General features: G+C 34.4%; 46 protein-coding genes, 4 long non-coding RNA genes and 1 other non-coding gene across 124 annotated transcripts in view; 25 read left to right on the forward strand and 26 right to left on the reverse strand.

Annotated features, from left to right (window-relative positions):
* Positions 1-618: 618 nt before the first annotated feature.
* On the forward strand, positions 619-1,516 carry LOC117235622. The gene is made up of 2 exons (XR_004493703.1): positions 619-1,152; positions 1,334-1,516. It is a non-coding gene; the product is annotated as an uncharacterized LOC117235622 (long non-coding RNA).
* A 255-nt stretch (positions 1,517-1,771) lies between these two features.
* LOC117235616 lies at positions 1,772-8,918 on the forward strand. 3 transcript variants are annotated; one of them, XM_033497820.1, is made up of 6 exons: positions 1,772-2,409; positions 3,035-3,265; positions 3,407-3,556; positions 3,789-4,008; positions 4,103-4,207; positions 8,839-8,918. In XM_033497820.1, exons 1-6 carry the CDS (start codon positions 2,188-2,190, stop codon positions 8,841-8,843), a joined length of 933 nt encoding a protein of 310 aa, XP_033353711.1. In that variant the 5' UTR covers positions 1,772-2,187; the 3' UTR covers positions 8,844-8,918. The 3 variants fall into 3 exon arrangements, with proteins under 3 accessions (XP_033353711.1, XP_033353710.1, XP_033353709.1); XM_033497819.1 differs by lacking the exon at positions 8,839-8,918 and adding an exon at positions 4,285-4,447; XM_033497818.1 differs by lacking the exon at positions 8,839-8,918 and having other exon boundaries at positions 4,103-4,622.
* Positions 8,919-9,077: 159 nt separating this feature from the next.
* On the forward strand, positions 9,078-32,326 carry LOC117235609 (E3 ubiquitin-protein ligase UBR4). 7 transcript variants are annotated; one of them, XM_033497793.1, is made up of 40 exons: positions 9,078-9,239; positions 9,459-9,556; positions 9,647-10,101; positions 10,202-10,726; positions 10,804-10,967; positions 11,050-11,284; positions 11,372-11,489; positions 11,935-12,110; positions 12,168-12,354; positions 12,443-12,672; positions 12,753-12,876; positions 13,137-13,363; positions 13,744-13,953; positions 14,067-14,254; positions 14,329-14,470; positions 14,616-14,893; positions 15,018-17,275; positions 17,373-17,575; positions 17,669-17,828; positions 17,958-19,339; positions 20,352-20,509; positions 20,620-20,766; positions 20,882-20,914; positions 21,091-21,292; positions 21,372-21,561; positions 21,649-22,038; positions 22,119-22,705; positions 22,816-22,932; positions 23,141-23,353; positions 23,943-24,119; positions 24,204-24,378; positions 24,461-24,611; positions 24,706-25,084; positions 25,173-25,475; positions 25,561-25,793; positions 25,932-30,315; positions 30,489-30,943; positions 31,051-31,375; positions 31,479-31,638; positions 31,888-32,326. In XM_033497793.1, the coding sequence occupies exons 1-40, from the start codon at positions 9,118-9,120 to the stop codon at positions 31,947-31,949; spliced, it is 16,323 nt and encodes a 5,440-aa protein (XP_033353684.1). In that variant the 5' UTR covers positions 9,078-9,117; the 3' UTR covers positions 31,950-32,326. The 7 variants fall into 7 exon arrangements, with proteins under 7 accessions (XP_033353684.1, XP_033353685.1, XP_033353686.1 ...); XM_033497794.1 differs by having other exon boundaries at positions 12,186-12,354; XM_033497795.1 differs by having other exon boundaries at positions 11,956-12,110.
* A 224-nt stretch (positions 32,327-32,550) lies between these two features.
* On the reverse strand, positions 32,551-35,717 carry LOC117235617 (protein will die slowly). Its single transcript, XM_033497821.1, has 9 exons — positions 35,299-35,717; positions 34,915-35,032; positions 34,676-34,772; positions 34,432-34,595; positions 34,208-34,297; positions 33,721-33,860; positions 33,394-33,625; positions 33,205-33,292; positions 32,551-33,103 (listed from the first exon to the last, which is right to left on the reverse strand). Exons 2-9 carry the CDS (start codon positions 35,005-35,007, stop codon positions 33,003-33,005), a joined length of 1,005 nt encoding a protein of 334 aa, XP_033353712.1. The 5' UTR covers positions 35,008-35,032; positions 35,299-35,717; the 3' UTR covers positions 32,551-33,002.
* A 453-nt stretch (positions 35,718-36,170) lies between these two features.
* LOC117235618 (DNA repair protein XRCC2-like) lies at positions 36,171-37,491 on the forward strand. The gene has a single exon (XM_033497822.1). The coding sequence runs from the start codon at positions 36,305-36,307 to the stop codon at positions 37,097-37,099; it is 795 nt and encodes a 264-aa protein (XP_033353713.1). The 5' UTR covers positions 36,171-36,304; the 3' UTR covers positions 37,100-37,491.
* LOC117235611 (sec1 family domain-containing protein 2-like) lies at positions 36,957-40,218 on the reverse strand. 5 transcript variants are annotated; one of them, XM_033497807.1, is made up of 11 exons: positions 40,204-40,218; positions 39,696-39,952; positions 39,354-39,596; positions 39,002-39,271; positions 38,732-38,917; positions 38,384-38,641; positions 38,183-38,311; positions 37,876-38,107; positions 37,706-37,832; positions 37,452-37,601; positions 36,957-37,357 (listed from the first exon to the last, which is right to left on the reverse strand). In XM_033497807.1, the coding sequence occupies exons 2-11, from the start codon at positions 39,894-39,896 to the stop codon at positions 37,150-37,152; spliced, it is 2,004 nt and encodes a 667-aa protein (XP_033353698.1). In that variant the 5' UTR covers positions 39,897-39,952; positions 40,204-40,218; the 3' UTR covers positions 36,957-37,149. The 5 variants fall into 5 exon arrangements, with proteins under 5 accessions (XP_033353698.1, XP_033353699.1, XP_033353695.1 ...); XM_033497808.1 differs by lacking the exon at positions 40,204-40,218 and adding an exon at positions 40,030-40,188 and having other exon boundaries at positions 37,706-37,814; XM_033497804.1 differs by lacking the exon at positions 40,204-40,218 and adding an exon at positions 40,030-40,188.
* Positions 40,219-40,528: 310 nt separating this feature from the next.
* On the forward strand, positions 40,529-48,321 carry LOC117235610 (GTPase-activating protein and VPS9 domain-containing protein 1). 3 transcript variants are annotated; one of them, XM_033497801.1, is made up of 16 exons: positions 40,529-41,005; positions 41,108-41,306; positions 41,397-42,741; positions 43,142-43,332; positions 43,740-43,899; positions 43,968-44,141; positions 44,216-44,377; positions 44,469-44,736; positions 44,860-44,957; positions 45,043-45,479; positions 45,664-46,159; positions 46,304-46,539; positions 46,641-46,897; positions 46,997-47,208; positions 47,303-47,688; positions 47,799-48,321. In XM_033497801.1, the coding sequence occupies exons 2-16, from the start codon at positions 41,175-41,177 to the stop codon at positions 47,928-47,930; spliced, it is 4,686 nt and encodes a 1,561-aa protein (XP_033353692.1). In that variant the 5' UTR covers positions 40,529-41,005; positions 41,108-41,174; the 3' UTR covers positions 47,931-48,321. The 3 variants fall into 3 exon arrangements, with proteins under 3 accessions (XP_033353692.1, XP_033353694.1, XP_033353693.1); XM_033497803.1 differs by having other exon boundaries at positions 47,009-47,208; XM_033497802.1 differs by having other exon boundaries at positions 40,530-41,005; positions 44,860-44,948.
* Positions 48,322-49,434: 1,113 nt separating this feature from the next.
* LOC117235402 (probable 18S rRNA (guanine-N(7))-methyltransferase) lies at positions 49,435-51,030 on the forward strand. 2 transcript variants are annotated; one of them, XM_033497396.1, is made up of 6 exons: positions 49,435-49,451; positions 49,538-49,773; positions 49,839-49,876; positions 49,961-50,139; positions 50,222-50,648; positions 50,741-51,030. In XM_033497396.1, exons 2-6 carry the CDS (start codon positions 49,735-49,737, stop codon positions 50,883-50,885), a joined length of 828 nt encoding a protein of 275 aa, XP_033353287.1. In that variant the 5' UTR covers positions 49,435-49,451; positions 49,538-49,734; the 3' UTR covers positions 50,886-51,030. The 2 variants fall into 2 exon arrangements, with proteins under 2 accessions (XP_033353287.1, XP_033353286.1); XM_033497395.1 differs by lacking the exon at positions 49,435-49,451 and having other exon boundaries at positions 49,473-49,773.
* Positions 50,926-52,511, reverse strand: LOC117235403 (39S ribosomal protein L46, mitochondrial). Its single transcript, XM_033497397.1, has 4 exons — positions 52,268-52,511; positions 51,790-52,137; positions 51,571-51,713; positions 50,926-51,488 (listed from the first exon to the last, which is right to left on the reverse strand). Exons 1-4 carry the CDS (start codon positions 52,326-52,328, stop codon positions 51,216-51,218), a joined length of 825 nt encoding a protein of 274 aa, XP_033353288.1. The 5' UTR covers positions 52,329-52,511; the 3' UTR covers positions 50,926-51,215.
* Positions 52,512-52,560: 49 nt separating this feature from the next.
* On the forward strand, positions 52,561-54,787 carry LOC117235401 (vacuolar protein sorting-associated protein VTA1 homolog). 5 transcript variants are annotated; one of them, XM_033497390.1, is made up of 5 exons: positions 52,561-52,896; positions 53,198-53,406; positions 53,500-53,934; positions 54,136-54,303; positions 54,493-54,787. In XM_033497390.1, exons 2-5 carry the CDS (start codon positions 53,298-53,300, stop codon positions 54,642-54,644), a joined length of 864 nt encoding a protein of 287 aa, XP_033353281.1. In that variant the 5' UTR covers positions 52,561-52,896; positions 53,198-53,297; the 3' UTR covers positions 54,645-54,787. The 5 variants fall into 5 exon arrangements, with proteins under 5 accessions (XP_033353281.1, XP_033353285.1, XP_033353282.1 ...); XM_033497394.1 differs by having other exon boundaries at positions 52,563-52,896; positions 53,217-53,406; XM_033497391.1 differs by having other exon boundaries at positions 52,604-52,900; positions 53,177-53,406.
* Positions 54,331-54,441, reverse strand: LOC117235641. Its single transcript, XR_004493709.1, has one exon. It is a non-coding gene; the product is annotated as a U6 spliceosomal RNA (small nuclear RNA).
* Positions 54,788-55,530: 743 nt separating the features above from the next.
* Positions 55,531-58,322, reverse strand: LOC117235405 (transmembrane protein 35A). The gene is made up of 4 exons (XM_033497399.1): positions 57,802-58,322; positions 56,533-56,671; positions 56,265-56,371; positions 55,531-56,176 (listed from the first exon to the last, which is right to left on the reverse strand). Exons 1-4 carry the CDS (start codon positions 57,910-57,912, stop codon positions 56,063-56,065), a joined length of 471 nt encoding a protein of 156 aa, XP_033353290.1. The 5' UTR covers positions 57,913-58,322; the 3' UTR covers positions 55,531-56,062.
* Positions 56,671-57,084, forward strand: LOC117235407. The gene is made up of 2 exons (XR_004493665.1): positions 56,671-56,930; positions 57,023-57,084. It is a non-coding gene; the product is annotated as an uncharacterized LOC117235407 (long non-coding RNA).
* Positions 58,323-58,584: 262 nt separating the features above from the next.
* Positions 58,585-62,879, reverse strand: LOC117235399 (protein PFC0760c). Of its 2 annotated transcripts, XM_033497387.1 has the most exons (3): positions 62,432-62,879; positions 62,114-62,307; positions 58,585-62,045 (listed from the first exon to the last, which is right to left on the reverse strand). In XM_033497387.1, the coding sequence occupies exons 1-3, from the start codon at positions 62,492-62,494 to the stop codon at positions 59,210-59,212; spliced, it is 3,093 nt and encodes a 1,030-aa protein (XP_033353278.1). In that variant the 5' UTR covers positions 62,495-62,879; the 3' UTR covers positions 58,585-59,209. The 2 variants fall into 2 exon arrangements, with proteins under 2 accessions (XP_033353278.1, XP_033353279.1); XM_033497388.1 differs by lacking the exon at positions 62,432-62,879 and having other exon boundaries at positions 62,110-62,234.
* A 305-nt stretch (positions 62,880-63,184) lies between these two features.
* On the forward strand, positions 63,185-85,707 carry LOC117235396 (afadin). 11 transcript variants are annotated; one of them, XM_033497376.1, is made up of 26 exons: positions 63,185-63,279; positions 68,743-68,854; positions 68,964-69,156; positions 69,285-69,569; positions 69,746-70,029; positions 70,219-70,321; positions 72,448-72,544; positions 72,785-73,090; positions 73,400-73,679; positions 73,846-74,502; positions 74,612-74,860; positions 75,007-75,147; positions 75,261-75,326; positions 75,556-75,629; positions 75,754-75,872; positions 76,300-78,816; positions 79,588-79,692; positions 80,086-80,230; positions 80,404-80,697; positions 80,842-81,909; positions 81,991-82,120; positions 82,187-83,027; positions 83,134-83,399; positions 83,676-83,791; positions 83,882-84,026; positions 84,143-84,298. In XM_033497376.1, the coding sequence occupies exons 1-26, from the start codon at positions 63,233-63,235 to the stop codon at positions 84,167-84,169; spliced, it is 8,667 nt and encodes a 2,888-aa protein (XP_033353267.1). In that variant the 5' UTR covers positions 63,185-63,232; the 3' UTR covers positions 84,170-84,298. The 11 variants fall into 11 exon arrangements, with proteins under 11 accessions (XP_033353267.1, XP_033353268.1, XP_033353263.1 ...); XM_033497377.1 differs by having other exon boundaries at positions 84,146-84,181; XM_033497372.1 differs by having other exon boundaries at positions 69,288-69,569; positions 83,882-84,239.
* Positions 85,708-86,417: 710 nt separating this feature from the next.
* LOC117235406 lies at positions 86,418-90,175 on the reverse strand. Its single transcript, XR_004493664.1, has 2 exons — positions 90,037-90,175; positions 86,418-86,699 (listed from the first exon to the last, which is right to left on the reverse strand). It is a non-coding gene; the product is annotated as an uncharacterized LOC117235406 (long non-coding RNA).
* LOC117235398 (putative glutamate synthase [NADPH]) lies at positions 90,085-105,630 on the forward strand. 4 transcript variants are annotated; one of them, XM_033497384.1, is made up of 34 exons: positions 90,085-90,224; positions 90,847-91,074; positions 91,260-91,390; positions 92,467-92,593; positions 92,716-92,841; positions 93,212-93,355; positions 93,433-93,521; positions 93,593-93,797; positions 93,882-94,042; positions 95,706-95,811; positions 96,733-96,855; positions 97,081-97,083; positions 97,306-97,532; positions 97,680-97,779; positions 97,877-98,211; positions 98,306-98,546; positions 98,691-98,828; positions 99,043-99,228; positions 99,352-99,638; positions 100,310-100,475; positions 100,563-100,763; positions 100,911-101,300; positions 101,408-101,742; positions 101,836-101,974; positions 102,071-102,384; positions 102,473-102,632; positions 102,695-102,858; positions 102,990-103,255; positions 103,377-103,774; positions 103,896-104,141; positions 104,350-104,517; positions 104,609-104,719; positions 104,787-104,943; positions 105,077-105,630. In XM_033497384.1, the coding sequence occupies exons 2-34, from the start codon at positions 90,955-90,957 to the stop codon at positions 105,211-105,213; spliced, it is 6,201 nt and encodes a 2,066-aa protein (XP_033353275.1). In that variant the 5' UTR covers positions 90,085-90,224; positions 90,847-90,954; the 3' UTR covers positions 105,214-105,630. The 4 variants fall into 4 exon arrangements, with proteins under 4 accessions (XP_033353275.1, XP_033353276.1, XP_033353274.1 ...); XM_033497385.1 differs by lacking the exon at positions 90,085-90,224 and adding an exon at positions 90,532-90,664; XM_033497383.1 differs by lacking the exon at positions 90,085-90,224 and adding an exon at positions 90,640-90,732.
* Positions 105,631-106,208: 578 nt separating this feature from the next.
* On the forward strand, positions 106,209-107,907 carry LOC117235400. The gene is made up of 3 exons (XM_033497389.1): positions 106,209-106,650; positions 106,713-107,335; positions 107,462-107,907. Exons 1-3 carry the CDS (start codon positions 106,366-106,368, stop codon positions 107,541-107,543), a joined length of 990 nt encoding a protein of 329 aa, XP_033353280.1. The 5' UTR covers positions 106,209-106,365; the 3' UTR covers positions 107,544-107,907.
* Positions 107,838-111,326, reverse strand: LOC117235404 (protein charybde-like). Its single transcript, XM_033497398.1, has 4 exons — positions 110,926-111,326; positions 109,946-110,129; positions 109,703-109,858; positions 107,838-109,625 (listed from the first exon to the last, which is right to left on the reverse strand). The coding sequence occupies exons 1-4, from the start codon at positions 110,972-110,974 to the stop codon at positions 109,541-109,543; spliced, it is 474 nt and encodes a 157-aa protein (XP_033353289.1). The 5' UTR covers positions 110,975-111,326; the 3' UTR covers positions 107,838-109,540.
* Positions 111,327-114,391: 3,065 nt separating this feature from the next.
* On the forward strand, positions 114,392-118,180 carry LOC117235544 (general vesicular transport factor p115). 3 transcript variants are annotated; one of them, XM_033497686.1, is made up of 12 exons: positions 114,392-114,637; positions 114,852-115,080; positions 115,161-115,417; positions 115,510-115,711; positions 115,785-115,936; positions 116,043-116,233; positions 116,318-116,490; positions 116,586-117,013; positions 117,091-117,271; positions 117,344-117,528; positions 117,615-117,974; positions 118,058-118,180. In XM_033497686.1, the coding sequence occupies exons 1-12, from the start codon at positions 114,560-114,562 to the stop codon at positions 118,136-118,138; spliced, it is 2,517 nt and encodes an 838-aa protein (XP_033353577.1). In that variant the 5' UTR covers positions 114,392-114,559; the 3' UTR covers positions 118,139-118,180. The 3 variants fall into 3 exon arrangements, with proteins under 3 accessions (XP_033353577.1, XP_033353579.1, XP_033353578.1); XM_033497688.1 differs by having other exon boundaries at positions 114,490-114,637; positions 114,856-115,080; XM_033497687.1 differs by having other exon boundaries at positions 114,560-114,637; positions 117,615-117,966.
* A 400-nt stretch (positions 118,181-118,580) lies between these two features.
* Positions 118,581-122,220, reverse strand: LOC117235548 (NADH-ubiquinone oxidoreductase 75 kDa subunit, mitochondrial). The gene is made up of 12 exons (XM_033497693.1): positions 122,046-122,220; positions 121,627-121,824; positions 121,422-121,529; positions 120,918-121,283; positions 120,616-120,837; positions 120,414-120,549; positions 119,963-120,315; positions 119,668-119,853; positions 119,391-119,580; positions 119,134-119,309; positions 118,891-119,025; positions 118,581-118,816 (listed from the first exon to the last, which is right to left on the reverse strand). Exons 2-12 carry the CDS (start codon positions 121,792-121,794, stop codon positions 118,667-118,669), a joined length of 2,190 nt encoding a protein of 729 aa, XP_033353584.1. The 5' UTR covers positions 121,795-121,824; positions 122,046-122,220; the 3' UTR covers positions 118,581-118,666.
* Positions 122,221-122,603: 383 nt separating this feature from the next.
* Positions 122,604-124,134, forward strand: LOC117235556 (elongation factor 1-beta'). Its single transcript, XM_033497711.1, has 3 exons — positions 122,604-122,933; positions 123,314-123,741; positions 123,824-124,134. The coding sequence occupies exons 1-3, from the start codon at positions 122,854-122,856 to the stop codon at positions 123,976-123,978; spliced, it is 663 nt and encodes a 220-aa protein (XP_033353602.1). The 5' UTR covers positions 122,604-122,853; the 3' UTR covers positions 123,979-124,134.
* A 2,655-nt stretch (positions 124,135-126,789) lies between these two features.
* Positions 126,790-128,801, forward strand: LOC117235558 (lysozyme 2-like). Its single transcript, XM_033497713.1, has 4 exons — positions 126,790-127,011; positions 127,788-127,973; positions 128,406-128,479; positions 128,571-128,801. The coding sequence occupies exons 1-4, from the start codon at positions 126,942-126,944 to the stop codon at positions 128,709-128,711; spliced, it is 471 nt and encodes a 156-aa protein (XP_033353604.1). The 5' UTR covers positions 126,790-126,941; the 3' UTR covers positions 128,712-128,801.
* On the reverse strand, positions 128,800-132,556 carry LOC117235546 (nucleolar MIF4G domain-containing protein 1 homolog). 2 transcript variants are annotated; one of them, XM_033497691.1, is made up of 9 exons: positions 132,435-132,556; positions 131,879-132,341; positions 131,250-131,767; positions 130,855-131,139; positions 130,587-130,774; positions 130,295-130,470; positions 129,859-130,211; positions 129,361-129,492; positions 129,000-129,290 (listed from the first exon to the last, which is right to left on the reverse strand). In XM_033497691.1, the coding sequence occupies exons 2-9, from the start codon at positions 132,303-132,305 to the stop codon at positions 129,000-129,002; spliced, it is 2,370 nt and encodes a 789-aa protein (XP_033353582.1). In that variant the 5' UTR covers positions 132,306-132,341; positions 132,435-132,556. The 2 variants fall into 2 exon arrangements, with proteins under 2 accessions (XP_033353583.1, XP_033353582.1); XM_033497692.1 differs by lacking the exon at positions 132,435-132,556 and having other exon boundaries at positions 128,800-129,290; positions 131,879-132,305.
* A 119-nt stretch (positions 132,557-132,675) lies between these two features.
* On the forward strand, positions 132,676-136,136 carry LOC117235550 (mitochondrial-processing peptidase subunit alpha). Its single transcript, XM_033497698.1, has 11 exons — positions 132,676-132,833; positions 132,955-133,205; positions 133,280-133,359; positions 133,431-133,616; positions 133,820-133,912; positions 133,987-134,159; positions 134,319-134,454; positions 134,534-134,742; positions 134,810-134,975; positions 135,075-135,207; positions 135,522-136,136. Exons 1-11 carry the CDS (start codon positions 132,784-132,786, stop codon positions 135,698-135,700), a joined length of 1,656 nt encoding a protein of 551 aa, XP_033353589.1. The 5' UTR covers positions 132,676-132,783; the 3' UTR covers positions 135,701-136,136.
* A 42-nt stretch (positions 136,137-136,178) lies between these two features.
* LOC117235559 (60S ribosomal protein L5) lies at positions 136,179-138,625 on the reverse strand. Its single transcript, XM_033497714.1, has 6 exons — positions 138,482-138,625; positions 137,791-137,976; positions 137,579-137,713; positions 137,163-137,365; positions 136,724-136,901; positions 136,179-136,455 (listed from the first exon to the last, which is right to left on the reverse strand). Exons 1-6 carry the CDS (start codon positions 138,482-138,484, stop codon positions 136,267-136,269), a joined length of 894 nt encoding a protein of 297 aa, XP_033353605.1. The 5' UTR covers positions 138,485-138,625; the 3' UTR covers positions 136,179-136,266.
* A 901-nt stretch (positions 138,626-139,526) lies between these two features.
* LOC117235549 (protein-associating with the carboxyl-terminal domain of ezrin) lies at positions 139,527-142,312 on the reverse strand. Of its 3 annotated transcripts, XM_033497695.1 has the most exons (7): positions 142,154-142,312; positions 141,854-142,056; positions 141,266-141,710; positions 140,985-141,174; positions 140,776-140,912; positions 139,987-140,670; positions 139,527-139,902 (listed from the first exon to the last, which is right to left on the reverse strand). In XM_033497695.1, exons 2-7 carry the CDS (start codon positions 142,046-142,048, stop codon positions 139,724-139,726), a joined length of 1,830 nt encoding a protein of 609 aa, XP_033353586.1. In that variant the 5' UTR covers positions 142,049-142,056; positions 142,154-142,312; the 3' UTR covers positions 139,527-139,723. The 3 variants fall into 3 exon arrangements, with proteins under 3 accessions (XP_033353586.1, XP_033353588.1, XP_033353585.1); XM_033497697.1 differs by having other exon boundaries at positions 139,527-140,670; positions 141,102-141,174; XM_033497694.1 differs by having other exon boundaries at positions 139,527-140,670.
* Positions 142,313-144,923: 2,611 nt separating this feature from the next.
* On the reverse strand, positions 144,924-161,123 carry LOC117235542 (protein PRRC2C-like). 7 transcript variants are annotated; one of them, XM_033497679.1, is made up of 19 exons: positions 160,675-161,123; positions 158,485-158,623; positions 157,977-158,228; positions 157,592-157,745; positions 157,000-157,116; positions 156,625-156,917; positions 155,998-156,541; positions 155,168-155,848; positions 154,210-154,646; positions 152,335-154,026; positions 150,200-152,167; positions 149,207-149,401; positions 148,735-149,043; positions 147,998-148,183; positions 147,724-147,859; positions 147,283-147,627; positions 147,084-147,208; positions 146,526-146,805; positions 144,924-146,418 (listed from the first exon to the last, which is right to left on the reverse strand). In XM_033497679.1, exons 2-19 carry the CDS (start codon positions 158,566-158,568, stop codon positions 146,267-146,269), a joined length of 7,950 nt encoding a protein of 2,649 aa, XP_033353570.1. In that variant the 5' UTR covers positions 158,569-158,623; positions 160,675-161,123; the 3' UTR covers positions 144,924-146,266. The 7 variants fall into 7 exon arrangements, with proteins under 7 accessions (XP_033353570.1, XP_033353573.1, XP_033353572.1 ...); XM_033497682.1 differs by having other exon boundaries at positions 156,691-156,917; positions 158,476-158,623; XM_033497681.1 differs by having other exon boundaries at positions 156,034-156,541; positions 158,476-158,623.
* A 225-nt stretch (positions 161,124-161,348) lies between these two features.
* On the forward strand, positions 161,349-162,401 carry LOC117235557 (peptidyl-prolyl cis-trans isomerase-like 3). The gene is made up of 4 exons (XM_033497712.1): positions 161,349-161,508; positions 161,607-161,681; positions 161,774-162,054; positions 162,149-162,401. Exons 1-4 carry the CDS (start codon positions 161,506-161,508, stop codon positions 162,273-162,275), a joined length of 486 nt encoding a protein of 161 aa, XP_033353603.1. The 5' UTR covers positions 161,349-161,505; the 3' UTR covers positions 162,276-162,401.
* On the reverse strand, positions 162,310-166,378 carry LOC117235543 (sarcosine dehydrogenase, mitochondrial). Its single transcript, XM_033497685.1, has 15 exons — positions 166,257-166,378; positions 166,093-166,192; positions 165,761-166,017; positions 165,392-165,604; positions 164,963-165,292; positions 164,684-164,846; positions 164,436-164,583; positions 164,204-164,342; positions 163,891-164,088; positions 163,533-163,800; positions 163,313-163,442; positions 162,991-163,247; positions 162,767-162,929; positions 162,561-162,668; positions 162,310-162,497 (listed from the first exon to the last, which is right to left on the reverse strand). Exons 1-15 carry the CDS (start codon positions 166,287-166,289, stop codon positions 162,392-162,394), a joined length of 2,613 nt encoding a protein of 870 aa, XP_033353576.1. The 5' UTR covers positions 166,290-166,378; the 3' UTR covers positions 162,310-162,391.
* On the reverse strand, positions 166,339-184,866 carry LOC117235541 (E3 ubiquitin-protein ligase HERC2). 3 transcript variants are annotated; one of them, XM_033497676.1, is made up of 13 exons: positions 184,738-184,866; positions 184,066-184,647; positions 183,779-183,979; positions 183,493-183,703; positions 183,014-183,271; positions 170,735-182,925; positions 170,331-170,654; positions 169,905-170,214; positions 169,022-169,743; positions 168,447-168,885; positions 168,085-168,308; positions 167,854-168,008; positions 167,546-167,779 (listed from the first exon to the last, which is right to left on the reverse strand). In XM_033497676.1, exons 2-13 carry the CDS (start codon positions 184,256-184,258, stop codon positions 167,546-167,548), a joined length of 15,462 nt encoding a protein of 5,153 aa, XP_033353567.1. In that variant the 5' UTR covers positions 184,259-184,647; positions 184,738-184,866. The 3 variants fall into 3 exon arrangements, with proteins under 3 accessions (XP_033353565.1, XP_033353567.1, XP_033353566.1); XM_033497675.1 differs by having other exon boundaries at positions 184,731-184,862; XM_033497674.1 differs by lacking the exon at positions 184,738-184,866 and having other exon boundaries at positions 166,339-167,779; positions 184,066-184,258.
* Positions 184,867-184,892: 26 nt separating this feature from the next.
* Positions 184,893-187,976, forward strand: LOC117235552 (xaa-Pro aminopeptidase 3-like). Its single transcript, XM_033497704.1, has 6 exons — positions 184,893-185,224; positions 185,339-186,283; positions 186,357-186,719; positions 186,789-186,962; positions 187,049-187,357; positions 187,551-187,976. Exons 1-4 carry the CDS (start codon positions 185,176-185,178, stop codon positions 186,953-186,955), a joined length of 1,524 nt encoding a protein of 507 aa, XP_033353595.1. The 5' UTR covers positions 184,893-185,175; the 3' UTR covers positions 186,956-186,962; positions 187,049-187,357; positions 187,551-187,976.
* On the reverse strand, positions 187,344-190,399 carry LOC117235554 (multifunctional protein ADE2). The gene is made up of 6 exons (XM_033497707.1): positions 190,154-190,399; positions 189,066-189,389; positions 188,639-188,982; positions 188,289-188,564; positions 187,724-187,868; positions 187,344-187,642 (listed from the first exon to the last, which is right to left on the reverse strand). Exons 1-6 carry the CDS (start codon positions 190,158-190,160, stop codon positions 187,476-187,478), a joined length of 1,263 nt encoding a protein of 420 aa, XP_033353598.1. The 5' UTR covers positions 190,161-190,399; the 3' UTR covers positions 187,344-187,475.
* Positions 190,400-190,730: 331 nt separating this feature from the next.
* Positions 190,731-194,264, forward strand: LOC117235551 (amidophosphoribosyltransferase-like). 5 transcript variants are annotated; one of them, XM_033497702.1, is made up of 9 exons: positions 190,731-191,048; positions 191,221-191,242; positions 191,972-192,179; positions 192,258-192,550; positions 192,635-192,887; positions 193,044-193,274; positions 193,373-193,500; positions 193,589-193,810; positions 193,933-194,264. In XM_033497702.1, the coding sequence occupies exons 3-9, from the start codon at positions 191,975-191,977 to the stop codon at positions 194,203-194,205; spliced, it is 1,605 nt and encodes a 534-aa protein (XP_033353593.1). In that variant the 5' UTR covers positions 190,731-191,048; positions 191,221-191,242; positions 191,972-191,974; the 3' UTR covers positions 194,206-194,264. The 5 variants fall into 5 exon arrangements, with proteins under 5 accessions (XP_033353593.1, XP_033353591.1, XP_033353594.1 ...); XM_033497700.1 differs by lacking the exon at positions 191,221-191,242; XM_033497703.1 differs by lacking the exons at positions 190,731-191,048; positions 191,221-191,242 and adding an exon at positions 191,522-191,878.
* A 214-nt stretch (positions 194,265-194,478) lies between these two features.
* Positions 194,479-196,267, reverse strand: LOC117235555. 2 transcript variants are annotated; one of them, XM_033497708.1, is made up of 4 exons: positions 196,230-196,267; positions 195,823-196,032; positions 195,476-195,734; positions 194,479-195,403 (listed from the first exon to the last, which is right to left on the reverse strand). In XM_033497708.1, the coding sequence occupies exons 2-4, from the start codon at positions 196,003-196,005 to the stop codon at positions 194,781-194,783; spliced, it is 1,065 nt and encodes a 354-aa protein (XP_033353599.1). In that variant the 5' UTR covers positions 196,006-196,032; positions 196,230-196,267; the 3' UTR covers positions 194,479-194,780. The 2 variants fall into 2 exon arrangements, with proteins under 2 accessions (XP_033353599.1, XP_033353600.1); XM_033497709.1 differs by lacking the exon at positions 196,230-196,267 and having other exon boundaries at positions 195,823-196,221.
* Positions 196,268-196,271: 4 nt separating this feature from the next.
* LOC117235545 (protein SDA1 homolog) lies at positions 196,272-202,487 on the forward strand. 2 transcript variants are annotated; one of them, XM_033497690.1, is made up of 10 exons: positions 196,272-196,393; positions 196,924-197,018; positions 197,081-197,185; positions 198,976-199,074; positions 199,158-199,673; positions 199,754-199,988; positions 200,065-200,200; positions 200,836-201,157; positions 201,251-201,949; positions 202,252-202,452. In XM_033497690.1, the coding sequence occupies exons 2-10, from the start codon at positions 196,932-196,934 to the stop codon at positions 202,450-202,452; spliced, it is 2,400 nt and encodes a 799-aa protein (XP_033353581.1). In that variant the 5' UTR covers positions 196,272-196,393; positions 196,924-196,931. The 2 variants fall into 2 exon arrangements, with proteins under 2 accessions (XP_033353581.1, XP_033353580.1); XM_033497689.1 differs by lacking the exon at positions 196,272-196,393 and having other exon boundaries at positions 202,252-202,487.
* LOC117235553 (origin recognition complex subunit 5) lies at positions 197,081-198,802 on the forward strand. Its single transcript, XM_033497706.1, has 2 exons — positions 197,081-197,185; positions 197,305-198,802. Exon 2 carries the CDS (start codon positions 197,398-197,400, stop codon positions 198,694-198,696), a length of 1,299 nt encoding a protein of 432 aa, XP_033353597.1. The 5' UTR covers positions 197,081-197,185; positions 197,305-197,397; the 3' UTR covers positions 198,697-198,802.
* Positions 202,488-204,094: 1,607 nt separating the features above from the next.
* Positions 204,095-208,090, forward strand: LOC117235516 (cyclic AMP-dependent transcription factor ATF-6 alpha). 3 transcript variants are annotated; one of them, XM_033497624.1, is made up of 9 exons: positions 204,095-204,640; positions 204,864-205,097; positions 205,167-205,324; positions 205,405-205,618; positions 205,714-206,297; positions 206,377-206,528; positions 206,658-207,256; positions 207,348-207,557; positions 207,669-208,090. In XM_033497624.1, exons 1-9 carry the CDS (start codon positions 204,559-204,561, stop codon positions 207,764-207,766), a joined length of 2,331 nt encoding a protein of 776 aa, XP_033353515.1. In that variant the 5' UTR covers positions 204,095-204,558; the 3' UTR covers positions 207,767-208,090. The 3 variants fall into 3 exon arrangements, with proteins under 3 accessions (XP_033353515.1, XP_033353513.1, XP_033353514.1); XM_033497622.1 differs by having other exon boundaries at positions 207,348-208,090; XM_033497623.1 differs by having other exon boundaries at positions 204,888-205,097; positions 207,348-208,090.
* Positions 208,091-209,207: 1,117 nt separating this feature from the next.
* Positions 209,208-210,384, reverse strand: LOC117235395 (sulfiredoxin-1). 2 transcript variants are annotated; one of them, XM_033497370.1, is made up of 5 exons: positions 210,248-210,384; positions 210,047-210,126; positions 209,740-209,892; positions 209,438-209,622; positions 209,208-209,342 (listed from the first exon to the last, which is right to left on the reverse strand). In XM_033497370.1, the coding sequence occupies exons 2-4, from the start codon at positions 210,099-210,101 to the stop codon at positions 209,474-209,476; spliced, it is 357 nt and encodes a 118-aa protein (XP_033353261.1). In that variant the 5' UTR covers positions 210,102-210,126; positions 210,248-210,384; the 3' UTR covers positions 209,208-209,342; positions 209,438-209,473. The 2 variants fall into 2 exon arrangements, with proteins under 2 accessions (XP_033353261.1, XP_033353260.1); XM_033497369.1 differs by having other exon boundaries at positions 209,740-209,946.
* A 2-nt stretch (positions 210,385-210,386) lies between these two features.
* Positions 210,387-211,968, reverse strand: LOC117235391 (iron-sulfur protein NUBPL). Of its 3 annotated transcripts, none has more exons than XM_033497363.1 (4): positions 211,841-211,968; positions 211,164-211,492; positions 210,712-211,085; positions 210,387-210,646 (listed from the first exon to the last, which is right to left on the reverse strand). In XM_033497363.1, the coding sequence occupies exons 2-4, from the start codon at positions 211,427-211,429 to the stop codon at positions 210,477-210,479; spliced, it is 810 nt and encodes a 269-aa protein (XP_033353254.1). In that variant the 5' UTR covers positions 211,430-211,492; positions 211,841-211,968; the 3' UTR covers positions 210,387-210,476. The 3 variants fall into 3 exon arrangements, with proteins under 3 accessions (XP_033353254.1, XP_033353253.1, XP_033353255.1); XM_033497362.1 differs by having other exon boundaries at positions 211,711-211,873; XM_033497364.1 differs by lacking the exon at positions 211,841-211,968 and adding an exon at positions 211,575-211,598.
* Positions 211,894-217,312, forward strand: LOC117235390 (protein SMG7-like). 2 transcript variants are annotated; one of them, XM_033497360.1, is made up of 5 exons: positions 211,894-212,025; positions 212,815-212,884; positions 212,995-213,333; positions 213,459-216,339; positions 216,445-217,312. In XM_033497360.1, the coding sequence occupies exons 1-5, from the start codon at positions 212,001-212,003 to the stop codon at positions 216,661-216,663; spliced, it is 3,534 nt and encodes a 1,177-aa protein (XP_033353251.1). In that variant the 5' UTR covers positions 211,894-212,000; the 3' UTR covers positions 216,664-217,312. The 2 variants fall into 2 exon arrangements, with proteins under 2 accessions (XP_033353251.1, XP_033353252.1); XM_033497361.1 differs by having other exon boundaries at positions 212,005-212,129.
* Positions 217,313-217,338: 26 nt separating this feature from the next.
* LOC117235393 lies at positions 217,339-219,284 on the reverse strand. The gene is made up of 5 exons (XM_033497365.1): positions 219,155-219,284; positions 218,784-218,990; positions 218,155-218,460; positions 217,819-218,061; positions 217,339-217,730 (listed from the first exon to the last, which is right to left on the reverse strand). Exons 1-5 carry the CDS (start codon positions 219,167-219,169, stop codon positions 217,611-217,613), a joined length of 891 nt encoding a protein of 296 aa, XP_033353256.1. The 5' UTR covers positions 219,170-219,284; the 3' UTR covers positions 217,339-217,610.
* Positions 219,285-220,807: 1,523 nt separating this feature from the next.
* Positions 220,808-222,389, forward strand: LOC117235394 (transcription factor A, mitochondrial-like). 2 transcript variants are annotated; one of them, XM_033497366.1, is made up of 4 exons: positions 220,808-221,026; positions 221,300-221,672; positions 221,766-221,864; positions 221,935-222,389. In XM_033497366.1, the coding sequence occupies exons 1-4, from the start codon at positions 220,968-220,970 to the stop codon at positions 222,142-222,144; spliced, it is 741 nt and encodes a 246-aa protein (XP_033353257.1). In that variant the 5' UTR covers positions 220,808-220,967; the 3' UTR covers positions 222,145-222,389. The 2 variants fall into 2 exon arrangements, with proteins under 2 accessions (XP_033353257.1, XP_033353259.1); XM_033497368.1 differs by having other exon boundaries at positions 220,809-221,026; positions 221,300-221,657.
* A 2,540-nt stretch (positions 222,390-224,929) lies between these two features.
* Positions 224,930-226,396, reverse strand: LOC117235534. 2 transcript variants are annotated; one of them, XM_033497663.1, is made up of 5 exons: positions 226,357-226,396; positions 225,708-225,824; positions 225,528-225,623; positions 225,315-225,445; positions 224,930-225,237 (listed from the first exon to the last, which is right to left on the reverse strand). In XM_033497663.1, the coding sequence occupies exons 1-5, from the start codon at positions 226,379-226,381 to the stop codon at positions 224,968-224,970; spliced, it is 639 nt and encodes a 212-aa protein (XP_033353554.1). In that variant the 5' UTR covers positions 226,382-226,396; the 3' UTR covers positions 224,930-224,967. The 2 variants fall into 2 exon arrangements, with proteins under 2 accessions (XP_033353554.1, XP_033353555.1); XM_033497664.1 differs by lacking the exon at positions 226,357-226,396 and adding an exon at positions 226,254-226,350.
* Positions 226,397-226,485: 89 nt separating this feature from the next.
* Positions 226,486-229,346, forward strand: LOC117235627 (probable histone-binding protein Caf1). Its single transcript, XM_033497843.1, has 5 exons — positions 226,486-226,617; positions 227,162-227,660; positions 227,735-227,992; positions 228,094-228,421; positions 228,530-229,346. Exons 1-5 carry the CDS (start codon positions 226,599-226,601, stop codon positions 228,707-228,709), a joined length of 1,284 nt encoding a protein of 427 aa, XP_033353734.1. The 5' UTR covers positions 226,486-226,598; the 3' UTR covers positions 228,710-229,346.
* Positions 229,347-229,636: 290 nt separating this feature from the next.
* On the reverse strand, positions 229,637-235,144 carry LOC117235624 (slowpoke-binding protein). 7 transcript variants are annotated; one of them, XM_033497833.1, is made up of 10 exons: positions 233,689-235,139; positions 232,463-232,630; positions 231,846-232,015; positions 231,415-231,680; positions 230,989-231,283; positions 230,809-230,900; positions 230,342-230,467; positions 230,201-230,274; positions 230,062-230,109; positions 229,637-229,974 (listed from the first exon to the last, which is right to left on the reverse strand). In XM_033497833.1, coding segments are annotated over exons 1-10 (1,569 nt in total). In that variant the 5' UTR covers positions 234,018-235,139; the 3' UTR covers positions 229,637-229,973. The 7 variants fall into 7 exon arrangements, with proteins under 7 accessions (XP_033353724.1, XP_033353729.1, XP_033353723.1 ...); XM_033497838.1 differs by lacking the exon at positions 230,062-230,109 and adding an exon at positions 232,787-233,041 and having other exon boundaries at positions 233,689-233,809; XM_033497832.1 differs by having other exon boundaries at positions 229,637-230,109.
* A 756-nt stretch (positions 235,145-235,900) lies between these two features.
* LOC117235628 (non-structural maintenance of chromosomes element 3 homolog) lies at positions 235,901-237,373 on the reverse strand. Its single transcript, XM_033497844.1, has 6 exons — positions 237,188-237,373; positions 236,796-237,121; positions 236,564-236,732; positions 236,391-236,485; positions 236,167-236,298; positions 235,901-236,093 (listed from the first exon to the last, which is right to left on the reverse strand). The coding sequence occupies exons 1-6, from the start codon at positions 237,189-237,191 to the stop codon at positions 236,016-236,018; spliced, it is 804 nt and encodes a 267-aa protein (XP_033353735.1). The 5' UTR covers positions 237,192-237,373; the 3' UTR covers positions 235,901-236,015.
* Positions 237,374-237,431: 58 nt separating this feature from the next.
* Positions 237,432-256,466, forward strand: LOC117235631. Of its 2 annotated transcripts, none has more exons than XR_004493705.1 (2): positions 237,432-237,791; positions 256,143-256,466. It is a non-coding gene; the product is annotated as an uncharacterized LOC117235631 (long non-coding RNA). The 2 variants fall into 2 exon arrangements; XR_004493706.1 differs by lacking the exon at positions 237,432-237,791 and adding an exon at positions 237,888-238,003.
* LOC117235625 (uncharacterized serine-rich protein C215.13-like) lies at positions 240,346-250,290 on the reverse strand. 2 transcript variants are annotated; one of them, XM_033497839.1, is made up of 2 exons: positions 248,671-250,290; positions 240,346-242,492 (listed from the first exon to the last, which is right to left on the reverse strand). In XM_033497839.1, exons 1-2 carry the CDS (start codon positions 248,720-248,722, stop codon positions 240,943-240,945), a joined length of 1,602 nt encoding a protein of 533 aa, XP_033353730.1. In that variant the 5' UTR covers positions 248,723-250,290; the 3' UTR covers positions 240,346-240,942. The 2 variants fall into 2 exon arrangements, with proteins under 2 accessions (XP_033353730.1, XP_033353731.1); XM_033497840.1 differs by lacking the exon at positions 248,671-250,290 and adding an exon at positions 248,119-248,500.
* A 794-nt stretch (positions 256,467-257,260) lies between the features above and the next one.
* LOC117235629 lies at positions 257,261-258,949 on the reverse strand. Its single transcript, XM_033497846.1, has 2 exons — positions 258,733-258,949; positions 257,261-258,675 (listed from the first exon to the last, which is right to left on the reverse strand). Exons 1-2 carry the CDS (start codon positions 258,807-258,809, stop codon positions 258,339-258,341), a joined length of 414 nt encoding a protein of 137 aa, XP_033353737.1. The 5' UTR covers positions 258,810-258,949; the 3' UTR covers positions 257,261-258,338.
* Positions 258,950-268,305: 9,356 nt separating this feature from the next.
* LOC117235623 (putative inorganic phosphate cotransporter) overlaps positions 268,306-272,631 on the reverse strand; it is a 14,683-nt gene continuing 10,357 nt past the window's right edge. For 5 of the 6 annotated variants that reach the window (XM_033497827.1, XM_033497829.1, XM_033497825.1 and 2 more), the window contains one exon: positions 271,058-271,172. Coding sequence is in view for 1 of the 6 variants with exons in the window: in XM_033497830.1 (XP_033353721.1) it covers positions 268,397-268,842; positions 269,485-269,617; positions 269,692-269,841; positions 269,907-270,124; positions 270,722-270,806; positions 270,927-271,172; positions 271,257-271,522 (1,544 nt within the window). In the remaining 5 variants the exon portion in view is untranslated. Of the gene's footprint in view, positions 268,843-269,484; positions 269,618-269,691; positions 269,842-269,906; positions 270,125-270,721; positions 270,807-270,926; positions 271,173-271,256; positions 271,523-272,631 lie in introns of those variants that run through there. The other variant, XM_033497830.1, reaches the window with a different exon arrangement.

Raw genomic sequence — 272,631 nt, forward strand, 5'->3', positions numbered from 1 at the left:
TTGATCCACCACAGGTATTCATCTGTAAAACAAAAGAGAATATTCTTTGTATAATCGTCAGCATAGCTGAACGTCGAAGAGTACATATCTTATGCGTATCTTAGCTTTCTGAATATACAAATCTTAGTATTTTATACAAATTTCAAATTATGTCCTTTTGCGATTTGCTTACACAAAATATTTAAACATATTTTTAAGTAAAAAAGCATGTTGCGTATAAAAAGTAGAGCTGATCTCGATAACTCTTCTACATCTCCACGTATGAAAAAGCTATTAACAACAAATCATGCCTTTCTTAAAACCAAGCAAGTTTAGTCTGATGCATATCCTTCTACCATCAAAACCAAGCGAGTCACACAGATGGCCTGTTTCAAATGCTTCGCCATGTACGTAAATTGATTTTATCTTTCAAAATAATTATTCTGTATAATTATTTAAATCTCAATAAATAGACGTCAAACCTTTGTAAATTAAATTCAGTTATATCATAAATTTATATAATATAATTTATAAAGTTATATTATATTATATTATATTATATTATATTATATTATATTATATTATATTATATTATATTATATTATATTATATTATAAATCTGATCTATAATTAAAACAGACAAAAAATACCAATAATTTAGGTCAAGTTTAAACGTGTCTTTAAACTTGAATCTTTAGGCTGAGATATTCGATTACAGATGAACAGTTCTGTGTACGTGTCCATTAGGAGATTCTGATCTAATCTATTTGCTGTTAAAAGTTATTCTCTTTTATTATGTGAATTAACAACAATATATGTCAATACTACAAGAAATGAAAGAAAAAAGTAGTTTAAAATTGAAGAATTTTTTCTTTTAAAATTGATACTACTAAAAAATAATTGCAGAAATTAATTATGCAGCATAGAGGTTAAGTAAGCCAGATTAGGTTAAATTATATTAGATTGTGTTTCAGTTAGATTTACTTCAATAATGTTGAGTTAGATTAAAATTGTGTGTTCGTGCTATGACTAGGTTATATTAGGTTATGTTTGTATTAAATTCTGATTGTACTAGTTAAGATTAAAAATGCAGAATATCTACTAAAAAAATGAATTAAATCTTCATTTCTTCGAAAATGCTGAAAGATAAACTGTGACAAATAAACATAAATGGTGAGAGAAGAATGGTAAAAGGATTTCATTTACTAAAATTAAACTGTGTTTTGTTTTAATAGCTATTGCTATACATATAAAATACTCAATAGTAATTTTTTAAAAATATTTCCTAACAGACCTGTTTTGTTATATGGACACATTAAATGGTTATCAACTTTTCATGACCTAAATGTTTCAGATTTTTATCTGTGGAGCTGCAGCTTGAATGAAATGACATCTTCAATAAATCAGATATCTTGACAGAATTAAAAAACCTGGCACATGAAATTATTGTACTGTAAAATATTCATCAGGCAGAGAAATATGTTAAAAAGTTTTTACCTCTCTACGTAAAATACAGAAAATTATTTGTCAGATTTAATTTTTTTAATATTAATGTACAAAATCTCTAACACCCAATCCCCTCTTCTTTTTTATAACTAAGCATGCCCTCAAAACTTGTACTACTTGGACTGCTACGCGAATTTTATATACATCGTCCTGAGACAATGATGGGTTTAGATATATTACACTATATATTTAATTTTTACAAAATATTACACTTTATTTACGTACTTTTTTTCTGATAACGTTATGTAAGTTATTCACATTGTTGACAATTTTTTAATTCATGAAATTTATTTTATTTTAACCATTCTACAAATTTAGTAAAACTCGTGAGTTATCGATGGTCACCGTGACAGACAATGTGCTAAAAGAATATCGAGAGACTGCAGTGATGTCGCAACGTACATGCGTGTATGTCGAATTTTGGTGAGTTGCGAAAGGGCACCACCCCGTATGTGGAACAGTGCGGAAATTTGTAGATATAGTTAGGTTGAAGATGCGCATGAGTAGGTAGGGCTAGACAAGAGCTCGACGACGCAAAGGTAGTTTCTATAAATTGAGGAAGGAAGGAAAAAAGGGGTAGGGAATACCGATGGATCAGGTGAATCGTGGTGGTTGAAAGTGGTAGCTCAGCAGTAGACGGTAGACAGCCGGTAATCGAGTAATATTGCAGTCGATTGCAGGAAATCTGAAAGTTATCTCGTTATGGAGTTACGCGAAGTGAATCGCACTTTTGATACTGCGGAAGAAACTACGGAACTTTTATCGCCATCCCATCGCGATAACATCGAAATTGAAAGTTATTTCATCGAATACGCTATTCAAAAAGAAATGATAAATCGCAATCGATGTCCCGCTAGCCGTCGTTTACTTAGTCAAACAGCTCATTTGGCAGATTTTACTTTTACTAATGGCAATAATCAAAAGGTGGTGTATTTTATTTCTTTTTCTTCGTTTGTTGTTCTCTACGTAAAGTATATAACGATTTGATCAATATACCAAATACGAAAAATGCGGCGAATGAATGCATTCAACTGATGACAGACGATACGTTATTGAATGATACATAATCGGAGCGTTCCTTGAATCTTTAAAAAAAGATAGGTTTAGTTTGCTAAATTTTCTTCCCAAATTATTTTACATTCGTTCATGTTGCATTTATTCGACGGATTGTCAACTTAAAGAAAAGAAAACAAGATAACTTATTAAAATCTAAAATTTCTGATATTGTACATACTTATTAGATAGAATATTCTATATAATATGTAATGTAAGAAACTTTGATATTTTCGCGAAATCATATTTATCGTGTGGTCCATATATTTTATCTTGTATTTGGCTAATAATTTCAACTTGTGCGCGAAGATTCGACATAATCGGTATTTAATTTGAAGCACGAAAGGAAGTGGAAGGCGATTCGTAAAAGAGGGTTAAGAAGGAAAACAAGAATACTGTATAATATTTATTCTAAATGAGAATGAAACGAACGAAACTCGGAAGCAAATGACAGAACTTTCAGAGACTGATAATACTTGGTTCTTTCATGTTTTAGGATACGTCGTCCGTCGGTATCAGTATGATTCATACTTCGAACGCGAATTGGCCTCCTTCTAGAAAGAGGGAAGAGGCAAGAGCGTTGGAAAATCTCCGAAAAAGAGTGGAGCAATCGAAATTATATAAAGCAAATCGAATTTCAGATACCTGCGGATCGACTTCTACATCTTCGGTTTTGAATAATGATCAAATTCATCAGCTTGACAATCGACCGAAGCTGTTAAAAAAGGTGAGAGAACGAAATCTTTCAACGATCTAGGTCAAATGCTTAGGATACTAACCCAGAACGAGACGAACAAGCCTATGTGGTTAGTTTATCAGAATGGCACATTTTTACTGCCCCTGCTCTTTTTTTGTCGATACAACACAGATCCTGAGTAACAGGCCGATGAGTATCGCACATGATAGTAACGATTTGGAGACTGACTGGCGAGATAGCGAATTTATAACGGAATGTTTATGCTGGCACAATGTTTATCGACAAAGACACAATGCTCCACCCTTAACCATGTCGCCGCAGGTAGGGATAATGTTCTTTTAATATATAAAAAACAAAGTTTTTTTGCTAACAAAAAGAAACAAAAAATAGAGATAGGTAAAAATAGAAGAAAAGAAACATACACTTGTACATGTATACATAAGACCTACCGTATTACGTACGCATTGCATATGTATACATACATATGTTTGTATTGGATGAATTGATGCTATTAGAGTCTGTCATTAATTTGAAATTCAATATTCTTTTGCAGTTGTGTGAGTATGCACAAACATGGGCCAATCATTTAGCACACACCAACACATTTTACTATAGAAACGATCGAGAAGTTGGACAAAATCTTTATTGTCGACCTGGTGGTGCTGTCCCTACCGATGTAACTGGACAAGATGTTGCATCGTATTGGTATTCAGCGGTGAAACAATATGACTTTTTAAAAGAACCGGATATTCTTCATGCTAATGTAAACGCAGGTATCTTCTTAAGGCAGTATAATGTAACAATGTAAATTATAGATACCATCTTCTCACATAATTAATTGGTTGCTATAAATATCATGTATTACAGGCCATTTTACGCAAGTAATTTGGGCAAGCAGTCGTTATTTCGGGGTTGGAAAAGCACGTAGTAGAAGCGGAAAAATCATCGTAGTAGCCAATTATCAACCTGTTGGTAATATATCCGGACAATTTCAAACTAACGTGTTACCCCCTTTACCCGAAAATGTAAATATCACTTTATCATCTCAACGACAACCATCCATAAAAGTCTTTCGTGACCATTACATTGCATCTGATTCGCCACCACTAGCATCATCCTCTGTACCGCTTTCGGATACAGCATCAACGGACAGTGATCATTCTTCCGTTAGTTCTACGCAATAATATAGACGACCGAATTGCCTTTTCTGCGTTTGCACGCGCGGATGGGATGGACATTAATCAGATTTGATTTCTTTCACCTTTTTCTTGTTATTTCATCTAACTTGACTAAAATTTAAGAAAGAGAAATACATAATACACACGCAATGACAAACCAGAAAGATTGAAATATGCTTACAATACATACATATATATGTACACACGCGCGCACACACGCGCACACGCGTATGTATGTATTGTAAGCATATTTCAATCTTTATGGATATATATGGATCTATATATATATATATATATCCATGGAAAATGTTTGTAAACGTAAATTAGTCAATAATTATATTCGATTATTTATTTTTATTATATTTATTTATTTATTTGTTTGTCTATTCCCGCAAGCAAGAAAAGAAGGTAGAAATAATAAGAAAAAACAGAATAAATTTTCATTTTAAAACTAGCGTGCAAATCTCGTAGAACAGGCATGTGCGGGTACTTTTACATAATTATGTGATTCGCATAAAATTTGATGATCTGAAAGAACTTGATATTTCATAAATAGGAATGGTGAAGAGCAAAAAATCGATATGCTGTGTATTATACTCTTATATATACATATATACATATATGAGCAGTATACAGAATTTGACATTTTTTGTACATTGTACGTACCACAACCGATTTCTTGTCAAGTAAAACATACTGTTTATCATAAATATGTTATAAGTATTATCTATTTGTACTATATTAAAGGAAAAATAATATATTATTCGCTTGCAGCGATTCGTTTTTGGCTTATACAAATTACAATAAGTAAACAGACAAGATATTGAAAACTGTAGATTACGGGTTGGATAGAGTACAAATTAAATACAAGATCCTAAATCCGTGTATAATTATCTACATGCTCATACATACTGCTCATTAAATGTATACGTTCAATTCGAGAATATTTTCTCTTCGTGACAATAGTATATGAATATTGTATATAACATGTTAAAAAGTGAAAATGTTTTAAAAATTTGCAAACTCGTAATACTTGATGAGTGCAGGGTAAAAAAAACTTGTTTGCAACAATTTAATGTGTAAACAATAGTTTCATTTTTCGATAATGTTTAGTTATTTATGTATTTATTTATTTATAACGTGTCCACTTACACACGACATAACTAAAGATAGCAAAAGAATTATTCAATTCTCGTATAACTTTCCATGATTTTTTTTCACTGAATATTTAAATGGGCACTAAAATGAAAATGTACAACTTCATTTAAAATGATTAATTTGTGGACTGTTTTTCTTTTGGGTCAAGTTTGTATATTCTTCGATTATTTCCCTTTTTTAACATGATAACATACGCTTATTTATATAAATGACAACTTTATTCTGTAAATCAGATCTGTTCAACGGCGGAACCTTTGAGGCTGTGTAGTTCTTCATCACTTGTAGTGAAATAGAGGATCTTTGAGAAAAATATTGTTATTAACGATAGATGCCTTATACGTACCAGTGTTCCTCTACACTGAAACACGATCTGGAATTCCATAGCTAATCGGCACACGCGATGAAGAGATCTGATATATGTAAATTCTTCACAATTATATTGTATGCGCGTTGACGAAATTTGTATTTTAAGAATCTATCGTCCGCACTTAAAACATCAACGTTTACCATAAATTCAATGAGTTTCTTAGAGTTAGTTTGGAACTGAAAATTATTGATATATAGGGCTTTTTGTTATAAATATTAGATGATATCTTTTTGTAAAATTAACCCTTCGTTGGAAAACTGAGTCGTTATACCTCCTCCAAATTTTTATTTTTATTGACAAATTTTTCAAATGTTCAGCTTGACAAATACAATTTGTATAGCGTAATATAAACATTGATAAGTAATTATGAAATTTCAAAAAATTTTTTGAAAGAATAGATTGGTTAGGAAATTTAACTTGAATATGAACGATCTAGTTAAACGGCCTTACAGATTGTAAAAAGAGATGTTTATCTACGAAGGGTTAATATATATTCAATATCTAACAATCAGTATACCTAATAGAAGGAGAAACATGCCTAATTGCTTGATCTTTATGTATACATAACATATATATCTTCCGGGTCTCGAAAGTATACTGAATACCTGTTTCATAATTTGCGAACAAACAGATACATCACGGATTTATACGTGAATATATATGCTACGATACACGGAGATTTTATTTGCTCATTGATTTTATCTCTATGCAAACAAAAATTAACAGTAATCGTTAAAACTTTTCCTTTAATTTTCTAGATGTTACGATTTATTTGATATTTTTATTTTTGTTTGAGCGAAAGTAGTTATTATCAAATAAAATCATAGTGCTCAAGAAAATTAAATATACCAACAAGATTACATTTCGTTCTTAGATACGTAGCAAATAATATCGTAAATTTATCAAAAAATGATGCTTTTTTTTAAATTGGATTTACTTCATGGTTTCAATCGTATCAATAGTATAGGTGCATTGATCATTATGTTAATATTGAATGTAATATGATTGTAATTGAAAAAGTCGAGGTGAAAAAGCAATATTATGAATCGAAAATAGCTTTTAATTGCCTATGATCGAGTGACTCAATGAGTATATTGACAACGAGTACCAAGTTGATAAAAATATAAAGAAATGTCATTAGGACGGTCTTATTATTAGCTTCTTTCAATCGACGTACTTCCAACAATACTGCCAGTAGTCAAATTTTGGTAAGCGAATATTCAGCTGTTGATCAAAGATGGTATGAAATCGTTTTAATTTTGTTGAATTTCCATATATGATTACAACGACTTAGAGTTATAAAATCTAAGGAGCAAAAGTCAATGTACTACGTTTGTATTTATCAATGTAAATCCGAATTTTAGAAATCTGGTATTTTAGTAACAAATAACATCAATACACGGTAAACGTTGTCAAAAAACACTTTTGTTGAGTACCAGGAAGCTTTGGTTAGGGGTAGCACGAGAAAACCTTCTACGAACTTATACATCTGCAATGATAGTAATATCGTACAGCTTTAATATTCTGCTATTTTTCGTATTTATAAAGTTTTAATACGACGATATCCTTGTACATTGCCTGTAAAGCGCGAACAATATTTTGTTATGCTTGTTTGTAATTTGTTGTTTATCCTTCTATTTCATAAATATAATCATTACTGTTAAACATAGCGTATGAATAAATGATCGTCTAATTGAAGAAAAGAGATCTAAATTGATCGTTTACTTAAGCTTAAAAAAGGTGCGATAATAATATATTGATTTATGCGCGTGTGTTTGTGCGCCATGTGTATGCAATTCTTTTAATCTTTTGACTGCATTTTAATAATTATAAATATGTTGTTGGTGGAAAAGATATAGCGAAATCAGAGAATTAGCCAGACTTTAAAATGGATTTTGAAATAGAGGGTTGAAATAGAGGACTTGAAATTTAAGATTTTTTCATTTTAGTCTAATAAACATCAGCCTTAGGTGCATCTAGGTCAATCAGTATCTTCGCTTTAATTTATCACTGCAATATTTCTTTTCTATCGGCACTATTGTTATTAATATATTTAGTAATAATAAACTTACTTGAACTTATTTTACTTTCATTTGGTGTAATATGTATGAAATTTTGTAAATAGGAAAAACAAATCTTGTTTAGCATTGTCCATGAACTAAACAAGTAATTAAAAGTAATACATGCTACTTATGTATTATACATACATGATTTGCAAAAATTTAAGCCAATTGTAAGTTAAAATCTGCTTCTTCCCATTAGTATAGATAACTGATTGTATGTATTCATTGTTATTACGTTGAAAAAATATACTTTTTACAAAAACGTGTCATCTATCGCCTTCAAATACTTTGGGACATCATACTTTGCTTCGTCGTGTTTCGTATATCACTATTCCAGTACTTTTGAAATATAAGACAAATTTTAAAATAAGTTTTCTTCCATTCAGAAACAAAGATGATCTTTATATCATATCAATCCTTATGTTTATCTACGACAATATGCTCTGAAACCTTAAAATTAATTTTAATAAATGAAGTTTCATACACATTTTTATTATCGTGTTCGTTTGTCGTTAGTATATGTTGTCGGCATATCTAAAGATGTAATTATGACTGACATAGTTCATAAGGAATACAAGTAAGTCAATGTAATATAAAAAAAAAGATGTATGTGGAAACCTTAAGCCCAATACGCAAATCTCTAAGTTCGTACACATTGCATGATATGAAAAGTATCTAAAAATTTACAAGAAATCTTATTAGAGGAATCAAATGTGTTTATATATGAAATCGAATATTGCTTCTTCTTTATTCCTTTTTCTTTCGACTTGATTTGTTTTCCTGTCTGTTCTTCGTTTTTCTGAACTATTCTAATCTCTTTTTTTTCTTGTTTTTTAGAGTAAATATTATGTACGCGTGCGTATGTGAAAGCTTGAACAGAATTCTACGTAAATGTATCTGCAGTTTAAAAATTGCGCAAGTGTAAGTATATCGTAAAAGAAGAGGAGGAGAAGTAATAGAAAGAAGAAGAAGAAGAAACATTCAGGGTGGACACAGAGGCATAATACGTAAAATAAACGTTTATAGATACATATATAAATATGTAAACGTATATAGTTAAAGTACCACTGTGGAAAAAGAAAAGATAGGTTCGAACAAAGTCGAACAGTTTCAAAAATGGCGACCAAGATTCGTGGTAGCTATTCATGGTCAGCAGTAACGAAACCATTATTAGCAATATCACAAGGATCATTCGATAAAAATGATATCTTGGAATTGGCAAAAAGCATTGTTATACGGTAAGACTCGTAACGTTTTTAAATTAAAACGATTTAGGTACAAGAAATTATTTTGATTATAATCTCCGGAGTGAGAGAGAGAAAGAGAGAGAGAGAGAGTGAGAGAGTGAGAGGGTCGTATGTTTCCAATGACAACCCTGAAAAATATTTTATTTTTTTTAGTTATTAATTTTAATCGTTTATTCATATAGTTTTATTTATCTTTGTTATAATTTTTAGCGAATATGACTTCCTCTGTAAAGGAGAGCTGTATGATACCTTTTATACATCTGTGGCAATTCTTGCAGCAGATTATTTCTGTAGTTGCATCAATACATGTAAGTTTTGAATCTTTGTTTTGTCTTTGTAAGGGACAGTTTTCTAACGAATTGTATATATTTCTTGACTAATTTTTTGTGGTTTTACAGTTTCCAAAAGTCAAATATCTATAGTTTGTCAAGCATGTAGAGTTCTGCTTCTTCGTCTTATGGATAAATTATCTCATCATCAAGTTCAGTTAGGAAATGGGACACCTACTGTCTTAAGTACAAAACAACTACTGCTTCCAATTCTTGCACTTTGTACTGGACAATCTTTACTTTCATCTACTGAAGAAGCAGCCTTGATTGCTATGATAAAAAATTCTGACATACCACATGACATTAAATCACAGTTATCCCCAGAAGCTGAGAAGGATACTTCTCAATCATCTAAAGATTCTGAACGAATACAATGTGATTTATCCGGCAGTATTCTAGAACAATTGACTATGCCATTACAAGGTTCTACAATATCAATGCCTGTTGTTGTTGAAAATTCTAATGAGAGTGCAACGAAAACTACGAATGACAGTGTTGTTAATGATGTTCATTCAGACATAAAGGTATCTTCTATGACTCAGTTTATATGTAACATATACATATATCTATGATTAATGACAAAGGTAATATATTCATTCTAAAAATTTAATTTTTATTTTGCAGACAACATTTGTTACAAGTAACATAAATATTCTTCGAAATATGGATGTAGGAGACACGCTGTTAGATATGTGTTTAAATCTTCCTCACTTGTCATGTTATACTCGCAAATATCAAGCATATTTACATAAAAAAAGTTTCACTTTACCCGTGAATGCCTCTGACGCACATGCTATACGTCATAATTTACATTCTGTGTCGAACGATATTAATATCGTTCACAACGTAATATCTCTGTCTTTCTTAGAACCATTAACTCCAAGTAAATTAGAAAAATTATCGTTACTGACCATGTCTTGTTTATATTGCTCGATTGTATACGCGACTGCATCAAGTATTGTCGGAATAACGAATGCTGTGTCACCGAAGTGTAGTACAAATACCTCTGCTGGAACGCAAACCGCTTCAAGTATTAAAACTGCAGAAGAGGAGTATGATACTCTGGCGATTACCGTTGTTGAAAAAAGCCTCGAAATATTTGGTTTAGTCTCAAACGTAATTAAAAATAGCACACGCGCCGGAGGTCATGTAAGAAATTATTTTCACTCAATGCAAAAATTGGTTTGTTCATGTAACAGTGCAAATAACTTGATTATTTATAATAGATTCTGCAAAATCATCTATTAATCGGAGTATGGTTGTTGGTGGCTGGTTTACAAGCTCAACTTACAGTGAGTGGTTTAAGTGCGACGGATAAGGGAAAAGAGGAAAAGGGTAAATCACCTAGTAAAGTACGTGATGGAACAATTCGCGTCAATCTTATGAAAATGTAAGATATTGAACTTTAATACTTTCTACTACTTTAATGATTGATTAGAATCGAAAAGTAATTGAAAATTCTTGTATTTCAGACAACAAGGTTTTGGAGTACTTTCAGTCGCTTTAGCTTCTCATGCGCTTACATTAATGAGTGCTCTGTTAGAAGATGTTTCGATCGAAGCAATTGCCGATTCTTCTACTCCGCCAGAACCCGCTCCATTGGATATACTTTCCACTGCTACCGCGCTTCAAAGGGCGGTTACTTTTCTACAAGCTGTACCACTTAATCATCTATTATTTTACTTAGCCACTATAAGTTACAGAAGGGTCAGTCTGTAGTAATAACGCACATCAACTTGTTTTTGATTAATACAGTATTTTTATTAACGCCTGCTCAATCAATTTATGTTGTAGGCGTGTACCTTGAAGAGAATACAAAAACATCCATTTGAAGGCGATGCTTTAAGTCAATCTGATTCTACTACTTACTATGAAGATTTACTAAGTTGTTCAGATAATTCTACTGATGAAGGTAAAAGAATATTTATTGTGCAATACACAAAATCGAAATTATATTACTTTTTTTTCGTAATCATAACGAAAATAAATAAAAAAGGAAAAGAAAAACGAATTATACTTTTGGCAATATCTTTATGTATTTAAATACAGAGTTGTTCATTGGATCATATAAAAAGAACCTAAATATTTTTCTATTCTATTATTTCACTACATTATTAAGAGATATAAAACAATAGTCAATAAATTTCATATATATATATATATATATATATATATAGTATAATACAATATATTAAGAGAAAAATTAAAAAATTATATATATAAAGTGTGCATTTGCCATGTGTATATTTCACGTGATACATATTTTAAGTACATAATTTTAAAGTTGTTGTTTTTATAATTTTATCATTTACATAAGCAGATGATTAACGGTGTAAATGCGTCTTCTCGCTATACAGAAAAAACTGTTATGTCGATAGAGGAGGACAGCGAACCTATTTTGGGCTTATGGTTTGAGGAAACAATTGCCCCATCTGATGGATCACCGGCGAATGGTACAAAAGAACCCAACAATGAAACCAACGCTGAACGAACTGTAACTACTATTGTTCCTGATAATCGTGAACCTCATGGAGTAAGTGAATTCATTTTTCATTTTGCAAAAATCAGTAAGAGATATTAGAGTAATTAGTTTCATTCTCAATTACAGTATATATCATTGGCTACTAAAATTTTTCAATTCATGAATCAACATTTGATTGGCAATAGAAGTTCATATGTTCGCGAATATGTGGTAAATGGCTTAGTTGAACAACAGATGGTTATATTAGCAGCAATAATTAGAGATTTAGATCATGAGACTGCTAGGACAGAGACTGGTAGGTATTTATGTATTTGTTTAATAATCATACAGTGTTTACACATTCATATGATTAGTACTGCTACAAAGCATGCATTCCATTTTAGGCACTATATCGGTATTCTACGGTGCCACACTGGGTGCTATGTATTCCGAATTTTCTCAAGCTTTGAGTCTTTACACGCATAATTTACTTGTTCAAAATACGTTGAGCGAAAGTTTACAAAACACCCTTCTCCAGCATTTAGGTGTAAATCCATGGTCTGGGACAGAAAGTACAACTCCATGTACTTGGCCCCTTCAAGTCTATCCGAGAACATTAAGTGTGTTGGCACAGGTGTGGTTTTATTACATATCGGGCGTATGATTTCATGTAATCTTATAACTTTCACTAATTATAGGCATTGTCAATGATAGGTTCTTTTACTAAAACCTCGAGCAGAGAAAGAAGCAGCTTGTATAAGCATATGGCATCGTTTGATTACAACTATAGTAGAAAACGTATGCAATCCACCCTCTACATTTGAGGCAGAAAACGAAGGTAAGAAGGAACGATGCGTGTTTTTATACACGTGTAATATATAAGCAATAATAAGCATATACACAGGTAACATTACTCAAACCCAATCTATATGGTGTTTTGTATTTTGCTTGTTTCTGTTTTGTTTTCTTAATCGAATAGAAATATCTTTCTTTCCTTTTACTGAAACACGTTTTATTAATACAAGGTGAATTAAATCATAAACTTTTTTACATTTTGCCTGGCAGAACATATAACATTTTTTATATCAATATTTGCAGATTTGAACGTGGAACACGCTCAACTAGTTTTGATTTTATTCCACTCTCTTAATTTCATGCAAAAGAAATCGGTACTACTTGTAACCGGTAGCGGTGCTGTGCGTTGTAGCGAAGCTGTTAAAACTCCAATGAAAGATTCTCAGTTACTGCATCTGTCACGATTATTGTTACTACTTGAATACATGATGAAACATCTTTATGATGCTCCACCCGCATTACTTGAACAAGTAAGTAAACTTATTCTGGTGATTTGAATATTATTACTATAAAAAGCATTTAGTATTATTTCCCGTTTTTCATAATTCTCATCTCATTCTTCATTTTCATTTTCATATTATATATTTTCATTTATATCATTATGTTCTTTAACGGGGTTACAAAGAGTACACGTTATTAATATTGCGTTAGATAACGTGAATGCGTAAAATGCGAAAATAATGACGTGTTTGTTATATATGAGCAAAACGCGACAAGATACCAGGGCCACCAAATTGAAAGATACATTTGAGTGGTAGTAAAAATCTTGTACATTTCCATCATGAGCTAAGTATGAGATGTTCATATATGAATTTATTAATAATTTATAAATTGTACGATTAACACATAGGTTCGATGGAATCTATTTTCTGCGACGAGTTTAGTTTGTGATGCAAAAGATGGTAATAAACAAACGGCTCGTATTTTTACGCCATGGACAGTAATTGAAGACAATTATCGTAAAATTGGTAATCAAGATGAATTCTCAATGAAGCCTCGGTTTTACAATCTTTCTACTACAGATTTCAATAATCAGGATACTCCAAAATTGGATGGGGTGGTTGGTATATTATGGTTTATTGATAAATTGCTACAAAACAATTCTTCGTTAAGTTTCTAATTCTATTTATAATATAATTTTTAATTGCATGTATATTGTATGTATGTTTATAGGCTTGTAATTTCATACTGGGTGCACCAGATAAAATGAAATATCCTCTTTTGGTTGATGCATTAATAGATATTTTGAACGTACTGAATCAAGCTGATATGCAAAAGAGGACTAGTAGTGATGGTAAAGATAAATCGCCCACTTTCATAGGATTATGTGCGATTCGTTATTGTTTTTCCATATGTTGGCGGTAAGTAATACACGATATATTTTTTCAAGGGAATGTCATACTCAAACTTACTGACAGTTAACAATTGTTAACAGATTATTGCTAATGTTACCACCATCTACTCTATATATGGATAAACTGGCTCTTGGTGAGGAAATTCCTGCTGGGCCAATGTTATTATATTCTTTAATTTGGGGACCTAGAGCTGCATGCAAAACTTTTACCAGTTGGATGAATGTAATGTTTGATTTTAATCATATTTTATCATAATATCTATAATTTTATTATAATAATCATAAATTAAGATTAAATCGATTAAGTGAAATTGCTATGTTATCGGAATATTTAATTAAATTTATAAAATTGTTATTTCTACTAACAGGATTGTCTAATCAGACAAGGAATGTATGCGCAATATGCGAGAAATCTTTTGAAAACGGTATCATCTACTGTAAACTCCCTCAAATATGATGTTACCGTCGCAAAAAATTGCATTACGGCATTGAAACCAGAAACTAACTATAACAATAAAATAATACCGAAAAATGCGTTACCTAAACTTAGCTCATTGTGTATTTTGGCTGCAGTTATTGGCAAATTACAAATTCTTTTTTACGAAAGTCTATCGAAGAGTCAAAACGAAACTATCGAGAGTTCGAAGTAAGTTAAAGTGATTATATTCTCTGACGATACACCTGTTGAACCTATATTTGTTACACCTTTTTCTTTATTTAATTTCAAGTATTATTGGCCCGTCTTAAACTCAAATTTATTCTTTGTACAGAAACACACAAAGTTCAGAATCCGGAACTACGAATGCAAATAAAATGATGATCAGTATATTACCACATGTTCTCTCATTAACAGAATCGATTCTATACTCGTGTCGATCAAATATATTGCACGAGATGCTCGAATCTTTCGAAGTAGATGGTAAATACGGTCCTCGAGATTATTCTATACTTGACGATATCATTGCAATGGCAAGTGCAAATTGGTCAACTGAAGCGTCCTTGATCTCGTTTTTACCAAATTCTGTAAAATCTGTCATAGATAAATGGAAATCTATCAGTGTTGTCCATATTCCTTGGAACACTTATACGAATGACGTTATACCAGCGGAGAGTTACATTCTGGCTACTGTGTGTCAACATATCAGCTCACTTTCTGAATATCCGACGTTTTCTATTAATCCGTCTTTGAAAAAGTTGTTGCGCAATTTAGTTACATTTATAGTAGAATATGTAACTCCTACAACAGCACCAGAAAACACGGACGTGCATAATCAAGCATTGGATATTCTTATTGCACTATCTATGGATGCTCGCACAGATTATCTTCAAGATATGACTAACAAGGCTTTGACAAAACTGCTAGGCGATAGCGATAGTGAGGCACGACAACTACGAGAACATCTTTTTGTATTGCACCGTACATATAATTTGATAATCGAATATACGAATGACACCCAAGATCCCGTCAATATTACCGTTAATGAAAAAATCATGAAACGATGTATTAAATATTGGGAACAACTATTAGAAAAACCGGTCGGATGCAAAGCATTAGATTTATTCTTTGCACCAAACACCAATCGATCCCTTGTTTCTGTATTGTTATCTATAACGTCTTCACAATCTTCACAACAATTTGCCACCCACGTTTTAAGATTTTTCAACACATTGTTCAAAACAGCTGAGAAAGGTAGTGACGGGTCATTAGAACGTCTTTGCGGATCCGTATCGAATTTAGCTCATGTAGAGCCAGAAAAGTTGCAAATATGGTTGAAACAAATTATTTTAGGAGCAACGAGTATTTCTCCAAATGCATCGTTGACAAACGTACAAACACCAACGATGGTAACTACAAATGCGTTGGTTGCCGTTGCTAATACAACCGAAGATGCCCCGAAATCGGACGAGGTTGCTAATGTACCGAATAATGAACAAGATCGATGGTTAATTTCGCTATCAAACGATTCAGCTAGCAATAACCAATCGACAAGTATCACTGATGATCAACAACAGCAACAACAACAGCTTCAACAGCAACATTCGATGCATGAAAATAGTCGGCTTTTACGAGCGCTTACAAATTATATAGTTAAAGAGAAAAGCAGCGTCGATGAAGGTGTACCTGTTACGATTCTTCGAGCCCTCATACCATTAGCTTATCACATTCTTTCTCCAACGATTGAGGGCAACGGATTCTCCGATTTAATGAACGTTATGTCCACATTAGCCGACGCTGGTTCCGAGAAAGGACACACTTTACTATTTAAAGCCGCAATCGAATGGATTGAACTTTGCAAGGAACAATTGATGAATAAAGATCTTCAAAGTTTGGATAAACCGTTACCATTCGTCGAAGCTGGCTGTTGTATACTGAATTATGTAGCAGATGTAGTAAGTGCGATTTGTCCTCAATTAATGCAATCACAAGATCGAGCAACTAGTCCACCATGGGAAGGTGCTACTCCAGTTAATGATGTGAATGATAGCGATTGGATAGACGATATTCCACACGAAGATGAAGATAGTGCGGCTGACGATTCTGATGACGACAGTCTTTGTAACAAGTTATGTACGTTCACCATTACGCTAAAGGAGTTCATGAATCAACATTGGTATCACTGTCATACCTGCAACATGGTAAACGGAGTTGGAGTCTGCACAGTATGTGCTCGCGTTTGTCATCGCGGACATGATGTTACCTATGCGAAATATGGAAATTTCTTTTGTGACTGCGGTGCAAAAAATGACGGTTTTTGTCAAGCTTTAACTAAACGAAGTCCTCAATCATCGGAACATCAGACCAACACATCTGCTGTCGGTTCTGGAAATATAGCTGCATCGACCAGCATTTCGACCGGCGTTGCTAGTACAAGTTACGGGAATACGCTTGGTACGTCTGTTGAGAATCGAGATCTATTCCTCACAAGCAGTTTACGACGAAGAACTTCGAGCCCTTTATATTTGTCTGACAAACAAGAGAGACAAGGACGCGACAAACAGAGACATGCGTATTTGGCTAAACAATTAGGTAATTATTTTCGCTTGTACTCATTTTTTTTTTCGATCGGAGAATTCTTTTATTTGCTTTGAATTCTCATTAACCTGGTTGATAACTCATTGAACAGAAACATCGAAGGATTGGATACAAGGTTGTCTTTGGAAAAGTGGTTTGGTATCGTCGTTGGTAGATCTGACACGTACTTTACTACCGGCAGTAGATGCATCGTGTAGAAAAAACTCAGCAATTGGTTGTCATGCACGCGCTCAAATGGCACTTAAACAATTACACACGGTGGATAAAAAGTTTGAATATACCGATCAGTTAATGGTATGTGCGTTCGTTTTCTGGCAATGGCAAAGGATTCATTGTCTATAACGGTGGAATTAACAAAATTACATTATTGTGTGATGTTAATTTCAGCTTCCCACATTGGGATCCCAAGAAGGAGCATTTGAAAATGTTCGAATGAATTACTCGGGAGAACAAGGACAAACTATTAGACAATTGTTATCTGCACATATGATACGTCGCGTTGCAATGTGTTGTCTATCGTCCCCACATGGTAAAAGACAACATTTGGGTGAGTGATTTTGTATCCGTATCTTCGCATTTTATTTCGATCTTTCATGTATCGCTTGATGATGTATGTATTGATTCATTTATTTTACTATAATTCGTGTATAACATACATATTCTTTTTTTTTTATAGCGGTCTCACACGAGAAAGGAAAAATAACAGTGTTACAATTGGGCGCATTGTTGAAACAACCTGATTCGTCGAAGAGAAAATTAACATTAACGAGACTTGCTTCTGCTCCGGTACCCTTTACCGTATTATCTGTAACTGGAAACCAATGGAATGAAGATTTCTTAGCAGTCTGTGGTTTTAAAGATTGTCACGTATTAACTTTTAATACTTCTGGAACCGTGTCAGATCATTTAGTTCTGTATCCTCAATTGGAAACTGGCAATTTTATTATAAAAGCAATTTGGCTGCCTGGATCTCAAACTCAACTTGCTCTGGTCACCGTAGACTTCGTAAAGATTTATGATCTTGGAAAAGACGCTCTTTGTCCTCAATATTATTTTTTAGTGCCTACTGGAAAGATAAGAGATTGTACATTTATGCATGCAGAGGATGGTATATTTTATTTGTTGATAATATCTTCGGCCGGTTATATTTATGGTCAAGCGATGGATGAGGTAAGCTCAGCAAAGTACGGACCTTTCTATGTAACGAATACTCTCGACGTGTATCATCCAGAAATAAGAGATAATGGCCAAGTTGGCGGTGGAGGTGTGTCGATTTATTATTCGCATGCTTTACAATTACTCTTCTTCAGTTACGCATGTGGTAAAAGTTTCATAGCACCTCTTAAATACATGGAAACTGATGTAACAACTGTTTTTCAAATTAATCTTACTGGTAACAAAAGTTCGAATGGGAACAAATCAAACAACAATCAACCACAACCATTATGTCAATGGAGTGAAGTACCCAATCATCCTGGATTGATCTGCTCAATTTTAGAAACGAGTAATAATCCTGTAATATTAATGATTAAACCTGATACAATAATGATTCAAGAAATTAAAGCTATTCCTGCTAAGGCTAAAATAATGGACATGGTTGTCATAAGACATCCGAGTTCAAACGCAGAGCATCGCACGACTTTAATTCTATTATGTGAAGACGGAAGTTTGAGAATTTATATGGCTGGAATGGAACAAACTGGCTATTGGATGTCTCCTACTGTTCAACCAGTAGGTACGATGGCCACGGTTAAGCCGGCTCGAAAAAAGAAAACCATCAAAACGGGAAAACCAACAGGATCCGTCACTTTTCCTATTGACTTTTTCGAACATTGTCAAGTGATGAATGATGTGGAATTCGGTGGTAATGACTTGTTACAAATTTACAACGTTGCCCAAATTAAACATAGGCTCAATACAACTGGAATGTATGTTGTTTCTACAAAAGCAATGGGATTCATTGTTGAAGTTACTAACAATGACGCTGTTTTGGTTATGACGGGAATTCGAGTATTACTCGGAAATCAAGACGTTCAAAGAGCACCAGTTTACATTGAGGTAAATCTAATTCGATCTTCAACTTTACTCAATGCTTCATTTGTATATATATATGTCGGAGATGAAAAAACACCGGAGTCTGTAATTGAACAATTGTAGTTATTCAATCCGATTGTATTTGTTCGAGATTCGTGATAACGAGCTTAGGCTCGAGGCGACAGTCAGTCGCCGAACGTAGCCGCGGTCACGGGATGAACGCTTTGTCTAACAAAGGTATGGAGTAATTCTATAGCTCTCCTTAAAAGAAATATTCGTTGCGACACGAGACAGTAAACATTCCAACGGTTTCTTTCCCATGGCTCGCCACACGCAGACCCTATTCTTCGAGTAAGATGATTGCCAGATGTCGATGCGTCTCCGCAGTACATGTTCGGCTAGCTCAAGGGCCCGTTATAAATCTTAAGATTTAGTCAACTAAAGTCCTTCAAACAGACAAACAGTCTTTGTCCCAACTACGGGAAAATAGGGGAGACCTATTTTTCAACGAGCGGCGTCTCCCACTAGCAACTTTCCCTCGAGGGCGGCTAGCATCTTTTTCTAACCACCGATATGGAGATTGACCAATTAGCAGCAACGCCAATTTCCCTTACTTTCTGAACGAAGGCTTTTCTCGACGAATCCGATGGTCTCGTGTCCTTAGACACACCCCATTATAGTTTTCCTCTGTGGGATCATCGGGACGGGAAAGGCATTCTCGCTCGCGATCTCACTGATGAAAGGAGTAACCCTTTACGACCAGTAAATATTACGCATCCGATTTAGATTTTGTGAGTGCGTTCATCTATCATCCCGTCGACCGCGGATTCGTTATTGAACCTAGGATCATTGTCATTAGTTTCTCGAGTACCTAACTACCACGGTTACTTGTCCGGTTCTATAATAATTGTATTTGCACTAGTCAATGTCTTCTCTATTGCATAACGACAACGTGTAACCCAAACAAAGATTCGTTTCACGCTCCTAACCCTAATTCTAATGTAAACCCGACATATATAAAATACTCTGTTTACAGGTGTTTGGTAGAAGTATTCGTACAACTTTAAGTAGAAGCCGTTGGTTTGACATACCTTTAACTCGAGAGGAAAGTCTTCAGGCTGATAAAAAATTAACTATTACATTTGGACCGTCTCAAGATCCTGAAGGTGTCATTATGGTGGATTGTATTAAGATGTATGTAAAAACCTGTAACGACAAAGTATTGTTATGATAAATTAATTTTCATTCATCACTTGTTTCTTGTGTTCTCTTTTTTTCGACTTTATTAATGTTTTTACATTTAGATACGGTAAGACGAAAGACGCATTTGGCTGGCCTGAAGAAATAGAAGATGTTCCGACAGGTCAATCAACGTCTGCACCAGTCACCACGATAAATAGCGAGACAGATAGTGCCTTATCTGCACCTACATCTTTGTCCTCCGTTGATAGGTATTTATACAATAATAATTAAAAATATATACATATATATACAATTTCTATTTTAATGTACATACATCTGTTAATTATGTACAATGAAATCTTTTATCGTTGCATAATGCTTTAGCACAGCAAAGGACAATTCCCTTGATATTGATAGGTAAGGAAAACTTGAAGTAATTAATCATTTATGGATTAATTAAAGTAAGAAAAACTTTCGAATTAGATATATATATATATATATAAAATTTCATATAAAATACACTATATACTATATAGAATATTACAGAAAACTTCCTATGAAGAATGATATTATTTGAAGTATATTAATTTTAGGATGATCGCGGGTATGTTAGAAGTTTTGGAATTATCTTTCAATGTACCCTCTAATGACGAGAACAAGTTACCACTGAAAGCAACAACTATCGAGGTAGCATCGCAACTGCTCATATTACCAACTCCCCCACCTGTACAAATGCATACAACCGCGCTTTTAGCCGCTTTACATTCATCCAAACAAGCATATCATCTTCACAAGGTGAGTTTCACTAAATATAAATATGTCTTTTATTATTATTATTATTATTGCTGTCATTGTGGTTGTTACTATTATTTAGGATCATGTATTGCTATCACATGTATTGGAATCGTTGAAATCTATGAGAGAACTTGAGGACACTCGTGACATAGATGCAGAAAACTTTTATAGACTGGTACTTATAGTTCGGAGTATATCCATATCACGACCACAAAATCTTGCCAAGTTTACCGACCAATACACGAACAAACCAATAGATGAAACCAATGGTAAAATTATTATCACTGATTAAGAGAAAGCTACTTAGTCCATTTGTGCAATAATTAATAAATGTTACATTTTGCTTCTGGATTTAGTACCAATTTTTGAAAACGATCGACAAAGTATTAGCCAGTCTCGTAAAAGCGCGGATGAAAGTCAACAACATTTAGTAGTACAACTTATGGAAATGCTGTGGTCTTTGCATATGGCTTATCCAAAAAATATGGCCCTTGCACCGGTTGTAGTCCCAGGATTAACTCATGCCGAAGGAACGATTCATGCGATTGTCGAAATAATACACGCATTTACGACATGTGATGTGGAAAAGAATATTCCCTTAGCTGCTAAATTATATTTACAATTATTACTATCATCTGATACGACCATCAGTTTCACTGTTAAACAGGCAATAATCCGCGTACTTCGACCAAGGTACAAAAGAAGAAGAGTTTATATACCAAGTCCCCCAAATTGTAGCACACCAGGTAAAGGAAATAGCGACATGTCATATGTGTAAATATAAATAGTTTTGATCATTATTCTAATTAAGTTTATTCTAATTAAGGAACGGCTGCAGATACAGAAGAAAAGCCAACAACATCATCTGTGCCATCTCATCGAGAATTGCCAACAACCACACCAACAGCGTCGACAACAGATCGAGAAACAGAACAACATTTAGATATAGAATCAATAGGGTCGTCAGCGGTTGATCCCTTAGCAGTTATGTTAGTAGCAGATAATAATCAAGATTCATCTACTCCTACAACTAGTGCGGTATCCACTACTACAAGTAGAAACTCAGCTGGTGGCACTAGTGGTGCTGGTACCAGTAGCAGTAGTAGTAGTGGACCGATAGCAAGGGGGGCGGTAAATCCTTTGGAAACGTTGCTCGGTTCGGGAAGTTTCCCACAGATATTAGACGTACCACCAGATACCGACGACGAAACCATGGTGGAATTGGCAATCGCACTTAGTTTACAAGATCATGAAAGTGGAAATGCTGATTTGCAAGTATTACAACAAGGATTCCAACAAAGTCTTTCGAACTTACAAGGATTGGAAAACCTTCAAAATTTAAATGGACCAGCATTGGAAAGTTTACAAGTATTAGCAGCGCAAGGTTTGGTTCAAGTTCAAAATACAAATTCGGTAAGAATTGAAATTTCAAGTGAATATGTTTAAGAGAAAAAGGAAAAAGAATTTCAGTGGAATTTCAGTCAAATCTAATTTTTTACCAGTGAACTTTCTTCCCTTCCCAGGGTCAAGAAGGTGGAGGTCACTACTCTGACACGACTGCTTCTGCTGGAGGCTCAGATGACGAGGGATCAACTGCAGCTACAGATGGCAGTACGCTGCGTACATCTCCGGCAGAACAAGTGAGTTACTGTACGGTTTTCTCAACCATCGACAGCAAGTTGAGACTGTGTTTGTCGTGTTTACTTTCAATGCTGTTTACTCTCGTAGCTGTTTGTTTATTGGTAATGAGCAATACAAAGAAGAAGAGAAACAGTGAGAGAGGGCGGAGGGAGGGAGATTATTTTATCGTAGATGGTAGTGTAATGTTTGGGATATATTTTATGTTAGGGTGGTAGTGGTGGTAGCAAGGGTAGCGAGAGCGGTGGAAGCGAGAGCGGAGGAAGTGCTGTAGACAGCATGACGGGGGAGCATAATGTATCGGGAAGGAGCTCCGCGTACGGAGACAATGGTCCCGATTCTATACCTCCGATTGGAGGAATTGGAGTCAACCAAGCACCACGTTCCGAAACTAATTCCGTGGGTGTCCCCGCGGCTTTCACCGTAAGTGCTTCCGTCACTGCGTTCGTCGTTGGCGTTACTGTTTTTCATCGTTACTCTGTATTCAGTATATTATGACTATGATTATGTGGTGAACAACAAATACTTGTTTCTGATCTTTTCCCAAGTGTCGCCTGCGTTTCATTCATCTTGTTCGTCCATTCGCCCCTCCCCAATATACATTCGTCCGTTCGTTGTTCGTGCAACTTTTTTTTTAACGGTAGACTCTCGATATGACAGACGCGTTTGTATTTAAAGTTGGTTCACTTTCAGTTTCAATTCCAGTTCCAGTCTCAGTGTTAGTTTCAATTTCGATATTAGTTTTAGTTTCAGTTTTAGTATTCAGTTCTCCAACACACACCTTCGTACTCGCGCATCGCGTCTCGAAACACCCTTTACAGGTTGTATTTTTCAATTACTGTTATATCTACATTAAGATATGGTATGTTCAAAACGAAAGTCTACCGTAGGTAATTCGCATTCTCCCTCTTTTCTTCTTTCCTCTCATTATATTGATGCTCTTTACTGCTCTGTAACAGAAATGAGCTATGGATGAATTGCCGTTATACAATAGAATTACTTTTTTTGACAGGTCACTGAGCAAGAAGAAGGTACAGAACAAGAACACGCCACGGAACAAGAAAATGACACAAGCTGCGAAACTACTGCAAAACTGCATACAATACGATTATTATTGCTCGATAAGCTTATGCGGTTCGTCCCAAATTTAACGAACGTATCCGGTGTTTTGACTGTTCCATTTATGCAGGTTTGCTTATTTTTCTGCATATTTTGACCAAATCCTTTGATATGTATAATTTCTTTATTAAACTTAATGCAAGATATTCTTTAGGTTTTATTAATGTTAACTGCCGATTTAGACGGGCAAGAAGAGAAAGATAAAACTTGTGTTGAAAGACTACTTCGAATATTGGTAACAGAATTAGAAATGGATAAACCAGATACAAATAATATATGGCAGCGTACTAACAAGCGAGAAGTTCATTTGGTTATTATGCGGTTACTAAGTGAGTGATTTAATGATGAAAGCACATTGATCTGTTTATCTTTAATCATAACATAAATTAAAAATTTGTTTATCTATTACAGGCGTTTTAATGTCTCGCTCGAAACATACTGCTAAAACACAAGCGGAAAGTTCAAATTTTATTTCTCAAATGGCAGCCTCGATACTCAGCAAAGCTGGAGTAATTGATTATTGTTCGACATTACTAAAAGCATTATTAGAATATTGGAAAACGTATGATATCAATAAACATCTATATGGAAATATATGACATAATGAACACATCCAGCATGTACTGATCTATATGCGTCTTTTCCTTCTTCTATAGAACGTCAACCGAAGAAAACGATACTATACTTGGTGGTCAATTGCTTAAAGAACATCTTACAACCTCACTACCTGACATGTCACCGCTCTTTTTGCGACAACATGTTAAGGGACATGCTGGTGATATATTTGAACCTTATCCGCAATTATTAACGGAAATGGTGTTACGATTACCCTATCAAGTATACAAATATGCTGAAAGCAATTCAACACAGTCAGCTTTTGAACAACCTTGGTATTTTTATCTCTGCGAGTATATGATGTCTTATCAAGCACCACTCGTTAGAAGACAAGTACGCAAATTACTACTCTTTATTTGTGGTAATAAAGAAAAGTACAGACAATTACGTGACTTGCATGCTCTAATCTCGCATATTCAGGTAAGTTGACTTTGCTGTTGAGATTTTTATTATATTATATGTGTGAGTTACTCATGCAGTACTACATTGCACTTATCACACCTTTTAGTCAGTCCAACAATGCTGCACTGCTGGTGGATTCGATCCTCTTCAATCGCGTCCACATTCCATCAATTTACCATATGACTCATTAGTAGATTTAATCGAACACCTGAAATGCTGTGTTGAAATTGCCACAAGTCGCACAGGAAATTGGCAGCGATTCTGTTTAAAACAGAATACAGTACTCTCTTATTTGCTTACTGTATCAACGTTGTTGGATGAAGGCGTTAGTCCCACAGTATTGCAACTTTTGCAGTGTGCTATATGTTCAAGCAATAAATCGAAAGAAACGAAAGATACTAAAACGAAAGTAAGCGATGATATCATGTCTAGTCTCATTTTTTAAAAAAGAATTATTATAGAAAAGGAAATAGGTTATTCTTTTGCTTTGCTAGGAACCGAAATCTGGGACTGCAGTAACTTCAAAAGAAAGGCGAGAACGAGAAAAGTCAGAAGATTCGGATACGGAAGCTAAATTCGAGGAAGCTCAATGCTTGGCATTAGTCGAACAAATTCAGAAGCAAGTTTCTCCAAACCTGTTGACGAAATTTATTCAAACATTTTTACTCGAAACGAACAATACAAATGTTCGTTGGCAAGCACATTCTTTGATACTGGCTATTTATAAGTAAGCAAATTTAAATTTTTTATGTAACCTTCACATTCTTTGATTTTCTTTTCTTTCCTATTTGTTCTTTCTTTTTTCTTCCATTTTTTCTTCTTTGTTTTTCTAAATCTAATTGTATTTCAATTGTACACTACGCAGAAATTCTGGTCCAGCAGATCAAGAAGTTCTACTAGACTTACTGTGGCGTTTATGGCCTTTGTTGCCAGCTTATGGTCGGAAAGCGGCACAATTCGTCGATTTGCTTGGTTACTTTTCCCTAAAAACTCAGCATGCAAGTAAAAAGATGCACACGTATATGGAGCAGGCAGTTGCAGTGCTACGCGCACAGAATCAGTTACTCGCACGTCACCCGAATGCGAATCTGTATGCGAATCTTGCTCAATTTGTCGAATTGGATGGATATTATTTGGAAAGTGAGCCTTGTTTGGTATGCAATAATCCCGAGGTATCAATGTCAACAATCAAGCTTTCCTCGATTAAAGTTGACTCGAAATTCACCACAACCACACAGATTGTAAAACTAGTCGGTAGTTATACGATAAGTCGCATAACTCTTCGCATAGGCGACCTGAAGAGAACAAAAATGGTGCGTACGATTAACATATATTATAACAATAGATCGGTTCAAGCGGTAGTCGAGCTGAAAAATAAACCCGCCATGTGGCATAAAGCTAAAAAGATAACGCTGGCTCAAGGACAAACAGAAATCAAAATGGAATTCCCGTTACCGATTGTTGCCTGCAATTTGATGATCGAATATGCAGATTTTTACGAGGATATACAGGCTTCTTCGGAGACCTTACAGTGTCCACGATGTTCCGCAAACGTGCCTGCGAATCCCGGTGTTTGCGGTAATTGCGGAGAAAATGTATTCCAATGTCACAAGTGCAGAGCTATCAACTATGATGAGAAGGACCCGTTTTTATGCCATGCTTGTGGTTTCTGTAAATACGCCAAGTTCGATTATACGCTTACTGGAAGGCCCTGTTGTGCAGTTGATCCTATCGAAAGCGATGATGATCGAAAAAAAACGGTAGCGACGATTAACACTTTGCTTGAAAAGGCTGACAGAGTGTACAAAACTCTGATTTCAAACAAGCCAACGTTAGAAATGTTATTGATTAAAATATCAGAGCATCGATTGGACCGTGGTTTAGTGGAAGAAGGTGCAGCAGCGGCAGCGGCGGCAGCCGCTATCCAAGTATCAAGTGGCGGTACTCAAGTAAACAGAGCCATACAATTGCTTGCTCAAAGATACTGTGGCGAATGTAAAACTTCTTTCGAAGAATTGAGTAAAATTATACAAAGAGTTTTGGCTTGCCGACGAGAACTTGTAGCATATGATCGTCAACAGCGAGACCAAATTATTGCTGGTTGCTCGTCAAGTAATGATACAACATCGACGACGACGAGTAGTAATGCAGGCAAAGAAGAATCTTTGGCAACAATGACAACAACGACAGCAACGACAGCAACGACAGCGACGACGATGATGACCGTTCCCCAATCGGCAACAATAACGGCATCAACGATACCACATCAACAGTTGCCTGCTGTCGGATGCGTGAATCCGCAAACAGTAGGTCGTTGTTATGGATGTGCGACCGCAGCTACGGAACATTGTCTGACTCTGTTACGTGCTCTTGCTACTAATCAGGTAGCTAAAGAGGTTCTATGTAAACAAGGATTAATACAGGAGCTGGTCGAGCATAATTTACGCAAAGGTACCGTGCAAATGCAGGAAGAAGTTCGACAATTGTTGTGTCTAGTTACCAGAGACAATGCGCAATCTACTAAAGAACTTTGCTCTTTGTTGACTGGTCGAATCACTCTGACGCTTCGTGGTCGCGTTATTACATCGGATTTATCGTTGGCTGTACGTCACGAAATGGCGCTACTAGCAGCTTTGATTCAGAAAGAGGACACCTGTTGGGAACAGAAACTGCGTTGCGTGATGCAGTTATTCTTGATGGCGTGTAAAGAATCGAAAAGTCCAGTCGTGATGGAAAGCATTATTTTGCCGTGTTTAAAGATATTGCAAGGATTGGTAAAACCAGAGCAACCAGTAGTCTCAAAGAAAGCTAAAGACAGGGGTGTGGAGTCGTTAGCAACCATTCAACCAACTGAGGGTATTACCATCGACGTAAACAAATGGTTGGATGGTGACCCAAAGCACTCATATTCCGAATGGATTCGTCGTATGCCTGCCGCGAGGAAAATGGAACAACAATCTTCAAGCAAACCATTGAAGAAGGAAGAGATTCGAGCGCTCTATTTAATGGAGAAATACGGACATAGATGGCATAATCGGTACTTAAGAGGTGCGCAAGGTATCCAACCGCTAAAATTGGCTGATGGAGCCTGGTTAAAGGAGGTCTTGTTTAATCCAAGTTCGCGACTGGCGCGACAAGTTGCTTGTAATATGATAGAAAGCCTCTGTCAGGGAACGGAACGAAAGAAAGAAGTGCTCGTATTGCTTACATGTTATTTAGAGGAATTACGTACGGCCGGTGAGAGTAGTACAGAATTTCTGACATTGTACCAAAGTTTAATTAGACAACCACCATGGAAGCAGTTCTTAGCAGTACGAGGAGTTATGACTTTACTCGCGGATTTATTAACAAGGGAAATCGAGGAGCTCCATCGACTGGAAGAGACGACGTTGACCAGTGATTTAGCACAAGGTTATTCATTGAAAATGCTTACCGAACTGATGGCAACATTCCTCGAACAAGAGAATATTAAACAACAATATAAAAGCCGTTTGGTAGGTGCTGTGCTCAATGGTTATCTTTCCCTAAGAAGATTGGTCGTTCAGCGAACAAGATTAATCGACGACACACAGAAAAAGTTATTGGAGCTCCTTGAAGAGATGACCACTGGAACCGAAGAAGAGACAAAAGCTTTCATGGCAATCTGCGTAGAAACGGTGCAAAAATATAGCGTCGAGGATGTGCGTACACCGGTATTCATCTTTGAAAGGCTTTGTTCCATCATTTACCCAGAGGAAAATGATGTCGGAGAATTTTATCTGACACTAGAGAAAGATTCGCAGCAAGAAGATTTTCTTCAAGGTAGAATGTTAGGAAATCCTTATAGCAGTTTAGAACCTGGCTTAGGACCACTTATGCGGGACGTGAAGAATAAAATTTGTCTAGATTGCGAATTGATCGCTCTCTTGGAGGATGATAATGGAATGGAGCTTTTAGTTAACAATAAAATAATCAGTCTTGATTTGCCTGTAAAGGAGGTCTACAAGAAGATCTGGGTACCAGAAGGCGGAGAATGCGATGCTATGCGCGTGGTATACCGAATGCGAGGATTGCTTGGAGACGCGACTGAAGAGTTTGTTGAAAGTTTAAATGCAAACAGCGAACAAGAGGTAAACAACGAAGAAGTCTATAAAATGGCGAACGTTTTAGCGGATTGCGGTGGTCTTCAAGTAATGGTAAACCGATTAGCGGCAATACAAAATGTAAATCGAGCTCGACCATTACTTCAGGTCCTTCTTAAACTGTTCCGACTCTCAGTCAAGGTGAAAAAAAATCAAGAAGTTTTAAGTAAATTGGGAGCGGTGATGGTGTTTTTGGACGTTCTACAACGTTGTCTTGCAACCGAATCGGAGAACTGGCAGGCAAAAATTACCGAACAGCTGTTGGAAATCATAGAAACGATCTTAACGCATGCATCATTATCTACGCTCGAAGCTTTTTCACGGACATCCAGTGGCCCGGAGCACATAAAAGCGCTTCTTTCTTGCGCTCAATCGACCGCGGTCAGGCAAAGCAATGTATTACCACAACTCGCACGTGTATTAGCCGCTTTGACATATGGAAATCGCGAGAAAATGGCTCTCCTCTGCGATTATTTCAAACCCGTGTTAGACTTTTACGAATTTGATCACGAACATACACCAGAGGATGAACAAAAGCTCGAGCTATTTTGCATTCTAACTCAAGCTATCGAACGAAACGCAATTGGGAACACTCTAAAAGATTACATCATAAGCATGGGGATTGTAAAAGATGCTTTCGAATATATAACCGTGCGGGCTCCTTGCCTTAAACCTACACTATTACGAACGGACAGCGATGAATTAAAGGATTATATATCAAAACCGGCACTCAAATATATCTTACGATTCTTAACTGGCCTAGCAACCGATCATGAACCAACACAGTTGGCAGTGTCACAGTTTACTATTAGTATAATACACAGATTGGAACAAGTATCTTCAGATGAACATGTCGGATCTCTAGCAGAGAATTTATTGGAAGCGTTATGCACGAACAAACGCGTTGCCGAATTAATCGAAAAGGCCCGGCAGCATACGCGTAGCGAGAAGAAACGTCTGGCAATGGCGATGAGAGAAAGACAGTTGGGTGCGTTAGGTATGCAAACTAACGACAAAGGTCAAGTGGTGGCTAGCGGAGCAATCCTTCAACAAATGGAAGACTTAGGTGATGAAACGGGATTGGTCTGCGTAATCTGTCGTGAAGGATACAAATTCAAGCCAAATATGGTAAGGATGAAATTTCGTTGAGAGACTAAGAGATCTCGAAAGAGCTACGTTTCTCTCTTATTAGCATGTATCAACTAAGGATTAATTAAGTTTTTGTAATTAGTTTCGAGTTTCCTATTGATACTTACATACACTCATAGCTATTCGTTGTTATTTACTTAATTGGTTTTCAGGTTTTGGCTATTTATACCTTCTCGAAACGTTGCAACGTTGAGGAATTTGAAACGAAACAAAGGAAGACAGTAGGATATACTACCGTTACACATTTCAATGTTGTCCATGTAGACTGTCATATGTCTGCGGTAAGACTGGCACGCGGCAGGGATGAGTGGGAGAGTGCAGCGTTGCAGAATGCGAATACTAAGTGCAATGGACTTTTACCACTATGGGGTCCTCAAGTATTGGAATCTGCTTTTGCTAGTTGTTTAGCAAGACATAATACTTACCTGCAAGAGTGTACCAGCCATCGCGATATATCTTATCCATCCACTGTCCATGATTTAAAATTGCTACTGTTGCGATTCGCTCAAGAGAAGAGTTTTCATGAAGATAGTGGCGGAGGCGGTCCACAATCGAACATGCACTTGATCCCTTATTTAATTCACACAGCACTTTACGTAATCAACACGTACGTCGAATAGCAGCTTTATTTAATTTTACTTTCTATTTCTTCTCGCATGTGCTACATTTATTATTCATTAACATTTAAATCTCATGAATCATATATTTTTCTAGTACGCTAGCAGATACTCGGGCAGACAAAACGTTAGTTGGATATTTAGAAACGCTACCAGGTTCTAGTTGGCTTGAAAATTGTTACGAAGCAGAAGGACCATTTTACCAATGCACGATGTCTCTTTTGCTTCATACACCAGCTCGTTGGAAAACATACAGAATTGCTCATCTAAACAGATTAATTGTTCTTGCCCATCAGCGATATGTTTCACCATCGAGTCCAACAAAAACTATTGTCGACATTACCGTTAAGCATTACGCGGTATATAAAAGCGCCTTAATCTTCTTTGGTCTAGTCGATTGTATTTATGCCAATTTCTTCAAGGTACACTCTTCTTCTTTATTCAGTCTACATCTCCTTATTGATTATGTAATGTTTTGAATAATCCTTTATTTAATCTTATCATCTTTTATTCATTTCATCGCAGAAAGTTAACGTATTGTCCGATAATCAGTGGCCATCAGTCTTGGCTGAATATATTAGACATAATGATGAAGCCATGTTAAAAGCCTCGGAACGTGTGTTAGCTACGTACCGCGATGAACTGTTACCTTGCACATCTTTCGAAGAATTTTGTGATGTTGTAGGTAAGTAAAAAAAGAAATGACATAAAGCCAAATGATAGAAGAATTTCTGACCGTGTTTTATTTTGTGTAAGAAAAATTGCATTTTTCTAGTAAAAAAATTATTCATTTTTCATTTTTACTTAGCATTAATCAATATATCATGTCTATCATACCCAATGTATCTTATGTTTCGAACGATTCTTGATTGTCACTGTATAGACGAAAACAAATGTATTAAATACAAATAAATTTTTTTGATATTTGTTTTAGGTTTATTGGACGAAATAACGGATCCTACGTATATAAGTGATATTTTGAAGAAACTCGGTTAAAAAAAATTGGAAGAATGCTATGCTGTTGAAAGGAAATGCGCTCTTTTACATAAAAGTATAACGACTTTCTTCAAACTCTCGAGTTTCATCTTATTTTCAATGTTATTTTCTTTGCTCATACACATATGCGTGCACGTGCGCGCCTCTACACAAACACACTCTTATACATCTTACTAAGTTCCTTTCATTATCTCGGTCATTAATAAATGGAAATAATTCCAATTAATATACTCGCTCTGTAAATTGCGAGTTACTCGTTTGCTTTTTCGATAGACAAAAATCCAGTCAGTGTATCGCGTGTTGTAATTCAATTCCACAATTGTACGTTTAAAAAAAAAAATGCTTTAATAAAATAAGAAATATCGTATTATAATTTATACTTCGGCCTAGTAACATTTATTTATGCTGCATCCTGATTTGCAAATAAAGAGGTACAAACTGCACATTTCATCTCAGGTACGAAAAAATACATATTTATATTTTTTTCTTTTCGTCACTTTCTTTACATAAACATATTTTCGTTACAAGGATATCTTTATAATCTTTTTTTCATTCTTTTTCCTCTTTAGAATATTTAAAGAGGTTACATATAACCATTGCATTCTGTTCAAAATATTATACACATTGCTTTATTTTCTAGTGTCATATAAATAGAAAGGAGTACATATTCGCTTTACAAGTAAATTACATAGTTACAAACGTAAAGCTATCGGTTATACATAACGTCGAAATGATAAGAAAATTGTTCACTAAACACTGTTTACTCTTGGATTTGTTTCTTAACCGATGCATGACAATTTAGATTTATTGCGCTCATTCAATTATAATGGTAAACTTAATATCTAATTGTATAAAACCAAATTCTACTTTCTACAATTATCCGAAAGATAGGCGCGAATTGTCTATTAAAATTATTAATTTCATTATGATTGAAAATTGAGTAAATGTAAAAATTTTAAAAAGTAAAGAAAAGAAAGATCGAATAAGATGTTTCTAAAAGATACAAACGCTCCTTGTAGAATTTTTAATAAAATCGTGAGTAACATACATATTCTATGTGTCACTTTTCCATAATTTGATAGTTTTATCGTTTTCAAGGGCGGCTGAAGCTATAATATTATCGGTCGGGTGACACGTAGTACATAGCACAACATCTAAAAATAAACAGAAGAATTGATTAGTATATTATATATGAGGCCAATATTTCACCATAATGATATAAATCGAATCATCTCTATAATATAATCTATTATACCTGTGTGTCCTTGCAGTTTTTGAACAATCTCCTTCGTCTGCAAATTCCAAATGTACACCATATTGTCTTCTGAACCCGAAACAATCCACTGATGAACAAAAAAAATCAAAAATATAAAGATGAGTTAAACGACATTGATTTAATCATACCGAACGAATGCATTGTATACACGAACGTAATATAACCTACCTTTCCTCCTGTAACTGAAAAATTTGCGAAGATACAATATTTTTCATTTTTATGACCTGTATACGTTTTCAAACATTTTCCTTTGCTATAGTCCCAAAGCTTTAACGTATTGTCTAGTGTTGCTGCCAAAATATATTTTCCATTTGGTGAAAACTTTACAAAAGATACGGGAGGGTTATCATCGTCGATTAAGGTCTTCAAACACTGGCCAGATGCGGTATCCCAAATTCGACTATATAACAATCATGTCAATTGGTGTTATTCATATTTATTTATTTATTCTCTAACAAGCAGGTATTGACATTCAAAAAAAATATGCACACTTACCATAATCCGTCGTAACTACTAGATACAATTAATGATCCGTCCCTATTAAAATGAACTGCACTTACAGGATCCGAATGAGCGGGTAAAGTTTTCAAGCATTTTCCAGTTCTAACATCCCATATCCGAACACTTTCATCAAACTAATAATATTTATTATGTTAATATTGCATATATACTTACAGTGCAAGTCTTTGTCCATATAAACACACAAGCTATTTTTAATAAAGTTCCGAAATATTGTATAAAATACCATTTAACATCAACTATTTTTTTGTTTTGAATGCTCTTATTTAATTCAAGTATTATCATAAATTTTTCTCCAATATATATTGAAACAAATTCTTTTTAATTCCATGTTAATTTAAGTATATATTATGACATGTTTCATTCTTGTATTATCATTGTGCTTATGTACTTAATTCAGAGACTTGCACGTAATTCTTAAAAAAAATCTCACATAAATGAATTTTTATACTTAAATACTTACAGAACCAGAAACTATTAAATTTGACTGTGGATTAAAATTGCAACAGAAAACATAATTACTATGGCCTTTTAAAGTTTTTAAGCACTTTCCCTGAAAATAAAAAGAACTATACATAACTAAGTTATTTACAATAAATATCTTACATTTATGTTAAAGTTTTAGACTTCATACAAATCTAAATTCATTTTAAATATAATTTCTTAAAGTAAAAGTAGTCAACTTACAGAACTCAATTCCCATATTTTCAAAGTTTTATCATCAGAAGCAGATACTAATAGTCTACTATCGCTAGACCATGCAACATCTGAAATACCAAGCTTATGGCCAGATATTGTTTTCTCAAATTTGCCATCATAGGAACCCCATATTTTAATTAATTTATCTGCAGCTACAAGCAAAAAATTAATTTTGTTTAGATAAACTTAGCAATTACAAAATTGATATTAGATTAGAAACATTTTTATTTACAAGAACTCGCAAGCCATTCCCCATTAGGACTGAATTTTACAGAAGAGACTGCTTTGGTATGGCCTGCCAAGGTATACTTCAGGGTATAATTCGGTTTCTACAAAAATCAACAAGCACACAGGAATTTTAACCATATTATTCACAAATAAAACAAGAAGAGAAATATTAATAAAAGTGGTTAGAAAGAGAGAGAAAGAGAGAGCAGAAATATTAGAGCACAAATTATTGAGTTTGCTCACCAACGTTGAGCTACTTTTAGTGCCACTGGCTGGAGTAGTTGGAGTATTATTGACAGACGTTTGATGCCCTGGTGATGGTCCAAGTGGCACCATTTTTCAACAAGTTTTGGAGAATATACTAACTTGTGAGATAAAAATTGGAGTATATATATAAACAAAGAACAGGATAAATTATATGGATAAACTCAAAATTTTTAGCACATTTATTACTCAATCCTCACATAAAAATCCAGAAGAAAATGCTTCTTCAATATTAAAGGAATAAATTTTTTCAAATTCCTTTATTTAATATAGCTATTAAAAACTACATTTTGGATTCATGCCATATCCAAAATCGTTTAATAATGATACCTTTACATTTTTTTTTAAATCATTAATACACACGTGATCACGATGTAATTTCTTGTTGTTGACTATCACTATCTACCAAGTGTCGAATCGTAAAATCGCCTCTTATTCGTAAAACTTTTCAATTTTCGTTTGTATTTCTTTATATAATTCTTTTCACTTTTAATCTTCGTATTTATATCTTTTCATTTATACCTTAGTAAATAAAAACATTTGTTCAATCATGAGAAACTTTCTAATATACATACGCGTCCATAATATACATGACAAAAATAAAAAACAATAAGATTGTTGCCTACTCTCTATTTCTTAACACCTGATATTCTACATTAAGTTCAGGATTCATGAAACTCGAACACGAAATAACTTATCACGTGACAATCTTTATACCTCTATGGTTACAGCACTTACAGCTTACAGTTTACAGGTTATCGAATAGTCGAAAAACTGCGATAGAAGCTTAAGTCGTCCTTCAAAAAAAACTTCATTTGTTAACCTCACTTTTTAAAAGTTTGCTCATTTCTTTAACTCATCGAGCCGAGTATATTAATATCTTTTCATTTAAAGCGGATGGTTAATAGCTTTACAATATAGTATTAATTAAGTTATGTCCTTCCTTACATTCATAGGAGAACTTGCTGATTTTTATATAAGCTCAGTTAAGGATTAATTTGCAATCATTTTTGTAAGACCAAAGCTTTTGTTTCATTATCTTTTATTATTTTTACGCATTATTTATTTTAATTTTTTATTAATTTTTTTAAATAATATATATTGTAACATTACAATATATACATATATCTTATTTAAAGTTTTATATATATACAATACTATACAAATGTAATATATATGTATATGATATTCACGTTTCTTACAGACAGAATATGTAAAAGAGAAATATTGATAGTAACTTGATAGTAAAAAGTAAAATGTTGTAAAATAAAAATATTACAGTAATTTAAATGATATTTTAAATAACAAAGAAATAAAGATTGACCCACACACATATATTAAATAAAGGAAAGTATTAGAAATAAAACCTATGCAACCACAGATTGAATCTGGAGCAGAATTGCTCACAAGGTTAAATGAAAAACCGAGCTTACATGGGCTCGAAGATACTTTGTTCTCTGAAGGTCCTCAGAACACAGATATTATAGAAATTGGTGGAGAACGATCATCTGGTAAGACTTTTCTTTTATCTCAAATGCTTGCAAGGTGTATCTTACCAAATAATTATGCAATCAAAGGCTGCAATGCTTCAGCTATTTTGATAAATACTGATCATCATTTTCAAACTTCAAAATTGGTTGAATTAATGAGCAGTATCGTAAATACAGCCAATATATCATTTTCTGAAGCAATAGATACAGAGTTTGATAAGACAACTATTATTAAAGATTCTTTGCGCAACTTGCATATCATTGATTGTTACAATAATGAACAATTTTCTTTAACATTACATACACTGGATGACATATTCCTTGATAACACCAAAATTGCACTTCTTGCTATTGACAGCATAACAGCATATTATTGGCAAGACTGTGAAGATAATATTACTACAATTGATACATATATAAAGAAATTGTTAAAAATTGTCAAACTACAAACAACTCGATTTAATGTAGCAACTATATATACCAAATTATGTGAAAGTATACATAACAAAAGAAATTATCTTACAAATAATATAGATTATAAAATACAATTGTGCAAGGTGTGTAATTCGACAAATTTTTTATGTACATTAGAAACAATACAAATTATTAGGAAAATACATTATTCCATTTTATCCAATGGTATAAAATGGAAGATAGATGAAAGAGAAGGATGAATTCTATTACATTTACAAATTTTTCTATTATATCTACAAAAAAAAAATAATTAAGAAAAGAATATTTTATCCACTATATCCAAAGGGTTTAATAATCTAGATCCTGCTAATATTATATGTGGTGATTTTTCGTTACTATGTGCAGATACTACTTCTTGAATTACTTTTGCCTCTTCTGCAGTAATGCCTCCAACAACGTATATTAAAATATAGGGATTGTCTCGAGGATGACGTTTTGTTTTACCCCCTAAAATTAAACTGCAATGGAAGAAGATTTATAAATTCTTAATATTTAATATCATATTTTAAGAAATTTCATTCATATGAATTATTTCAAATGAAGAATTTTTACTTAAAGCCAGCTGAAATAAATGAAGATGATTTTTTATGAAGATCTCGTAGTTCTCGACTTATGTCTACACTAAATATATCCTTTGTAACTTGTTCTAATATACTAATGTATCGAGTTGATTCTTGAGGGCTTGGCTTCAACATACAAAATCTGCAAATAATTATTTCGTTATTAATATAATTTTGTTCAAAATAGATAATGTTAATTATTAAGAGATTAATTAAAAAAGAAAAATTTTCATGTAGAGGTTTTACCTATAATCTTGCAGTATTAAACGTTGTTCCGCGATTAATCTCAGAGTATCGAGAATACGTGCTGCAATGTTACATGATGTTTCTTGCGCTACAGCAACATCGTCTCCACCTAAAATAACAAATACAATTTTAAAATATTTTAAGAAGAATGTATCTCAAATAATATGTACCTAGTAGTAATAAATTACGCTGATAGGCTGATTTTGTATTCATCAAAGGACTTTCTTTTAAAATTTGGAAATCTTCAAAAATTGCATCCGCAATTGACTCTTCTAATCGGCGTTCTTGTTGTGTAGAAAATCGAATCTGCGTTCCCGCAAGTGAGTAAACATGTATCAATAGTGCTAATAAGTTTTCAACATCAAGTCCCCTGTGAATTCGCGTTCGTATAATATTACTCAACTAAAAAATTTTTTAATTTATATTTATTAAGTAGACACATATCGTTGTAAAAATGAAATTAAAAAAAAGGTTTACCTGTACGAGTATACTCGAGGATTCTCGACTCACAGAAAGATTTTGCAAAGCTAATTTTTCTAAGCTAGTAAGTAGCTCAATTTGATCAGCTTTTTGTGATATAGATGCTTTGATTATTGCTAAAATACACTATATTTCGAAGTGAAAAGAAGTAGCTCTAGGATTTGTCCATTGTTCGAAGAAATGAAAATTGAAAATTACCTGAAGTTTTTCTGTATGAATTGTCATAGAATCAATATTGTTTGTGGATTGAATTTTGCTAAGAAGTTTTTCTAAGCTATGACCAGAAATCCTTGTTGGTGTTCTTAATTTTGGACTACCTTTTGTTAAAGTTATATCATTTAAGAATTGGTTAACTGTATTTAACAACTTTTTTCCTTTTTGTGAAATAAGAAGATCCATCATCTCATCTTCCATACTTGCTAAACAACCTGGTATTTCATATGATTTTAACACTTCCTTGAAACCCATAAAAAAAATAATCTATTATTCACCATCCACATAAATTAACAAAAACAGTTATATGAACAACTATATACTTATTTGTACCGTTACACTCCCAAATAGAAGTGACATATTAATGGCTACATCGTTATCATGATGAGGTAAATGAGGAAACGTACGTAATATTTTTGCAAGGAAAGATTCCATATTGTTACTAGTAGGTGTACAAAGATCTAATGTTCTGTCAATCAAAATAAGAGAGACTCCTATTTCTGAAGTTTCAGATAAATGCTATAGAAACAACAATAAGTAAAATTTATTTTTCATTAACTTATCTTAATTTATTTTTTCAGTGCCTTACTTTCTACTACTCACACTTTTATGATTAATACTAGACATATAATCTTCTAAATTCTTTGCAAGATGATCACTTAAATTTCCAAGTGAATAAATATCTAATTTAGCTCCTATACTATCAAATAGATTATAAAATGAATATGCTAAGAAATTCAATTTAACAAATGTATCTTTTGGAATATTTGTGTCCAGAGATGGCATTAAATCTCCAAAAGGAGGTGTTACAAATAAATCCTTATTTAAAAGGGCAATAAAAATCGGTACATAGATAATGTCAACAACAGGTTCCTACAAATTAAGCTTGTCTTAGTTATAATTGAAATAAATTTGGAACAAGTTTGAAGACAAAATAAATAATTGATTAACCAACTTGAGAAAGATTTCCTGAAGTCATCCAAACCTTAATGTCTTTCTTTAATTTATTGTAATCTAATTTTTCTTCAGCAGATAATGTTCCCAAATGGTTGATAGTGTCACAAGGTACACTGCAGTACACAATACAGTTCTGGAAAGTATTCTTTGCCAAAATCATTTTAATTGTTCGTTGATAAAATGCTGGATCACCAGATGTTGATATAATAACAGCTTTTTTAGTATCTTTTACTTCGACATACTAAAAATGACAAGAAATGGATTTAATGTCTTTCATCTTTTTAAAACTTCATTTTCTACTTCTTTTAAATCTCACAATCCTATAAATATATATACCTACTCGAAAATGATACATGCCAAACTCATAAACTGCAACTGCTCCAGCATCTTTTAATGCTAGATAGCCTTTACCAGCTGTGTACCAATGCAAACATTCAATTGCACAGTGATCTACATAAACTACTGCATCACATACTTCTGCAAAAATATTTTTCCAATATTCAGAGATAAGTTTTTTAATTTCTAAAATAATTTCTGTCATTTTTCTTTTCAAAATTTCAGTAGCGATCACTTCCTTGATTTCTCATTATCTATAACCTGTTTAATGATATACAAATCAACTTTTCTCCAAATCTTAATATTGATACTCTATTATGTATACAAATAACACATACGTGTATATGATTATATATATTAGTACATAATAACGAAGCTGCAATGAAGCAAGTTAGTCGAAAAAAGTACTTAGTTAACCTAATTTCTATATTATATATTATACAGTATCGTACAAAAAGATATACATATATCAAACAGTATGTACAGATATTGACATGCATACGTATTCACACCTACTCTTCATATGCGTGCGCACGCGGTCTTGTTTGCGTTGCATATACGTACATATGTTGAACTTGGAGCATAAAGGACGTCTTTTATTTTATATTATTTATTGCTTTATCACCATCAGCTACTACTTATAATCTATAATAGAATTTAAATATGAAATTTGAACGAAGAAAAAGAAAGTAAGACAAAAAAAAGAATGCATATTCTTTTATTTATATAAATTATAAAATTGAAAATTTTAACTGCTCAAATTCATCTTATGCAAGAAATTTAATACATAATTTAAATAAAACAGAAAATATATATATTTGAAAAAGCGATTTTATTTAAGTCCGTTTAAATATTAAACAAAGTTTTGTTTAAAAGTAAAACATTGATTTTTTAAAATAGAAAAATCGGTCATTAGTTCAACATTCAAATCATTGTCGAGTAATCGAACAATGATACGAAGATTTAGATTTCGATTTAAAGTACAGGTACAGCCATTTGTCGAAGAAAATTCTAACCTATAAAGGAAAATGATTGTGCGTCGGTGCGAATATTGTTTCGAGATAAAAAGGACAACAGTAAAAAACCTTAATTCTGCAAGCAACGCGTAACTACCGGTTTTAAGAATAACTTAATCGAATAAAAGAATTTAAGCCATCGTCGTTTTAAAAAAGAATTTAAATCGACGCGATTAGTTGAGATTCTTTTCTTATATTTTCTAACAATCATTTATTTTCTTCTAGTTTATCTAAATATTTTATTTTCCGTTAAACAAAGAAAATAAAAACAACTTATCTTATTTATCATTATATACAGGTATAGTTTTTTTATTAAATCAAGTGCAATACAGTATGTTAAAATGATACATTTGACAAGTATGTAAGAAGCTTTGATACATTAGTAACCATTAATATCTAGAATCTAAGGAGGGAAGATTTTGAAAATTATTTCACGATACTCATTGTTCTCCTGGGTATGCTTAGTAATGTCATCGGCAAATAGTGTAGAATCCCTGGGAACATTGCAATGGGATATAATCGAATTAGCCAATCATTTGCGTCAAGAACGCCTGTTTGTTACTTCGGAACAACAAAATTTACAAATACTCAATGAAAAGGTATGTAATAGTTAATTTTTGGTAACAAATAAATAAAAATATGGAAATGGTTTATGACATTTAAACAAAGAATTGTTTGGATTTTTTTAGGTGTTATATGCATCATCCAATTTAGCACAACAAGCATGGATTACAGCGCAGCAAAGAGTTAATCTTAATCAGTTGATAATGTCTAAACCATACTGTACACCAGCATCTTGTTGTCAAAGAGCAAATACATTGGAAAATTCAAATTTTGTCGATGTGTACAAGTATTTACGTTATCAGACATGTTTGTCATATGGGGAATTCTTAGGTGCTCTTAGAAAGTCTCCAAAGCTAATTGCATCATGTTTAGTTGAGGGGGACAAATTACTACCAGACTCTGTGCAAACTATAGTCCAATCATTAGCAGCTGGTTTATATGGTAGTTGTTTATTACCAGAGGATAAAATTTTGGTTTTAAAGTTACTGAAACATCTAATGCTGCTACAAATTGTACCATCTGATAATCCTCGGAGATTACTCAGACACAGCACATGTGCTTTCTCTAGGTTTTATTCAGTTTTTCATGAGAGTCTATTTTCAGCAAAGTTTTTCTTAACTGCTGCTTTACATAACCCTATTGTACAGTTATTAATGGAAGATGAAATGTTTCTTGATATTGACCCAGATAAAGCACCCATAAGATTTCCTCCATCTGAAAGATTAAAGAAATTTGGCAAGGAAGGTACTGCAGAGTATGAAATAAAGCTACAACGTTATAGACTCTGGACAATTAATTCTCTATTCCACATTACACAAAGATTTATAATCAGTATACGAGAAAATATGCATTGTTTTCCAAGTAGTGTATGTTGGTTGGTTAGACAGATGGCAGGACTTTTGGGAAAAAGTGGGAATGTTGATTCAAAAGAGGTACATGCAATGTGCACTGATTTGGTTTTTACATATTTCATATGTCCTGCAATAGTAAATCCAGAGCCATATGGTATCACTGATGCGCCTATTAGCTACATTGCCCGATTCAATCTCATGCAAGTTGGACAAATTTTGCAAATGCTTTCCTTAATGAAATACCAGGCTGTTGACAGCAAAACATTTGATCTATACAAGAAGTTCGATAAGGATTCCGTTTCTTCTATAATAGATGCGATGGTGGATGGTGCAGAAGAACTCGAGGACGAGCCTAATATCATCGATAATAATAAACTTCGAGGTCTTTCTCGCTCCGCTGCTTTATTTACAGAAACGGAATTGAATACATTAATTACGTTTCTGCAAACTATAGCTAAAGAAACTACGGTAGAAAACGCTTCACGATCCGCTGCGTTTGAAAAGAAACAATTGATTGATATGCTCTCTCAGTTACCTTCCGGTTCCTTAACTACTAATAAATTGGCGAACAATGCTTCTGTTGAAACTACCAACAAAAAGGGAGGTTTATTAGGAAAAGGTATGTCCAATCATTAGTTTTATTCCTTCGTTTCATCTTTTCTCTTTTAGTCCAATGACGAAATTCAGAATCGTCTCATACTTCACGATTTATATCGCGAAATGCTGATATTAAATGTATTTTATTTGATATCCTAAAATTAAACTTGTCTTTCGAATGTACATGCAAATATATATTTAGCATTCTTCATAGGATTCATTGCATTTTTTTTAAATGAGAAATTTCCAAGTATAATCTTTAAATAAATATCTTTATCGTAAATCATTCATTAAAGAAATAAAATACGTACAAAGTTACGCGTTCTTACGCGTGTATAATTCAGTATTTAAGGATAAAGTGAAAGATAAATAAAGAAGTCGTATTTACCAAAAGAAGGGATATTAAACTTTGATTTCTCTAGGAAAGGGTCGAGGAATTCGAGTATCATCATCGTCATCATACTCGTCTAATACGACTAATGACGGGGTAGATGAATTGAATGGCACTTCAACCCCTGAAGAAGAATCTGTTGATAAAAATCCTCAAGATGTTCTTGTAATTCCATTTGGACCAAATACAGGAGAATTCGTAGGACTTCTTAGTGAACAAAAGGTATACATTAGTTTTTTTAACCGTCTGAGACCCAAGCAGCGCGATCGCGCTGTTTCGATTTTGTGTCCCACTACATTTGAACGCTACAGACGACTGACGGTATTTTGTATTTCATTGTTATCTTCTCAATAATTTTTATTGAACAAAACTTTAAATATTTATAAACTAATAGTACGTATATATAATAATATATATGTATTTCATAAAGTAACAATTATAACGAGCGCTATTGCGCCGCTTGATTTTCTTCGCAATCGATTAAGACAAGCGCTATCGCGCTGTTCGGGATTTATCGACCCCGTTTTTTCAATGACTCCTGGGACTCAAACAGTTAACCGATATTTAACTAAACGATAATCAACTGTTTGTCAAATGATTACTTTTTCTGTTTTTTATATATATGATAGGTGTTATGCACAGAACTTCAATCCAATATAGATAATGGTTCGGTTAATCTAAATCTTTCTGATGACATATCCAATGTGCATGACAGACAAAACAATTGTGGTGTTGAACGTACAGAAAGTCAAGAAAAAAAGACAAGATTTTCGCTATCTCATGATGAAGGTATTAAAATATTAGAAGTTAGTATTTGTACTTTATAAAGGATAATCATTAATATTGAATGTTATTAGTTTTATTCGATGGTTTTATCGGAAATACTTCGGATAATTTAGAAGCGGTATCAGAAGCTGCATCAAACCACAGTGTCGCTTCCTCACTTGAATTGGAAACGGAAGATCAAAATGATAATCTCTCAGATATGGTATCTGCCAGTGTATCAGGACGAGGAACGCCTAATATATCAGGTTTTGTTAAATAAATTTTATTTAAGTGTAAGAGTAACGAGAATCGTATTGGATCATTTGACAACTGAATCTAGGTCGTGACACCCCGTCATCTCAAATTACCGAAGGAGATGAAGGACGGACAGTGGGTGAAACTCGACAATTAGATTTACCTCCGTCGAATATACCGACCAAACAAAGTCGATGCGAAATAGATGACAAGTTCTGTAAATTTGAAATTAAAAAATTGATTGAAGGTATTTAAGAAATAAAAAGAAATAATTTCCTATGAATACACAATATGTTTATACATCTTTTATTTTAACGTTTGCACTCGTACATTTTCAGGAGATGAAACTGTTTCGATGGTATCTGATACCTGGTCAACTGATGTTCTGGCTTCCGATAGCGAAATAATCGAGCAACAAGAGAAAGTATTGTATTCCCATTCGTCTGAGCAAACTCCTCCAGTTTTACCAACAGCATCAGAATCAGTACCACAAGCCGTACTAGATGTTAGCGAAACTGCATCGGAAGCATGGAGTACCGATGTATTAGCTAGTGATTCTGAAAGATTGACAGAGGTTGATACCGATGATACTGCTAGCGTTGCAAGGTATGCTATATAGATAATAAAAAAAGGAGACAATGGAGAAATAATAAAACAATATAAAAGAAAAAGAAAGATGAGGAAAATACAGAAAAAGTAGATGATGCATTAATTATTGTCATATTTTAGATCTGATGATACCGCAAGATCCGAAATCGAAGTTGAACCTCGTAGCGAAGCCGAAATAACCGAAAAAACCATGATACAAGCGATTCCTCGTAAGAACAGTTAATAATTTCAAACACATCTTATTACTTGATATTCTTATTTTATATTCAATTCTTAGCACTTATATGAGTCCTTAATGTTTAGAAAATGTTACAACAACCGAATGTGTGTCAACAACGAATCTTCGATCGATATCGATGAGCCAGGAAAATATGCAATTTCCTACAACTGTTGTTCTTTCACCAACAAACTCTCTCTCGGCATCGTCCTTAAATGTAACTGGACAAAATGCAAGCAGGTCTGATTATCAATCAAGCGTGACAGAATATGTCGACAAAAATGCCAACAGCATTGACGGTAGCTCAACAAATTATGATAAATCCATATGCGAGGACAGATTAGTCCATCTCATAGACAAACTTCACATTGAGAATGGAAAAAGTCAAATGGAACAAACTTCTTCGACTCATAATCGTATCAGTGTAGCAGCAGTTGCACCAGCTTTATTATTAGCCAATCATATATCACCGCCCACATTGTCGAGCACAGAAAAATCGCACAATACCAACATAAAATTAGAGGTTTGTTTTTTCTAAATTATTGTTATTGTTGTTCTTAGTGCTACTACTATTTTATTCTTACTATTATTATTATTGTTATTATTATATTATCTTTGGTTTCTTCAATGCAATTGCGCGTTTTTATATAGCATTCGACTGGTTGTTTAATAGTTACGATATAGTTAATTTTCGAAGCGTGTTTTAGTCGCAGGAATTAGAAAGTAGCTTAGTCAGTTCGGTTGACGAAACTGTTAACGAAAATGGCCCGGACGGTGTTGTTGGATTAAGTACCGGGAGCTTGGCATCCAGCAGTAGTTCTGGTTCTGACACACGAATAAAAACTACAAGTTCGGAGTTGCCAATATCGATGGGAGCAATGAATGAGAGTTGCGATATGACGATCAATGACTGTCCGAAACCAACCGTATCCAGTGGAGCCATACCAAAAAGTATTAGCTTCGATATGACTGCGGAACGCGGAGACAAGGAATTGTTGGACGATGATCAGAAAAATAAAAGAAGTTTTTTTGGAAAACTGAAAATGTCTCTGCGAAATCGACGGGGTAAGGCAATTCGTGGCACAGACGATATCGGCAGATGTTACGATCGAGAAGCCATCGGCGATAATATTGACATAGGACGACATAGATTACGTAGAATAATGTCAGAAGATGTGTCATCAGCCGGTAACCCGAGCGGTGGTAAATATTGCTTTCTTTAACATTTTGCATTGTAATAATCGTTGTAAAGGCAAAACTAAAAAAAATAAAAATGGGGGAAGAACATAGACACAAGGGAAGAAACGTTAATTTCAAGGTAATGAAAATTATTTAAAAATTTTCTAGATAGTACGGACGATATCTTAGCTAAATACAGGAGGAAACCGAGTGCAGCAAGCGATACGGAAGTATCTGTAGAAAGTAATCAGTCTCGTACGAAAGAACCTACCGAGGATGAAAGGCTTCTTATAGATCCGAATAACATTGAGCTTTCCTACGCATTTGCTGATGCAAAAAGAAAATTGCGAATGGTACTTAGTACCGCTGATCTCCAACATATTCCTTGGAGTGCTGCATCCGAGGTGCTAAAGCTTGTAATCGTATTAAATGTTTCTTACAAATTGAGATTGAAACTGAACATCATAATGCTAACAGAAAAAAAATAACAATTTATTTGTTACAGCGGAATTATTGGTCGCAAAAAGAAAATGAATTAGTCGCCTTCCTGCAGTTGCAGTTGGCAGAAGCTATCAATTTACAAGACAGAGCGTTGATAGCGCATTTACACGAAACACTACGTTGCGTTAGATTATTTAACGACGACGGGTGTAGAAAATTATTTAAATCGTTGCGCGAAGATTACCAAAAACGATCTCCTTATATTGCGTATTTGATTAGATGTCGTCAAGGATTACTCTCTACATTGGCTCACTTGGATAGGTATAGTTACCGACCTTTTTAAAAGTATAAATATGTGCGCGCACGCATAATTTCTTTAATAATATTCAAAGCAATGTTAATATCTTTATACAATTGTAGATTATGTATTAGAGTGAAATGTGATCGAGATGCTGTCAATAATCATCTTGTATCTGCTTGCGTGAAAGGTTTTTTAGAAAAAAAAGAATCCCTTTTACTACGTTTTTGTGATGAATTTAAAAAGTTAACATTAGCAGATGAAAAACAAGACTTGGTCGATAGCTTTCTAAGTAAACTTAATGCAAAAATAGACAATGATTCAATTTGGCAGTGTGAGTAAATGTTAATTAATTCGAGCTTACAAACAACTTGATATAATATATTAATTACTATGGTTGTTTGTAAATGATTGCACTGTCAATATAGGTGCTTGCGAAAATCAACTAAATTTGGCAAGAGTTGTAGTTGAAAGGACTGTAATGGCACGTGTTTACCACAACGCGCTTTATCCAAATGGAGATGGTGACGTTTATAGGGACCAATTACTTCATGATCATATTAAAAAACTGGCCAATGTTGTAACACCAAACCACAAGGATTTACGAATTCCTAAAATATACCATTACGAATGTCCCTGGCCATGGGCTCAAGCGGAATTAGCTGTGATATCAGCATATAAGACACCTAGAGATAAGTTGCAATGTGTCTTTCGTTGTGCTACCACCATCATGAACTTGCTTTCGATGGCAACCGAGAGGGGAGTACCCGCAGCCGATGATCTAATTCCTGTATTAGTCTACGTTATCATTAAAGCAAGTGTTTCATTCCACTTTCTTTCTTTTCAACTTGTATGTGTATATACAAGTTGGTTATTAATATTTGACACTAAGGATAGTAATAGTTTCTTCGATTATATTTTCAGACTAACCCACCGTCCTTGCTTTCCACTATACAATATGTGGATAGTTTCTATGGGAATCGATTAGGAGGAGAAGAACAATATTGGTGGACGCAATTTTGTTCCGCGATTGAATTTATAAAGACTATGGATTAAGTTGCACTTAATAACAAGTTATCGCCGGAACATGTAGAAATAGTGTATCATAATTTTCATTGTCGCTGTCATATCTTTTCAATAATTTTTATTATTACTATCACGTTATTATAGTCGTAATATCAATCTTCATATCATTTCTTGTGAAATTGTTATTCTCGTCCTTTTCAATAGCTTTATTGTTATTGCTGTCTATTATTTTTGTTAAAATTGCTTCTACTATTATTATTTCTATTGTATATCTATCAGATATTTCTGTTAATCTTGCTGTCCTTACCAACATTACTAGCACCACTCTCATTGTCACATTTATCTTAATTAATTTCAAATATCAATTATTATTATTATTGTCACTATCATCATTGCCATCATCATCATCGTCGTCGTTATTATTATTTATATTATTAATATGTAATAATAATAATAATAATAATAATAATAATAATAATTGTTGTCGTTATTACTGTCAACATTCATAATCTTACAGTATGGCATTGTACATTGCAATCAGTATTGATATTACTAATATCATTATTTTCAATTTTTTTTGTTTTCACATTATATATAACAATGATTTCTAAGCACAAAAATGATTCTAGTTATTCCTTTTTAAAACTATCAATAACAAGCCACTATAGTAAACATATTGTATATTGTTTTTTTATCTTAGGAGATGCATCTATCTTTCAATGATTTCTCTAGAATAAACTGTCAAAAACAAAATTCATTTAATATATAAAATATCAATTTTAATCAAAAGATAAGCCTATATAGAGAAGGAATTCATATTGCATTTGTTTAAACACAAAATTCTAAACCCATTGCTGATATTACTTTCTAAACTAACACTATATTAACTCAGTTAAATAATAGACACCATATACATATGTATGTATGTAAATACAAGTAATTTTTATTAGTCGTGTTTAGTAATATTATAGATAAGATACTTACAAAACCTGGTTTTTTGTATGTCTGTGCTAACATGTCATACTATTTTTACAAATTAGAATAAAATAATTACGTTTAAAAGTAATAGATAGAAATTATAATGATTCAAAAACCAATTCTTTTAAATAGTTCTTTGTAACAATTAAAACTTTTTCATTTTTTCTTTTTCTCTTCTTTTGCATATTGTATCGTATAAATTAAAATATTTTCCAATATATTCAGTAAGCTTTAATTTAATTCCTGAATAGTTCAAGAATTTGCCTTGTACATCAAGAAATTTAATTTTTAAATTTTATTATAGAGGTATTATATAACTCCTCAATTGTACAGCGGTCAGTATCCCTATTTGTTACACAGGAGACCGGAGTTCAACTCCTCATTGGGAATCAATCTGTCTTCTTATCCATCTGCCGCCGCTAGATGGTTATAGTGTTCCATGATTCTATGGTGTCGGTCAAACATCTATTCTAATAATGTTTATGATTAGATATGATAGTTTAACTAGAGTAGATATATTTATAATGTGAGTTACTTGTATTTTACATACATTAGCAGCGAATTTAAAGTTAGGTACGAAATGAAATAGATTATATTGAAATTTCTTTTTATTATATTATAATGTTATATATCGTAATTTAAAAAGAAATCTATTGCAGAGGTTACTGTAAATGTTGTAAAAATAAAGGTTAAATTTAAATAAAATAATTTTGTTAATGTTAACCAATTAGATCATTCAAAAACGTACTATATACACATGCACATGAAAATACAGTAATATGATGTGAGACATATGGTTTGAAGTAATAATAACAATAATTTAAAATAGCGAAAAATAATTAAATAAGAATATAAAATGTCGAGACGTCCAGAACATCTAGCACCACCTGAACTGGTAAGAATAAACATTTAAATTGATTGTGACAGTGATGTTTTTATCTGTCTTCTTTTTTATTGCAGTTCTACAATGAGTTAGAAGCTCAAAAATATACGCAAAAGTAAGATCTCTAATAATGGTATATTTTTTAATTATTATAGCCTTTGACTTTAAACAAATATATTTGAAAACTTGTTCTCCATAGTTCTCGAATGATAGATATACAAAATCAAATGTGTAGACGGGCCATAGAACTTCTTCTATTACCAGAAGATAAGACTTCTTTACTCTTAGATATTGGTTGTGGTTCTGGTTTAAGTGGCAGTGTAATCGAGGAAGATGAACATGTATGGATAGGAATCGATATATCTTCAGCAATGCTTGGCAAGTATATCGAAAATTGTATACTTTCAATAAGATAATATTTTGTTTAATTTTAACTATTTTCATTACATGTATCCAACAGGTGTAGCATTAGAAAGAGAAGTAGATGGAGATTTAATTTTAGGAGATATGGGCCAAGGAATGCCATTTAAAGCAGGATGTTTTGATGGAGCAATTAGTATTTCTGCATTACAATGGTTATGTAACGCAGATAAAAATTCACATGATCCATCAAGACGATTATATAAATTTTTTTCTACCTTGTTTTCATGTTTGTCGAGATCAGCTAGAGCTGTGTTTCAATTTTACCCTGAAAATAGCGAACAGATTGAATTAATTACAACACAAGCAACAAAAGCAGGCTTTTATGGAGGCGTAATTATAGATTTTCCAAATAGTACTAAAGCAAAAAAATACTTTTTAGTTTTAATGACAGGTGGACCTTCTGTTCTTCCACAAGCTTTAGGTGTGAATGAACTTAACTCAAATGTCTCTTACACATCTAGAAGGTTAAGTTCCGCATTGCTTTGATTTATGTTAAATTATTGCCCAGTTTCTAATTTTATTATAGTTATTTAATTTGATCTCTTTGTTTCTTCAGGGAACGGATGAAAAAAACCAAAGGCAAATATCTGAAGAATAGTAAAGAGTGGATTATTGAAAAGAAAGAAAGACGTCGAAAACAAGGAAGGAAAGTTCCAGAAGATTCAAAATATACTGGAAGGAGAAGATGCGGGAGATTTTGACAAACGCTAGTCTGGTCCTCATTCATTTTTTAATTTCTAGTTTGAGAGAATAAGCATTTATTTACTAAACAGGCACAGGCATATTTGACTTTGTTCTTCACAAAGGAATTGTTCATAATAAAAAGAAAGAACTTAACCTCTTTCAGATCTTTTGTCTTCTACATTGTCAACATTTATACATTAGAAGAAAAATATTATAAGAGAATAATAGAAATATATAGATATTGTAAAAGAATTAAAATTTACCATTTGAATATTGTATAAAGACAAACAACACTCCTTGTTCTATATATGTATTTAAAAATTGTCTACCTTATATTGTACAGTAATTTAATCAGGTAATAAGAATTTAGCCATACTTCTGCGAACATCAGGGTGTAAAGCTTTTTTAAGTTCTTCTCTATCTAACCAACAGTGCTTTACATTGGGAGAAATATCTCCACTTATATATTTTGCTAAAAAGTAGAAAATTTTTGCTCCATTTTGGCCTTTCTCTTGTATATTTCTAGGATACTTATATTGATAAAATCCAATTGGCGCATTGCCATAAAATTGTACTTTGATGTTATTTCCGCACAATTCTTGTACAGTTCTATATGCAGTCTGAAGTGGTAGAAACAAATATTTTGTTGGTATTTACATAAAAAAGATTGTAAAACAAAAATAAAAGTCATGTAGTTCTTACTTGTATCATAGTTTCTCTATGTCTTCTTATACTTTGTGGAGGAATCCAGAAATTAGAATTGCCAACTTTTTGTTCTACTAATAACATTAAATTTTTATCTAGCTTGCGTTTCAGTGATACAACTGCATTATCTTCTTCAACTTCTATAATTACAGAAGTTGAATGTAGAAGGTATTATAATTACCATTTAGAAAAATAAAATCATACATAGATACATACCACTTATTCTTGAAGCAAATTTAAAGTTTTTGAATTCTTCTTCCCAAGAATCTTCAATGTCTTGTATTGTTTCCTTAGAAATAATATTATCTGTTTTTCCAGCAGATGCCTGTGTTCTCTGACTTTTGTCCTTTTGTTTTCGTATTTCAAAGTCTGATATCATACTGTTTTCATATTCTTTCTGTTGTAGCATGTTTTGGTATCTTGCTTCTATATCTAGCATGGGTTTTGTAATTACTGGATGACGTTCTAAGCAAACAGCACTTAATAAATCCCATTTTTCTACAACGTCTATGTCTTCTTGCTCTGATAATGTTCGAGATATAACCTTAGATGTTGATGAGATACCTATGTCAAAGGTTTTCTTTAAAGAATGGCTTAATAAGATTGTACGACAATAAAATATATTCGATCAATTTATAAAAAACATTTTAAATAATAAATACAGCTATAACAAATTAAAATACATTAAAATTACCTGGTGTTAAAAAAGGTAAACCATTCGATGTGCGTAATGTTAAAATTCTTCTAAACATCATTATTCCATACTTTGAGAAAAGAAAAGTTAAAAGTATATTTTTTAATTAAAAAATAAAGATAAATAAATAACAAATAGTAGTAGAAACTTTCACAAAACTATATATATGTAGTAATGTTGCATTACCGGCAACTACGATTTTTAGATTATAAAGTAATTGATACAGTGATCACAATACCAGCTGATACTATAGCTATTATAACTTATGTCGCATTCTCATGATTTTCCTAATTTCATTGGCAATCCGATATTATTCAAAGGACTTTCTTTAACAAAAACAACACGGTACAAAAGCATAGAAATTAGAGATATACATAAGCATATCCCTATTCACAAAAGTGAAAGTTTGACATTTGTTTTAATATAGTGATAAAAATAAACAACATATATACATCAAGTGAATTCTTTTATGTTATTGTCATAACTTCTTCTTCCAAGTATTGACTTGAGCACTATTTTATGAACACTATTACGCGATATGATATCAATCAATTTTACAATGTAACGTATGAAAAGAATTGATAAATATTACTGCATTTTACAATAAACTATCACCACAGAATCAAGAAGTAAGTTGTCCAGATTTACTTGAAACAAAAAATCCGCTTATTATCATTCTATTATTGTTATTATTCTTATTTTAATGACTCCTATAATGATTCTTTATATAAACGACTATGAACGAATATCAGGCTTAAAAAATATAGTATTTTACCTAATATAATATTAATTATAATATATTATTAATATATATATTATGATTAATATTATAACGATAATATGAGCACTAGCTGATTTATTTACATGATTGATAATAACATAAATATTCCTTTCTCTTTTCACATGAAGTTGATGTTGATCTGGTATAAGTTGAATATATGTCTTAAAGGACGTATACAATCCATATCGTAAGGATTTTGAAATAAAAGACAAAAAATAAAAGCATAATTTACATAAAATAAAGATCATCATGATTGGACCAGATTTACCAGAAATACCACTACCTTTGAAAAATATACAGCAGTATCTAAAGATAGCATCACAGCATGACCAACGAGATCCTGTTGTTGGTTATTGGTGTATGTATTTAGTTTCAATTTAAATTGCGTATAAAGAATAATTGTTACAAGTAAAAATCATTTTAAAAGCGGAATTATGAATTTTTGTCACAGGTCGGGTGTATGCCTTCCAAACAGGATTCAAGTTATCAACCAAAACTGCAAAAGAAACAAATTTTTTAATGGAATTAATGGATTGGTTAGAAAAAACTAAAAAGAAATTACACGATAATGAAGCTATTACAAATGATGTAGCTGCCCAGGCTCATTTAGAGAATTGGGCATTGAAGCTATTTCTTTATGCAGATAAAAATGACAGAGCTGCTAATTTTGAAAAGAACGTAGTAAAAAGCTTTTTTACAGCTGGATTACTTTATGATGTATTAACTGTGTTTGGAGAGTTAACTGAAGAAGCTATACAAAATAGGAAATATGCCAAATGGAAGGCTGCATATATTCACAACTGCCTGAAGAATGGTGAAACACCAATTCCAGGACCCATGCAAGAGGGTAATGAGAATGATGATTTGAATAAAAATATGGAAGAAGGTAAAGAAAACTATAAATAATAGTATATACATATGCACTTTATATTCAGAAAAAATATGTACATATATAGATACATATGCATATGTATGTTTGCATATAATTATGTAATATATTTATTTCTTTGTGTAACAACAAAGGCTTATATTTTAATACAACAACAAAATTCTATCATTTTGCTCTATTTCATCTTTTTCATTACAGATTCACTAATAACAGAGGCAAAAGAAGATGATACATCAAACGCAGATGAATTAGTTGGTACCCGTAATACTAACCCGCCTGACGCAGTACATGGTACAACAATTAAAGACAATATCGACAAATGGTCTTCTGGCAATAAAGATTGCAAAACTCTTATGGAAACAGAAGGTATATTGAAAGAAAGTAATTCAACTAAATTGTATTGAACGCTTCACGACTTCGCATGTCAGCCTTGCACAGGGGCCATGCTAATCTTCTTTGTATCATTCCAATTTTGGTACATATATGTACCGCTGAATCAAGTACCAATATTATGTTATTACGTATTTGCGCTTGTTAACTGTACATATTTAACAGGTGGAGTTGAATTGTCAGTGGAGCAAATTGGCAAAGCACAAAAATTTATTAAATGGGCTGGAAGTGCTTTAAATTACGACGATGTGCCTACAACTGTATTGAATCTTCGAAAGGCTTTACATCTCTTAACCACTGGTCAAGAACTTGAATGATCAAAACTAAGCTTGAAAATGTTGATGAAATGGATTATTTCATCTAATCTGATAAATGATAAATTTTATTGCTTCTAAACAATAAAGTAGATACGAATATTTATGATTTAATTAATGCAAAAGTAAAAATGATAAGTTATTTATTTGAATTGTTCACATTATTACAGCCACACCAAATTAAACATATTTTTGAAATATAAATTTGTTTTGTAGAGGCGTATAAAATCGATATTATTATTTAAACTTGTATTATTGTAATGATTGATATTGTAGTTTCAAATATACATATATGTATATATATATATATATATCGTCAAATTTTAATATCACAAAACAAATTATTATACATTAGTGAACCTATAAAGAAGATTTTCACATAAAAAAAGATAATTAAAAGTTCAGAATGGATCTTAGTAAAATGAGAATTACAATGAAAATGAATTTCTTTTCTATTGTAGTCAAATGTCTAAACTGACTTAGTTTTGTGTGTGTCTGTGCGAATGCGCGCACGCGCGCTCGTGTGGGTAAATGTGTGGGTGCGCCAGATTCATAAATGGTTTCTGTACCATTTCACGTAATTAATACTTTAATACTTTGTAATAAAAGTATTATTGTACATACAAGTGAGTGTGCTTTACCACGTGTTTCTTCGCTATTTTAATTTTCATATTACCTCGTAGGTATCTTTATTTAATTCAATTATCTCTGTCGATTGTAAATTTAATATTTTAAAAAACGAAAAAAAAAAAAAAATTATACATCTTACGATAGTGGTTTAGTTTTAATCGCTGATAATAGGAAGTGCGTTCGTATTGCTTAAACTGTTTGTACGAGTAATTTTTAATTTGTACATTTTTAGTCGCTCTTGTGAAAATACGTGTTTTTTTTCTTTAAAAAAAAGTAAAAGTATGGATGCGAAGAAAACACGCATGTGCATTACACTGCAACGATATTCTTTTAGTTATCGTCTAAGGGCATTTACATCTTAATACGATATCAAGGAGAACACATTGATTCAATTGGCAGTTAATACCTTGTGCTTGAGCTAGTATTTCATGATTCTTTGCCGTTGATTAAATTCTTATAATGTTGACTAATAATGATAGAAATTCATAGCTCTCGAGGTACTCGAGATTTAGAATGCTTCGAACAAATTCGAGTCAGCACGAAAAAGTAGCTCGTGATGAAACGTAATAGGATTGAAACATAACTTTGAAAGAGAGCATTTGATATGAGACGTAAGAAGCCATACACACAAAATTAATATCGCGGAGCATAAGGAATTAAAGATCGAACGAAATACTTCTTTGCTGCGTGTATGGAAAATTATTTCATCGTGATTATTACGTGGTACGTAGGCGATAACTGACTTGATAACCAAAGTCTTAATCGTGCGAATACATATAAGAATCTCGAATTCAATCTTGTTTTTTACTTTTATCATCTACACCATTCGCCGTTACCGGTTGCGTGTCCTCTCGTCTAAGTTGCCAATCTATTACTAGTCGGCCTGTTAGCATGAAAAAAAATACCTAAAAAGCAAATATATAGTTATATTTTTATAAGTATCTGTTCTGTTTAATATATCGATTTCTTTTATAAATTTTATTTTAATCTTACTAGTGCTGGCGCAATCCTTTCAAACTTGTCATTCACCATGTAGTGAGAGTACACAGCCATTAACATCAATAACAGTAATATCGCGTTCGATGCATTTTTTATTTTGTCTGAAAGAAATCGAGAAGAAAACAAAGCAGATAATACGTAGTTGAGGTAATGTTTCCAAGAGGAAAAGTTACCCTAATGCTAGCGTATGCAGCTAATTCGTGTATTTTAAAGGAAAGCGGAACGAAATATTTTAATTATATAAAAAAAAATGTTCTCTTACGACTTGGAACTATAGCCATTGCGAGTCCGCAAATAATTTCAAGCGATCCGACAACTCTTCTGTACCATTTACTTGGTACTTTAAAGTCCAGTGTACCGGACAGTGGAAATACCTTTGCGTATTTCACATATTCTTTTCTCTGTGAACATGATAAAAAAATCAACTGATTAATTCATGTAACGAACACAGAAATCGTGGTGGAGGAACGAGTCGGGTTGAGAAAAGAACGAAACGTTCTTATGAAGAAAATTGTCACAATTTCAACCTAGTAAACATATGCTGGCACTTGAAGCAATATTTTTGGCGCGTCACCAAGCGGTTGGTTGATAGTTTACTATAACTTTGGACATTGGGTAACAACGAGGGACGAAAATAATCTTCTAACGAGATTCATCGAAGTGAGCGAATTAAATTCAATTTTCATCACATTTCAAAAAAATTTCGGATACTCGAACTTTCACAATATTAATTTATTTTATCTCTTTATCAGGAATACAGAAGCGAAGGAAACTTAAATAACGATATGAAATAAACACTTATTAATAACGGGTATTTGACTAGATTTTTTGATAAAATCTGAAGCTCTTCCTTCGTCCCTCTTGTTTCGTTTCCGAATTTGTACACAAAAACTATTATAGATTCATATTTTTCCTTAATTTTCTTTGCTTATTTTTCATTGTATTTTCTGTTGAAAATTTTCTGTATTTTTGTTGAAATTTTAAAAAATTGTGTAAGAAATAGGAAACCAACAAAAATGGAAAGGATAAACAAATATCTATATAAAGAAACATAAAACGTGAAAAAAAGAGGAAAGATAAGAAATATTCGTAGATGTATAAAAACACGTGTATTTCTTATTTGATACATAAAAATTGCAGAAACTAAACAGTCTATTGTTATATATTTTGGATATCTAAATAGAGAACGAAATATCAATTGTCATTAGAAAATAAAGAAGGAGTAAATGTTAAAAAGAACGGAGGGTATAGAAGGAATGATTGATAAAGTTGACAGGCTGTCATAACAACGCATAGTTAACACGCGGTGCGTCTAACAGACGAAGGCTAGACACACCAGAAGGAAAAAGGTGAAAATAAGAATGTTTTACATGATACAACGATCACTGAGAATAAAAATAACAAAGAGTGATATTTCAAAGACAAATGAAAAACAAAAATGAATGTTAGACGAGGGTGAAAAGCCCGATTGAATGTCAATTGAACATGAGAGTAGGGTGAATTGTTACATAATTATAGAGCAACTGCTCACCAAGTCCTTATGAAGATCCTTACTAATATGAGAAGTCAGCTTCATAGTACCGACGAAAACGAAGAATATCCCAAGAAGAACTGAGAGAGACTTTAGGACGATCGAGCCCATAATTCGACAGCTGAACACCGTTAGCGACACGAACGTGTTAGACGTACGGAGGAATCGATTCGGAATCTAGACTGGACGAATGACTCGTAGCCGCGAATTCGTTACGCGCGACTCGTGCAATCTCGGTAAACTGTCTTTTTCTGTTTTTTCTTCTGTTTTTCCTTTTTTCTTTTTTCCTTTTTATTTTTTTTCTTTTTTGCCTTTCTCCTATTTTTCTTTCAACTATACATACCTACAGAGTTTATAAATACATTCGTTCAACGATAGTGTTTCAAACAATTATTCGAGTCGTACTTAGTACTAATTAGATACTATGTATGTACACGATATAGTAGCAATGTTCATACTTGTTCTTTTCTTTCTCTTTCGGTTTGATTTGGCCTATTCCGACTGCGACAGCGCATAACGTGTGCGATACTAGGACGCAGTGCGTCGTGTCGCGTCGCGTCTCGCCGTATCGTATCGCGACCCACTGCGTCGCCGTTACCCTCTTTCTTACAATGTAATTGGTGGTGGTCTTTCTAGAGACACGTCGTATAATCGTCATAGGCTATTGTAATTTTAACTAGTACCTCTCGTGCCTTTATAATATGCAATTTCTGTTGTCTTTTCACAGATCCCAATTACAGTTTGAGCAGGGTGCAATGACACGAATTAGAATAACGAAACGTATTCTTTTGATAAAATAGATAAAATATCGTACGATTTATTGACGAAAGAAACCAGTGTTGCATATATTTTCTCTCGCTAGTCTTCGCTAATCTCGCTAGTGTGACAGTCTATCGCTCTGAATTTTGCAAATGCATCAATTCGTATTATCGAATTTGTAAATTACATTGAAAAATCAAAGGTAAAAGGCAATTTGGTTGAAATTTATTTTAATTAACACTGTTCGACAAAAAATCCTATGCTTTACATTAGAATGTACATCAGTATATCGTAAAAATATAAAACACCCATTTAGAAGCGAAAATTGTTATTTCATGTACATTATATTTTTTATGTATTATTTACAAAAGTTTATATAGCATTCTCTCTGATAATAATGACGCTACTTTTGTGTATTGATTAATTTTTTGTAAATGTAAACATTTCGAGTAATCGCATTGTGTATTTCTATTTTGAAAGAATCACATTCCTCAATATATGAATGTACTGTTCAACTCATTATTAATATTATCATTATAATGGTAAGAATAATAAATGAGTAATAATGATCAATGCTCATTAACATTATCATTATTACTTTTGAATATTACTGCTGTTATTATTATTTATTTGTAGCTTTAATGATTGATCAACTCGTGTTTGCCATACCATGGCCATTTGTTTTTACAATATTTGTAATGGATAAATCGACACTATGATTATGTTTGTTATTTATGAGAACAGTCATGTTTGCATTACTGTTTGCTAAACAAACTGGCTTCTTGCGACGCGCGAACACAACAATCTTCCCTTGAACATTCATCGACGAAATTTTCGTGCTTCTGTCGTCGTTTGTATCTTTTATTAATGGTTTTTTACATTTCTTTAATTCTATCTCTTCTGTTTTTCCTGCATATTTACTACATTCTCTTTCTCGCGTTATTCCCGTTATAACATTTATATTTTCACACTCGTCTTTCATTATCTTCGTCACATCTTCGGAACTATTTCGATTAATCTTGCCTTCATCACGATTATTGGAATTATCGTAATTATTCCTAATATCATCATTGGTAAGATCAGCGGTACTCATTCTAGTATCATTATTTTGTTGCTTGAATTCCGTCCCTTTAGACGTTTCGGAAATAACAGAGTTTTTTATTAGGGTGTTCTCCAAAAATTTATCCTGAGCTTTTGACTGATCCGATGTTTGTTCCATTTTGTCGTTTGACAAACAATTATTTTTCGTTAATTCAGAGGAATTTAATTCAGCGCTGTCATTTTTTTGTAGTATGACACAATCTTCTTTTGCATCTTTCAAAGAGGTCATTTGCTCTGCAGTATAGTCATCCTTGGCGACATTGTTTTCGTTTGACGTGACGGCATCGATAACGTTTTTATCCGTTTGATGATTTTCACTGAACGAAATAATTTTTTTTGGTGAAGCATTTAGCGCATCTGTTTGTTCTTCCTTTTTCGTTGATTTTAATTGCGAGTCATTGGAAATGTGAATGGTATTCGACGCTCCCGATATGTTCTCCAGCATTTTATCGCACGTGGATGCATAATCGCGAATAAATTTTTCAATGTTCTCCACGTTTTCTACGCTTTCAATACTCTCTTTACTTTTGTGACTTTCGTTGTCTGGAATACATGTGATGTTGGTATCTGAGATTGGAATTGTTTGTAAAGTATCGGAAGGTATTTTTAATTTCTCCACCGTTTCATTTCTCACAGTATTGTATATCGAATTCTTTATCGACGTATTATTTACCGTGGAAGGAAGATCTTCCGGTAGTTCTTTACCGGTATCTTGCCGATCTTTCGATCCTTCGCATTTATCGTCCGCATCTTTAAGTGGACTATTATTTGAACTATTTGAACTATTTGAAATTTCACCATCTTCCAAATCTATGAATGAATTTTTTAATTCTTCTTTGGCATATTTCCGTAATTCATCGTCAATTTCCAACTCATTTCCTGTTTGTGTAATTTCAACATCTTTTCTATTAATTCCTCTTGAAACTTGAGAATATTTTGGATGCTCGATCAAATTTTCTGCATTGATCTTACGATATGAACATTTGCTATGTTCATCGTGTTTATCTTCATCGTATCGTTTAATCGATTTATCAACATTCTTTAGCCGTATTTTTCGTGACTCGTGTTCGTTGTAATAATTTTGAGTTTTTTTTATATCATCCAATTTCTGACTCGCTGAAATTCGATCAACAGTAGAATGCTTCGTTCCGCGGACATTGCTGGAATCTTTCTTAGAGATTTTGGACTTGTCTGTCGCACCAGTGCTTCGAAAATTATAACGTTTCTCAAACTTTTCATCGTAAATGCTTTGCTTGCTATATTGATTTCTTCCGTATTTGTCTTCCCGGTTTGATTTTGTATACGGTGTTGATCTCACACGTGATCGATGATCATCCATGCGATAATATTCTCTTTGCTTATCTCTATGACTACGATGTTCACTATGATTGGATCGATAATTGTCTCTGTCAAAAATCTCGGTACAACGATAACTTATTTCTTTTTTATCTAAAATAGACGTTGCACTTTGGGCAGGCTTGTTGCGTCGTTTCGAGGAATGTTCATTAATATTTCTTCTATCACATAATAGGTTCCTCTTATTTTTCGTATCTTTTTTCTCATCTTCTCTATTTGCATCATCAACCAAGTATCCATGTTTCTTTAGATCTGTGTTCGAATTGCGAGTGTATTCTAAACTTTTTATGTTATGCTCTTTTTCTTTAGAATGAGTGGAGTTGGTATACAGAAGGAGCATGGATTTCTCCTTAGATTCAGAGATGTTATCTATTTCTTTTTTTGTTGTTTCAAAGCAATGTTCTACTTCACTAGATTTTATTCGTTTCACATGAGCGTGCCTGCTTGTTTCTTCACTTGCTCTCTTCCCTGTATGAGTTGTACTATTGGTAAATATTGGCTTTCGCTGAAATATAGAACTCATCTCGTTTTTATTGTTTGATTGAAGATCTTTTATTGTACTTCTTGAGTCTGTTAAAGGACTTTTTACATGTTCGCCTCCTTTATATTGCGTAATTGCGGGAGACTGAATTTCTTTTATATTACAATAGTTAATGTCGCTTAAGAAACCATTTTCTTTGTCACTTTCAACTACATATCCTTTACTGGTTTTATTATCATTATCACTGCTACTTAACTTATTCGATTGTTTATCTTTCTTTTCTAAATTCTGTTCATCTATCATCCTTTTTAGCAGTCGTTCACCAAAGACAGTGATAGGGACTAAGGTAGACTTATTTTGTTGATCCTTGCTTTGACTATATAAACTGTCTGCTACCAACGTTTCATTACCATTTTCATCAGCAGGAAGACAAATATCAGTTGGTTTGTGATATATATTTACTACAGTTTCACAAACATTAGATTTATGATTGACACAGTCATTTGTTTTAGAATACATGTTTCTTCTGAATGTTATATCATCTAATCTGTAATAATTATATCATGTAGAATATATTTTTAAAATGTTAGGAAATTATTAGTTAAATCTACTCACTTTTTTCTTAACTCATCTATCATCTTATCCTTCCGTGCAATTTCTGCTTTTGCAGTTTTCAATAATGAAAATAAATTACTTTCCAAATTTTTATTAACCTTTTGAAAATTCTCTAATTTTGTTGTGAGTTCTGCAATCTGTTTTTTCAAATTTACTTGTTCCTCCACAATATTTTCTCCGTTATTTGACACAAACTGAAATAGTATAATATATAAAATTTATTGTTTATATTCACCGTACTTTATACGATATAAGAATAATAACGTATAACTTAACCTAACCATAAAGTGCAACCAGATTATATTTTGTAATACTTACATTTTGATGGAACTCTGTTCCAAAATCTGGCAAATCTTCATAAATATCGATATCATCCTCCATGCTTTTTACTGATTTCTATAATAAAATTTTGATTGAAAACACATATTCTATTATTGATATAATTTCTCCATTTTTATCAGTCACGTCACGAGGTGGATCTTACATATACATGTATTTAGTGTGATGTCCACTGAAGGACACGTATCTCATCTGTATCTTCTTATATTTCTTGATCATTGTGAGATATGTTAGTGTCGACATTAGCAAATAGTGAACAGTGAACTTCAATTAATACCGTCTTAATATCTGTTTTTCAGCACGATCAGTGCATATAAAAGTTATAAAACATGATCGAAGATGAATCGAACCAATAAAATCTAAAATACATTTGCAATATTTACATCTGTTGTTGCGTTATTCATTTGTTGTTATATGATTTATTAAATACTATAATATCGACCAAATTACAATGTTTTCTAATATTAAAATATTGTAGTTTCACACAATTATTTTATATTCTCATTGTCAATAGACAAAAACGATTTTGTGAAACAATTATTAAGTGCAAAGTTACAACCATGGGAAATTTGAAAAATAGCTAATTAAAAAAGCTATTTGGGATGTCTTATAAGATTTGTTACGTTGAATTTCATCTCAATATATCTTTTATAATGGATTTTATTTGATAAAAACTTGTACTCTAGTTTATGTGTAAAATATTAACATTATGGATTTATTATTGTTCATACCAATTCATACGTTCAAAGAAACACGATAAAGCGACACCTGTTGGTATTTATGATTATAGTTGAACTGTTAAAGGTTTTAGACACAGAAGTTCAAGTGTGAGTTTAATTGTGGAGTAGGTCTTTTTATTCTTTCCTATTTCTTTGTCATTTTTTATCCGTGAATTGTTAAGTGTTACGTTCTTCAAGTGCATTTTGTTATGCAGTTTTTGATACGTTTTCACGTATGTACTTACTTGTCTATATATGATTCTTTACTGGTATTGAATATCAGTTCTTCATTTGAAGTTTTTATTAATTATAACGTTCTGTTCAGTGACGATTGATCATTTGTTTAAGTCGCAAGTCAGCAGAAGGCACCGATAATAATAAGATTTTTGTGCAACTGATTATGGAGAAAATTGTGAAGAATACCAATAAAATCACTATATAAAGGTCAGTCAGTGAGAGAGGTTAAAGTAAGTAAAATAATGAAGTAGACAAATGATCATTCACGACAAACAAAAATATTACCTACATTGCCTATAAAGGCAAGTTAGTAAAAAAGATCTCTAAGTAAGAAACAAATTTTGATGAAAAGTTTAGTTAAGCATCGATACACGCAAGATAATAATATATATATGTATAATGAAAAATAAACAAAAGTTATCGCGCAAGCATATTCCACATGTTAATCAACGGTTCTTCGACGGCATCTTATCATGCACGATAACAATAGACCGGGTGGACTAATAATATTTAACAGTATATATACATACGTACACATAAGTAAATTCATCGTACTTTTGCGGGAAAAGTTACTAAAGAAATAGAGTTCGAGTATCGACAAATTGAAAAATATACACGTGTACACGTTATACACGTACGTATTGAGCAATTGGATATATGTATTTTTAAGATGAAGAAAGCAACAGAGATGTTTCTAATTTTGAAAATTCCTAATTCATTATTTAAAACCAAAGTTTAGTCTTCACGATTGACATGTAAGTTGCCAACGCGATGTTAATGCACGTTGATCCGGCCTCGAGTCCCGAGATAATTGCATAATATGTATATATGCGCATGTACTTAGATTTGTACGTAATACGCACGCGTTTACTTGATTATCTTTGATAAAGTTGTCACTTCCAAGTGTTTACGTGTTTATGCTTTAATTCATTTTGCTATTAAATTAATATTTTGAGATTTATATCGATTATGTATCCGCATTCTGGCATCCATATAAATGACACGCATGTATATATAACAACATTAAAGCTTGAGACATGTTACATGTTTACCAAATCAGATGTATAGATCACGATCAAGATTAGCAAAATCAAATTACCCATGATGCGGAGAGATCAAGAATACAAGGAATGTTATAAGTGATAAAAAATATTTCGTTTTACAGAGAAAGAAAAAGACTATGCAGAGAGGTAGAAAGTATGTTTTCACAGCAAAATCTTTTGTCTTGTTCGAACTAATATTTTTTCAAAAATATTTTTCTTTGATTCCGTCTCCTTTGAATCGTGATATAAAAATACAAACGATATATGAAACCGAGGATGAAAAATTCTTTTAGTTACATACATATATTACAAACTATCCTTGCTAGAGTTACATTTGTCATTTGAAAATATAAATAACCGTAATTACTGAAAACGTTTATATCTTTGCATAAAGATTGTATTACAGTCCGTAATTAAACAATTATGAATAATTCGTGGTGTTTAGTGTAATCGAAATCGTTGCATATAGTATGTATTATAATAAGTTTAAGCGATAAATATAAATAAAAAACAAAATAAGAAAATATGTAGGAAGAATTTTCATATATCGTAATAACTATGTAAGACAAGTCTGCTATAGCTTTTATAGACCTTTCTCAAGCTCATCCTTTAGATGCAAGCTTTGAAAAGACTTCTTTTTAAACGTTTCTAAATGGTTGCTTCAATAATAAAGAGGACCCAAGATAGCTACTGCGACACGCTGATAGTATGTACTCTACATACTTACGTATATACAATCCTGTTTCTTCAATGCTTTTTATACTATGTAACACTACATTATAATTATAATTTGTTTTCTTTGCTCTTTGTTATAATATCCAAGTAGTTACGAATACATGTTCATATATGCATAAATACGCATGCACGCGCATAAATAATAAAATATATTTGTTAGAAATTTGGAAGAGAAGAATAAAACTAGAAGATTTTAAAGAAAAACTAAAGACAGAAATGTGTGCATACGTATTCATTTGGTACATTCATGTGAACGGAATAAGCAGGAAACGGTTAGTTGAGGGTAATAAACAGACCGTTTAAGCATCCATTTTCAACAAAGCTTTGGCAACTTGACGGCGCAATTAAATTAGTTACGCGATTAGCAGCTTTCACGTATTAGCTTTCATATGTTATCATCTACTATGCAAACAAAAGTCTAAACTTAAAAACCTGAAATTTCACGTATTTATTTGCGAGCTCGCAGTTTATGAATGTTTATTTGTTTTGGGAGCTAGTAATATCTATCGTTTACTTTTCATATAACCTTAAGGAAATTCGTTTCTATCGAAATCATACAAAGTTATTCTCATTGTTTTTTCTTATTTCTATCTGTTTGGTGTATAGTCGTGTAACACATAATGGTGTTACCGACGAAGCCGTATAATGAAAATTAGATTCGTTTTATTAGCAAGTTCATACATAAGTAAAATATTTCATGCACTGGAAGGAAGCTATTCAATATTTAATACAATTTATATACAACAAGTTAAATATATAAAATATTTATAGAAACAAATATTTCTTCGGTCAGATCAATAATTTTGATCTTTAATTATAAAATCACTTTATTGTGTCGCATCTTTTTGTATTTTTTCACACGCTGAAAGTGCAGTATGTATAAATATAGTACGAAAGATAAAAAAAGAATAAAATAGAAGAAAGTAGAAGAAATATAGACAAGACGGAACAAAACAGAACAGTACGGAACGGAAGGAAATGAAACAAGATAGAATGAAATAGAACGGAATAGGACTGAACAGAACGAAACGAAGCGGAATGGAACGGAACGAAGCGGTACGGGTATGAATCGGACCAGATCGGAGCAAGCTGTACTATGGCATGATAGTGAGGTAGTAAAAAGCGTGGCGAGATAGGAAGAATAGTAGGGGTAGAAATGGATTGGAAGAGGAGGGATAGGTAGAAAAGGATGTAAGCAATTTGTCAGTGATGGAAACGGTATAGCAAGAGGAGGTATATGTAATGTTTTCCCCCTCTTAAGATACTGTTGAGGCCCAAGCTTTCCGAGTCCACTCGTGTCGGTCAGTTCGTTAGTAATTACGCGGCAAGAGATAAGTTTGGGTAGGCGCGTAGCATTCGGTGTTGTGTAAAATAAAAAAGCTTTGGGTGTGGCGTTTGTTTTTATAGTATTTAGTGGAAAGTTATTGGCAATTTAACTCATTGAACATTATTATCTACTTATTCGTTGCGATAAAAAAAATGTGGGATTCACAAGTTGGATGATACTTGTGTATATCACGAAAGTGTTTTTCCCGCTAACGGGCTGGATTATACGAGTATTAAGCTCATCGTTGAACTGCTTATACTTAATTGGAAACATTTTTTGGGAGATAGAAAAATGCTTGATATTCGACAGGTTTTTATAAACAAATTTTTACGGTTTCGATTGGATTTGTCTACAATAACAGTTTATATGAATGCGATGAACAACAGGAAGTTTCGCATAAGTTATAAGGAATGACTACTACTCCTTTAGATTTAAAAAAAATTTGTATATTTCGAAATTTCCTAAAATTAACTCTAGATCAAGAAGATTTTCATCTTCTTTATCTTCTTTATCTTTTTTTCCTTTGAAGTGTTTGGCTTTATTTGGATAGTCGTTCATCTTTCTTGTACTTTGTATTTCGCTTGACTGTATTAGAAGAATGACAGTCTCAGAAGAGTAAGTACGATGACACATCAGTCTCCTACCTTTCTCCACTTTTCATTTTTCCTGTGTTTCAATTGTATTTGTTATACCGAGCATTTCTCAAGTATTTTTTCGTATAATTCTTTATTAGTAGTTTATAATAGACTAATTTAATTATTTTCTAGTTTTAAATGTTATGTTGCTTCAATCGTTTATTATACGTATGTAACGTGCGAAAATGCGAGCAATGTGGGAAAACACCTGTTTTTGAATCGTATAACGAGCTGTTGCGAATTTGAATTTGCACAAAGCAAAAAAGAAAAGATATAGTTTTTTACGTAGTTGACGAAACGTAGATTGTTTTACGTGGCATTTTTCTTTCCATCCTTCACATTGTATATGCAAATATTTATTTGTATGCGAGAACGTTGTATCCGACACTGCATACGAGACTATGTATATGTGAACGTGAACATGCCGTGTACTGGCATACTTATGTGTATGCGAACACCGTACATGCGTGAGACAGAGGGGAGAGAGCGCATAATGAAATCACATAGCGCGGTATAGGCGTGTTCTTGGATTAAAAGTTTGACGATAGCTGAGCGATTGAAAGTGAGTAGGTGATATAGAGAAAAAGAGCATCAAAGAAATGACAGAATGATGCAAAGTGCAACGTGCGTGAGGAGGGTACTCGAGCGTGTTCGAGAATTACTCGAGCGCGCTTTTAAGGTTTTAAGATCGAATGCACACTCGGTCGAAGGAGATTGGAATGCGTGGTATGCGACTTGTTCGTTGGACGTGTTTCACTCCGAGTTAAACCGATTGTATTCGAACATTACCGAGAATGTCCGAGTCGAGACGACCCCAACCGATTCAAACCGACTCTTTTCTTGCCGATTGTGACAAAACTTGTTTCGCTTTGTTACTCTATTGCTATTTCTCGGATACATCGCGAGCTTGATCTTGCTTCATTTTTGAGGATTATGTATGTTTTTTTAAAAGTTGTCCCCTACTGTATGTGTTAGGCATTCTCAAAAAGCAACATCGTGCGTAGAAAATATTTCTGTTCGGTAAGCTCTGTTCTTTTCAAGGAGACAAGAAACCTTCTATATTGCCTCCTATAATTTTACATGTACACATATGTTTAATATATCAGAGATAAACGCTGGTTTAAGAATATGCTTGTTAGTGGCATTTGTCTGTTTTTCAATATTTCGATTGGTAATCTAATTTGATCGAACCGCTTCCGTCGATGACGACCACTTGGAGTGTACCGCGATGCAATGGGAACACATTTGTGTAACGGTGTAATCTTTTTATTTGTAAGCGATAGATATATCCCGTTTGTTATCTTATATACTCGATCGATTGAAATTCGATCTAATAGCAATTATTCGAAAATCGATCCGAACAGTATGTAGATGGTGATAAGCTTTTACTTGAGAAAATGATTGTCAGAGAAGTTAATTGGCGCGTAACAAACCAATACAATTGAAACGAGTATATTTGTCCGGTATGTTTAAGCTGATAGAGTAAAATATACGCGACTTGATGAAAGGCATATAAAGCGGCATTGATGAAAAATCAACAAAAATTTGGTAAAAGAATATAATCTTTATTCTCGTTCCTTTGGGTGGATTTTAGAATGGCCACGGAACTGGCAAACAAGAAGGCCGAGCGCGAAGCTCTGCGTGGTGTTATTCAGCAATGGAATGCCAACAGGTTGGATCTGTTTGAGCTTTCAGAACCGAACGAGGTGAATTATTCCGCTTACTGCACCTGATTCTTTCTTTTATTCAAGAGATTTAATTTGATCGCAACGTTCGACAATAGCGATATACTCAATGTTTATTTGTACTTTTCAGGATTTGGAATTCCATGGAGTAATGAGATTTTATTTCCAAGATAGCGGTCAAAAGGTCGCAACAAAATGTATTAGAGTAGCGTCGGATGCGACGAGTCAAGCGGTCATCGAAACGCTTATTGAAAAATTCCGTCCAGATATGCGAATGCTTTCGGTTCCTGAATACGCACTTTACGAAATTCACGAAAATGGTGGTAAATATAATAGTAATAGAGGTTGTTAGCAGTTAAAGTATATATTGACATAGCAATTAGTCATGATGTTATCCTCCTTGTCTCTTCTTCTCCTTTTTCTTCTTCTTCTTCTTTTTCATTATTTACAGAAGAACGTAAGCTTGGGCTTGAAGAAAAGCCATTGTTAGTGCAATTAAATTGGCACATCGATGACCGTGAGGGACGCTTTTTGTTAAGAAGAATCGATGACAAAACCAACGCTCAAGGTGTTGGTTTCTCTTCTTCGGATGGGTCTAGTTTTCGCAGAAAGTTGAGTAAACGCGAGAAGAAACAGATGAAGAAACAGGAAAAGCTGAGTCGTTTAAAGAGTTTAGAACAAGATGAAAATACTATACCCGTCGATCAAAATGGAGTAGCTGAAAAACTTTACACGGGTGAGTGGATAACAAACGATATATGTCGTTATATTGTCGATATATCAAGCGAGTTATACATATAGTAAGACTATTTCGATGTTATTGATGATATTGATACAACATGGCCATTTCTAATCTGGCTGTGTTTCAATGTATATATCGTATGGTACAACACAATAATGTTCCCATTTTAGAGTTACCTGAAACAAGCTTTACCAGAAGTATTTCAAACCCGGAAGCTGTGATGAGAAGACGACGTCAACAAAAATTGGAGAGAAAATTGCAACAATTTCGTAGTAAAGATGGCGGTCCCGATACTGGCGGAACGCTGAAAATTTACGGCGAAGCGCTATGCAAAGACGTTCCATATAAAACATTGCTTTTAAGCGTCCGAGATTCGGCAGTTCAAGTCGTACGAGAAATGCTTTCTAAATATGGTTTAGAGAAGGTGGATCCACAGCAGTATTGTCTCGTACAGGTCAGCTAAATATTTCTTTTACTTTCCACATCTTTTCGTCTGTATAAGAAGTTTATAGCGTATATATACAATAGAATGCTACGGAATTATCATTTATAATATCATGTGCTACGTGGAATGTCGAACAATTTATATACATGTATATTTTTCAATATTTCGTTTTTCAATGCTTCGTTTCGTATGTTACAGGTAAATAGTGAAAATAATATTAATGGAGGAACACAGCAGGAGTATATACTAGACGATGATGAATGCCCTCTAGCCATTCTTATGAATCATCCTTCTACACGCGGTAAGTGTAGTTAGAGCTTTTAATAGGAATAATCCTATTTATATATTATTACAATTTTAATCGTGAAAAAAGGATAATTTTCACTTATATCTGAGTCAGAAGGTGTAAGTGGGGAAAAAAAGTAGACGTGGTTCAAGAATTCATAGATATAGATAGGTACGAATAAAACAAAAATTGATAGAACTCAAATTACAAGATATAGAAGCTCAGGATGGACAAATTTTAAGAATTATCAACAATTTTACATAGCGTTGATATAACAGCATAGTCGTATTCAGATTCCTCAGTTCACATTATGTCCTGCCGTGCCGTGTCGTGCTCTGTCGTGTATTCTAGTGTACTACAGTGTATACACTATGTCGATAGATATAATAAGTTGTGGCGTGCGCGTGCTTGCCGAGACCAAAGAACCGCCCACCAACCCTTGTTTCTGGCTGCAATGCTTAAATTCAGTCGCGCAATATTGTGACGTAATTTAATGTTACTTCTGTTAGCAGTCGTGGTATCAACTTTTATACTGCAAACAAATTTTAAAATTTTAAAAATATAAAAAAAGGATTTTCCTTTATCTCTTCGTTTGTTCGAAATGTTTGAAGTTCCATGCAGTAATCTGGATAAAACAATATTCTAAGTTTTCGATACACAATACGTCGTTGAATAGTGAACAAATATTACAAGTTATCGAGTGACGTGTCGAATGATAAACATTAAAGCGTTAAGTAAAAAACTGGTATTGTTCTTTCTTCTATTAATCAGCCAATTTAAAAATTCGGTATTTTTTCTCTACTCTTCTTTCTCGCGCAATCTTGGGCAAAACAGAAAAAATTTGTTAAATTTAGAATATGCAAAAAAAATCGTAGGAAAAAAATAGGGAGAAAATACAATCTGTGTCTCAATTTTCTTTATAATATAAAGTTGGTCATATATCTTCTTTAATTTTAATTATAAAAGAAAAAAATGTGAAATATAGAGGACCAAAATTGAAGTGATCGATCGAAGAAGGGACCACAGACGCGTGCGCACACGCATACATATATTCAGGGACCAAGTTAAGGAAATCGACGAATTTTATACACGATGATGGATTGGGGAATTAGACGTAAGAATCTTTAAAGTTATTCTGTCGATAACTAGTAATGATTTCTTGGTTGTTAATATTTTTCGATTGATACATTTGTAACGTAAATACGTTCACGAATTGCAATTGTGATATATATTATTCAGGGATAGAAATAGTTTCTGTGTATAATGCCGATAAAGCTTTTTATCAATAAGTTTTCGTATCTGTATATTATTGTATACTTATTAATTAATTATAGTAGGAATAATCTACAGTTTAATACATGTTCAAGAAGGTGGAAAATTGCTTGTCTTTCTATAGGTTGCAATATTCTTCTGATACGAACTCTATAATGGAGAACAGAATCGAAGAGAAATTTGAAAATATAAATTTCAATCGAGTATTGTTCAAAGTATAGGTTATTATATGGCTGTATATTTTCGGTTCGATCGATAGTTTCACATTGGTAATGGGTATAGATCGTTCAAAATAACGAAGTGAGAAGGTGTGGTTGTAACAGTGAACGTAGATTATGTAGGTCAGTTGGACACGCAAAGGGTATAAAATGTGACACAAGACTGTATGTATATCCGTGATACCAGAATGATATCTGTAACATAAAGAGTAAATTACGTACTTATTGTCATATGTATTAAAAATCCGCTAAATGGAACTTTCATGGGCATATACAAAGTTCAAAAGATACATTGACACTTTAGATGGTTTTTCAGAGATTTCACAGATTTCACTCTAAATTTCCAAGTAAAATAATTTATATCTTTAATTCGATGGCCATATAAGACATGCAAAGATTATATTGTAGTAGAAGAAACAGAGTAAAGCGAAATAAGGGGATGACTATTCCTTTCGTTACCGTTCTATTATTCGAATCATGTCATGATATCCCTAAATTAAAATGTCGAAAGACATATTAATGATAAATCACATAGAGATAAATAGAGAGTGATGTAGGTTATTCTTTATATGAAAATAATATAGTCTTGGCAACCTACGTAGATTAAGAATAGATGTTTTATAAACAAAATGTGTTTTGCATTATTTACAGGTTCAATTATGTTTCATGTGCGAAGAAGACCTTCAGATTATGTGCCTCGGAAACGGAAGAAAAAACCTAGTGGCAAATGGAACGAATTAGATTACAGGTTTGTTGGAATGATAAAATTATAGCGGAAGAGTTCGTTCTAGGAAAAAAGAGTGCATCTAATTCTCGTTGTCTTTGATCAAAAGGAAAATATATTAAATTTATACGGGAGATTGGCTATACTGATGACCAATTGTAACTTACAACGGGAAACTTATAATTTGAGAAATATTAATGGAACCAATGATGGACTATGAGAGGCAATCGTTACAACATGTAATACGCATGGTTTGATTCGCAGATACGAAGACGAAAGATTGCCCTTTTCGCTAGAATTGAATCCTGACGGTAGCGAAATTCCAAACGGAGCTGGTGTGCGGCATCGGTTGCAGCCAAATGTAACGGAGGTGGGCTCGGAAAGGCCGATACCTATCCATCCATCTAGTCCGAGCAAGTCTACATCTGTCCCTGCTGCTGCTGTTGCTACTGTTTGCCATACTCGAAGCCCGACACATGCACCGGAATCAACGCACAATTATGAAACAACCTTTGATCTCGATGGAAATGTAGAAACTGCCAGTCTTACCAGTAGCAGGGATGGTAACAGGTAATATTTAATAGCTTTTTCTGTTTCACCGAAAGAATTCACGTTTACGTTGTTACATTTTTATAATGAACGGATTGTTTCCTAACAAGGAAATGTAGAGTGATTAAGCCACGGCATGCATCTCGAAATATAAAATCCGAAATACGAATATGTTTTCTATATGAAAAACACAGTTGTATAAACAACTAACGTAAACAGATAAACATACGCATAAGGATAAATTATCCAACGGTTGAAAAGACAAATTCAATCATAGCATTTCGGAGAACAACGTTGAATGATATCGAATTTTTCTGTTGTTTCGAACAGAACGTTGCAGAATGATCGACAGCCACGTGGGACGGATCCGATTTTACCAGCTGTATTAGAATTTCTCGAGGAAACGGAAGAAACATTTTTTCATGCGGTAATCACAGATGTTGAACCATCGGCGCCGCAGTTCAAATTGGCTCCAACGTATACGCTTTACTTGGCAGCGAGATATCGCGCAAGCACACATTATAGACCAGAATTGCAACCAACGGAGAGAGCTCATAGATTGACCGTGATGTTAGCAAATGTCGCTAGCATGATTCAACGAGTAATACAGGTAAATTAATGAAGAAATATATAATACTTCGATAACCTAACTCGAGATGATCTATTGAACAATTGAATCAGTACAAGTACAATCAGTACGGTAAATTGTGATGGTGAGGATATAAATATTACTGTTGTTATTTAATACATCATTCTATTCCATATCATTGTCGCAGGAACGGTATATGGATGCGTCCTCGTTGGCACTGTGGTTGGCAAACGGTTCAGAACTACTACATATGTTGAAAAACGATCGGCACGTAGGTGCGTTTTCAACCAGGGCACAAGATATTTTGACGGAAGCAGTTCATACAGCATTCGCGTCATTGGTTAGGTGCATTTCCTTGGAACTAGCACCGGCAATGTCACAGTTCATGGCAGATGCAGACGAACCTGCCAAAGAAGCCGGCGTTCTTCAAATATTTTCGAGCACGATGGCTTTACTTAGGCGATGCAGAGTAAACGCTGCACTTACCATTCAACTATTTAGTCACCTGTTTCACACAATAAACGCGACCGCGTTTAACGCTTTAGTTTCAAATGCCAACTTGTGCGTTAGATGGTTCGGTCGTAGATTAAAGGCGAGACTAAACGCTCTGGAAACTTGGGCTGAAAGGCAAGGCTTGGAACTCGCGAGTCAATGTCATTTGGCAACCATCATGCAAGCGACTCATCTTCTACAAGCTCCAAAATACAATGCAGAGGAACTTGCTACCTTGAGCTCTACGTGCTTCAAGTTGAATTCTCTTCAGGTCAGAGCATTGTTGCAAAAATATCAACCAGCTGCGGATGAACCAAGACTTCCTGCGGAATTGATCGAAAACGTAGTCAGAGTGAGTTGATATGTAAACTTATGTAATAATACATAAAAAGGATAAAGGTGGAAACATGGTAGAATTTCCAGTATATTTATAAGTAATGCGTTATCATATTAAATTCCAGGTAGCCGAAAGCGTGGCTGATACGCTCGCACGTGCTGATGGCAGAGAGATTCGACTCGAAGAAGAGCCTACGCTCGCTTTGGCGCTTCTACTTCCGGAGGATGGATACAGTTGCGAAGTTATTCGTGGTGTACCTCCAGGATTAGCTGAATTTTTAGCGCCATTGCAACGAGATGGTCTATGCCGTATGGCACCACAACCCACCAGTAGTGGATATTGGACTATATACATGATAGATCACCACAATAATGTAATTTGTTTTCTTTTTCCTCTCTTTTTTCCTTGTTCCCGTCTCCTTCCTCCTTCTTTTTCCCCCTTGTTCTGCTTCCTATCACGGCTAGCAATGATGATACTTGAACAATAATTAAGATCTTAATTACCAATAATATTTAATAGTTTCGCAGTCCAAGCGCAATGAGCAATAGATCTGGAGGTTATTCCTGTCATACAGGGCCGAGTGGTGCTCAGCCTGAGATACATGTAATAAAATTACACAAGTCTACCAATGGAATGGGTTTGAGCATTGTCGCAGCAAAGGTATGTGTTTTTGTATTATATGTATTATATTTACATGTAATTATATATTTTAAATCTTATCAAATACCTTGTTATCGCCAATAGAATATACATTTGGTTGCGATATGTTGCAGGGCGCCGGTCAGGATAGGCTCGGGATATATATAAAGAGCGTAGTTGCTGGTGGTGCTGCTGATGCTGTAAGTAAATCTCCATGTAGTACATAGAGACAAGAAGAAAATTTACATTCGACCACAAATAATTATTAATAATTATTCTATCATTAGTAAAATCTATCATTTATGTCCATATGTAAATCTCTATTGTTAATTTTGACATATATATACTACGTAGTTTAAACGAATACGCGAGTTAACATCTAATCGCATCTTTTTTACACAATATTAAAATATATACATACATATGCAGGACGGCAGATTGACGGCTGGAGACCAATTGCTAAAAGTGGACGGACAAAGTTTAGTAGGAATTACTCAGGAAAAGTAAGTAATGTATAGGTTGTGCTAAAGATTGTGTAATGGTTGTAGAACTATTTTAGGAGAAATTATCCATATTAATTCTTTCTATGGTTGGGCTTATAATAGCATTGACTTTGCTCTTTCGTAGAGCTGCTGAATATTTAGTACGTACCGGACCAATAGTAACATTGGAAGTTGCTAAACAAGGTGCCATATATCATGGTTTGGCCACTTTATTATCACAACCATCACCAGTAATGACCAGAGGTACGTATGTTGTTCGTTCGAAGACCGTTTTGAACTTTCTTTAATAATTACAATGCGATTCGATTGTGTCGTTTCACCGTTCGATAATTCGTTTCGCTTTAATACTGAGAAGGAAATATTACAAGAATTAAAATACCTTGAGAGTAAGGCAACGAGCTTAAAAAAGCAACGTGATAAAGAGAAAGAAACTGAAATAAGTGATCGCTTAAATTTATAGTGCAAAATATACTCCAATTCGTTCTCGCGCGATGCTTTTAATCTGCTAATTGCGGAATGTTAAACAGCTTATAACGCTTTCATGAATCGTTCTCGCTCGTATTATTCGTCGCCGCACGTCATTTTATTCATCGGGCTCTGGCTCTCGCGAAATAGCCAGATATAGATGATTGCTTAATTAACGCTTTACTAACTGATTGTTCTTGAGCAGTGCACAAGATTCGCCCCAAGTCCGAAAACTTGGAAGCTTCATCGGTGCAGGAAACGAACGAGCAGCCATCTACGTCACATTCAATGGGTAATTTGTTGAGCGTTCCAAGGCACGCGATCGGTTCGGAACGTTCGATCGATTCAGTACCAGGTGCGATTCTTTCTTCGATTTGTTCAAAGGACTTGGAATATAAATATTATCATGATTCCGATTTATTAAATTCTTCTCGCCTCGTCTCAGACGGTTCAAATCGGTACTGCAAACCATTATGGAGTATTTCACAATCGAAAGACCTGCGACAAACGTGTTTGCGGGATCGTACACCGTCGTCATTGTTAACACACACGCGGACTTACGCGGAACATGCCGATAACGAGTCGGTAAAACAGCAGTCTCAGCGGGGAAAGCGAGAAAATGTAGAAACAGTAGTTGGTGGTGGTAACAGTAGTGGTGATGGTGATAATGACCACGGTACAGATTTGCGTTCGAATTTGGAGCATGGTGATAGATATTTGCAAACACGCGATGGTACTATTTCGACGAATAATACACGCGCTTCAACCGATCAAAGAAACCACAGATCTGAAACGACAAGCTTGCCGTTTGTTTCGAAAGTTGAGCAACCTGTTCCATTTACCCAGCCAATGAATATGAACGCTGTTCAAACACCGTCAATCATTTTAAATTCGACAAATTCGGTTTCCACAACAACGGCGCTAGGTATCAAATGTGATAATTTTTCTCTCGATTCGATACCTTATATCGATCAAACGGATGACACCCCGATGTCATGTTATCCGTTAAACGAATTCAACGAGTATCAATCGGAGAACAATAACATATCTAATAATCGCGTAATTGATGTAACCAATATTTCACGAGATGATTTCACTGCATCAAATTTACCACGATGTAAAAACGACGTTATGGGCAAATATTCCAGATGTTCGCAACAATCAGTGATTGAAAAAAGATCACAGATCATAAATGAGAATGGACAAGAAGAATCGAATAGGCAACAGGAATACGCAGAAGCTAATAAAACGACAATTATTGGATTTCAAGCGTTGGAACAACGAGACAAAAATTACGAGATAAGAGAAAAAAAGGTGGAGAAAGACGTATCAAATAAGGAGAACGGTGATTCCAAAATTTGCATGATTTCGAAAACAACGCCGAATGTTAATAACGCTGTAATTCCAGTATTAAATCTTGACTTGTCTGGTCTAGATAGCGATACGTCAAGTGATATATCGACTTTCAACAAATGTTGGAAATCACCGGAAGAGGTGCGCCTCGGTTGTGGTGGTCGCGTAGCCGCGTTGGCAAAACATTTTTCAAAACTCGGCGATGTTGAACCGATTCATCATCGACCTAATGCGATTAAATTATTAGAGAGCTCAAAAAAATTTGCTTCAGAACCTAATGTTGCTTCAATTCAAATTTATCAAAAGCGATCGGATTATCGTTTTCCCGCTATCGACGATGTCAATGAATGTCAATCCGAACTAGATTTGAGAAATAGCGAAATTAAACGGCGATATCTTGCACCAATTGGATTGGACCAAATGTTCGAAAAATCGACCATAGATCTGTTAAATGAAAATGGTGATGTTAACTATTATTGCTATCACAATAATTCAGCCGATGTACGGAAAGGTCAATCAACAGATGGTAAACGGAAGTTGTCATTGTCAGAACAAAAACAGGTGATAGAACAACTGAGGGAAGTATCCGATCTCGATGGTGCGAGAGCATCGCTTCTTCCTTTTCGTTCTCCTTCTCTACCTTCTTTTCACGTATTGAATAAAGAAACAGACATGGAAGTTTCAAACAACATTTTCGTCGATACAGAGTCAGGTACAGCGTCATCGTTGTCTTTGCGTGAAATACAGGCGAATATTCAGAGATTCGTGTCATCATGGCCGACGGATATTGGAGAGAACAGTGTGCGAAGTGCGAACGCAAGCAAACCACTCTTATTCGATGGTAAATTGATCAAACGGTTGGTGAATTCTTATCCAAATATTGAAAAGGCAAAAGAATTATCACGTAATGAGGACAGCGAGCAGCGAAAACAGAGGTGGTGTAAACGAAAAAAATACCGTTCCACCAATGAATTGAAACGAACTACTGATCAACAGGGCGATGTTGATGAAGCATCATCGTTTCTCACTAACGATCAGCAGTATTTCCGATCTCGGAACGAGGATTCCTCGCAAGATAACGATAACGATAACAAAACAGTATACGGACTAAAAACTTGCAAACAAAATTTCATCGTCAAAGACAAATTCCAACAGAATCCGATGTCACGTGTCGCAGAAAAAAACCATTTCGATCTTTTACCGATTAAAAGCGATCAACATGCGTCAGTGGAGATAGAAAAAGAAACTTCGATAATTGATAAAGACATAGAGATCGATGTAAAGCTCGACCAACATTGGACAAAATCAGATTTATCCAAGATTTATCCAAGATCGAGTCAAACTCATCTAGATATTGGTTTCTTTTTACGTAAGCAATTGATTTTGCTCTCGCATTTTTTTAATGCGTGCCTTTCAATATTAGGAATAATGGATGTTGTGCAAGTTAATAGTCATTTACCAATGATCGACCTACCTCACGCATGTCAAGATAATTTTCTTTCGAGCAATTTTTCTTGTTCTTTTCCCTCTTCTACACAAAAGCACATCTTCTGTTTCTTCCGTTAGCAATCCGTTTCGCTATGAGATAAATGTTTATGTGCATGTTGTAAGTGTAGAGCGAAAGAAAATAAAGGAGAATGAATGAAAATGTATAAAAGAGAGGAATAGGACTTGCTTGCTTTTGTTAGAATTTAAATTTTACACGTCCGCTTTTTTTTCTGTCTTTGTACTTTGTTACATATATATATATATATATATATACATTATACATATATAAATAACAACATTCGTACTTTACATGTATTTACTTTACGCTATTTACATGTGTTGTTATTATTGCTATTAACGAAACATGCATGCATACATTATTAAAACACAATCTCGCAGGAAGAAGTATATAATATATTGATGTAATAAACATAACCATTTTTTGAATAAAGCGTGCGATGCACGCGTGAAAAATTGATATTTTCTATATGATTTTTTGAATGATGTAGTCTATTCTGTTGATTTTTCATAATTGGCGGATGAATCACAATATACTGCTTGAGTTATTCATGCTTGTCTAAATGTTCATAATAAATATCATTAAAGTACAACATTACGCAAACATATGTTTCCGCACGTGTGACTATCGCAGGACCTCGTCGCATGAGTGAACGAGACTTACCATCTCGGCTTGGACGCGATGCTACTGCACCGCAACAACAAATACATACCAGCAAGTCCGTGCCAGCATTGCACAGTAAGTAGAAACAATAATTGAAGAAAGGAGAGTGAATGATAGCGAGATGGAGAGACTGTGCTATATGGTTGTCATTATCGTGTTGCTCGTTGGATTCACGCACTCCTTTCGCCTCTAACTTGGTCACACACTTTACTTTCGTGATATTATGACTCACTTCTAATCCGCTTTTCACCTTCTCGTTTTTCACTTCGTCTCGCCTCGCTTCATCTCGTTCCGTTTTGTTTCTTTTTCCTTTCTCTTTCTATTTTTTGTATCTAACATTTTACGCGCTATTTATTACATTATTACTATTATTTTTGCGTCATTGTTTTCTCACGTTGCCGGATTAAAATTTTATCTCACAAAAATATGTATACTAATTAATGTGTGTCGTACGGTTCTGTAAAACAGATGTAGGAACGGATGGAAAACAACAGCACGAGGTGTTCAATCCTGGTTATAGCAGGGCATCGTCGAGTAACAGCGTTACACCGCCTGTTACGCAGCCACCTCCACCAATGACCACAATCAACGGTTCGACATCGCTACGTTCTCGGTAAGAGAATTCATTTTTCTTTCGAACTTTAGTGAATTTTTTCTTACCTTAGATCCTAACTGTACCATAAGAATTTTCGATTCCTTTTGCTTCCCAAAATAATTTTACCATCTTTTTTAAATCATGTTTATCCATTCCTCTTTATTTATATAATATATTTCTTCTTAAAATAGCTCGAGTCATAATTTACATGATCCAACAAAAATGGGAACATTACCACCGAGTGGGCTTGTGAGTAGACAACAATCGTCACCGAATTTGAACCCTGGTCAAACAACGAGTAACAATAGTTCAAGTGCTAATGTTGGGCCAAGTTCGAATATTCTTCAAAGTAACGAAGCCGAAAGATTTTATCAAAACTTGAGCATCTATCGGAATCAAGACACGACGGCGACGACAACGACCGCGACCACGACCACCACCACGACCAAGCAACGACATAGTCCGTCTCAACATTCGGATGACAGGTAAATAGCTTTTATTTTTCTTATTTTTTATCATTTGTTTTAATAAAATTCTTTCATTTTGGTTTTCTTACTTTAGTTTTATTTTCTCGACCTGTGAATTTCAAATAAAATTATCTGATTTGTTCCTTTTCCGTGAATTTATAGGAATCCTCTGCAGCTGCAAAAGAACTCGAGAGGTTCACAAAATTCTTTGAATCGTCCGGGAACATTCGAAATGAATCAGGCCAGAGACCGTCCAATATCTGCATATGTACCTCAACCTCAACAACAATCTTACCTTGTTGGTGGTCTTTCGCAACAACAAGGCTGTGCAGCGCCTCCAAGATCTCAGTCATCTCGGGATATAATACGACAAGAAGCAAAGCTTCAAGAAATGCAAGAGGAAGTCAGAAGACGCGAATTACGAGGTGGCATTCCAGTCCCATTAAATCAGTATCGACCAGCCGCATATAATTTAAAAACAAATATGTCCGTTCAATCCCCGATAAGTTCTGCCGTCCGACCAACAAAATCTATCGGTTCCCAACCAAATTTGGGATCAAGTCCACCAGTAACAGTGTCCTCCGCACCATCAATCTCAACATCTGGTCATGTAACCACGAGACAAACGGGACCTTCGAATTATGGTTACTTGGATGCGCAATATGGCCCCTATATGGTCCAATATGGGAAATCCCCACACGTGCATCAACATCAACACCAACATCAATCTCAACCTCAATCGCAACATCAGCATCCGCATCAACATCAACACCAACATCAGCTTCAGCATCAACATCAGCATCAGCATCAACACCAGCACCAACATCAACATCAAAATATCCAACAACAAAATCTTGGACATATTCAATATGGACATGCTAGTATGACATCTGCCAGAGGAAAAAACGATTTAATTCGCTTACAATCCAACGGAATGTTGCTCGACTATGGAAGAGATCAAGGTACACGAGATATTGGAAAATTATATATGGATCAAAATCAACATGTTGCTGTTGGATCGCAGTATTATTTAAATTCGGATGTACGAAACGAACATTATAATGACGAAAGTGGAATAAATAGAGCGCAAACTGCGCCGGAAGGAAGTACGATGTCTAATGAAATTCCAATACGGCCTACTTTACCGGAAGAAGGATATCCAGAAAGTCCTCCGCCGCCGCCGCCAAGCACTTCGACTCATCCACTTTATAGTAAACAATCGGATTCAAGGTAATATCTTGTTGGTTAATTAATGAAAGATTAGATAATATAGATGAGACTAAAAAACTGAAATAATATTTATCCACCCAGGTACACTGCGAGTATGCAGGATCCTCCTCGCGGGGGGTATTATCCAGCAAATACGACTGGAACTACATTACAACCACGTCAATATCAATATAGTGCTACAAATCCATGGCAACGAGAAGAGAAAGAAAGAGTAAGTTTATTTATTAAATGTATCTTTGTTATCGTTTTATTGTTATTATCATATGAAATTATTTAGGAACAAGCACGTAGAAGAGAAGCTGCAAGACAGTGGCGAGATCAACAAATAGCGGAATTAAGTGCGTTATCTCACAGAACATCACAACAGGAAGAACAACTGCGGGCTCTTCAGCTAGAAAGAGACTTTCAAAAAAGAGCTGAGGAAGTTGCCAATCAACAAGACGATGACGAAGAAAGTAATGATTTAGACACCGAGAACATAAGAGTACAACAAAGCCTGCTTCGTACAACGGTGCCACAAGATCGAAATAATTCATTGGAGCAACATCACCTCAACTTGCCTAGAACAAATGCAACCAATCAATCTATCAAAGGAAATCATACTGGTCAATCTGTTGGTGGTTCCCCGATGCATTCTACCAACGTCGTGCCAATACACACGGGCAATGGTTCATCTCAGCAATCTTCGCAAAATATTGTAAATACTTGTCTGCAACAGCAACAGCCACATCAACAGCAACAAGAGAGTTCTGGTTCGCATTTTTCGTCAGATCTTCAACATGAACACACCAATCAAATGCCAAATAACATAGGGCAAATTCAAATGTCATCCTTGCTTCATTTGACCTCTTCTCAAAAACCACTTGGTTTATCTCAATCTAACGAAGAAAAAGAAATGCATCGTAGACACGAGGAAATTAAGCGAAAACAAGTCGAATTCGATGACACTCAATCGAAAAAGAAGGAGGAAGAAATTAACAAACAACAGCAAATCCAACAAATGTATCAACAGCAACATCATTCGCAACAGCTGCAATCCCATTTGAAAACTCAACAAATGTTACATCCCAGTATGTTACGATTGGACAGCCTAATTATTAACGGATCAAGCGCCTCTTGTAAGTATTTATAACACTGTCAGTAATGACAAAATAAAAACAAAGTCCTCTTCTACTAATTGTCGCCATTTATGTTTGGATTATGTGTACATATATATTTTGATAGCCACGCATAATACTAGCAACGATGCGCCTCTGCCTCCGGAACGAGGTTCTAGTTATGCGGTTATGTCGCAACAAAGTACCCTGAGATCGAATAATGCAAACATATCTAATATAGTAACATTGGCTCAGCCGCAGTCAACGTCTGTTAAGAGAGTCTCTTTTCATGACTCAAATGCAAATGTAGAATCAATGCAACGAAGTGTTTCGTCTGGAAATTCGAGCGCAAGTCAGGTTCTGGCTATGGATGTCATTACAGAAGATCCAAATGTAAGATTATATATACACATACATATTATTTCTGAAATTGTGTACACTTTCGCACATGTTCAATCACATATTGTATTTTTAAATTATTTACATTTTTTATGCAGATAATATCATCATTTATTCAATATACATGTATTAGGTAGCTTCATCCTGCTTTCATTTCAATTCCAATTGAAAACTTTTATTACAAATTTTGATGGTTTGCCAATTTATAGTCGAGCAACTTAAAGTTACTACTATGTAAACGTATGTTCACTGTTTACTTATTACTTTCAGAATTTCATAAATGATGCAGAAATTTTATTGGCATCTCCAAAAGCACCCGAAGGATCCTGTGGGGCTCCAATTACTGGTAGTACGCCTGGTGTAATAGGTGCTCAAGAAGTGTACAAGTAACGCTATAATTTATTATTTTTTGTGCTCGAATGATTGCTAATAATCAGAAAATGAATCGTGGATTTTTACTTTATTGTTTTGTTTAGGGATCCCAGACAAAGAAGGCTCGCTGAAAAACAAAAGCAGCAACAAAGTTCTCAAGTTGGGCAAGTACCTGAAAAGCTAAGTTTTAAAGAAAAGATGAAAATGTTTGCTATGGAAACCGGTGAGGATGGAACGCCGCGGGACAAGGTAAAAATTTCACGTGCGCAGCGCGAAATAGATAATATTGGAAATCCCACTATCCCTACATTGAATAGCAATAATCACCACCACAATCATCACAATAATAATAACAATAATAACAGCAGCAGTGGCAGCAACAGCAGTACTAGCAACAACCCGAATAACAATAACAGTAACAGCAGTAATATCAATAACAACAGTAGCAACCGACAACAATAGAAATTAAGACTGAAAATTGATTTATTTTCTTTAGAATTATACTGTTACTAATATGAATAAATCAGATAGAATAGCATGGTCATGGTCCAAAACCAAACTGTTGTTATATTTAACGTAAAGTAGAGTGTATATGTATTATATTCATAATGGCACTGACTATTTTACATGAGTATACATGGATCATTCCAGCAACTATTTGCACAGACTTGACCAAGAGTATGCTATAAAAATGGATATAAATACAAGTAGTAGAACAATTATTAATTAGAACTATTAGGGTAGAATAAATGCATTCACACAATTTTATTATCTCTTGGCCTTCATATCTCTAGCATTTAGCTACATAGATAATGTTGAATGCATTTAATGCCTACTCATTCCATTGGACCAATTAGCGTTCTACGCAATAAATAAGGCTTATACCGAGGTCTAGGATATAACCTGGAACCTGAGAATTATTACATCGATTTTACTGAAACAACGTATCATAAAATTATACGTTATATCATGAATGTACATAGATAGAACTAGTTGAATTTTTAGAATTACTTGTTATTTACGATATTGTTTCGTATTTATATTTGATGTGACGCGTATCGGGTACTGAGTATTTCGACTTACGCGTATGCACCTTTTCGTTACACAGCCAAGAGGCACGATAGCTTTAATGCGATCGTCATTAATAAAACATACACGAATTTAATCAAATGTGTGGCAGCTTTAAAATAAGACAATGATTATGCAAACAGGGAAAGGATACACATTGGTATCTGACCAAAAGAAATTTCAAATGAAAAAACATGATTATTTACGCAATTAATCGTTGTTATGGAGCTAATTAGTTTTTTACAATAACCATAATTATTCCGTCTTCGGCTATGTACGTAGATATAATGGTCGGTCGATATCATAAGATTTTACTTTATGTGTGTCCATTGAATGACATACGTATAACTCCTTGTCGAGTGATAAAAAAGAGAACGCTATAATTCTTATATTTCTTTACATTACAACATCGAATTGTTTTTTGTTTTAACAATTGCGTATTCATGTAATACGTATTCATATACGTAAAAATACGTAAAAATCTATTGAAAAAAAAATTTACTGAAATGAAATTGACAAGGGGTAGAAAAATTAACAAAAAAGTAACGCGATACATAAAAATATCATTTTTGTTGTGTACAGCGAATATAGAACATTACATAATATAGCTACACTATATTTTTTCTAACATATATTTTGATGTTCCGTTGATACGAAAGTAATTTGATAGTGATTTAAAACGAATATTCTACGACTGTATATCTTATTGCGAAGTATTGTCACAGTTTACTATTGTATACATTAACAATTATACATACATTTACAGATCACCTATTTTTTAATTATTGTAAAAGACGTACGATGCGATTGAGAAATAAAAAGAATTATTTGTAATCTACAGTGATCGAAAAAAGTATTTTAGGTAAAGAAAAATTCCTTGATTTTTATATAGTATCTAAATATACATACAAACAAAGAAAAAGAAACAATTTTTAGGTTATAAAAAATATATTGTCAGAAAATACAACAATATTACTTATAAGAAATTCTAACGGAGATTATTTGGATACGTATGTATATAGCAGGACGGAAATATTTTCAAACAATCATCAGTAAATAGAAAGGAAAGTATTATATAACATGCAAATAAATATAATAGAACTTTTCTCTGGTTTATGTATTTAACTACTTCCCTAAGCTTACGTATTTATCTCTATAGAATATATATATATTATATTAAAATACAACTTTTATAACGTAGGAAAATTTCAATTTTTCATAAAAATACTATAATGATGCATATTTGACTTAATACCATTAGAAAATTAAATTATAAATGATATACATATACATACATGTTTCTAAAGAGAAAATAAAAAAATAAAAGTAAGAATAAATAACTGAATTTAATTTATTTCGAGTAAAAATACGTTACTTAATATCGGAAAATTCCAAAGGATCGTATTTATAGTATTCTAAATCTTAGTATTCTACCATCTGTAATACAGATCTCATATCGTTTCTTTAACGTAATTAAAAGTTTATTAACTACTTGTCACTTTTCGTAGCAAAGTTTAACGATACAACTGATAAATCAAATTAAAAGTAAAGAAATTTAAACACGGTGAAATCTTCATTGCGTCAATTTTATTTTGCATAAAAAGCTTATTTTTCTGATATTTCGGTGTGTAACCAATCAGCCAATCAAAGTCCTTTCATCCATATCGACATCGACTTGGCGCATTGCATATAGCATGCATATAGAGAATAGAGAACCATACGATAGAGAGCGCATACACGTGTTACAATTTAGCTGACATTGACTGGAAATTTCCCGAGAGAGGCGGCATAGTCGCGTCAGGCGGAAGGAAACATTTCCTCTTTGATCCGTAGGATATCGTCAGGTGTCTTAAACTAAATTTGGACAAATCGTGTTAGTCGATTCGATATATTATAATTATAAGTAAGTGATTATTACGCATATGCTTTAGCCGAATTCGTGGTACAAAAGTGAATTCTTCAAAAGAATAACAAAAATCCATTCAGCCTCGAGTACTTTTTTACGTAGAGACATTTATTATTGTGGACACTTTGAAGACTCAGTGCAAAATTGTTTTAGTGAACATACTTGAAAGAAAATATTGGCCGATTTACGTCTGTTCATGTTCATGTATGCTATATGTATGAGAATTGGTTCAGAAACGGAAGAAACAGTTATTAAGTAGAAGAAAGAAGGATAGAGGCAGAAGTTGGAACATTGAATACAGGAACATAATTTCTAATTTTTGCAAATTAACCAGTACCAGTTATTTGTCATTGAAACGGCTCAACATACAGGTAAGTATTATTTCGTTCATATTTCTGTTTTAATTTACTAAGTTGTTTTAATTTGGATTGCATGATGGATACGCACGAACAAGACTAATGGTGAATAACTAATTTAATTTAGTCCAAAGAAGTATTATTTTTATTGGATATATTGTTTAAGTATGATATAGTATATAGATCAACATATATAAAAACATAAAAATCTCTCTTGTAAATATTTTGTTCGTGCAGTAAAACACTTAATGGAGACATTAAGTTAATGGTATAATCTTAAATGGGAAATGGGATATAAATTATCGATCGTTAACATCGGTGAATGTCGAATCATCGACGTTGCGTATGGCTGTATGTATGCACATACTACGCGTGTGTAAAAACCGTTCTACCAGTCATATAAAAATGAAAATTCATTGGAAATGCTTAGAAAACCTATTTATTTAACACTCAAATCAAACTCGAAATTGATAATGTGTTATTATATTCTATGTTTTATACAAATTTCATTTATGATTAAAACAAGTAATCCATATATAATCCTTCCATGCAATATCTATTTTCCAAGTAATTCTAATCTTTAATTCTTCATTTTTGTTTCTAATGCATTTAATCATATCTTTATTAGAACTACTAGAGAAAATATGGTGAAATTTCTCGTATGGAGTTTTATTGATAGGAATTAAGTAATAATTGATAAGGAATGATCAGTTAACATCACGTAATGTAGTAAGGATTGTAAAGAATTATAAAGGATTATTAGTATTATAATAATGGAAAAGATTAGAAGAAAAGATTAGAAAGATAAAAGTTGCTAAAGAAAATCAACTGATATGATAGTACATCACTACATGCATATAATCCATACAGTGCACTTTTAACGATAACGGGAGTTTCCGTTCCCGGAATGTTATCGTTATCTTCAAAATAAAAATATCCCAACTAATTCAAGATAATTATTTTCGAACTATATATTATAATAGTTGACATGTAGAGAAGACGAAAGTAATAAGCGAGATATGATAAATCTTTTTTTATAAGGGGTAATATTAGTAGTTTATCACAGACAATTATAATCTGTCTATGAAAAAAAAAAAGAAAAGAAATGAATGAGTAGAAAAAGAGGGAATAAAAACAGTATCTATCGATGATATTTTGTCGATTTTGTGAGAGATTTTCGAAAATAGGAACTGAAAATAGATTGATATTTTTTTTTTAATTTACAAATTATGACGATATTCTCACACACAGGTAGTGTTGGAAGTATGTAAACTAACTTTCGGTATTATCAATGACTTTCATGTTACTGAAATAGAAATGTATTTTAAGGAAGAGTTTTCGAGATTCTATTGAGTTGGCAAAGCGCCAAATATCTACAATCTACACTAGCCAAAACTATCCTCGTTGGAAATGTATTTTACAGAATTGCCAAGTAAACGAAAAATGTTGCTGATGTATCAAGTATGTACTTACGTACATATTAAAATTTGACGTGTCGCATATGTGTATCAGAGATTCGATTTCGTAGGATAAAGACACTCATAATTTACTCTGCCTGTATTGATTTTAGTATTTCTTGCTTCAAATTTTCTTATCCTTTTCTAATATTACATCGTAGAGTTATCTATACATGTTTTTCGGTGAAGATCAAAACAGACCTACATGTGAGAAAAAGTATAGAAAAAGTGTATCATTTGTTTACGTATCGTAAAGTAGTGTCAAACTAATCCTCCCTAAACAATATCGTATTTAAAATTAAGAAAAAAGCAAGGGTAGTTTTGGTAAGTACATGTTGTTGCACTGTTGTGAGTTTTTCTGTTATAAATCTTCAAAAAACAAACTTTAAATATCTGACACAAAAACTGAAAAATGTACATATAATAAAAAGAAAAGTTATGCAACTTTGAAATGGGTTACCCCGTAAATACAGAGTGTAGCTTCCGTGGAAATAAATGGATACTACGGAATTTATAGTAGATGAAAATTATTGGAAAAAAGTAAACTTTCTGAAAGAGGATAACCAAAGTTTTGTTGAAGTTTAGTTAAGGCACGAGCGTTGGTTACATGCTCAAGCATAAAATGTACCGGAAGAAGAAGGAGAAAGAAAAATATGTAGTGGGAGCATGACGTGATGAAAGGGCAAAGAGAAAAAGAGAAAATAGTGTAGGAGTAAAGATGTACAAAGCTCCGGATAGTCGTGTAGCGGGATGAATCGTGAGGTAGCAAGACGGTATGAGAAAGTAGTCACGATATATAGGTGTAATGATAGTGCAGCCATTGATCGTCGTCGACAACGACAGTGGTAAGATGACGAAATGACGAGATGATGAAGCTGTGAGACGACTACATGCGGAAAAATTCAAAATAGCAAGATGTAAGGAAGGTAAATGGAAGACGGCAAGAGACAATAAAATAGATAGCTGTTGAAAAGAACCGACGTTAGTAAGACAAGAATTCTTCGATATAGCTGTTGTGAGAGAACAAGTACTTAGCTCTTGTATGTGCATGCGTATACACTCGTATACGCGCACAGATACATCTTTTCATCTTTTCGAACATTTAGTAGCTTTTTAGTCCAACAGATCTGGTTTATATAGCAATTGTGATTGTTATAAAAATTGAAAACTAATTATAACGTGCGACTGCGCGAGGCCAACGTGTATTAATCAGAGTTAGTAACTGAATGTTATATATACGTATCAAGAGTATTGGCGGAAGGTTAGATGTAAATATGAAATAAATATATTTATTAATACGTTTAAAATAGGTAAAGTTTATTTATCTGATTGGTAGCAATATTGGTTGGTTGCAATCATTAAAACAGAACGAATAATTATTTGCAAATAGAGCATAAAGAATGATATCTATTGTTTGTTGATCGATCGATTCAGTATAATATGCGCAATAACAAGGTCTAGTTTCGCATTACCTTTGATAGGAGAGTATGGGTATAAGAATCTACGCCTTCGAACTCGACCGCAGAGGTGACCTCTGATCAGTGATATCAATAATTTACCAGATCGGATTCGCGATACATCAAATTTCAATTCGAATATTGTATATGGTGCGCGCACGTGAACATGTGGGAAGGTGGGAGAGAGAAGGAACATTTTAACCATAAGTAACATCCTGATCAATATATACAGTACACAGCATATAGAACGTGTACATAGAAGAGGAATCACGAAATCAAGAAGTAGACATATTAATTTCATATTCTGAACTTAAATTACATTTGTAAGGACATTTGTTCTTCTATTTGCATACATACGTATATATGTATATAGAATATATCCGTATAAGTATGTTGTGTAAAAATTAGCATTGATCGAGTCTCGAATAAAGTCGAGTTCACATTTAATCTTAATCTGTTGGATCATCTGCGCAATACCTGTTTGTTCCCACTTTTATTTTCTGTTTATGGCGATCTCTCCCTTCACGGTCACAGTTTATCTATTGCATTAGACGATTAAGTAGATTTTACGCGCGTACATTTTACGTAATGAATCAATGGAGCGCGCGCGCGCCCGCGCGCGAGAGCACGTCCGTGCGCCCAAGTAAGTACATTCGATTTTCGTATTTCGCACACGGTGTATCTATGTATCTCTGCGCGGCTCCCATTTTGGTATAAAACTTCTGATTGTAACAATTCGATTAATTTTTAGCAATTAATAATCACTTTCTTCTCTCTATTCGTTTCTTTTTCTGGTATATAATTTGTTTTTATTTTTTCTTTCAGTTTCTCCAGACACAGTACGATTACACTTTCTTCTACTTGGTGTTTTTCATTGGGAGTGAAATTCTTAAGATTTACTTTAAAATCAGTGGAAACTTTTAAATAGTAACCATGCACGAGGCCGAATCCTGGTCTTTTCCTCCGAAGCAGGCTCTCTACGATCCAACACTTGAAAGAGATGCTTGCGGTGTTGGATTCATTGTTGCAATAGATGGGAAAAAGTCGCACAAAGTGAGTTACCACGCGACTGTGGGAAATCACACATAATTTTTATCATATTTCATTAGTCATAGCTTTGCTTTTTGTGTCAAGAAGTCTATCCGTTTTATTTCCCTACTAGACATTTTTAATAATACACATTTTTGTCTTGATGGTGCAAATCAATTGAAACATATTTCCTTTTTCTCCTGTTACAGATCGTTCGCGATGCAGAAATTCTCTCGGCACGTATGAACCACCGTGGTGCTTGCGCCTGCGATAACGATACCGGTGACGGGGCCGGTGTTCTTTGTGCAATTCCACACGAGTATTACGCCGATGAATTGCGGTAAGAGATAACATCGAGATTCGTCAATCTTCCATTCCTTTATCATTCTGTGACGTATTAATAAAACGGTGCGTCCAAGAACGCGTGCGTTTAATTTCATAATTCGTACAGATCGACGGCGTAATTCTAGGTTATCTCGCTTTACGTCAACGAGTATATCATAATAATGCGTGTTTACTTTCTTATCAACTATATTATTATTATTTAGCTATTTTTGTTATTATTATTAACAAATAATATCTGACTATATTGCCTATATAACCATGACTGTTTAATTCTAAATAGCTAGTAAAGTCTTAAATTTTCTCTTTTTTTCAACTACTTATCGGTTTCTTTTGTTTTTAAAGATCTTCTTCATATGACGTGTGACAGCAGATTAAGTATATCTATTTCATGCTCAATAAGTTAATTTCACCATGCGGAAATAGTCACTAAGGTCAACAGTACATATTTGCTATATGTATATATGTATTTGTGTCATAGATAATAATCGCATTTGTATTAAAAATGGGAATTCCGATTTGCCATGGCATTAACTATTGCACAATTTTTGGATCAGAAATTGTACTGCAGGTTTCAAGCTTGATCTCCCAACTAATTTTTCTAAGAATGCCATCTTTTCAAAATTTAATCACTTCAGTGATATTGATTATTCTAATTTAGGGTCCTATTAGTGACGCTTTTAACACAGTTTGTCTGGAGAAAAGGGAATGATAAGAAAGGCTGTTCCTACAAGTATTGTATCGATATATGTACTTCAACTCGTAATCCGGTCTGTGCTTTGTTATCTATCCTAGGCACGCCTGACTAAGCCTAAATTCATGCTTAAGCATTTCTTCTCATTCTTAACTTCATCAATTCCAAAAGGAAAAAAAGTAGACGCGGATAAATGAACATCTGAGTGTTAATTATATTGAAATTTGAACGGACAAACAAAATATTAATATTAATATTCTGTTAATTTTAATCATCAGAGTTCATCATCAAAGCGTCATCAAAGTTTATACGCGTTATATTAAATAATATTTTCCACAGAAATCATCACTTCAAATACATGTACCCATTTTATTTTTCAGCGAACGACAAAATGTCGAATTACCTCAATTCGGTCGTTATGCCACCGGTATTCTATTTCTTGATCAAAATTCTCATCAAGAAGCTGAGGCTGTTTTTGAAAAGTTAGTTGAAGAGTGCAATTTAAGGGTATGGTTTATATTATCTTTTTCCAGTCACTTTCTCCGATTCATTGCATTGCATGAAGAATTTCTCTGACAACGGGTAAAAATGGAACACGTTGCAATAAATATACTATCTTCGTATTGCAGCTAATTTGTTGGCGAGATGTTCCAACAGATAACACAAGAATTGGCCAAGTGGCACGAAAATGCGAACCTTACATGCGTCAAGTCTTTGTCACTGGTGATCAAGATGATATTAATCTTGAACGGCAAGTGAGTATTGTTTCGGACAATGTTTCTCCTTCGTGTCGCGTTCGCTGAAATTATTAATTATTACAATTATATGTTGTTATATAATATGTATATTGTTATCTATATTTTTATTTGAATTATTAACTTAAGTTGTGTAGTAGTACTTGCATGTAATTATAATAAGTTTGTTCTTCCTAATAAACATTTACGTTAATAAATATTTAAATTAATTTGCACAGATAGATTCGATTGTGCAATCAAAACTTTAAAGAAATCAAAGAAGACATAAACCAAATAAGATTGTTTACAGTGTTCTAATATTTTGATTTTCCGTTTAGGCTTGTAATATCGACTTATCGAATTGTAATGCTAATCTTGATTTTCAATGCAGGTTTTTATTTTGAGAAAAAGATCGTCTCATTCCATACCACGACCAGGGATTAGATACTATATATGCTCACTTTCTATACGAACGGTTGTTTATAAAGGACAATTGACGGCGGACCAGTTGTGGCTCTATTTCCTAGATTTGAAGGTGAATTCAAATTCATTAGGGTGTATACTCATATATATATCATGATTATTATCCTAACTTGCACATATTTCTTGTAGTCTCCAAAATTTGAAACCTATCTGGCATTAGTTCACACAAGATTTTCAACAAATACATTTCCTAGCTGGGAAAGGGCGCATCCTCTTCGGTAAGCATTGTTGTTAGTGATCATAAACTGCTATATACGTATACAGCATTCACGGTGTTCTGTGTTTGCAGATTGTTAGCGCATAATGGTGAAATCAACACTTTAAGAGGAAACGTAAATTTAATGAAGGCACGAGAAGGAGTGATGAGTAGCAAGGTTTATGGGGAAAAATTGAAACAACTTTATCCAGTGGTAGAACCGAACCTCTCGGACTCAGGAGCCGTTGATTGCGTTTTGGAATTTTTAGTAATGGTAGGACAGCGGTCTTTGCCAGAGGTATGTGGAACGTTTATGTGTAACGCATATTCTCTTGATTTATTCACATCGATTGACGGAAATGTAAAGGAAATATACATTTAGGCAGTAATGACAATGGTACCAGAAGCATGGCAAAACGATTTAACGATGGCATCTGAGAAGCGCGATTTTTACCATTGGGCTGCTTGTGCGATGGAACCTTGGGATGGCCCTGCTCTTTTAACCTTTACAGATGGACGCTACGTTGGTGCTATTTTAGACAGGTAAAATTTAATATTTAATTTTCATTATTCTTTTTTCTAGAAATTTTTTTTATTATTTCACTTGCTCGTTTTCACGTAGATTCACTCAGTTGTATGTATTTAAAATCTTGATATGATTTGTATGTGTGTCATAGGCATTATTATAGAAAACATATCAGCTGAAAAAACCTAATGGCACACTGTCATAATATGTTTTTTGTTCTTCTCCTTTTACAAAAAAGAATTTAAAGTGTTATTTGAAAAAAAACTCTCATGAGAATGATGTACATAATCGAATATAGTAAATGGTATGTATGTCATATTAATTTTAACCCTTTGCACTCGAGGACTTTTTCGGTCGGGCGTAGCAGCTACTCCGAATGATTTAGCATATACGTGACGCGTATCTTACAGCTAACGTAAACTGATTTTATGTGCAAATTAACTTACAAAAACCTTATATTCTTATAATTTATCTATATTTACATCTCTGAAAATATGATTTTGTAATTAATTTCTGTATTTTTTTATATGATAATTTATAAAGCATTTACAAAGATGCATTCTTGAATATAATTGATCTCATTTTTCAACAGTTCAAAATCAAGTTCATCTTCATTTAAGCTAATTTCACTTCCGAAAACTATTTTCTAAACTATAATAAACTATACTCTAAACTATAATACTTTTCCTATGATCGTCAAATCCGAACTAACGTTGGAGACGTTGTCAGAACCATAGTTTCGGAGAGATATGGGATTAAATATTTTATATCTATTTTAAACATAATACTTTACATTTCCTAACACAAAGAACACAAAGAGCTAAGGAACCAATTTACGAACCAATATTGTACTCTCATCAATTGGAGATGTCGAAATCTAGCATAAACAGGGACTGTCTTCTCTGGCTTGTCACTGGAGTTGCAGCACGGAACGCCGTGGTGACTAAGAGTCTCTCTCGAGTGCAAACGGTTAAAACCAAACATCCATGTACACGTTCTCTTATGCATTCTCTTATGTATATTCTCTTATATGTATGTTACTCGTCTTATACGGAAATTTTCATATAGAAATGTTTTCTTCGTATGTATAAACGTTAGAGGTATGTAAAATAAATTTTTTGACACGTTTATATTTGTACCTACTATTATCTTTCAAAGCACTTATACACGTACTTTTCATTTATATACATACTTACATATGTATAATATTTATGAAAGGACTTGATAAATGATAAACATGCATTATTAAGATTCAGCAGGGAAGTAGGTGAACGTACTTAAATTTGTTAATATAACATGATAAAAATGTTTAGAGAATGTAATAGTATACTATTAAAAAAAGAATATCTTATAGATAAGGTACATATGTTACAAATTACAAAAAGAATCCATTGTCTACCGAATCTATGTTTACATAGATAGAAAATGCATCGTTGGTTCTCATAATTGACTAGTTAGTGAACAAAAAGGACATTTGCTTCGCTAGGTATAGAGGAAAAAATATTAAGACAGTGTGTGTATGACTGAAAAGGATTTGAAAGTGGGAGGAAGAAAGTACAACAGATGTATATTGACAGGAAGGTAATACGAGAAAACGAACAAGAAAATAAAGTCACAGTTAATACTAATATGTGACAATGAGGTGGTAATATAAAAGGCGTCTGAATTTTTGTTTGACAGAAACGGCCTGCGCCCATCGCGCTTCTACGTCACTAAGGATAATATGATGGTGATGGCGTCCGAAGTGGGCGTCTATGACACTCCGTCCAACAATGTAGTCTTAAAGGTAAATGAAGAAATATACATGGCATTGATCAGGCCTAGCTTCTGAGGAAATTTTACAGCAGCTTTTAGTTTATAACAATCAATCGGCTATCCATATGCTTTTTCTCTATACTGTTTTTAATATACAGAATTTCAGCTGCAAAAGATAATACTACATATGCACTATATGTGAGGAAAGCACTTACTGAACACAAATTAAATATTGTACTTTTACACAGAAGTAGTAAAAGACCGCAACTTAAAGCATATTGATGAGTGATTGATTCTTTTCATAGAGATGTATGTAATATGACACAAATTTACTATCTGACCTTTTCTTTCGATCGAATTCTGATTAATTCGCTTTGCTCTCCTCCCCCAGATTTGAAACTGCCGATGATTGAAAAAGTGTGAAAGTGTGTGTATGCATGTCTATGTTTTGTATTATGTGTGTTCTGCTTTTTATAAGCTTTCTCAATAACGTGCCCCATTTTCTTTAAAAAAAGAAAAAGTCAAGAAAAGAGCGAAGGATGAAATTGTGCGTATAGCTAATGTAAAATTAGGAAATAGTTCATAAAAGACAACAGACATCCAACAACTGGATGTTTTATGAAAGAGCATTTTATGAGGAGCATACGACTATTCTTATTCATTGTATAAATGTGTAAGAATAAATCTTGTAGGAGGATTAGTTTGGTAAAAGGAAATAGATATCCACTATAATAGGCATCTATTTTATATTGTATTATATATATATTACTTTAGATTTTATAAATACAAAATATCATTCCTTCTTTTATTAATTTTTTTAATGTATCATGTACATATGATATATAATTAATCATTAGAAATTACATTATCTTACAGTGTTGTTATATAAATGTTGGATGATAGTAGATACGATTTGACAGTTGAATTATTTGCACTTTATTCTATTTTACAGAGCCGTTTGAAACCCGGCAGAATGCTACTGGTTGATACGCATGAGAAAAGGATTATAGAAGATGTTGAACTGAAGTTGCAAATTGCTAGAAGTAGACCACATTCCAAATGGCTAAAAGATCAGGTATTCTTTTTGTTTTGTTCTGTTTCGTCATTGATCGTTGTGATTGTTGATCATCCTTTTAAAGTTTTTGAAATATAGCTAAACTAAGAATCAAATATTTATGTGAATATGCATTGTAACCTTTAACCTTTAGGTCTATATCAAGATGTATTTAATGAAAAAAAAATTTGTTTTTTCTTTGCAAACAATCCTATATGCTGTGATCATGCTTTGTATTACACATAGATGGTAAGTGTCGTATTGTCTCATCATTTCTTCAAATAATCATACAGTATGCTCTATATTTACACATTGAAATTACTTTATTTTATAATTAATTTTAGTCTGATTCTACAATATTCTTAAGTAATTTTACACATATAATAATATTAGTCTGGACATAATTTACATGATAAATAGTTTGTACAAAACAAATAAATCTTATTCAGTTAAACATGTTTACCTTTACAGATTACAATGGAAGAGTTACGTGCTGCTGACGTTGATTATAAAAAAACACTAAGCACTGTTGAAAATGGTTCGATCGTGGACAAAGAAGTAGCTAAAAGAAAAGCAATGAATGATGCAAATCCAATATCTACTGTAAATCGAGTTTGGGGAGGCGATAAAAGATTATCCCTCTATGGATACACCCTCGAAACCATTAATTTGCTTCTTCTGCCGATGATGCAATCTAAGTACGTTGCTTTTATATTTTAGACTGTTAAAATTGTAATCAATAAACGAAGACATGTGTATATATTTACTAGTTACACTATAGATATATTGATCATACAACACATATTATGTTACATATAAATTGAAATTGTAAAATTCTTATATAGGAAAGAACCACTGGGTTCTATGGGTAATGATGCGCCATTAGCTTGTCTTTCTCAATTTCAACCCCTTATCTACGACTATTTTAAGCAACTGTTTGCTCAGGTAGGTATAATTTATGAAAATAACTGTATAGTTGATATTTAACTGCAATATATTTTAACATGTACATTTATACGCTTTTCTTAAAATTTATTCTTAGGTGACAAATCCTCCGATAGACCCTTTCAGAGAAAAAATCGTAATGTCAATGCTTTGTCCTATTGGGCCAGAAAGTAATATGCTTGAGCCAAACGAACTGCAAGTACATAGATTATTTTTACGACAACCAATACTTTCCTTGGATGATCTCGATATAATCAAACGAACGAATTATCGTGGTTGGAAAACTAAAATAATCGATGCGACATATCCTGTGCAAGATGGTCCACCTGGATTAGTGAATACACTAAATCGTGTCAATCAGGAGGCTAATCAAGCTGCAAAAGAAGGTTATCAATTTATCGTTCTATCCGATCGGCTGAGTAGCTCGGAAAGGTGAAAATATTATTTGAGTGATTATACAGATTTGCTAGTCCTATGATGTGTAAAGTAATTATTTAATAATGTAATGTTTCATTGCTATCACTAGAGTGCCTGTAAGCAGCTTGTTAGTCTTGGGCGCAGTGCATCACAATCTAATCGAAGAACGACAACGTATGAAAGTTGGTCTCATTGTAGAAACTGCTGAAGCTAGAGAAATACATCATATATGTCTGCTACTTGGCTATGGAGCGGACGCCATTTGTCCGTATTTAGTATTTGAAATGGCAAGAAATCTTCGTATGGATGGCGTACTTGATTCGTCATTAACCGATAATGCTTTATGTGCGGTAAGTTCTTTTTTAATATTGTGGTGCAGTCACGATTTAAACCTGTATATTATTTAACGATAAAACAAGTATGAGAAGGAACGGGAATGTTGACGACGACGGTAATAATCATAATGATGGTAGATGAATGAAATATTGTTACAGAACTATGCGGAAGCAATGGATAGAGGAATAGCTAAAGTAATGGCAAAAATGGGAATCTCTACGTTACAATCGTATAAAGGAGCTCAAATATTCGAAGCAGTCGGTTTGTCAGACGAAGTCATCAATAAATGCTTTAAGGTATATATCATACGAATCGGCAAAAAATCGTTTAATAATGATCGAAAATGATGCGATCGTGAAAGATACGAATGATTAAAAATTGGATCCAATTAATGAATGCAATTACTATGATTCACTAGTTTTAATGACGTACTCTTAATTGTTTCTATCGTTTACTTTCATTGTACATATTTAACCTTTTAACATTTATTGCATATTACTTTCCATACAGGGTACACAATCTCGTATTGGTGGAGTTACTTTTGATATTTTGGCAAAGGAAGCATTTGAAAGACATCAAATTACTTATTGCACAAAACCTATGGATATGCTTGTTATTCGCAATCCAGGAGTCTATCATTGGCGATCTGGTGGAGAAAAACACATAAACGATCCTGATAGTATTGCTAGCTTGCAGGTAAATTCATTTAATAATATATTTTGCAAAGTATTGATAATATACGTATTTTTTATTAGAATGGATAAAAAAGAAATAATTGCTATTTTTCCAGTTTCTGTATCTCTTTTGCTTCTTTTTTAGGATTATGTAAATTCTAAGAACTGGAACGCTTATGAAAAATATCGAAAAACTACAATGGAAATGATCAGGGCATGCACCTTACGTGGTCAATTGGAATTAGTACAAAAACCAGAAAAATCCATACCCATTGAAGAGGTTGAACCAGCATCTGAGATTGTGAAACGATTTGCAACCGGAGCTATGAGTTTTGGAAGTATTTCTATAGAAGCACATACAACATTAGCGATTGCGATGAATCGTATTGGCGGTAAATCGAATACCGGCGAAGGTGGTGAAAATGCTGACAGGTATTTACATTCTAAATTTATGACAAATTATATCTTTTTTATGAATAGCATATGCATGTATACACACAAATATAATAATATCCACTTAATTGTCGCATGTTCGGATTTTCATTTCGACTGAGGAAGTAGATGTTCTGGGAGTTGCTGGGTGTTATTTCTATTGAATCCGCTCATTTCTTGGATGTATCGGAGTGACGAGAGTAACGAGAGTGAAAAATGAGATTGAATGAGAATGAAATAGGGAGAAAAATTTGAGTATGGTGTGTCATATATCCACATCTATCAGTGCAATTCAAACTCATCCAAATATGACGAATATATCATGTTTGATATCTTATTCATCAGAAAATTCTCAGCAGCTTGATTGTAGTAATTTGATACTTATAAAGTAAAAAATATAAACATTTTAGTTTTCTTATTTTATGACTCATTCCTAGTTGAAATAACGTCAATCACGAGTTAAATAACATAGCGCTTGTTCCGTGGAAGCGGTCAAAGGATTGGTGGGGACAAATTTGTGATAATTAAGTCGGCAAAATTGCAACAGTAAACCGGGTATTACTGTAGATTCTCATATTCACGCACACACTCACTTAAATGCGTGCGTATATTTATTTTCCATTTGCCTATAAAAAATCACCTAATAACGTAAAGTAAAACTCGTTATTTAGGTATCTGAATCAGGATCCAGAGTTTAACAAACGATCATCTATTAAGCAAGTTGCCAGCGGTCGTTTTGGTGTCACTTCGAGTTATTTAGCAAATGCTGATGATCTTCAAATCAAAATGTCACAAGGTGCGAAGCCAGGAGAAGGCGGCGAGTTGCCTGGTTATAAGGTGAAACAGATCTTTATTAATTATACCGCAAGCATAGTGTACACAGAATAATGATCGAGTTGTAAAAGCTATATAATCTGTATGTAGGTTACTGCTGAGATTGCTGCAACTAGACATTCTGTACCTGGTGTAGGTCTAATTTCACCACCACCGCATCACGACATTTATTCGATCGAAGATCTTGCGGAATTAATTTATGATTTGAAATGTGCAAATCCAAATGCTCGTATTTCTGTCAAGTTAGTGTCAGAAGTAGGAGTAGGTGTAGTTGCATCAGGTGTTGCAAAGGTAATCATACTTAGAAATAGTATATCTTAACTTGTCGAGAGCAGAGAATACATTTTCAAATACATTTTTCTAATCATCATTTTTATCTTGTATCTTCTTTCCCTTCTTTTTACTATGCTGTCTTCTATTATGGCATACATTATACAGGGGAAAGCAGAGCATATCGTAATATCTGGCCATGATGGTGGAACTGGTGCTAGTACTTGGACAGGAATAAAATCCGCTGGTTTACCTTGGGAATTAGGAGTTGCGGAGACCCATCAAATTTTAACCTTAAATAATCTTCGATCACGTGTCATTGTACAAGCAGATGGACAAATGCGTACAGGATTTGACGTAGTGGTTGCGGCTCTTTTAGGTGCCGACGAATTTGGCTTTAGTACTGCGCCATTAATTTCCATGGGTTGTACTATGATGAGAAAATGTCATTTAAACACTTGTCCCGTGGGTGTTGCAACACAAGATCCAAAACTTCGAAAAAAATTTGAAGGAAAGCCAGAACATGTTATTAATTTTTTCTTCGCATTGGCAGAAGAGGTATTTGATACTAAGAATAGAAATAAGGAATTCCCAACAATAATTTCTCAAGCATCTTTGTTATAGGAAATATCCATTGAATCATGCAAGATACATTTTTTTGTTAGGTACGTTCTCACATGGCCAGCCTTGGATTACGTAAATTTCAAGATCTAATAGGTCGTACGGATTTGTTGAAAGTTCGCGAAGATATCTCAGTAGAGAAGGCTAAAACATTAAAGCTCGATAATATTTTGCGTAATGCACTTGAACTTCGTCCTGGAGTAAATATTCAGGGAGGATCAATGAAACAGGACTTTCAACTAGAAAACAGATTGGACAATCATGTCATTGAATTAGCCATGGATTTATTGAAAGGAAAACAGAAACGTGTTGATATTGAATTAAATATTAATAACGAATGTAGAGCATTTGCGGCAACATTAAGCTACCATATTTCAAAGTAAATGTCTTTGTCTTATGTTTTTTGGTAATTGCAAATGGTTTCAACAATTGACTAATTGTGTAATATTTCTCTTTTTTTTTTTATCGACAGATTATATGGCGAAGTTGGTTTACCTGAAGGTAGTATCAACATAAAAATGAAAGGTTCTGCAGGTCAGAGCTTCTGTGCTTTCATGACCAAAGGTGTTCATGTTACTCTCGAGGGAGATGCCAACGATTATGTTGGCAAAGTAAATATGTTTTTCTAACTGAGCTATTTCAGATCATCGGTATTGTACATATTATGCGTCATATACACATTTGGTACACGTTCCTATAATTTTTAGGGTTTATGTGGAGGAGAAATCGTTATATATCCACCAAAAGATTCTACTTTCAAGTCCGAAAATAACGTAATCGTTGGTAATGTTTGCCTTTATGGTGCAACTTCTGGCAAAGCATATTTTCGAGGAATCGCTGCTGAAAGATTTAGCGTCCGTAACAGTGGCGCCATAGTAGTAGTCGAAGGTGTCGGTGATCATGGGTGCGAATATATGACTGGCGGCTGTGCAGTTATTCTGGGTCTTACTGGTCGAAATTTCGCAGCTGGAATGTCCGGTGGGATAGCTTATGTCTTAGATGTAGACGGATCGTTCAAGAGGTAGATTACTCCGTTTTCTTTTTTTTTTTATCATACATTATATATTTATTGTGCATATATTCTTAATCAATTAATTTTTCATACACAGTAAATGTAATCCTGAAATGGTAGAATTGCTTCCTTTAAGTAAGCAAGAAGATATTGCATATGTGAAACAACTTTTAGAAGAATTTGTTGAGAAAACTGGTTCTTTAATAGCTGAAGATCTTTTGATGTTGTGGCCTGAACCAACTACACGGTTCGTTAAGGTAAATGATGATTAATCAGTCATAGTTATTGTGAATGTATTGATATTCTAATTTTTTCGAAGGTATTTCCGTATGAGTACCAGCGGGCATTAAAGCAAGTCGAAGAAGCCAAACAAATACAACCAATACCGAATGGAAGTTCTCAGATGGAAAACATCCAGATCAAAGATATTGAAGATGCTATTGTAGATACTGATATGGAGCAGCAAAAATTGGATAAGATAAGGTATGGTTCTTCCGACTCAGTGATGCAGCTAAAAGCTCTTACTCAAAATTTAAATCGCACATAATTATTTCAAATTTTTAAATTGGTATATATATATATATATTATTATATATTATTATTTTAATTTTTAGAGGATTTATTAAATATAGAAGACAAATGGGAATTTATCGGCCAGTTGAAAACCGAATTACCGATTGGAATGAAATTTATAACTTTCAAAAGGTTCGCAAAGGATTACGCGTGCAGGCAGCAAGATGTATGGAATGCGGTGTACCATTTTGTCAAAGTAGTCATGGTTGCCCTCTAGGAAATATCATTCCTAAATGGAATGATCTTGTCTTCCAATCGAATTGGAAAGAAGCTTTAAATCAATTGTTACAAACTAATAATTTCCCAGGTTTGTACAATTAAACAAGTAATTTGAATGGTAAAGATGAGGCTTGCAGTTAACAACGCGTATCTTTTAAGATTGCTAAAATTTTGAATTAATACGTAATAAATATCGTATGTATATTTAGAATTCACTGGAAGAGTTTGTCCAGCTCCTTGTGAAGGTGCCTGTGTTTTGGGTATATCTGAACCAGCAGTTACAATAAAGAACATTGAATGTGCGATAATTGATCACGCATTTGAACAAGGTTGGATAGTGCCGCATCCACCAACAACTAGAACCGGTCGACGAGTAGCAGTAGTTGGCTCAGGTCCGGCTGGTTTGGCGGCAGCTCATCAATTAAATAAGGCAGGCCATTTGGTGACTGTTTATGAAAGAAATGACCGAATTGGAGGTCTACTGCAATATGGTATTCCGACTATGAAGTTATCGAAACAAGTTGTTCAAAGAAGGGTTTCTCTTCTTGCGGCGGAGGGTATTACATTTAAGACTGGCGTCGATGTAGGAAAACATATTTCTGCTAATGTAAATAATGTTTCAGTTTTATTTACGTAGTAATTACGTTCATACTTGTAACTTATTCCTTGATTTTATGATTGTTATCTTGTTTGTATATATTGATCTTTTGTATGTATATATATTGTAGGAATTACGGGAACAATATGACGCATTGCTAATATGTACTGGCGCAACTTGGCCAAGAGACTTACAAATACCAGGTCGACACTTTGAAGGAATTCATTTTGCTGTAAGCTTTTTGGAAAATTGGCAAAAGAATCAAATGGGGAATAACGTTCCACTAGATATGCGTTTAATAGCTAAAGATAAGGATGTTATTATAATAGGTGGTGGCGATACTGGTTGTGATTGTATAGCTACGTCTTTGCGACAGGTAAAATTTATATCTTTAGTACAACTTTATACATTTAAGAAAATTCCGAAGTAATTTACTGTAAATGTATTGTTTGTTTGAAACTGTAATACGTATAATAATTCAGTTATGCTTCTATTGATGAAAAAGATGAAATGGAAAAAAAATACAATTTGCTGAAATCGCGATAGATTCTACATTATGTATATTTTTAATTACTATCATGTAGGGTGCCAAAACGATTACAACTTTTGAAATTTTACCTGAACCACCAAACAAAAGAGCGCACGATAATCCTTGGCCTCAATTTCCACGTGTATTTAAAGTGGATTATGGCCATGAGGAAGTTTCCTTGAAGTTTGGTCGAGATCCCCGTCAATTTAGTACATTGAGTAAAGTACGTAAAAATTCTTATATATATATATATATATATGTTCCTTTACTGTTTTCCACTCTTCCTTTCACGTTCATTTATATATTTCTAATAGGAGTTTTTAGACGATGGAAATGGCCATGTAAGTGGTATTAAAACAGTGTCAGTATCGTGGACAATGGAAAACGGACGTTGGAAAATGGAAGAGATTCCTGGGACAGAAAAAGTAAAAATTATAATGTGTGACTTATTGCGTCTTTACTATCTTTTCTAATGCCTTGATTTTCATTTAGATATACAAATGTGACCTAGTTTTACTCGCTATGGGTTTCTTAGGTCCAGAAAAATATATTGCAACAGAATTAAATACGAAAATGGATGAAAGAGGTAATTTCAAAACACCAGTTGGAAATTACAAGACAAGTTTAGATGGAATATACGCAGCAGGAGGTAAGTTTTTACGTTTTATTTGTATTACCATCTTTTACATCCAATAACTATACGTCAAATAGATCCTCGTTTTCTCAAGTTACATTTCGTGCATTTTATTACCAGATTAACGTGTTATTGTTATTCCACGTAGATTGCCGGCGTGGACAATCCCTGGTAGTTTGGGCAATCACAGAAGGTAGGCAAGCTGCAAGAGAAATAGATCTGGCCTTAATGGGGGAAACTGGTCTTCCTGTATCCGGTGGTGTTATAACTGGTGTTATGGCTTAAGATGCATACGTTCTAAGTGTAGTCGATCAGAATTCGGCTATTTCTTTCTACCCTTCTCGTTCCTACCGCGTTTTTCTTCTCTTTTTTAAACTTTTTCAGTAATTAAACCGTGCAAAGTATGCGATCAGTGTACCGGTAGGAGAATAAGTAACATGTAGTGAGCAAGGAAGACATGCGGTCAATGCGTGAACAAGGAAATCAGTATTATTTTATCGTGAGTGTATATCGTGAAAGTATTCGCGATATCGAAAAGGTCTTATCGTCATGTGTGTTCATTCACGCAGAAGCTCCAATTTAAGAACTACAGTAGGAAAATGACAGCTGCAGTATGAGAAATTTGCATTTTTGTTTCGAGTTGTCATCTCGTAAAATATTTGTTAATTTCTTAAAAAAAAGAAAGAAAATGGTATAACTAAGTAATAGTACTGTAAGTCGAGTTGACTCGAAGAAATAATCGTAGATACATTGTCTACCTCGTATCTTCTTTTACGTCTTTTGCTTGTTTCATGAGGTAACTTGAATTATTCTATGTGATTAAACTGATTTGTATAAAAGGTCATATAATACGATCAATACAAATTAAAAAAAATAAATGTTTGTTAAATATTTCTGTTATAATAAAAATCAAAGTAGAAAATATAAATTGCATTTCGAGGCTCATGTTAAATAATGTAAAAGTAATGTTTCGTGTTTAACCTCGTAATTTTCTTTTTTCGACCTATGCTTCGTACATTGTAACATATATACATGCATGTGGGTATGTATATATGTATCGTTTCTGAGTTTAAGATATTTATTTATAAAAAAAACACGAACGATGATGATACACATGTAATTTCCTTGATTGTAAAGAAATTCCCTGCGCCAACAAATTTTATTTATTTGTTGCGCACATATTATTGTACATTCTATACGAAGAGAAAAAAAAGAATACTTCAAGACAATAAATATATAAAGAAAGAAATAAAACGTTTAAAGGTTAAGTATGTGTAGTTGAATTTTTTTATAGTTGTTACATATCATACTCAAATCAGTGTGCATAGTGTACTATAATAAATACGTACCATATCTTAATATTAAACAATTAAGCGATTTAAAGAATGACTAATTACAATATCATTGAATATTCTTCTATAGAATAAAGAAAAAAAGATGAATGAAAGAAGAATAAATTCATTAAATTTGAAAGAAAATACTACATATAATTGGCTGGAATATCAATTTCTCAGCATGTTTCATTTGTTTGCATCTGACGTTCAAGAACTGAAGTGGCATGATTTCCTACAGGACCAATTAACGGAACATCAAATTGGTTATATTCGCGAAGAAATTGTTAGCACAGCAATCGCAAATGTGCTTGAAAAGTATTATTTCAAAAAGAAACTGTTCCAATTCAACAGTGAATGTGCCCGTGTGGTTTGGCTACGGTTGTTCAATGCGAGTATCCTTCATTTTCTAACTTTTCTAATTTTTACCTACTTCCTCTCTTTTTCTTATAGTGGATATTCTTAAGATTAGATCCTTATTGGAGACAGGATACAACTGGAAAGGCGATACATTTGATTGTCGATATCGAACCGCAACCTTCGTCTGTCGACTCTTGGATATTTGGGAAGGTATCGCAAATTTCTATCCAAAAATCAATACCTACACTAACATGTATTCCTCTATTACCATCGATAACTGCTACGAAGCCATTGAATAGAATCACGCAAAAGCAACAAACAAAATTAAGATATATTAACAAAGAAAAATTAAAACAAAAGAATAAAGAGGGAACGATGATATCTTCTGAAATAAAAAAATCATGTGAAGTAGTTAATGAAAGGAAAAAATCAAATGGTTACTCGAAAAACGATAGCTATTTATCTATGCCTAAACAACATACCATAGATTCAACAGAAAGAATATATGATCAACCAAATAATTTCAAAGAAAAGAATAAGACTGACTTATTGGTAAAGATTTCAAAGCAAAATGGCAACAATAACGATGATAGTAAACAGGAAAACATAACAAATATTCGACAATTGTCGAAAAATTTAAAACAAAATAAAATGAAACTCTTGCCATGGGGAAAGGAAACAGCAGCGAAGATACCACTCCAACGATCATTGGAGAGGTAAAGTTAGTTAAAATTTTGCAAAAAGTAGAAGAAAGAGGTGGAAAAAATATTTTGTAGAATTTTATAACAATTTTTAATAAATAAAAAAGAAGGAACTCTCATGTAAGATGTATCATTTTGCAGGATAGAGATCATGTGCACAATTTTACCAGATCACAGCGACTATCTTGAAACGAACACTTTAAATGTAAAACGAATGAAATAAGTATGGGTAAATAAAACAAATATTTTTTATAATTTTTTGTTTATTGTTAAGATCACAAATTAGAATCAACATCACATATAGGCGGTATTGAGCTGAAGAAAAACTAGATGTTTTATATATCTACAACAATTTAATCGATAAAAGGATCTGTGTATATGTTTGATGTAATGGAAATCTTACAAATGAAAGTTGTATATGGAGTAAATTTTATTAAGAAGAAGAAGAATATACGAATGAACTTAAATGAATATGAACTGATGAAAGAAAAAAAGAAGATGAAATGCATATCAGATATAACGTTCAAAATTTGTATTTTCCTCAACTTTTCGCCACATTTTTTCTAAGCAAATAATATTTAACAATATATATCAAATATAAAAAATTAAATACATGCGCGCGCGCGCGCATACCCATACGCTCTCTCTCTCTCCACACACACATACACACACTATACTTCTAATGTCTTTAATGAAGTACAAAATATATGTAACAGCGTCTTATACTCTGATTACTCCTACGTAATCAATAGAATCAAATGTTCTTTTTGCTTCTAATTTCTTTGTTGTTATAACAAGCGTAGGGAGAACGTTTTGTTTTCAACTACTTTTAATTCACGAAACTTGTCTAAACATAATTGTTCTTCGATCTATATTCTGTGTGCGATTCAATATCTCAGTTTCTTTATCGTTCCGAATACTTTTACACGCGTACAAATATTATCTTGAAATTCTAACACTGATCAGTCTTATAAAGTCATACACGTGGTTGCTCCTATATATTTTTTCGTTTTCTCTTCCAATACAGTCATTTTAAATTTCATAAACGAAGCTTATTTGATTAAAATAATATAATTCTATAAGATGATAATAATAATAAACCGACAATATCATAATTAGACAAACTGTTTCTCGGAATTATAGATATTACAAATATTGAAGAAGTTGCATGTATGTCCAATCCTCTAAAATATTATTGTACAGATTCCTATTTTATGTCAATTGTGTTTTTTTGTTTTATTACTATCACAACATTGTCACCAATCGATATCTAAGAGTATTAAGATTTTTCATACAAGAAAATCACATTGAGACATTGAAAATGAAAAAATTGAAAAGATGGGTTACATGTATGTGTATGTGTATACAGAAAGATAGATAAATTACATCAATTGATAATTAATTAATAGATAAAAAGGGATACATCATAGAAGAAAATTAGGCCAGGTGAAATTGTACAAATCTATTTGTATCAAATGAAATTACTTTAGATATCCATTGGCATTTTTGAAACTACATATCTATTCTTATTACTACTTCTATAGTTTAATTACTTTTATTTTTGTTACTAATCAAGAAAAGTTGATTTAAATTTTATCGCATTATTACGTGTAAACGCAAACAAACTACTGTTACAAATCTTACATACCAAGTCATTTCTTCGTTAAACGAAGATACAGTTTACATCTCTTATGAGAGAATGTCTCCCTACGCATATCTAGAAATTTGTATTACCAAATATTTTTAAAAATAATTCATAAAACACACTATCTACATTATTATAGAAATTCTAACCTGCAGCATTGATTGATCAGATATGTTTACACTTACATATAAAGAAACAATGATATTTAAAACGAATTACAAATGTCAGGCAATATTCAAAATCTAGAAATCACGTAAAGAAACTTTTCAACCTTAACGATACTACAAATCTTTTTATGCTTTACTATCACAATTGTCAAAACGCATAGATTCTACTTCTTTCTCCCTCGCTCTTCTCTTTACATTATACTTTACTTTTCTGCTATTCATTCCTTATGTTAGCTACCGTTAAATGAAATATATCGCGAAATATAAGCACATCAGAAAAATTGATCTGCTTATTTTGTGTAGAAAGTAAAAAAGGCCACATTGGAGCCTACTTATAATTAGAGGAGCTTCGAATAATCACAATTATCAAGATAATCAAGCAATGACTCCTGGACATAGTGGGATCATTCATTGCTGATACGATCTATATAATTTCTTTTTCTCTAAAGTGAAATCTCTACTGATCATAATAGTACCTCCCCGGGTAAGATTTCTGTAAAGAAAAATAAATGCATTAAAATGAATCCAGATCATCTCCGTTAAGTTTAAAGCGAGCAATACACGACTTACTTCAAAAACTGAGGTAACAGAATATGCCAAGATGTATGATCCTGTTTCAAAGTCAAATAAAGTTCAAATGTTGATACTGTATTAGGATCACATTGTATCTTTGACAATTTCCTGCATACACTATCTGTTTCGAAGCTAATAAACAAGGTGCAACCTCTGTAATAAAAATACCATATCCATAGAAGACATAACATACTTTGAGAAAAAGTAAGAAAACAATTATTAAATAAGAAAATAGCTTACCTAAGACCGCAAGGTTCGTTCTCAGCCATACTAAGTACAGTTTTAGCAATTCTAGGTAAAAGATCAGCAGGTAACAGAACTTCCCCGCATGCTAATTGTACATGTTTTGCTCGCCTAAGTTCAACTTCCAATCGTTTTGCTAGAGCCTGACAAGCTCCGTCAAATTCTTCGGCCACTGTTCCGGCTAAACACGAAAAATATACATTCCGTTAATTACGATTATCGCTACTTACTTGAATGAACAATTATGATTATCACTATCATTGTTACGATTCTCACACTTGTTTTACAGCGAGAGACATGTTTTTAGATATGTATCCATCTAGCTGTGATTACTACTTGCGCACGCGTACACCAAACACCACAGACTATGTCTATATCTGCGTAAAGTGTACGTGCCGGCCGGTCCTACCGGCACCAACTTATTTAAGTAGTTATAATTTATTCGAAACTAAATCGTTTTATGTTATACGTCTATGTAATTATTATTATTATATTGCTTACTTATCACTTTCTAGTTAAAGAAATTCCTTCTTTTTCTTCCTTTCAAAAGAGAAAGAAAAAGAACAACAACAAAAATTAATAAAAGGAAAAATTACATTCGATTCTATGCAATCATATGTTCCGTATGACCATGATGTAACCACAGAGATATAATTAATGATTGCATAAAAATTATGGGAAAGAAATTAAACCATAAAGTAATACTCTCCGAGAGTATAAAGTACATGAATAAAATTTAAAAAACCGTAAAATATATAATTTAAAGATGACATTTGCTTATTCGTTTATTCTATGAAAAATCAGCTGATTTGGAAAACCAACTAAACAACTTTATATGTAGCTGATATCATCGATCGATCGTTATCCGTTAAATATATATGCAAGATATGATATAGTTAAAATAGAGAAAAAAAAGCTCGGGAAGAAACGTTTAAGTTAACACATAAAAGTGATTAAAAAATATTAAGTAGATTTACCTCTCGTGTTATTAAAATTCACATTTACAGGACATGGTAAAACCTCCATATTTGAGAGATATTGCACAGACACGCACAGAAATACACACAAAGAGTCAGGGAGGCACAGAACACAACTAATAATGTCACAATGACCTTCTTATAATATACAATAGTCGGATTATTTCTTCAGCGCTACGAATATATTCCGAGTTTTGATATTCTATTTTCAATGGTGGCGATTTAACAAGTTTCGCAATGCCGGCAAAATGACTTCTCTCAATTGTTTAAACAGGAGCAGCGACAGCAGTCACAGTCCTTTCTCCTCAACTTTCACTGAAAGCTTCGACACTATACTGACAAAAATAACATATCTCTCTACGTATACTCAGCATCGACACAACTGATTTGCCGACCTGATGACACGGCTTTTGTATAATTCTCCCCTCCCTCTTAATTTTTCCCTCCCACTGTTCTTTAACAGACCGCCTAGCAACACCAACTACGTGACGTTTCGCACTGCATCCACTTCGGCTATTTCCGTTTCTTGCTGTTCGGTTATCTTCGGTTCTTAATACCGCTTTCCTTCGACATCTCTTTCCTTCCGATCAACTAAACGACTTAAACAGCCCATTTCAACTTAATCGCATAGCCTACTGCTATTTACAACGTTACTATCTTTTTCTTATGTCTTATTTACTTCAATCCATATTCTATTATCAATTTCTCAGAACTGTTATAATTTTATTGCTTATGAACAATCGCTGCTAATTTGTTATTAGTCAATAATAAATTTAATTGATTGTAATTTTCATTTCATGATACATCTTATTCCGTACACAATCACTGATATATTTTTCAATTAATTTAAATTGGTATATATATACACTTGATAAATTCATTTCCAACGCTTTAACACTTCAACAATTAATTGATTATCAGATTGATCAGAATTAATTATCCGAAAAGTATCTGTAATTCATCCTTTTGACCAACTTTTTCGTATTTGCATCTATATGTGTATGTATACGTATAAATGTTCAGTTTTCTTTTTGTTTATTCTATTACTGTTGTTCGATGATTCATCTTATTCTTAAGGTAGGTCACCTGTATCTGTTTGTCCTTTGTACAAATGTTCAGTTTTCTTTTTGTTTATTCTATTACTATTGTTCGATGATTCATCTTTTAGAAGTTTCATCTTATTCCTAAGGTAGGTCACCTGTATCTGTTTTGTTCTTTGTACAAATGTTCAGTTTTCTTTTTATTTATTTTATTCTTATTGTTCGATGATTCATCTTTTAGAAGTTTTATCTTATTCCTAAGGTAGGTCACCTGTATTTGTTTTGTTCTTTTGTACATCTAGTACTTATCTTTTTTATGAATCATTTAATATGCAGAGCAAATGTTTTATTATCTTGCATCATCACATTATTTTACTATCGGTGCATGAAATACAACTAGTGTCAGTATTAGCGAAAATAAAAATAAAAATGTATAATAATTTGTTAGGAAACGTAATTCTAGATTTCTTGATATATACATACAGATATTTAAATATGTATGTACATAGGTATCGTGAGTCTAAAATCATACAAAATCGTGTCCATGTACAAAACAAACAGAAAACAAAATTGTACGTTATTGTATCTTTTAATGTTGTCAGTTTTGTACATAATTTCTTTTTATTATTTTTATGTTTTATATTTAATATGTAATCAGAGAAATATATTTTTCCGTTAGTGATTAGGAAAATTTTGCACAAATTATATTGTATTTATAATATGATAAAATGAGTATTAAAATGAGTAGTAAAATTACTATCAAGACTCTCACCGATAAAAATGATAGTGTAAATTGAAACTGTAATGAAAATTTATCTTTTTTTTCATATTGTTCTATTTCATCTTTTCATCATATTATGTTTACACATGTGTACCAAAAACGAGCTGTAAAAAGATTAAAACAAGATACGAGTTATAATTCGTTCATTGATGTTTCTTAGTTCAACAAATAAAGCATAGAATGAAATGCAGATCTGATTATTCATTACATGAGTAAATCATTAAAATTTTATCGTAATCCTATCATTAATACGACCCTGCGCTTGTTTTTCATCGCGATATTCGATTTTAAAATAATAAAATCTCCAAATTAGCATAATAATAGATTGCAAATATATCTTTTAATCCGTTTACTCCCCGCGAATAATGCATATACAGTATTCGAGTGCAGTATACTTATCCATATTTCAAATACTTTGCTCTTCTTGTGTCTTAGTCTTTATCTAGTCTCCATAAAAATAGAACTGACAACATGAGCAATGCGATTATTTTTCTATCACATATACATATGTATATACGTGTCTTGATTATACTGCATTATATGTAATTATTCATATATTTTATTTACGTATTTAGATAATGTTAAGGTATCTAATTATATATGTTTGTTCATTCGCAATGTCCATCGAAAGCTATTAAGAAGTAGTAAAATTGTTCAAGAAGAAGTAAATGGACAAATTGGCTGCTATTGCTGCTTTAATTAATAAAACTAACTATATTTGTGTTATTCACATGACGAGAAATAGATAATATTTTACTTTGGACGAATAATGATGGAACATAGACCTTCGATTTTTTTTTCTTATGATGTAATGTCAATGAGGATTGCTTTGACTTTGACAATTCTTTACGTCAGCCTCGGATTGAAACAACGAAATTGTTTTCACATATTACATAATTTTGTTACCTTGGCATGTATAAATAATCTTATAATTGGTAAATAAGTCGGTTAATTTTACAACATAATAATTCCATTTTAATCATTGAAAACCATATTTTATTGTTTTTTTAAGTAGTCAACATCTACATATATGTACGTATGTTTGTATATATACATGAATTTTATTCTATATTCCAAAATTATTTAAACATCCTTTAACTGGTTTTATTTTTAATTTAGTTATATAATACCCGTAGCATTGTAAACTTGATTACATGTGTGCATGTACATTTTTTTACATGGGACACAATCACGTACATCGATTATTTGAGCAGTAATATCTTACTTAAATCGATGCAAATATTTGTTCGTAATTACAAAATCTATTGTTCTTAAATTGCACAAAAAACGTTTCCGAACCAACGAGTTTATTGTAACCATACACATACATATTTTACAACAGATATGCGATTTCTTTAGATTCTGAATTATTTGACTGAAAAGGAGTCTATTATTTAAATTTATTCAAACTACTAGTTTTTCGTAAATTTTTCACGTTGATAAACGAATTAAATATTAGACGTTTTTGTCAAATAAATGATAAAACCCGACATACAAAATGGAACTATATGTTTTAAAAGCAGTAAGAAAAGAAATTATGTGAAATGAAAAGTGTTATTTAATATGTAAAATTTGAAAGGCTTTATTGACAATTTAAATTTTCGACATTTTACCGTCTATTAAAAATTCTATTCTTAAATGTATCAATTGTTTCAAGGCTACTTAAGGTTATAGTAGGTTATAGTGAAAGTTAGCGTTACTAACGCCCCCTATTAGACATTACTTGTTTGAGTAAGTTCTGCAAGTACGTAAAAAAAATGTCGACGACACTGTATGACGTGTAGTTTACAATTGTCAAGTTGTCAGCTGCAAAATGGAATATTTTAAAAGTAGATTAAAGTCTGTCTTAGGTTCTGCATCTGTAGAAAACGAACCATCGAGTATTGAAACGGTATTTCAAACTTTTTAATCGATTTATTTAATATTTTTGTTTTTTTATCTTCCTGACTGCGACACATGGTAGTAGCAATGTTTGTATAAGAAAAGTAAAAATTGAGTCGAAATATTTTGAGACACACTAAAATATTTCTATCTCTGCCTTTTCGCTTTCATACTGTTTTTCTTTTTGCGTCATTCACACTTTTTTCATTGGAGTAATCACACAGGTAGAGCGACTGATAGACAGGTTACAATCGTCGATGTTGTTGGATGACAGGCGAGATGCTTGTCGTGCACTTAAAGCTCTTTCGCGCACTTATCGTATCGAAGTGGGAGCTCAAGGAATGTGTGCATTACGACAAATTTTAGAAATGGACAGGACTGATTGTGAAATCATTAGTTTAGCACTTGATACACTTTGTAATATAACAAATCCTAAAGCATTTGATGAAGAAGGTAAAAATTTCATGTAGTTATATCGATCAATTTTTCTTGCACAAGTTTTACTATTACTTTTATGCAAATATTATTTTCAGTGGATCAGTATTGGCCCAACATCAAAGTGGGAGAAGAATTTACAGAAATATTTATTAAAGACACAGATAGCGTGGGAATAGTTTTAACACTCTTGGAAGAATTTGAATTCAAAGTTAGGTGGCCAGCATTAAAGTTATTGATGAATTTGTCAACTAATAGATTAAAGGATATACAAGAAATAATTTTAGTTAGTCCCATGGGTGTATCTAAACTGATGGATCTCCTTAGTGATAGTAGAGAAGTCATACGTAACGATGTACATTTCTATAAGCTTGCACTGCACATAACTTTTTTATATAATTACAATGTTATTATACTATAGTTGTAAAACATTTTATAATGTTGTAGGTTTTATTGCTTCTTATTCAATTAACAAAAGCTAATGCAAATATTCAAAAAATTGTTGCTTTTGAAAATGCGTTTGATCGTATTTTCGATGTTATTGCACAAGAGGGCAATGTAGAAGGTGGTATTGTTGTGGAAGATTGTCTACTATTAATGTTAAATCTTCTAAGGGGTAATGTAAGCAACCAAAATTTTTTTAAAGAAGGTAATATATAACTAGATACATATTATGTTAAATATAAATATGATAATGTTAATAGTATAATACTATGTCTTAGGCAGTTATATTCAAAAATTAACACCAATGTTTCAAATATCATCCGAACTTGATGACAATCCTCTAAGCACATGGAGTCCACAGAAGGTATCAAACATTCATTGCATGGTTCAAGTCATTCGTGCATTGGTAACACCAAGCGGATCTGCTCAGGTAAGTGTTCAGGTATACAAATAATGCAATATATAAAAACAATTTTTTTACTTATTTTATATATATATATATATACACACACACACACATATACATACATGTAAAGGCAGTATCGAATTGTCAACACATTATGAGAGCCTGTGGTCTTCTACAAGCTTTGTGTAACATATTGATGGCTAATGGTGTACCTGCGGATGTACTGACTGAGACTATTAATACAGTGGCTGAAGTTATTAGGGGAAATTCCAGTAACCAAGAATTTTTAGCTGGAGTAATGGCACCTAGCAATCCTCCTAGGTATTTTTATGTATATATTATATATTTTAAATATCATAAATTTACCGTATTAACACATTTCTAACACTCACATAATTCATTTAGACCTGCGATTGTTGTCTTACTTATGTCTATGGTGAATGAAAAGCAACCATTTGCTTTAAGATGTTCCGTTCTCTACTGCTTTCAATGTTTTTTATATAAAAATGAAACGGGACAAACTCAGCTTATTCAAACTTTGTTACCTCAGGGAAATGAAATGCCATCATTGACGACAGGTTTGTGAAAAGCTATTTTCATGTTTATTTTACAAATAGTTTTATATTGCAATATATACTGAACCAGAAAAATTTTACGAACATAATATTGCTAGGACAGTTGTTATGTGGAGGTTTATTTTCCTCTGATTCCTTATCGAATTGGTTTTCTGCCGTGGCATTGTCTTATGCATTGATCGACGACAATACACAGAAGGAACAATTGTTACGTGTATTACTTGCAACAAATATTGGAAAACCACCAGTGACCTTGATGCAACAATGTGTCATGTTACTGCAACAGGGCAATAAAATACAATGCAAATTAGGTCTTCTAATACTACTTTGCAGATGGATTGCACATTGTCTAACTGCTGTTAAATCATTCTTGCTTATTGATTCATCCGTAGCTTATTTAACAGCTCTGTTATCATCACAGGAGAATAACGATGATTTGCAAGAAACATTATTACAAAGTATGTGCGCCATACTTATTGGGTTGTGTGTACATTTTAATGATAATAGTATTTCTAACTACACAAAGGTAACACCAAAGACAAAAGAAATAAGACATATTTGTAATGCTAACATTATATCCTATATTTTTGTTCTATCTTTTAGGAAAAATTATGTAATTTAATCGAAAATAGAATAGGATTAGAAAGATTTCAAGATGCTATCGGTGGTCTTGCTAGACACGAGGTATATTCTAGAACTTTAAAACATCCTCAACCCTCGGCGAAGAATCCTTCTGAACTTTTATTAGATCATGAATTTTGTAGACTATCAAAAACGTTGGAGGGTAATTATCATATTTATGATTCATTCTGTTAATATAAGCTATGAAAATTGCAACTATGTGTGTACTTTATAGGTGTGATCATAAAGTCAGTTTTAGACGGAAGTAGCTTGCATCATAAAAATGAGATTACAACACCTACTTTGTCGGACTCTGTTTTAGTAGCTCAATATAAAGAGCTTATTCGAGACCAAGATTTTCAAATACAAAAGCTGAATCAACTTACGGAATCACTCGTAAAAGAAAAAAACGAACTTGAAGTATGGTATACAGTACATTTTCATGGATAATGTTTTGTTTACGAGATGGTATTTGTGAATTTTTAATTGATATTTACTTAATGTAGGCACAAGTACACGATCTTCGATCAACTATTAGTCATTTAAAGGATCAAAATTTAGTTTTACGAGCAGCACAAACTAATTTACAATCGGAAGAAAGTGAATCCAATAGTGTTACAATCAACGAAGGTTGCACAAAAGAGGCAGAAAAATATAAAACTGTGATTGCAGAGTTAGAAATTCGTTTAGTAGAATATGCTTCAATGGTAAAAAAATATGAAACTGACTTCGAACGTAAGTTAAAAGAAAAATCTGAGGAATTAGAAAAAATGAAGAAAGACCAAGAAGATCTTTTAGAACTTTTAGCAGAAGATGAAAGCAAAATTATGCGTTACGAAGAAAAATTGGCTGCATTAGGTGAGAAAGTACGTAATTTTGTTAAAATATTTTCTGTTGGATAAAAGCTCCATAAAAGGTAATAATTTTAATATTTGTTTTTTTCTCTTAGATCGAGACGGATGAAAGTTCTATTGAATTAGACACCGATGATCAAGCAGAATCCAACAATCTCGTCGATCGTATTGAATGATTGATATCGCCTTAAAACTCGAAAACTCTTACAATAGACTAATAGCAGTTCAAAAAGACTCTTATTTCGATAATATTTTTTATTGTTTTTTTCACATTTTCTTCCTATCTGTTTGTTTAAAATAATAATAAATCAATGTATTGTGATAATACGATAAATTATAAATATTAGCAAGAATCTAAATCACTGATAAATATTTGAATTACATTAAAAACACATACGAGAATTCATAGAACATGATAATTTACTTAAATTGATGTTTAATCCTAATTTAATCTATATCTCAACCATCACGTAGTAATAAAAAATATTAAATTTTATCAGCTGCAAATATAAGAAAAAAATAACAATTCTAACATTCCATGTAATCGATATTCAGTCTGTATATTCTGTTAAATTAAATAGTACTTACATATCTTTAAAATAAAATATCATAAAAGTATCATACCTTTAATATATTTTCATATACTATTATATATTGCCATAAAATACATTTTGCTATTTATATTCATAATTTAAATTTCTAATCTATAAGCTACTTTCTCTTTGCTTCATAACTGCTTGAACACATTTTGCCATTGTTTGCGAAGCACGAGATATCACATCAGTCATGAAAAAATGATCTAACGTTTTTTGTTTAACTTCCAATGGATTGGAAGACAAGGAACCTGATATTTCCTAAAAAATTTAGGAAAATTTAGATTATTAAAGTGTGTTCAATTATTATTTAGTTATAACATTCATGTATTTACCTTTGATAATTCTAATGCTTGAGCAAAATAATTAGCCGGTTCTACGTTACCATATCTAACTAAATGCGGCGCTATTTCTTCCAATCTAGATCTTACTTCGGCCAGGTTATCATAAGGCAAACATACCCCGCAAATCTATGAAAATATTATTTTATTAACTACTTTTTTCCTTGCATTTTCTTATATAGGAGCATGTTAACTTTCAATTTCATATATAAAAGAACGATAACTTCAATTAATTACTTCAGAAAGTGCTCGAATGATCTTCCAATCTGGTCGTGCCATACCCGGTGGTGTAATTGCAGCACAGGTTTGTTGTGCACGACCTTCCGTATTCACGTATGTTGCAACTTTTTCTGTGTATGCAGCTCCAGGAAGTATAGCATCTGCGATCGAAGCTCCTTCGTCACCGTGACTACCTAAATCGTCGTTAATTGAAATCGTTATTCATTCAGTTTGACTGTTCAAATTGCTATTATAAAATAATGCTTTCTATGTACCTATGTATATAATAAATGTATTCATAAAATCTTCTTTCTTGATATTTGTATCATCAGCTCCTAATAAAAAGAGAATGTGTGGTTGTTGTTCTTTAACTTCCTCAACAGTTGACGAATAACCCACATCTAAAGCTGCCACTTGTGATGCATTTGTATGAAGAATATTTAATATCTTCCATTCTTCAGGAGCCTATTAAAGAATACTTGTGTATATTATCAAACTATTATTATGTATATGACTATAATAACAAAAGTAATTTTATCAGTTTTCTCTTACTTTTGTTTTTTCTCCTAAAGCTTGAGCTAACAATTGCGTCTCAGATAAAATTTTTGCTCCATCTTTTCTCATCAATTGCTCAACACCCAGGATGATTAAAGGTTTTTTTGCAGACCTCAAAATGTTCCAAAACGAATGAGTACTGTTTCTTAACTGTGTTATAATTTCTGGCGATTGACCTAAATGCTAATATTGAAATAAATTGATTTTTTAAATAATTAATCATTTTTTAACTAATAAGTGCAAACAAAATGTATTAATATATTACCAGAGTATTACAAGATTCTATACATACCTCATGATCATAAGTTAAATCTATATTTGGACCAATTACAGCAATGGTCTGTTCACCATGAATATATCCTTTCCTTAAACGGGTATTCACTAATGGTGCTTCGTACCTCGGATTAGTACCAATCAATAATACAACATCAGCCTCTTCTACTGCAGCAATTGTATTGTTTAGTAGATAACTACTTCTTATATCAATACCTGTGCCTTGTTTTGGAAAACTCTGTTCTGTTGCAAGAGTTTCACTACCAAGTCTATTTACTAAATCTTTCAAGGCCACAAGAGCTTCAGTATCAGCTAATTTTCCAGCAATGGCAGCACATTTATTTGGAGCTGCATTCTGAATAGCTCGAGCAGCTAACAAAGAGTATATTGTCTCAATATAACAAAAAATACTGTCTACTTTAAAGAAAACCAAAATAAAAATAAAAAATTGAAAATATTTTAAGAAATACTTGTAACAAGAGCATCTTCCCATTCAACAGCTTCTAATTTGCCATTAATTTTTACCATAGGAGTTATAAGCCGTTGACGCTTTAATCCATCATAAGAGAATCGTGCTTTATCAGACAACCACTCTTCATTTATTTCCTATATAGTATGTAATCATTAAGATTTATAAATATATTTAATCATTAATTATTGTGTTAATAATACCTCATTCACTCTTGGTAAAATTCTTAAAACTTCACCAGTTCTATGTGATATCACTATATTACTGCCGACAGCATCAAGAATATCGATACTGTCTGTACGACGTGTCTCCCATGGGCGGGCAACAAAAGCGTAAGGTTTACTTGTTAATGCTCCAACAGGGCATAAGTCAATAATGTTTCCAGATAATTCAGACAGAAACATTTTTTCTACATACGTTCCTACCTATTAGGGTATAATTTAAAAATAACAGTTCAAATAGCAGGACTCAAGATAACAGTATACAAACTGTCATTTGAACATACTTGCATATCATTTCCACGGCCCGTAGTTCCTAAATCATCAATACCAGCTACTTCAGATGCAAAACGAATGCATCGTGTGCAATGAATACAACGTGTCATAATTGTTTTTATTAAAGGACCAATATCCTTGTCTTCTACTGCACGTTTGCCGCTATAGTTGATGTCAACAAAACGGCTTCGATCACTGCCAAATGCCATACTCTGATCTTGTAAATCACATTCACCACCTTGATCACAGATAGGGCAATCTAAAGGATGATTTACTAATAAAAACTCCATGACACCTTCTCGAGCTTTACGAGTTAAATCAGAATTGGTTTTAACTCTCCACCCTTTCATCACAGGCATGGCACAAGCTGCAACAGGCTAAACATTTGTATGACACAGGTTACAAATACATAATATTTTAATTGAAATGCACTACATATTTGTATATGTCTGTGTTCGCATATGCATCTACATATATGTATGTATAGTTTATATTAAAAAGCAACCAATACATACCTTAATCTGTTTTTCAATTTCCACAAGACACATTCTACAATTTCCTGCCACAGCTAAACGTTCATGATAACAAAATCTTGGGATTTCTACTCCTACTTTTGCAGCTGCCTAAACATATAGAATGAAACAAAGATGTTTAAAGTTTAAGCATAATAGTTGTACAAGTAATAATATATAAGAATGATGTACAAATGACACTTCATACTTGCAGAACTGTCGTTCCAGGTGGAACCTGAACTGGCTTATCATCTATAAATACTTCCACTAATTCTTGTTGAAATTTAGATGATGTTGTATGCAGTCCCGCGGTAGAAAGTCTACCATTCTGTATTCCCGCGGTCAATCTTATCACGGGTAATCTTAACATTTTCATTCGATTATTCCGTTACGCGTTGATGTTATACTGTTATGTAAGAAAATGTCACAGTTTCAAACTTTCATCGACGGATATAATAACTTAACTTATTTAATAACCTAATTAACATATACTCATAAAATCGTATTTTCTTAGTAATCGAAAAATGGACAAATCAATATATATTATGTATTAAAATAATAAAGAAGTACTCAATTACTATATAACATCAAATAATTTATACTACAATATATTTAATAAAATATTACCAAATTTCCGTCCTTTCCACAAACTCCTCTTACACCCCCTTAACGCTTAAAACAGATGTTTCGGGATAATCTATAAAATCAATCCAAAATAAGATTCGGCGCAAACAATACGTTGCTTTACTATCATATATATTTTCAAGTATTGGCAGACTATGTGACATCGGCTAATTTTTGAACACATCCTTTGCGACATCTATTAGAAAAAATTAATTTGATATAAATAATTTCTTATGTACATTGATTATATTTTACCTCGAGAAATTAGTTTCTCACAATTTACGCTTTTATAATAATTAAAGAATAATCTTTACGTACGCAGATTTAAATGTACATGCGATGCGCGCGCGCGCGCGTATATATTAATTTTCGTACAAAATTTTTAGATAAGTAAAACAATAAATATTGCAATATTAAAGTTAATTTTATAAAAAGAAAAGGGATAGAATATGACGTTAGTAGACTTTTTTTGTGTACTGGAATAAAAAGTTTTAAAGGGAGAAAAACAAAATGAACAAAAGAAATATTCAATCGATTTATAAAATCGAAACGATTGCAATATGTAAATGAATCGTATTTGATTTTGGCAAAGTTCGAATAATTTCGCAATTAAGAAATTACAATTTAAAATTAATCGCTAGTTATTTTATTATTTCCCAAGAATAGCAGACCGGAATGACGTCATGTTGTGACGAAATAATGAACCGTCAATTTTTCTCCGTATATAATCCTACCTTCCGGTAAGCGGATAAAGGGAAGTTTATTATCAGTAACTTCGGTTAGGTGTCTTCGTTTTACTTAATTTTTCGCAATGGCTATTGGTGATCTTAAAACTGATAAGGGTATTAAAGATTTAAATTCCTATTTAGCAGAGCGTAGTTATATCGAAGGGTAAGTGTACTTTTATCTTTATAAAATTTATATTGGAATGCACGTGGTTCTTTACTTACCAATGTCTTAAAGTCATTAAAATTTTTTCTTTCTTTTTTTTTTGTATAATAGTTTGAATTATATTATTTTTTACTGTGTTTAATATTTATCAGTACTAAATTTTCGAAAAATATTCTTGATCTTTTAATGCATTAATTCATCGCCATTTATATGCATATTAAAATATAATTGAACATTATATTATGACTTGGAAAGGATACGAATGTAAAAAATAGCAAGTAATTATGCACATTATATTTATTTTTATTCGTACTATATAAAATATGCTAAATATACATATATACTTTCAAGGAATGTCAAACAAAACTGATATTTTTAAGGTGGCAACCCACTCAAGCAGATGTAGTAGTTCTCGAAGCTTTAGGAAAGACTCCAACATCTTCGAATCCTCATGTATTAAGATGGTATAATCACATCAAATCATACGATTTAAAGACACTTCCAGGAGAAAAGAAAGCACCTGTTATCTTAAGTGGCAATAATTCTACTAACGTGGTAGCAGCCAAAAGTGAAGAAGATGATGAAGATGTGGACCTCTTTGGATCAGACGAGGAGGAAGATGCTGAAGCTATACGACTTAGGGAGGAAAGATTAAAGGCATATGAGGAGAAAAAATCTAAGAAACCAGGACCAATTGCGAAATCTAGTGTTGTATTAGATGTGAAACCATGGGATGATGAAACTGACATGGAAGGAATGGAAAAAGTTGTGAGATCTATTCAAATGGATGGCCTAGTTTGGGGAGCATGTAAATAATTTTGTTATTTTCAAAATCATATCAAAACCTCAGTCTTGCAAAATCATAAGTTTTATATATATTGTGTTTCCAGCTAAATTAGTTGCAGTGGGCTATGGCATTAATAAATTCAGGATAATGTGTGTCATAGAAGATGAGAAGGTGTCTGTAGATTGGCTGATAGAACAAATAGAAAGTTTCGAAGAGTTTGTTCAGTCTGTGGACATTGAATCGTTCAATAAACTATAAATGATTGTTTCTGACTATTATCTTTAATGTAAACTTAATAAATAATAATCATTGTTTGTATATATAATTTGTTATTGAATAAGAAAAATTAATATTGCAAATTTCAGTGGTAATATATTAGCAAAAGATTCAATTAAAGTATTTATTTTCATCATACTGCTTTGATATTTATAATAGACAATTGAAAAGAAAAAAATTGATGTTTTACTTTACATATACAATTGACCCTTTAATAATACAGGTTTAAATAACATGATATTAGATATATGAATTTTTCCATATGTGACCGCACGCTTGTTTCGAATCAATTCATTCAGCTCGTTACAACAATAACGCTATTTATGAAAAAAAGGAAATGATTTATGGAAGAATAATATATCATAAAAGATCCGTTGTATGTTACCGATTTGTATTGAACAGATCACTTTTCGTGAGAATTTCTTAATCTGCGACTTTTATGTCTTATTTTATTATAAATACACAATAATAATTGTAATATTATGTAGCATACAAAACAAATAATTCTTAATTGACGACAAAACGATAAATTATTGCAGTTAAATTTTCGAGGAGTCAAAAATTATACATACACGGATTTTCAGCTATTCCATTAGTCTGTGTTTCAAACTCCCACGTTGTTCAAGAATATGATGTATTTTACTTCCATTTTTGACAAAAAGCGTATTATTGTTTGAAAAATTTGAAGATGATTTGCATTTTAACCAGATGATAAACAAATGTATCATGTTTGGAATTTTTACTTCAAATTTGATTCATGATTATATGATAAATAACAGTTTTGAAGCTTCCTAACTAAAACTATGTCTCGCTAAAGAAATCCCGATGCTTCTACATTCTACTATGAGACATACCAACGTCGATCCGTCAATGTGCTTTTTCCAAGCAGACTACATAAGTACATGTGTATGTAATTCAATCATATTCATAGATCACTAACTTTTTATTGGAGGTTTCTTTAACTAATCAGTCAAACAATTGGAATTAAACAAGAATTGAAATAAAAGATCACAGGTAGCGTTAATTTAATACATAGCTAATATCCCTATCCAAATTATTGTTAATATATTCCCTAATTTTTATTGCTGAAGACCGTATAAGAGTAGTCTTTCTTTACTTAGGTGTCGTTGATACTAGAAATAAAAAATGTAGGAAGAATTCAACAAATGTAATATTATTTTTCTGTTTTTTTTTATATAGCCATTGATATAAGAAATAGATATACATTTATGTATATATGACCCCAGCCTAAATCGCTGATAGGTTTCTCCTATACGTTTCTTATTCGCTTACCAGGGAGTTGCTTTCAGTAAACTACTAATTTTGTAAAATTAGTTTAATAAATAAAGACTTGTGTGATTATAAACAATAGTAAACTTACTTATTTGTATTTCTCACTAGTACTAATTGTATTTGATACCTTTACAATGCAACGCTAGTTGCTAGTTGAATTCTTTGTTGATTAATTATTTTGTTATTGCTTATTTATCAATGGTCTGATTCATACCACATCCAATAGAAGGTTAAATATCGCTATGAAATATTTGGTCATACTTAAAACGGATTTCTATCCAAAATATTTGATGGATAGAATAGATTTCATCGATTAGAATAATCACCATTCTTATTCTTATTGTTGATTTATGATTACAAAGTTTCTATAATTACAGACATATTGTATCAGAGAGGATTTCCGCTCTGATTGTATGTACGTATTTATAAGTATGTACATACGTAGTATTTTAAATACATTTAGTATATAGTTCCGTTTGTCACAGATGACGTCATTTGGTAGTTCCGTTTGTTACGAATGACATCATTGTGCTCTTGCGGTAAAATTACAGTAAAACATGAAATTGCAATAAAATATATTCTTTCCTTTAGAATATGTCTTTAAAGTATTTTGTTAATATTTTGTAATTATACCAATCTCGACACCTTCCTACATTATTTCCTAATGTAATATTACATTAAGAAGTGAAAGATTATATTATATTAGAACAATATAATTGTAAAATTGCAAAATATAAATGTCTTTAAGAAAATGAATAGTGCAATTAACGCTCAGGATTCAATGAAAAAAAAGATAAGATACAGAAAGAAAGAAAAGAAAACCGTAAAAGCTTTCACAAGAAGCTTTGAGATGCTGTATCGGCTTAAAATCCGGTTTCAGAATAATTTTTGTCTCGTGAATAAATATATAATTTACGTAGTGAAGCAATATGGTATTGTAAAGAACAAAGAAGACGGAGTAAAAGGTGTCGAGGATGATATTAAATAAATTATTAAAATAAGCAATCCTTGATTACTTACATATATTGTCAAATCTAAACCTCATACTCTTTAAACAGATTCTACTTATTTTACATCGTATCGTATAAATTACATCTATAGAAACACAATTTATATATAAAACTGTATACTTATGATCTTTCCGGATACACAACTGAATAAAGTTAGAGTTTTATTACATAACATTGGTAATTTTGTCAATATGCATTTGTTAATTTTTAATATATTAGTTTCAGTAATTTAGATAGTTCTAAGTAACTTTTTTCCAGGAACTAAAAAACATATAGATGTTTAAATGCCTACTGTAATTGATGTATACCTATTATAATTGAAGTATGCGATACAGATCAAAATATATAATTATTGCTGCTTTGATTTGTTTTTTTTTTTATTTCTCTGCATGCCTTAGTGTCGCGACAAGTTGTGTTTTAAATCTTCCTTTTTCGATCACGATGTTTTCCAAGAGATAGTCCTTGCCACTGACCTTTGTTAGAATCCCCACCTCCGCAAGCAACAACGCGCGACAACTCTCTTCTATATAAAAGAGAACGTTACGAATATCGCGTGAATATTCTTCCACGCATCGTGACGGTATTTCCAAACATTAACGAAAGTAGAAATTCGAACAGAAATTGATTTGTTTCTCAAGGAGGATGGCCTTTTTGTTGAACACTTTGATTATAACATTGTTATCAATCGTTGCCTTTACATCCTTGATATATGGTAAGCTACGTTTGATTTTAATAGTAAAAGAATGATTATTTATATTTATGCTTAGCTTGAAGTTCGGAGATCATTAATTTTTGTGGATTAAATCGGCCAAATTAACTTATGTTCATAGACCATTTACATACGATTCATATTGATTGACTCTAATTATTAACTTTTACAACATATAATGATTATTCTGTTAGTGAACAACAGTTTAGACAGATATAAAAGGTAGCGTAAAATATCAAATCGTTTGAAATTATTTTTGATTTCTTCATTGTAAATTGATGAACAATCAAACTTCAATTATTAATATGTTTTTCAAATATTATATACTATATAAAAAGTTATTATTTAACTTTAATTATACTTCTGTTCAAACGGCATAGAACTACAGAGATGGTACACATTAAAGGTAAGAAGGTGTGAAGTATTGTATCAAGATTCTACCGCAGTAAAGAAATTTAGGATATTGTACAATAACTTCAAATATCTGCTTATTTATTAAAAAAAAAAAAAAAAAAGGAAGAAGAAAAAGGGGAAAAAGAATGTATAAACTCGTTAACTCAGAATCCGGTTTCATGCTACCAAGCGATCATGCAACTACATATCGACGAATGGTTGTCTTAGAATATATGAACAAGGTTCGACAAGTTTAAGCAAATTTATTTAAGATAATTAAAAAGATCTTATTGTTAATACATAATTATATCCCCTGAATGTTTTTAATCAGTTTTTCGATTTATTTAAAACTTCAAATAAACATTTTTGTTTTATAAACATAATAGGGCAAGAAGATTCGACAGGAAAAGAACCGGTATCAAGAGTATGTCTGGGATGTATATGCGAAGCTGCTTCTGGATGTAACATTACAATCGGTTGTGATGGATCCGTTTGTGGACCATTTCGTATAACATGGGCTTATTGGGCTGACGCTGGCAAACCAATTATTAACGATAGTATGACACAAGATGGTTCGTATTTATATGTGATTAAATATATAAGATGGTCTAAAAATCAATCCCAACGGTTTTTCAGGCCGATAGTCGGGCAAAAAAATATTTCGAATAAAATATAATTAGATTTCATTCGATTACAAATTACACTATTAAGAATTTCAAAAAAAGGTTTATTTCTATGAAAAGTCAAGGTCACTTCTATGTTCTTAAATAGAATTATACATGTTTTTTTCATCATTCGGTGCATTTTTTAATTCTCTACAAAGAAGTCTGGTATTTGGGTTGAAAAATGATTAGTTTAAGTAAAACTTGCCATATGGAAGATAAGGAAAGATAACGCAGTACTTTTCTGCTTTCGTTCTGAAAAATTGTGAGGTAGACCACCCATTATAATTGAAAATGCAAAATAAAGCAATAAAGCAATAAAAATACTTGTTTTTCATATAGCGTATCCACGATGCGTGAACGATGTACACTGTGCAGCTCGTACAGTAGAGAATTATATGTGGAAATATGGTCAGGTACGCGCATATATATTATGCATACAAATATCTATATATACATATTATCATGCAATTGTTTACTTTCCCTTTTTCTCTATTGTTTCTATAGGACTGTAACGGTGATGGCATTATCAATTGTGATGATTATGTTCGTATTCATCAATTAGGAGCATACGGATGCACTAGTTCTTTAAACTCAAAATTCGAAAATATTTATAAGCATTGCATGCAGACTTTCCAGAATCAATAATTGGTAAACAATAATATATAAACATTTAACTGTAAGATTATAATACACATGTATACGTGTGTGTGTTCCAATAAATTATAAAAACAAATGCATAAGAATAATTTTATTTCAAGAGAAATTTCATTTTAGACATATTTAGTAATATGTTTAAACGTATGTATTATTGATAATGCTTATTAGTTGTAAAATTAATTGACGTTTCGGTATGAAATGTAGATGCTATTTATTTCGTTTCAACTATTTTATTATATTTAAAAAAAAAATACTATATTTTATTGTACTTCAAATTTAAAACTCAATTTTAGATCCATGTAAAATTAATAATTTATCTACAAATTCGGTTCTCCCCTTTAGCATTGTTTTCTGTTTATCCAAAATATTATATGAATGTATATTTTTTACTAAGAAGCAATTTATAAATAAACGAAGGCTTTCTCTAAAAGTTTGTAATTGAGGAGGAACAGAGATCCTTTCAAACACTTGTATACAAGCTTGTTCATTTTCATGCAAAAGAATTCCCAACATAATTTGTCTAAGGAATTTCATAGTGTGCCTTTCTAATTCAGTAAAATGGATGACCTGCAATAGAATAATAATACATAATATTTGGAATAAGCATTTCTTAGTTACTGAAAGTTATAGCACTTACTTTTAAAACTGACAAAGCAAGACACTTTTCAATAAATAAATGTATTAAAAATTGTGCTAAATTAAACAATTGTTTATTGTTGTATGTTTCCAGAGTTTTTAATTTGTCCCAAAGCGTGTATTGTATTGTGAGCTGAATCAAGCAAAAATAAATTATTATAATAAAATGTGAATAAGTTATATAACATATGCATACATAGAATGTAGGAAAAAGATTGGTCAGTTCTTCTAAGAAATAATGAAAGTTAGCAATCTTTAATTATTGTTGAATATAAACACTAACCATGCATGTTGTAGCAATACTGACATTAAAGAATTCCACATGCACATTTATATATAACATTTTCTGTACATAATTATTGTAACTTGAAAATTAAATATTTGATTTTCCAATAAATATTTACTTTTACATTAAATCATATTTAATACTGAAATGTTATTTTGACTAATCTTTCTTATACATCCCATGTAAATAACTATAAAATATAATATTAAGTACCTGATACTTTCTGTTATATTCACACAACTTTTGAGCTAATATTGCATAATAAGGATTAAACTTATTTTCTTGTAAGCAGCAATGCATTAATACATGTATGATTTCTGCTTCTTGTTGATTCTTTAAACCAAGATGATGCAGTTTTTCAAATGCATCTAAATAATCTTCAGCTGTCATAAGGATACAGAAAATATTTTTTCTTGTATCAGTATTCATTCTCTGTTTTCGTGCCAATTCCAGAATTTTTGCACCAAAATTAAGCTTATCATATTCTATTGCATTTCCTTTATCATTCACATTACTTGAACCAGACCATGCTGATCCTATAATCCACCACTTACCACTTTCATCAGCTGTAATGAAAAATAGATAAACTTTCACCTAACTTATGTATATAAGTACATTGTGTTTTAATTGTTACAAATATATCATTTACCATGTAATAAATCCATTAGAGACACATTGAACTGTGTTATTATATTGCCTTTGCGTATTACACTTTTTATAACTTTCTTCAAATGCTCCACGTGAGAAGGATCATACTGAGGTATTTTATTGATATTGTTATTTTTTATTGCTAGCAAAATTTCCAACATAAATTTAATTCTTGAACTGCGTGATAAAGAAAATTATTAAGATAAATTCTAATAATTTTCATTCTGTATGTGTGCGTGCATACGTGGGAGCGTATGTGTGTATGTATATTCAAAAAACATTAGATAACCTACTTTTCTCCATTTTCGTGACTAGCTTTTCGCTGTAGACTTTGTATAAATTCCTTTAAAGCACTTGGATCATCTTTTCTCAATGAAAATCCCACTGTTTTTAGAATAAGTAATATCAATTCAATCTCTTTTTCTGTAAACTTAGCCATCAATTTATCAAGTATCTGATAAAGGAGCTTATATCCAAATACCTACATAAAGTAAATTTAAAAAAGCTATTTAACTTTATGTTTGCTTTGATATAGATCATTGTTTAATCAAATTTCCATACTTTAAAATTATATAAATGTGAAATCATGAGAACAACATTATCCAATTCTTTGTTTGCTACATCTTGTAACTTTTCCATCATCTCAACAAATTGTTTAATAAGCTTTTCTAAAAAATTAGCTCCCACTTCAATACCAATATTAGCATGTAATATCGCAATTAACATCATATGCTCAGAAATAAGACGATCTGGTGTAAGTACATGTGATACTAAACTTTCAATCACTAATTCTGATAGTACATTGTTCATATTATTACGACTATTTGTCATATACATTTCTTCTATCTGTAATACATAACATAATATATAAATCATGCAATAAACAAATTCATCATAAATATATATATTTATTTACATAACTATTGTTTGCTTTACGTATATAATTATATAATTACCTGGTTTGCTATACTATACATATTCTGTTCTGTCACTCTGTTTAAACAACCCTTTAATTTTTTTTTTAAGGAAAGCAATTTTTCATCATTAGGATTCATATTATGCATAGTATTTGCTCGTACAGCAGGTGGAACATATCTGCTAGTATTATGTATAATATTGCCTTCTTTATCTCTTTTTCTTCCATAAATATCTTCCCATGTATCTTTGTCATTGATGTCAATATTATCAGGTTTCTTAGCTTCTGCCAATTTTGTCTTTTTAGTCTTAGGTACTTTCACTTGCATAAGTCCGTCTGAATCACTGTTGTTATCAGATTGTTCCTCAACAAATGCATCAAAATCAATATTTTCATTCTTACTTTTATTAACAGTATCTGAATTGATATTTACATATTCATTTCCTCCCACTGTTTCTGATGAATTTGTATCAAGATCAATATTAAATTCATTTTCTAAGATCTTTTCTGTTTCTATGATATGTTTCCTATCTTTCTCTAAACAAAAATCTAAAAGATCTAATTATATATTTATAATTATACATTAAGGAAATTAATAACAATAACAAATAAGTTACAATGTGTACATAATTACACACAGAAATTTTAATAATAAAATGAAAAGGATACAGTCCAAACCATCTGTTACAAAAGACTTAGGAATTGTCTTATTTTTTCTTTTATTTAATTTCAATCTTTTTTCAAATTTTTTAATTTCTCTGTCCTCTTTTAAATTAGCTTCATTAAGTAATTTGTGTTTTTTATTTTTCTTTTTATGTTCAAGTTCTTCAAGCTTCCTTTTTTTAATTTCTTTTGTACATTCCTTATATCCTTCTTGTATTGTTTTGTCAACTAGCTCGCTATGATTTGTTTTATTATCATTGACGTACCCACGTGTAATACGTAATTCATTTCTGTTTTTTAAATAAACTGATCTATTAATTTTCTTTTGCTGCCTGAGCTCTTTGCGCATTTGTTTACGGGATTTCTCTGCTACTTTTAAAGTTGACCGTTCTACTTTCTTAGTTTTTAATTTCTTTCGTTTAAGAGAACTCATTTTTATTCTATTAAGTATTTAGGTAGGTTATGGATCCTGTCGAAATTTTACGATATAATTACTGGGCTACGTTTTTATCGTTTATTTTTTCATAAATGTAATGAAGCACAGAAGCATGAAAAAACTTACTTCTCTTACCAACTATCTGGTTGAAGAATAAATTAAACAATTTTTATCGCTAATACTTATGACATATTTAAATAAATCATCCATTACTACGTTTTCAAGAGTTCTAGACTCGTGGCACCACTGATTCGTACGCAATTTTTATTGAACACATCTGTATAAGTAGGTTTATAAATTTATAAATGTATGTTAATGTAAGTACATTTATTTAACAGGAGACTATTTGTAGGCTATTTTTGTCCAAGTTTTTAATATTGTCCACTTAATCATTTTTCACTTCTAAACTGTGAAGGTGACAAGTTAAGTTATATACATATAAATTAAATGATTTGATACGAACAATAAGATAAAAATGTTGATGCAAGTATCACAAAGTTCCTTGACAGTTATTTTTACTAAAAGGTAATTACTCTAATAGAAAGAAAGAATTTTACAACGATATAAGTATCTTTCACTTAACCTTGTCAAGCTCATATTTATAAATCAACTTTTATATTATTAAATGTAATGGTATTCTTTACAGTGCAATACGAAGAAAATCTTTTTGTTTTTTAAAAAGATGTGATTTTTCCTCCCAGAAGGTACCTAATAATAAAATAACACGAAAATCAATTGTTACACCATTTCCTCCATTAACCAAGCCAATACCTAATTTACCTAAAGCAATCTATGCTACTGCTAAAGAAGAACATCAGGTTACTAAAGTAACAGTTTTGTCAAACGGATTAAGAGTTGCCTCTGAAAATCGATTTGGCCAATTTTGTACAGTAGGCGGTAAGTACAAAAAATGTTTGTAAAAAATCTTTCATTTTAATTATTTATTTGTACTATAAAATAATGTTTTACAGTATTGCTTGATTCTGGTCCTCGATATGAAATTGCATACCCCAATGGTATCTCACATTTCCTAGAAAAGTTGGCATTTGGAGTAAGATTTTTAGAATATAATGAAGAATTAGTATTCAAAGAATAAAAAAAATCAGTAATTTACTCTTTCAGTCTACCAAAACGTACAAGAATAAAGACCAAATAATGCTAGCTCTAGAAAAACATGGAGGTATATGTGATTGTCAAGCATCCAGGGATACATTTGTTTATGCAGCATCTGCAGAACGTCGTGGATTGGATACTGTTGTACAAATTTTGGGTGATATTGTTTTAAGGCCTCAAATTACAGAGGATGAGGTAAATGTTTTTATACGATATCATCTTACTTATATCACTCTATTTATAACAGAAAGTAATAATCTTTTATAAATTTCAATAAATCATAAATCAATAAATTTAGGTATATTACTTTCATAGAGTTAGACAAATTAGTATAATCGTTTGTTATATGAAGATATAGAAAGAATATAAAAATTCAACCTGGATATCAAAATTTTTAGATAAATGCAGCAAGACAGATGATTCGATTTGAGTTGGAATCTTTACTTACAAGGCCAGAACAAGAGCCAATACTTATGGATATGATTCATGCGGTAAATAAAAAAAAAATATTTCTGGAAAATTTTAAGAATACTCATCTATTGTAAGTAAAATTTATTCTGCATAGGCTGCATATAGAAATAATACTCTTGGTCTTCCAAAGATTTGTCCAAAGGAAAATATTGACCATATAGATAGAAAAATATTATTTGAGTATTTAAAACATCATTACACACCACACAGGATGGTAGTAGCTGGAGTTGGTGTAGAACATGAGGACCTTGTTTTAGCAGTTCAAAAGTAATTATATGTAAAACTGTTAAGTATTCATCAATATAAATCAAAATACTACTAGATTGATTTTTACTAATTTAAAAACTATCTCTCATAGTTTATATCATTTATGCAATTTAAGTTGTGATATTCACTGTTAGGTATAATTTATTATTGTTATTATAGATATTTCGTTGAAAAAAAATCGGTTTGGGAAGAAGAAGGAGAAAAAGAACAAAAGAAGAATAGCTCGATATCAGTAGGAAAATTTTCAAATACAGTTGACGCTTCAATTGCTCAGTATACTGGAGGTTACATACTAGTAGTTATCTCTTTAAATTAAACATACTAGTATTTTTGAATATTATTATTTAATAGTTTTAAATTGTATAATTGTATAGGAAGAATGTAATGTACCTGTGTATGCAGGACCTAGTGGTCTACCGGAATTATCACATGTAGTAATAGGTTTGGAAGGCTGTTCTCATCAAGATTCAGATTTCGTAGCAATGTGTGTTTTAAATATGATGATGGGTGGTGGTAACAGTTTCAGTGCCGGGGGTCCAGGAAAAGGAATGTATACTCGTCTGTACACGAATGTACTTAATAGGTAAAATATGAGATAAGTTCTTATTCTTTGAAAAGCTAAGTATTGTTATAAAACAGTTATTTTGCAGGTATCATTGGTTGTATAGTGCAACTGCATACAATCACGCATACGCTGATACAGGTCTTTTTTATATTCATGCATCTTGTACACCCTCTCATGTCAGAGACATGGTAGAGGTGATCGTACATGAGATGGTTACTATGACAAATAATATTACAGATAATGAATTAGCGGTATGATTTCATTTATAAGTTCTATTGTGCACATGTGTACAATAATTATGTTTTTCTATCCACTTTTAATCTTAATTGGAGAATTTTTTAATAATGTAGAGAGCAAAGAAGCAATTGCAATCTATGTTACTTATGAATTTGGAACAAAGACCGGTTGTATTTGAAGATATTGGAAGACAAGTTTTAGCCACTGGTTCTAGAAAACGACCAGAATACTTCATACAGGCAATTGGTATTGGTCCTATATTATACTGAAGTATACGGATATTGGTTGCTCGGAACTCTTCATGGAAAATCTTCTTTTCTCAATTCTTGGTCTGATTCTATCTAGTTATTTCAAAATTGATATTCGTTTTCCTTATTTCAACACATCCTTTAAAAATATAGTAACTTTCCCCAAAAAATGTTGACATAAATCTCTGTTGCTACTCAAGAAATTCTTATCAGTCAATATCCTTATATGTAACTATATATAAATTATATATAAATATGAATATTACTCATTAATATATATAAACTAGCTGTATTTGTATTATTAATTTGTAGATGAGATATCGAAGGATCATGTAACAAATGTAGCACGTCGTTTACTTAAATCACCACCTAGTGTAGCAGCTCGAGGAGAAGTAAGAACTGTTCCGTCGATCGGAGACATTCAAGCTGGATTAATTGACGAGCGAGGCAGATTGCCTGGTTCCCGTAGTAGATTATCGCTTTTCCGCTAGATCAAAAAAAATTGTTAATCTAAAGATACGTATACGTTCTTTTTAATATCATAAATCTTTGACAAAATTATTCGCACATATACATTTGTTGATTTATCATCACACAGGAATTAAATTTTTATATTTGAAATAGCATATATGTAATTTGTTAATTTATTTACGATTAACATTTCAATTTGTTTATTTTTAATTTTTCTGTCTATTAAATATATATCCGTGTATTGCACACAAATGCGTTATGTAAAAATTTATGTATACAATGTAGCAATACAAATACGAACAATGAATAACATAATTATTACATGTCATACATTTATCAAGCTAATAGTAAAAAAGAATATATTTATATCTATAATTAATAGACGAGATATTTTTGTGTCGTCTATATTAACGATTAGTGTGATGTACTTTTAAATAAACTATTGCATAAAATAAATTTAGTATTATATTCATTAACATAGTAATAAAAATTACAAAATTTCCAGTACACATTGTTTATTTTTATACCAAAACATTCCTCATGTATACATGAACATTGATTTTGATGCAGAAAGTTGACAATAAAACTAAGCTTCTACTTCCGCTAGTTTTTTGAGGAAATTAGCTTTCCTTTGAGCAACACAGTTTTTCCTTTCTGCTAAAGAAAGTTTGCGGCGATTCCATCGCTTTTTCACCGGTATTTTTTCTTTAACGATCTTTGTGTGTTCTGGATTTGCACGTATAGCTTCATGTGCGCTCTTATAAATACCCTCAATCTGTAGACAAAAATTATACAAATGTCTTCTAATATATAAAATTATATATAATATATAGAATATTAATATATAAATAAAAAATAAATAATGGAAGTGAAATGTAACAAAGGTTAATGTGAAAAATGCCACAATCAATGCATTTATCTTTTAAAACCAATGCACTTATTATTGTCCAACTGCGACACTGCAAAGATCATGAAATCCTGCAGTAATTATAAGCTGGACGAATGGGTGACTGAATATGTAAATAAAATGTATGAACACTTACACTATCAGCGGTAATACCATTTTTGATGTACTGTGAAAATTGTCGTTTGAAAGCATCGTCATCATCTTCTTCTAATGTTCTCATGTAATTTGCAACATGTTGTCCAAATATGTGCTGCCGATGAACATCAGCATTGAAAGATTTTGATTCACTATCATACCCAGGAAATCTCTTGGTGCTATTTATGGAAAAACAATATAAAAGTTTAAACATATGTTGAAAAACATACCCTGTATTATTTCTATTTTTAATTATATATTATCAGAAACACATTTTTTCATCTTTTTATATCCATGCAAAGACAGTAAATTGTATTGTAGAACACAGATACAAAATCATGTCTTGCTACGACTCAGATGACGCGCATGTGTATGGTAACATCATATTTTTTTTCATAATACATCTTAATATCTTTTATAATAATTATGTTAACAAATACCTATGTGGAATATTGAGACCACCATCAACAGCACCTTTCATGGCGCCGAAAACTCTAGCACCAGTAGTTGTACGCATTAAACCAGTATCTAAGTAACATCTGAATGCCCCAGGGCCTTCGTCTAATTCTTCAACGTTATATTCATCACCAGTTACTTCTGTTGTTCCAGTATACAAGGTATCTAGGCCTAATTTTTTCAATAACTATAGAAAAACATATGGTATCACATAATTTTGAAAACAGATCCAACTTCAATCGTATTGAATATTATACAATTGTTGTTCAGAAATATATAACAGGGAACAATTAATATCTCTTCAGTTATACATCAAAGCGAGCTGAGTGTTTCATCATTAAACAAATATTTAAGTATAAAAATATATAATTGTAGAATAAAATAATAGAAAAATATTTACTCTTCGTGCTAAAAGAAGGCCTGTGCAATAGGCAGAAGCATAATTTGTAAGCCCAACTTTAATGCCATATTTTGGAAGTTCATGACTGTATGCTGCACATACAATTCTATCTCCTTCAATCCTTGAATACGCAACCTACATGTATGATAAATTTTAATAATTGAAAGATAAAAGTCTTTTTAATAGATTTTAAATTATCTAAATATATGTACCTGACAGGTAATATCCTTATTTGATAAACGTACAATTAATCTGTATTTAGGAGTATTATATTTATTTTTATCCTGAATAGTTAATCGTTTACGTGCATAATAATCTGTCTTTCCTTCACGTCGCCTTCTGAACTTAACTTGGTAACGTTTGAAGTACTGTTTATTCTTAACAACCTTTACAAACCCCTAAAAAATGATACATATTACACTTTTTAGATTAAAAGAGAACTATAAACTTTTTGTTTAATCAGTATATAATATTCAGTGACATAGGGAATAATTTTTTCATTCATTTGTCAAAGTGAGCTAAAATTTTCATCACTTAAAAATCAATATTGTTTATTAAAAGAATTTACTGAAAATTTCTTTAACGCTTTTAACATATTTTTGTATCTTTCTTTCCAAGTATACCTATGCTAATAATGTAAATTAAAAATAAAGGGCAAGATCGCACTTTTGATGATATACAATATACAATTTATTGATTTGAGTAATAAACAAAATATATTATTAATATATTACTTATTTCACATTATTGAAACAGTATATAATAATCAGCTACATGTTGTAACATGGATATCATTCCTGGAATCCTTTTGAATAACATGCATCTACTACTTCTTGTAATATCAAATCATTTGTATAAATAATTAGGAATCTTATTTATCGAATTACATTAATCTTTACTTACCATATTACCAATAAATACAATGAAACTTCTATTCGAAACACTACCTTTGAATGTTCCACGACTTCCACGTATCAAAAGGAAGTTCTCGTGTACACTCGTTGCGACCTCATCGTGATAGCGCCATCTACCAGTTAAAAATTTTACTTCTTATTAGTAGTTAGGTTCCATTAACTTACTGATAGATGGCATTCATTGTGCACAAAATAGGACCCTTTGTCTAATTGCATATATAGTTAATTATTTACGTAAGAAATTGGAATAATATTATACAGAGAAGATTTCTGGGAGTTAAAGCTTTGATTTAATCCGAACAGTTCGAGAACTCGTCTTATAGATCGAGAAATTTGAGTCCTTTAATTTCGTAAAAACATTAGTTCGACTGTTTCACCACTAGGTGTTATAGTGTTACATGATCCACTGATTTGGACGATTTTTTAAACTTACTTGAAATTAGGGAGAATATTTAAATAAAACCAGGGATATAATTAATTTTGAAAAATTCCTTGTTCGTATGCTCTAAATTTTCATTTGAAATCTCAAAAGTTAACAAATTTTCTAAATTGTGCCATCTGTCGATTGAACATAAATGTACAACACTTTAGACACAAATATCTCAAGATTAAATGTTAGGATTGGCATACTTATTAATTCATTGAATTTGTTTTTTTACGCTTTATAAAGATATCAAGAAATATGTATATATATAGATTTTTATTTTAAAAAAATTATGATGACCTAGAAATGATATGATGTCCACAATTGCATGTGATCCTTGAAATATCTTTGTCTGTTATATCTTTGTCCTGAGAAGCTTCTCAATTTCTCATATAGTATAATAAAAGTACCAAATATACATATATGTACATTATATTAATTTAGTCAAATATTGCGTTTATTTGTATGAAATTTTCATGACCTAAATTACGAACGCCTATAAATTTTTTTGAAAAATTCCAGTATCTTATGTAGGGGTAGTATCCTTTTCGTTAGCACTGTTTAAGGAAAAAATCACTTTTCACAGCCCAAGTTTCAAATTTTCAATATGTTACATAATACGATATATACTTTTATATATGTGATAGTACAAAATGATTAGTAGACAATCTAAGCGGCTTTTAGAATGTGTTACATATGTGTGACGTGTGGTAGCAGATGGGTTAAGCAAATAATTTCAATTAACTTATTTTTTCGAAATAAAAATATTATATACAAAAAATATTATAAGGAGTAATATATATTTATTCAAGTTTTTATTTCATGAACATCTTCTGTTCCCCAATCGCTTAAATCCTCCTCCCAGCCATTATTTTCTTCAGATGTTTCTAATCCATTTAGCGCTTTTATGTCAAATACACTTTTTGATAATATTTGTGGTTGTTGTATGTGTAAAATCTGTGTCTTCTTTATCACAGGCTCCATGTCTGTGAAATAATCATATTCTTCTTTACAAGTATCTATTAATTTTGAATTTTTAATATCAAGTTCTGAAATATCGGATATAATACCAGCTGACTTCTTTGTTAATTTCAATTCGCTTGTTTTATTTTTATCTATATTTAATACTGCATCTGTAGTAATCCTTAATGTTGAATCCGAAATCGAAATATCATTGGAATTGGATTGAGATTGAAAAATTGCGTCGGAAGACTGTGAAATTCGAGCATGCACGTCTGCAGTTTCTTGTATGTCCCAATCAGACCACGTGTATTCTTCTTCGGTAATAGAAGAAGTAATCTCTTTTTTATCTTCACCTCCATCTGGAGATGGTCTTTCAGGTAAATCAATTACTTTTTGAATACTATCCGTAGGAATCACGAATTCAGCATTTATACTGTTCTTAGTTTTCTTGTTATCTTTCAGTTTATTTGGTCGTCCATCTGTAAATAACTTCCCTCTATTACCACCGATTACTGTGGCAGCGCCTAAGATTGGAACTATGTCAGCTAATGCTTTTAGTGTTGCAGATACAAGATGATCATTTGTGTCTTTAATTCCAACAAGTAATTCAGGAAGTACTTGAGATTTCAATTCATCTACTTGAAATATATGCACAAAAGAATTAAAATATGACAAAAGTACTAAACGTATTGATACATCTCGTATACAAAACATCTGCAATAGTTTGGGTACCAAATAGACTTTAAATGTAGAAATTGAAAATAAGTTACTATCTGTATTGTCATTTCCATCTGTAAATAAAATCATGGATCCTCGATTTATATTAAATTTATATTATTCTCAATATTTATACTCAACTTATATTATTATACAAAATTTGATTTCTTTTATTTTACCTTTTGGTTTTAAAATAAATGGTAAAAGCTGTTCTTGTGCTGTTGTATCTAATAAAACCATTCTTGAAAGAAGTAAACGACCTAATTGTTCAGCTACAATATTTTCAGGAAACATTCTTAATTGTGTTATTAAGGTTCTGTAATATGATTAAAAAATTTTACTATTACCAAACACACAAGAGATTAATAATATTTTTTTAAATATTTACCCAAAAAATATTTCTTTTTCCTTATTACTTTTTAACACTAACTCATTTAAAAATGCATATATTCTCATAAAATCGTGGGTAAAGAATGGATGTTGTAGTACATGGGACAATTCGCACCTTAGAGAAGGATCTGGATTTTGCAGATTTTCTTTACAGAACTGTTTAAACTCTAAAAGACTAGGTACATCATCTAAAAATAGAACAGAATATCTATCCATTAAGATTTTTGTTTATAATTATTTAAAATAGAGTATAATTTTGATTAATTATATACCGTTTACCTGGATCCTTTTGTCTCAATATATCTTCAGCTAAAACTCCAAATGCATACACATCAATTGTTGTAAAATTTGTTAAAGTGATAGTTGTATCTTCGTTAATAGAAATCGCTTTCTCGCATCTGTAGCTTTTTATTTTTTGTAAATAAGAAGAAGTCAAATCATTAAATTTACATAGACATTCCAGTCCTCCAAGTTTCCAACATCCCTCAGGTGTAACATAAATAGAACTTTCGCAAAGATTATTATGAGATACAAATGCTTTTTCATGAAGAAAAACCAATGCACGTAAAATACTATATAAGCCCATGCATATTTGCAGTGTATTCTGGGTTTCTATTGATTGAATTAAAGGTTTAACTTGTTCAGTAGCTAGGAAAAATTTACTACCTTTTGACCATGAAGAAACGTACTTCAATATACATGGATGTCTATATAACATTAGATTCTGAAACATAAGTATACTATTGTTACACACATCCATTTTTTAATTAGCTAAAATAATATAACTAAAAAGAAAATTAAGGATGATTGATACATGCACATATGACACTCTACAATATGTAAGGTAATTAATGAATCAATGTTAACCTTTGCAGCTTTCTCTAAAGGCGATGGATTTCCAAAATTTGCATTATAATGTAAAGATGGCTCACTGACAAACACTGAAATCCTTTGTGCATTGTATCCGTTCACACAGGCCATATAATGCGTCCAAAAATCAGTTATTTCCACAGGTTTTTCGTCAATTTTCAGCCCATTAAGGGCACTTTTTTCATTCCCCATTAATTTTACTGGTTTAAAAAAAAAGAAGGAATTTATGTATAAATACAATAATGATCAAAAGCAACAATATATTTTTTGTTATGAAAAATCTTCGTAAAAAATTACCTTACGTCTCAATTTCATTCTACTTTAACCACATCACTATGACGAATTATATACATCGTATGTTCAACTACCTCTTCGGTATTTCTCTGATACGAGATATGATATACGATATACATATGATAGACAACGAAAAAGTGTTTCTGTTGTATTAGACCGATATATATTTTTATTACTAATTTAATTTTTATTAATTATTTTTTGCATCAAAGTCTGTATTTAAAAGTACGAAATATATTAAATATTTTTACTTGTGTGTGTATAATTAAATTATTAAGAATGGGAGAAAAAATGATATCTGAAACGTTTTACTTTTAAAGATATAGAAATAGGTTCATATTAGTCGTAAGACAGTGCAAATACTGCAAAGTACTACGATTATAAATCAAGAATAACGCTTTATCAGTATTCATTTTATTTTCATGTTGTAATTATTTATATAAGTTTGAATTATTCAGATATTTATATAAGTTAAATTTTAATTGTAAATAGATGAAATCATAGATATTTTATAACTTAAAGCTGGCTACAAGGGTCCGTCATATTATTATGTTACATTTTTAAGATTTACAAAGAGCAATTTATCGCACTATTTAATTTCATTATTTTCGCAGCATACAATCAGTAACGTAATTTTGCAGCATTTAAAAACAACATTTAGTTTTAAAATGAAACATACAGAGATACATGTACACATAAACCGAAAAAATAATTATTATCAATATCACGTTCATACATACGTTTTAACATTTTGCCGCTATCTACTTGCATACATTCCATACATACACGGAGTGCTTACTCATCTTTTCCAATGCATACGTAGCATTTCCAGATTCTACATCAGTAGTAAATAATTAAAAATATTTGTAGTCAAAACAGCACATATTTTTCGCTACTATTAAAGGTATCGGTATATTACACGATTATGATAAATTGTTCATTATTAATATTTGATTACATTGTAATCGACAGACCCTTGCGCCTGCATCTTATTTGTTATATTTTTCATATACAATCCAGAAGATCACATCGCGCATAAGCGACAATAGGCAAATGGATAAATCAATTATACATTAAGTCTTTGAAATATTTCAAGATACTTTCACACAACCGGTTTCTGTACTTCTGCGCCGTATTACTTACATGTCCTTCGATTTCTTCATCCATGTGTTGTCAGCCGCTAAATATTCACTTGTAAGGATAATATTATTTAATAATATATGTGTGAAAGTAATGATGTCTATATCGTTAGTGATGATGTTGACTAAGGATAATAATATCAATGACAATGATAATGACAATCGATTATGATTATAAAGGTACGCTCTATTATACTAATTGAGAGTATCGTAAAATTGGTATATCAAATTTATAACAATGATTAGAATGATAATGATGACAACAACGACGATGACAACGACGACGGTTAGTGGTAGTATTTTTAAGTAATATTGGTATCATTAATAAAAGATAATGAAATGTAATGAAATATCATGAAAATTATAGCTAAATATCGGAAAATGGTATATGTTATAATGAATATAAAATGTGGTATATGTATTAAGAAATATGAAGCAATACTACTGGAAGAATATTATTGTAATATTAAACGCTGTAGTAACATCAGTAACAGTATTAAGAACAATAACTAATTGTATGTTAATGTTACAATCCATAATGCTATACTATTATAATAATCACATAAACAAAGAGCTGTTGTTACTATTACTTCTACTACTGTTACTATTGGCACTACTACTATTAGTACTATTACTGATATTAAAAGCTATTAGTTACAATGCGTAATAACAATGAATGAAATAATAGAAAACTGATTTATTTGACTAATTATTCTTGAAGCCATAATAATCACTTGCGATATTATTCAAAATTATCCGAGAAAATACAAATTTATTTATGGCAGTAAGTCAAAGGCACTGGTGTCTCAACTATTTTTCAAGCGCGTGCTTTCACGCTATTGTTCATACATTTACAGTTATGATTATTAAACTTTTTACGGAGATACTCATATGAAAAAGAGTAAATTAATTAAGCGATAGCAATATTTTTTTATTAAACGTATTTCAGAAAAATTAAAATTGTTATTGATTTGTACTCTCATCTTTCTTATAGAATTATGGAAGAAACTTTAGTAAGAATTTATGTAACTTTTATACGAAATGACGATAAGATTGGCAGTGTATATTTTAACAATTCCATAAAACATATTTAATTAAACGAGTAATCGGCGCTCCAAAAAAATTAATAAAATTTATCTCTTTTATATACTATTATTTATTTTAAAAAATTTTGCATAATATTAATAATACAACATTATCGTCATAACGGGGATGTAGAATGGTAGTAATGATGATGATTTCAACGACGATGACGGGCAACGATGGCATTGATAATGAAATGATGATAACGAAGGCAGCAGCAGAAACGATGTCAGCCATATATTACAGCTAATAATAGTAATTATTATTATGATAGTAATGCTGATGATAATAATAATAATAATAACAACAATAATGATAGGAATAGTAATAGTAGCAACAGCAGCAGCAGTAGTAGTAGTAGTAGTGGTGTTGGTAGCAGTAGTAGTAGAAGCAGCAAGAATAGCAGTAGTAATCTCTGTAATGTTTTTTTTTTTGCTATAATAGTATGGATTAGTGATAATGTAATAATAAGTAATAAGTAATAATAATAATAATAATGATGACAATAATAATAATAATAATAGCAGCGGTAATAGTAACAACGACGGCGATGGTGATGATCATATATTATATATGTTGCAATATAGTAATACAATAGAAATAATGATGATGATAATGATGACAATAGTATTACAAATAAAATAAAATTAAAATAAAATAATAATTATTATCGTATTATTGTAGTGCTAGAACCGCAACGAAAGCAAGGAGTATACAATTCTTCTACACATGTACGTTGCGACAGACAATGCTGCAACCTATTGGAATATTACTATACACGAAAAATCGAGCGCATTTCGAATTTCTGTAAGCAATACTCCTCGTATCATTTATTTTTCTAATAATCGATACTCTTTTTGAGAGTGGTTAGGTCATGATAATATATTCAGTACTATAAACGATTGTTGCACTATTTATTTTTCACAAGCTTCACCATGACCTCACAGTATATCAATAAACGATTAATGTACACGAATTTCTTTAATTGTCATATTGGGGAACGTCATGCAAATTCGTACGATCATCGCATGTATATACTTTCTTGTTTTAATTTCGATATACACAACAACAGTCTTCTTTATCGATTTGTTCTTTTTTCATTTTAGTGATACTCTACAAATAATAGCGACGATCGTGTAATATCTTTGTCGAACTACGTTTCACAAAAATCTGATTTTAATATTATCGTATACCACAGACCGCCGTCGTGTCCATATACAGAAACATAAGTCTTGTGCACATCTTTTTTATCTTCACAGTTGATAATGTAATTAATTGATTCGGATGATCGATTGACATCGAGTGAATATACGTTGTGCGCGTCAGTCTAATCATTTAACTTCTTTTATTTATTTATTTATTTATTTTTTAACTGAACAACGTGTTAATGTCCCTGATGCTGAAAGACGTAATTTACAGGGACTTTTTCAGATGATAATTATCCTCGATGGTATCGATCAGGTTTCACTTTACTTCGGGTATTTGTCTTACATCCCCGACATTGCTGCCGTCTTACTATTTGCAATATTTTTTCGAACAGAAAGGAATGTTCGATAAAAGCGATTTGTTTGTTGAGAATTCATGAAAGGTAAAACATTTATGATTGTTAATTCGGAGAAGCATTGGTATGTATAACAACAATATCATCTATCGTTTTCCTTCTTTGATACACCATGATTAAATTATTCTAACTAGACATGGCCAAATTATTAATTACGAATTCTAAGCTCGCAAGCCGCTTTAAATCGACAAATATAATATCAGTTGGAGTTCATATCGCTCCACACGTATGACAAGTTAATCATTATCATTTACCTTTCGATCGATGTCGCACCATTATATATGATCGCAAATTGCATTTTCAAAATGTAGATCGAATGTTCTTTGTCACAATTCACTCGTTTTGTTGATTAACTTCTTCCTTATTGTCATTGTCTTGTGAATTTACGTTTGTTTTAGCGCCTCCTTGCTGAGCACCAGAACTACCATCGTTGATTTTATCATTGTGCGAATCTGTCTTTTCATTTGTGTCCATTTTAACGTTTCCTAAAAGGAAAAAATAAAACAATATAAGAATTAGCTTGAATTTTTTAATTTTATGATACTACAACAGTTGTTTATATTAGCATTATTATGATATAATAAATGCGAACCTTGGGTAGAATAGTATTGTTGTTGCATCTTCATATTTCGTTGCTGTTGTTGCTGTTGATGCAGATTCGGTCTGTGGCGGTTTATTTGAACTTGTTGCTGCTGCTGTTGCGACGGCATGCAATTAGGTTGTTGTTGCTGTTGTTGCGTAGGATTATTCGGATTTGGACCCGGTGTAAATGGAACAACTGGTCTCTGAATGGGCGGTGGATATCTTTGTTGCGATGGTTGAATTCCAGCACGTGGTGGCATGCCCATGCCACGAATATTTTGTTGTAAAATCTATAATAATTTCATCATTATCAATCTTTTCTTTTTAATTTAATATTCTATATATTACAATTTTATCAATTGTCCGTTGTAAATAATAGTTACTTGTTATTGTCAATTTTATCAAAAAATTAATTACCTATTTCCTACTATTGTTATCTCATCTCTATAATTATTATTTACTGTTCTTCTAACTTACAATTTGCTTCAGCAGACTGAAAGACTTAATTATAAATGTAAGAACATAGCAAATACAGTTTGTTATTGATGATCTAAGCGTAATGACTTACCAAAGTTGACTGACTAACACCTTGATACTGTTGATATTTGTGATGTTGTGTTGGACTAGGTTGTGGTTGTTGAGATGAAGATTGTTGCTTACAGTTTCTTGATTTTGGAGATGGAATTTGTGGTGCTGCAAAGTTTTCTTGGCATTATATAGATTTCAAAGAACGCCATAACAATTTAATAAAAAGTAATTTAATTTACTCGAACTGAAAACTGATGCAAGCACATCTTGCTGATTCCCCGACGGACTCTTTAATTGTCTGGGTTGTTCTTGTGGTTGATGTTTGCTAAGAAAAGTAGGGCCTGTGTTTGCTGGTCCAGGTAGTCCTCCTGTCGGATTACGAAACTGCTGAGCTGCTGCAGCAATCTGTAACCCCGAACTAGATAAGAAACCTGAGCTGAAGTTTTGGAGTCCAACAGGAGCAGCACTGCCAGTTGCCAAACTTTGGCTGTGCTGACCAAATCCCTGAAGTCCATAATGAGTACCAGTTTGCTGTGTAGCCCCCCCTGGTTGATAAAAACCTGTTTGCGATCCGGGAAATACATCTAAAATAAATAGAAATATCAAAGAATCATAAATGAAAATATAATAATGATATTTTATTTTAGGAATTATCAATACGTATACATTTCATTACTTACCAGCCGAAGTTGCGCTATAATAACTATTAGCCGAGGCTTGTACGTTCGGACCGGGTCTCTGTACCAATTGGGAATTGCCCATGTAACTCCCACTCACTCCAAGTACTTGATTTGGATCATATGGTATGTACGTTAACTAAAAAAAAAAAAAGAAAAAAAAGAAAAAAAAAGAAAAAAAAAGATATACGCATCTTGCAAATAATCTGATAAATAACTTCATGCAGGAAATTAAATAAGTATTAACCATATGTCATTAAACTAAACTAAGACGTACTGGGTTTGGTTGAGGAGCAGACGGTGCTTGAAAATGAGGAGCTTTAGTTCCGATAGCTCCAATTGGTTGAGAGGATGGCTTCACACTGGCTGACATCAAAGAATTTGAAGAAGAGCTAATAAGAACTGTATTTGGATTATTACTAAGCTGCTGATTTTGTCCAAATGGCGGAGCAGCAGCTGCGGTCTGCGAAAAGTGAACGGTCTTGTATTTTATTATATTATATATACATATGTTCAATGAGATATTCAACAAATTTTAATCACGTGTATTCCCAATAACTAACATGCATAGTACGTTTGTTTCGTTCTCAATAATTAACACAAAGCTTGTGCATGATATTCAGTTCAAGCTTTTAAATTTGACTTAGTTAGTTTACTAATATACTAAACTTTTAAACAGAAAATATCCTCATATGCATATAGTAATAATAGAGTATCTAATTGATTAACAAAATAAAACGAAACAAATCTTTATTGCATATGTCATTTTTTTTATTCAGAGTAAATTCAACATATGAATCAAGTTGATCAAATAATACCTCACAGAACATCCTGTATATATATTCTTGTATCAAATTAATTTCAGCACCGAATAATCGTTCCTTTTCTTTCTTTATTATTTATTCACGTAGCAACGCATTGCGATAGAGAACGATATTTGATATGTGATTTGTAGTTGCTGAAACGATTTTCTCGAATGCGAAACGGGGTACGTTACACAGGGCAATTACTTACGATCCGGTACTGTGAAAGATTGTTTTGATACATGTCCGGAGTTGGCGCATTCGGTGCATGCGGTGGCGGAGGTGGGGGTTGTTGCAAATAAACGTTCTGTTGACTGAACGAATTTTGAAGAGATGGCGCATATGGTGGATACTGTGTGAAAGGAGATCGGCTCTGGTCTAACTGAAACGCTCCATAAAGACCACCTGCTTGAGCTGGAAGTTGTCCGGAGCCAGTGTTAAATAACACGGCTGGCGGAGAAGGTATAGCAGACATGCTACCATATTGCGCAGCTTGAGATCCTGGATATTGGGGAAACTCCTGAAAAATAAAATAATGATAGTAATAGAACAAAATAGAAATGCACATTAAGCACAATCCTAAGTTACAAAATTTATATCCTATAGCCTATGACAGATTCTGCAATAATGCGAAATACGAAACATGAAAAGTATAGGCAAGCATTTCCAAAATAATTTATCACCTGGTAATTAATATGAGAAGGTTGTCCTGTGGAATTGAATGGAGGTGGGCTCAATGGTCCTTGGAGACTGACAGGAGGATGCCCTATAGGACTTTGACCTGCTCCAATAGGACTTGGCCCTGGAACCGTCGAACCAGACTGACCACTGCTGCTGCCCGAGGATTGTTGCTGCGGCTTCACCTGCGGGGGAACCAGCTGCGCATCAGGCAAAGAGTCAGCATCTTCCCACAGGGGACATGGTGTTTCGTTATTTTTAGTTTTCTATTTACATCACTATCAACTGCCGTTCTAATCGATGCTGACGGAATAATGCGAATTTTGGGAAACGATTTTCTCTTCTTTTTCTAAATCTTCTTCTGAATTCTGGTGAAAATAGTTAGGTTCATCGCTAACCGCGTAAGTTTAATTAAGTGAGGAAAATCAATAATAAAGAGATTATATCCAGTAAAAGGGTATAACTGTTGAGATGATTATGATATTAATGCAACAAATAATAAAAGCAATGATAATATAGACAATAAATAATTTGAGAGAAAAAAATATTATAACAAAAATGATAATGATGATGAGCACGATAATATCTTAATAATACAATGGTAACGAAGGCAATTGATATGTAAAATGAGTATTTACTGATGTTAATATTTAGAAGAGATATGCCAAAACAGGAGAGAGAAAAGAATGGGGACAAAAAGAAACAAAACAAAAAGAATGAAAAAAAAAAAATGAACAAATGACTCTCTAATAGAAATAAAATTGAAACAATGCGCGTTAGCCACTTACCTTTCTGATTTTCACCATGATAACTATTTAAGGGAATTTTCAAGTACGAGTAAAGAACGTTAAAATTGGGGTAAAGAACAGAATGAACAAACTGGAAAAAATGCATTTTACTCAAATTTATACTGAATGTCGAGTCAATTTCTAGTGATGTAATAGTTCAGATATGCATGCATGATAACATGATATAATGTTCGCGAAATGATTTCTCACCTTGCACACATTCGTTGAAGTAGTTATTTCATTTTTCATATTATTTTGATTGTATTGTTGATGAGGGCTGTAACTGTCATCAACATCCGTACTTTCGAACGCTTGAGGGAAAGTATTAGCTGTATTGACGACATTACCATCCTCGTGCTCGACTACGGTTGGCATAGGTGCATTTTCCCATACTTTTTTTACCGATGCTATTTTTAAGTTAAGCTCTGCCGTAGAAGGTGAAATAGTATTTTGGCCAGTAGCCATGTGCATAGATCGGGTCATTCCTAAGCTTTTACTTTTGTCTTCGGTTAATTGAGAGAGATCTGAATCAAAGGTGAAATCTAATTTCATATCTGCGTTATCTTCGTTTTTATTAAACGAAAGAGGCATTTGAATCGGCTCTTGATTTTTATCTTTTATCAAGTCACTTGGTTTATTTGAAAATGCCACAGGTAGACTTTGTTGCTGCTGTTGTTGTTGTTGTTGTTGGATGGTGGCAGCGGTATTGCCTTCTTCTTCCAAATCTGTGCGTTTTTCAACACGTTGTTGTTGAGCTTTTATATGATTCGGAAATTTGGTTTTTACTGCTAAATCAGAAGGACCAGCCTTGGTAGTTTTAGAATAATTCGTATTCTCAAAGATTAACGTTTGCACAGGTGGTGAAGAAACATCAGAGACTGAATTTTTTTCAATCAGTTGGTCTTTCAAACTTTTTCCAGCATTTTTTTCGCCATTTGGTGAATTTCGTTGGCTACTATTACCAGAATTTGTTTGCTCATTAACTTCGTGACTGTGAATATGACCATGTTCGTTCTGTGTAGATAAACCAGTTATCAACTGGATGTCAGTAGGAACAGCTGATGGAGAATTAGATTGTAATTGACTCGTTGTAAACGGTTTATCCCAAGCGTTTACAGATGGTGGAGGTGCAGGGCCGCCGCTTGACGAATCTTTACCGAAATTATTTGATGAATTATTGATTTTAGTTGCATCGTTTGGCTCAGATGCACACATTTGTTGCTGTTGCTGTTGCTGCTGTTTAGCTAGGCGCTGTTTTTGGAATCTGGGCGCAAGCTTTTGGCTTCGTAAAGTTCTATCATATTGTTTTTGTACCATATTTGCTGGTTGTGGAATGGCTTGACCAAGCAAAGGCGGTATACTTTGTATTTGTTGCAATGAAGTCGTTTGCTGTGAACCCCCATTTGCTTTCGACTTAGAACGATCGCGTTCTCTATCTTTCTCCTTTTCACGTTTCAAAGGTTTTGTCTCTTCTTTTTGGCCATGTCTAGATTCTTTTACATTCTTCTTTGAACGAACCTCTTGGAAACCATCTGAATCAACTTTATCTTCAACGATGTTAGGACTATCCTCCGTACAATTATTCGTTTCCATTTCGCAATCGATTATAGCCTTTTTCTCCTTTCCTTGGGATCTCTTATTGATATCATTGAGTGTTTGACTAACTAAATTAGGATCGCTTAACTTTATTTCATCTATACGATTCACCGTACTATCCTTGATCATTGATTTACCCGACGTTGTCGAATTGCTACCAGAAGTTTGATTTCTCGATCTTCCGTTTTGTACTTGAGCCGTTTGTATCAACGGCGGAATGCTGCTGGAATGATTTTTCTGATTGGCGAAACTGGAATTCTGTAGATTTCGTTTCTCCGCGCCAGGCGCCCGAGACGCTGTATTGGAAGACTTTACATTTTTTTCTCGTTGTTCCCGATTGTTTCCTGTCTGTTCATTTCTACGTGAATGCACGTTTGACGCTACGACATTTTGATTACTACCCGTGCTTGCACGCGCAGAAAATTGTTTGTTACGACTGTTACGAGACTCTTTGTGATCCTCTGCGTGATCCTCGCTGTTCTCGGACGTAGTTTCCCAATCTTCATTTCCTACATCCGAAGATGTTTGCTTCGATACGTTACTACCACTGCCACGATAACGCAATTCGCGGTTATCTCTGCCCTATAATCATGGAATGGATTCAAATGTAAATTATTGCTTATTCTGTTAAAATAATATTATATAGAAACGGCTTAAATGTTTATTAAGAATACAAGAAGAAACGGGGGAAGAAAGAAAGGAAGAATATAAAGAATGAAAAAACCGTTTACAAATTACCTAAAACTTACCCTTCTACTTCCACTGCGAGTTCTTTTTGAGCGAGATTCCTCTTTTCTTGTAACTTGTACCTTTTGAGAAGGAACATTGCTATTTGTGTGACTTGTATCTTGCTTGTTACAAGATTGTTGAGTTTGTTGAGACTGCTGGTTTGGAGATTTGGCACGCTTTCCAGTTATTCCAGCAGTAAGTGCTTGTTGTTTTGCTATAATTTTATCGTCTATAGATTCATTCTGAGATGGTAACAGAGAATTTACCTCCTTTTCCGGAGTAGGCGTTGAAGGATTCTGTCGCATAGAATTTTGTTTTTCATCAATATTGCGCTCGGAGGAAAAAGGACTCTTACTAGATGGAGGTCCATATCCCTCCATTCGGCTGCCGGTAGCAGTTGTACTTCGAATTCGGAAACTACTTCCTCGACCGCGGCGAGAGGGTTCACCCGAAGGTGCAAAACCTTCACGACTTACTTTACTATCGTAAGTTCGTTTTTCGCTGCGTTGTGATTGAGAATAGTCGGCCCGTTTTTCATCTCGACCAGACACTATTACTTCACGACTGCGTTCTTCTTTTTCTGCTTTTTGACTAGGTTTTGGTGATCTAGCCGATTTCTTCTCTTCTTTGCCAGACTCTGTTGAGCCAGACACTTCATCAGCGCTATTTTCCGAATCCGTATGTCCATATGAACCACTTCTAGCAGAAGCAGGTCTAGTGGCGGCTCTAGGTCCACCTCTTCGTCCTCTTGTTTCTGGACCACGCCAACCTCGTGCATACACGCTATAGGTGCTGCCCCATTGACGTCCACCTCGAGAATCACGCACTCTGGAATTTGATCCGCCACTGCTAGTTCTATTCCGAATATTTTTTTCTCGTTTATCTTCCTTCACCTGTTGTTCCACCGCTTCATCTTCGTTCAACGTGTCTTCTCTTTTTTCTAAACTTAACTTCTCGAAATTTTGCTTCAAATCCTCCGAATCCTTGTCGTTCTTAATAGGTTCTGAAGTTTTTTCTTCTTCCTTTTCGAACGTCGGAGAAACAGCATCCGCCCAGGCTTTTGGCGAGTTATCACCTCTTTCCATTACTCTATTGTTTTCATTAACTCGATCGACCTTTCTATTCCAAACATCCATTTCCTTCTTCGCTTCTATAGTCGACGATGATTCTTTCGTCTGATCTTTTTTATCTTGATCGGAACTTGCTCGCTTTAATTGAGTTAGATTACGCTTTTCGTTTTTCAACTCGTCTGCTTCGATTCTTTCTTTAGTTACCGGTCCTAGCGGTTGCCTTCGCTCCCTTTCTCGTTCTCTTTCTCGGATATCTTCATGGTAGACATCTCGTTTATTTTCTTCATAATCGACAACCTCATTTACCCAGGAACTACAGTCTCGCAATTTGTGCGAATCATCATCTCGCAAAGATGTCTTTGATTCTCGAGAAGCACGACTATCACGAGAATCTGGTCTTTGTGGACGTTCGTTGCGTTCCATTCGTTCTTCTCTTTGTATATCACGACGATTATCGATCATTCTATCTTGAATGATACGTTCTTCGCGCCATTCAGTACTTTCTGATCTTTCTCTTTGATCGCGATCTCGTTCTCGTTCACGTTCACGCTCACGGTCGCGATCACGTTCACGATCGCGTTCGCGATCACGTTCGCGATCACGTTCGCGATCACGTTCACGATTACGATCATCAAAGGGATCCTACAGATGAACATAAGTTTGAAAAAAAGAGTTAGAACATGTAAACATATATTCATTGTATTAATAATATAGGATTTATAAAGAAATATTAGAAATTTCGAAGATTTAAAATAATATACTATTGATAAGATCGGCAAGATAAATAAAAATACTATTACTACTAGTAATAATAAAGTTTAACACCTTTATATAATTATCATAATCCTTTTTATCCTTGTTATCTCTTTCTCGAATCTCTCTCGCATCTCGGGTATCTCTGGTGGTACGATTATCACGAATATCGCGAGTTTCTCTGTTATCTCTGGACTCTATGCTATCTTTTGAATCTCGATCTTTAGTGTCATCGAAGTATCTTTCACGTTCCCAGGAATCACGAGAATGTCTGTCATCATAGTCGTGATCTCTACAGCTGCGAGTATACTCATCGTAGTAACCACCTGATTTGCGTGTATCGTACGGTCGATGAGAAGAATGACGATATCGATCATCTCGAAGTAGAGAACCACGATAGTCTCGGGATGGAGGTCGATCATCATCCATCGAAGTGGAAATATCTGAATCTGTTCTACTTCGGCGTTGTGACGCTCCATGTGATGATGATGCTTTTAAGTTGTTGTCTACTAATACAAGCTTCGTTGAATATAATAGTAATAATTTTTCACATGTAGATAAAAATAACAAAAATGGAGAACAACGAAAATCATTATTTCAGATTTTCCAAAGCAAAAATATTAAACAATCATTTTTTTGTCACAGATATTCATGAGTAGACATATATTTGTCCAACGTAAACGACTTGTATGTTTGTATGTGTAATATAGATACATGCAAAAGAACGCGCGTATGGCAAAAATATATATATATATGCGTGCATCTATAATTAGTGGAAGCGATATAGTCCGATCATAAATTAAAATATTAAACAACGAGACACCGATTGATACAACCATAAGGGTGTTAGAGTAGCTTGTGAATAGATATTTAAAATTTCTTTCACAACTTTAAATTGCTATTTAGAATTTTGAAACATTGAAAACATTAACGTCTTTGACTGATTTATGACCTTCCTATATTTCTTCCATCTGCTATATGTAGCCGTTCAAGCTTATCATCGAAAAGGCCAAAAAATAATTGCACTTACTTAAAGAGCTGTGACTATGAACCCATCTACCAGGATCGTATTGCTGAGAAAATGGAACGGATTGCGTAGTTGATCTTTCGGTATTAGGAAAAACTCGATTAAGACCAGCATTGATTTTTTCCGCCTGTTGCTTTTGAAATCGAGGTGGTAAATTAGTTTTATAATATCGCGAGGATGAAGCATGTAGCTCACGATCTCTCGTATCCCTTTGATCACGATCGCGGTCTCGTTCTCTATCACGATCACTACGAATACTATCTTGTCTCGTGAAACTCTGTCGGTCCCCTTGTCGAAAATCTGATATTAACTGATCACGTGAATCTCTGTTATCTTTTGGACCGTCTCTAGTTTCACGTAATTCACGGTTCAATGACTTTTCATCTTTTCCTTCGGATCGCTCGCGTTCCCTGTTTTCTCGTTCCCTGTTTTCCCTTTCTCGTTCCCACTCAGGAACTGGAATAGGCACTGGTGGAACGCTTATTAAACCTTTAGATTCATTAGCTTGTTTCTCCTTCAACTTTTGCTCTAAATCTTGCAATTTTTTAGCTGCCGCTTGTCTAGTTGATTCCTGATATCGTTTTTCCTCCTCTTCTTTCCGTTGTCGAGCACGTTCAACCGCCGACGCTACTTCAACAACTTTCAGTCTGCGTCTCTCGTTCCACGCTTCGTCATCTTCTACACCTGTTTTCAAAGTGAAGACGAAAGTGATAAACAAACAAATTTACAAGATATAACACGATGTACAAAAGTGGTTAGTTTAGTTTAACTAGTACAAATGAAAATGAATTCAGCTCTATAGATTTGCACCTAAGTCACATAAATGTTCTGACCTCTTAAAGAATGCACCGAATGCAGTTGTGACTGACCGCTATAACTACCAGACCCGTTCGAACCACGATAATCACGGGATAAAGTATTCTGAGTCCACGAACGATGAGTTGCTTGATCTCGGGATTCCTTCGAATCTCGATTATCGTGAGTTTCTCGGTTATCACGGTTATCTCTTGTCTTCTCTTTGTCATCTGTTGAATTTTCCTCTATTTTTTCTTCCTTATTGTCTTTTCTTTCATCTTTTTTCGAAGGTTCAGGATCAGGTTCGTCATCACTGAAGGCAAGCTTTTGATTATAGTCAATATCGTCATGTGCTGCCCAGCCAGCATCGCGAGAAATATCGTCCATTCGAGTAAGATCTTCTTCTTTAATAATTGGTCGTGTAATAATTTCTTCATCGGGAACACGTTCGCGTTCTTGTTGACGAACAGGCGGAGGAGGAAATCGTTCTGAGGGATAATTGAATCGAGGTCTAGGTGCACCAGAACTTGTATTTGCCGGAAATTGAGAAGGAAACCCACCAGAAAAATTTCCTCTGTACATCTGGATATATTCAAAAAAGTTAATTCAATGAACTAAATCAAATAATATTGTCAACGATAAAACATGTAAATAATAAAGCTTACAAATGGAGGAATAAGTCCTCTGTAGTGATGTAAATTTGGACCAGCTTGATGAGAATTAGAACTCACAGCATTCTGACTGTTTGAAGTATTATGAGGGCCTCCCTGGCCCATTCCCATGTTGGGAGACTGGACCAAGTTCTGTCGCCCGCCAGCAGATATGTCGGTATGTCCTCCTGATCCAGTGATATTCAAAGGGGGGGCCTGGACCCCTGAACTCCCACTTCCAGGACCTGTAGTTGCTATTCCTGCACCACTGCCTGTACGACTTCCACCTTGTATCCAACTTCCTTCCGCTAAAATAAATTATTTATTTCATTTAATAAAAAGAATCATTTATTTAACATTTTTAATATATAATAATAGAATTTTTAATACTTTGAGGCCGTAAGCTTGGTCCAGGTCCGTATTGCGCACTTAATTCCCGACTTGCCGTTTGTTGTTGCTGCTGCTGCTGCTGTTGTTGTGACTGTTGTTGGCCTCCTGATACAGTACCTATATTTCAATAGCAATGAAAAATCCCATTATGAATACGTGATCGTTAATTCGATATTACACTAATTTTTAATTATGGTAGGTATACAACAAATAAAATTCTACAAAATATATTATGCTTTATAAGTTATGAAACAAGTATAGTAGTTACTAGTTCGTGTAAGTTAATAATTCATAATAATATTTAAAATAAAGTAAATGAGAAGATAAGAAAAAATACATCCTGCTTAAAAACCAAATGTATGATTAACTTATATTATATTATACTGCATAAATATCATTAATCTATTGCAGGGAGTTTTTATATATACATAAATCATGTCAATAAACACAAATACAACAAAATTTAAAGGGAAAATTGTACACATATTTTGTATATATTTTGTACATACAACTGTACAAATATTCATATAACAGTCTTATATCAAACAACAAATATGTTACATGCTCTTTTTTATGATATAACTTTACATACCATCTCCAGATCTGCTCATTATTGCACTCCATGATGATTTGTTGTTTACATCGGAAGAATATGAAGACTGTGAGGTATTTTGTTGCCCTGGGAGTAATGGATGTAATGATGTTGTGATTGTTCCTGTCATACATTGTGCTGATGAAGAATTTGCCTAAAAATAAAATAATTTATTTCATCAATTACTTCTGTAATCCTTAATAATTATATGGAAAGTAAAAGCATAAAATAGCATATATATATAGAATGTATAGAATAATAACAATAAATATATATAAATTTTTATATATAGAAAATATATACTGCTTTATAATTTAACAGATATTTTTGAACAAATATGAAGTCTAAAATTTACGTAACAAACGAATATTTTTACGAAAGTTACAGTGGATGTATCTGATGCAGTTACAGTCGTGGTGGTTGTAGCAGTAGTGGTAGTTGTTGACTCTTTGGTAGTAGCCCAACCACTTCCTCCGCTTGGCACAAGACTGACAGCTGGATCGTTACTGCTATGTTCACTTTTTAAACTAGGCAAATTAGCAGGAGGTCGCCGTGCCGAAGGCACTTTCCCAAGACTTTGCATTCCATGTTTGCGTGGTAGTGTGTTTTTTTGCTGATGTTGTTCCAAAGATTCTCCCTGCAAGTATAAATCGGATACCAATCCCACTTTCCTTTAAGCAATCAACTGCTTGTTAATACTTTTAATTTTTAATGGTAATATATACAATAATTATTATAAAAATACAAAATAAATGAATACGAAAAGCAAATATACTCAAAAAAAAGATATAAAGAATGGAAAAGCTGGAGGGAAGATAGGAGCAAAAATAAGGAAATAACAAATAAGGATGGAAGGAAAGAACAAAACTGTTTAGCCAACTCACCCTACTCACCCGGTACAAGCTATTGATGTCTAATGATTGGAATTTGGATTTTCCTTTCTCCCCCTTCGACACAAGCCCTGACAGAGTAGACATGCTGTCTGCAGGCAACCATTTAGTATCAATCAGACCCAAAGAACGAACCCTTTGTCTGAAAACATAAATGACATTTATATACATCTATAGTTTTTACTGTAACAAAATTAAACATAATTCTATGATATAAAAATAAAAATTTTTTACATAATTCATTAACATTGCATAAAAAATATTTTATGTAGTTTTATAGTTATCTTTTCCTTGATATTACCTGCTTACTGTACATTCTAACAACTTTTCAACTATTTGCAACAATGTTACAAAAAAAAGATTATTAACACTTTATTTTACAAAACAGCTGTAGTTGCAGCTATAGCATTTTCTTAGGCTTTCAGTAAAGTAAAAAAAGAAAACTGTGATCACATGCTTATTCTTTTTTCACTAACACATACAAACAATCATTACGTTGTATAATAATGAGTATCTGTTACTGTAATAATACAATAATATAGTAGTTACAAATGTGTTTCTGAGCATTTCCCAATATTTTGATATATTCACAAAGATGTTAAATAAAATTTATCTATGTCTAATACACAATATATAACAATAATAAACATTTTGGAAATACTTTTTTATAGCGAACTTCAGGTCATTTTAAGTATTTTAAATAAAACTAAGTAATTATCTTTCAACAATATTATTGTATAAAATATTAAGATGTATTCAAAAACCATAACTTAACACATTTATTGATGTAATATCAAATTACAGCAATGAAGTAGTAATATTTGTCTTTTTGATTCAGTCACTTGTAAATAATATAAATATAAGCATAGAACATTGTTCTATCAATTTAAGAATAACATATTCAAATCTTACAGAAGAATACAATTGCAGAAAGCAACATTAATTGGATCTTATAAAATTGAATAAAATAATTATTTCCAAGCTGTATTTTGTACTTGAATTTATTTTGTTCAAAAGACTGAACCAAAGATAAATATTACTACTTCTACTGCTATAAACTTAATATTATGAATGACTATATCATGTTTCATGCATGTTGAATACATTTTAATATCCTCTACAATATAATGCAAAAATAATTATATGGCTCCATTTGAAGAATTCGAGGTGACTTCGAATTCATTATTGAAAAAAAATATTTTTGGCATGTTTATTATCATTATAAGCTGTCAGCAAATAAATTATGATTAATAATTTTTCTAAATTAAATCATTGTACATTATCAAGAAGTTCCATGAAATATTAAAATGTACACCACACATATATCTTAACATAAATATGAAGGACATTTTATACAAAACTTAGAAACCAGGATTTACTTTTTCCAATCTTACACATAATGAAATTGTTAGATGTAATAAAACTTTCCTAATCTTTGACCACAATGTTTATAATATATTAAAAGTGCATGTGTATAATGAAGAAAAAGTATAAAAAGTTAATAGTTATTAATACAATTAAATAAACAAAAACGGAAGAAAAGAGAGGGGGAAGAGAGAAAGAGAGCGAGAGAGAGAGAGAAAAGAAAGCTATCGCGAATGATAGTTATTAAATTATGCAAAAAACTAACTGGTACGAATCAGGTTTGTTCCGCATCAATCATAATTTGCAAATGAAAATATTAACAAATACAATTGGACGAAATTGATGAATAATACTGTATAAAGAATGGTATGAAAGAATAATGTTGCTCGATGCGAAAAGTAGAAAGCGGACAAAAGAGTTTCGCAAAGCTTTGTTACGAGAAGGAAATGGATGCGATGAACATAGAATGAAGAAAAATAAAGGATGACGAACAGGATAATGGATTATTAAATGAAATAAACAAAAAATGATAATTAAAAAATATGCAATATAGATAGAATATAAAGATCGGACCCAACCCCAGAATTGTGATGTCAAAATGAAGAAAATCCAAAACAAGAAGATTCACGTCAAAATATGCATGAAATTAAACAACAATAGAGAGAGTTAGTAAAATTAGCAGCTTAGAAAAGATCAAGATATCATGGTAATTATATTAAATAAAAAGAATGCTTCTGGAAGTGAATGATCAGACGACAAAGTTAGATAGGTTTCCACGTAGAAAAAAAGATTTGGACGGAGAAGTAAATCAAAGAAATAATGACTTACCTTGGTCCGCTCCAAATGGGTTTCTAATTCACAAAAGGGTTAATTCCCAGTTAAATTAATTAATGTCCGGATTGTCACGGATTAGAATTATTATAAGCGTACCGCGCCTGCGAGACACAGAAACTTCTTTTCCACAATTCGTCCAAGATGGCGAATGCGCGACTTTCGGCTCTTCTTCCGCGATCAATACAATTACGTCATGCAACCAAAGAGGAGCCGTTTGCACAGACGCGCCACTCGTCTGGATTTTCTTGCCACTCTTTTATGATAATTTTCACAATCAACCTCTTTTCTATTTTATTATACAAAATATAATTTTATTTTCAATTTAAATTACGTTAAATACGCTTTTTACAAGTTAAACTTATGCCACGGTATCCAATATCTTTTTTTACCTAACCGTTACTTGTAACAAGAAATGAGCGGAACATTCAGCAGAAATAAGTGGCGCTGCTACAATGATCCCTTACCGCTTTAAACCAAAGTCAAATTGATTACAAATATTTGCCTATTTTTCATCAAATATATTCCATATAATTGACAAATAATTCAAATATAATGCTTTTATTTCATAGATATTTATTTTTTCATTTTTTTATATTCTCCCACATTTTATTTTAAATTGATATGTTAATAAAGATTCGATTTCGTTTCGAAATAAATTCATACACTTGATTTCGTTGGTAATTCTATAAAATTCAACATGGCTGTCGATATGTATACGTATCGATGTACGTTCACTTTTTTTTATTGACACATAGTATAGTGAATGCATACCATAACAAATGTTATGTTTTCTCTTTTGCAAATTAATGGATCACTTTATTGAAGATGGTGCGAGTGTTATTTTTATTTTTGTCATTAATGTTACAAATTGCATATTCTTTAATATACATAAATGGTAACAATTTATCAGCAATTTTTATTTACAGAGCGTAACTTTACATACTGACGTTGGAGATATAAAAATAGAATTATTTTGCGAATTGTGCCCAAAATCGTGCGAGGTAGAACTTTTTACACTTGTTTTACATCCTAGATTCATAATAATTATTTATATTATACGTGACGGTGTTAAGGTTACATATTTATTTTACAGAACTTTCTCGCTTTGTGTGCTAGCGATTACTATGACAATTGTTTATTTCATAGAAATATAAAAGGTTTTATCGTGCAAACTGGAGATCCTACGCATACTGGTAAAGGCGGAACATCGATATGGAATCGTAAATTTGAAGATGAATTTAAAGAAGAATTGAAACATAATGCAAGAGGATTGGTTTCTATGGCTAACAATGGTCCAAATACCAATGGAAGTCAATTTTTTATAACATATGGACCTCAACCACATTTGGACTTGAAATATACTTTATTTGGAAAGTAAACTTCTTTTCTAATTTATTTTAGTGTTTAAATCATAAATAATAAATTAATATTTGATGTATTTAATGAATATATTTGTTATTACTTTTAGGGTAATAGATGGTTTAGAAACTCTTGAACAACTGGAAAAATTACCAGTAAATCCTAAAAATTACAGACCGCTTACAGAAACTCGAATAAACAGTGTAACTATACATGCTAATCCTTTAGCAGGATAAATATAGATATATCAGAAAAACACAAATATTTCAATTTTTAAAGATCTCTTGAACTTGAAAATTGTTTTTTGCTTATATTAAAATAATAATTTATTAATAAGATCAAATATATTTCCTTAGCAAAGATCTACTGTGTATCGTTTCCCCATAGCTTCAATTTCGTAATTAGCACTTTCTAGAAATTCCTTTGTTACATTTTCTCCGTTTGGATGTTTAATGTACCTAATATTAATCAATATTAGCTCTATAAATTTTTATTATTACATTCAATATTATCTTACTTACCCATGCCCAATTACATTTCCATTGCTGTATCCCTGTTCTACTCTACGTAAATAACCAACAAGGCATTTATTTCTGTAAATAAGTTCCATTCCCCATAATGGAATGGTGCTGTCATAATATATGCTATTAGTATTATTTTATCAAAATTGAATATGAAAATTATATTTTATAATAATTTTTTTATAATAATGTTTTATAATACATGCCTGTTTAAATAAATATGCACCAATTTCTTTTTGATACCAATTTTTCGCAATCGATCGACAGCTGTTTTTCCCAAGTACTCTCCAGTATTGCGACAAATAGATTCAAGGCCAGCTTCAATGGGATTATCATCTGCTCTAAGATCTAAACCCCAAAGAAGATAGCCTGAAAAATTTAATCATATTAATAATATACATTAGTAAACTAATTAAAATTAGTCACATACCTTTTTCACAACTGAGACTATGCAGTGCTCGATAACCAGCATGTTTTATATTATATGATTTACCACAATTTATTAATGTTTTATAAACTATTCGGCAAAATGATTTTGGAATATGTAATTCGAAACCAAGTTCACCAACGAAACTAAGTCTAATTAAACGTATCGTTTCGTTTTTAATCTTTACCAGTTTTGTAGTTGAATATTTAAAAGATTCATCTGAGATTTCATCTTCAATCAATGTCTCAATTACTTTTCGACTATAAGTAGATGCATTAATTTATAGACTAGACTTTGAATGATAAAAATGCACATAATACTGTACCTATTAGGTCCTTGCACGGATAAAATACCAATTTGCTCAGAAACATCATGTAAAGATACATCAAAGCCCTTTTCCATTATTGCTTTTTTCATGTGAGCCCATGTATGATAAATTGAAATACCATTTGAGACTAACAACGAAAGTAAGACATTGCTATTTCATAATTTGCGATAGTAACATTAATTTATTTTAATACCATTTTACTTAAAAATTAATTTACCAATATAAAAGGCTTTTTCTTTAAATATCGGATTTATAATTCCACTTGAGCCAGGTTCCAACACTGTAACTGTACAATCTGTTTCAACTCCTCCAGCATGATTCAGCATACAAGTGTAAATTGTTTTATTAAAGTTGCAATTCGTGTTTGCCGTGAATAAATAATCTGCCGTATTTTGAGCATCAGGTCCACAAATATAAAATTTTCCAAGGTGAGATGTGTCAAACAAAACAACATTTTGACGACAAGCAAGAACTTCTTTCCGAATCTAACGAAGAATCATTTGTTACTGATAACTTCCTTTTCTCCTTACCTTTATTTTTCTTTTTCTAAATATGTTTTAATTTCAATAGCTTACTATCTCGTTATACGGTGAGAAATTAAAGCTATATTCTTTTTCTAATATTGTACGATAATAATCATTCTGATTCTTTGCTGTGCCATAATGTCCACCATAATCATATGACAGAATTTCTACTTTGTTAGTTGGAGAGAACCATGCAGGACGTTCCCAACCTTGACATTCCTCCATAATAGCACCGTCTTCGACAAGTAACTGCAGTACATTAAATAAATAAGAATGCTTTACTTTTTCATGATGCATTCAGTAGAACATTTATTTATTGATGTCATTAAATAAAAAACACTATGTATAACTATTTTTATCTTACACTGTGAAAAGGATCCACTTTAAGATTTCTTCCACTTAATGGTTCATCATGTGGAAATATAATGTTGTAATTTTTTGCATAGGCTTCATGAGATCTCTCATGTATCCAGACCATGTTGTTTCTTTGTTCTGGTAAAAATCTATGAATCAAATAAAGATATAAATATAAAATTAGAAGTATTAAAGTGATCAGATAAGATTGAAACAAAAAAAAAAGAAATGATAAATTCCACCTTCTGATATCATAGTTAAACATGTATTTATCTGGCCGACCATTAATTATCCAATGTGCAATTTGTTCTCCGCATCCACCTCCCAACATCATTCCAGCACTATTATAACCACAAGAGTAGAAGAATCCAGAACAATTTGGATCTTCACCTTTTGAATTCAATGAAAATTAGAATTGGAGAATTGAAAATTAGAATAAGAAATAAAAGGTGTAATATATATATATATATATAAAGCTATTTTTTCATACCCATAATTGGTCTATGATCAGGAGTAAAACTTTCTGGTCCGCATATTGTAGTTCTTATTCCAACTGTTGATAATTTAGGAATCAATTGAATCATTGATTCTAGATGTGCATTGAAGACATTCCAATCTAATTCATAGAGGCAGAATGAAAAATGTTCTGGAGCCTTTTATGTAAACAAAGAATATGATTAATATTGGTAAAATTGTTTCTTTTTTTGGATACATTCAAGATACTTGTTGATTATGTGTTAAAGGTGACAATGAATTACTGTAGACTCACAGATGGTAATACAATAGGATTCTGTTCATAACCACCTATAGCTATTGAGCTACCCTGAATTCGATAATATAGACTCGCATCAGGATCTTTTATATTTGGAAGATTCTGCAATCCTTTTATGGGTTCTGTAACAATGTAAGCATGCTTAATTGGTGTTAGAGGAATATTCATATTAATCATGTTTGCTACACTCTTTGACCAAACTCCAGCAGCATTGAGAACAACATCTGTTTTTATGATTCCATATGGAGTCTCTACAGCATAAACTTTTTTATTATTCTTAATAGTTTCCTTTGTGAGTATCTTCGTAACAGGACAATCTTCAATAATCTAAACAATTTTAATAACTTTATTAGTATACTTTTCTTTTTCTGATTATTGTTCTTATTTGTAAAAGAAAAAAAAGGAGACTTATTAAATAATTATTACCTGACAACCATTACTTTTTGCTGACTTTGTCAAAGCATTAATTAACATGGTCGGGTCAATAACTCCATCCTCTGAAGAGTAAAATGCTCCCTGAATAGTGTCCTCATTTAACAAGGGAAATAACTCTTTTGCTTCTTGAGAAGAAATTAAATGTGCTTGAATACCAAAAGCTTTTGAACCAGTAACTAGCCTTCTATATTCATTTAATCGTTCCTGTAATAAGTAAATAATGTTAAGTATTAAATGCTAATAACAACAAAAATATATTAATGATAACGACAATTATAACAATAACAGTAATAGTAACATTAAATGGATGATTATCTAGAATAAGAAGAAGAGAAGGAAACCAATATAATGAATATTTACATTGGAACGTGCAAGGTAAAGTCCACCATTGTTTATCCACCCTGGATTTATTCCAGTTTCTTTTTCTAGGGAGTTAAAAATACATTTTGTTGTATTTAATAATTCCATTTCAACATCACTTGGACCTCGTATACTCCATGTAAGACCTGCAGTGTGCCACGTAGTACCAGACATTAATTTTGATTTATCTAATAGCACAGCATTAATGCCACATTTCCCTAAATGATAAAGTGCATTACAACCTGCACTACCCCCACCTGAAAGTAATACATTAACGTATAAGTTATTTTGAACATTAGGATGTAAAATACTTAGAGAATTTTGTTACTTACCTACTATTACAACATCTGCATAATCTGGTAACTGTATTGTGGATGATAAATTCAGTGTTCTTGTTACTGATTTTGTGTAATTAATACACACTCTATGAAACTGAAAATAATTTATTAGAATCTTAGTAATTTCTATATGAACTAAAACAAACAGCTACAAATACCTTGTGCTTTATTAAATGGAACATGTTTTTCATATGAAGAGAAACAGTATGAATTTACATTATCCCAATGATACACTCCATACAATCAAACTGTTCTATTTGTATTTTATCTTTTTAATGACCACATTTATCAATTCACATTAACAAATATACTCATTAATCTTCTACAATATTCAGTGATGATTCTCTTGTATTGATGTGCAATTATATGGAAAGAATTTAAAAAGTAATATATTTTTTTTAAATTGATATGAAAATATAAAATACCTCGATTAATTAGCTTGTTTGTCTATGATATAAGAATTATCATTATATGGAAAGAATGAAACTTTTGTTATATCTTTCATTATTAATAATTACGCAAATAAATCGTTTTTATCGTTTCTATTATAAATACTCTTTAACAAAGGCAATGAGAATTATTTATGATTATATTTTTGTTTTGCAAAATACAAAAATAATCTTTAATAGAATCAAATTTAATGAAATTTCATATGTATCTAATAATATGATATTATTAAGTAGCATTCTTTCCATGATATTTCTTACTTCTTTAATAAGTAAAATTAAATATTATTCAAAAATATCGTTCAACATAAACCAACCATACGTGTTTCGTAATAACAATTAGTTCGTAACTCTTACTCTCGTCTTTTCATAACAACAATTATAAAAGGCAAATGAAGATATACAACAATGTAATTCGGATGTCAGTATGCTCATGCGTACATAGATATATATAAAGTACATACATAAATACATACAGTCTTTCAATCATACAGATATTAAATATAAATACAAAATAAATAAATAAGTGAAAAGATTGCGTGTACGCAGGCATACAAATAATATATATATATGTATATATGAAAAATTATATATTAAATATTATAGTTTGTAATAATAAATATGTCAAATTTAATAATACTCTAGAGTATCTTCGATGCCAAGTAATACAGCTTTTATAATACATTTTTAATAATTCACGCGTGTATATTTACGAGAGAGAGAAAGACAAGGAAAGAGAGAGAGAGAGAGGGAGAAGGAGAGGGAGAGAAAGAGAGAGAGAGTGTGGTACAGTTGTTACGCTTAATAAATCTAAATTACACAAATTTACAAGCAAAAATATTTCTTACACTTAATCGAAACAAAAACGAGGAAAGTGATGTTTGTTGTTTTCCTTTGGCTCACAGAAATTATTATTCTACTAATTGGTAACCAATTTTGTTCATTAATTGAAGAGATTAGAAAGTTAATTGTAAGGAAAAAAAATTGCAGAATCAATTTTATTAAAGCGATATGTACTCTTCGCTAGCAAGACTGTCCGTTTCCTCGGTGTCTGAATTGGTCGCAGCTTGTACTCTAGCATATTCATCGGTGTCGATGCTTTTGCAAAAATGTATTGCATATTTTAATTTTTGTCGCAATACTGGTTTACACGAATACCTTGGCATTTTCAAGAGGAAAAAACATGTGTAACTTTCAGGAAGAAAATGATCCGGTGGATTGTATTTATCCATTACCTAAAATGGATTAGAAAAAGTAAGAATAACAAATAAACAATTGTAAAAAGGTATTAAAAATTACTTGACATTACTTGTAAAACAAAATCTCTTCCACGAAAATCGGCAATTGTTCGTGGCAAACGAGTTCTACCCCAAACGAATCGTAGAAACAAAGATCTTTCTTGATTGGAGAACTCTTCCATTACTTCCCAGAACCATTGTATTAAAGGAGCGGTGGCTTCAATGCCTAAAACAGCAGAAGTAAAGATTGTAAGACTTAGAAAATTCAACTGTATCGGTAAATGTATCGTTGATATCTATACCTTTATAAGTTGCAACAGATTTCAATAAAGTAAGTGGTATATCTGGACTGCCACAAACCATTGTTTCTAGTTCAGGTCCGCTGAACAACGCGAGGAAGGGTACAGGTATAACTTTTGACATTCCTTCGCGAACAGCAGCCACCTGAGCATCAAACTCGTGTAATCTATAATTTAATGCCAACTGGACATACTCGTGTTTATTTTCTGGAGTAATTTTTCGATATCTGAAAAGAAGAATCAATTAAGAAGAATCAAGAAGAAGAATGATACATTCATTAAAAAACGAAAGCTATATAAATAAATGCTAAAGTAAATGAATCATCAAGTAGGGATAAAAAAAATATTTACGATGAAGTAAATACCTGCTGGACAAAGGTATGTCATGTCCTACAGCAGACGGTGTGGAAAATGGCATTTCAAGAGTTTGAAATACCTTTTCGTCAGGCTCCATATCTCGGATGCATAATAATCCGGGAACATAGTCCCTATCAACTTCGGTCAAATCCGCAGGTGTTAAGGATATACCTGCGAGCTGTTTCCATACAGGTTCCGCCAAGTTCAAACTTAATGGGCTACCAGTTCTTATTGCTATGCCCATTAAAATTCCAAGAAATCGAAACATGTTCATATGTAATGGCGAATCGACCATTGGATTCAGAAGAAAACAATCTCTGTTAGTGCCGTTATCGTCTCGACCATTTGGCGTTGGTATAAGCAAAGGTAAAGAACCATTTTGTAATTCGTCACATATTTCCGCTATACTCTCGCTATAACCACCACCGCAATCGTCTACGCTTTCTCCTGTTGAGAATGTGAGACGATCTTATTAAGGTATATATTAATCTGTATTTCTTGTTAGTTCTCAAGCTTCTTTTTTCTGTTCTATATTTTTCTTTTTCATTGTTCGTATCGAATAGTAAAATTATATTTAACCCACCGATAAACTTTACTTTCCAGACCCTATGAGGAAAGAAGAGCACATCTTGCGTTAACAAAGACATCTTAGAGACCATTTGTCCGAAAACGGATTTAATGCCATCTGGTCCCGCCAATCCAGCTTTACTTCTGGCTCGCTTTACTTGTATTCGATTTAATTCTATTACTGGCCCGTGTTGTCGATCTCTAACCATTGTTGCTTGAACCACTTTACGAAAAGTTGCTTCTTTAATGCTGTATACTAACATAGGAGCCAATTTACTCAAGCTGACGGGACCGGTGATTGGGAACATTGGCAAACATGGGCACAGTAATTCGGCAAAATGATGAAGAAGTACTAATCGATTGTGTAACACAGGGAAAGGTAAATCCTTTACCAAATCATATTCCATTGGTGTAGTAGCAGGCATTCTGCTTTGAGTAGCTTTCATTGTACTCCATGCTAAAGTATGAGCACTGCCACAAGCAACCCGAGTTATCTTTTTACCCTGTAATGCATGGACTAGTCTTGGTCTCTGAAGTGCGCTTGTTGTTCCATCGCCTAACTGGCCTTCATCATTATCTCCCCAAGTGAAAACTTCTCCCTTATCGGTACATGCTACGCAATGTAATGAACCTGTTGCTATCGAGATGATCTTTTTCCCTTGAAGGGCTGCTACTTTACGCGGTCTTCGAACATGATCATCTGTTCCATGACCCAAACGATGATAGTCTCCTTTACCCCTATTTATGTATAAAATTTAATCTACAGTTTAACTGCTTAAGAATAATGCGAAGGATATGAAAGGGGAGGGGAAGGGGGAGACAAGGAAAGAGAGACAGTGGGAATGTATCGACGAACCAATCAAAATCGTCGTCGAAAGATCTATGATTCGGATCCTTACCATGTATATATTGCTCCCGATCTTGTCAAAGCTACCGAGAACTGACTGCCGCATTCAACTTTAATAACGCCAAGTCCTGCGAGAGATTCGATCTTCATTGGAATTTTACAGCCATCGCTACCTCCTCTACCTAATTTTCCATAGTCTCCATCGCCCCAACTCCAAACGTTATCATCATCGGTAACACAAAGAGTCTGCGCGTCACCACTTCCGCATGCTACGTCGATTACCTTATAATCTTGCAGAGCTTCGACCAGTTTGGGTGTTAATTGATCTTCGCTATCTCCATGACCTAGTCGTCCGTATCGACCTGTAATCGATAAATCTTATATTTGCTTGGATTATACATACGTTTTGATTTGCTTCTATTTATCTTTTCATTTGTTCTTGTTCTAATATCCTTTTTTCTCTGACTCCCTGCTGTACCTTTTCCCCAAGTATAAAGCCAACCGGCACTCGTGATTGCTGCGCTATGATGGCCACCGCAAGCTATATCAACAATCTCGGTCCCCAATAACTCTTCGATTAATTTCGGTCGGTCGTACATCAACCTGTTTCCATGACCTAATTTTCCGTCGTCTCCTTCTCCCCAAGAATAAACGTGTCCCTCAGAACTTAGAGCAAGGCAGTGTTTACCTCCTGAATTGACGGCCACCTTCTTAACGAAAACATGCTGGATGGATTCTAAAAGAGTCGGTACCATAACAGAATCCGTTCCTCCGATACCTAGACGCCCGGCGGCACCGTAACCTATCCGTAAAGACAAATAATAAGATTCAGTAGAACGGAAATTGGATCAGAGGAGGAGAAAAAGAAAAAAGAAGCTTTACCGGTTGCATAGACCTTCCCGTCAGCAGTGACCGCTAATAAAGTTTGTTCTCCACCAGTGAGCTGAACGGGTCGAAGCGCAGACAAGCTCTCACAGAGGACAGGTAGTTTCACTTTTGCTCCCTCAAGTCCACCCAATTGGCCGCGATGATTATGTCCCCAACCATAAATTGCTCCGGAACCATCCCACGATAATGTCCAATCTTCCGGCCTGCGGTTCAGCCACTGTAACAGTTGCTCGTCGTGTTCCTGCTTGAATAACTCGTGACTCTCATGATCCTTGGTATTTCCCTCTCCGTCCGTGATCATCTCGTTAATTCTTTTGGTAACTTCGAGACAAAACGCTTTTGGAAGGCGTGTCCGATTTACGAGAGACTTGGCGACCCGTGCCGATAGACAGTACCTTCGGAACCAAGACCATTTGTGAATTTCCGAGCAGCATTGCATCGTGTCTAATTCGAGGTCACAGGCAAGTGCGACAAGAACCTTGAAAAAGTCGCTGTGCATCAACTGCTTCCCACCGCGAACCAAAGGATCTTCATAGGTGTATTGTTTGAGTAATGCTTGAGGTAAAGAGCCGAGGAGCGAAGAAAGCGCGACTTCTGGACGTATGCCCGGTCCACTAGTGTAAACGACTTGCAACTTTTTTAACGCCCACATTCGTTGCTGAGCGGATAATACGCTCAGTTGACTACACTGAGCCAGGGTGGCAGCTAATCGAGTGGCGATATTCCTATCCAAGGTGACCAGGGTGTTGTCCAAAAGAGATTCAGCAAGCGCGATAGCTGGCTGTGACAGAACAGCTCTGTCCGAGACTAGCTCATGCGGTGCGAGGCTCGCGAGTATAGGATAGACGGTGAATCGCCATCCCCAACCGTTCACCGATCCGTCCGAAGAGAATCTCCATCTGAGCTCGTCGCCCGAGATTCGAATCTCGGAGGCCCACTCGCTCCATTCTCTGCCAGATTTCACAGCTAGTATTCGATTGCTGGAATCCATGATGGTCAACGGATCATGACGTCTTTCGGTAGAGCAACGTCGGTCGAATTCAACTCTGAGAGCTTCCGCGCCGGGTACCTTCACATGCCCGGTCAACGTGGTACCATCTATGTACGGATGTGGACTTTCTTGTACGACCGGTTGAGGTACGTTGCTTCTATTACCCGAATTTACCACCGTGTCTTCCAGTTCAGTGATACAAAGCTCCAGCACCATACTACGAATCGAATGGTTCGTTTTTGCTAGTGCGATTAGTACCGAGGATATCGTCTCTTTCGCCCCTCTGCATATTCTATTGGCAACCGCCAATTTTAGAAGATCGACCAGCATTCTGGCGTCCTCCTCTGTCAACGTGCATGTAAAATCATCCAAGTTAGGATCCGCGGCGGGTCCTTCACCAACTATTTGAGCATTAGAGGTGAGAGTAGCCGCGATCACGCTCATCGCACTGCTTGACATCTTTGAGGCACGTGAAGACAAACTGGCCGAACTGGACATCGAGGGAAACACCGCCGCTAACGGATAATCTTCGGACTCGGGACTCGTTCGCGGACTGTTGTTTACCAGATTAACCAATTCTGCCGCGTTCGCTGGTGCTTCTCCACCACCTTGCGCGCTGTCTCCCACATTCTGATAGACGTGACTATGACTACTTCCTGAGGCGACGTTGGTCGACCCAACGGTAACAGTTCCGTCCGGTGCCGTCACTTCGCTCACCAAGCAACCTACCGTACCACCGTTTCCAATATTAATACCATAAACATTGCCACCGGTATTGCCAGTATTGGATTTTAACGTCGAATGACTTTGCAATGCTGTCACTACGATGATTCGAGCTTGTATTATACGAAGAGCGTTTATCACGTGTTGCAATGCTTGTTGTTTCGCTACGTTACTTTCTAGCGAGAGAATGATGCTCGAGAGAGAAGGTCTGTTGCCGCAGGATTGGCCGGAATTGTGAACGATCGTGTCACCGGTGCTGGTAATTTCGTCGCTGTTCGCGGAGGGAATGGTAGACGATATTGTGGAGCAAGAGGGTACTGGGCAGCCGTTCGAATCCGTTGCATCTGTACCGTGATTCACAGTGCTTTTGAATGTTAGCGATATTTGACCAAGTGGATCTTTCTCGGTTGGGAACATGACAGGTTCGTGATTGTTGGTTGCCGGTTGATCGGTCAAGACCCAGGCAATACTGTGACTGGAGCCGCAAGATACCCGATTAACTCTCGCATCGTCCAATTCATGCACCAGTGATGGCTTCTTATTAACGATCGTCGAACCATTTCCCTGTTGACCATGGTCATTGTCACCCCAAGCGTATACTTGCCCAGTGTCCGTAACCGCTAAGCAATGAAGAGCACCAACAGCCACATGTACTACCTTCTTTCCACGAAGTCCTTCGACCAGCGTTGGTTTTCGAACGTGATGATCGTTACCGTGACCAAGTCGAAAGTAATCGCCTTTGCCCCACGTCCATACCTCTCCGTATTTCGTCAATGCCAGGGAAAATTGAGCTCCGCATTCGATCTGCACTACTCCCAAACCATTCAACCGGTCGATCAACAAGGGCGTGTAACAACCGTCGCTGCCTCCCCGACCCAGTTTACCGAAATCTCCGTCACCCCATGAGTATACCGATCCGTCAGCTGTCAATGCCATTGTCTGTGCATCCCTGCTACCGCACGCGACCTGTATCACGCGCTGACCGACTAGAGATTGTACCAGTTTCGGCTTCATTTGCGTGGCTGTGTCGCCATGGCCCAATCTTCCGTACTCCCCTAGTCCCCAGGTGTATAGTTCTCCGCTGCTTGTTATCGCAGCCGAGTGTCCGGACCCACACGCGATATCACGTATCCTTTTTGACTTTAAAGATTCGATCAGCCTTGGCTTATCCAGGGAAACAGAATTCCCGTGACCGAGCTTGCCATCCTCCCCCTCGCCCCATGAGAAGATTTTGCCGTCCTGGGTAAGGGCCAACGCGTGCTTTCCACCCGAGTGTACAGCTACCTTTTTGATCATATACTGGCTCAAGAACGGAATGAGCTTCGGTTCGCACACGTTGCTGTCATCCCCAAGGCCGAGTCGACCATTCGTTCCTTCTCCGCAGGCGTACAGTTTCCCTTCCTGGCTAACCACGAACAAAGTTTTACTGCCACCGGCGATGTGAATAGGTTTTAATTTCGAGAGAACTTCGCTGTAAACCGGTAACTTAATCTTCGATCCTTTCAGTCCGCCGAGTTGATCTTTGTCATTCAATCCCCAGACGTAGACAGCCGAATGTTGGGGCGGTGGCTCGGATCCATGCTGCAAGTTCATCTGCTCTTGAACGATCTCCCAATCCGAGGCCAAAAATGAAACGGAGGTTGCCAAATGATTCTCAAACATTTTTTTTTTGCCGATTATTTGAAGGCCGCGTATCTTGCAATCTATCCCACCGTTTCGGCATTGCTTGATCGCTATTTCGATGCAAGAATAATATTCTTTGGTATCCTGGAGTAAGAGAACGCTCGTGTCAGTACGCCGTACGCTGATCGTTGCCAATTCTACCAAACTATTGAACGACTCGCCAACGTTTACCGCGATCAGCGATGGCATATAACTGCTGTCTTGCGGATTCACCATTATTTTCAGCGAATGCACCAGTATGCCCGGCAACATTTCCATACGAATCCAATGCTTCCCCTGAGAACCGCAACTCTGCCAGTAAAGACCAGATCCATCGACTAGACGTGTCGCCCAACTTTCTCGCGAGGAAACGCTCAATGTTCGTATACATTTGGACCAGTCGTCGATCAAGGACGATTCCGTGTAGTCTTGCCTGTGATACCTTCCCGGCTTGCCGGCATATACCGCCGCCGAACCTGGCTCCACGATTCGATTGAACCCGTGTCGGTGGCATCGTTTCGTATAAAAACAGTTTTCGCAGAGATTATAACTCTCACAATACTTACATTTAAATCGCGGGCCGGATATCGGTAACAGGTGGCAAGAATTGCACGAGACCGAATGGTGACAGGAGGGGACTCGCTCCATTTCTATCGCGCAACCGGTCCAACCGCTTTGTTGCGGAAAATCGACCGACACATCTTTCCCGTTGTTTATTATGCTTGTAACCACTCCGACGCTTTGATGGTTCACCGTACCCCATTTATACTTAGGTACGGTCACTGAAGCCTTCACTCTTACTTTATCACCAATCTTCAGCGTGGCTGGGCCTGGTATCGCTGGCGGATGACCAAGAAGTTCTATGTGGATGAATCTTACCCAATAAGTACCGCCTTTGCGCTGCCACGCAACTTGAACATTCAAATCGTGTAAACCTTCCGGGTCGATTTTTATCACCTGACCAACGTCGCCGTATTCCACTTCCTCGTAGCTTTTACAGCACCGTACTAACATACCCGGTATTAGATTATCCCTTACGTAGATCGCGTATTCGTCAACTGACAAGAAATCGGAACGTTTCATATAATTCGGCGGTATCATCGAAGAAGAAACAGCGTCGTGCGTCGACGGGGATTCGTCGATATTTTCGCTCGTCGAATCCTCCGGATCGGATAACCCATATACACTGGATAACGTTTCGCTATCACTCAACGCTGCGTCAGGATTTTCAAGGAGCCAGGCCACCACGCTTTCTGCCGTGATGAGCCCAACTGCCGTGCTCAAACTTTTGATCGCAAATTCCACGCTTCTCTTTGGAAAACCCATTTCCGTCAATTGCGCAACAAGAGGACTCATCGGCGGAGGACTTTTCCTTCCGCTACTTCTGCAATGTTTCCTTTGACTGGACGTCAACGATACCAAGGAACAATCGGATGCGGGAGAATCTGGTTCCGAAAATGGACCTGCTGTCATTGCCATAGCCGTTCCTGACGCTGATGCGGACGCAGACGCTAAACCGCATGTTGATGCTGTTCCTATTCCCATTCCAGGCCCAGCGATCGTCGCCGCTGTCGATGTTATCGTAGTCGTCGTTCCTTGAATCGGCGAATGTCTCAGTTCGGAAGCCAAATATTGAGAAACCGCCAGAGCGGCCTCTTCCAATTCCTTAAGTTTAAATATCGGCTTCAATGGTTGCGGTTTCGTAGCTCGTACTAACATCTCTTGGAACAGAGTCGTCCGTCTAGTGCGACCATCTCCTCTACCATCGACGTTGCTATTCGTGACATCTATATAATTATCTTCGCCATCCATGTCGCCGTTGACGAGATTACCTTCAACGCGTTCATGGTTTCGATTACTGCTTCCAACGTTCTCAAACTTGTCATTGTTGTTGATGTTCTTGTTTTTATCGCTGTTGTTACTATTACCGTTGTTTCTGCTACTGTCGACTATATTCGCTATGATATTATCGTCCTCACCTTCCTCCTCCTCGTCGTCGTTACCATCATCATCGTTCTCCTCATTATCATTCTCTTCCACGTCGTTGCCGTCGTCGTTGTTGTCGTTGTTTCCACCGTGATCGGCATCGACCTGATCGATACGACCAACAGTAATCATGGCACATTTAATTCCGTCCTTGTCCCATTGCCGGCCATCAACGTCGCAACCACTCTCCTCGTCGATGTGTCCGTTATTATGATGATGATGGAGATGATAGTGATGATGATGATGATAACGATGATGATGATGATGATAATGGTGATGGCCGTGCTGGTGATTGTTGTTATTGTTGTTGTTATGACTGTTATTGTTGTTGTTACCATTGCTGCAGTTGCTATTGCTGCTACTGTTATTACTGTCAATCACGTATTTCAGTATCTTTCTTAATTTTGTCTGATAATCCAACAAAGCCTTTCCGGCGTTCAACGCAGCAAGTTGTTGCTGTTGATTACGTAGAATAGATGCGTTCACAGAACCAGCTATTACCGGCATACCGTTCGGTCTTTTGTCCATTCCCCGATGACCCAACAACAAATTAGCCCAAGTAGACACGAAAGAATCAGGCATGGGCATTCGATCCAAACGGAATTTTTCGCAGAGTCGCTTCATATTGAAAAACAGAATCTTCTTGCGCGCGTCACCGTTCGTTTCATCATGTATCTGTACGAGAATCTTCGAATGTTTGGTAAATTTGCATATGGTACCGACCTGTCTGTCAACTTCAACCAAACCACCGATCCTCGGTCTATCGTCGAGACCTCCGACGACGATGAGAGCCGCCATCACCGTATCCTGTATGTTTACGCTATTCTCACCTCCGTTCTCGTTCAATTGTATATGAAAGAGTGGACCATCGCTTAATAAGTCCGACGCGAGTGATAGCTTCGAAGCGAGAAAAGCGTTCACAGTCGCGTTCCACTTTGAGAGGGAATGCAAAAATCTGGTCAGCGAAACAAGCTCCTCGACCACGGTGGAACTATGAGAAGCGGTCAAGGAGACGCGACATTTATTTGAATAAAGTTCTGAGGAAACACCCAAATTGCAGCTAAGGGCGATATGTCCTAATATACGGAAGACTTTTTCAAGGAAGGGCATCTGGATAGGATTGTCGGCTGACCAAGATGGTAAAACAACGGTGAGTAGACGCACCGCCATTATCTGTTTTTCCAAATCAGGATTCCTTTGTTCGGCAATTATGTTCAAAAGGAAATTGATCCAGGCCCTGGTGCTCAGAGATTTACAGAGTTCCGTAGACTTGGCGATTGCTCTCAACGAACCAAGAGTTGCCCAAGTTTCGTGGTGTTCTCGCGCGAGCTGAGAGTGCGCGTTAAACTCGGACTTGTACGCAGCAGATACGATACCGAGTAACACAGAGGCGAGTATCTTTATGGCGGACGGGGTGACCCGGTCAGCTTCGATGCCGCAACAGAATAAAAGAACGCGGAGTACGGTAACGGAGGCGGATTTTAGACAAGTGGTCGGGTGCATGTCCAACAAATCGTTTCTTTTATCGTTTTTAGCCAGATTGTGCGGCGTATCACTCTCGCTGTCGGTTTCTGGCGGTGTTGGCGGTTCGGCTAGTTTTAAATCATACTTTCCTTCCTTCCCCATGCGATATGAATTGGTGGTGCCGTTGTCCCATTGTACGCGAATCCAGCCGTCTTCGCCGAGTTCTCCGATCACTTGACCTTCACCCGGTGGAGGACCATCTTGATCTCCCCACTTCCAATCTACACCGCGTACCACTCTTGTACCAATTTTCATCATAGCCGCCAATTCGCTACCAGTCAATTGAATGCTTTGCGGTTTGCTCCTCTCCAAACTGTCCTCGTATATAACCGTCACCGGCGCATCTTTTGGTTTCGCATCCGCGTCCGCTTCGGCGTCTGCGTCCGTCTCCGTAGATGTCGATGGTCCGATCTGCCTGAGTAATGTTAAAATACTCGAAACACAACCAGAATTTATTAATAATCCGACTTCGTTTGCATGCTGATAATTGGTTAGTATGCCTAATATAGTCAACAAAAATCTTGCCCTAGGCAACTTTCGCAGCCAAGTGTACGTTCCTTGATTCAAACTGCTCTTATCGCTGATTTTCGCTGGTTTTTGATTGCTCGGCAATTCTGCCTGAACAACGTACGCTCGCAAAGCTTGCACCGCCCAAGAAGTTACTTCTGCCTCGGCCAGAATAATCTTCGATTTCTGATAGGGTGTTACCGACTGAATGTTTTCGAGGCAATGCGTTATTCCATCAGCTAAAGACTTATTCTCGTGGGATAGGCCGAGCCAACCGTTTAACAACGAATACTTTACCGATGTTATCAAATAATCCTTCTTCAGCAATTGTTGCATCATTAGGATTCCTTGCTCGCGTAATTTTGCCCGCTGCATCTGACAATACATGGCTCGACGTAGAGTTTCTACATCTCCACCGTCCTCGGTGATCACAAAATTTATAATATTTACCATCAATTCGTTTGAATCGATATTCAAAGTTTTCTGTCTCATTCTTTCTGTAATCTTAGTTTTCTTGTTACCCGATAAATTTTCTAATCTCGGCGATGCAAGCGACTGTTTGCCGCTCGTTTCTTTCTGAGTCGAACTCGGAATCGAGATCGAGCTTAGTGTCAATGTCTGCATCGGTGTTGACATTTGTGTTAACGTAGTCATCGTACTCGTTGGCGTTGCCGTTGGCGTTTGTGTAGACGTTGTTGTTGTCGTCGTCATTGTTGTCATTAACGTCATCATCGTTGTTGCCATCGTCGTCGTCGTCGTCGTCGTCATCGTCGACGTCGTCGTTATCATGGCAGCTGTCGTTGTTGTTATCATTGTCGATGACGTCATAGTCGTTATTGAAGTTGTTGTTGACATCGTCATCGTTACTGGCGTCATCATCGTTGTTGCCGATACGATTGATGTATCTTCGTCGGATTTGTTTTTCGATTTTGCATTCTGAATCGAAGCGTTTAGAATGTCTTCCGGCTTGCTCGGCGTGGAATCTTTGTTCTTTCGAATGTCCCTAATCATCGTTTTGACCGTTTTCCGAAATTTCGCAACAGTGTACAATAACTTTAGATCCTGTAGCCCTTTAATCTCATAACTGGTCGCGGACCTCACCTCGTGCAAAAGAAACCTACACTTCTCTTGGGCTGGAGCACACACCTCCTTGTAACTTCTATTCTGTTGTTGTCTGATCCTGATTAAATTCCATTTGGTTTGATGAATCGCTCTAATCACTTCGGCCAATTGTTTGGTAAGTTTCGGACTACTTTCATTTCCTGTTTCTTGATGATCGATTAAGTTTATCGCCTGATAACCCAGCGCAAGATGCTTTAATATAACCGCCATTAAAAGTCGGCTAACTTCCTCCAACGGGTGATCGCCGCAAAATTCGGTATGCGCTAAAAGATTATTCGCTTTCGAATATTTGTCGACTATCGTTAGGAAGGAATGCACTTGAGCGTCGGTTTTATGAGTCTCGGCTAGGGCGTAAATGAACGTTGTAACTCGATCATCCTCTCGTCGTTCCTTTTGTAGTTCATTCTTGGTACGGATAGGAAGGGGAGGTTCCGTCGGTGAATTCGCGGCTGTCGAGGTATTACTCCTCGCTTCTCCTTTCTCCTCCTCGTAAGGATTCGGTGGTTGTAAGATTTGCAATCCACCTCGAAAAAAGTTCGCGTTTAACCAGCGACCGGCTTCCTCTTCGGCAGTTTGTAACGGTAAACTCTGCCGCATCCTATGAGAGTGTAATCCTAAAAGAAAACCTAAAGCTCTTTCTGTGTCAAGTAAACAAGAGCATACGTCTGTCACGTCAATCGTAATCTCAGTGTTTTCCGGCTCGGAATGGCAATAATGCCCAACGAAATAAGAATCCATCATGGTTCGCGGTAGTTGGCCACGAGAAGATGACATGTTTGTCTCGGTACCAGAGCTAACATCCCAGTTAGTCACGGTTCTTTGAAGACCTTCCAACGAATTTGATCTTCCGTCGAATCGAACATCTTGAACATCATATACGTTGTTGTTTACTACCACCCAAAGGCCGCCATCGCGATTGTGGTTCTCCAAGTCGGCCCAACGAATGGTCGAAGGTTCATCCGAAATAGATATTTTATTGCCATGTTGCGGGGCTATGATGCCTGGCCAAGAAAGATCGTCCGTTTCGCTTTTCTCTATCGTCGGCACCAATTTGTTGAATCGATCGAGCGCGTCCAACATCGGCGCCATTACATCCATCCAATTCATATTTAGAAGTAACAACGGATAGTCAAGTTGCAACAAGATAAGGCAAGTAATCAGTTCGGGTAGCAAAACGTTTACAATGTCGCCTCTTAGAACAGTACTAACGAATACGAACTGTTTGATGCTGGTGTTGGCTAATTCAGCCGCGAACGACATTATTTCGATTATGTGAATGCAAATTTGGGAGAGATATTTCTTTAAAAGAGATTCCGCACCAAGCATTTCTTGATCGCGCAACTTCTTCGTTCCAACGTCATCAATACACTCGTATACTTGAGCAATTAGTAATCGTTGAAATTTTAAAAGAAGATTCAAACTTGGAGAGTTATCGTTTCTTTGCGATTCCTCGTGACTACGAACCAATTGTTGACTGAGCAGTAACCTAGACTGCGTGATACATGTGCCGTTTTTGATCAATTGTTTCACCAATTGTAACAACGATATACTCGTGCTGTTTTTTTCTGAATTCAATTCTTTTGCTTGTTTCGTATCGGTTGGTTTGCTCACATTACTACTCGCGAGAAATTCCTTCTCGTCGGCAAGCTCGCTCGTCTCCGCCTTCACCGCGGTCTTCAACGCTAATTCCAGACCGCCGTCCGCCATTAGGCTAGAAACTAACAAGTCTGCCATGAACTGCTGACCGTTGCTAGCATTTACTTGCTCAAAACTGCTGCAGTTCGCTTTCGATAAGAAATTCGATAATGTTTTTGCGCGTTCGTTCGCTGTCGGCAGTAAGATGCTCCAACCAGTCTGTAAAACGGCTTGAGCTGCTTCTTGGATAGTAGCTAGAATGCCGGAGCTGCTTGCAAGCGTAACACATCGTTGTTTCAACGAGCTTAGTAATGGAGTATTTGATAATCCGACTGATTTGCTATCGATGTTATGAGTTATCATTGTGTGTAGTTGTAATCGGATCAAATTCAAAGTTGCGACCGCTAAACATTCACGATCCTGGGTAGGTGGCCGTGTGCCTGGCAATCCTTCGCATACCTTGTTCAATAACGTATCCAACAATCGGAAAGTTTCCTCACAGATATCCACAACGAAAGCTACTCTGTTCGCGACTGACCAAGCTGATGTGCACCACGCAAAACTTTGTGTCAGTCCACAAGCTAAACCGATTATATTCTTGCCGGATAACGTTGGACAAAGAGTCGGTTCAGGCACAATAGTGCCCAATGCCGGATCTATTTGACCATAATCGTTTCTACCCCATCCATATACCAATTGATCTTCTGTTAATGCCAATACATGAAAATTTCCTACACATAATTCTTTCACTTTTTTTGGCTTCAATACCTCAATCACTTTTGGATATCTAATATGTTCCTCGTTACCATGTCCCAGCCGATAACCTTCTCCTTTTCCCCAGGTATAAACTTCACCATATGCAGTTAAAGCTGCCGAAAATTGTCCACCGCAATACACTTTTGCCACGTTTATATCCAACAACTTATCAACTATCTTTGGCGTCTTAGATCCATCGCAGCCTCCTCTACCAAGCTTTCCATAATTCCCGTCACCCCACGAGAATACTATACCAGACGCTGTGACGCATAAAGTCTGCGAATCTCCACTACCGCATGCCACATACACAACCATGTGTCCGTTCAGAGCGGTCACTAACGTAGGAATCAAGACGTTGTCTGAATTTCCATGACCCAGCCTTCCGTAATTTCCTCTTCCCCATGTGTACAATTCACCGTTCGAACTAAGAACTGCCGAATACGTACTTCCGCATGCTATGAATGTAATATTCTTGTCAACTAGTGCTTCGATCAGCTTTGGTTCATCATACCATACTCTATCTCCGTGACCTAATCGTCCACCATCACCATTCCCCCACGAATAAACGGAACTATCTTGTGTTAAGGCTAAATAGTGCGTACCATCAGAATGAGAGGCGATCATTGTAACCGGCTTCTCTGAAAATCCGTATACTCTTTGGGGATATTGAGTTTCTGACCCGTAATACATCATGTAAACGTTTCCACTAATTGAAAGAATCATCAAAGCTCTTTCGGTACAACAAAGTTGTTTGATCCCAAGCTCTGCAATTGCATCACAATAAAATGGAGATGATCCACTGCTTAATTTTCCGCTTCCCCAACTTAGAACTTCTTGAAACGTTTGATTCTGATTCTTCTGGAATCTATCAGTGATAATTGGAGGCAGGAGAGGAGCAGCTAATCTACTCAGATTGCACATTATTATAACCGCAGCTTTTCGTAAATCTACAGACGTGGAATCATCTTCAGGAAGCCTCAAATACTTCAGTAAAACTTCGCAAGGACCTGGTGCAATGTTTGCGTCTGTTCGTCTTGACTTAGAAGCTGGTATCATATTTAATCGTCTCAATAATGGTATCAATGGTGCCGTGCTTCCAGGTGGCATTACCCGATTATCTTGATGTTTGTGTTTACCACTTAGATGAAGTAACAAACAAACAGAATCTAATAAACTTGATAATGTAGCTCTTTGTGTCACCAATTCTAATAACAAACAAAGAGCCGTGTGTTGATCGGCTATTGGAATAGGACACCATGATCTTCCACTAACTATGTCCCTAAAAATATAATTATGTGTACTAAAAACATGAAAAATAAATTGATAGTAATAATATAATAAGTAATATGATGAAAAAATATAAATACCCTGTAACAACTTGTCTCAAAAATTTCGCTGATCGTTCCACTACTTCTAACCATACTTGTGAAACATTAGTTTCGTCAAAAAGTGTAGCTTCAGGTAACGATTGCAAGGCTTCCAACGACTCGGATAAAAGCTCGCTGCAAAATTCTACATCTTCTCCAGATCGCCAAGCCCGTCTTAAATATGCAAATGAGAAATTTAACGCTGCACGAGATCCCACACGCGCTAAACCCAATGTTGGCTTCTCATTCGGCCTTACGCTAAAATCACATCAATATTTATATTTTCGATACATCACCATTATATATATATTCTAAAGAATATATAAAGAACTATTAAAACTATCATTATATAATCAATAACCACCAATTTATAATCAAATCGTTTAAACACATATAATTCTTGTAATCTAAGGATATTTGTAATATTCGAGATATATAAGACATTCAAATGATTCTAGTCTTAAAATTGATTATTGTACATTTTTTGTAGCTTAGCAGTAGGTTTTAATGTTGTTGAAATATCTGTAGTTTCCTGCGGTTTATGACGAGAAAGAGCCGTAAAATATCGTCTTGCTACTACCAAACGTTGTCTTAATCGAGTAGCAGACAAGGTACTGTTTGCAACTTCATAACATAATTTTCTTTGCTCCTTGATTAGTAAATTAATACATGTTGTTAAATCGCAAATAGCTGAAAAATGGTTAAAATGTTAGGAAAATTACATAAATCTTACAGATTATATTAGATTATATTAAAATTTTTTACAAGGCTGAGATCCCCAAAGCCAAGAATCCATTATGTGTTCAGCTAATATACGTTTTTCTACAAATGCACTTGTTCTTGCTGCTTCTTCTTCATCTAATTTTTGGCAAGGTCCACAATTGCAACCATGCTGTGGACCACAAATTCCATTGCAACAAGGACATGCTAATACACCCATGTTACAATAATAATGACCACTTTCACCTAAATGTATTGAAACAGTATGTGACCAGTTAATATAAATGATTAATCTTAATTCAATAAATCTTTTTTATTATTCTTTTTCATACCTTTTCTAGCTATTATGCCTGCAGCATTGACTATGCCATCGCTAAAGGAACCCACAATTTCTCCATCTCGTACCATTTCATTCCAAAGTTCAGCTAAACCATCCCGATAGAGGATACGTTTCAAATCTGTTTTGAGCCATTTTGCATCCAAGCGGATTTCTGGCCTCATTATAATATCGAATTGAATGCTCATATTAATTTTCTATATTTATATATATATATAATATATATGTGTATATATACCAAATTTCCAAAAATTATTCAATTTCAATACAATAAAAAATATAATCTTGAAATTGAACTGGATTTTTTACATTATAATTCATAACTAAATGTGTAATACTGTATAAAATAATTCCTTTATTTTTTAATCATTCTATAAACACATTGTATTCCTTTTTCTCTTTTAAATAAAAACTTTTTGGACTCCAAAAGTTTCCCACTCCAACTCAGTAAAATGAAATTTGAATTTTGAATAATTATCAGTGTTTCACAAAACTGTTTTTCGTAGGTTAGTTAAAGTAGTGAAATAACATCTTCGATTTTTTCGAATAGGGACATTTGAAAGATTGTTTCTTAAACCTACAATAAAAAAATCAATGTTTATAAGAACTGATGATTGTCTCTTACTTTAATATTATGATGAAAAGCTACTTTTGTCTTACAAATTACAATTTAAATATGATTAAAGTTGTCACTTTTTAGTATCTTAAATTTGTTCGGTATGATTATATTTGATCACAACATCGTCAACTTTAATTTTTTCCAAAATATCACATGATCTTTGACTATGTATTGATCGTAAAAGAACGACCCTAACGATAGATACAAAGTCACGATAAACAACGTAGAACAACGTAGATACTACATTAAATCCATCGTCAATTTCTTCAGACGAGTAGTTACATTGTGGTTGTCTGTTGCCTGTCACAGTAGCAGCTCAGAATGGATATGTTGTATACAATTTACAGAAGTACTACACAAATCAACTCTATATTGACTACTGAATAACATGGCGTGATTCTATAGGTTTCGATTATTAAGATTTTTTTTAATATTTTCATAAAGATCTTTAGTATATCTAAATAATCCTATTAAAACTATATTAACATGTTTAATACTTTGAGGAACTCTATTATATATCAAATTAAAAAATACGGTAAGAAAAAGAAAAATAAAAGTACCGATAAATAATAGATTATATTTTTCCAAATGTGCATGTGCAAGGTTATAAACATAAAGCTTTTTACATTAATATTCATTGTAATTTTAGGGCAACGAACGTACATAGGAAATTCATTAGATACCATTACAAATAATTCAATTCGACGACAATCTAAAGAACCATTGAATATTTCCTATCAATTATGCGGCCAACCAACAGCAATAACACATCCGCATTTAATGAAGAATGGAGAAGTTGTACCTGGTATTCAGCTTTGTGAATTCAAAAAGAGACGAGACAAACTGATAAAGAATATTATTTCATATGCTTGTGTCACAAATCTAGGCAAATCACATATTATCATTATTCCTTCTGCATCCAAAGTATACATGTCTGACAAAATTCCGTATGTTTTTCGTCAAAATACGGACTTTTTGTATTTTACTGGTTGTCAAGAAGCCAATAGTATTTTGATAATTACAGCAAAAAATGAAAACTTTGTAACTACCCTATTTCTAACACAACAAGATGAACATTCTGAACTATGGGATGGCCCTAAAACTGGAATTGAAATAGCACCTAAAATGTTTGGTGTTGATGCAGCATTTCCAGTAACAGAGTTCGAACAGTTTTTTACTTCTTTTATGAATGAAAATAAAAAAAGTACTATTTGGTATGACAATGTTGATGTAGCACAACCTAATTTACACAATAAATTATGTGAATTAATGAAAATAACAAGTGGTCAAATGGTTGTTTCTCCAACAAATATAATACATAAAATCAGATTAATTAAATCACAATCTGAAATAGATTTAATGAGAAAAAGTTGTGAAATTATATCAGCAGCAATATCTAAAACTATAGAAATATCAAAACCTAAAATGAGTGAGCATCATCTGTTTGCAACTGTGGATTATGAATGTAGAATGAATGGTGCAGAATTTTTAGCATATCCACCAGTTGTTGCTGCGGGTAGCAATGCCAATATTATCCATTATATTACTAACAATCAAATAATTAAAGATGGAGATATGGTTTTGATGGATGCAGGTTTGTTAGCATATCTATAGATGACAAATATTTTATTCTTTATTGTACCTTTATTCTTTAAAATTTTAATTAGGTTGTGAATATCATGGATATTCATCTGATGTAACCAGAACATGGCCAATTAATGGAACATTTACTCAAGAACAAAAAATTTTATATGACATAGTACTGGATGTTCAAAATATTTTAATTCATAAACTAAAAGAATTACCATCGTTAGATCAATTATATCATGATATGTGCTTTTTATTAGGCAAAAGATTACAAGAAAGTGGTCTGATACCAAAACATTTGAATAAAAACGAATTATTTTCTGCGGTTTACACTTATTGCCCACATCATGTAAGCCATTATTTGGGGATGGATGTACATGACACTGGGAAAATTTCTAGGAGTCTGAAGCTTCAACCAGGAATGATAATCACAGTGGAACCTGGTAATATACCTTGAGAAACATTAATTTATTTGTAACATTTAAAATAACTTTACTTTTTATCATTTATAGGAATATATATTAATCATAAAAATCGATTTGCGCCACCAGAATTTTATGGCTTAGCTGTTCGTATTGAAGATGATATTTTAATAACAGAAAATGATTCAATAAATTTAACGGAAAACTGTCCGAAAGAAATTATCAAGATTGAAGCTTTAGCGAGTCAACATTTGTAATGATAAAGTGCGTGTAATATGTATACTGACTGATTTAATATAATTTTATTGACATGTTTGATACAAAGTAATCATTCAAGTTTTTTGTTTCAGATTAAGTATGTAATACATAAAAGATGACTGCATACAAAATTATGCATATTTTTATTTTATTCGTAAATTTGTTTATATGTGAATAAATGAATATTATATACTTGCAACCAATAAAGGATAACTAAGAAAAACAATAACACGGTATACACAAAAAGGGCTAGTACAAACATTTATGTAAAATTAAATTCATTCACGAACTGATTACTCAAATATAAATGATAGCCCAAATACCACAAATATATATATATATATTTATAGTAACATAAATATCATAGAAAGTTTACATCAAATGAAATTAAGAGCTTTAAGGTATTTATCTTACGTTCATTTGTATAAACTTGTACAAACAATTGCTTAATTAGTTGTTTACAATGTAATGTGTAAAATTAAGTTGTGAAATCGTAATATTAAATTTTGACACAATATATTATATAACAAGATTTTTTAGTTTAACATCAGCTTGCTTTAAAGTAATGTAATTTATCAACTGCTTTACTCGTAGACGTGCCCAAACCAGATGGTCATGTAATGCATGAATTTGAGCGGCCGATAATGCTGCACTTTCAGGATAAGCAACTGTGGTGCATCCAATCCCTGAAAATTTAGTAAATTCTATTTAATAATGTTCTTATAACAAAAGCTGATAGCATGATTAAATTACAGTCGAGAATTCACCTGATGGAACATTAATAGACGACCACAAATCTTGTGAAATATTAATATTATTGAAAGGTGGGCAATTAATAACAGGCAGAGCTGTGTTTCCAGAGAGTACTGGACCCAATCCATTACTTCTCCCTGCTACAGCTATTAACACCACCTAGAAGGGAGAAGAAAAACTTGTGATAATTAAAAATAAACAACACATATTCGTCAATATCAGTAGTTTTATCATTATGTTTTCGTGATTAAACGACTTCGCAATATACGTCCGAGCGATATTCAATTTATTATGAATGCAAATATTGTTGATACTTTATTTACTGTATTTAATACAGTAAATCAACTATTATCGCTGTTATTCTTGTAATTATTATTCGTTATTTAAATGAGTGTAAATACCTCTAACATATTTTTAAATACGTATAAATATCAAAATATCATTTGATATATTTTTAAAAACCTATACGATATTTTATTTTATATAACTATAAGTTTATCAAAATATAAATTATAAAATTTCTAAAATATAATATAAAAATTATAATCCATTCATTTTTTAAGATAATAATATATGTACCTTTTCATAAGTACCTTCGTATTCTGCAAGAATACGCAATGTTTCTTGAGTACCTTTATGGGCACTGCATACACGAAGTTGAACCTTTAAACCTAAAGACTTTGCATGTTCTGCTATTTTTTTACAATGATCTTCATCAGAAGGTGATCCCATTAGAATAACAACAAGACTCCTAGCTGGTGGAATGAGAAAGTCAAGTTGATCTGCTACCCATTTAAAATTACGTTTTACAGTATCCAAATCTTCTTGAGTTACAGTATTCAAATTTCTATATACCTACAAAGCAAAGGTAATGAAATTAAGTTAAAAAAATATCATACCTTTACTTGCAGGATAACTGCATCAAATACCTGTTTATCTTTCATCAATCTTTTATCACCAGATGGCCAAAGTCTCCAAGAGTCACTGTCAATTATATCTGCTACCATAATTTCACCATTTATATTCACTCCAAATTCTATTTTCATATCAATAAGAGCACAATCTCTAGTTGCCCATGCCCTTTCTAAAACCTCAAATACAACAAGTGCAGTACGTTGCATAATATCAAATTCATCTTTCCCTATTATAAGTTCATTCAACTTAAAACCAATAGAAATAATTTGTTCCTCTGACCATTGTGGATCATGATTGGCATCATCTTTAAAGAATGTTTCTTGTAATGGTGGATTAAATCTATATCCTTCGGGAACTCCTAAGCAATAAAGATTAAAACAAAGTAACACAAATAATAAACATCTATATATAACTTTGTAATTACAGTAATTATTATTATACCTTGATGCCTTTTTAAAAAACTGCCTGTAGCTAATCTTCTAGTGACCCATTCTATTGGGACCATTTCACATTTTTGTGCAATGAAAGCAGTGTCATTTACCACTTCGATAAATGCAGTTTTTATTCCAGCTTCATTTAACAATTGAAAAACTTTAGCTGTAGTAGCTGTACTAATTGCAGCTTTCCCTTTTAAATCATGAGATTTTTCACCATCTCCAGCAGTAATACGATCCTTACTTTGTAAGAGACATAAAGTAGAATCATTTAGAACTTCATAAACCTTTTTGGTTTTTCCTTCAATTATGAGTTTTCCACACTTATATTCTAATGATATAAAAATTATTTATATTATATAAGCAATTGAAGGAGATGAAACCTCTTACAGAAAACAAATTAATATATTTAATAAAAATTTAATATTTAATAATATCATTTCAATTTTAATATGAATTGAATAAAATCAATATAATTAATATGGTATGATATTAAATTGTAGGATTTAGAAATATGAATATTTAAATAAATGAGCCATATAAAGATAAAATAATTTGTATATTATTGAACACATAAAATTTGTCCATTTAAGAATATATATAGGATATATAGATTATGAAAGCATTCCATAATATTTCATACATCCGTACCGTATATATCGTTTTGTATTGTGGTTAAAATATTATGAATATTAAAAGATTAAGTGATACTACTAAAAAAATATATTAATTGTAATTTTTTTTTCAATTAGTTGAAAACAACGAAATAGACAATTTATATATCTAGTAGCAGCAATAATCTTTAATGAAATATTATAATCACGTGTGATTACATTTTTAAAATATAAATTATATGTCTGCATATTTTATTTATTATATATTTTGTATCCTTTATGTATTCAAACAGACAAACACATAAAAGATACTTGTCTAGAAGATGAATATAAATCTCCAATATCGAAAATAAAATAAAATACTTTCTAACTTATATTTCTAATAGATAGTTTATACCAAAAAAAAGTCACTTCATCTTTTTAAAATCATATTTTTCTCATTTTTCTTTTAAATATAATGCACTTTGTAGTAGATACTTACCTTTCATGTTTTCTGTCTTCGATCCACTTAGAGAATACTTCGTATTCGTAACTTCTCAATTCCCATACGATTAACGATCTTTAATGATCCCCTCTTTCAAAACTATGCTTCGCTTGATTGGTGTAAATTTATAAATAATCTTTATATAAGTTACATGTTAGATCTATGAATATTGTGTGTATCATATGAAGAAAAATTCTTGAAGAGATCACAAAAAAACCAAATGCTCTAATTCATTAATCTAAGGAATTTGAATAAATTTTGCCATTTTAAAAACTGATAAAATTATCGAGTGCTATAGGGGTACGTAACACTAATACATGCTTATTTTAAACATATAAATTAGTTTTAAAAGTTCTTTAGAAATGACATATCTCGTGTCACAAATATAAATTGATATACTAAAAAGTCATAATAAGATTATAATCAATCATAAACAGCTCGATCATGAAAAAGAAAGTTCTTATAAACAACATGATGCTATAATATATTATTATCATTATATAAGCTTGGATTTCTATGATTTGATTACTGAAAGTTTAATTTATATCAAAAAGAAATTGAAATAACTATAAAATCATTTATAATGGCAAATTAAAAAATAATAATCACTTAGCTATATTTGATGTACGCGTAGATATATTGATTAAACGGCAGATTATAATCGATCTTTTATAAAACTTTAGCAAGTTACATCCGATATTTTAATAAATGTAAGCAAGCAGTCAAAGAGTTTAAAAGTAAGATAATAACTAAAGAAGCTAACCCCTCCAGTCAAAAACAAATTTCCATTGACCAGCATATTCATTCGTATTTCTAAAGCTAGTCGAGAAACATCTCATGTGAATCTCTTTCAAGCTGACAGACCCGAAGGCTCAAACTTCTGACGCACGTGGTATGTATGAATACATAGTTTCAAATTTGTATACTTGAATGAAAATGTTTTGATAGAGCGATCGAATCCAATGATAATCCATTAAAGTAACACAATAAAATAAATTTAGCCATAAGAAAAATAATATGAAAAAAATTTAGATGTAATTTATTTTTTACATTTGTTATTACAGCGTCAAGGATCATATTCAACAAGTAGGTACAGTCTCTGATAAAAAGATTGCAATTGTAATAGAATTACAAACTTAATTTCTTTAATTGATTGAATATTGAATAAATTGGTAAAATTATTATCGTTCATAATTTTTTCATATTGAATACGTTATTGTTCCAATGATTTATATACATGCACACAAACATGCACGTACGCGTATGTGTATTATAAAAGAAGAATATATTAAGTTTTGGATAGTAAAATCTGTATATTATAAATTGAAGAAAAAACTTACTTTTAAAAAATAATTATTTACTAATATATTTTACAATATTGCAGCAAGTGGCAAGATTAACTTGTAAATATTTTCTACATATACCAATATCAGTATGTATAGAATCAGGGATGTAATGATGAAATCAGTTGCGAAATACAGATTAAGCAAATATATTAAAAAATGTAGTAATAACATTGAAAGAAGAATTCTATCTGTTTATTAGGGGTCAATAGTTTATATAGGGTCATTATTGATAATTCCTAAGAAATCTCAAGGGTCTGCTATGCTTTACAATATAAGAAAACTGTTTTCTTTTCATTATTGCATAATATTATATAGTATATTACCTTAACTTCTTGAAGTTTCAATCTTAAATTGATCTTTTATTATACTTAAAAATGTAAGTTTCAATTTATGGGATAGTATGATAAAGTAATATATCTTAAGAGTATTCTTCATTTCATATTTTATCTGATAAATTAATGTCTTCCAGATTATGATTAAAATATCTTGTAATATGCAAGCAGATTCTTGCACTGAAATAGTACCTCAAGAAAGTAAAAGAGATAAAGTACTGTGCACTAAAAAACAAATGAGAGGTCAAACAATGACTGGCCTCACACATGAATGTGGAGTTTTTGGATGCATTGCTGCAGGTGACTGGCCATCACAAATTGACGTTGCTCAAGTGATTTGTTTAGGTAAATTTATAAATGCATTTACTATGATATATTTCTTTAGAAAATATTATATAATAAGTATCATTAATATTTATTTAGGTTTAGTGGCATTACAACATAGAGGTCAAGAAAGTGCAGGCATTGTTACAAGTGAAGGTGTATGTTCAAAATCTTTTCATGTCCACAAGGGTATGGGTATGATTAATAACATTTTCAATGATGAAAACATGAAAAAACTCAGTGGAAATCTTGGAATTGGTCATACTAGATATAGTACAAGCGCAGCTAGTGAAGAAGTTAATTGTCAACCATTTGTAGTTCATACTGCACATGGAGCATTAGCAGTTGCACACAATGGAGAGCTAGTGAATACAGAATCATTAAGAAAAATGGTATTTCTATCTGTAGAAAATATACAAGAAATATTTTCATATTAATTTAATATTTGTTTCTGATAATTTTTGATTTACTGTTAGGTATTAGGACGTGGAGTTGGTTTATCGACTCTCTCAGATTCTGAATTAATAACACAAGCACTTTGTTTGAATCCTCCTGAAGGTGAAGTTAATGGCCCAGATTGGCCAGCACGTATAAAACACCTCATGCAATTAGCACCATTATCATATTCATTAGTAATTATGCAAAGAGATAAGATATATGGTGTTAGAGATCCATATGGAAATCGTCCATTATGTCTTGGAAAAATTGTACCAATTGGTAATTTAGGTAATTTTATATCGTCAATTATAATAAAAACTTTATAATAGAATGTCAGAATTTTATAATATATCACATTAGATAAATCTCTTTCTATTACTATGAATGAAATAAATTATCTTGTCAATGATTAATCGGAATTAACAAAATCTTCTTATATGATAGGGGATGAATCAGATGATGATGATGAAGCTGAAGGTTGGGTTATTTCGTCCGAATCATGTGGCTTTTTAAGTATTGGAGCACGATACGTACGTGAAGTATTTCCTGGAGAAATTGTAGAATTAACGCGCGAAGGTATTAAAACTATAGACATTGTTGATAGACCACACAAAAAGCCTCAGGCATTTTGCATCTTTGAATACGTTTATTTCGCACGTAGCGACAGTATTTTTGAAGGTAATCTATCACAATATAATAAAATGAAAGTACGTAACATAACAAAAATTTTAGAATATATAATTATAGTAAGTAATTTGTTTTATTTCTCATAATAGGACAAATGGTTTATTCTGTTCGCATGCAATGTGGACGAGAACTTGCTTTAGAATCTCCAGTAGAAGCAGATATAGTTAGTTCAGTACCCGAATCTGGAACTGCAGCAGCACATGGTTATGCCAGAGAGGTAGAATTATTAATTTATAAGGATTTTATAATTACAATTAACAATAATATAAAACATATAACTGCATATATGTATTACTAATTTACAGTCTCAAATATCTTTTGCGGAAGTGTTGTGCAAGAATAGATACGTTGGTCGAACGTTTATTCAGCCCAGTACACGACTTAGACAACTTGGCGTGGCAAAAAAATTTGGAGCTTTATCAGAAAATGTAAAAGGAAAAAAATTAATTCTTATAGATGATTCGATTGTTAGAGGAAATACTATTGGACCTATTATTAAGTTACTTCGCGATGCAGGAGCGAAAGAAGTAAATCCTCTTTTTAATATTTTGTTTAAATTTGGTATCCACGTTATTGTACCACCAGTATTGTAATTAGTTTGAAATTTATGAAAAAACAAATAATATATAAATCTTTCTTTTTTTTACAGGTTCATATTAGAATTGCTTCCCCTCCATTAAAATACCCTTGTTATATGGGAATTAACATACCAACAAGAGAAGAATTAATTGCTAATAAATTGGATAATGTGAAATTAGCAAAACATGTTGGAGCTGATAGTTTAACATACCTTTCAGTGGACGGACTTGTAAAAGCCGTAAGATTTGGTATGGATAACCGTGAAAGTAGTTATATTGGTCATTGTACTGCCTGTTTGACAGGAGACTATCCTGATGAACTTCCTAGTGATTTGGAATGGTAAAAAAATAAATTGTATTTATGTATTTATGAATAGTGAATTATACATATCTAAATCAGAAATACGAGTCTCCAGCATTGAAAAATTTGATTTCTTCATATATATTAATTGATTGACTAATATAATACAATGTAATGTTAAAAAGTAATTCAGTATTTGAAAATTAATTTAAATAAAGTACACTCTATTTGGTATATAATAATAGAAACTGATAATATTTTGTTGAAACATATTGTTTAGAAATATCTTCTTACTTTGTTATGTTTTGATAAATAAGTATAGTATAGAAGTACCACTATATTAATTTTAGATTAAGTTAGAAAAGTAGAATTAAGCAATATAGATTAAGAAATAAATAAATGTTATTCATTTGAATGAATATCAGTGATATTAACTACGTTATTGTATATTATTTAATTTATAGACATATTCGCAATAACTTTATGTACATTCCTGTTAATTTATTGTTGCATGCGATTGGAAATGTTCTTTTGCAACTATTTTAATTATTGTGAAATTTCTTTCATCTTTCCTTCTCATTTAAGTTCTTTTATAATTTTGACATTTTATGGATTTATTTAATCATTTGATATGATCTCACATCTGTTATTTCCTTCTGTATTTTCATTTTCATTAATTTCTAATGAATTAAAACTTTTAGCAATATTAGACTTATCAGATGTATCTTTCAAACTTGACACTTCATCATCATCCATATGTTTTTCTAATAAGATACGTTTCGTTTTGAATTCTTTGCTTTGTCTATTTCGACTCACACTTAGTTGTTTGTTTCGAGCTAGCTTAGTCTTATAACCTTTTACAGATCTCATTAAACAATGATTATCATTTTTTGAGACTGAAGATTCAGATTCTAATGAAATTTTATGTTTCTTTCGATTTTCATAACAATTGTCTTCAGTGGTGTTTGAAGTTTGATCATTAATTTCGTTAGGATACATACATTTTGAATCAATTTGATTATCACAGTAACTTAATTCCTTCTTTGCATCAACATGAATAGACTTATTAAAATTAGAGACTTCATCCTTATGGTTATATATAGCAAATGGATTATCCTCATCAGACTCAGACTCTAATATTATACCTTGAGATTTTTTTTCTTGTCTGATTCGTTGTTTTTCTAAATATGAATGTAATGCATTTAACCTATTATCTCGCAGAGTCTTCCAAAACAAAAGAGCTATAAAAACAGAAAAAATTGTAATAACGATATGCAATATTAAATAAATTGAGCTGCTGCTATTTTTGGTACCTTCTTCTTGATATTGAAAAGGTATTCCTGCTTGTTTAAGTGTATTTGGATTTGGAATACACTCATTATTTTCAGAATCACCTAGAACTTCTGTTCTAGATTTTGTAAAGATTCTTTGCATTTTTAGACATTTTCTGGTTTTAGCAAAATATTGAAAATTTGGAGCAGCATCAAAGACAGGGTCATCTATCATGGGATTATCATTTTTTATAAAAAACATATAAGTACCAACAACATCTTCATAGGAACCCTCATAAAACTGAAATTGTTAAAAACAAAAATATAATACAAAATCTGTAAAATATTGATCTTTTTTACTTATTTATATATATATTTTTTATAATTACCTTTCCATTAATTTGCATTATAGGATGTTCCGTATCTATACCGATCATATCCAATCGTAATTCTTTTTCACTAAACACATTACCATCAACAAGCCCTTCAAATTCTACATATACAAGAATTTCTTCCTCATCTGCGGATATTTCTTCGTCCATTTCCGTAGTGATTATATGTATATTACTCATGATTCTTACTGACGTTTATTTGTCGTTTTTTGCACAAATTTAAAAATATATATATATATTATTAATCACAAATATTTATGAAAGAAATGAAGTGGAGCTATGGATTGATCTGAGTTTATCGGTAGTTAAAATTTATCAATAAAATTGACTATTAATGTGTGTATGCCATTTAATATACACAATATACTCGCACGTAAACTATATATAAATATTGAAACATCTATCTATACATATATAGTTATAAATAGTTATTAATGATGAATTCTTTTTTGCTTTTTCTATATTTATAATGTATTCGAATAAATAATTGTCGGTTTTGTCGGTATTATTAACCAATTGCAAAAAATTGCGGTAAAATCTTTTCCATTTTCTCAAAGATCGCGTCAAGGTACCTACCATAATAAAATATATAGTATATACAGGCGAAAAGTAAGGTTACTCTTTGGCTTAGATTGACGGTTTCATTAGAAAATTCAAATGGTAAATATATTCTATCTTGAACTTTTTATTATTGCTTCTTAAGATAATCCTTCTTTCTATTTTGTGCAAGACTTGTATTTTATCTGTCATAAAAGTTACAATTCTATCTGGAAATAAATTTGTTTGACAATATTCAAATTGGTTAATCATGGTTTATATAGGAAACACGTGTAAATATTAGGTAATATTAGGTAATACTATTAAATTCTATGATCGTAGTAAAGTTCAATCGGAGAAAAAAATTATAATATATTCGATTATATCTTCTTGTTATTGAAAATTAAATAAACTTGCAAAATTATTATTATTTAATATGTTGTACGGGTTATCTATTTGTATCAAATATATATATTGTTATAAGTAATTTATTAATTTATATATAATAATTATAATTTATAATCTATATGTGTATAAATTTATTTTTATGTATGAATTTAGGTGAAAAAATGGTGAGACACAATAATCAGTTACCAGAAAATCTTCCGCAATTGCAAAATCTTATTAAACGTGATCCAGAATCTTACAAGGAAGAAGTAAGTCTTCAATGCAATATTTTTATTTAATGTATTTAATATGGTTTCTAATCTTTTTACAGTTCCTTCAGCAACATCAGCATTACAAATCAATTTTAGAAGTCTTTCGTTTAGCACCAAATAAGTTTAATAAAAGCCTTGATGAAGTAGTCATCTTTTTGGCACAGGTAACTTTAATAATAGTTTGGAAGACTATACTTCATAATTCTAATAAGTATACATTTGTCTCATGATCTTTATGCTGTAATAGTCTCAAATATTAGAAAAATGCTTTTTTTTTTTGCAGGTATAATTAACAAAGTATATGAAGGAAATAATTTGTTTATTGTAATATTATTACAAATTGCTTATTAGTAAGAAAACTTTAAAGATTGTAATTATGGAGAAATATTTGGAATATTTAGATGGAAAGATCATATGTCGCAAAAAAGTTATAATGCAACTGTATTCTTTAATTGGTTATTCTGATGAACCAATGCCACATAGCATATTTGTCTATGGTCATGTAGCTACTGGAAAATCCTTAGTAGTGCAAAATATGCTCTCTTACTTAAAATACAATGTAGCTACTATTAATTGTATAGAACATGTAGCCAATAGACATATATTTGAGTATATCCTGGGTGATTTGTCACTATGTTTTAATAATTTTCCAACTAGCAATCAAGTGCAACACAAATGTGACAATTTTGTTGACTTTATAATAAATCTTAAAGAAATTTCTATGAATGATACTCGGCCGATTATAATAGTACTCGATAAGTGTGATAAATTACGAGATATTGATATTGGTTTATTACCTACATTTTTAAAGCTCAGAGAATTATCAAATGTCAATGTTTGTGTAATATTTATAACTGATGTAGTGTGGGAAAAGTTTCGTGTCAAGATTGGTATACATGAACCATTTAAAATTCACTTTCCACAATATACAAAAAATGAATTAATTGAAATTTTACTTTTAAGTATGCCATGTGATTATGAAGATGCATTTTACAAAAATTATTTAAATTTATTTCTTTCTGTATTTTTTAGATTCTGTCGAGATCTTAATGAACTTCGTTACATGGCAAAAATAAACTTTTCTAAATATATAGAACCTATTAAACTTGATCAGTCTAAAAAAAATGATACTGCTTTGTTATGGAGAAATATTTCTGCTACTTTTAAAGCAAATTTAGAAGTCATTTATCTACGAGTTTCCTCTGAAGATTTTACAACAGATAATCAATTATCTAAAGATATTGAATCAACAATGAGATTGGCATTAAGTTTTGAATTACCATATTATGCAAAGTATATGTTAATTGCATCATATTTGGCCTCATATAATCCTGCAAAAGAAGATAAATATATATTTATGAAACAAAAATTCAAGAGGAAAAAGAGAATTACTGATAAAAAAAAGATAATGTTAAATGCTTTTTGTGGACCTTACAATTTTCCAGTATCTAGAATGATTGCTATTTTTTGTGCAATTCTTAATGAAAAAGTTGATATAAATGCTAACCTACTTTCACAGATTCCATCTATGTGTCAACTTGGTTTACTATCAGTTGTAGGAAATTATAATTTGAATGAACCAAAACTCAAGTGTTGCGTATCATATGATTTTATTCTTGTCATAGCTAAAACTGTTGGATTTAATGTACAAAATTATTTGTATAATTTATGTTAGACCAAGAATGCGTTAACTAAAACCACCTAACTATTACACAAATTTATTTATTTTAATTTTGTATTTCTTGATTAATTCTTCATGAGAAATAAAACATTAAAATTTATAAACATATTATTTTCTTCTCACAAATAGATAACTTATAGCACAAATTATTATCTTATACTTATTATCTTATATCACAAAATACGTATGTATAAATTTTACATATTGTACATAAGTTGTTATTATTTTACTTAAATTAGAATTTCATTATGTAATTCTTTTGTTTCAATGTAGGTGGCCCATTGTTACCCAAATATATTAGAATCATTTCCTCAAGAAATCATTGATGTACTGCAAACATATAATACTGTACTTGATAATGACATGCGATTAGTAAGTGTGAAGCACTAAAAACAATATTAAATAAAGTTTAAACTGAGTTTCTCTTTTTTATAAAGTGTATACCTTTTTTATAGACATTTTGTAAAGCTCTGATTCAACTACGTAACAAATCTCTTCTGGAACCTACTGTACTTCTGAGTTTATTTTTTGAACTTCTAAGATGTCAAGATAAAAATTTAAGGCAATTTCTTCAAACACACATTATTGCTGATATCAAGAATGTGAACGCTAAACAAAAGAATGCAAAAATTAATACAACTTTACAAAACTTTATGTTTTCAATGTTAAAAGACTCTAATGTCAGAAGTGCAAAAATGTCAACAGACATCATGATAGAATTATATAATAAAAATATTTGGAATGATGCGAAAACTGTAAATGTTCTGGCAACAGGATGCTTTGTTAAGGCAACCAAAGTTATGGTTGCTTGCTTGAAATTCTTTCTGGGCACAGGTATAGAAGAACAGGAAAATGAGGAGAGCGACAGCGATAGCGAACCAAATATTAAAGAAATTATAATGGCTAATAGAGTAAATAAAAAAACAAAGAAACGCGAGAAACAGTTAGCAAAAGCGAAGCAACTGTTAGCAGTAAGTCACTAATAGTTAATAGATACCAGAATACAGTTTGCAAATAATATTAATATATATGTAAATTTTAAATGTTCTAGAAGTCTAAGAAGAAAGCAACAAAAGCACCGAGATTTAATTTCTCAGCATTACATTTAATTCATGACCCACAAGGTTTTGCAGAAAAATTATTTAAACAGTTGGAAAAAAATAATGACAGATTTGAAATTAAATTATTAGCTTTAGATGTAATTTCAAGGCTTATTGGTTTGCACAATCTATTTTTATTAAATTTTTATCCTTATCTACAAAGATTTTTGCAACCACATCAAAGAGGTAGTCATTTTATTATTAGAAAATTATTGTTACAAGAAAATAAACTATAATGATGTATTATTTTTAACTATTTTAGAAGTAACAAAACTTTTACAATTTATCGCTCAAGCCTCTCATGAACTTGTACCACCTGATGTATTGGAACCAATTCTGAAGACATTAGCAAACAATTTTGTCACAGAACGAAATTCAGCTGATGTTATGGCTATAGGGTATATATAGTGTGTCCCATTTTAATCTCCCCAGGAAAATATCTCAAAAGATGAGAAATATAAAAAAATGTTTCAAACTGAATTGTAACATATTGAGGGGGATAGATTGTGCTATCACGTATTTGACCTTGTAATGACACTGAAAAATCTTTCAGAGATCAACCTCGAATTTTTAAATTGAATCTCTTTTTAGAACCAACATGATGTAGAATATCCAGCCTCCAAATCGTGCAACCTCTTCGAGATGCATATATATCGCAATGCAATATCGAATTTGAGGAATCATATTTCTGTAATGGTTTGTGTAAAATATATATTTAGGTAGTATTTGGAAAACATCCTGATGTCAGCTATAAGATAATGCACTTAAAAATATAGGTTCCAATTTAAAAACTCGGTTGACCTCTAAAAGAGTTTTCAATGTCAAACAAGATCAAATACGTTACAGCAAAATATGTCTCCCTCAATATGCTACAACTTTCGTTTTAAACATTTTTTTTATATTTCTCATATCTTTTGAAATATTTGCCTGGGGAGATTAAAATGGGACATTTATGACTCATATATATATGTATATATTTATGTTTCCAAAACGTTTTATCATTTTATCTAATGTAAACTTATTTTAAATACAGGTTGAATGCTATTAGAGAGATATGTACGCGATGTCCATTAGTTATGAATGAAGATTTACTACAGGATTTAGCACGATACAAATATTACAAAGAACGAAGTGTGATGATGGCTGCACGATCTTTGATTACTCTATTCAGAAATTCGATACCTGAATTGTTGCATAAGAAGGATAGAGGACGCCCTACGGAAACGAACATTACCTTAAGTATTCAAAAATATGGTCAAATATCAGCTAATGATTTTGTACCAGGTGCTGAAGTTTTGCTCGACAATAAGGCTAATAATATCGCAGAGATTTCAAAAATTGGTATTGAAAATAATGTAAGTGAAAATACTGAAAGTAAATTTACTATTTATCTTTATCTAATATTAGCCTTAATAAGAGAAGCTTTATTAATAAAATTATGATTACAGGATAGTGATGATGAATGGATTGATATAGATTCTATAAATAATGGAGATTGCGATGATGACGATGACGATGACGACGACAACGACGATAACGATGACGATGACGATGACGACGACGATGACGATGACGATGACGATGGCGACGACGATAACGACGACGATGATAATTATAATGATCATAATGACAACAATGAAAAAGAAGGAAAAGAAGAGAATTTGGGAAAGAAGAAAGAAAAAAAAAACATAAAAAATAATAACAAAGATGTTGAAAAGATCGAAAATGAAGAAACAGAAATGAAAGTATGTGAAAATAATGATATTAAATCTAATGTAAATAACACAGAAATTGATAATGTTACAAATCAAAGTCAAGGAAAAGAATGTCGTCGGTTATCAAAACTTGAAAAGAAACGATTAAAACTAAAAACACAAGAAGATTCAAGGGTGAAAAAAAACGAGATAATCACTGCAGAGAAAAGAGAAAAGGCAACTTTGGTATCGAACGAACGATTATTGACCGATGAAGACTTCATGAAAATAGATGCGGCATTAGTAAAACAACAAATAACGTACGCCAAGCGTGGTTTAAAAAGAGCTCACCCTAATGATAAAGAAACTGGAGAATTTGTCAAATTAACAGATATCGAAAATATTTATAAAAAGCGAAAACATGATAAGCAAGCACGCATTGAGTCTGTGAAGGTATGTTTCACTGCAAACTAAAGGAATTCAATTACATTGATTCTTTTATATTAACAAATTTTGTTATTGTCATATTAACAATGAACAATTATTAATCATGTTAATCACATTAATAATTATTAAATAAAATATTAATATTTTGTTTTGTATTAGTAAATTTTTGTTAAGCATATTTAATATCACTTTAAAAAAATAAATATGGGTAAAATGAAAAAGAGGATAAAAAGAAATATATTTCTAAATTAATTTATGTATTTATTGTTTACTTTAGTTTAATATGTTTTTGTTTTGCTTTTTTACAGAAAGGACAAGAAGGAAGAGAAAGATTTGGTTATAAAGATGGGCGACAAAATCCACTTTGTAGTAAAACAAATCGCGAAAAAAAGAAAAATAAAACTTTCCAAATGTTAAAGCATAAAATAAAAGGAAAAGTGAAACGTTCTTTTAAGGAAAAACAGATTGCATTGAGAAATCATTTGCTGAAACAAAAAAGAATGAAATAATCATGTCTATGCCTTTGTATATATATACTATATATAAATAAAAAAATGTGTTGTCTTTTACCTATAGTGTATAATCCAAATTATTCAAACCCAATATATTGATGATATTCATTTTTAATTGTATTATACCAAACATTTTTTATAATCTCGCATATGCAGTTGTGTACAAAGCTATACTCAAGCTTGCACAATTCTCGCTTATATATGCGGTAAATAAAAGATAAGAGCCATGTTTCGGGTGGGTTATTATACCCGCCGCTGGAACGCTGCCAGGAATGTATACTAATTCGTATGCTGTCATGGACGCAACTTTATGGGGTATCAATAACTTTTGCAAATACTCGGAAACTATGACCGACCAACGGTTACACGTATAGGAAAAAGTTATTCAAAACTATGCTCCCGACAAACATATTTAAAAATCATCGAATCGTCGTAATAGTTGTTCAATTTTATCAAATATTGTTTAAATGAATATTAATTATGGACTAATATTAACCATGTATTATTATTGCCAACAAAATGGTAATAAAAATGCAACTTCCAAATTAGGTATGTACACATATATTTAATACTTTTATATTAGGTTGGCAAATAAGTTCACTTAGTACATATATACAGGGTGGTTGGTAACTGGCGGTACAAGCGGAAAGGGGGTGATTCTACGCGAAAAAAGAAGTCGAAAATATAGAATAAGCATTTTTCGTTTGAGGCTTTGTTTTCGAGAAAATCGACTTTGAATTTTCGCTCGGTACGCGTGCACCTTATCACGTCTCGTTATAACGGATCTCACTGTAGATCGATGTCTCGATGGGAAAATTAAAAAAAAAAACTGGTACCACCAGTTACCAACCACCCTATATATATATATATATATATATATATATATATATATATATATATATATATATATATATATATATATATATATATATATATATATTTTGACGCATCTATTAGAAACTAAATCTATTTTTAATTGTTTTAATTCATTAAAAAATTGTGTATGAAGCTCCAAAAAAGCCGATTACCCTCAAATTCCGATGATTTTTGGATATGTTGTAGAAAATGATATTTTAAACAATATATATAAAGGCCAAACTCGCTCAGTTTTCGAAATATTTGCGAAGAACTGTCGGTACTATCTCATTGAATTCCGCTTATAGTTGTACGGTAATGCATGCGTCAATATTGGTTGCCGGTCGCCAACTACTTAATTCTGTTTATAAACAAGAGTCGGATGAGCTTAAAGGCCATGTGCACAACGTGCATATGCAAGGCTGTAAGAAATATCCGTTGTTATGATTCATAATTTGTAGACTTATACAAATAGACTGCGCGTTCTAGATGAGGTAAATATCACATTAAAAGATAGAGATTTATACTTGAGATATCGCGTTCTCTCTCATGTTGTCCAAAAAGTGGGAAGAACACGAATAGAGGGGCGATCTGTTATACATTATACGCGGCAACAAGCTTTTCCCCTCTTTTTCCCCTTTTCTTCTACTAAAACACCCGTTAGAGAGAGAAGAGGGTATCCCAAATATTGCTCTTTTACTCTTGTGTTCCCTTCATTGACTCTTATGAGGCGGGAACGCGTAGTCTATTTGTAATAACTTAATAAGTAATAATCTGTATAAGTCTATAGACTATGACATGATCGTAGTCAAAACACGCAATAGATTTATGCATCTAACCTAACAATCGCAATCATAAAGAACTGTTATTTTAACGATATTAGTGCCATCTTGCATTGAAAGTTAAACACGTTGACAATATCAATGGCGATATCGTTCGTATATAAATACGTTGGAATAATTAAGTTTACACTATATTGACATCGAGTACATCATTATTGTTATCATAGCATTAAAGGCTATGATAATTAAAATAAAATTAAATTGAAACTGAAATGTGTTGTTATGAATTGAAATTATACTTAACAACTATTTAGTGCATGTTGTTTATGTAGTTCAATGCCGGCAAAATAAGACAATTTCATATTATTTAATATTAAAGTGCTTTGATGTCTGTTTAATTAATAGTGATTTTATAGGTTAATAATATATTCATTCAAGCAAAAGAAAGTTCGATATTTAATGAACTATGTTGATAAATAAAGATTTACAGTGGAATGATAGTATAGAATCTGAGATTCAACAAACGTTTCCGGATTTTGAAGTCATGGGTGCGTGTTATTTTTTAAAAATGATGTTTCATTCACTTTTTTTGTTACAGTTATATATAGTATATAGTATAGTAAATAGTTATTACATTTTATCTTTTTTATTAAAGTTTTTAATAAATAACGAGTTTATTGATTAAAATTCATGAACAAGGAATATTATATTTGTTTCTCTTGTTGATAGAAAATGAAATATATTTAATAATTAAAGATTATATTTTTACAGACTCTGATTGTTCCCTTCTTTCAGACGATTTATTTCAGTCTTTAAGTTCTGAATTAGGCATTCCTTTGTTCTTTGAAACTGAAATACCTCTAAAGATAGATAGTGGTATTGATGATTCATCAATTAATACCCAAGATGATGGTATTGATAATCAGATTATAGAAGATATATACATAGGGGAGCAATGTACTAATTTAAAAAATTCTGATTTAAATGTTCAACAACAATCTTCAGGTATCTCATATATCTTTTTCTTCTCTAATAAGCTAATATCATTCAACAATTAACAAATATCAACTGCAGTTACAGATGTAGATAATGATGTGAAAATGGAAATTAAATTGGAACCTGCAAGTCCTTATATTCAATTGCCTTTGTCTCCTGCTTCAAGCCAATGCGAGTCTAATAGACTAGATTCACTAGTTGAAACAAATTCTATTTCTTCCATTTGTGATTTTAAGGTATAGTTACAATGTTTTATTGCAAAAGTTAATTATGTTAGACCCAATATTTATATATTTTACCTGTTGATTTGTTATAGACAAGTCTGGAAACACCACCCATCTCTCCTCCACAAAATGTTTCACCACCTATATCTCCACAACTGATTTCAAACACAGCTATTGCAAAACAAGTAAAATTTATGCCATTTAAACTTCAAGATACCAAAGAATCAAAATTTACCCTTTCTAAAGTAAATTCTACTAAACGTGTTCGAGTTCAACCAAAAGATAATATCCAACTTGTTACTGATGGTAAAGTGATAACCTGTGCTTTGATAAATTTTACTTTTATAATATCTACTTTTGAATTACGAATTTTATATTTTTATATACTTAATACTTTACAGACCAACCTCAGAATGCTATATTTTTGAATACGCAAAATTTTGTTGCACTTAGTCAACAAATTAAGCAAAATTATATATCATATCCTTTCAGTACTCATTTTACATCAACTAATGCAATAAAGAAAACTCAAACGTCAGTACAGCTCCCATCGGTGCAAATAAAAACAGAAACAAATTCAATTCAACTACCACAAGATAATCATGTGAAAGTAATGAATAATATCCCTAGCATATATACGTCAGGAAAAGATCAAACAATAAATATGATTGATACACCTTTGATTCTTAAGAATGACACAGCTGGATGTACTCCTATAATTGTAAAAAATGATTTGGATACATGTAGGCCAATAGTAATTAAAACAGAGAATTCAAATTATACTCCAATTGTTATAAAGAATGAAATGCAAGATATTAACTTTGCTGGGCGGCAAGAATGTGAAATAAAAGCATTGAAAAGGCAGCAAAGGATGATAAAAAATAGAGAGTCAGCTTGTCTATCGCGGAAAAAGAAGAAGGAGTATGTATCTTCATTAGAAAAACAGATTTATGAGTTGCAGCAAGAAAATAAGCAACTAAAAATGGTAAAAATTACATGAAATAGAAATATATGTTGGAGTAATGTGTTAGTTACTGATTGTACTAAAATTATGTTTACATCAGGAAAATATAAACTTAAAGCAGAAGCTTTCATCCTTGGAACATGCAAGTGCTAGTAATAAATTTAAAAGTATAAGTCTAAATGCGAGTAAAAGGAATGTTGCTATTCTTTTAGGAATGGTTGTTATGGTATCGTTAAACGTTAATGGTTTCAAGTAAGCTTATAATAAATTTATTATTCGTTTATTCTTCTCTATTTGTTTGTTCTGTATTGCAGATCATCTGTAATTAGTTCAGATTCATAGATTAGAAAAAATGGCTTCTAAAGTGAAAATTTCTTGTAGGGATATATTTTCGCAAAATAATCAGTTGGATATATTATCTAATGACGTTCCAATTAGCGCACAATATGCAAGACATGGAAGAACACTACTCTGGACATCTAGAGATCAAACTCAAGAAGAAGATGAAGATGGGTTTCGTAAAAATATATCGATACCACAACCTATGTGTCCAATGCATATTAATCACAGTGAATCAATCCGTTTAGATTATGAATTGAGGCGCTGGATCGGTGGAAAGTCTGATCAAGATAATTGGACTACGTTGAAAAAAGCAAAATTGGATGCGAAGCTTATAGGAGAGTTTCTATCTTCGCCTCCGCATGCAATGCAAACTAAAACTAAACGTAAACGTAACTTAGCAGAAAAAAGTAAATCTGAGATACTTCGAAAGACAACTGACTCATCGATATCGAACGCAGTGGAAGTTTTTTCTCCAATAATAAAAGAACATGCTTCTTTGTTCGAAGCTTTAGGAAGGAGAGACGATACCTTTTATGTAGTTTGGTTTAGTGGAGAACATTTGCTTTTGCCAGCTTCAAGCAAAAATAGCACAGGCAGACCAAGGATGTCGTTAGTTCTCCCTGCACTTCCTATGAATGGTATAAATGTTTTCTATTTAAACTACATATGTGTATATAGCATAAAATGAAGAACTATTATTTTATTAGATGGATCTAATATTTGTTTTAGAAACGTTTTCAACACCAGCAAATCATATAACTATGATGCAAATTGATTGTGAAGTTACCAATACCCAATTATTGCATTTACAACAATCAATTATACCTAATTTGAAAACTACCAACAGATCTGAAAGTCATACTCATCAGTCAGATGGAGTATCTGATGCAGTAACAGCAGATATAACTAAGAACTACAAACCATATTTTATCAAAAAAAGTAATCACACAATGTTCCAAAAGAAAGATTTTAAAGACATATATGTTGATAAAAACAGTAAAGATTATAACAAGACAACCGCGTATATATTAAAACAGAAATTTATTTCAGAATTTGATTTAGAAGAGGTGAAAACTGAATTGTTAAAAGATTTGAGAAAAACTGATTCTTCTGCGAAGTTTACGACATCGCAAAAGAAACAAACGTGATAAGTGGTTATAATATTTAAAAGAAGTTTGTTTCTGTGACACTATATTAAAAAATAATGCTAGGTACCACATGCATATTAAATGAATAAGTAAGTAAATGTCTTGTATTCTTAAAAATTAAAAAGAGAAGAGATTTTTTATGTTTATTTTAAAAATTATATACTATATATTTCACCAGAGGAATATAATACATAATTAAGCACAAGTCGAAAATAAAGTTGAAAACTTTGAGAGTTCGATTATGAGAGATATTTGTGAATATGAATTTAAAATTGCAGTTTTGTATATGTGTTTAAAAAAGAATAAATAAATAAATAAAAGCTATATATAAAATGTGTATTTAAATATATTATAATATTATATATTATTATATAATACGTAATATATATTATATATTAAATATATTGTAATATAATATAAAAATATATATAATATTACATATATGTATATATATACACAAAAAGCTATAGATTTATGACTATAAATATTCAGATTAAACGTTGACTGCCACGCGTGTTTTCAAAGAAATCTCTGTCAGGCAACGCGTGCAGCAGTAACAAGCGTTCTCTGCTAGGTGCTTCCATCGATATTTTAGTAATGCGAATCGCTCAAGTGGTGGTCTCAAGAATGATCTTTCGTTTCATTTGTTTGCAACATTAAAACCACTAGCTGTTGTTGAATATAATGAAAGAAAATGTGGTATAGATTATTCCGACCAAATGGTTTCTTATGCCACCACAATTAGAAAAGGAATCAAATGGTACAGAAAACTTGGCATTCAATTCTTTCTGGGAATTTCTGTTGTAAACGCTTTGAAGGATTACAAAATTGCAACAAGAAAAAATATAAATATTAGAATATTTAGACAATTATTAGTTGCAAAATTATTAGGGTTGCCTGAAAATACAAAAAATCCTTGTCTTCGACGGAGTCAGCATAATATCGCCGTTCGGAAAAATGATTCTGGAAGAAGCATTAGACGCGCATGCAAACTATGTTATGCAAATAAAAGACGTCGAATAGACCGAACAAAGGCACAAAAGAATTTGAAGAAAACAACAACTTATTGTCCAAATTGTCCCGACCAACCTCAGCTATGTATAGAATGCTTTAAAGTTTTACATTCTAAATAATTTTTTTAATAAACCATTTTCGTATTTTTATTTTATAACAATTCAACTATTATTACAATTAATTATTAATTAACAATTTATTATTATGGAATATCTTTTCAAATACCTACGACAATCCTTCGCAAGTAGTCAAATAAGCGACACCCGAATACGGGTTACGTGACCTGACCAGAAACTTTGCTGACACCCGAATACGAATGTCGTGGCGGTCAACGTGTTAATATATTATGACATATTAAGCATGACCATACTTTTATATAAGATGATTGTGTATATATTTTTGGTTCCCAAATTTTATAGACATTGAGCAACTTTTTATCATATATAGTTTATTTTATCTACTATTTTATCATATCAAAGTTTGATTCATTTTACACAAATGTAGTACAAAATACGAAAATTTTACATACAGTGTACTTATAATCTGAACAAAGTATAAAGATTTGAAATAAATGTTAACATTAAAATTACATTAACAAAATAGTTAATAAAGTACAGCGCATTAATAAATAAATCAATTCATTTTCCATAGACATACCAGTATAGAATTTATGGATAACACATACAAATACGGCTATTTTAAATTGGGGGTAGATCCGCCTAAATAAGATTTTAAGTCCGTTATTGTAGATTGTATTAGTTTCGCTCTTATGAATGGTCTTCCAAGTCTTTGATGGGCTGTATATCGATGACATCCGCCAAAAGAGTAATAATAATCGCCGCCTAAAATAAATAAAAAAAAAAAATACAGTTATTGCACAGAATTAACAAAAGTTATTTCTGTTATCACATATGTCGCGAATAAAAGAGAAAAAAAAGAGATAAAATTACTGTTATTACCTTCGCTTCCTTTAATCCATAAAACATCGATTGGCGGTACCAATGATACTGTTTCAGGGTCGTTTAATGTATTCATTAAGCTTTGTACCTTTTCTTCATCGACAATTGGAGGAATTGGTCGGATAAGTACGTTCATTGGAATATCATAAACCTCTGTGTGTGTATCAGAATGAATGCTAATACATCTTTCATTGTTCATTTTTGATTCTAAATTTATAAGATAAAATAAGAAGCTAAATATTCAATTACAAATAATATAGTCAAATTGAAGTAAAAAGTACTGATTATATGATTAATATTTTCTTACGCAAGTACTTTCGAAATGTGGTAAATGTTACAAATTGTTTCGTTCTAAGTGGCATTAATATAATATGTGATTATAAAAATCTGTAACATATGTATATGATTAGTTTAACATATTGTTTACTGGACATTATTTAAATATGCGTTTTTATTTTTAAAAGCCAAACTATGTTTAAAATAATATATTAAAACTACATATACTTACGAACGATGTGTGATGTCCGTGATAAGTTACGTATAAGACGACTCTGAATGTGAAGTGTTTAGAGAGGGGATAAGATAAGAGTGGGGATGATGATGATGATGATGATATATATTAATGACAATAAAAGAATCAGAGTGTCCTAATTAAAAAATTTCTCTTTGTCTGTATGATTATATATCTTTGTTATGTTTATATAGAGAATTATAATTGAAAGGAAATATTTAAAATATTATTCCAAATTTAGTGGTTGCTTAGCTAAAAACAAAATTATATGTTCTGCTAAGTGTTTGTATGCATCAGCTTGAATACTTTCCGGTGCAGATAACACAATTGGTTTACCACTATCACAGCTATTTGCAATATCCTTTGACAAGGGAATAGATTGTAAAATTTGTACACCTAGAAGAGAAGAAAAGCTAAAAGGTTAAATAAAACTAATATATATATGTCCATAAATGTAATACCAAGTTCCTTAGCAACTGTTTGGGTTTCACCATTATAAAGAATTATTTCATTTTTGCACTCTGGACATATAATATTGCTCATGTTTTCTACAATTCCAATAATTGGAATATTTAGACGTTTAAACATATTAGCTCCTCTTCTCGTTACTTCTAAGGCTGCTTTTTGAGGTGTAGTTACTAATAATGCACCAGCAACTGGAAGATTTTGTATGATTGAAAGATGTGTGTCCCCTGTTCCAGGTGGAGTATCTATGACAAGATAATCCAGTGGATTCCATGCCACTTGACGTAACAATTTATCAATGGCACTCATTACCATTAATCCTCTCCAAATTACAGGAGACTTATCATCAATTAAAAAGCCCATAGACATGCTATGTATAAAGGAAAGTTTTACAGTTTAAAGAATACTGACAGAAATACAAGTAAAATGTGCAACATTGTTCCCTCACCATTTGATACCATAATTTATAAGGGGTTCTATAAGATTTGTATTATTAACTGTAGGAGATTGTTGTATATTCATCATCAACGGAATAGATGGGCCAAATACATCGGCATCGAGTAAACCGACAGACTTTTGTGGTTTGATAGTTTTTAAAGCGATACATAAATTTACGGCGGTAGTAGATTTACCAACTCCACCTTTTCCAGATGCTACGACAATAATTTGCTTGACACCATTCAACGGTTTTGATTTTGGAAGACCACGTGCCATTAGCTCTTTTTGTCTTGTTTCTATTTCTGTTTTTCTTGGTTCGTCGAGAAAGACGAAATGACTCTAAAGCAAAACAATTATTAATTATAAAAATTTTTAATAAAATGCAAGAGAAAAATATTTAGCTAAATGTTTTACTATATACACTGATACGTATACAAAGCTATATCGTCCTTAACATAAAATATTAGTAATTTTTACACGTATCAGACACAATTGAATAGTAGCGAGTTATTAAAAGGCGTAAAAAATATTGTAAATAATGTAAGAAATGTACATACTAATGAAATCGATCGGTACTTATTTGCACCATTATAATTTCGCTGAAGACGTATGAAAATTTTCATAGAGGTGAATGCTAACATTTTCAATATATTTACTTGATGGAACTAGTAGTACGTTTCTTCTAACCTGACATTTCGAATCGCGTGATCGCGGAATCTTTTATTTCATAGATCAAGAGAATATGGCATACGAATATTAAGAGATTTTTTCCTGTATATGAGTTTTATATTAACAATTCGCTGATATACAGTCTGATAGTACATTTTTATAACTTTTATTTACAGCGATGGAAAATTTTACTGTTTCTGCCTATAAGTAACATAAATGTTTAACGCGAGGGCGGTGCAGTTTTTCATTAAAGCGAACTACATATCAGCAATCCGGTGCAATTTAACTTTGACATAAATATGTGAAAGTAAGATTTTTTTATATTTTTCAATGCTTTTTTAATTGATCTCTTGCCTCTACAACTTTTAATTCTAAGATTGAAAGTTAATATTATTATTTATAATATTTTTGCTATTCGTATTATCGTTGGCCTGCAGTTAACCTAACTCGTCAGTCGTAACATGGATATATTGACTTTCGTATATTAATTAAATTGTATTATGTGCAACGTTCGTCAATATTTTATTTTATCGCAGCCTCAAGGCTCCAGATGTTATGATGCAACTATGTGTATCTATTTGTTGATTTCATCTACATAATTCGAAACAAAAATTACGACATCGTTTTTACAATTTTACAAAATTACAATCGTTTGTATGCATTGACACTATTATAAATACAACTGATATATGAATTGTTGCTCAACATCTCTTTGTTCACCATCTTCCATAACAATATTTAATAAATTATATATTGATGTATAATATATCTTTGAAAATAACTATAATAAATAAATGTGTATGCATATATATATATATATATATATATATATATATATATATATATATATATATATATATATATATATATATGTATGTATACTTAATGTGGATAGAAAACTTCTTTATATGTTTGTTCTTCACATATTACAAAGTTCAGTACTTCGTATATGTGAAGTAAAGTATAATTACATATCTACTTTGTTTCCATAGATAAAACATTTTATATAGAAATTCAAGGTACACAGAATATGGGCCTAAACGCAGCTGTACAAGCTTTAAAGTAAGTTGAAGATAAAGAAATTATAATCAAGTACCTGTAACTATTAATATTATAATACAAATACCTATATAATATTTGTTGAAAATCCATTTGATTACTATTTTTATTAGGAAAGCAGAGCCTTTAAAGGACAAAGTACAACGGTGCAGAGATCTTCTAAATGATAGTGATGCGTGGGTATGCCAGCAACAGCTACAGAAGATATATCAACAAGTTCTGATATTGGATCTGGAATATGCTTTGGACCGGAAAGTTGAGCAGGAACTTTGGAATCTAGGATTTAAAAATTATATAGCAACTTTACAATCCCAGGCAAAGGATAGGAAAAATCCTAAACGTGGAGAATCTCAAGCTTTACTTAGCTGGTGCTTGGAAGCTGCTAGTGGTTTTTATTTGACATTATTACAAGAAATTTGTACTGCATTTGATTTAGATTTACCATTTAGAAGGTAATTAGATAGAATCAATTATAGGATGCTTATATTTTTTATTTTGTTATAAATTCAGTTTATATCATACACGATTTGTGCAAAGTATTTTGTAGAACAAAGTTTATAGGTGTGATATTTTTTAGGAAGGGTTACATTTATGGATGTACATCACCATGGAAAGCTATTGAAAAGTTATCAGTGCCTCATAAATCTTCATGTTTTTATGCGTGCCAATATTGCCTTGTGCATTTAGGGGATATTGCTCGTTATAGAAATGAAAGTAAACAAGCGGAGTTATTCTACAGGCATGCTGTATCATTGTCACCATCCAGTGGACAACCATACAATCAATTGGCCCTTCTTGAGGCATCGCGCGGTAACAAATTGGCAACTGTTTTTCATTACACACGGTCTGTAGCTGTAAAACATCCTTTCCCCGTTGCCACAACGAACTTGGCAAAAACATTATCGTCCGCTTTGAACGATACGTCGCTGAATATAGATGGAAAAACAAAATTATCTTCTCAAGAATATGTAGCAGTTTTTTTGAAACTTCATGGCGTTATCCACAATCTTGGCGACTTAAAAGTTGCTTCAACATATGCAAAATTATTAACTGAGACATTGACAGCCTTAGTTGCTACTGAAAGTTTTAGCTCTTGGATGCTTGTTCAAATGTTTGTGATTAACTTGTATGCCTTGGAACATACAACGAGTGTTGTCATGGGTAATAATGAACCGTTAAGACACGAACAATTAACATCTGACGAAAAGATTGCTCGTGATTGTATTTTGGATCTCATAGCTGGAAGCCTGTCTGCTTTATTGTTACCTGTTTATACAATCAAAAATTCTATTATTGACTATTTCGCTTTGCCTTCTATAAAACTGTGCCTTGATTGGATTCATACAAAACCCACAGTTTTGGAGGAACTAGCTTTTACATCGAGACTTCAAATTTGGCCCAGCTTATGCGTATTGTTGAACGCTTTGCAAAATTGTGTGGCCGATTTCGCATATGATCAATATATTAAGGTACCACTGCCAGAGGATCGTGACCTACAAGGATTCTTACCGTTGGAGAAAAGTTTCGAATGTTTAAAATTTACGAGTACCGATTTAGAAGATAATGTCGAGGCTTCCAATAAACTGCGTGCAGTTCGTATTCTTCGTTTAGGTCATTGTTTAGCACAATATAAGGTCAATGGTACTGCGTTAATTGCTATTACATTAGGTGAAGAAAAGGGTGACAACAGGTTCAGTTCTATGAGTGAAGGAAACGGTTTGAGTAATGAATTGATGAAAGAATTAGAAGAACTCAGTTTAAATAGAGGAAGACAGTCTGCTGTATCAACTAGTCCAGTTCTCTCAGAGTCTGCCAGCAGTAAAGGTTCTACCGACGTCGATATGTTGGAACATGCCTTAGATAAGAGGATAGGTATCTTGAAGCCTCAAGGTTCGTTAGAGCGAAGTAAAGACACGGTTTTGATCACCTCTACGGAATCCAGTACTTTTGAAACTAATGTCCAACCTACTACAAGGAAACCAAGGCAAAACATAGCGATGCAAACGATAATGCGACGTGCTGAAACTGAACAAAAACAGGTTACGTTTAAAAATTTGTCTCCATTAAACGTAGAAGAGGAGAGTGAAAAAAAATTTAAATTGAGTGGAGCATCAGTGAGTCCAGTAAAAGGTGTCCCTCCAGGTGGGAGTAAAAATATGGTTGTTGGAGAAATATCAAAGGCGAATAATGTTTCAAACGCGATTGCGAATACACCAATCACCGTTCAAAGTCGATTACCGTTGATGCCTTCTGCTACATCTACTGTGCAAAGCCCAATCATTACCACTCAAAATCAAGTAAAAACCACAAAATTACAGCACACTGTTTCAGCACCACAATCTTCTCAAATTAACCATCTTTCTGTAAAAGAACAACAAGCGTCCGGGATTTCGACTCCAATATCTGGAATATCTCAATGTGTAGGGACTATTTGTTATCAAAATCCAACATTTAATGTTCAGAATCCACAATTTACGAAAAATTATGTCACGAATCATGTTGGAAATCTATCGAGTTATCCGATTCAAGGACATTTTACTAGTTCAGTACAACAATCGATGCAATCACAGAGTATAGGTTTACAATATACATCCAGTCAAAATAGGTCTATGCATCAGAGAGCACAGACTCATAACATACCTCAGAATACATTGTTGCATCAAAATCTTGGAGTACTGTCTTCAGCTCAGCCGAGTAATGTTATACCAAATGCTTCACAAAATATTAATTCCCAACAAAGTAGAAATATTGGCGTGCAGCAAAATCGTAGTTTGAATACTCAACAGAACCACAACTTGAATGTGCAACAACAGAATGTTATGAAAACTAGTCTTAGACCAAGCACAATATCTTTACATAATCAAGGTTCATTACCTAATTCAACTATTGCAAATGTTTCTACTTTGTCAACATTAAATACATATCAAAAGAAACTTCATCACGCTGCTCCTGTTATACCAAATGCATCAAATGTACCAAGCAATTCGCTAAATCCGACAACTACGCCCAATTTTCAATATAATTTTAATCAGAATGATTTTAATCAGAATACCTTTGGTCAAGTACCACAAAAGCAATTGTCGTCCGTGTACAATAAGAATTCGGATGTTTTGGAATTTTCGTTACCAAATCATTTAGGTATGTCAAAAAATCAGTCTCAGTCCACAACTAATTATCCGCTTTTCCAAAACTATGAAACCACAAATTTCAATCTGTGGAAAGACACTCAACAGTCACAACATTCTATACCTTGCTGGGGTTCAACTAGCAGAAGCATGCAATTACATAGTGAAGATACGTCTGTCATTGAAAACTATCATAATTGGGAAGACTCCTCTAATCCTGGAAACATAATGTCACAAATTCCATTGAGAACTTCAAATAGTTATCCATCAGATTCTCAACAAACCAAGCATTTTGGTACTGGAAGTAATTTCGAAAGTTCTAGATCTTTAGAGGTACATATATATTATATTTTTTAAAAAATTACACACACACGCAAAATTATGGAAATTGTTTACAACAATTGTTTAAATTGTTACATTACATATTCTTGCTTACAGGTAGACAGCAAATCAAATCAATCAATCAGCACAGGAAACACGTATTCTCTATTTAGCAGTAACAATGCATGGGGGTCTAATGTACAAAGTTGTAATGTGTCAAATCAAGATCAAACAAAAACTCGGCTTAATCAACAATCTTTATGGTTTGGACCTGGACCATCTCCCTTGGAACGGCTTTTGGAACAGCAAAAATCATTACGTGAAGGAGGTACCTGAAGGAAAGCAATATAAGATAATGTCGAAGTATATTGAAAAAAGATATATCCAAATTTTGGATTCAATTAACCAAGGGGATTTAGCAAAACGTATCATAATAAATTCCATCGATCGTTTGACGGAACTGTTAAATTTGTTACAAAGCAACAGCTAGTGAAAAGTTTCGTAGGCGTTTAGGTGTTCGTTGTGTAAAGCGAACAACACATACGTCCAAGGCGTTATGAAACACGCTATATAAAAATGCATAGATGTTAATTACTTACATTAATTGTTGCGCGCATAATAGTAAACGAAGTTATTCTGGTAGTGGATATTGCGCGATGGAGTTTAAAAAACAAAAAATGGGGAAACAAAGAAAAAAGAGGAAAAAAGAAAAAAGCGGTTTTTTTTTCAATGTATTCAGACGTACGTTCTATTTATGTCGCTTTAAAAGAATGATACTCAATGACAAAACGACTCGTCATCAATAAATAATTAGTAATAAGAGTTCCATACATAAACCGCATCATTTAACGCTAACAGCGTATAATCTGTATAAGTTTAAAGATGCGCATTTTACGAAAATGATTAAATCTTTCAATTTATTTTGTAACTCAAAATTATGTACAATTTATCTTTAAAAGTACCGACTTCACAAAATGGAGGAAAAGAAATGGGGAAAAGGAGACACGCATACACAATGTATGAAGAACGTGTAATATATTTGTCTTTTTATCAGCAAGGGAAACAATATATTGGTAAATTTTTAGGTTGAAATTAAATAGAACGAGTAGTATAAAATAGCGTGTATAACATTGTAAAAATGAGAAAGAAATTGAATGTAACGAATATAAAAAGTAATTTTGTTGAAATGACTAAAAGAGAAAAGTTACTTTCGATTATTTTCAAATACATATATTAAACTTTAATGAAAATGATTTGGCGGCAGTTATAATTTACTACCATTTTTACAAATTCCTTCGTTCTATTATTAATGTACATTCAAATGATTTGCACTTCATCAGACAAGACACCTCACTTCTCGTCAGGCAAAGAGGATATGGTTTTTCATAGTGGCATAATACTACCTGTTTCGAGTACAAAATAATTAATAAATATTAGCAAATTTATTCTAACTTAACATTTATAGCAGGTTTAACAATTTAAAGATGTTACCGTCATAAAACGCTGCAAGTGTAAATTTTGATTTTTAAGCATGAGCTCACATTGAAACTGTTCTGGTGAGACATGGTCATCCACAAGCTGTATATTTGCTTGTAGTTCCTCATCATTATAAATCGTTATTTTAAAAAAGAACAACGCCATATTACTTATATTAAAAGCAAAATTATGCTCTTTTGGCAATGTATCTATCTCTATTATACATGACTTTGAAAATCTTTTATTATCTTGATAAACCTAAAACCAAGCATTTTACATCTAAATAAAAGTGCAATAATATTTAAAAAGAATAACAATAATAATAAAAAAGATATATAGTGATTTTAATACCTCATAAAATATATTTTCATGACATTTTCTTAAATGTTTTATAAGTACTGCACAAGGTAATTTATGCCTGCATGACCTTATACAGCAAGGATATGATGAAGCAGTGGCATGTATTGTATATTTGCTTTTATTGTTTTGTCTACAATTGTGATGTGTTTTTCCATTTGTTTGTGTATTAAATTTAATTACTGCATCTGTTTGTGTAGAAATACTTTCAAGTTCTTTCTGAAACATCTTCTTTTCATAGTCAACAATGCGTTGTAAACATTTCTTTTCCACCTGTTTTAATTGATTTTCTACTGATTCCTATTAAACATGCATAACATAGTTGAGAATAATCTTCAAGAGTTTATTTATTCCTACGATTTTTGAAAAATAACTTTATCTATTAGCTTAACAATGACATTATTTTAATGCAGAAAATGATAAGTATGTCTGTATGTATAAATAAAAGATATTGCATAAGTTAATAATAATGTCTTGTAACAAGATTCCTGTTAATGAAAGATAATATTTATTTTCATTATAGAAAAAACACATTGTGTTAAGCTCTACAGATATTTGCATATTTAGATATGCATACATTTTCATTAATTTTCGTACAAAAAAAAGTATTTAGATCATTAGACCTTTATGTGCTCAAGATTATCAATTAGTTGTTCCGCGACTAAGTTTCTGGTTGTAATAAGATCTTCATTGCATATTGGACACTTTGGCACTTTCTTAAAGCAGAAGTGACAGATGTGATGTCCATTCGTACACTGTAAAATCTTTCCCTTGGGTATTTCCAAACATATAGAACATTGAAGTATTTCATACAATATCTTATTCCAGTCCTATAGACGTATCATAATCCATAACAGTTATAACAGTAATCAGTAATATATATGATATTTAATAACTTTAAATAAAATCATAATCAGATTACATAAAGAGAAAAAAACATTTCAATATTTTATATTTCAAGTAAATCTTTATATATTGATGTAAAAGAATATACCTCATTTTTATCCATTATATTACATTAAAAGTAACTTCAAACTAACAAAATATTTAATATTTAACTTAGCAGCAAACTTAGCAGCAAACTTAGCATAAACTTAGCAGTCGTTTTCGTGATTCAATTCTTTATATACCTTGCGGTTGTTTTGTGAATATTCCGGTATTCCCAAGAAACCTACCACCGTGTTAAACTTTATGTCGCTAAAGTACTAGAGTTATATCAGCTATAAAATATTACGATAATCTTGTATGTTCAAAGCAATTTTAAGTTAAATTTTCTTATGAAATATAAAATCGAAAGTCGAAATAACAAATTTTATTTAAGATCACTTAATCCAAATTCTTTAGTGATAATTCTATTCATCATTGCTGATTACCATAACAGCCGATGCGTTAAATTAAAGTACTACCAGAAAAGAAATTTCTTCTTATCAGTATCCTTTTCTTTAAACTTTAATATGTTAAGAAGTGCTATTTAAATAAGCAAAATGTAACAAAAAAATGCCGTAAACAATAATAAGTATTTTTAATTTTATTTTAAAACTATACTTAAACCAAACCTCAATCTAAGAGAAACTCTAGAAAATTTCCTCATTTTCATTTCAATCCAGCTTGAAAGCGAGGTCGAGCAGCGGGATATTTTTGCGTAGAACTCGGAAACTAAGGTCGAGCGCCGATTATATGTATAGATAAAAATTATTTAAAGTGTTGAACTTTATGATATATCTCAATATAATCGATATGGGAGAGGACGCCTTTCATCGACAACTTTACTGGTTTCGATGTAGTAAGCGAATCGCAAAACAAAAATGATGAAATTTTCTGAGTATTTTGTAAGATCGAGATTAGATTTAAGTTTAATTCTAAAGTGAAATTAAAAATATTTATATTTGTTTGCGACACTTTTTTTTATCATACTTTGCTCACTTAAATAGCCCTTTTTAACATATTAAAGTTTGAGAAAAATCAGGTACTGACTAAATTCCTCACTATTAGCATTTAATGTAACGAATGCAAATGTTTCAAAACAAAAATTTGTATCTAATTCTAGTCGTTCCTTAGATGATATGAGACGTCTCAATTTACACTCGGAAGTTCATGGAAAGAGACAAATGCTTTAAAATACCAAAGTATTAAACTCCTGAGTGCGCGGGATAAGGGTCAGAGTTTTTATCGAAATAAGTAAGAGTTGAGTTAAATAGGTTTGATAATTGTCTCTATATATGGTTGGTATTGAAGCCAAAGTGATTCCGAGAATTCTCTCTGCTCCTTCGTTACAATTCCTGATTTAGCAAAATGTGAAAATCAGTAGTTAGTGGATTGTTAGTGGATTTTTGAATCTAGTCAAATTTTTTGTTAAAGGTATCTTTTTTATTGTTACGTCCTTTCACTATTGAAATCTTAAGCAATCTTATTGGGCGTAAATTATTTAAAGTATATTTAGAAAGTCATGCCTCAGTAAAGCGCACTTGACAATCATATTGTTCATTTAATGGGGTCAATATGTAATAAATATATTAAATAATAATAAATAATAATAAAATAATAATATATTAAAATAAGATTACATTCTCTTGCGAAATCCTTGATGAAGTCATCAAGGAATATACGACATATATAAATAAGCTTAAAATTTAGGCTAGAACCAATCACCAATGCGGTATCAATGTATCACGTGACCGTGTTCCCCACATCCCGAAAATTTCCATCATCTACAGTCCCATTGGTTATTGTTCCTGGTTATTTTGTGTCCATTATTGAAACAAGCATTATTTACGAAGGATGAAGCAATAAGAATTATTGTCTGCAAAATGGTATACTTTGGAAGATTTATATTTCTTATGCGGTCGGATAACCTATTGCGCACAAGGTCAAGTTCAAATAAACATTATAATAAATTTTTACAAATAATTTCGAAGTAATGTGAATAATGGTTAATCCCTTGTTCCACGTGTGAATTAGTTTCTTATTGACATTATTATTCAATCTCCATATATTTAGTTTCAGATCACATATTATTTAATACACACAGCATAACTTATTTTTTAACTTTAATGATATAACAACTTTTCTTGTTATACATGATTTGTAAAGAATATTTCTTTAATCATATGTTTCATAAAACAATATTTCATTATTTTAGAAATTGCTTATTAAATTTGTACCAAAATGCCTCAAAATGCACATTGAATCGGTTAAAAGATACAATCTTGCCACCAAAACCAAAGAAGCCAGAACCTCCGTTTCTTTTATATGTGAAACATGTTAAACCCATATTTCTCAAAGAAACACCTGATATGAGATATTCACTGATATTAAAGAGAGCATCCAAGGAATGGGCAGAATTAGATTTTACCGAAAAGGAATGTTTTATAGACCAATATAATACAAAGTTTGAAGTATATAAGAATGAATTAAAAGAATATAATGATTCTCTTACCGACGAACAAAGACAATTATGGAAAAAAAAGAAAAAAGAATATGAAAAAATTAATAGTGATGTAGGTAATAAACGGGTAACTATGTTGCATTAAGTCATATTATTAATTCATTTTTCATTGATAAATTCATTTTTTATTGATTAACATAAAGTCTAAAATCAATTGCAGAAATATGAAATGCTTGGAAAACCAAAGAAACCACCAAATGCATATTTTTGTTATATATCATCAAAGAAAAATAATAAAAATCCAGATATGCCTAGTAAGGTATGGCAAACTAATTTCTAATTAACTAAGGTTGTTTTATCTATCAGTGATTAATAAAATCAATAATTAGGAATGGATAAAATTATTGACCACAAGTTGGAAAGAATTATCAGAAGCAGAGAAGGAATCATATATCACAAAAGCTACTCAACTTCAGACACAATACTATAAGGATTTAGAAAAGTGGGAGATGGAAATGATACAATCTGGTCATATTGATGTTGTGAGATCTAAAATTTTAACAAAATATAAGAATACTAAAAAAGAAAATAAGGAATAAAAATTAAAGTGCTCTATTCTATTTTAACTAATTATTTCTATCCAATAAGTTAACAGCAATTTATTTCAATTATATTCAATAACGTTATTATACATTTTATAAGTTAATGTGGTGATAATAGAAAAGTATGTTGAATCATTTAGAAATTGCATTTAACAAAAGATTTATAAACTTATAAATGAATTTACTACACTGCATAAGCTCCTTTAAGTCATTAAAATAAATTTAAAGCACACAATCTATCTTAGGTCATACCATAAGTTCGTGCCGACTTTTGTGTTTGTTAAGATATATCCTTTGTGAGATTTGCTGGGTGTTTCCTTTTTAGTTTTCTTTCTATGGTTGTGTTGATCGTTTCCGTTGCCAGCCGGTTCGGGTGCGTTGCTATTCTTTCTCTGTACCTTCTTGCGAATCTGCTAATCTCTTCCTTAACCGATGGTATTCCAAGGTCTTTCCGTATGTCCTCGTTTCTAACGTACCATGGGGCGTTTACAATTGATCTAAGAATTTTAGCTTGGATTGTCTCTATTTTGCTTATATGGACTTTTGTGTATACATTTCATGTGTCGATTTATAAACATACGGCGATAAGGGATCAATGCATTTGAGCTTAGCTAATCGAGAACAGGCTAAAGCAGATTTTCGTGGGTATAAGATCGTAATATAGTGAACACAGTGACTTCTAACAGTAAAAAATCATGAGTGAAATGCGTATCCATTTTCGACATCTCATGTTATATGAATTTCGGAAAGGAAGTTCTGTAACAATTGCCACGAAAAACATATGTGCTGTTTACGGAGAAAATGCGCTTTCATCTCGCACCTATAGGAAGTGGTTCCAAGGTTTTAGAGGTGGGAATTTCTGTTTAGAAGACGAGGAACGCTCCGGGCGTTCTCCTCAGACAGACGAAGATAAAATTCGGGATCTTGTTGAAAAATCACGAAGTTTGACAGTTCAAGAGATGTCAAATGTTCTGAAAATACCTAAGACAACGATTCATAGGTGTTTAAAAAAAATAACATATATAACCGCTCGAAAAACGGCACGAACTTATGGGATGACCTAATACTAAAAAATTAAGATATGATGAAAGACTAGATGCGAATGTCTTTTAAATAATATTTGTATTTTTTCTAGTATATATCTTCATATTCTTTTGTGAATAACGTTTGTCATTTGAAGAGCAAAATTTTATCTTTTCACTAAATATATTCACTTTTAATTTATACTATGTGTCCTTTTTACATAACTCCTTGAATCAACTGTTAAGTTTATTTTATTTGTTTCAATTTGAATGGAATTGTGCTATGTGTTTATACATACTGCATAAATAGTTTATTGTAATTAAAATCACGTATTAATAGATTCAATAAAAGGATTAAACATTTATGTCAGTAAATAAACAAATACAACATGAATAAATTTAATTTCATATTATTAAACTTCAACCAATTTGGTCGTTTTTCCTTGATGAAAAGAATTATTGAAAACAAAAATTTAGTTTACTAGAAACAATTAGATTACATTTTCGTTACATTACGTATTTACTTATTAATCAAATTAATTAATTAAAATATGGTCGTATACGACCATGGTATGTACGCGCACCGGCAGTAGGAGTTACATAGTAAGTTAAGAAAGTATGTAACGCTGTTGCAGACTTGTGACATCACGCGTTCTTCAGATATATTTGGTACGTAACCAGAAAAGTTCAGTTTTTCTAACTTTTAATTGTATATCATCCTTTAATTTTTAATAATTTTTTAAAAAATAAAAATACGTCTAAAATTTTTTCTTGTTGAATTCATTTACATATTAGTGAAAAATGAGAAGCAAACGAATTCTACTGATTTTATATTATTATAATTGTGTATTGTAAAGATTTGATTGACATGCTACATATTTGTCGGAGATGAAAGGACACCGGAGCCTTCCCTCTGAAACTTCGGGAAAATCCGTAAAATTGTAATTAAAGTTTACAGTTGTAATTAAACAATTTGCCATCATCCTGCCCAATTGTAATTGTTTGCGATTTGTGATAATAAATTTGGGCTCAAGGCGACCATCAGCCGCCGAACGTAGCCGCGGTCAACGGGACGGGCGCTTCGTTTAACAAAGGTATGGAGCGATAGTATGACCCTCATTAAAAGAAATACCCATAGACGTATCTGACAGTAAAATATTCCAACGGTTCCTCCGGACAATGAATACCAGATGTTGAGGCACTTACAAGGCACAAGTGCAGTTAACCTGAGGACCCGTCATAAAACCTGGGTTTTTGTTAATTAAGGTTTTTCAAACGGACAGGCAGCCTTTGTCCCAAATTGACCAATTGACAGCGACGTCAATTTCCCTTACTTTCGGAACGAGGGCTATACTCGACGAATCCGATGATCTCGTGTCCTTAGACACACCCCATCATAGTTTTCCTCGGTGGCATCATCGGAACGAAAATTCATTCTTTCTTGAGATCTCATCGACGAAGAGAGTAGCGCTTTACGATCTGTAAGTATTACATGTTTGAGTCAGATTGTGTGAGCAAGTATATCTATCATCCCGTGGATTCGTTATCGAACCTAAGACCAACGTCACTAGTATCGCAAGTGCCCAACCACCGCGGTTGATCGTCGAATCGGTAGTATCCATACTCGTATTACCAGGCCGTACCGTCGTTATAACACAGCGATGGCCAATTCCAATGAAGATCTATCAAACGCCCACAACCCTATTCATGACGCTTCTCTGACATATTTATATTTTTTTTTTATAATAATTTGGGCAAAGTCGACGAATCATATGTTTAATTACATTTCATATCTAATTTACATGGTTAAGATAATAGGAATGTCTGTATTATATAAACAGTAAAAGAATCCATAATATATTAATGTGAAACTGAAGATATATAAAGCTAAATCTCCAACTATCATATGACTTATTGTTACTAATTTTTTTAATTGATAAGTTAACTCAGGCTTAACATTGCATAAGATCAAAGCAGCATACAGTAGATTATTCTCTTGCATTTCTCGTGTATTCTTATAGTTGTACAAACGTCCCAGCATTACTAGAAAGTATGGTATTGTGATTGTCTGTAATATTTAATCCAGTATTTATTAGTACAACAAAATTCCAAGAATTTCAGTTTTTGATAAGTATCTATAATTACCTTCCCAAATAAATGATCCAGTTGTAATATGAGTAGAATATTGACAATAACAGCCAATAATATATAATTTATGCGATTTGTTAATAATGGAAGTGACAAACTTTTTGTCTCATATGAAGTACTGTCAATACCTTCAAGATTAATACTTAAATTACCAAGATTATCTATAATATTTTTTTAAAAATATAATTTCAATATTATATTGCATATTACCTGATATATCGCTATTTATATTTGGATATAAAGTTTCATTTTGTATATCTGGAGCAGTGAATGTTTGACTGAACGAACCTAAATGTATACTCTGGACTAGAACGATATAAGAATGAATATAAAAATATATTTTTAATAGTTATCTTTTATAATGAATGAAAATAAGTAAATTATACTTACCTTTTGATTCATTATCGTTGTCTCTACCAGTAATTTTCAATAACCGTTTCTCTGAATTTTCCAAAATTCTCCTTCTTCTGGCGTTTCTTTTGGCATTAATATCTTCCATGTTTCCTGCTGTATATTAATTAATTAAATATCAGCAGCTAAAATGTATCTTCATTTTTAACTTAATATACATGCATGATATTGGCATAATTTAAAGAAGTAATCTTTGAAATCTATAAATACAACGTACGACGTATAATACATTGATCTATCACATAAAATTTGCAAAATTCATTTGCAATATCAATAATAGATAATCAAACGTTAACGATAAACAAAGAATGTTATTGACTTCCATTTACAGAACAAAATTTCGGATTATTAATTAGTTGCATTTATAAAAAAGGCTTAAATATTATGGTTTTTAGCAAACAATGATTTTAGGAATTGGAAATCATTATAACTCTGCCTACAACGTGTAATGATTAATTTCTAAAATTATAAATGTCAATCTCATCGAATCGACAGAATTAGAGCGTAAATAACAATGCCACTAACAGATATAAATTTATAATTCAGTTGTTTAATTTCACTTTATTATTTGTTTATGTTAACAGGTTAAACATAAAACAAACTTTTACCAAACAATTCTTACTCTTACATAATTTTAGTTGGTATTTAAACATATATATATTGTGTAAAATATGTGATTCAAATGTAAATTAAGCTGCGTATCGCATGAGATTCTGAACCGTTACTGCATGCACAATGAAAAGGCAGCATATATTTAAGACGTGTTTACAAATAAGTACGCTTGCATTTCAGTAAAATCTGGCTAGGCATCACGGCTTTTGGCGGGTTAAACATACCTTGTTAGTGTTGAAGTTTTAGCGAAATATAATAATGGGCGATAAAGACGGTGGTAAGATTAATGTTAATTACTTTACATTTTTTTTAGCTTTTCTAATTATTTTTATAGTTAAGTCTATTAGTTGTTTGCCGTTTCAAAGAATGCTTTCAGTATTATGATAAACAAGGATATCTTTTTCAACATTTCTTTTTCACAAATTTCTATGAAAAATAAAGCTTATTGTTTAAAATTGGTTTGATTTATCATTATTATTTCATTTTGTTTTACATTAAGACATAAAGTATTCTTACGTCGTAAATACAGCATGTGTGATGGAATTGTATTTCGATAGGTTATAATGTTACAAAAAGATACGACTTTCATTAGTTAAAATATTGATTTTTTAATTCTGGCACTGTACGTTTTTTCCTAATTATATTAATCGAGCGACGAATCGATTTATATTTTCGTACCATTTTCATATTTTGAATGCTTCATTATATGATTGTATAATGTAAAAAATCATTTAATCATGTATATATGTTAATATTTGTATACATTTTAATTTTTTCTTAAATATTCTGTTTCTTTTATTTCACAAGTTATTTAATTGTAGAAACTTTTGACGATGCTGTGGAAGAAAGAGTTATCAATGAAGAATATAAAATATGGAAAAAAAATACTCCGTTTTTATATGATCTTGTGATGACACATGCTTTAGAATGGCCATCTTTAACTGCTCAATGGTTACCAGATGTAACTAGACCAGAAGGAAAGGATTATTCTGTACATCGTCTTATTTTGGGCACTCATACTTCGGACGAACAGAATCATTTACTTATAGCTAGTGTACAATTACCGAATGAGGATGCTCAATTTGATGCATCTCACTATGATAATGAGAAAGGAGAATTTGGAGGATTTGGTTCTGTTAGCGGAAAGATAGAAATTGAAATAAAAATAAATCACGAAGGAGAGGTAAATAGAGCACGATATATGCCACAAAACCCGTGTGTAATTGCAACCAAAACACCATCTAGCGATGTCCTTGTTTTCGATTATACAAAACATCCAAGTAAACCAGATCCTAATGGTGAATGCCAGCCTGATCTAAGGTGAATACATTTTTGTATATTTATTAGAGGTAACAAAACTCATATAATGATGGTTTTAATATCTTTGATGTCAGATTAAGGGGACACCAAAAAGAAGGATATGGTCTATCATGGAATCCAAACTTGAATGGATATTTGCTCAGTGCATCTGATGATCATACAATTTGTTTATGGGATATTAATGCACCCCCTAAAGAAAATCGTGTGATAGATGCAAAAACAATCTTTACTGGACATACTGCTGTCGTTGAGGATGTGGCTTGGCATCTGTTACATGAATCTTTATTTGGATCTGTCGCGGATGATCAGAAATTGATGATCTGGGACACAAGGTAATTATATGTCATCACACAAAGTCATTGACGATCAAAACAACATAAATATTGTTACAATTAACTTTTTTAATTGCTCGTCTTATTTTTACAATTATTAGATGTAATAATACCAGTAAACCAAGTCATACAGTTGATGCTCACACTGCCGAAGTGAATTGCTTGAGTTTTAATCCATATTCGGAATTTATTCTTGCGACTGGCAGTGCCGATAAAACAGTAGCGCTTTGGGACTTGAGGAATCTTAAATTAAAATTACATTCTTTCGAATCTCACAAAGACGAGATCTTTCAAGTTCAGTGGTCACCGCATAACGAGACGATATTAGCTAGTAGCGGTACAGACAGGCGTCTTCATGTGTGGGATCTTAGTAAAATTGGCGAGGAGCAATCCAGCGAAGATGCTGAAGATGGACCACCCGAGTTACTGGTATATAATATGTTCCTTTCTTTTTTCTTTTTTTTTTTTTTTTTTTTTTTAACTATGTAGGACCTCGAAATTCCTAAGATATTACTAATGCGTTTACATTTTCTATAGTTTATTCATGGTGGTCATACCGCAAAAATTAGTGATTTTTCGTGGAATCCAAATGAGCCTTGGGTCATATGTTCTGTATCGGAAGACAATATAATGCAAGTGTGGCAAATGGCGGAAAATATTTACAATGATGAAGAACCAGACACACCAGCGAGTGAATTAGAAGCTGGTGCTTCATAAAATGTATAAGAAAAGTAAGCAATTAAATTATTTGATACTGGAATTTTCTATCGACATATGCGCATTTGCGTACATACACATGTGTGTGTGCTCATGCGAAACCAATGACCCAATTAGATTTAAGAAGACATTAAAGTGAATTTATACATTTAAACGAAAACGATCATCGAGAAGCAATAATACCTATTTTTATTACCGATCTTACGTCCGCTTGCAAACATATATATTAATTACACACACATTTCTATAATTAACTAAACAAGCGTCGCATGTGAACTTTTAATGTTTCTTAGAAATAATTGATATAATAGTATTTCATTGATTATAATATCACGATACATATTATGTACAAACTTCTAGAAAAATAATTTTTTCTCTACAAATTTCGTGATGTGTTGGAAGTTTTTACGTTTATATGTAAAATTAAGTATGCACTGTACAATAGAATGAGTTTAAAATGGTTTTCGATGAAGTATAGTTTCTCTTTTTTTAATTCAAAGCATCATGTGTTTTAGTTTTGGTAAATGAAGATCGCAGGGTATCATTGCGAGATGATAGGAACACGTTTATGTTATTCGAATCTTATTAAATGTTTAACAACTCAAGTATTATCCTGAACATTTTGATTCCATTGGTTCTGAATTGATTGAAAATTGAGCGTAATTGTGAGCATTTGATGTATTTGACAATACCTTCTGATATAGTTCATTTTCATCTTCAACGTTATTTCGTCGACGTGGGACAAAATTCAATGAAAACTGAATAGTAAAAATATGTAGGAATAATTTGTGATAGAAGGGATTGAATTTACAATTCATATGAGATGACATTTTATTATTTTCATGCTTCTTCCATAAACGCGTAGATATCTTGTGTGTCTTTTGATATTTTAAATAATAAAATACATTACTCTTGTAAGATTTATATTTTTTCTTTTTTCTTTTTTTCCACTTTTTATTGCCCCTTCCATATTATTTTTCCTTGTTTTATCTCTAATTCTTTTCTTGTTTCTTTTCTTTTTCATATTAAATTTGTAATTGAATAACTATACTAGAAATAGAGATTGGAATAACTTTTGGCACTCGGTAGAGAAACGTACGAATATATTAAAGATAAAATCGCGATGAAACAAATTTTGTTCCCACAATTATACAGCCGTGTTTGAAAGCTCGTTATAAATTTCATCGAGTAAAGAATTCTTGCAAACGGTATGTGATCTATGTAGAGACGTTGTATCTTCATCGACGATATCCAACTGTGTGGTTCTGCAATATGAAAAAGATAAAAGTTACATTCTATCATGAAGATTTTTAAAGAATTAGATCGATTAATCGGATCCTTCATGTCATTACCAAAATTTGCCTGTCAAATACACGTCGCTTATAGAACGCGACCTCTGCCTGTTCGTGCATGCAAAACGAATCTTTAGCGAAATATAGAAATAGGTACGAACAAATTATTCTAGCGTTATATTTCATACGATCACATTACCTTTTACTGGCATTTTGTCGTTTAATACCGTCGAGTAAATTTACTACGGGCGGTGTTAATGTTGGACGAAATATCTGTAAGGAAAAGTGATAATGTATGTAATTTGAAACGATACATATGCTACTAATAATATATTTGTACCGTAACAGGAGCACTTCGCATTTCACGAAGATCAATATTTCTGAATAAATCATGTACAAGGAGCTCCTCAATAATCTTCTGACGATTAGATGATTCACCAAATATGAACTGGAGTAACTCGACGACCTGTACACAAACATTTCGATCGATTAGTGACCTTTTATTTTTATGAAATTTGTCGAAAACGTCGAGGAACAAGGGTTAGATAATTTAAAATGCTTGATAAATCATGATGCATAGAAATTGTTAGATCACTTGTGTACGTACACATAAGTCATTGACAATGAGATAAAATATCGACCGTATTTATCATTATTAACGTTATTAACATAGCTGTTAGTATTTTTAACAAACCGATGGAGATAAATGGAGCAATAATGTGTGATATAATTAGTAACAAAGCGTGCGAACAAATGAAATAAAAAAAGAGCGAAAGCAAATAACGAACAGAAAGAAAGAATTTGTACTTGTGGATATATTTCAACGTCCGATAGATGCGTGGAATTTGGTTTAAACGATGGTAATTCGTATCCAGCGCACATCTCAAACAACATATGACCTGAAAGATGATAAATGTGATTGATCGTTGGAAAGTAGAGTGATAAAAGTAGAATTTAGATTCAAAGAATAGCTGAAATTAATCTTACCGAAACATATCATGTCAATCGAAATATTTTGCGAAATACGAGAAGCGATTAGTGGGTGTATTCGGCTGGTGAAACCGAGGAGCGTGTTTTCTAGGCCGGCGAGACGTGCGACACCATTTTGAACGAGCACATTTCCCGAATGTAAATGGATTACCGTTGGAAATCCTCTTTCTTTTAAAAAAGTCAACGCCTCTAGCACTTGACGTCCCATTTGTTGAACCTGAGGTAAAGGAAGTCCTTTACCGCGAGAACCGTACTTCTGATTCCAGTCTTCGTTCCAACCCGTTCTTTCGATCTAGTGAAAAGAATAAAATAACATCTGAACATTTCATTTAATTCAAGCTTCTAAAATTAAACTCTCTATCTTTTATCTTATTCATTATCAGCAAATTAGTATGACTATCTATATACGATCATGATACTTACCCCGTATATCAAATCTTTCAGGCTGCCTTGACTGATTGGTTGAACTACGACCACGTAGTTTTGACTTTCCAATTCAAGGAAATCGATATCGAATATAGGGCATATATACGGATGTTGCAAGGCTAAGAATAAGTCGTTCAAAACGTTCTTTGTCAATGGAGTTATGCTCAATGAGCAGTTTCTATTTAACGGAGCTAATGTAATCAGTCGATCGGTTTTTAAAGAAGTATCTCTTACTATGAACCAATGTTTGTCCATTCTAGAGCCTGGTACAAATGAAAAGAAGATTAAAAATGATAATAGCATGGTCTGCGTGTCAGTCTACGCGTTAACGTTGTTTAGCACTTACATACTTATTAGTTACAAATAAAAACCAGCTGTATGAAAGACTAACTAAGGTACAGAGACAAAGAGAATCGTCAACAATTTACCGAGATTATTCAGTTGTTTGACGAGACTGTAGCGCGGTGTTCTACGGATATAGGCCTGACAAATTGATAAGGCACGGTCCCTCGATCTTTTTTCCATTTCCATGTACTCGCCAACATTTTCGCAAACAGATGGTCCATGATCCAACGCCGTGTAATTATGCCTTCCATTCCTATTTTCAAGCATACAGAAAATTAATTTAATTTCCATCCGGTGCTTGCGATTTTAACGGAGACGAAGAGAAAATCGCCCCACATCGAATAAATGATAAATAATTTCTATTCAAATTCCATCAGCATATATCTACGGTAGTATTCGTAAAAATATTCGTATATTTATCATAGAAAACTTTTTCGTGTGTTTGTGTTATATAAAACACTTTGAAATTTTATTCGAACTATAATGAGACACGATTGCTATGTTTACATTGGCAAAATTTGAACCTAATTTGAATAATTGACTGTCCAAATACTTTAGGACGATTGTTCTCGTTGAAATTTTAACGCTGTATAATTATTTCAAGTTATCAAAATCGAACGAATCAGAATCAGGTGTGTATGCGTGCACGTTTTTCGATTTAAAAAAAAAGGAAAACTAAGAAAGAAACAGAATGCATTACCAATCAGTGGTATCATCTTCCAATATAGCCGAAAAATTATAATTTCGCTTATGAATAACTTCTTGTTCCAATGAACGATTCCTTGAGCGATACCAATAACAGATTAGATGTACACACCAACCACTACAAACTGGATCGGTCGCGTTATTAGCGAGCAGCCATCTCTCTCTACGAATACAAGGGTTTCATCTAATAAGATGACTATTGTAGTAATATCGATGTTTCACGAACGAACTCGTTTCTTTCATTCTCTATATCTCCAATTCATCTTACGAATTTTGCAAAAGTTAAGACAGATGAGAAAGAGAAAGACTCGCGCATTACCTGCGTTGTTGTACAACTGGTATTCGTTTACTTCGAGATCGTACATTTTGTGTACAATCGTGATGACGATCAATTATATCACAATCACTCGTTTCTGTTGTCATCGGAGGAAAATTTAATAAAAAATCATAATTTCAATATAATTACTTTCAAGCAAAACCATATTTTAATATGGTTATATATATTTAGCGTTTATACGTACTATGTACGTATCATTTCGATCGAAAATGATCCAGAAACTCAGTTAACTATAACCTAGAAGAAAGATTGGTGATCGATTCGCTTTGTAAATGAATAGCAACTCAATTTTATTTGTGCTACTGGTTGTTTTAATGGTGTGTATCGTGAAATCGAGGGTCAAGTATACTCGAGGACGATCGATAGGTAACTGCTTGACAAACAATATTTCAGGAGTATTAACGTTTCGCGAATGACATGTAGATTAATCGAACAATACAATGAAGCTCGAACAATAATTACAGTCGAAACAGGAAAAGATCTACATATGTATTTACGTCAGACGTTTATCGTATCAATACTAACAAATTTCGATTTTAATGACGATGGATGTTCAAGTAGTGATATGCCTCACGTAGTGTTTTGCTGTCGTTAGCTGGAATTAGAATAACTCGACTAGTATCGATCGTGCGAAACATTCCTCTCTGTCATGCTGGTATATACATATACATACATTAAATGGCAATGCTACTGATAATTGTACGGACGTGGCACGTTAATATTAATAATAACATTAACAATGGTTATGAACGAGATCATGAAACAAACTTGAGAATAAGAACAAGAGATGAAAAGATAGAAACAGGGGAAGAAGGGAAGGAAACAAGAAAAGAGAACGAATAGAAAGAAAACAGAAGAAAAAGAAGGCAAGAAGTAGAACGTACCTGACATCGGAATCCTTGCAACCTCGAGCAGCGGATACGCGACTAAATAGTATTTTAGCTAGATTGTCGATTTTGTTGGTCAATTGGTAACTCTTTTCTTCGTCGCTATCTTCATCTTCGATGCTCGCGCTTCTTCCACGACGAAGAGTGCCTCGAGCGGAAACTATAGCCTCGGAATCAAATTCGATGGCGCTCTGAGTCCTTCGATTAACGGCACGACGCTTTCGACGCGTCCTCGGACGTTCCTGCCAGAATCTATCGTGTCCGGTCACGTCCGACTCTTTGTGATCTTCGTCCTTTTTGTTCAAATTTTGATATAGATTGAACATTTTGCCCAGTTTTTCGTCTCATACAACGTTCTTCAAGTGTTCAAGTACACGCGTACTTCTACGTTCACTATTCTAACGCTAAATAACAATTTTTTTTACAATTTCTTTCTCCTCGCGGTTATCGATAATGGATGTTAGACATACACCATTTTGATGTTCACACTCTTTCCATTTATTAAAAGTTATTATAAATATTTCTACTGCGAACACAACGTGGTGTACGAAGCATAATACCGATCATCCACGATAAGCATTATATATCGCCTTGAGGTCATACAACTTGGGAAGTTGTCTTTCTTTTTTGGTTCGTTTTTCGATTCTAACACATATAATCGTTGGGCGTAAGATCGAAACGAATAAATTGTTCGATTTACTGTTTGATCGGTTATCGCGCGGGAAAAAATTCAAACGTCATGACCAAAAGGAGTACCGTTCTGGTACGATACTCGGTTGTTTTCGGCCATTTAGGGCTATCAAACGGTCATTGTCACATTTTTTCCACATTGTATTAATCACTTACGCGAAAAGTATTTTGTCAAACGACGTCCCGTATCGTTATTTCGCGATTATCATATGGTCGTTTTGCGATTTCATTGATTTCATTTTTATTCGCTTGTATTCAGTCACGATTTATTCACTTGGTTATTTACCATTTCGTTATTGTAATTTAGTTCGTTGCTTCTCTATCACGTTGAAGAATGAATTTTAATCGTGTACTAATTTGTAATATCGCGTTGTATGTATGTCGACTCACATACACAAGTGCGCGCGAGCGCATGCACATATATATTCGAAGTGTCCAATGATCCCGCAGTGTAATTGATTTGAATAAAAAATTAAGAATAATATAGGATAAAATAGGAAGTAGACTAGATAGACGGTAATACGCGCGGTATTGCGGTGATGCAAACTGTAGAGCACCGCACTACCACCTAGCGAGGAGGACGGCCGAATACTGAATATTCGGTAAAGCCTCGTGCTAGTTTAGATCCCCCAGCCTGACACAGATTCGCTGGCCCAGCTGATTTTTACCTCGATTACTGGTAACTGCGCGTTTCCATCCCTGTTTTCTGGTGGAAATGCTCTGTGTTCGAAAGCATGCCGTTTTAACGACGATCCTTGTTTTTAATATTTATTGTTTACGATGGGATATTTTTCACCTTTACTGTTTATTATGAAACTTTATACCATTTTATAATATTTGGAAGGTTTTAACCGATGGCAGCGCTATATTTGCATCCTTGAAATATATCTCTCGAGATATGTCGAAACAAAGTACCGTCAAAGATTTTGTTCAATCATTAAATTATAGTCGTTGAATAAAACAAACGAGAACTCGAATACTCTACCGTTATGCTTTTCCTTTTTGCATTTTTCGTATCACTGAAACGCATTGTGACGTAGATTATGGTGTATTTTCAGTGAATCTTGCGAGATGCAGGAATTTTTTGTTTGTAAAAGACACGTTAAAAATGTATAAGAAAAATTCATTTCGTTTATTATTTATTCTTTTTATAGTTTTTTCGCTTGTAAGTGTTCTTCGTTGTACGACGTAGTAACGGAATTAAAAACGGAAATATGAATCCGATTAGATTTAGTTAAAACTAGGGCAACTCTGAGTATTTTAGATTTCTTCCGATTATCTTACTAAACTCGGAGACTGCACATATACACATGCGCGTGTTTTAATCTCGCATCGCAGTTTTACGGCTGCACTCAGGGACGTTTGTAAACATTTTAAGCGTCGATTATTCCTTTAGTTGTTCGACGAATTGGATCGTAATGCTTGTCTTAAGCTTAAAATTATTTCGAAATTTATGCTATGAAAAATTTTTGTTACAATTTGCTATTTTTGCAAAATGATATTTTTGTTACAAGCAAAATTCATTTGTAGGTAATCTCTATATTTGAAAAAAGTACATTTTATAAATAGATTATTGTTTAAAATATGGCAATCTGTTCCTCTTTATCACATTTGCAATGATACGTCCGTGAAATTTATCTATCTAATTTTTCTTGAGCAGTTAAAGCTTGAAATTGCAATTGCCAGCTTTTTATTGGACGTCCATTGTATACCTGTTATAGACACATAACTTTTATCATTGAAAAGACTATATATGTTTAAATTGAATTTAAAACATGTTCTCACCTCAGACATGAATTCCAAAGCAGCACGTTGAGAAAATTCATGCTCTGCACGAGGACCCCATTTAAACTCTATCTTAGTTAAATTTATTGTTTCCATAGTTATTTTGTCAAGGTATTTTTGAGCAACAAAAACCTGTCAGCAAATTAATTTCACCTCAATTCCTATTTCACACTAGATTTGTAATTTTTCTAACTTGCCTCTATTTTTCAGACTGTATATTTTACCTCGTTTATCAAGTACTTGACATTACCAAAGTAAACATGTTGATTGTTATCTGCATAAGGAATATCTAAATTCGCAAGAAAATTCGACAAAGACTCTGAAATAATTTGAAGAACATAAATAGAAATTAGGATCATTCTCAAACAACATTATATATTTCACATGGCATTACTACCTTCGCTACAGGAGTTTTGAAGCATGAAGATATGAGTAAGCACTATGAATAACAATACTTGTTGGCTACCTTCGGTTCCAAGAGGACAAATATGTGGTAATTCATTCTTTATTTTATTTACCAGCATATATTTGTTACCTTCGAGTTCTACCAGTTCATAACCAAACACCTATAAACACATGGATATATTTAAAACTTTGATTACAACAGGAAGTCATAGTTTTACTTGTACCTTTGATAACAAACTTTTTGCTTTGTTCATTACTGAAGGAAAACGTCTTCCTCGATTTCCAAAAACATTTTTTATTATACGAGTTTTATTGACAATCTGTTTTCCTCCGTCCAATATAAGAAGATATCGTATTACGCTATTAACAAGTTGATCGTCATCTTCGGAAATTACGCGACTAGGAGAGGTATTTGAAAGAGGTATGTTTGCACTTGTACTTGCAGTAGGCTGAGAAAGGAAAATACCAGCAGTATCATCCGTACGTTGTTTTTTGAGGACCGGTTGCGATAAAATCTGTTGTGACCTAACCCTTCTGCTATTTTGCGAACCTAACAGATCATGTTATCATTTGAACGCGTATACAATCGCTAACAATAATAATGTGTATCGCTTACTCATTTTATAGAATACGATGGACAAAATATCTCATAGAAGTATTCTGTCGTAGAGAAAATTTGCAATATTTCTTGACACAGTTCGCTTTGGCATTCGAGTGATGCACTTGAAAGATGTATCACAGACATGCAGTAATATCAACATCGTTTACAATTTACAATGCCAATCGTTGACACGAAGACGTTGAAGAGGGAGCTAGTTTCGAGAAATTTCATATAATCGACATACGTATCAGTCGATAAACCAGTCGCAGTTTTCTTCCGTCACCACCAGATATCGCTAGTATATAATTTAAAATTGTATTTTGGGAAAATATAGCGTCGTTTTCACACACTCAATGTTGTGCGTTACGTTCGTGTACGGATACACACTTTACATCGCTAATTGTATATTACAACATAATAACGGTACTTTCTATTTTGAATTTAAAAAATACGCTCGATCGTTCGTTTGCACTTGTTCGATAAATATTGCGTTGGTTGAAGAACACACGTGACTCGATCGATCGAATCGTTTGATCTTCGATCGAATATGAATGAACAGCTTCGCTAAAGAATAACGATATTGATAACGATTATGTGAATCGATGTTTATGGTGATTTGGTAAGTAAATGTATAGATGGAAAGCATGGAAGGATCGATGGGAATAAAGGATATGCCGTCGTGTGTCAAGTGGTGTTCGTGTGGAAAAAAGAGTGTTCGGTGGTTGTGTTCATCATGTTTTTGCCGAAGACGCGAAACAACTGGTTGACTGGTCGCGTCTTAAACACCCTGCATAGTCGCATCGTCTGCGCACAGATCAGAGCGAAAGAGTGGTATGTATATGTATGCGTATATAGTAGAAACTGGCTTGGCTGCGAGAGCTTGGCGCCACATTGTCGCATCCTATATACAAAATCACTCTCGCACCGACTATACGAGAAGTATATACATATACATATACGTGAACAGACACGCATGCACTGGATGCTCGCGGCCAATAGACAGAGCCAGATAGCAAACAAGTTGTGACCCGCTCTCGCTTCTAATCGGTTCTAACTTCTAACCTGTTTCTGTAATCGATTATTACTTTTCGATCGACAGTTTGAACTTTACACTTGTCTTCTTCGTCTATAGTTTTTCCTATTCCTCCCGTTTGATTTTTTGCCTGTTCCTTCTGTTACACTATTTTTCCGAGTAATACATTCGGGGTACTAGTTTAGTAAAGGAGAATGTGGGAGGAACGAGATTAGATGATTGCCACCGATTGGAAGGTTTAAATGCGTAACACGACGATATATCGTCAAGCGGAAAGACGAATTACTTGGAATCGTGATGAACATTCGCATCTAACGGGGTGGTAGTCATACATTTTAGCGATCTCGTGCAATTTCTGGGACTGCTGACGTAGTTGATGTTGCGTTAATTAAACAGAGCAGATATCGATATCCTGTCACGCGCTATTTACGCCATTTGTTTGTTGCGCGTTTATGCTTACGTTCGTTTCAATGTATGCGTGTATATACAAACGTAGCCGTACCGATGGTCGCTAAATTCGCAAACACGTTAGTAAATACAGGTGATTTCTATGAACGCAGAAACTTGGACAAGATTACGAAGAGTGCTGTCGCGATGTTGCGAATTGCAAAACTAGTAATATACGCGTGTGTGTATGTATGTGTAGTTGGAACAGATGTTTCGGATAATACTCGATGATCGAAGCTATCAGAATTCTCATTGACAACCATCTTAAGAAAAAATCTGGCAACGTAATTAAGAAACGCGAAGAAAAATAGGAAGTAAGAATAAGGTGATTAGCGAATATGCGCGCGCGTGCGCGCGTCATCTCCGAAGAAGTCGACTGAATCGTTGAGAGAAGCGGAACGGTGGTCCGTGGTAGTAGTGTACACGCGTACACATTCGCGTAGGTCGTCCGACGACGCGACGGTGGTCAGCTGGCGCCAACGCTCTGGCAACCTCCCACCAGACAGTATTTCGCCTCGTTAATCTTGCTTTACGTATATGCTCGCCGCTCTCTTTCTTCCCTTTTCTTCCTCTTTCTCTACCTAAATTCCGCGACTCCTTTCGTTTTTCGATCTTATGCCCATGAGCTATGACGTGTCTCGCTACCACGATTGACCGGACCATTCACGGATTCATGATTCATGATTCACCACTAACAACTAAATACGTGTTTACACCGTAATTATTCAAATCGGGATATTAAACGAATCGGTAAAATCGACGTTTTGATATCAACGTATGATTCGCCGTTATTCGACAGCAAAGATAGATAATAGGAATATAAGAGCAATAGAAAGAAGCAATTCTGTCCTTTCACCGATTTCATTGTTCGCGTATTCCTTTTTTTTTTTTTTTTTTTTTTTTACACATCGCACGTGTAACGAGAACAGCGCGAGTGATTATTATTCGCCTCGTGTAACCTCCAAAAATTAAGCGAAACTCGTGAAATGATAAAATGCAGCTGCCTCTGTTTCTTAGCAGGTGCGCGTATACGATTCCTTCGTGTATCGGAAGTATATGTTGCATACACGATGAACGATGTCGGACGTTGGCACAGCGTGCATGTACTTACATCATGGTCCGTTTTTTTAGCCTTGGACTTATAAACGCGCGCGATAAGTGCTAACGTTTCTCGCGTTTCGTTCGGATTTTCGCTTTGGTATCCAATATCGAATCGTCGTCCGTCCATTAGATTGCAACTATGTGCGGGATTTCGTGATCTAATACGCGTGCACTTTTGTCAATGAGTGGCATCGATAACGTACACGATTTCTTAGAAGCAGACATTGCGATCGATCGATGGATTTGTTTGCGGAAACGCGTATCATTCAGAGAAAATCACAGTAGACCAAATCACGACGCGTTTTTACCGCAATATCTAAACTGTGGATTTCTATATATAACATTTTCTATGGAAAATTTGGAGATGCAAAACTGTACATAATATGCAAAAATATATGAAATATTCAAAGCATACTGCCTTTATGATGTTTTATAGACAAAACAGTTTTTTATCCGAATTCTGGTTTTTTAATTATATTCGTAAAAATATGAATTTGCATTAATACATACAGTCTAGCCATCCATTAACCATTAGGGATACGAAGGACGAGGAGTGTCTTGTCTTTTTTATCAATAAATTGGCAAAAATTTGTTTACGTTTGTTTCTCCTTTTATTTATTCGAATCTCGATAGAAGTAAATACGAACGTGTGCACAGGCTCGTGGTAGTCTTACAACGTAAAATTGTACGATTTCACGCGCTCCATCGAAACGCACACGCATTGTTCGCATCGTAAATGCGCGTTTTGTCGAAACAACGTGAAAAGCTATTTTTATGCTGCGCAACGTTTTATTACACGCCTCGCTTCCACGTTTCACGCCCGTCTCTCGATTCGGGATCGCGTATTCTTGCTTTCCGCAATCGGTTCTACTATACATATTATTCACTACTTATCCGTTACTACCATCATTGTTATCGTTTATCGGCTAACCATCGATGATTCACGACTCGAACGAACAAACGAAGAAGTTTGCATCCGAAATCAAAACGATTTCATCGAATTGCTGATTCGACCGACGAGAAAGGAATTTCTTCGCCGAAGGGTACTTAGTCATCTACTATCGTCATTTGAATTTTTAACGATCGGTGGGTTCGCTGATGGTCAACGTTCGTTATACGTATACATATACAATAATATACATACATATTGTCTTGCGTATGTTTTCGAACTTCAAAGCGTACGTGCAGCTCAGTCTTCTTTTCTCTTTCTAAGCTTGCCCTCTGTCTGAATAGTTTTAGATACAAGATCCACGCAAGCTCCCAACGAGGCGCCGTTGGTCGTCTCGCCTTCCGCAGTATCGACGATTTTCCCCAGCGTCATGATGTAACTACACGCGATCCTTAACACGGATAGCTTCGACAGCTTTTGATTGTGCGAATACGCAGGAATAGCACGCCTAAGCGTATCGAATGCAGCGCTTATAGTATGCACCCTTGTCCGTTCTCTGGCGTTTGCTTCTATTCTCCTTTCGCGTGTCATGTTTTTATAGTTTCTCTGTTGTCCCGCCGTTGGATGTTGCCTCGTCTGACTACTCTGCACGTTCGTCATCGTAGTCGTCGGTGTGCTTACCACCGCTGTTATCATTGCGGCCGTTGTCCCTGTCGTCGAGCAAGAATTACCGTTGCTCGAGCAGGATCGATGAATTTGCTGATGGTGAGACGACTGAGATGAAGACGACGACGACGAGGACGATGCCGATGATAACGACGAAGAGGAGGAGGTAGAAGACGAAGACGACGTTGAGGACAACGACGAAGATGACGACGACGACGACGACGACGACGACGACGATAACAGAGACGAAGACAATGACGAGGTAGTCAAAACGTTCGTACGTTCTACGGGATACGAGCAGGTTTTCTCGTAGTTACCGTTTACCGCTGGATGCGACGGTACTCTGGCGGTTACATCGCCTCTCAGCACGAGTGACAGAGGTTCCTCTTGTAGTCTGGGATGCGCGATCGAAGACAGTGTCATAGGCGATGACGCTATGGCTGTATCGGACGTAGAAATTGCACACGGGGTGGTAGCGTTGTCAAATTTTTGACGAGATAGTTCTCGCTTCTCAGCTCGAGGTGTACGCGTTTGCGTCGACTGTCGTACTCCGCTGGGTGAACCGTCCCGACTTTGCGACTCTTTGGTGTCTTCGCACGTATCACCGTCGTCGGAATCGTGGCTACGATCCGAATTACCTTGTCGAACGTTGTCGTTACCGCTGCTGCGATCACGGTCGTTGGTTTGACAATAACGTTGGTGGTGTCGGTGACGATGATGATGGTGATGGTGGTGATGATGATGATGATGGTTGATTCGATTTGAAACGTGAATCGTTGGCGATGGCACGTTCGTTAGCAAGGAAAAAACGCAGGTTGTTGGTTGGTTAGCCGTAGATCTCTCTGCGGTTGTAATCGGTAAAGAAAGTTTCGCATCGATGGTCTTGCTGCTGGTATAGCTCCATGGTCGAAACGGGCTCGGTGATCGAAGCGTTCTGGTCGACTCCTCGTCCGGTACGATCTCTTCCTCGATCCGTTGGAACCTTCGTTTTTTCAACGGGGCTGGGTTTGGCTCGTGAATTTTCCGTGGTTCCGCCAACTTTCTTTTATTTTTCAACGATATCGGCGTTACTTGCACTTCTAGGCTATCCTCCGAGGCGCTTGGCGAGCGTAGGTCGGATATGTCGTCCTCGTCTCCGCCGCTACAGAAGCCGGCATCTTTGTCGGAGCTGGACATCACGCCGACTGAAATGAAAAACAGATAGCAACATTTTGTAAGAGTTACACAAGAGTTCGCGGTTGAATTACGCCGACCGACTACGGCTTCTAATTTTCCGTCTTAAACTGCTGGCAAGAGAAAATGACAAAAGCTCGCGAATAAATATTCTTTGACCTCCGTCTTTTTCTGCCAATCGATCTGAACGACGATTCGGAGTACGAACATTGTTGATTTTCCTATTTAGTGTTATCTCGTGCAAGACATATTTTGTTTCTTCTCGTCTCGTTTTCCGCCTAGTCTAGTTTTGCCAATGTCTGAAATAAGACGATTCTACGCATTTCCATGTTCGGTATGTCGTTCAGTCAGTCGGTATGTACAAGTCGGTATACATTGGCAGCTCTTTTAACGTTAGACGTAGTACGCGCAAGTTCTTGTTCTCTCTTTTCGTTTCGTTTCGTTCTCTGTGTCCGCTTCACGTGCATTTACTTAAGTATTAGGTTGTCCGAGAAGTTTCTTTCGTTTTATAGGGAAATGATAGATACGCGACATTTTTTTCTTTTATGTTATTTTATCGAATTACATATGATCCATTTTGTAGCAATAATGTTTATTTATTATTTTCTTATAAAACGAAAGAAACTTTTTCGACAACCTATTTGCATTATATATTTCACCTTTTCGATAAAAAACCGTTTAATCGTCGACCTACGCATCGATAGCTACGTTGTATGTTATACCAGTCGCGTTACGTCGCGTTGCTCTTCTGGTTCGGCATTGTCTTTGTTAATTTACGCATCGTAAGAATAAAATGACGCGGAAGAGAAAATGCTACGAAAGATTGCCTCCGCTCACCGGATATTCGCGGTTTCCTATTCGCGCACGATTTTCCACTTTCCATCGATATATGTTTACGTCGTATCTTAATAGTTAAATAATACTTCACAACCGAGATATAACAAATGATAGAATGGCAAAGCGATTGGGTCCAACTTCCGAAACGCTTAATATCGGATAGCATAAACTATCGCGCGTGAACGTATTACCAAATTACCGAATATTTTAACGAGCGTTGGAAACACGAACGATTATCCTGGATGATTCCATCAAGGATAACACTCTGCGTGTTGGATGATAACAGCTTGCGCACACCTGGTGGCGGTTCGACCGTGTCTTTAAAGGACTTATCGTTACGATAAGATTACCGCTCTCTCCTTCTCTCTCTCTTTCTCTCGCTCTTTCTGTCGTTCACATCAGGCATCTGTCTGGTTTCAATGAACCAACGCTACATAGTCGTAGGAAGTTCGTGTCGCGATTTTTCGTCTCTTCATTGGTTCTGCATGCTCTATGCCGACGATTTTCAACGAAATGTGTCGTAAGAACTTTTAAAACGCGCGATACCTATTATTTTGTCAGTTTGTCTCTGCTCGCATCCTTTCCCGTAGATTGTCAAATAAAAACGACAATGTCCTTTTTTAAACCAAATCTATATGATACATATTCTGGTGTGTCGCATATTTAGTAATTAGTTTATTCGTACCACGAAAATAGTTCGGAATCGCTGCTTACCGCGTGTCAATGTCGTATGAAACAGTTGATACGAAAAACCAGGACCCACGCTCTTCTATAAGAATCGAATACCTCGGAAAACAATTGAATCTCTCATAATTTCGTTAAGATCACGTAGCATGGATAGATGCGGCAGGAAAGAAGCACAGGGTCGACGTCGTACAGACTTTGCTTCTACGAGCGAAACGTCGAAAACACGAGAGGAAAAATGATAAGTTACTGCCCGAACTTGGGACGATGCTGGAAGAGGTGTTCGACGCACGACGTACGATTACCCCTAAATTACGTTCGCGAATATCACGTACTACGCCATGCATCTTTGTCGTCTTGTTCGGCAATTGTTCAAACAGACCGAAATAACATCTGGACATCTGTGTAAACTCGCGCGAAGGCGTACGGTTAACCGCAGACTGGATATCTCCGATCATATTTTCGTCAGGGACGTACGAACGGATAGCCACGTGATGGCGTGATACTTTCGCGGTTTCTTCCCTCTACCGACACTCCCTTGCCAGACGCTCTTTTTCTCCTTTTCGCGTATTCGCGCGTCCTTCGATCCTCCTTCGCCTTTTCTCTTTCTTCTCCTTTTATAACGTTCGCGCATCTTCGCTTTGCATTCTCCGTCTGAATTTCGCCGGCCGATTCGTACGAAAATCAATATGCGTCGGGGAACATCGACGACAAGTAAGAAACGATCGAGCCTGGACGACGCGCCGTTATAAACATGTAAAACGCGTGTAATCCTAATGGGAAATCGAAGTTAAGATTAAAGGTAGAAATCGGGTTGAGAGCGCGACGATGATTCTAAATTTCATTGCGTCGCTGTTCGAAATTTATGGTTGAACGTAAGTAAGTAGTACGTAGAGCTCTGTCGTTTCATCTCGTGGATGCGCTGGTCGTTTTCTTTCTTCGCGATGCGACTCAACGTCCTAGAAATAGTGAAGCGTAACGTTCGTGGACGCGGCTCTTTGGAAATAAGGCGGAGAAGAAACCGTCGCCAACTTTTGCAGAGATTATAAATAAGCGCCGTGGTCGCATCGAGAGAAGAAGCGCTAACGAACATTCAAACGCGTATCAGCCACGTGTATATCTAGAGTGTCAATTATTTCGACGACGAGTAATTTGAAACGCAAATCAAATCGGAAGACACAGGATACTCCGACGATAAATGCCACGTTGAATGATTCGCGCAATATAGACCTAATGGACCGTAAATGCGTATGCGTTTGTAGAAAATTTGAAATTACAGAAATACGCGAATTGCACATAATGTGGAAAAATATAGAAAATATGCGAAGCGTAACGACAGTTGCTATGATACTCGAAGGATGAAGTAAACATCTACTTAGATTCACTTTGTTTAAGTAGGTTCATAGAAGTATGAATTTGCATAAAAATCTGCACTCTACTTAAATGGGATATTGTTCGTAAGAAGATGCTGCTTCTGACACATGCACAGAGAGAGAGAGAGAGAGAGAGAGGGAGAGAGAGAAAGAGGCGAAGACTGCGGTCGCCAGATGGTTTTGCGAGAGCAACGTTTAAATCGATTGCGTTGGCGCCGCGTCAACGTTGCGACTTGACTTCACCACTTTTCTTCCACGGCTCCTCCTCCTCCTCCTCCTCCTCCTCCTCTTTCTCCTTTCTTCTTTCAGTCGATCGTTTGATTCAGCTCCGTTCTCAATAGGATTCGCACTTTACTTGCATCGTGTTTTTGCAAAATAAGCATGAGATTACCTTCTAGTTGCATTATCCAAATGTTTACTTCACACCCAGTCTCTATCCTCGAAGGTAATCGTGACAACAAACATTCCAAGGTATCGATAGTACGTTTGCGATATCAAATAGTCGCCCGAATCTCTATCGGAGGAATATACCGTACCTACAGGGACCGGAAGAAGTATTCGCGCGTATGCTAACTTTCCAACGAAGCGTTATTCTTATCGGATTTCACGTTTCATCTTCATATTATCAAATTCGTATAGTTTCGTGGAAACGCTACCGATTGATATAAAAATTAATATACAAACGTCAATATACAAAGTAAACACAGTGGTGTGCAAATACTTTTTCCAGCCACTGTATGTATGCGCACTGCCATACTTTGGTCGCCGAACACTTGCTCTTATCTCGAGCAAAATGATAGGTAGAACGTAGACGAGACTTTTCTGATTAATTTCGTTATTTATCCGTAAGCTATTCGGTCGAATTAAAATGTAGCGGCACATGAGCTAGAGCACGATTCCAATCATGTTGTTGGTTTGCCTCGAAGTATCAAAATCATTAGGATATACGTAACGTAATAATAAAGAAACTCCGGCGAAACAATGTCGCTGCTACGCGCAACCGTCAAACCGGTATAAATAAACGAACGCGATCGTAAGAGGACCAGTTTTCAGTCTCAGTATCGAGCAATTTTATCAGCGATCAATACAGAGTTTTTAGCGAATCAGTTATTACCGAGCGTCTTAGCGAACATTCTTTTAACTACCAGTATCGAGCAATCTACGGTTGACTCTGTATTTATAATTATTTTAAACATATTTAACGGTTCAACGTCGAGTAATCTCGTCATTGAAACCACCACGCGACCGATCATCCTCCGCAAAAATATGCACGATCCTATGCCATGAAGTAAGTTCCATGTATCTAGCGTTTGCGTGAAATGACCAGATTATGTAATGTCAAAAATATTTACATTCTAAATTCCACCGATCGTTTTGCCTAAAATAAACGAGCGTCCGATAACTTATAGACAGCAACGTATACGACGATACGATCGACGACAGACGACATCCTTCGAAGTCGTGATGCGTTATCGAGCTCCGAGAAGCATCCTGCGCTATCGAGTATCTGATTTTTTTTTTTCTCTAAGAGGTAGCCTGCAAACTATTATCGTCGTCGATCAGAATCCTTTTGCACCCTGGCGTTTCGTAATGTTTTTCGACCGCGTGAGTTTTTATATACATACGGTATCCAGAGGATCGGGAAGAAAGATTAAATGGAAGAAAAGTGGGAGAAACGGAACGGAGAGAGACTTTTCAGAGAATTGGTAGTGGCAAATAGTAAGCGGTAAGCAACAAGGTGGCTGGAAAGATCGGTGGTCGCGGGAACGAGGGTAGAGTAAGCGGGGAACGGGTCCGAGGACGGAAGAGGTCCGGTTCAGGTAGCAGGTGCGACTTTGCGCACAGGTGGGTGGAAAGTTAGACGTTTACCGTAGCATTGGTTCTCTTCTTTTCTACTTGTGCGTACCTGTAACTACGGACAATAGGGTATCGATTACACTCGACAATTTACGACTGTGGAGTTTGGTTTAGCCCGGCAATCGCGTTCTTGGGACGGTCTTAATTCAAGAAATCCTGTCGTTGACCGATCTTCTACGATATCGAAGGGACGAATTTTTTTTTACGAGAGAAACAACGAACAATAATTTACACGGGCACGTCTATAAAAGATCTTCGTTTCGGTCGCTAATCTCGTAAACGCGTTTACTTCGTTACGATTTAGGCTCGATGGAACCTAAGTCGAGTGGAGACGATCGCCCCGAAAACCGATCGTTCGGTTATTCTTTTCCTTTGCTTCTTTCCTTTTTCCGTATAGTCGGTGTTAGCCCGGGGCAAACGTTACTCGATCGGTTATAAAACACCTTCTTTTGTGTTACTGAGTGAGCGCCCATTATGGTCACGCATATAGGCGGCAATATTCACCATGAGTAATTATTGTTCGTTAACCTGAGCGGAGGAAAGACTTTTTAAAGGGCAAAACGTTAATGAACGCTTCGGCGACGATACGAGAGAATGAGAAACGAAAGTGGAAGAAAAAGGAATAGAATGGAAAATAGAGAGGGAAGGAGGATGAAAGAAGTAAATAAAAAAAGTACAGGGGGAAGAAGTAAAGTTCGTGGAACAGAAGTGTACAGGGAGATTAGACGGTAAGAAGTTTCAAGTTTGGTCAAGAGGTCGTTTGTTTCGTGCAAGTCGATTCGCCTGCTAGTCGTGTGAGCCAACCCACGCTGGCGCCGCCGCGCCCTATCTCTCTTTCGCATTCTCCTTTTCTATCGACTGTCACTTCTCCCTTCCGCTGTCTTACCGTTTTCCACGGATCGTGTTCTGTCTCAGCTCCCCTTGTAGCGAGGCTATACAATCTTTCTTCTCCGCGAAGTCGGTTTCACAGCCGCATGACTCGGTGCTGCTGGTGCTCAGGCACTCGATCTCTCGCTCGGAGACGACTGGCGCCGTTCATAATGATAATTATCGTTCTTCGCGACTCCCACCACGGACAGACTATCAATCGACCGAACGACGACCACCACAATAACAACGACATTCGTATTGCGTTAACGTTTACGATCCTCCTCGTGCTAAGTATCCGGAACGATATGATAAATATCGTAGCGTCGACGAAAACCAAGTTGCAGGAGTTTTAATATTCGCATCGATATTTCTACGTGATCGTGGACGATCGTAAACGAGATTGAAATTGGTCGATTTAAAAAATCGTGAAATTGATCGAGAGATCGTGATCGCGCGAATAAAACCGAGTGTTAACCCGCAACGGGTTAAAGGGACCGTGTCGATGATCGGCGTTAATCAACGGGAACGCTGCATCGGGATTAAGCTGTATTTTGAAAGAGATAGTCACCTTTCATCAAAGCCGACAATTCGGAGGCTGATTCCACAACGCGATTGGTCATTTTGGTGGCTAATTGGAGACACGAAGGCGCGTTAGAGCGCGCGTTGAGCACCGTCTTCTTTGTTCTTGATCACCACACGCGCATTACTTCACCCGTTCATGCACTACTTTTTTTTTTTTTTTTTGTAGTGAATCCTACGAGCACGTGCCGCGAATAGGTACACGGGCTACCGCGTAATCGCGTTGCACGCTTCGCGTCTTTCTTCCCTCGCCTTGTTGCTTCAACAATTTCTTCTCTCTTCCTTCTTAAGTTTTCCCGCTATCGCTTTCGCTTTCTTTCTCTTCTTCCAACACTTTCTACGAGTCTGTGCTCTCAAATGTCGTCGCGTTCTTACGAACAACCATCGAAAGATATGGAAATCACGGAGGAAGAAAGAAAATCACGATCACGATTTTATTCGCGTACGTTGGTACGAAGTTGGTTCGAGTCCAAAAACCGAAAAAGACAACTGCTATAGCAGAACGCGTCCTTACTCGAGCGCGGTCGACGACGTACTAACTCTCCTCGTGCGTTCGAGCCTCTTTCATCTCACGCGCGTACGATGGAGTCCCAACTGGTCTGCCTGCAGTGACTTTGCTGCCTCTAACGTTACCACCACTACCACTACTACTACTACTACTACTACTACTACCACTACATTACTACTACTACCACTACCACTACCATTTCCATTGCACACCACCACTGGTATCGATACCATCGATTCTACGGATACCATCACCACTACCAATGCACCGGACGTTGTTCCTTTTTCAGCCTCCGCACCACTTTGCTCCGTCCGAGAATGTATCGCGTGTATCGACTTTAGCACCAATACTGGCGCGCGGAGGCGCCCGAAAGTCGAGTAAGCATCGTCTCGCCGCGCTTGGAAACTCGATCGGATCACACGACACGGATGAGTTTCGAGCACGGTATTCAGTTTGCGATTCAACGGGGTCAAGCATCTCGCTATAAGGAGTATCCCACACTAGTAGCGTTATCGTCGACGACGATGAGCGATGGTGGTAGTAAGAACAGCGATGTCACGGTGCTGGTGTCGGTACTACAGGTACTGGTGTTGGCGCTGACGTTGGTGACGATGGCAGGCGAAACAAACGGGGAAGAGGTGTACGGCGCGCATTGTTGGCGGCAAGAGGCAGCGGGGGCCGACAGAACGGCGCCAGCCGGCCGAGAGTTTGACTCGGTTTCTCCGTGCGTCGTGTCGCGCCATGCCGCGCCGTCCATCTTTCTTCCCGGCCTCTCCTCTCCTCTCCTCTCCTCTCCTTTCTGCCCCATGCCTCACCTCATCACACCGGTCTCGCTCTTTCTTCCCTTCTCGTGGCCGTCTCGTGCCTTTCCTTTTGCGCTCCTTCGATTCCTTCCTCCTCTCTCGCACTCGATCTTTCGTTGCCGCGCAAATGTTTCAAACATCGTCGACTCGATTTCGAGTCAACCACCCGCGGCGGATCGTAATGCCGCGCCGGTGTCGCGGTGCTACGCATGCGAAAGAAACGCGAGCCTACGAGACTCCGGTTTGTCGGCCACCGTTTACGACCGAGAATCTCTCTTCGGTGTTTAGCGGAAACCTACGTACCTACCTACCTACCTACCTACCTACCTACCTACCTATCTACCTACCTACCTATTTCTGCCTACCAATCTACCTACCTACCTACCTACCTACCTACCCACCCACCCACCTACCTACCTATCTGTCATTCTTACAGTTTTTCAAACGTATTACCTTTCCTTCTTCGTTTCCTAACTTTGCTCCATTTTTGAAATCTGTCTGATAGAGCCTAATCGTGGTTACATGGTCACGAGAGGCGGTTTAACCACGAATCGTGAATCTTCGGCACGGCGAAACGATTCTCTCGGTTGCTCTTTTCAGATCGTTTTGGCGTATCTTTGTTTTTCAACTTCTTCTTGGTACCAGTTGCCGTCTTGTTATTTCTGTTCGAACAAATGGTTTTTACGAGGGTAATCGGCAAAAATGGCAGAAGGTCGTCTCGGGTTTCTACCGTTGTTCGGACGTTTACGACTCGAAAAATCCCAGTTCCTCCTTTATCGTGCAGGGTACGCTCGGTATGACCGGGATGTGTCATACGGGCGTATGTTCGCCATCTGTTTGAACCGCGAGGTCTTAATCCCTGTTTCGGCTCGACACGGGTGGTATTCGTCCGTACGTTCAACCGTACGTGTATACGTAGGTACCATAACTAATCGCAACTTTTGGTCGGGTTCTTCGTTGTTCGACGACGTTGTAACGAAACGCGTGAAATCGAATCGATCGTTGCGCGATCGATACTCCTGATAACGCGTGCCAATCGAGAGATACCGTAGCCGCTATCACGCGTTGCAACTGTTCTCGAACGGATCCGAGTAAACCGGTAATCGCATTCTATCGCGAATCACTCGTTACTCCATGATATCGTTTTCACGACGAGCGATCGTCGATCGTGCGACGACTTCCGTAGCTTTCGAGATTTGACATCCCGCGCAGATCATCCTTGATCCCGTTGCGATTCTCGAATTTTTATGCTTCGAATTTTCATTTCGCGCGAACTAAAAGAGTTACAATGCTCTAAAGAAACGTTTAACGCGAGATCGAGGAAAAAAATGATGCACACCGATAAGAGACACTTCTAACGTTAGAAAAATGCAATTACGTCAAAATCGTTCGGAACAATGCGCTAGCGTTAAGAAGATATACAAACGATTGGCCGCGTCGCGTGAAAATCCACAGTGCGAGTCATCTTTGATTACATCGTTATAAAATTGGCCGTTCGATCCAACGATCGCTTGCTGCGTAAATTCGGATTCGGCACATTCGTAAGCACGTGTTGGCACACAAGTTTCGAAGGCTTTCACGTAGGTATGATTTCATGAAAAGGTTGAGTCTTGAGAAAAAGGACCGAGGGAACCCCTGGTGCGAACGTGCTCGTATGGTATCTGCGAAACATATGCGCGGATAGGGGTGCCTTAAGGGTATTAAAGAGAGAGAGGACGACGAAACTGGCGGACCATCCGATTTGTCGGGATACGTGTGTCTACCAGATGTGACGAAAAAGGCCAAGGAAATTCCCAAGGGCACCGACCGCTGTCCTCGCGAGACGAGCGTTTTCGACCGAGTTCTATCGTCCGATCTGCCCTACCGAACCTGTCAGGAACCATCGGCAACGACGTTTCATCCTTTCTCTCTTTCCCTTATTTTCCAATCGTTCGAATTCTTCTTCTCCTCCTGTTTCTACTCTTCGTCCTGTCCCTGTCGTCCGACGTATTCGTCGGAAGAATGCGATCGCGAGATGCGCGAATCGGAACGAGGGTATATCGCTCGAAAGAATTGGAAGACGAACACCGTGGAGCTGACGCGGTCCTTAGAAGCGATCGACGGTGGCGTTTCGCGCGTGTATGCGGTAGTAACCTGTCGGGCAAGTTTGGCAACGGTCTTCTCTTTTCCGAGGGCGAGTTGCGATTTGTCAGTATCCCCACTGTCGTAAGTAGCGGCGCATGCACCTGCCGTTGCTCTTGCTTCACGACTGTCAGTCGCACGCTAATACATAGTAATAATAACGTTACTAATTTATTTGATTTTGTCCTCGCGGCCGAGGAATACGACATGGTTGCAATTTTTCCAACCGCACGCCTCCACGTCCGATCTTCTCGCTTATCCTTCTTACGCTTTATTCGTACGCTATCGTTAACCCGGTTACTATACTACGCACTAAGAGTCTACGCTAGAAGTTCTTTTCTAAAACTATCATTTCCGTCAGCCCTCTAATCGGATCTTCCAATCTTTGTTATTTCTTCCACACCTTGTTCCGTTATCTTCTTCTTTGTTTACTCCTTCCATCTTAACCGCTAATACACGATATAAATCTTACTGCTTAATCGTCGCGATGAAGCAACGATCGCAAATCGAAAGTCCGTATTTCAATAGCTTTACCGGCTTATGTACTCGTTTGGACGACTTTCGCGATTATTCGTTTCGCGATGTACGTACGCGGACACGCGTTTACGAGGAAACATATAAACGACGTCGTGCTAGCATGTGTGGCGCTTATGTGTGTGTACGTGTGTGCGTACTTTATAATCTCTAAATATTTGATGGGCGGACCGTGCGGCTGCGTTCCCATCTGCGCCAGTGTCAGCTTCAATTATTAAAGCTTTGCCATATGTCCTTGCTCTTCCCTACCCCTTGCTCATCCCTCTTTCTCTCTTTCTCTTATCCCCCCTCCGTCTATTCGTGGCTGTATGTATGCGCGTGTTCGCGAAGCATGCGCTCGCAGTCCTGTTTCGTTTTGTCTTCCTCCTCCCTTGATTCCCTCAGTCGATAGTCACGTTTTACGCCTGTTGCGAATCCGTATCGTTGACTCGAATCACAAAAGCGCGTAATTGCGCGAACGACCAACGCATATGGATTTCCACGTACGTATATACATACGTACTTATATGTATATGTACATGATACGTCTTTCGTCCCTGGATCGATATACGTTCTTGAAAATCCAATTCAAACTTTGTATGGATAACAACGAGAGAAAATAGATAAAAATCGTACTAATGGGCAATATCGAACGCGCCTTGTTCTATGATCGGTCGAACGGTTAATTTCCTACAGAACTTTCGTCGCAGAGGTATTCCTTACCCGATGGGATGCGATTTTATCGTTTCATTGCCAATTAGCCTGAATTTAGAATACGCGAATCGATAACACGAGTTCCCCACCGATAGATCGCCTCTTGCCTCTCGAAGCAAACGATCCTTTTCGATCGGGGGATCAGGTCCGATCAGTCCCGAATTTAGATTTGGGATCGTTGATTGCTTCGTGCTGTCCAGTGCAGAATTAGTTACGTTCAAGAACGCTTCATTCATTTTCAAACACGACTTTTTCGAGAACTAACTCCGAGACGAACGAACTCCAACGACGAATCATTCAATGGCCACTTGTACGCGTTATTCGAATCTTATATTCGTCGTTACGTTGTTCGGGCACTTACTATTAGACTACTTACGCGAAAGAACGTTCCACCTTAGAGATAGAATACACGTGTGCGCGGTATACGTATAAGGCTACCTGGAGACAGTAAACGAAAAACGCGAATAACATTCGATTGGAAACGTCGATCGTTTCGCTCGATTATCTCCGAGTTATTTCCGATGAGTGGCTCTTTCTCACGATTCGAACGAGTTTCTCTGCGAGTCAAGGTTCGGAATATTTACGCTGGATCGTTGTCGATGGGTGGAGCGCAGGCAGGTGGCGATCATTCCGGCTCTGCGAGCCGTGGCCGTGGACGCAGCGAGGAACGCCACTGTCGGGCCGCGCGTGTCATCGGTAGGCCGAATTATTTCGCGAGGATCGCGTGGTTCTTCGCACCTGCCGCTGTCAACCGTGAGAAGACGAGAGCGTTGGTCCCGTCGATGACTCGACTCGACTCGACTCGATCGTTCGATCGATCCCATTCGACATCCGCACGTCGATTCCATCGTTCTCGATCAATTTCGCTTGACTTTCGTTTCTTCTCTTTTCGCGATCCTCCCGAACGCATGAAACTTTGACTCGATATCTTAGCTCGGAGTTAATTGACACCTCCGTCGCAGCTGGACAGCTAATTTCGCTGGAGTATCATCGCCGAAGACGAAGGGGCGATAACGTTGACGTTTATTTTTTATCAGCTATCGGGGCCGTATTCGCTGTATCCGTTTCTGTCGCGTTTCGGGACGGACATTCAAAGGTTTTCGTTCGTCTTTGGAATCCGTATGAGCGACGCGTGCACCTACGTTATTGCTCGAACGCTATGCGAACGGTTGCTGCTTACTTTTGACGGAATGTAATATCTATTTATTTGTTTGCTGTTTACAGCCTGTACATTCTGTGGTGTATAACGATTGATGCGATAGAAAAAACGATCAGCGTGAAAGTAGAGAAAGTAGAGTACGCCCGAAGCTGTTGGAAGAGGAGAAAAAGCTGATCTTGTCGCAATACGAATTTACGTCTGTAATGAGCCTATTATATGTATTACATTATACAATTATGTTGCCGGCAGCGAGTTGGGTGAAATTCTTGCCAGAGAAGGGGACAGTGTATAATAGAGAGCGGAGAAATCCGAAGACCAAATTGCGTTAAAATTTCGGGGCAGTTTATTAAGCCGTTTGATGTTTTATGTGCAAGGAATAGGTCGAGCAGCAGACGTGGACGATCAGATATCCCTAAATTTAAAGGGTTTAACACTGAGACTGATCGACTAACAAACTGAGATATATTCTGGTCGAAAGGACGATAGTAAGTAAGAATGTGGTCTGTGACGGCGATATTTATACAAAAATAGCGATGAGTATTGGCCGTTCTTCACCAACGGTTACTCAAGAGCGGAGTTGGGAAAAACCCGCTTTTCCCGTAGCAATATAGCAATGAGCAATAATCCTAAGAAATTTCTCAACTTGTAAAATGTTTGTAACAATGGACTGTAAGAAATGCTAAATCTTATGGCGGTTCCTTAGGATTATTATTGGCCTGAGTCTTGACAGCTGGTGACCATCTTGACCGAAGGATGGATTATGTTTCATGGCAAAATTACGGCTGTAACAGCTGTTATTATTTGTTACTACTGATTTTGTTTGTCGTCTGACCTTGAGATAGCCTTTTCTTTGTACTGACTGCATTTATTTTAAGAATAAGTAAAATATTTTGCCGACCGGTCAAATTGACCGCTCGCGGTACGCAAGGCAGAATACAAATTTTTCTTAGAAAATAAAAGAGCAAACTAAAAGTAAATACCGAAAAATATATTGTATGCATGTTTTAGGAAAAGTCCGAAATTACGAAGCGATACGATAACGTTTAAATATGCTTAAATTTCTGTAGAAGTTCGAGAGCGATCAATTTGACCGGCGCTGGTAGGTTTAGTTGTTAATAGCTGAGAACAATCGTGTTCATCGAAGGACATGGGACGATCCAAAACGCGTGCCGCTAATATTGTTTCAAAATTACAGATAAGAAGATCTAAAGATCGTTTATGATAAGATGAAATTGATAAAATCATCGATCGAACGATAACATCGAATTAAGAATCAGATGAATTCTTTTAATCGATAATTTTGAACGATAAAGAGCCATATGATGAAATTTACTCTTGAAAATTAGTATGCAACGAAGAAATTGGAATCTGCGAGCGTCGAATATTATGAGACGGATTTACTCTTTAAGGAGTTCGTTATTCTCAGCGCGTTTGAGTGTCAAATTATAGGTACGATAGGAGGGAAGATTCTCGCAAATTGGTAAAAAGGCTACCGTGATTCTGGCAATAATATTTAAAATTGATGAGCACTCTGACGAATTTTCTGTTTTTTTTTTTTTACCATTTAATTAAACCATTTATGCTTCATACGATATATACGTTACGAATAAATTTCTTTAAATGACTTTATTTCTGCCTTCAAGGTTCTGAGGTAAGAGCTGAGCTGTTCGACTCATTCCTCTTGCCAGAAGGTTCGTCACCTCCCCCACTCCGTGGCCAGACCCTTCCAGGGCATTCTTATCATCTTACACGCGCTGTAGAGCACTATGACGTCGGGTCATCGGCTACACGTGCGTTCCTAGGAACTTTGAAACTGTAACGTTCGCATCTCTTAGAATTTGTCAACCAAAACTGCACATTGCACACATCTGTGACAGAACTCGTCGGCAAACCAAAATTTATGGCATCGGCAGCCCGATGGCTTTCGAAAGGCCTTGATAGGTGCAGTTGCTCCTACGGAGTTCCGGGAAAAGTTCGCGAGTGTTAGTCTTAATTTGCCATTGTCTCCTACATGTATCTTAATCATAAGCAGGCACTGTTATTAGAAATCGATCGAAGGCGTCCACGTATTTACGAGTTACGGTGTATGCACATGGTTTGGAAAGCTTCGCTTCGAATCCGAAGGGACATCGACGAAAACTCGGATCGGATAATCGTCCTTTAAACGCTTTCTCGAGGTTCGAGACACGGTCTCGCTCGATTGGTTCAGAGCGAAGCGAAGAGGCGGAGGATTTCTGAAATTGCTTGGCGAACGCTGCGAACGTAGACGGTAGCAGAGTGAAGATTCGCGAGAAAAACTAAGGACAAGAACAAGACAAGGAGATGGGAAAACGCGGAGTTTCGACGATTCGAACAGGGATCTGTTGGTATCGAGGTGGAAAGCGAAAAAGTTATGTCGTGGCGGCGACGGAACGCGATGCAGGGAAAGAGCATTGCCGGAACTCAACAGGTGGGTCGATCGAGAATGGGATGAGTGAGCTGCGGTATAGTATAGAATATAGAAGGTAGAAAAGAAAAGAGAGAAAGACGATGCGACGTTGGTCGGTTGCGTACACGTGTGCGTGAGAAGGGGCTGAGGATAGGAGGGCAATGGAGCCCGAGAGCATTCTTAAGCGGCTTTTCTCCGAGCATAGCCGTGCCGTGATCGTATTTCATCTCGCGCGTATGCGGCGTCGTTTATTTCTCACGTTCCGAAGCTGGAGGGCTGCAGCTTCCTGACTTACGATCGTTGAAATATCGCGATGCTCGCCAGCGATGGATATTACGGACGATCGAAGCTATAAACCAGTTTCTTTAATTTTCCGCGTTAATCAATATTCCGTAAAATGGTCGAGGAGTAGGCCGCTATCCGTCGAGATTCGTCGTTGGAAAGCTTTTAAATAACGCGAATAAAGGAACACGAGGAACGAGGTGCGTGAATTCGACGAGGAGACAGGGAGACGAGTCTCGTTGCGAGCCGATCCGTCCGGTCCAAGCGTTACAGGTGCACGGAGTCTGGGAGCGAACCACTCGTTAAACGTTCTACCGTGCACCTGCCGCACGGCATCATTCATTGCCTTTATTTCTCTACTCTCCTCCGGCACACGCTTCGTCGTCACCGTCCACCCTGCCGCTCTTCACCCTGGCCGTACGCCTCTCCGTCGCACCGATCGTCGTCGACTACATACGTACACCGCGTTCATCGTTTTGCATTCTCCGCACGGACCGCGGCATCCACACCCGGCCAACCTAACTCATCCTCCACCCTGTGTCCCGAATCCTCTACGTTTTCGTGTTTGTAACGTTAACCCCGTCTCCCCCGTCCTATCTTCGTCGCGTTCCTCATGCTCGAGGTGTCGCGTCACGGCGAAAAACTCGCGAAAAACTCTCGACACGCGAGAGGTTTCCTGGTCTGTTCGAATATTCTTCGACCGCTACGAAGCAACAGGTTCGTTCTAATGGCAAGGGACATTGCGCTAGGTTTCTAACGCTGGCGAGGTTTGAAAATCGGTAGTCGTTAGAATAGGCGGCAGGAAGGAAGGACGAGTGGAACAGGTGCAAGAGAAAATGCGGATGGGTTTAAGGTATCCGTTACAAAGCTCAGCGAGAGTCGACTGTTTGCGAGCCTCGAGTCGCATCAAGACTGTATTCTTCGTCGAGGAAAATTTACGAATGCTACGAGCGCGGGTGGTGGCAGGGCGTGAGCGAGCGTAACGAGTTCCTTGGCGCAGGTCTGATTTATGCCAGGCCGTAAGGAAAGAAAACGACTCCTCACCTGCCGAGAGCTATTCGCCGACCGACGGTGTTCCAATCTAACGACGACCTGTCCTTCTTCTTTCCTTCGCTCTGTGTTTTCCAAGCTATGTACGTTCGATCTCGACTGGCCGATTCTTTTTTCGTTGTCCGTGTGGCGTAGCTACGGTACAGCGACTGTCGTCTTCATGACGAAAAGCATCGTGAAGCATCGTGAAGCATCGTGAAGCATCGAGAATCATCGAACGGGGAAAATCGTACTCTCGGTTGGGTATTTCGGAGAGCCGTAACCCGTCACCGACTACACAGGTGTCGTTGGACCACTCGAGATAATAATGCCGGTATAACCGTACAACTGTTCGATGACCCAGGTGGCAGAGGAATTGTATAGAATGACACCGATACTCCAAATACGGCCGACGACCAACAGAGTCATTGTTCACGCTGTAACCGATACCCTCAGCTTCTGAGAACGGATCGATCTTCTCTACCTGTACTTACTTCTGTCCGCGTAATTGCCTGGCCTTTGCCCGCATCTTCGTCTTTGTATCCCGACGCGCCCACGTGATGCTCGGCATTCTTCGTCTCACGCTATTCGTTCGTCGATTCGCCTCGTCTGTTTTTGGCAAACGACAACGTGGAAAGACACAGCGGTCGAAACTGCAGGGGAGCGCGCGCAAACAATCGTCTTTATCGTCGTAACTATGAAACGAGATATGTAAGTACAATTTATCAATGCGAAGTTAAGACAGTCTTTCGCCTCGTAGGCGCTTGCCAGAGTGCGCGGAGTGCGCGAGCGAGAGGACGAAAGAGAGAAAGAGAGAGAAGAGAGAGAGAGAGAGACGGAGCGTTGCGTCCGTATGTCGTGCGTCGTGCAACTCGTGCATCGTGTGTGCAATAGTGTGCTCTCATGGTCGAACGAAGAGCGGTGCTACGCTATAAAGATCACGAGGCGCGACATCTGGCGCCACATGGTCGTTTAAAAGCTGTCGCATTCACGTAATCGGCCAACGCGATGGTTCCGAGCTGCTCGCGATATTTCCTATGTACATATTAACCGTAACTTTTCTTTGCGCTGCGCAAACATTTGCGATTACGCACGCGATTAAACGTCTTCGAGCGATCGAGGGAATTTGCCGCGTTTCGGGCGAGTCTGGCGGAAGAATCCGTGCAGATCGGAACCACGACGATTCGCTAACGTTATCTTGGATATGCGAGAAAGTCGAAGCTTTCGCTCGCACGGCGGATCGCGTAAATACACCCGCGATGGTCGTTTAGCCTCGAGAGGTCAGATATACGCTGGAAAACGAGCATAAGAGAACACGAAAGTATACGATCGCGCGTAGAAAGAAATAGAAAGCACCTGACTATTGGACCGATTATACCCGAGTTAAATGCACGATCGATTAAGTTATACCATCGGAAACCTTTATGTCGTATGTTTTATGTAAAACATTTTGAAATTCTACTGCTACTGGTGCTATGAGACAGCGCTATCGCGATCGTATTCGTCCAATTTGAAAGGAACCCACAAATGTACGTAGAAATTGGAAGACACTTATCGCAAACGTTTAATTTCTTAATTTAATGGTTTAATTTGATAACAAACGACGAACGGCCAGAGAACAACGATACGATGTTACAAATATCCTTTCGCGATCATCGATAACTATTTGAATATTCTTGCAAAATACGCTTGTGCTGAATGTCTCGTCTAATTTCCACGTGTATTCTCGGATTCGTTTCAAACTTTACCGATATATCTATCGTCGGTGAAATCTCACAAGAGAGCTAACGATATTTCAAAGTGTTTCGTATAACGCGCGTAATACATTCGTAGGAGATGTGTACAAGTGTTGGATTGGCTTTCGCGAACCTGCCTGTATACGTACGTACTTGAACGTTTCTCGCTTAGATCGAGAAACCACGAAGGCGAACCGATGGATTCACGAGCGGGACCGCGAGGAAAGAGAGACGCAAGTCAAGCCCGCCGAGGAATCGGTTCGGTTCTTTTTCGATGGCGAGATTGGCGAGTTTTCACGATGCTCGATTTCTCTGGTTTCGCCTCCTTTTCCCGTCTTTCCTTTTCCCGACCGTTCTAATTTCGTGGTAGACACGTGCCCGGATGGAAACAGATGTACCTCGGCAGCGTCGTATAAATACATCGGTGCTCGGCTAACTGGGCGGTCGTGTATCCCCGACGGGGCTGCGAGAGTCGACAACCGTGCCTTTGAATCGATATAGAGTTACCGGTACGACTGGCGCCAGCGTGACTGCGCGATTCCAGCTACTCGGATCGTGTCGCGGCCAGACTCACACCCGTTCTCCGAAACCGTCTACATTCTTTCTTCCCACCGTTCCAGTCGCTCCGATACCCTTCGCATCCTTCTCTTCAAGATTCCCTCAGGAATATCTCCGAGCTACATAATTTCTATGCGTCTCTTACGTGTCGTACTGCGTTTTATTTATTCTTATCTATTCAGCCGTCTTATCTGTTTTATTTTGTTCTTTCGTTGTTCTCATTCTTTAGCCTGTTTTAGTTCCCCTATTTTTGTCCCTACGCGTGATTTTTAGTCCGGATGAACCGCCAACGCTGCTTACTCGACTATCTGCTAATAATTGTGCTCTAACTTTCTTCGATGTTATTGTACCAAAGAGTATTCTCACCCGTTAGATTAAAGCTAGGGTGCTCAAAGAAGGGTTAAAAAATATCCACAGATCTGGGAACGCTAGTAAACCTTCTAAAACTGTGAACGTTCTAGAGTTACGGCTCGTACGTTCTCTCGGTTATTCTCCATTTCATTGTATTTTTCTAACGTTCGGAAATACCTTAAATTCTGACAAAATATGAAAATGACGTTACGCGCTTTTAAAACGAAACGAATTCCTGTTAAAACGAGAGCAAGTTTGAAATATACAAATTCGAGGATCTAACGATAAGTTCGATAGCCCTTAGCCCTTTGCGCGTAACGTTCTCGCAGTACGGCACGATTTAATATCGCGTTTCTTCTTCTTTTATTTGCGTTTAACGATACCAGTTTCAGAGTCGAAGGATCTTCGACAAGTTTCTCGAGCGAGTCATCGATTATTGCGTGGGTTCGTTTACTCAGTTTCAAAGCGACTCGGCGCGTTACGTGTCAAGTGCAAAACGCAGTTTGCGAGGCTAGCATAGCTGCGTTTTACTTTCTTACATTTTATCTTCGGACACGTCGCGGTACGCCGCGTCGCGTCGCGACGTATCGCCGCGCATATCTCCTTCTATTCGACGTTCTTGTAAAGGTGCGTTTAGATCAAGCGAACGAATACTCGTGCTTCCTCCACTTCGAAAGTCTACAAACGGAAGTGTAAACGAGCATTCTTTCGCCATTTGGCGGCGCTCGCCGAATCGGAAATCGCACATGCGAATACTTAAAGAACGCTTCAAGAATGCTTCGAAAACGTCGATTGGATCCTTTTAGCCGTGGAAAGAATCGGATATGGTTTCATTTCAGGAGAAATGTCTAATTTAAACGACGAGAAGTAACCGGTGACGTGCCATTTTCCAACTATATTCTACGTATAGTAAGGATCGTTTTTAGAGATAATTCGATAAAAAAATTAATTTTCACGCTGTAAGATTCGTTTAAGATCCGCGAACTAAGCTAAATTTGCTATTCGAGGATAAGCTGGAAAATGTCACATCCGAATGTTCCAAGAATTCTCCAAGAATGTGCCAAAAATGCCATTGTCGTAAATATGTTTGCGTACGGAATGTTCGATCGCTGTTTATGTTAAACGAATGCCGTTGCTCTCGCTGTATGTTCTTGCACGTCTAAACGCGCCTTAACTAGTTTGTTCTTCTTTAAAAGGTTCGTGCGGCACCGTTTCGCGCGTAGAATGGCGAGTACGCGTGAATTCTCGAAAGGGGAACGGCACGGGGAAGGTGAATACCGCACGCAGATGCGCGACCGACATTATCGGAAGTCTTAATTGGTTTCAGAGTCGAACGGAGCATGTTGTTCGAGCGAGTGCGCGTTCGATAGCTTTTGTAGTTTTTTCTTGGCGCGAGCGGTGAACGGGAGGCGCTATAAAATTGCGTACACCGAAAGAGCAGGTGATCGTGAAAGGGTGGCCGTGTCGCAGGCAACGATCGCGCGACTCACCTTCTCGTGGAACGAATTGCTGCAACTCGGACTTGCTCGTCAGGTGTTACCATGCCGCGAAATTTATCTCATTTTCGTGGCAGCGTGTATCATTTATTTGTTTGTTTACTGACAGTTTCGTAGGATAGAAGAATTCCACCAGTAGAAAAGAAGGGACAAGGAAAAGGTAGAGAAAGTACGGGAAAGATAGCGAAACGTATGGTAATAAGAGAGAAGAGAGCGACGAGCAACGATCGGGAAGTTTTAAAATTAAAATTATGAATCGAGATAGAAAAGTTATGAGATCTATGTTAGGGGAATCTTAGAGATTTCATAGATCGACTGGACACGCGTATCGATTATTACGATGGACGGAGCTAGCGAAATTCATCGTTCTATTAAATAAATATTTATTAAATAATAAGCGAAGTAGCTCGGAGTTCAACAGCGAGCAGGTCCGCATTCTTCCGAAGGGTAAATGTATGGAGACTAAATGTACGAACGAGGCACAGGTTATGGAACCTCTGAGAATTTTACGTACGATCGTGACATCGCGTATAATTCGCCTGTCGACGTAGAATTTGAAGATTCGAACTCCTGACAATATCATCGTAATCATGGGAGTTAAATGGTATAGGGGAAGCACGATGCGTGGCAGCCAATTTTAAGAATTTCTGTTGGACATCTTCGATATTTCGATGCGAGATTCCGAAGTTTTTAGGTCGGACGAAAAAGGCTCTTAACATTGCTCGAGGTATTAAGTGCTTCTCCGCATAACTAAATACAGGTGATTATTTCTGCTGTGATTAAAACTCATTGAATCGCATTTAGATAAAAATCTGTTTATTTTTATTTTTCCTCGTTGCTATAGTCCTTGCGCTTAAGATGACTTCCAGTTAACAATGACATTGAATTATGATACATCCATCGCTTATGCTATCTTATATTCCAAACTTTATCCTGGTACATATTACATCGTTTCGCATAATTCTTTCCACTTAAGATCTATCGTACATTCGTTTTATCATCTTTTCTCTCTTACCTTTTCATTTACGCGAATTAAAAGAAGTCTTATTAAAGTTACATCAAATATAAAGTCTGTCAAGGTCATTCTGAACCAATCGCACAGGTAGAAGAGTAGCCATAACGCTAGGAAAAGTCTCGAGATGAGAAAAATCGGCACGCGTAGTAGAAATTTAGGATAAAAAAACATACTCGAGATATCGTTGATAAGTAATGTAAAAGGAAGAGGTGCCAAACACGAGCCTCGAGCAACACCCGATCTTCTCCTATCGATCCGGAAACGGGGAAGATGAAGCGGAAACATAAATTTCTCAAAGGTATCGAGAAAGCTCTGCTACGCGCGGTGCGATCGACGAAATCGAGAGCGATGGCTTGATTTCGATTCGCGCCTGTTCTAAGCGCGTAGCGTCGCTATCGTCGATCGATCTGAAACTCGGAGAAAGTTGGGTCTCCGTGTCGCTTCGTCAGGTGCAAATTTCTGGCCAAGCCTCGAACAACCGACGCGTCGCGGTCGCTTCGAACGAGGAAATTTCAGAGACAAGCGTTACGACAGGTGGGCGCGAGCTGCAGGTCGAACCTGCCTGGCTGGTGAATGCGTAAGGGTGCCCCGAAACCGGAAGGTGCTCGAGCACGCGAGTTTCGTGTACTTCGTTCCGCGATAATTACTTGGCCGCGCTATTTTGTCCTTGCTGGCCGTGACGACGCTTCATCGAAGTAGCTGGCTGCTTAGTAAGTAGTTCACTCCGTCGATGTTAGCGCTCAAAAACGCACAATGTGAGTCATAAACGCGTGTTCGCGGTTCAGGGGACGAATCTACACCTTCTGAGATAAGTAAAAATCGTCGTATGGACATACGTTGTACGTAGGTTCCTCGGTATTCGAGTTATGGACGATTAACGAAAATATTCGCGTTCTGGTACACATCACTGCACGCTTTAACATCGAGTTCTGCGCTCGCTCGAAAATGCCAGGAATTCTTCGAACAGTTTCGAACCCATTGTTTCTCGCTTCTCGATCATACATACGCTTACGATGTTCACTCGCGTCGAGTATCTACACGATAGATCGCGAACGATCGCCGAACTAAAAATCTGACAGAACGTTTTCCTTAATCATCTTTGATCGTTTTTACCTTATTCCTTGGCGTACATTAAGTATGGGATAACGCTCCCGTATAATCTTTACTATCTACCATTTGCATTATCATTTTCGATAACGCAAACGTTCCGTTTCGGGTAAATGGAAAATGACCGCGATTCGAATGGAGTTATTTTCCAAGCAGAGGAACGGTGCTCGCGTGACGGTGGCGTGTGCCCGCGGGGGCGTTCGATTTCTAAGTTCCTCGAATCGCGTGCTGAGCGAAGAGAGAGAAAGAGACAGAGAGAGAGAGAGAGAGAGAGACTGTTCTCTGTGGTGGTTCGCAGCGGAGGACGTCAACTCGGCGCTTGGCTCGGCGCGGATTCGAAGGAGGATGCAGCCAACCGTTTTACCACGGTCGTTGGTGTGCCGCGGGGCGAATCCGGATGGCAGAGTGTGAGATGCCGTGCAGAACGGTGTGGTCCGGTCTGATTGGGTTCGGCTCGGTTCGGTACGGTTCGCAACGTCGATGCGCACCTTAAACGTGGGCGGATCGGCCGGTCAGCCGCCTCGGGTGTTTCTCACCCGCATGCTTGGCATACGTGCCGCTCATCTTCGCCCCTTTTCTTTTTCCTCTTCCCATCAACGGCCCCATCCCGCGCCACGCACACGATCTCTCTCTCTCTCTTTCTCTCGCCGTCTGGGCTACCGGTTCTCTCTCAATCGCCATCTCGTCTTCTCGTTGCACGATCGATCGGTTTCTCGTGATTCGCGTGTCCACATGTTCCTTGCTTCCGAGTCGGGTCTCCGCCAGTCACTTCTTCTTTCGCGTCTGATCGACCACGAGTACCAAGTTTTTGTCGCGTTTCCCGCGTTTCCTGCGATAGACTCGAAGGGAGCGCCGCGGCGCCGCGTCGCGTAGCGCTGTGTCATCGATTCCACGATCGAGAAGCAGACAGAGGCGCAGGCCAGAAAGACGGAAGGAGATAAAAGGCAGGCCGAAAGTAAAATCACGTTGGAAGAGAGGAGGCGTTGAACGTTGGTTCCCGCATCGCCCCGAGGACGTTCCCATGAGTCGGGGGCGGCAGGAAGGCAGTTTGCCGCGCTGAGAATCGTTTCGCTGCTACTCGAGGGCATCGGCGTTCCTGGGCAAGATCGGTGCGTGCAACCGTTCCTTTCCAACGCGTTATTACCAGAAGAAGCCTTAATAATCGGCTAGGACCGTTTTCTCCTTACGTTTCTATGTTCAATGCGAAATCATTCCAGGTCGATTATACCTCGAAAAATTTACACACGCGGTGCCTCCATATTCCATATACACCCCGATCGGTCATTCGGTCGAGCAATGAAAATCGAACGTTACGAGACGCGAGTGTACGCCGATGTTTCTTCGGTTCAAACGAAAGTTTCTCCAATCGTGGTCACCGCTGATCCTCGTGAAATTTGAAGTCGCGCGGAAAGCGTGTCCGACGCACCGCGAATACCGTGATCAGGAACGCATATGAAACTCGAGTCGCCCGCTCGATCGACGCGTCTATAAGTAAGCGTAAACTCGCGTCGAATTGACGCGACGCCACGCGACGTCGTTCGACGTCACAGGACGCGACGCTCGATGGTAAAGGCGCGAGCGATCGGGAACGCCGCTTGCGCGTATTCGTGGCGACGATCCATCGTTGCGGACGCGAATCAGAACGTTTTCGATAATCGAACACTGCGAAGATAACCGCGCGGATTATCATACGTGCGCGTGCACGTTGACAAAAGTTTAGCTTATAAAGCTGATTAAACCTTAGTTAATCACAACGGAGTAGGCAAGCATCCGGCGAAGGAAGGTGCCCCTTCGGACGACGACCAGTCGACTCGTCTGCTCGCCTGGTAAACGATTCGTCGGGCGGGCGGTCCCGCGCGGCAAACTTCACCACGGCTCTACCTCCGTTTCTCTTCTGATCTCCTCTTCTTTCTGACATAGCGATTGAATTCGGTAGCGCAGTCCGCGAATGCTTGGCATTCTACCGCCTTCGTCTTAAGTACATAAGTCCGGCCACTACGTTCTTCTTTACCTATTTCCTTGACTGGTACGATGATTTACAGCGGCTCGCCAAACACTCGCCGAAATACGTAGGAACCTTTTACGCGTATGTTATACAAAAACGTTTTGAAATCTCGTTCGTTAGTCTCGTAACGAGACATAGATATGGTGATTATACGGATTGGTAAAATTTTAGATGCACGTAGAAATTACAAGATATTTTCTAGAAGTTTACGAAAATATTTTTGGACAGATAATTATTCGTTGCGTATATTAATAACGAACTAGAATATCTTGCGAGATCATCTTTTGCACTAATCGTATGTTTGAAAGTAATATTTACGTCGTATACTAGTTTTTCACTAAACCTATATTTGCAAATATATCTCGTAGCTTCTATGTGTATTTTTGCATTGCTTTTAAACTTTATCATTGCAACGACCATAAACGTATCTCATTACGGAGCTAGGGTTTCACAAAGCTTCGTAAAATGCACGTAATATTTTCTGTGGTGAGCGTTCGAATACATGCGCGAGTCACTGTACTTACGTGGCGTCTGCTTTAACGTTATACAGCTATTTTGCACGCGCATATTCGATTAATCGTTACGTATTTGCTCGTTCGTCGATCAACGAATCGTTATTTTGTCGTTACTCTTTGACCTTCTCGCCAGGGACCGGATGTTCCATAACGTATCGTTGGTAATCGGTACGTAACGGAAAAGTTGAACGTTTCCGATGATTCGTCGCTCGTTCATTTTGGTTTCTCTTGAGTTTAAAACGCGTAAAATTACTCGAAAGCGTAGAAACGATAAAAGACTTAACCAGGTAAGAAATCGCGAGGTTCGGGCGCTATTCAGCGCGAGATAAACTGCGATGAATAAATTAAAATTAAGAGGAAAGTTGGGGCGAAAGAGAAGGCGCGAATGAACTCTTGGACCGACTGTGTTCCTGGTACATCGGCAGAGCGCCGCAGCGCCACGCGTCACGGCGAGCACCACCGCAACGCGCGGCGCCTATACGCCGGTCATCGCGACGCGGATGCGCCGCCTCGCCGCCGCCTGATCGCCGCGGCGCGGCGCGCCGATACATTCGTGCTTCCTTCGTTCCTCGACCCGCCTACCTATTTTCAAATTGCTGACACGCAGCGGCGCACCATCCCATAGCATCGTCCTTTCTTCATCTTATGCGATATATCACATTTTATCGAATCGTATGACTTGTCCGATCGCTACGCTATGTTGAATCGCTACGACGATTTCGTTTACGATCAAACGGTGGATCGAAACGCGCTAAGACAATAATCCATCGAACTGTCCTTCGATGCGAACTATTGGCAGGAGGAAATGAAATTCTCTTCGGAGGATAGATTATTCGAACTTAGGATAGATTCACGGAAGAATGCAGAGGTCTTTTTTACCGATCGTTAATAAGTGCCATGTGAATGAACCGATGAAAGATAATCGGAATTACGTTACAGCGTCGGCGTCAGGTTTTGCCTATTTTTTCGGTTGTAGGATTTCGGAATATCGAATCGAAAGCACGGAATGCTGTATCTACCGACGGGATGAATCTGTACGTATGGGGAAAATTGGAATCGCTTCGAACACGATTCGAAGCTTAAAATTCTCAGATGTCTTGACAGATGTTGACTCTTTTTAAGTTTCGAAGCGTGTTCGAAGTCGTTCAAATTTGTCGCCACATGTACGATACAGATTCGAAACGATTCGAAGTGTTTCAGATTCTGTCACTAATCGTAGCTCGTCTCTGCTCGAACGTTTTTTCGGAATATCGGAGATCGATGCAAGATTTAATAACAATCATAATGGTAATACGTTTTGTTTATGAAAACATAGTAAATATTACGTTATCATACATTTGAGTTGAAATTGTAGTTTTATTTTTCAATTATTTCGTTAAGGAACAGTCTTTTCGTCTAGCGAAACGAATTCCTGCGGATGATCGATGGTGATTACGTTGCTTTGTTTTCGTACTTGCTTCTTCTCGGGATTGTTCCACGGTTGTAACTGACCGCTACCAAAAATGGTAAACGTAAGTGCGCCAAGACAATAAATCCACCCTAATATCCAAAAAACGATACTCCATCCTGAATAGGTTTGATTTTTGTAGGTTAACGAGCCGACCATGTAACTGCTTAGAAATCCGCCTAGGGAACCGAGCGTGTTCATCATGCCGAAAATAGTGCCTGAAAAGTTGGGTGCAATGTCTAAACTGTTCCCCAGATATCCAGCTGTTACTGCACCGTTGATCGTCAGAGCAATAGTGAAAATCGATACGGACGTAATGCGATCGTATCCGTAATTTGCTTGCACGATCATCAATAACCCTGGACTTAACACGGCTGCGAACAAGCGAAACAAGTATGAGAAGAGCCGTAGAATATCGAAACTTGAGTGTTATTATGAGCGAATTATGAGTGCGAAAAAATCTCAATACGTAATAAAAAAAAATATTTTGATTTTTTAATCCTTTATTAAACTCGGAAAAAGATATCGATTACTATTGATATTATTACTATTATACTTACTATTGACTACTGTTGATTGATATATCAGATATAGTAATGATACTCGAGGTAGATTATGATAACAATTAAAGAATGTATTTACCTGATAAAAGTCATCAGAAACGATAGAGAATCGTTCAAAGAAAAATGTGAAGGTGATAGGAGACGGGAGAGACAGTGAGCTCATAATTCGCTAATAAAATAAATATCGTTACGTCGATGTAATCTTACGCGGATTAACTCTGCCGCGTTTTTCCATTCATTTCTGTTTCTCTAATGTTAAAAAATAACTCGTGTCTAAACAGAATATGAAGAGATTCTTATCGGTGGGTATGATTCTTCGTTTAAATTCTATGCTGATAAATCTTCTGAATCTTTTTAATCATCTTCCTTGTTTCGTTAATTTTCAGGCAAGGTAAAAATATAAAAATTTGTGGAACGCAGCAACGTTAATCCCGACCAAAATTCTACGCTTACCGAAGCTAGTGAAGATCTTTCGAATAGCTGTTACCGACAATTTCTTTGTCTTGAACAAATAGTCAGCCACAGAGGATGTTGTAACGGCGAAGATGTATTTGCCAAGGTACGGCAAGGAGGATAATAATCCGTTCTATGGAGAAACAAGGAACGCGGTGGAGTAAATCGAAGAAAATCATCGTTTCTAAGGTAAGCGTTGGTACGTACCTCTTTGATGTTGAAATTCAAGATGTACTTCATGTAAGTTGGTAGTTGATTGACAACGGTAAAGTAACCGAACACGTTACACGAGTGAGTCAGCACGATAGCCCAAACGGGAGTCGAGAGAAAGATGGATTTCCACGGAACGGGCAACCGCTGCAAACCAAAAACAAAGAGAGATAACGTATCGAATTAGACGCATATGTACTCTTCGATCGTACCTTTGTCGTGGAAGTAGAACCGATCGAGTCTTCGATATATTGGCGTTCCTCGATCGTGATTCTCGGATGTTGTCTAGGAGAATCGAATATTAAGAAAAACCAAGCTACGCTCCATACGAGGCCTATCGCTCCGGTTACGTAGAACACGGATTCCCAACCGAGGTAAGCGATTAGAAACCCACAAATCGGCATAGTTATCGCCGCTCCGAGCGACGAAGCTAAAACACGATAGACACGCGACGTTCAAAGAAATTTTCTTTCTTCCTTTCTTTCCTTCTTTCTTTCTTTATCTCTGTACCCGGCGCGGATGGGCTACCTACGGTAGCGAGCAAAAAGGAAGTTTAAAGTTTGCCAATTTGTATATGTGTATATGCACATATTAGTAACTTCTCTATTGGATATTTTTCATCATGTTGCTAACAGCCACCTATTCCGGACTATATACAGTGGCTGCACGAGGTGCACATATTTGCACACCGTTGTATTTATTACAGCATTCATGTACCAAGTAATTAATTCCAAGCGATTTCGCGGTGTTTAATTAGTTCCAGTGAAGATTTTGTGTCATTTAGTAATACTTACATATGCCTACAAGCAGGCACTATTTGATAATGTGAAAATGAAATGTACCTACTCGACAAAAAGACGCTTCAGTAGAAAATAAGGGAGCGTACAAATATTTTTTTGCAGCCACTGTATTATATTTATTCATTCTTCTTGTCAGATACAATTTGTGTTGCAGAATTATTTTCCGTACCCCTCTTTATATTTAAACTTTTTTGCTACGCCCCTGTACTCACGAGTCATTTACTTACCCATCATATTCGAGACGAATTTGCTGCGTTCCGTCGGTGGTATCCACCTTGCGGTCATCGGCTGCATGGCAGGCCAAGTAGCTCCCTGCATATGTATGTGGGAAATCGATTACACGGCGTAGGCCAACAAAGAAAAACGCTATTACAAGATGGAACGGGGAAATGGAGATCGGTAAGACCAACCAGTTAAAATTGAAAAGCTCACCAACATGAATCCAAGCACCGCTCTTAAGGCGACGACAGCGATGTAGCCATAAGTCGCCGACAGAGGTGTTAATAACGTAATAGCGCTAGATACCATCATACTGTATCCAAACACTCTTTTAGGTCCTACTACTTCAGCGAGACGGCCACCTGGCAACTCTGTGCATATGTAGCCCCAGAAAAAGCTACCCAACACGAGATTCACTTGGTACTCGTTCCACGGATATCTGGTCCGATTCGTTTCCTCCTGGGAAGCAGAGCGGAAATCTTGATCGTATCGAACGGATGAAAGAAGAACGATAAAGCCTTCGAAGGATAAACTGTAACGTACGTGTGCAGGCGCATAGGGGAACGAAGCTGTAGCGGGATTAGGGGCGATCGTCGCTGTTCCATTATCGAGCGAGGTAACGTTTACCGCGATTCCACGATCGAAGTACTCGGTCGTGGCAGATTTACTCGAATCGTTCAACCGCCAAGTATCGTTGCTCGGAATCACCATCGATACTATGGCGATCGTCATGTTGACGCGTAGCATATAGTTTAGCATGAAACCAAGGATCACCATGATGTTTAACACTTGTCTACATGTCAGCGAATCTGAAAGCACGAGCGGCAAGGGTCTTATCGGGAGTGTATTCGTCGAGGTGCGGGCAGGAACGTACAATAGGTGGACAACGAGGTCGTTAAACAAAATAGGATCAACGACTGATCTAGCCGCACGCGTTTGACACGTGCGTATCCACTTGCATCAATTTTTTGAAATCAATTGGCACCGTCGGTAGCGATTCGACCCTGTACTACATAGAGCAGGCCGATTTCAATTTGTTGCGTCGCTAAATAAGTCGATCGGACAGATCGAGGTTAAACGAAAACTGCGCGGTACCCGTGAGTTCTCGATAAGTACGTCCAGATTCCATCGATTCGGTCGCCAATGTTAGAAATTAATCGTTCTTATTAACACGTTGACTGACACGATGACCACTGGTGAGCTACGTTTTACTAAATTTTTTCCAGAATCATTAAAATGAGACGAATTTCATGGACTAGAAAAAATGACCAGTTACACACGCAAGGAGGCTTCAACCATAATTTCGTCGAATTTCGGAGCTTTATTCGAGCCGTGGGACGATGATCGTGGTTCAAAAGTTATGGCAAGAAGACGATGATACTTGCTAGAATGCATTTATTCCGATATAAGTGGTCAAAAATGAAATTGCATATGCGTTTGATTGCGAACTTAATTGTGGTAAGGTATTGTTAGATAAGGTTAGGTTAGGTTACATTCCATGGATGGCTAGCTACGTTAGATCCCTCAAAAGATCTAACCTAACGAACCAAGTGCATGTTACTCAGGCCCTTCCCCTCTACAATATATCTCAAGGACAGGGCCATTGGAGTTGAGCCCCCCTTTTGTTCATTATTAAAGAAAAATATTCAACGATACGAATGATATAGATAAAGGAAATCATCGTCGGAAAAAAGAGCGCAAACGCAATGTACTATTTTGCAAGAATTGAATGTTACGATTAGATTGTGGATACCTATGAAGAGAACTAAAGAAATTGAAACCTATTCGGTAATTTCTTTCGTTCACTGAGAGTTACGACGAGTAATCCACTTTGGATGATTTATTTTCGAATGTTATACACACTCTCCGAATACTCGTACATTTAAATTTATCGTAAATACAGAAAAACCTGCAGTCT

Source organism: Bombus vosnesenskii, unplaced genomic scaffold (genome assembly GCF_011952255.1).
Source record: "Bombus vosnesenskii isolate JDL3184/JDL3185 unplaced genomic scaffold, Bvos_JDL3184-5_v1.1 scf7180000013316, whole genome shotgun sequence".
NCBI lineage: Eukaryota > Metazoa > Arthropoda > Insecta > Hymenoptera > Apidae > Bombus > Bombus vosnesenskii.

Bases quoted from the DNA above. Each gene is read 5' to 3' on its own strand.
- LOC117235401 (XM_033497390.1), top strand. From the start codon at position 53,298: ATGATTGGACCAGATTTACCAGAAATACCACTACCTTTGAAAAATATA. The intron at 53,407-53,499 runs GTATGTATTTAG...TTTTTGTCACAG, and splicing joins TCCTGTTGTTGGTTATTGGT to GTCGGGTGTATGCCTTCCAA. The intron at 54,304-54,492 runs GTATATTGAAAG...CATATTTAACAG, and splicing joins AACTCTTATGGAAACAGAAG to GTGGAGTTGAATTGTCAGTG.
- LOC117235550 (XM_033497698.1), top strand. From the start codon at position 132,784: ATGTTGATGCAAGTATCACAAAGTTCCTTGACAGTTATTTTTACTAAA. The intron at 133,913-133,986 runs GTAAATAAAAAA...TATTCTGCATAG, and splicing joins TTATGGATATGATTCATGCG to GCTGCATATAGAAATAATAC. The intron at 134,743-134,809 runs GTAAAATATGAG...GTTATTTTGCAG, and splicing joins TACACGAATGTACTTAATAG to GTATCATTGGTTGTATAGTG.
- LOC117235544 (XM_033497686.1), top strand. From the start codon at position 114,560: ATGGAATATTTTAAAAGTAGATTAAAGTCTGTCTTAGGTTCTGCATCT. The intron at 116,234-116,317 runs GTATTTTTATGT...TAATTCATTTAG, and splicing joins GCACCTAGCAATCCTCCTAG to ACCTGCGATTGTTGTCTTAC. The intron at 117,975-118,057 runs GTACGTAATTTT...TTTTTCTCTTAG, and splicing joins TGGCTGCATTAGGTGAGAAA to ATCGAGACGGATGAAAGTTC.
- LOC117235542 (XM_033497677.1), bottom strand. From the start codon at position 158,568: ATGTCTACTCTGTCAGGGCTTGTGTCGAAGGGGGAGAAAGGAAAATCC. The intron at 147,860-147,997 runs GTACGTCTTAGT...TTTTTTTTTTAG, and splicing joins CTGCTCCTCAACCAAACCCA to TTAACGTACATACCATATGA. The intron at 146,419-146,525 runs GTTCGCATTTAT...TTTTCCTTTTAG, and splicing joins ACAATACTATTCTACCCAAG to GAAACGTTAAAATGGACACA.
- LOC117235395 (XM_033497369.1), bottom strand. From the start codon at position 210,101: ATGCCACTTAGAACGAAACAATTTGTAACATTTACCACATTTCGAAAG. The intron at 209,947-210,046 runs GTAAGAAAATAT...TTATAAATTTAG, and splicing joins CACATTTCGAAAGTACTTGC to AATCAAAAATGAACAATGAA. The intron at 209,623-209,739 runs GTAATAACAGTA...TATTTATTTTAG, and splicing joins ATGGATTAAAGGAAGCGAAG to GCGGCGATTATTATTACTCT.
- LOC117235405 (XM_033497399.1), bottom strand. From the start codon at position 57,912: ATGGGCTCGATCGTCCTAAAGTCTCTCTCAGTTCTTCTTGGGATATTC. The intron at 56,672-57,801 runs GTGAGCAGTTGC...TCATGTTCACAG, and splicing joins AGGATCTTCATAAGGACTTG to AGAAAAGAATATGTGAAATA. The intron at 56,372-56,532 runs GTAAGAGAACAT...GATTTCTTTCAG, and splicing joins AATGGCTATAGTTCCAAGTC to ACAAAATAAAAAATGCATCG.
- LOC117235558 (XM_033497713.1), top strand. From the start codon at position 126,942: ATGGCCTTTTTGTTGAACACTTTGATTATAACATTGTTATCAATCGTT. The intron at 127,012-127,787 runs GTAAGCTACGTT...TAAACATAATAG, and splicing joins CTTTACATCCTTGATATATG to GGCAAGAAGATTCGACAGGA. The intron at 127,974-128,405 runs GTTCGTATTTAT...TTTTTCATATAG, and splicing joins CGATAGTATGACACAAGATG to CGTATCCACGATGCGTGAAC.
- LOC117235390 (XM_033497360.1), top strand. From the start codon at position 212,001: ATGGAAAATTTTACTGTTTCTGCCT. The intron at 212,026-212,814 runs ATAAGTAACATA...TTGTTTCCATAG, and splicing joins AAATTTTACTGTTTCTGCCT to ATAAAACATTTTATATAGAA. The intron at 213,334-213,458 runs GTAATTAGATAG...GATATTTTTTAG, and splicing joins TTAGATTTACCATTTAGAAG to GAAGGGTTACATTTATGGAT.
- LOC117235546 (XM_033497692.1), bottom strand. From the start codon at position 132,305: ATGAGTTCTCTTAAACGAAAGAAATTAAAAACTAAGAAAGTAGAACGG. The intron at 130,471-130,586 runs GTAGGTTATCTA...TTTATCACGCAG, and splicing joins AGTCACGAAAATGGAGAAAA to TTCAAGAATTAAATTTATGT. The intron at 129,291-129,360 runs GTAAGTGCTATA...ATTCTATTGCAG, and splicing joins TTGCTTTGTCAGTTTTAAAA to GTCATCCATTTTACTGAATT.
- LOC117235396 (XM_033497371.1), top strand. From the start codon at position 63,233: ATGATTATAGTTGAACTGTTAAAGGTTTTAGACACAGAAGTTCAAGT. The intron at 72,545-72,784 runs GTTTGTTGGAAT...TTTGATTCGCAG, and splicing joins TGGAACGAATTAGATTACAG to ATACGAAGACGAAAGATTGC. The intron at 74,861-75,006 runs GTAATTTGTTTT...AATATTTAATAG, and splicing joins TGATAGATCACCACAATAAT to TTTCGCAGTCCAAGCGCAAT.
- LOC117235559 (XM_033497714.1), bottom strand. The intron at 137,366-137,578 runs GTAAATATTTTT...GTTTTTCTATAG, and splicing joins GCCTTCTTTTAGCACGAAGA to TTATTGAAAAAATTAGGCCT. The intron at 136,456-136,723 runs GTAAGTGTTCAT...TTTTGTCTACAG, and splicing joins ATGGTATTACCGCTGATAGT to ATTGAGGGTATTTATAAGAG.
- LOC117235616 (XM_033497818.1), top strand. From the start codon at position 2,188: ATGGAGTTACGCGAAGTGAATCGCACTTTTGATACTGCGGAAGAAACT. The intron at 2,410-3,034 runs GTGGTGTATTTT...TTCATGTTTTAG, and splicing joins CTAATGGCAATAATCAAAAG to GATACGTCGTCCGTCGGTAT. The intron at 3,557-3,788 runs GTAGGGATAATG...ATTCTTTTGCAG, and splicing joins CCTTAACCATGTCGCCGCAG to TTGTGTGAGTATGCACAAAC.
- LOC117235549 (XM_033497694.1), bottom strand. From the start codon at position 142,048: ATGGGGAATGAAAAAAGTGCCCTTAATGGGCTGAAAATTGACGAAAAA. The intron at 141,711-141,853 runs GTTAACATTGAT...CTTATGTTTCAG, and splicing joins CTTTAGAGAAAGCTGCAAAG to AATCTAATGTTATATAGACA. The intron at 140,913-140,984 runs GTAAATATTTAA...ATCATATTACAG, and splicing joins GAAAAAGAAATATTTTTTGG to AACCTTAATAACACAATTAA.
- LOC117235609 (XM_033497793.1), top strand. From the start codon at position 9,118: ATGGCGACCAAGATTCGTGGTAGCTATTCATGGTCAGCAGTAACGAAA. The intron at 10,102-10,201 runs GTATCTTCTATG...TTTATTTTGCAG, and splicing joins ATGTTCATTCAGACATAAAG to ACAACATTTGTTACAAGTAA. The intron at 31,376-31,478 runs GTACACTCTTCT...ATTTCATCGCAG, and splicing joins TTTATGCCAATTTCTTCAAG to AAAGTTAACGTATTGTCCGA.
- LOC117235629 (XM_033497846.1), bottom strand. From the start codon at position 258,809: ATGCCGAGCATCACGTGGGCGCGTCGGGATACAAAGACGAAGATGCGG. The intron at 258,676-258,732 runs GTAAGTACAGGT...TATCGGTTACAG, and splicing joins AGGCAATTACGCGGACAGAA to CGTGAACAATGACTCTGTTG.
- LOC117235391 (XM_033497362.1), bottom strand. From the start codon at position 211,794: ATGTTAGCATTCACCTCTATGAAAATTTTCATACGTCTTCAGCGAAAT. The intron at 211,493-211,710 runs GTATGTACATTT...GTTTTGCTTTAG, and splicing joins AGTACCGATCGATTTCATTA to AGTCATTTCGTCTTTCTCGA. The intron at 210,647-210,711 runs GTATTACATTTA...CTTCTCTTCTAG, and splicing joins AACAGTTGCTAAGGAACTTG to GTGTACAAATTTTACAATCT.
- LOC117235611 (XM_033497807.1), bottom strand. From the start codon at position 39,896: ATGACAGAAATTATTTTAGAAATTAAAAAACTTATCTCTGAATATTGG. The intron at 38,918-39,001 runs GTGAGTAGTAGA...TTGTTTCTATAG, and splicing joins CTAGTATTAATCATAAAAGT to CATTTATCTGAAACTTCAGA. The intron at 38,642-38,731 runs GTACAAATAAGT...ATGGGTTTCAAG, and splicing joins TTCTATTTGGGAGTGTAACG to GAAGTGTTAAAATCATATGA.
- LOC117235404 (XM_033497398.1), bottom strand. From the start codon at position 110,974: ATGGAGGTTTTACCATGTCCTGTAAATGTGAATTTTAATAACACGAGA. The intron at 110,130-110,925 runs GTAAATCTACTT...TTTCGTGTTTAG, and splicing joins GAATTTTAATAACACGAGAG to CCGGAACAGTGGCCGAAGAA. The intron at 109,859-109,945 runs GTAAGCTATTTT...TTTTTATTACAG, and splicing joins AACGAACCTTGCGGTCTTAG to AGGTTGCACCTTGTTTATTA.
- LOC117235554 (XM_033497707.1), bottom strand. The intron at 187,869-188,288 runs GTACATATATTA...TCTCCCTTCTAG, and splicing joins ACGAAGGTACTTATGAAAAG to GTGGTGTTAATAGCTGTAGC. The intron at 187,643-187,723 runs GTGAATTCTCGA...CTAAATTTTCAG, and splicing joins GTCTATTAATGTTCCATCAG to GGATTGGATGCACCACAGTT.
- LOC117235552 (XM_033497704.1), top strand. From the start codon at position 185,176: ATGTTTAATACTTTGAGGAACTCTATTATATATCAAATTAAAAAATAC. The intron at 185,225-185,338 runs GTAAGAAAAAGA...TTGTAATTTTAG, and splicing joins ATATCAAATTAAAAAATACG to GGCAACGAACGTACATAGGA. The intron at 186,284-186,356 runs GTTTGTTAGCAT...AATTTTAATTAG, and splicing joins TATGGTTTTGATGGATGCAG to GTTGTGAATATCATGGATAT.
- LOC117235402 (XM_033497396.1), top strand. From the start codon at position 49,735: ATGTCGAGACGTCCAGAACATCTAGCACCACCTGAACTG. The intron at 49,774-49,838 runs GTAAGAATAAAC...TTTTTATTGCAG, and splicing joins ATCTAGCACCACCTGAACTG to TTCTACAATGAGTTAGAAGC. The intron at 49,877-49,960 runs GTAAGATCTCTA...TGTTCTCCATAG, and splicing joins GCTCAAAAATATACGCAAAA to TTCTCGAATGATAGATATAC.
- LOC117235556 (XM_033497711.1), top strand. From the start codon at position 122,854: ATGGCTATTGGTGATCTTAAAACTGATAAGGGTATTAAAGATTTAAAT. The intron at 122,934-123,313 runs GTAAGTGTACTT...GATATTTTTAAG, and splicing joins GAGCGTAGTTATATCGAAGG to GTGGCAACCCACTCAAGCAG. The intron at 123,742-123,823 runs GTAAATAATTTT...TTGTGTTTCCAG, and splicing joins TGGCCTAGTTTGGGGAGCAT to CTAAATTAGTTGCAGTGGGC.
- LOC117235398 (XM_033497384.1), top strand. From the start codon at position 90,955: ATGCACGAGGCCGAATCCTGGTCTTTTCCTCCGAAGCAGGCTCTCTAC. The intron at 92,842-93,211 runs GTGAGTATTGTT...TTTTCAATGCAG, and splicing joins ATATTAATCTTGAACGGCAA to GTTTTTATTTTGAGAAAAAG. The intron at 97,780-97,876 runs GTAGGTATAATT...ATTTATTCTTAG, and splicing joins TTAAGCAACTGTTTGCTCAG to GTGACAAATCCTCCGATAGA.
- LOC117235610 (XM_033497801.1), top strand. From the start codon at position 41,175: ATGTCATCGGCAAATAGTGTAGAATCCCTGGGAACATTGCAATGGGAT. The intron at 43,900-43,967 runs GTATTAAAATAT...GAATGTTATTAG, and splicing joins TTCGCTATCTCATGATGAAG to TTTTATTCGATGGTTTTATC. The intron at 47,689-47,798 runs GCAAGTGTTTCA...TTATATTTTCAG, and splicing joins TAGTCTACGTTATCATTAAA to ACTAACCCACCGTCCTTGCT.
- LOC117235625 (XM_033497839.1), bottom strand. From the start codon at position 248,722: ATGACCAATCGCGTTGTGGAATCAGCCTCCGAATTGTCGGCTTTGATG. The intron at 242,493-248,670 runs GTGACTATCTCT...TTTTCATTTCAG, and splicing joins ATTGTCGGCTTTGATGAAAG to TCGGCGTGATGTCCAGCTCC.
- LOC117235617 (XM_033497821.1), bottom strand. From the start codon at position 35,007: ATGGTGCCACTTGGACCATCACCAGGGCATCAAACGTCTGTCAATAAT. The intron at 34,773-34,914 runs GTGAGCAAACTC...TGATTTTTGTAG, and splicing joins CTAAAAGTAGCTCAACGTTG to AAACCGAATTATACCCTGAA. The intron at 33,626-33,720 runs GTAAGTGTGCAT...ATTGTTATATAG, and splicing joins AGTAGTTACGACGGATTATG to TCGAATTTGGGATACCGCAT.
- LOC117235624 (XM_033497831.1), bottom strand. From the start codon at position 234,017: ATGTTCAATCTATATCAAAATTTGAACAAAAAGGACGAAGATCACAAA. The intron at 231,681-231,845 runs GTAAATTGTTGA...CATTTGTACCAG, and splicing joins CAAACAACTGAATAATCTCG to GCTCTAGAATGGACAAACAT. The intron at 230,468-230,808 runs GTACAAATTCTT...GTTTGTGTACAG, and splicing joins ACGTTGAAATATATCCACAA to GTCGTCGAGTTACTCCAGTT.
- LOC117235618 (XM_033497822.1), top strand. From the start codon at position 36,305: ATGCAACCACAGATTGAATCTGGAGCAGAATTGCTCACAAGGTTAAAT.
- LOC117235551 (XM_033497702.1), top strand. From the start codon at position 191,975: ATGATTAAAATATCTTGTAATATGCAAGCAGATTCTTGCACTGAAATA. The intron at 192,888-193,043 runs ATTTTATATCGT...ATATGATAGGGG, and splicing joins ACCAATTGGTAATTTAGGTA to ATGAATCAGATGATGATGAT. The intron at 193,501-193,588 runs GTAGAATTATTA...ACTAATTTACAG, and splicing joins CACATGGTTATGCCAGAGAG to TCTCAAATATCTTTTGCGGA.
- LOC117235534 (XM_033497663.1), bottom strand. From the start codon at position 226,381: ATGTTTAAATACCAACTAAAATTAT. The intron at 225,825-226,356 runs GTAAGAGTAAGA...ATTAATATACAG, and splicing joins TAAATACCAACTAAAATTAT to CAGGAAACATGGAAGATATT. The intron at 225,624-225,707 runs GTAAGTATAATT...ATATCGTTCTAG, and splicing joins CAACGATAATGAATCAAAAG to TCCAGAGTATACATTTAGGT.
- LOC117235403 (XM_033497397.1), bottom strand. From the start codon at position 52,328: ATGATGTTTAGAAGAATTTTAACATTACGCACATCGAATGGTTTACCT. The intron at 52,138-52,267 runs GTAATTTTAATG...CCTTTGACATAG, and splicing joins TTTACCTTTTTTAACACCAG to GTATCTCATCAACATCTAAG. The intron at 51,489-51,570 runs GTAAGAACTACA...CTACCACTTCAG, and splicing joins ATAGAGAAACTATGATACAA to ACTGCATATAGAACTGTACA.
- LOC117235627 (XM_033497843.1), top strand. The intron at 227,993-228,093 runs GTAATTATATGT...TACAATTATTAG, and splicing joins TTGATGATCTGGGACACAAG to ATGTAATAATACCAGTAAAC. The intron at 228,422-228,529 runs GTATATAATATG...CATTTTCTATAG, and splicing joins ATGGACCACCCGAGTTACTG to TTTATTCATGGTGGTCATAC.
- LOC117235394 (XM_033497366.1), top strand. From the start codon at position 220,968: ATGGTATACTTTGGAAGATTTATATTTCTTATGCGGTCGGATAACCTA. The intron at 221,027-221,299 runs GTCAAGTTCAAA...TCATTATTTTAG, and splicing joins GATAACCTATTGCGCACAAG to AAATTGCTTATTAAATTTGT. The intron at 221,865-221,934 runs GTATGGCAAACT...ATCAATAATTAG, and splicing joins ATCCAGATATGCCTAGTAAG to GAATGGATAAAATTATTGAC.
- LOC117235516 (XM_033497622.1), top strand. From the start codon at position 204,559: ATGTTGATAAATAAAGATTTACAGTGGAATGATAGTATAGAATCTGAG. The intron at 204,641-204,863 runs GTGCGTGTTATT...ATATTTTTACAG, and splicing joins TCCGGATTTTGAAGTCATGG to ACTCTGATTGTTCCCTTCTT. The intron at 205,619-205,713 runs GTAAAGTGATAA...AATACTTTACAG, and splicing joins TATCCAACTTGTTACTGATG to ACCAACCTCAGAATGCTATA.
- LOC117235553 (XM_033497706.1), top strand. From the start codon at position 197,398: ATGGAGAAATATTTGGAATATTTAGATGGAAAGATCATATGTCGCAAA.
- LOC117235399 (XM_033497387.1), bottom strand. From the start codon at position 62,494: ATGGAGGATGATATCGATATTTATGAAGATTTGCCAGATTTTGGAACA. The intron at 62,308-62,431 runs GTAAGTATTACA...ATACTATTTCAG, and splicing joins GAACAGAGTTCCATCAAAAT to TTTGTGTCAAATAACGGAGA. The intron at 62,046-62,113 runs GTGAGTAGATTT...TAATTATTACAG, and splicing joins ATAGATGAGTTAAGAAAAAA to ATTAGATGATATAACATTCA.
- LOC117235545 (XM_033497690.1), top strand. From the start codon at position 196,932: ATGGTGAGACACAATAATCAGTTACCAGAAAATCTTCCGCAATTGCAA. The intron at 197,019-197,080 runs GTAAGTCTTCAA...ATCTTTTTACAG, and splicing joins CAGAATCTTACAAGGAAGAA to TTCCTTCAGCAACATCAGCA. The intron at 197,186-198,975 runs GTAACTTTAATA...GTTTCAATGTAG, and splicing joins TAGTCATCTTTTTGGCACAG to GTGGCCCATTGTTACCCAAA.
- LOC117235393 (XM_033497365.1), bottom strand. The intron at 218,461-218,783 runs GTCTAATGATCT...CATGTTTAATAG, and splicing joins ATAATCTTGAGCACATAAAG to GAATCAGTAGAAAATCAATT. The intron at 217,731-217,818 runs GTAACATCTTTA...TACTCGAAACAG, and splicing joins ACTTGCAGCGTTTTATGACG to GTAGTATTATGCCACTATGA.
- LOC117235628 (XM_033497844.1), bottom strand. The intron at 236,486-236,563 runs GTAGTAATGCCA...AAATTATTTCAG, and splicing joins TCAAAACTCCTGTAGCGAAG to AGTCTTTGTCGAATTTTCTT. The intron at 236,094-236,166 runs GTGAGAACATGT...TGTCTATAACAG, and splicing joins CTTTGGAATTCATGTCTGAG to GTATACAATGGACGTCCAAT.
- LOC117235543 (XM_033497685.1), bottom strand. From the start codon at position 166,289: ATGAAAAACATGTTCCATTTAATAAAGCACAAG. The intron at 165,293-165,391 runs GTAATAATTATT...AAAATTGTTTAG, and splicing joins CAAAAAGTAATGGTTGTCAG to ATTATTGAAGATTGTCCTGT. The intron at 162,669-162,766 runs GCATGTATTATA...ATATTATGACAG, and splicing joins GTGCATATTTATTTAAACAG to CACCATTCCATTATGGGGAA.
- LOC117235541 (XM_033497674.1), bottom strand. From the start codon at position 184,258: ATGAGCATTCAATTCGATATTATAATGAGGCCAGAAATCCGCTTGGAT. The intron at 182,926-183,013 runs GTATTTATATTT...TTATATTTTTAG, and splicing joins TTGAGACAAGTTGTTACAGG to GGACATAGTTAGTGGAAGAT. The intron at 168,886-169,021 runs GTGGGTTAAATA...CATTCTCAACAG, and splicing joins CTGGAAAGTAAAGTTTATCG to GAGAAAGCGTAGACGATTGC.
- LOC117235555 (XM_033497708.1), bottom strand. From the start codon at position 196,005: ATGAGTAATATACATATAATCACTACGGAAATGGACGAAGAAATATCC. The intron at 195,735-195,822 runs GTAATTATAAAA...TAACAATTTCAG, and splicing joins TAATGCAAATTAATGGAAAG to TTTTATGAGGGTTCCTATGA. The intron at 195,404-195,475 runs GTACCAAAAATA...CTGTTTTTATAG, and splicing joins TTTTCAATATCAAGAAGAAG to CTCTTTTGTTTTGGAAGACT.
- LOC117235548 (XM_033497693.1), bottom strand. From the start codon at position 121,794: ATGAAAATGTTAAGATTACCCGTGATAAGATTGACCGCGGGAATACAG. The intron at 119,854-119,962 runs GTATGTATAGAA...TTTCAATATTAG, and splicing joins ATTTAACTTATGATCATGAG to CATTTAGGTCAATCGCCAGA. The intron at 119,310-119,390 runs GTACATAGAAAG...ACGACGATTTAG, and splicing joins TACATTTATTATATACATAG to GTAGTCACGGTGACGAAGGA.
- LOC117235400 (XM_033497389.1), top strand. From the start codon at position 106,366: ATGAATGAAAGAAGAATAAATTCATTAAATTTGAAAGAAAATACTACA. The intron at 106,651-106,712 runs GCGAGTATCCTT...TTTTTCTTATAG, and splicing joins TTTGGCTACGGTTGTTCAAT to TGGATATTCTTAAGATTAGA. The intron at 107,336-107,461 runs GTAAAGTTAGTT...ATCATTTTGCAG, and splicing joins CTCCAACGATCATTGGAGAG to GATAGAGATCATGTGCACAA.
- LOC117235557 (XM_033497712.1), top strand. The intron at 161,682-161,773 runs GTAGAACTTTTT...TTTATTTTACAG, and splicing joins TGTGCCCAAAATCGTGCGAG to AACTTTCTCGCTTTGTGTGC. The intron at 162,055-162,148 runs GTAAACTTCTTT...TATTACTTTTAG, and splicing joins AAATATACTTTATTTGGAAA to GGTAATAGATGGTTTAGAAA.